This window comes from Motacilla alba, chromosome 14 (assembly GCF_015832195.1).
Source record: "Motacilla alba alba isolate MOTALB_02 chromosome 14, Motacilla_alba_V1.0_pri, whole genome shotgun sequence".
Taxonomy (NCBI): Eukaryota; Metazoa; Chordata; class Aves; order Passeriformes; family Motacillidae; genus Motacilla; species Motacilla alba.
This window is the reverse complement of record NC_052029.1, coordinates 2,630,364-2,903,133: the sequence shown is the minus strand read 5'-3', so window position 1 is coordinate 2,903,133 and position 272,770 is coordinate 2,630,364. Positions and strand designations below refer to the sequence as shown.

Sequence of the window (272,770 nt, the reverse complement as noted above, 5' to 3'; positions counted from 1 at the left end):
GAAAGCAGAAACAGTCCCTGCTGGAAACAATTATGAGTTATTCTGATTTTCAGAGGATTGTCTATTGGCTTGTTTGCATGTTCAGCTTTTAGGATGGTATCTAGAGTCTTCCTGGCTCAGAGTCTATCACTGCTTTTCAGAGAAGACACACGCTTTTGCACTTCTCTGTCACGCTACTCTCATTTGATCTTTGCATCTGGCAATTGACTTCTTCTCCCTTCAGTGTCCCCGACACTGCAGCCTCAGAGCTGGTGCACCCTGCTGCACATAAGCAAACATGCCCCATTTGGGGAGTCTCCACGTGGTGTGACCCTTTCCAGTCCATGCAGTGCCACCTCTTGGCCAGCCCCTGATTTCTCCCCGCGGCAGTTGCCCAGCTCAGAGAAGCAGGACACACATTGCAGGTTCCAAACCAGCTCTAGTTGTTGTTGGAGGCAAGAGCGGCTGGTGGACCCGTGCCCCTACATCCCCAGGCCCATGGTGCGTGGTCCGAACCGTACAAAACTCAGGTGTGTCATGGTGTTCGACACGGACAGAGCCGTGGAGGCTGGTGGTGTTTGTGGGTTGATGCCCTTCCTAGGCAGAGCCTTCGACAAGACCCTGGAGGTCTCCGAAGTTTCTCTGGGGTCGTCTCTGCCCGGGATGCTAACGGGCTCCCCTCATCCAGGGCCGGACGAAGCTCCGGAGCCACTCAGCCCCTGAGGTGCCTACCCAGCCGGGGCTCTGCGGGAAGCCGAGCCCGAAGCCTCGGCCATGTGCCGGAGCTGTCCGGGGAGCTCAGCCCGTGCACTTCACAATGTGCTGCGGCTCCCGGGAATCGAGGCCTCCCCGAGCCGGGACCTCCGTGCTTTCCCGGGCCGGGCCTGCAGCGGGTGCGGGGCCTGCGGCCGCCCCGGGCCCCGCGTGCCGCCGCGCCGCCTCCCCGAGCCGGGCCGGGCCGGGCCGGGCCCGCTCCGCCCCGCTCCGGCCGCCGGTCCCGCAGTACCGGGCGGGGGCGCGGGGGGCGCGGCTGAGCCGCCGTGCCGGGCTGGGAGGCAGCGGCGCAGGCGGAGCGGAGCGGAGCGGGGCTCGGCTCGCTGCTGCTGCTGCTGCTCCCGCTCCCCGCCGCCGCCACCCGCCTGCGGCCGCGGCCATGGGCGTCCCGGGCCGCCCGCTTTGTGCCGCCGCCGCCCCTCCGGGCCGCCGCCGCCGCTGAGCCGCATGGGCCGGGCCCCGCGCCGCCCCGGGCCGCCGCCGCCGCTCCGCGCGGGTGAGTGAGGCGGCCCCGGCCCAGGCCCTGCGCCGAGGCCGCGCCGAGGCCGCCGCGGGCGGGAGCGCGGGGCCGCGCCGGGGCCGCCGAGCCGGGCTAGGCCGCCCCGGGCGCGGGGGGAGGCCGGGCGGGCCGGGAGGGTGAGCGGGGCCGGGGGCGGCGGCGGGGGGGCGGCGCGGGCCGGGTCCCGCGAAGTTGCCCGGGGGGCGGCGGGGGCCCCGCGCGGCGCCCTGTCAGCGGCGGGGCCGCCCCGGAGCCCACCCGGCCCCGCGCCTCCCGCGGGGCGGCCGGGGGTCCCCTCCGGAGCCGGCCGGGCGGCTCGGCCGGGCGCCTCGCGTGTCCTCCGGGAGGCTCTCCGGGGCTGCCCCGGCCGGGGCGAGGAGCCAGCGCCGCCCCGCCGCAACAATGCCCGGCGTGGCTTTGGGGCTGCGGTGCGGCTGCCCCGGGGGTCCCCTTCACCCGGCCGGGGGTCACCGGAGACCTGCGCCGCAAACGGGGGGGCGAGTCCTGCGCCCGCTTCCAGAAGCGGGGTGAAAACCACCCAGAACCGCCCCGTGGTGCCAAAGCCCAGCCCCGTCCCGCGGTGCCAGGGCAGGGGCTGCGTGCCGGGGGCTCGGGCCGGCTGTGAGTGCGGCGCTGGCTCCTGCCGCGCTCCTCGCGGGGCCCAGCCATTCTCGCTGGCCGCTCCTGGGCTCGCTGGGTTGTTTCACGATGGACAGGTGGGCTGTAAGGTACAGCATCGGCGGCGGTTCTTGGTTTAGCCAGGATCAGGAAATGGGGGGAAAATGGCAAAGCTTCCCAAAGATGTTCGTTGGTGTAGGGTTTGCTTTGAGAGGGAGGGCGAGCTAAAATGTGTCTTTCCTGCTGTGTTTTTACATGCAATTGAGTTAATCCAGTGCAAGGAGTAATTTGTGAGGCTGCTGGTGCTCTGCAGTACTTGGAGCTTAGAGGCTGAAGCTGTTCTGTAACACAAGGCTTTTGCTACTCGCTTTAAATGATGAGGTTAATTTGTCGAGCAGCAGAAGTAGCAACCCAGGGATTGCCCTTTTCTTCCTTCCCTGCCTTCCCCATACCTTCCATCCTCCATATTGACTCGTTGCTCTTCTTTAAAAACCTCATACTTGATCAGGTTTCCTTGTCAAGGTGGTTTTCTCATCTTCCTTTGATGACCTGAAATTTTCCCAGGCTCGTAGCATGCAATTTTGTTAGTGTAAATGAACCTTTTCTCAACAGCTTGCCTACAAAAAGCAGTGCTAGAACTGAACTCCTGTACTAACATGCCCATCTGAAGCAAGAATGCAGTCCAGATGCCCAAAATATTAGGGTCAACGATGCATCTGGATTCCCCTAGAGCTAGACGAGGCGACGCGGCGTATTTCTGAAACGCAGAGATTTGTGAGGAATGTGGCGCTGGTATGTCACTTGAGCATACGAAAGCCACCTGTGTTTGATTAAGGTGCAGCCCTGCTTTCAGGACTAACTGGATGTTCTTTACTAATAATTTTCACAAGCCTTAAATTCCTGTTTAAGGATAAGAATTTCCTAGATCCATAGCCGGATAAAAACGTGTTGTCGTAGTATGATCTGGTATACATCCTGTCCAGGTAGGCAGTGCAGAGGAGCTGGTGGCAGTGCAGAAGATGGCATGTGCCCGTGGTACTTGGGTATGGATCTTTTGGATGTGGGCTGCCACATGCCAGGGTCATGTATAAACCAACGGTGTTGGGAAATTGGCTGCTGTTTTAGCATAGTGTTACCTGTATCAGCAATGCCAAATTCTGGATGTAAAGTTTTGGGATATTCTGTGACTGTCATTTTTAGTCTCTGCCTGGTCTGAGCTTGATTCTGTGCTCTTGGAAGTTACCAAGCCATTGATTCTGCTGAGAAAGAGGTGTTAGTACAGTAAAGATGCAGAGCATAACCACTAGCTTGTTGTCTTAGAGTGTTTCTTTCCAGTGATACTCACTTACTTTTTCCTCATCTGTTTCAGCCGAACAAACCTGTTCACCTTGGAGCTACAAATATTGGTGATTTGAGATTGGCGCTCATCCCACACTGTTCCCACACAAGCAAGGACCAGAAAAATGAATATCCAGGGGAAAGGCTTCCCCTTGGACCTCGGAGGAAGCTTCACTGAAGATGCTCCAAGGCCACCGGTTCCTGGCGAGGAGGGGGAGCTCGTGTCCACAGACCCAAGGCCAGTTAGCCATGGTTTCTACTCTGGTAAAAGTGATGTGGTCAGAAACGAGACGTCCACGGCAACACCGAGGCGCTCCGATTTGGATTTGGGGTACGAGCCCGAGGGGAGTGCTTCGCCAACTCCACCCTACCTGAAGTGGGCCGAGTCACTGCACTCCTTGCTGGATGATCAAGATGGCATCAACCTCTTCAGGACTTTCCTGAAACAGGAGGACTGTGCAGATCTGCTGGACTTTTGGTTTGCCTGCAGTGGCTTCAGGAAGCTGGAGCCATGCGTGTCTAATGAGGAAAAAAGACTCAAGCTGGCAAAAGCCATTTACAAAAAATACATCCTCGACAACAATGGCATTGTGTCCCGGCAGATCAAACCAGCCACAAAAAGCTTCATCAAAGACTGTGTCATGAAACTGCAGATTGACCCTGACATGTTTGACCAGGCCCAAACGGAGATTCAGTGCATGATAGAAGACAATACCTACCCTTTGTTCCTTAAGTCGGATATTTATTTGGAATACACAAGGACAGGTGGGGAAAGTCCAAAAATTTATAGCGATCCCAGCTCGGGGTCTGGGACAGGTAAAGGGCTACCTGGTTATCTGCCAACTCTGAACGAGGATGAGGAGTGGAAGTGTGACCAAGAGGCCGAGCCCGAGGCCGGCAGGGACTCGGCGCCTTCCAGCAGGCTCACGCAGAAGCTGCTTCTGGAGACGGCCACGCAGCGCGCGGCCCCGGCCCGGCGCTACAGCGAGGGCAGGGAGTTCAGGTAGGTGGGGAGTGGTCGGGAGCTGCCATGGGCATGGGGGGCTTGGGAAACCTTGGAAAAGCGTGAATGCTGGGAAGCACCCTCATTGGTACAGGATGGCATTGCCAAGTGGGTTGATGGAATGCAAAGCTTTATTTGAAACTAATCGCGGGTTGTTTTAAAGGTGTCTTTGGCTGTTCCTGTCTGATAGTGCCAAATCATCCCTGCAGCATGTTCTTCACCTAGACAAACTGCTGCTGGAGGTGTTCTGGAGGCAGGTAGGGCTTGGTGGGCAGTGCAAAGCTGTGGGTAGCCCTCATGCACGTGCAGGTGGCTGGGCAAGCTGCACTGCCAGGTTTGCTGTAGCCTGCGCCAGCAGAAGGTCAGTGTTCAGGTACTGTGACATGGCAGGTACAGCTGGTGGTGACACTTCCTATGTAGAAATTGTCATGAGCCACAACTGAGAACTCACAGGAGGTAGATACCCTCACTTGGTGATGCGGGTAGGAGTGAAGCAGCATTGATGGTGCTCCCTGATAATGGTACTGCTTTGCATATGCGATTTCCAGCACTGAATTCTAACGGTGTCAGAGTCAGAATCTCCAAATCCAGTTAAAACCATGCCCTCAGCTGAAGCTCTTCCCTTCATGAAAGTAATTGCTGAGTTTTTTTAACTGTGGGACTTGCACAGTTCTGCAGCCTGTTTTTTTCTGGGTCCCCCACCCACTTCCAGCCAACATGGATTTTGAAACTTGCTGAGAGCTCAGTTAAAATTCCAGACAATTAACTTAGCAGGGAGCTCTCTGGGATCAATAAGCATGTGTGTGTCTAACCCTTGCTGAATCAACAGAACCCAGCCAGAACACATTCCTACTTTCCCCCCCCCTCCTTTTTTAAATAAAATCTCCTTGTTTTAAGACCTGCTTAGGCTAAAATCTGACGCTTTGTGAAGATTACGAAATGAAGTAGCTGAACTGTCCTCTTCAAAGCCTCCTGCCTTATGAAAAGCATTTCTGTGTTTAATCTCCCTCAGCCGTCCCTTTAGGCTGGCAGCTGGAAGTGCATCCCGCCCCACGCAAGGTCTCCGCGCCTTTCAGCTGGCAAAATGTTCTCGGTTTGATTCTTGTTTTCTTACAGATTTTGAGGAGGGGATGTTGCATGTGAAACTCTTGGGGAGGGGGAAAAAAGGGAATTCATGTGGGCTCCTGCTGTTTTAATCAGGAGTCAAAAAAAAAATATCCCAGTGTCTTGGGACTTTCCCATGGAATTAATAAAAACCTTGAACGTGTCTTGAAGTGCATTTCACTGAGCATTTGGGTGCTCACCATAAATGAAGGATTAGAAAATCTCTGATTTAAGTATCTTTTTATTTAAGCAATAATGGTGTTAAGATTGAAAATAACTTACTTGAGGGTCAGCTGTCTTTAGTTTCCTTACCAGACCAGGTAGTAAGTAAGTCCTGTGTGTGACACTGAGGTGTTCAGCTCCAGCTTCAAGAAAAAGGTGCACTTCACACATTATCTGAATATATCTGTGCCAGGTTATTAAATTATTTAAGAAATGTGCTGTGAAATAGAAGTGTTTTGAAGTAGAGTTCATCGGTCCCGGGCATTTTCATAGAAGATTGGAACAACGTGAAATAAATCTTTACCTGGAGGATGGAGATCAGAGAAAATGTGTGGCTATTAATTTGTAGTGTCCAACAGCCTGTCATTGTGGCTACTGACACTCTGCTGACCTGTGGGGTAGGGAGGCAAGGAAATGTTTGCCCTTCTCACCAGAGCAGGAGTCACTTCTCAGCCTGGAGAAGCTGAAGATAAGGGATTTATTTTATTTTTTAAATGCTGGTCTGTCAGCTTCTGTGGTGTCCAGAGCATTGTCATGGATGATGCTGTGAACTGCATAAGCTCTGCATTTTTTAATTCTAAAGACTGCTCAGATACTAATTTATGAGGTGATTGTTCCTCTTTGAGCAAGACCTTGTGGTTGAATTAACCTTCTTCCTGGATGTTGTACAGCAATAGCTGTCTTGAACAAGCTGGTTGTTAGGGACTTGTTCATTTACTTTCTCACCTGAGGAAGTGTGCTGGAAGCTGGGGAAGCTGCTTGCAGCAGGAAGCCATGGCTGTGTGCAGCATTTGAAAAGCTGGGTCCCAATTTATTTTGAAAATTTCCACAAACCTCTTTTTTTTTGGGCGTATGTGTGGAAGAATTTCTCATTTCTCTTCTTTGGGGAATGTTGAAATAAGCTGTTTTGCATTATATCTCAGGGCCTGTTTAATCTTCCCAAGATTTAACTTCTATTCCTTGGCTTCCATGGAAACCCTAAATAAAGAGGAATCTAAGCAAATGCAGTAGAAGTATTTCTCTGTTAGCAAATGAGCATCTTGAATCAGCTTCAGGTTTTTTTCAGCAGAAAGTTCATAAATCTTGATGCAGTAGCTCTGCTCTCAGGAGAACAAATGTAAAAAATCCCTCAAATGGCAGAAGACAACCCGTTATTAGCGCTGGATATTTTTGAAGGTGTGCAAATGTGCAGGCAGATTTGAGAATACCCCGAAGCCAAAAGCATCGCTGTTACCCACTGTGTTTTTGTATGCGTCGGAAAAGGCCAATAGTCATTATCGTTAGGCTCCTGCAAATTAATTGGACATTGGTTATGGATCAGTGAACTTCAAAGAGGGCAACCCCCGAAGATCTCGGGCATTAACTCGCAGCTTCCGAAAGTGACACTAACGTGGTTGTGAGGGCGGCTAAATCGTTCATTAACCTTCTTCCGACACGCCGGGACAGCGTTCCTCGGAGCTGGAGAGCAGAAATTAAACCCGTGCCTGAGAACCGCCTGCAGCCTGCTCGTCGAGCGCTCCAGGAAAGCGCAGCCCCTGAAACAGTTGGAAATGTGGTGCTTGTTGTTTGCTCGTGTCTTTTGCTGGGGTGGGTTTCTCGTGCTCTCTCTTTAGCTCTGTGTGGGAAGGGGCTCCCGTCCCATTCCCAAAGCATTGGAGAGCAGCGTTCTCACAGGCCTTGCCTTTGCTTTTTTCTGTGGTGGGAAGTGGGAATAGCATGTGGTGTTACCTGCCAGCAGCTCTGCTGTCATCTCTCCTGAAAACCAGGCAAACTGAGAGACGTACATTAGTTCTGGCAATTGTTTTGGTTTTTGACCCATTCCATGAAGTGTGTAGCATTGAAGAGGAAGCCCGGATGGTGGTGATTACAGGACACGTGGTGGTGGGTGAAGTCTCCAGTTGTTGAGTTGTTGAATTTTGTGGAGTGTTGGTGGTGGAGCTGCTGGACACGGATGGAGAAATTCCTCAGCCTGGGATTTGATATACACAGGGGGTTGTTTGTTTTTTTAAAGAAGTTGGCTCCAAGCTTTAATTTCCACAGTGCTGAGCTGACTAAGCTCACTGCGTTTCACAAGTGTTGGTGGTTCAAATGAAAAGGGTGGGTGATGTGGTTCTCCAGGCTGGTAGGAATCACCAGGAGAGTCCTTGTGCCTGTGCCCACGCACCGGCAGCCTTTTGGCACACGTGGGAGAGCAGCTCTCCCCAAAACACACAGCCAGCACTTCACCGTGGGGTGTGCAGAGGAGGCAAGTGGAGAAAAGATGAAGAAGCTTTAGAGGGATGTGACAGCCTCTGGTGTGGGACAGTGCAATGACAAACTAACATGTGGAGGCTGGTTCAGGGAAAGCACAGGATCTCTCTGTGGCTTAGGGAGCATAAACGGTCCAGCGGTCAGAAGCTGGGGCTGCATCAGGAAGGAGCTGGCTGAAGTTTAGCTGGCAGCCCTAATTTTGAGGTTGGCAGCTTCGTTCATAATTAAATATTAAATTGCACACCTCTGACTCAACACTGTGTGGTGTTGAAGGAATTGGTGTTAATTGTACTGACCGGTTGGAAAACTGAGGATGCAAAATCAAACACTGGTGCAGGAGTAGTATTTAGAGAATTTAAAGATGTGTTGCCCTCTTAGTGATGCTTCTTTTAGCTGGAGATGCAGCACATGCATCTTGGACTTAGGCTGTTGGAGCTTCATGGGAGCTTGTTTGCAGGAAAAAATCAGCTACTGAATGTTAGACCCATATGTAAAGTTGGGAATGCTTGTCTTAAATTAAAATTGCTGGGCCCACAGTATCATTTGTAATCAGTACAACCCTGTTTGGAATCCTTGTGGAGTGGTGGCTATTTCCAGTTTTAAAGAAAATAAGTTGCAGAAGAATAGTTTGGGTTCTGCATTGTTCTTGAGAGAAATAAGTAAATCCAACAGGGAGGGAGGGGGTCTGGTGCTAAGAGCTCTAAGTGGTAATTTAGTGGCTGAAGCACTCTAAGATATACAGGACAGAGACTGATGGTGTTTTTGCACAGAAGTTAACGCCAGCTTTTTAAAATATATTGTTAAGCTGGTGAAATTTTTGCATGGAAATGCTTACATTACATTAGCAGTGTAAAGTATTTATGCTAGTGGTTGCCAAGTTTTTAAATAGATTTTATTTGAAGAAGAATACCTTTTGTGCCCGTAGCTTTGCCTCCACACAAATCAAGATGAAGAAGTGGTGTGTTTGTGTTTGGTTATAGATCAGTGCTTTGGCTTCTTTTTAAAGACAAGTAGTTAAGCTTTTAGCAGTCTAATTTGATAAATGAGTAGTGTTTTCTCCCCTCCTCCAGCAAGCAAAGCCTTGTTTTGTTGTGACTGAGTTTTATTTGGGTTACAGAATATTTTCTCTTAAAAGCCCAAGAGGGAAGTTATGTCCTCCTTTTTGGTCCTGGCGAGATTCAGGTTGGACATGGTGAAAAAAAGTCTTGGGAGCATGAGGGGTGGGAATCTCTGTCCTTGGAGGGCCTCATAGCTGGGTTAGACAGAGCTGTGGCCTGCCTGGTCCAGTCCTGGTGATGGTCCTGTTTTGTTGGGTGCTCACAATGATGGCACAGATCATGAAATTCTATATTTTGAGAAGACTGGTTTGAGTTCTGCCTGGTTTCAGAAAGAATGGGATGTTAAAAGGTTGAGTGTGAGCTGAACCAGTGCCAGGATGCTGAGAAGTGCACCCAGGAGGTGGCCACGGGGTGGGAACACCTTGGTTTTGATCTGCCGTTCAACTTGGCTTTATGTTTTAAGAGTTTCTTTGTTGTTACTATAATGGACTAATCCCTTGAATAATTAGTTGCCATTGGATGTTTTAAAAATGACTGCCTCTTGGATGTTTTCCTTTAATAGTCTGTTAGATTCTGGATTTATTAACTATTGAGACAGACTGTGAAATCCTGTTAGGGCAGACTTTCTTGGTGGAAAAGGGACTGAGGGGGTGTGTGGGGGTGCTGGGGGAACACATGCTGGCCCCATTTTAGGTTTGAGCTGTTGACTTCCCACCTACCCAAGAAGTCCTGGCTGTCTGCTGCGCTGGGTCGGTGGCTGCTGGAACACGTTATGGTTTTGGGTCATCCCTAGATTTGGGGCTTCAGAAAATGCTCCAAGAAGTTACAGCATTGTGGCTGCCTGGTGCAAGGCCAGTCATGCAGTCACCACCCATTTAAAATAAATCATGGACCTGGTTTTATTACATTGGTGGAAAAGCTGGTTTCAGAAGTGACTGTGTAATGCAGAAAATTGCTATGTTTAAAAAAAAAAAAGAGAACAGAGGTGCTGATATCCTTAATCGGTTCCTGGATATATCATTGGATTATTAGGCTCATCCTTAAATCCATTAAGCAAATTACAGTTAATCAGTCAAATAAAAGAAGAAAGATCTTTTGCAAGGCCCTGTCTTTTGAGCCATGCAGAAGCTGTAGTAATATTTTAATTTTCCATCTGTCAGTGAATGTATTCAGTCACTTTGCTTCCTTATGTGGAGGATTTGAAATTAGAAACTGAGGTTAATTATCTGCATTAAACGAAATATGTGAAGACCACAAAAGCAAAAACCTTCACAATTTGGTATGGTCTGTTAAGCTAGGCAGTCTGCTTCGGAAGGAGAGGGGTTATTTTTCCCTGGTTTTGTTCCGATTGAAGGGTTTTAGTCACAGTAATTGAAATGATTAAAAAGTCAAATTGCTGGTGAATATAATTCTGAGCATCTCTCTGAAAAGATGTGACACTTGGGTGAGAGCCGGGGTTTGCTCAGCCTGGCCTGGCAGCGTGGAGCAGCCTCTATTGTGCCACCCCAGCGTGGGTGAGGCTGATTGTCCTTGGTGCCACTTTATCCACCTCTTCCATGGCAATGGGATGTAGGAGTTCTGCTGCAGGGTTAGTAGAGATGATTTGGAAGTGGAACAATGCCAGATGAAAGCTACACTTTTGAACTTATCAAATACAAAGTATGTCTGACACCATCTATCCTAATGCTATAAATTAGTTAATTAATGCCTGCTTCACTTGCAAGTGCAGCTTTGGACTCTACAAAGGTCATGCTCCTGGAAATACACATTCCCACAGCAGTCAGCTGGGTCTGAGGCGATTGGTTTGTGAAAAGGCTCATTTTATTCCTTGTTTGCAGTACACACATGGCTCAGGTTTGAGTTCCTCTGGGGGGCTGCAGTATCCATCTCCACTCATCAGGTGCAAAGCTGCCCCTTCCTTTGCTGGTGCAGCCCTGAATGCCCAGCTTAGGGAACTTCAGGAAAGGTCTGTCTTTTCTGGAGACACACATCTTGTTCCCCTCCTGTGTACCAGAGCGAGCTGCTTTGCCTGAAGTCACACTCAGAAATTGAATTGTTGCAGGCCACGCTTGTATGTAAAAGCAAAACCATCGTTCCTCACAGCCCTGGTCTGGATCCCTCACTGTTGTAAGCCAGTAATGAATTTAAGTAGAACCGTTGCAGTTTTAAGTCAGATAATCCAAATTCTATAAAACCCACATGGAAATTGGATTTTACCTTTGAAGACTCCAGAGTACACTTTTGTGGTAAGACCTGGAATTTCTTGGGCCCCTGGCTCCCAAGATACAACCTATCCTTAAAGTATCCGTTTTTTGAAGGTCTTCATCTGATCTAAATCGCTAATAGATGAAGAACTTTCATCTATCCTGATGATAAGCAGTGGAGGGAGGCAAAGCTATAGCTAGAGGAAAAAACCTCTTTGAAATACCCAAGTGAGACCTACTAGCTAGCAGCACAGCCTCATGTCAGTCCCTGGATCTATCTCCAGAGCTAATGACCAGAAACTACTGGGTTTTATCCTTCATCCCTTCCACCCCCACATATTCCCTGTCCTGTTGTAGACCAGAGAGTCAGTCCTCTCCCTCTCTCAATCTTCATTTTCCTTCTTTTCTGGAGGTTCAGTTTTCTGTCCTTTATCTCCAGCATGTGTTTAGAGGAACGCTGTTGCTGGAATGAGAAGAGCAGTACGTCTGGGCAGGTGAGAGTGCCTTTTTTCCAGCACTCCATGTTTAGGTTGGGTTAGGTCTGCTGGAAAACCATGTCTTTAGTGTTCAACAGATTTGCCCTTTTCGGTCATAAATTTTGGTTGTTTTCTTGTCTGGCAGTCAGCCTCTTGGACTGGGAGAGGTTTATCTGGAAGAGGAGCTTCCTTGTTCTGACATTGCTGCCAGCCTGGTCCAGGCTGTTGCTTTGGGACCACTGTGGGATTGATTGCTTGGATGGCCAAGGACCAGACAAGCTACGGCTGCCCCATTCCTGGAAGTGTCCAAGGCCAAGTTGGACAGGGCTTGGAGCAACCTGGGATAGTGGAAGGTGTCCCTGCCCATGGCAGGAACTGGAACGAGATGAGCTTTAAGGTTCTTTCCAACCCAAACAATTCCATGATTCTATCACCTCTCCAAGGTTTCACAAGCAAAGTGTGAATCCAAGCCAGGTCACTGCAGAGCTCCTAGGAAATACAGGTAGGATCCATGGAGGGAGGTTTGGGGACTCAGGATCCAGCTGTACCTACTGCATTTGATCAACTTTGTCCTGGCTCTGCTCCACAGAAGTAAGAGCTGTAAAACCATTTGGCACTAGACATGCAAATAAGAGCTGGGATGAAGCTACTGTTACCCTCGAGGATCCCAAAAGAGGAATCAACAAATAGAAATTATTCTATTAGTAGGGGCAAAGTTCACAGGTTAACCATCGTGTCAAATCGATGAAATACAGCCTTGATCTCCTGCACAAGGCCCCTATTGTGTATAAATAAAGACTGCCTGAGCAAAGACAGCAAGTTCTTGCACTGTAACATTTGCAGTGTGTTGGAGAAAGGGAAGCTCTGTACAGATGGCAGCACGAAATGTCTCCGTCGGACATCAGCTTCATTCCTGCTTCAAAAGATTGCAAAACATGACCTTGGAACCTTCTTACTCTCCTTGCAGCCCTACTCAGATTGGATTTCCAAAGGCATGTACTTTTTAATTTTTTTCATAAAATTTGGGGTCTCTGGCTAAGAGGTCTGGTCTTTGTACTTTTAATTCAGTCCATGTGACTGTCGTAACATTTATTTCTTAGGAAATGAAAAGTGTTCCTTCTTGAGCAAAGCCACAGACAGAAGCTATTGGGTAGGCTGGCAGCCTCAGGTGTGCAGCATGTGTCTCCTGCTCATCTAGTGCTGAATGAAGACCATCACCACAAGTCCTTTGTTGCTTGGTCCATGACTCTACCAGGAAAAGCAATGACAGAAAAGCTGCCTTCTTTGTTGTGGAAATACTGAGATTTCATGTGTCTCTGAACATCTGCACATTCAGTGGAATTTGGCTTTCTTCTCTTGGGAAAAGCTACTTTGAAAAAGCTCCTTGAACTTTTAAGACAGACCAACGATGGCAAAACGAGATGGAAATGGGCAACAAAGGATGTACGGATGTGTCACTACAGCAAAGGGTTTGTCACGTGTGCTGATTTTCCCCTCGATATATGCAGTGAAGTTTGTGACCCGGGGGAGTTCGAGTGCTGCCTGCTGGGGAAATCAGCCCAACTGGAGAATTTAGGAAGGCAGAGCATCCCGCTGCCTCCAAGCATTGGCTTGAGGCCTTCCCCAGCCAGGGCTGGCAGAGCCTGCAAAACTGATCCATGTAAACCTTCCTCTTTCTGAAGAGGGGAAGCTTTCCAAATGGGCATGGGAAAAACTTTCCTTTGGTAATCCTGGAGATAACAGGTCATGCAGCTTCACCCAGTGATCCTTGCACAATAACTTGTGGTCGGGCTGAAGTGTCTATTTTAGAAAGGCATCCAAGTGATGGGAGGGAGGTCATGCAGCATTTTTGTTATCTCTTCCCGTGGTTAGTTACTCAGTGTTCCCAGTGTGTTCCTTATTGCTCACTTTTTTTTCCAGCTTCAGTTTCTAGCTGCTCTGTTTTGGTGTTCTTTGCTGGCTTTGGAGGCTCCAAAAACCTCTGCATGTTTGAAAAAAGCCCTGCTGAATGGGTGTGAATGTTCTCCTTAAGTGGCAGCAGCTTTGTTATGGAAGGCCTTTTGGTTTTATTAGACTTTTCAACCCTCCGGTCGACTGTTAAACAAGCTGGAGCATGTCATGGTTGACAAACCTTCGCTCTGGTCTCAGACCTAACCTACCAGTTTAAAGGCAGTATTCTTTTGTGTGCAGGTTTCTGGGTGGGGACCATCGGGCTTCTAAGGGAAATTAACTTGCTCTTTACCCCCCCTACCCCCGCCCTCCACCTCAAATAAATTAAGTTTTGTGCTAACTGTTCTGTCACTTCCAAAGGCCAGAAAGAAATGTCAGCCTTTAGCTTTTCTGCTACCTTAGGTACTCTGCTGCACACTGAGAGTGCAAGTAGGTGGGAATGTGTAATTACATTATAAACAAAACAGCTGCACGATCAGTGTCAGCAACTGAAGATAAAATGTAGGAAGTTTTTTCAAGTGATTCATCCATAATTATTTAAAAACATGTTGAATTTATTCTTAAGCTTTGGAGGAGAATTCTTGCAAGGGTGGCGTTTGCTGCCCGTGATGTTTATACACCTGAGTAAATGCCTGTCTCAGCAGTTTGTCCATGTTGAGTGCTCCAGATCTAAATCCCTTCAGAGGTAAACCCAGCACACCTTTGTCTCTGCTGTCCTTGCTGCCTCCAGGCTTTTCACTGGTGAGGCGGAATCTGTTGTAGCAGTGGCTGGCACTAGGATGGGCAGAGAGACAAGGCTCACACCATTCTAATATTTGTTGTAGATTTGTTGTCTGTAGGTTTAGGCGATGGCAAAGGCTGGATGGCACAAACACGCTGATGGACTAGTGGAGAGGGGGTGGGGGAGCAGCTCTGTGTGCCCACAGCCACAACAGCCAAGTTGCATCTGCTTTCCTTTCTCTACATTCTTCCGGCAGTATCTGTTGTGTGGATTGTAGGGGTCTGGGGGAGAAGGGAGGAAATTCTTTTGGATGATCTCTCAGATGCAGCAGTCTCGTTTTAGAGGTGCTGGAAGTCATGGTGTTTTTTGTCTGATAGTGTCATTGCAGGTGCTGGTGTTTTCTGCCCAGCTGGGGAAAACTGAGTATTTTTATTTTCAGCCCCGTGCTGTTGAGTAGAGGGGTATTTGTCACATGCTTCTCTCTCGGTGATTGCCAAGAAGTCGGAAGTACGCTGCACTGAACTGAAAGCAGCTGGGGGTTGTTGTTGTTTTTGTGCTAAGCCAGCACTCTGCCCGGCTCACCGGCCCAGATAACATCCACCAGGGCAGGGCCCGTGCCCGCGTGGCCGGGAGGGCAGCTGGCACCGCAGTGGGTGGCACTGCCGAGCAACCAACGCCTTGCAGTTTCATCAGGTTCAGGGTGCGTTCCTCTCCAGCCAGAGGCGCGGCACGGGCGCTGCTCCACCGCAGCACAGCTGGCAGAGGAGGGGAAGGGTCTCAGTGATGGGCATCTCGAGTTCTGTCTCTGCTCCAGAGATCGGCAGAGCACCCCTGGTCCCTGGGACAGGTCACCAGTCCCTGGGACAGGTCACCAGTCAAGCTCCGCTGCTCCATCATGCTGCATGCATGTTGGCATAGATGAGCAGATTTGAGGAAGGCAGTGACTCCAGTGCTTGTTCTAGCCCCTCTCCTGCCGAAGCGTGCTGCCAGTAGCTGCAGCTTTAGTCAAGAGCTCAAGTAGGCTTTTAATCTCCTGCAGCAGCCTAGGCAGAGAGGTCAGCTGGCCCCACCTTGGTCTGTTTTCATTTTTAAATGCAGTGGTGGAGCCCCTTTCTTCAAGGCCTGACTACTCTTCCCAAATAGCACTGACTTGGGCGCTCCCCACCTCAGTGCTCCAGTGCTTGTTGGAGCTCTGGAGAGTGAGCTGATACCAGACCCCACTGGTTTTACAGTGAGGGTCCTGGCCCCGCAGTGCTCCAGTGCCTGCCCACAGCTATTCCACGTGCTAAGAGGGGTAGATGCATCCTGCAGCTCACTGGATTTGCCTCCCTGGCTGTAGGATACACTTGAGAGGCAGCAGTTGCTTGGCCTCAGCAAGGTCACCTGGGTTTTGGTCACTGGTGGTGACGCCCTGAGTCAGCTCCACATGGATTGCTGTGTTTCTCACCTGGTGTAGGCTCTTCTGTCCAGAGCCATCAACCACACTGCCAGCAGTCAAGCTACAAGCAACTCTTTTCCTTTGTTAATTGCTGCCTGTGGCTTGGCACTAGCAGTGTCAGAAACCCTCCCAGGTAGCCCATCTTGGGCTGTGGACTTGGGTGTAGTATGTTGCCTCGGGTGGTACGGAGTGGCATCATCCTCTCACTTCCCAGCTTTTGAAATCATCCTAGAAGCTTGAGCTGAAGAAAGAGGTTGGGACTGGAGCCAAACCTCGTTCCAGGTGGGACAGTAGTGGCAGGAGCACCTATTGCCCACAAAAACGTTGCCAAGCCACAGAAGGCAATTAGCAGGGAAGAAAAAATGTGGCTCCTTTAAAATTGGAATTTTAAAAATAGTTATTTTTTTAATTTAATGAATGCACATTGATATGCCAAGTAGACAAAATTGGGGTTGTAAGAGCAAGCATCTGAAATCATCTAACCAGTGTAGTATCTGACTTAGCAAAACATGCAGGTTTGTCAAACAGGAGTATATTCAGTCCTGAGCAATAGCTGAGTGTGAACAGGATGTAGAACATGGAGTTGCTCTGCCTTTGGCACAGAGGACAAGTGAAACAGTTCTGCAGAATGGCTGCGGGATCTCTTTCTAACCACATTGTTACCAATGCAGTTATGGTAGAGTTTGAGAATAACTTTTTCCTTCTTTTAGGGTCTCCTGTTAGTGTTGCAGATCTAAACTTTGTATTAAGCTGTCCACTCCTTCATGCCTCACAAGGATTTCGTGAGGTCTCCCTTTGATACAGGGGACCCTTGTGCACCAAGCCTCCTCTCCAGCTGACGCTGCAGCCATGGTTTGTATTTGTGTCAGGCTGCTGCCTGTCCCATGCTCTTTCAAGCACACTGATGGCTTCCCTCCAGTTACTCTTTCCTCCTTGCTCTTCCCATGGTCTCTATGATGCAAGATCACAAAAGGCTGTTTCAATATCTGGCCATAGCTAATCAGGGTTTCACCTCTCTCACCAGATTTCTCAAAATACTCATGTTCTCTACAAGAACATCAGCAGTGGTCACTTTACCTGGTATAGACAGTAGTCCCACTTCAGACTGGAGGTTAGACTACTCTGCTCCTCCAAAGTTCCTTTCTAACGAATACCTCTCTGATTTTAGTCCTTAACTGACTGCCAAGGAAATCCTGAGAGACTTCAAACAGTTTTTATGCTGCGGCCAGCCTTGCAGAAATTCATATGCTCCTGTGGTTAAGTAATGGCCATAGCAGCTGAATTGGTGGCCAGGAGACAGGGAACCATCACTGCAGAGAATCTTGAAATACAATATGAGATCCTTGCTCTGAGGTAAAACTCCAGTTCCAACAACCCATATGAGCAAGGAAAACCATTCCCCCCGCCTCAAAAAATATGCATTGAAAGTGAGGGGTGAAATCATTGTACTATATCAACCTATCTACATTAGATTGCATCCTTATCTGTCTCTCCTCTTCAGTTCCTCTTTTTTAGGGATGTTTTTAGATGTCCTGTCTAAAATTGTAAATGAAAAAGGCATGTTTCCTTTCCTCTCCATCATTTAATGATTTTTAATTTGCTGTTTGATCCTGATTATCCTGTCTGTGTGCAAGCCACACTACGGGGTGACAAAGGACATGACAGTTCCTTTAAAAACTATAAGGCTTAAATCAAGTTATGCACTATTAAAATCAAGCATATTTTTTAAATAACATAAATAAAAGGAATAGATATTTTATTGTTGTTTAGACTTGGTATGCTTGTTATGTATGTATGTCTTATTCTTTAAATAAGTTAAAATGTGTTTTGGTAGTTAATTTATTTTTACACTGTGGTGACCAGAGTCCTACATCTCACCTTCGAGGCCAGTGAAGGTAGAAATAGGTAATGAACTATTTTTAGAAATCAGCAGTGCTGCATTCCGGGAATTCCTGCAGTATTTTTCAGAACCAAGTTTGCAGGTTTTGAGCACAGATAGGGAAATATGTCATCTGTGTAAATTGCTCTAAATTACCTGCAATTTGTTGGGAGTTGCCATTTCTAAGTACTTATTGCAACTCTAGATATTTGAGGAAGCTTTTGATTATCCTGCGCTTGTAAAATGTAATTGGCTATTTCTTAATTGTTGTTCTCTGTGAAGTGTAATTACCTGCAATGTAGAGCTTTTTATTTGTCAATGCCGCGAACAGGAAATCAAGAGTGTCTGATTGAGATAAGTTTGGGGACTCCACCACAACTTGTAATTGCATCAGATGACCTGTTTGCTATGGGCCTGGTCTCTCCTGTAAAGTCCTGGAGTCCTTCAAAGAACCTGGAAACCTTAAATACCATCTTTATGTATTGTTGTGCAGAAGTCTGGCTTGTACTTTCCTAAAACTGTCTTCAGAGAGCTGCTGTCTCCTTAGCAAGATAGTGGCATCTCTTTATTCAGTCATATTGCATGAAGTTTCAGGAGGAATAGGCTGATTTAGAATTAATTTATTAAATGTAGTTAATTACAAGACATTGCAGAGCTTGCTGATGTTCATGAATACCTTAGAGAAGTCAGTTAATTAAAGTTTAGCAGCCTGAAGGAAGCTGATAGAGACAGAGAATCCCAATCCTTGTTGGTATGTGATGGTACCTGGATGTAGAGAATAGGGCTGTACTGAACCTTGGTCTGCTGCAGACTAAAGGCATGTCTGATCCCAGTCGGCCATCTCTGCTCGGGGAGTTGGTCTTTGTGTCCCATCTGCTGCTTGGCTACCCTTGACCCAACTGTGGCAGCATTCCTCTAGGATGAGGGCATGTGTGGGAACATCTTGGATCCTGGGGTAAGCTGGGGCTGGGGTATATGTCACATTGCCAAGGTCTAAACTCCCTGGATCTGTGCCATGCGCAGTCATGCTCAAGCTTTTGTTGTCGTCATCTTCCCAAGCTGCATCTGTCCTGGCAGGGACATTAAACCTTATTACTTAATTGAACTTAAATGAGTCTGGGAACTTATGGGGAAATTCTTTGAAGTTCCGGGTGGGTTTTGTGTTTTACAACAGGAATAGAACCAGGTATGTTCACCTCTCCTTTATCTCCACGTGGGCTTGGCTGGGTTGACCCAGTGCCGCGCTGGGGAGCGGCGCAGGAAGTCATCACATAGGCTGACACATCCAGGCTGGGGCTCTGCGTTCTGTGTAAAGGATTGCAGAGACACAAAGGGAAATTAGAAGTCCTCTCATTGCCCACTGCAGGCCTGGGAGGTGCTATGCCAGGGCAGGCTGGTTTATGAACAGCTCTGCTTCTCTACCTGGGGTTCCCAGAGCTTTTGCGTATGTGTGTTTTCCTTACATGCAGTCTGTGGGTTTCAGTATCCTCACTGTGCCTTTAGAGCATGACTGAAAAGTGAAAGCCGCTTGAGTGTGCCCTCCAGGAGCTCCTGGCCAGTTCTGCCATGCAAAAGCAGCAGCACAAGCTTTCTTTGGAGTAGCCTCCTGAAAATAAAACCTTGAAACAAAATCCATCTTCTTGCTAAATTGACTGTCTGCAAACACAGAATTATTTAATTTTAGTTCTGCTCTTTTGATGGTGATCCGGTGCCGAACAGTTCTCAGGGAAAGCAGTGAGTCAGCTTGCCCAACAGTGACTCTATTGATAGATGGAAGGAGTGGCCCTCAAGTCTGTCTAGTCATTGTTGGTGCTTGGCTGGAGCGCCAGGGGCTCTGAGGGCAGGCTCAAACACCTCTCGCCAGCCTTGGGAGATCAAACGCTATGAGTCAGGCCACAGAACATCATGATAGGGCCCAAACTAATTAAACCTTTTTTTTTTCCCCTTTTTTTTTTTTTCGAACCCTGTTTTGGGAACGGGAAGGAAAGGACACACACGCACTGAGGTGTGTGGGACCTGCCAGCTCATGTGTCCTTGCAAGTTGACTTTTCTTGTGCCTCCCAAGCTGTTCTAATGGAAACTCTCCCTAGTCCCTTCTCTGCTCTGGAGTGATGGGATCTGCCAACTTTCTCCTCTCTCAATATCCTCTCATTTCTCACCTCTCTTTTGTAAGGGCATTGAAGCAGACCTGGAAAATAAATGCTTAGCACCAACACACCACTTTTGTGTATCCCAGCTTCTGGTTATTTTTTTAATTCAAAATGCACATTAGCCAGAAAATGTTTTAAGAGCGGCTTTAATTATTTCGAATTTTTTTTTGCCATTTTGATCAAGGTGGAAGAGGCAGGAAGTCACCTGATGGTGAGAAGTGCAGCTGTGCTTCATCCACACCAACACCTTTCCTTTGGGTTTTCCCATCTCCTTTCCCAAGGCATGGCTTGCTGTCAATGTGAGGAACTACATCCATGAAGCCCACAGCTTCCAAGAGAACTTTGGCTATAAACCAAACCTTAAAAGTTGTGGATGTGAAGGACCATATCCTATTAATGTCCCAGGGCTTCATGCTTGCTGTGCTGTCCCATGCCGTTCCTTGAGTTGGAACTGTCCCCTGAGCAAGAGTGGGTTACAACAGGCACCAAGCGCCTCAAACTTTACTTTGGGCTATTAAATGCAAGTGCCACACACTTCAGTACCTCAGGCCATACTGCCCCAAGCTTTCTTCAGGTGCTCTGAACATGTGGTGTTCACCTCCCATCTCCCAGGCACCAGAAGCGGGCCAATTTTCAGCATAACGCACAATCTCAACTATTTTATTGCTTAATTTAGGCCGTAAAGTCCCTTTGATGTGTTGTGTAATGCAACGTTCATTCTGAAAAAGTGGGTGGAGTAGCTTTATGGTATTATAAAAATAAATAAAATGCCTGGCAGGATTTTGAAACCACATGGTCATTCCTCCTCTCTCTGCAGATAAGTTGATTGTTGACAGAGAAATCTTGCTTAATATCTAACTTTGGGTGATTTATTTCTCCAGAGTCCTTTCATCTGCAGCATGTATTGGGTTATCTGTGCCTTCTAATCTGATTGTTTTAAGTGTGATCAAAGAAGCCAAGAGAATGCACTTTATTTTCCCACTGTATGAACAGAATGCTGTTTGTACAGTGCATTACATCACCTGTTCCTGCTGCTCCTGAGTCCTGCACCAAATGGCTGCGGTATAAATAGAAAACAGAATGGACTTGTAGGGGGTGATGAAATTTGTTCCACTTGCTGAGTAAAACAGAGTTAACTCAATGAATGCTTTCTTCACACCCAGCTCTACCTCAGCACACAACAACACGGGCTGAAAATGTTTGGAATAACTCACTTGTGCAGTGTATAGAGCTGGCATTTGGCAGAGGAGCTGTGCTGAAAATCCATGGGAGATGGCAGGCAGGGAGTCTGCCCTGTCGTTGAAATTGCTGGGATTCTTTCCAGGCTATGCAAAGGAAGTTTGGGTTTGCATCAGCACCATGGTGTTGTTGTAGCTGCCATGGTCCACAGGCGGGGTCTGTTGGCAGAGGTGGTCACCGTCCTTGCTCAGGCTTGGTGCTGCAGGATCCCTGCACACCTGGGGGGCTTTGCCATCCCAAACAAACCCCTCTGTCAAAAGCAGCTCGCTCTTGGAAGATCTGAAGGAAGCAGAGCACAGGGACCCATCTGGCTGTTCCAACTGTTTATTTCTGGGGGATACGTACCAAGGAGCAGCTCTGATTTTCATGGAGGCCCAGGAGATGCCTCTGATGTTAAGCCTGAAAGCTGCATTTCTCTGCTTGATTGTAAAAATGCCAAATTGAAGGAAGAATATTTCTTTTCTGACATGTCTTAGTGCTTCACCACCACATAACCTCAGTTATACCCATGGAGGACAGCTGTCCTCTCTGCAGCTTTGCCATGTCTCCCCTCGCTAATGTCTCCTGGCCTTTTCAGGGGCACCTAGCAGGGTTTTCACTCCAATTATCTAATTGATTAACGTATTTAACTTGGAACATTTGCTCTCAGCCTGTGTTTAACTTTCAGTTTCTGACTTCTCATGTAGACCAAGAGGGTAATCTGAGGGCCTGGACATTTCCTTGCTAGTTTTTCCAAGCAGTAGCTGTTGGCCTTTAAAAAAAATTAAAACAAAACAAAAAAATCCTCTCTCCTTACTGACCTTGCCTTGACACACCTACAGGCCCTCATGAAAATCCCACCTTGAGTAAATAGTTCACATTTTTATTCAGAGGAGAACTGCCATGCATCAGAAGGTCAGGAAAATCATTTGGGAGATAAGGTGTTTTTATCTTAAGCAATTAGTCCTTAGTGTTTGGTTGGTTTTTTTTCATTTTCTAATTGGATCAGAAGTTGTTCTTGTGCAGCATGTGGTTGCTGTAGGAATACTGAACTAAAAAAATGCCTAAAACCTGTGCTCCTCTACCCCATCCTGCCCCTGCCACCCTGTTTGCTGGGAAGCAGAAAGCCAGGGCATTTCTGACATGCCATTCCAGCAGGATGAGCTTGGGGCCACTATCTCCCCATCAGCCTCCGGGTGCTGATCATCTGATACTCATCAAAGTTTTGCCCATCCATCACTGGGCTGCTGGTGGTTTTCTCTGTCTGTAGTCACCAGGATGGAGGAGCAGGAAGGAACTGGGGAGAGGACAGAAGCATGGAGTTTTCCCTTTGGATGTTGCCACAGTGTGGGTTAGGCAGGACTCACCTGGACTGCTCAGGCATGGCTGGGTGTCCTCCTTGCTCAGCCATCACCCTGTGCAGTGGGGAATTCTTCTCTGAGCAAACCAAGCCACTCTGCAGTTTCTTTCTGGTGAATTATAGGGAGGTTACATTGTCCTTGCACCAATGTAAGATTGACCAAGGCTTTCCCAGTGTCCCTGTGGGGTGCCAGGCAGTAGGAATGACTTACCTGGCCTTGCCCTGCACACAGGTCTGTCACCTCTGGGTGCAGTGGGATGCCAAGCTGGCTCTCCACAGACTCACCAGCAGCCCTGTGTTCCTCACCTCAAGGTCATACTGCAAAGGTTGCCCCAGCCAAAACACTTCTGTGTTGTTTGCACAGTGCTGGTGTTTGGAGGCCCCTGCTCGCTCAGCTGAGGAGGGGAAACGCTGGGACTTGTGTTAGGGTGGGGGATTTTCCAGCCCTTGAGGAACAGCATCTTCCTTGGTGATATTTCAGCTTTCCTTTGGTGCGATTGGATGGTGGGCAGGGACATCCCTCAGCAGTGGCTGGGAAGCTCCTGTGTCTCTGAGCCCTTGTATGTGACAGAGACTGAATTCTGGGCTGCGCACTGATGATGATGAGCTGAGCTCTTATGGCTGTTCTATTGCTGTTGTTGCAGTTCTTAGAGGTTTGTGGTTGAACTCTGCAAGTTGATGGACACAGTCCTGCACTGAAATAAAATGTTTCTGCTTGAATTCACCTGTTGGGGCATAAACCCTAACCCGTGTTGTGCTCCTTCCACAACAGAAATCTATAGTTCAGTGTGATACACTATTAGATTCCACCCCCCAACTGCCTTATGAAAAAGCACTTAACAAACACATCCAGAGGTGTGAATTACAGCTGATGTAATTAATTTGTGTTTGTGGGCCTGGCCCCTGCTGTTTAGCTGACAGTTAAGAAGAACAAAAATCTAATCTTGGAGAAGATTAGGAATTCTTTGACAAAGGTTGAGCCAGGGCAAGGCTGTCTTGTCATTTGTACTGATGTCCTGTGGCAGATCTGTAATTTAAGCAGGCAGGTTGTTCCTAAACCAGCGGTATCTCTAGTCACCTACCTTGTTGTTTTTTTTTTTGCAAAACACAAGTCTTAAAAGTGGGCATAAAACAAGACTGAGGCAACTCTAGATGCTCGTCACTGCAGGAGTGCCCATCGCAGGACAGTCAGAGCCAGGGCCTGCAGTCACTTCTGAAGTGTGTCCTTCCCAAGCCCATCTCCAGGCTTGTCCCAGCCCTTCTCATCCCTCCCACCCTGGGATGAGTGAGCAGCACAAATACTGTGCATTGGAGGAGAGCTGGAGAGGAGCAGGGCCAGCAGGCAGTTCCAGCAGCCAGCCTTGCTCTCCCTGCAGGCTGCCTTGGTGTGCTCAGCCCCAGCCCGGCTACAGCAGGATTTGGTCCCAGCACACTTCCAGCCAGCATGTGATGGCAAGCTTCCCCAAGCAGCAGTTTCCACTTTTCCTCTTTGGTGTCTATTGTTTTCTTATTTGGGGAACTGGAATCCATGATCAAATTGGAAATGTGGTTAGCATCAGCCTCTGATGCAACGGGGCAGGTTTTTACCTTTCAGATTAGTCTGAGCCTGAGCACATCTTCCCCTGGACAACTTGAGGGCTGCACAGTTCTCCTGTGACCCACTCACTTGGGCAGTGATGCAGCACTCACTGTCTTTACTGCTGAAAGACCATCCCATTCAGTCTCAGGAGAGCTGCGAAGTGCTGGCTTGGGCCAAATCAGGCAAACAGTCCCTTGGTCGCAAAGTGAGTTTCCAATATGAGGAGGTTGCCTGAGTGCTAATGGTTTACATTTAGTCATTTAATGCACCAGGAATAGGTTACGTTCTGAATTATTTTGATTTCAGTCTAATGTGTTAATAACGTGAGTCTTTTTGAATGAAAATGTATTTCCAAGTCGCTTTAAGTATTTGCTAGCACTGTAAGTTGAGCACATATGTGAAAGAAAGGGCCATCTGAAGAACTGCTATTGTTCTCTTAATTCAACCCACCCCATTTGGGCCACTCGGCATGAATGGCTTTGTGTTTGCTAATAAAATCATGCTATGTTCCCTGCAACATATGTTCTGCATGTCCCAACTAGTCAGCAGCAGTAAAACCTTATTTTTATAGGTTTATAATGTTACCTTCTCAACTGTGGCTTCTTTTACATATAGCAGTGCTTCCAGGTTTGGCCTTGGCACACTGGAGCACTCAGGGGTGGTCATAAGCCCGTGTTTCTGGCTCATCTCCCCCCTTTCCCCTGGCACCTCAGGCACTTGCTCCCTGCGTGGCTCATCAGTGATTGTGTGCACCTCCTCACCTAAAGGGTGCTGTGGCAGCAGCCACTGGAAGAGAAATAGGAGTGTTCTCCTTGGACTGCATCCTCCTCTCCCCAGAGTGTTTGGAAGCCAGTTTGCTTCTTGGACTGTCACAGAGAGTGGCTATGGGCTCCACAGCCCTTTTACCTGCTGGGCTTAGGAGACACAAAGACAATGTGGGAAGTGCTCTGCTGTTGCATGGTCCCAGGAGAGCTGCAGCCATCCTGACAGTTTCTTTGGGTAGTCCCTAAGACAGAGGGATGAAAAGCAACCTCTGCCTTAGCACAGCATCTCAGAGAGGGCCGCTCTCAGCAGTCGGCTGGCAGTGGTCCTCCACAAGCTATGTCCAAGCTGCAGGGAATCAGTATGCAGAGCAGTTGCTCCCTTTCCTTGGCACATTGTTTTGTAAGGACTCTAGGGTAGAGGGGATTAAACCAAGTTCTTGGGGGAGGAGAATAGCCAGCAGGGGATGGCTGGTCATTTTTGTTCCTTTTGTAGCGCAAACAATCTCTGCCTTACTACTCATAGGGCTTGTGAGCCTTTGTAATATTTATTTGGCTGAAAGAGTTGGAGACCTCTGGTCTAGATAGCTCTCCAACTGAGAAGGGGAATTCAGGCACTTGTGATAGTGTGGCCAAAGAAATTGCAATAAATATTTGGGAGATTTTAGTGTTGGCATTCATCAAGAATGGTTTAGCAGAAAAAAATCTTTAGTGGAAAGGATGGAAGTCCAGCTGAAATGACAAAGATGTGCCTGGGCTGGCGTTGGCACATCTTCCACACTTCAGGGATTAGAAGGAATTGTGTAATAGCAACATAATGATCTGCAGAATTGGCTCATTTAAACTTCAGCTGCTTTTGTTTAGGAGATGGACTTAAAATCTGAAACTGGGTCAAAATCTTTTCTTGCTCTAGAACGAAAAGTTCCACACGTTTTACACTTAAGTTTGAAGAGCCTTCTCTCTTACTGCTGTTCAGCCAGCCCTCCTGGGCTGAATTTCAGCCAGACAGGTGACCTTGCCCTGCTAGTTCATGTCACTTGGGAAAGTGTTGTTGATCAGGATCAGATTTTCTAGGGTCTGATGATCTCCACCACATCCTTTCCTGCTGATGGACTCATGGTCCTTGGTTCCTATTTAGGACTGATAGAAATGTCTTCTCTCTAAGGTGAGGAGCTAAGCAGGCACAGTTCTGGGGATATATTCAGTCTCCTGGATTCTTACCACGTTTTCACTGAAGGTCAGAGTTGTGTCACTTTGTGAACTTGCCCTAAACTACCAGCGGGACAAAAGTCTTCTTCTGCAATGGCATTCTCCCCAGAAATGAAGCCCAAGTCATTGAGAACTGTTGTGGCCCTGTTTCTCTGTTTGCAGCAGAAAACAAAATCCCCAAAACATTTTTTTGAGTGCAACTGCATTTCCACCAGTAGAAGAGGATTATTCTTACACGTTCCAGGGTCAGCTTCTTGCAGACATGCATGGCCTTCTCATCTCCTGGGGTTGGCCCCAGTCAAGGAATTGTGCAGATATTTCTTTGCTCCAAAGTTCCCTAACTTTTTCCCAGATAATACAGCCTGCAGGGAGAAGGAGGGTTTGCAAGGTTAGTGTCAGGAAATAGCTGCTTGGGGAAGTCCTCTTCCTTCTGGATAAAGCAGTGTGATAAATTACTGACTGCTCCCTGGACTGAGGTAGGCAATCCCACCAGGCAGTCACCCTACTGCTCACAGGAGAGGAACAAAATGATCCTGCACATGAAGAACCCATGGCACCAAGTCTCCAACAGTGGAATTTATAAATTCTTTTATTATTTGCTAGAAGCTGCAAATGCATCTGCAGAATACAGATACCTGTTACTGTCTTGAGCGAGGAGTTGATGCCCTTGAGTGTTAACAGCACACACATGCAGCAGCCTCTTCACTGCCTTACAGTGTGAGTTTTGCATCACCCTGTGGATGTACACAGAGCCCAGCAAGGTCACTACTAGAATAAAAACCACTGGCAAATACTGTCCTCTCTTCCCTGGATATGACGAAGTACCAGCAGCAGAGATTGGCAGCAGTATCATTTTGTTGTCACATCGTGTCACACAGGAGTCCCACCGCTGTTGCTGCAGGTGTGCAGGCTCAGACAGACATTGGTATCACAAGCTCCTGCATGTTGTGATTAATTCATCTACAGTTTTCATACATGGGTTCAGGGACGGGTGCTTTCATCAACTTTGTGATCAAAACGAGTGCCAAGGATATTATGAGTCATATTCCAGACTCGCTCGTAGTTTTGGAGAGGGGATTAATGGGGATGTTATAATATTGCTCATTTATGCTATAGGCAGAGCTGGCAACAGTGGCTGTAGTCATGGTTGCTCAACATTCCCCATTATATAGAACTTTGTTGTAGTTGCTCATATCTTTATCAGACCGTGTTGTTTGGTGTTCTTCCATGCTGAGATTCTGCTTCAGGCTGAATTATTTTGGCAAATTTTAGTAAAAACAGAGGGGGAGGAAATTACGTTGTTTTGTTCATGTCAGAGTCTTACAATTTACTTTACATTGATAACCTTCCAGTTTTCCCACTTTGAACAGGGGTTTGGCAAGTGGGTTGCTGGAGGTGGGAGGGTTGCTGGCAGCTTGAATATGTATTTTGCCATCCATGTGAGAACTTATTCAATATGACTGAATTATAAGCTTGTGAAATGGCACAAGCTCTATAGAAGATGGTTTAAAATTTTGGCATTCAGAGTATCCAAAAAGTGTATTTAGTGTGATGGTGCTCATGGCTAAGACTTCAGAGACAGGAAACTGCAATTCCTGCTGCTGCTGATCATGGAGCCTTCAGCTCCTAACTCATTGTTAGGTGAGCCAGCTCTCTTCTCACAGCCTCCAGAAAAGGAACTCACAAAAAAAAAAAAAAGCTTTTCGTGGAGTGATGGGGAGGAGGTGAAGAGGGGTAGTTCCTCCAGCAGTGAGCAGGTGGTGTTGGGAGCTAGCAAGAGACAAACTGTACACGGTGTTGGAACTGGGAAGGGATTTTCCAATCCCTTCCAGAGCTTTCGGGGGCTGTAGCCAAAACTGCCTGTACTTCAGCCTTCTTGCTTTTTCCATGCGTGGGGTTACTTGAGCCAGAGGAACCAACAGAGCAGGTAAGAAGGAAAGTGCACAGGACATCTACATTGCTTCTTGTGTCATTTAAAGGCCCTGGAGAAGAAGAGACAGAAGATGCAAGTAAAACAGAGGTACTTCTGTGCTGGCTTTTGCCAGAGCAATGCTGGAAGACAGCTCTTCTCCCTGGGAGAGAGTCACTGTGTGTGCCTCTCAGCTTTCTGTCTGCTATTTGAGACCCAGATCAGACTTGCTGATGTGCTGAGCATGCATCAAAGCAGAAGTCTTTAAAAACACTGAGTATTAGGCCCAGAGCATTTCAAATTGAGCACCCACGTCTTGAGAAAGTTGTGACAGTTTCTGCATGGTAGTTGGCTTTTTGTGCATTAGAGAATAATGGCTTTTCCTCCCTCCAGAGCAGCAGCACAAATAAATACAAGATACACTTGTGGAAATTACCAAAAGGAATCTCCAGCAAAGTGAGTAATGCTGCACTCAACATAAGATTTGGGTGATGTTAAAGTACAAAGAGGGGGAAAAATAAGGATATTAATCCATTTATCCTATGCTCTGAGCAGATGAAGTTCTGCAGAGAGGAGATGAGATACATGAGCAGAAGAGATATGTTTTGAGCAGAAGATATATTTTTTCCTACTTATAGATTGCTTTTCCCTTCTGTCTAAAGGAGAAAGCATCTAGAGCAATGAGCATTCCTGTAGTACCTACCTGGTCAGTGAAATTCTGTCTGTATGGTGTGGCCCATATGCACTCAGTAACAGATGGTGGGTTTGTGTCACACAGATGGGCTCCAGTGTTTCACAGCTCTTGTGCTCCAGGCCATACACAGAAAACAGCCTTTCCCTTCATCTGTGGAATTTCATTTCTGGTTATGGCACATGGGATGATTGCAACGTGGCAGTGGGTCAGACAAGTTCCAGTGCTCTGCTCCTGCTGTAGAAGAAGAAAATGGTGTCAACAACACATCATGTCAACTGTGAGTGATTGTAGGCCCACACGCTGCCATCCAAAATGCAGAACTAAACTGGGTCTCACCTCTGGGGCTACAAAAATGTGGCTTTTGCAATGGTCCTGTGCTGTATTCAGTGTCTGGAGAGTTGTCAGCTGGAGCTGGAGCATTTGAAGTGATTTTAGGATCTTCTTTCCATGCAGGTTTTCTGCTGAGATCAGTTATTCAGAGCACCTAAGAGTCTCTCCGCACTTGCCCGTTTTCACTAATTATCACAGTGTCTCAGGGGCCTCCCTCCCATATTGAATTTGGTTGGGTGTCAGCAAGCACCTGGTACTCAGAATTTCTGGAGGCATTAAAAAGGCATCAATGGAACACACAGAGTTTGCTCATCTAGCCTTGTGTCTTTAAGAAACTGAGGTAAAAACCAAATACAGTCATCTTTTATGATGGTGGTTAATTTGTTTAGAACAAAAAGCACATTGCTTGCATTGTCACTTATTCTTCCTGTGTGGAGCTGTCAACTGGTTTTAATTGTATAAAGATAAACAGGAATGGAACAAGGCTTCAAACAGTTCTTTTATAGCACTTGGAGTGGACATGGTACTTCATATATATACCACAATAATGCATACCAGATGAAAAGATACTGTGGAATTTGTGCAATAAAGGTAAAAGCCCATATATCTGCCTGTTCCAATGGATAAGAACCAAAACAGAAAAAATCTTGAAGGCAAAAAGAACAACAAACCCCAGCACAGTTCTTGAAGTCAAGTTTCACTTGCTGTGAAGTGCCCCCAGGAAAAACAAGCGCAGGATGTGCCCGAGCAGTGGCCAGACCTCATAAGGGAATGGACCAAAAGTGTTTCACCTCCCCCAAGGTCTGGAGTGTAGCTGGACCCTTTGGTATTGCCGTGTCCCAGGAATGCCCTGTCAGCTCCTGTGCAATTTGCCTATGAGCCACTCTTTTCTTTTTAATTTCTTCCCCCTTTCTTTCTCCTTCAGCTGATTTTCTCAACATTTTAATACATTTTTCAATGAGGTGAACTGGTTCTTGCACCTTGGATTATTTAGAATGCCTCTGAAGATGTGTCACCCTCAGCAGCAAACCATGTCCAGCACACAACCTTGGAGTTACAGTGAAGGAATTCCCAGTCAACGGGGATCACTGACCCACCTGCCCTGGCTCCCTTTGGATGCTGGTCTCCTCCATCTTTCTCACTGCTCTGAAATTCTTTGCTCTTGGATTGCCAGGCAGACACCAAATTTAGATCAATTTGTAAAAGAACAGCCATGAGGAATGGGAAACTGAGTCCACTGACTTCATTCTTCCTTTTTAAATATGACTTTGTGTGACCTCAATGCAGAGATTGATGGTTTGGCTTCCAGGTCTGGCTGGAGATGCAAGGTTTGGTGACTGTTCCAAAACTAGGACTGTGAAAGAATACTTCATGCTCACCATCTAAGGAAAAGTTGCTTTAATCTTTATTTAAAAGGAGGGCTGTTTGTAGCAGCTTCACAAGACTGTCTTCCCTCTGTATGCCCATTTTCCAGGGACAACAGTAAGTTGTTTCCTGCTAGTCTGCTAAACTCTTAAAAAAGAAATAAGTGTCTCTAGAAAAGGAAATACCCTTTTTAACAGTATCTGTCTCCCTTAAACAGAGTTTCTGTGTTTTACATTCCTTCTGGTGGTTGTTATTACGGTTTTTCTGAGGATTTGTCATTGCTGTCAGCCTCTAATAGACCTTGTCAGAAGAACAACATGACTTAGTCCACCCTCCTCTTCCCCCAGCCCCTGCATTATATTGGCCAGGTCAGCTTGAGCTGTGAAGGAAAAGTCAGATTACGAGCTCCCAGTAGCGACCAGGAGACTGAGTTAGGATTTACACTTTTGTTGTGATGCTAACATCTCTTTGGAGCTGAGCAATAAATAATAGAGCAAGTTTAAAAGCTTTTTGCAGCTTGCCAGTATGTTGTTGTTGATACAGCCTGCCATTTGTTAACATCCAGCAAGTATCCTTTAATGACCCCATTTGGGGAGCCTGTGAGACTCCAGAGCACTGCTAGAGAAGCTCTGTTTTGTGGTGTTGTGCTTCTGAGACCTACTTATCTGTCATGGTTGCAATCAGCTGATGCTTATGAACTCTTGCTCATTATAAAGCACTGATTGGAGGCAGAAGTCTTCTGCAGGGGTACTTCTTTTCTGTCCCAATCTAATGGTCTCTTGACTTTAAACTTGAATGTGTTCCCTAGAGGGAAGTAAAGTTAAATAAGACTTTGCAGGAATTTTTAATGCGAAGGTATGAAACGTCTTTGTGAAGGTCTTTTGCTCGACTGAGTTGTTTTTTCATGTGCTGCCAATATCTGATCCCACTTCTTGACCTTTAATATACACTGAGAGAGAAGATTAGGATGCTTCTAATCAGCTGAATCTCCCCTCTGGGAGCACTATTAAATCTTGACTCTCAGCTTTATCTCTGCCAGGTCTTGCCAGCCCTCCATGGTTTTGGTTTTGTTAACAGCTGAGGTCAGAGTTCACTCACCTCAAAGGTTCTTGTTCAATGGGGGAAGTTTCTTGGATCATTTCTGTAGGAGTTAAGACACCAGCGAGCGACTCTGCTTGGAGGCAGACCCCTTCTCTTCATGTGCCTTGTGAGCCAGACCTTAATCAGTGAAATAAAGTCTTTTATTTAGTGCAGGATTACTGCTAATTCTGCCCACCTCATCATTAGTAGGGCTTCGTCAAAGGTCTTCATGAGCAAAGCAGAGTGGTTTTGAGGTGCTGAGTTAGGTGCCTCATAGGCATTCAAAATACTACCTCAGCTGGTTTCCTCTGCCATCCAAATTTGTAATTTCATTAAAATTCCAAGTTTGTTGGCAATGAATTGGTAACGAGTATTGAGTTTCATACCATTGTTTTGAGGGGAATTCAAATGAGGCTAGCAAGTCTCTGGTCGTGCAGCTCAGCTTATGTTACACGGCCCAGTGGTACCGGCAGGCGGTTTAATGTCAAAGCTGCGAGTAGCCCTTGTAAAACAGAGCCCCCTGAGCTGCATATCTTCCCCTTTCCTTTCAGCCATCTGCAATACCACTGTTGTGCTTGAAGTATTGGGAAATTTATCCCTGAAAGCAATACAACAATGGATTGCAATGCTGGGGATGATGCCCTCATGAAAAACTTTGGTGGTCCAAGGAAGTACTGAGCACCCATGGTCTTATTTAGCCCTTGGGTTCCGGTGGCTCCCATTCCCCAGTGTGATCCATGTACCTGTGGTTGTCCCTGCCCTCTTGTACCTTTTTGAACACTCCAGAAGCTCTATAGGTATGTAGGAAGGCAGGGAATAATCTGGAGTCATTGGCCAAAGCTGGATGCTTTGTTTCCATCCAAAAACTTACTCATTCTGCAGACCTTGGTCTTAAGTTACTGAACTTGCAGAGAAATCTGCTTGTAATTTCTTTCTTGTAAGCCCTTTCTTGTTGAGCAGAAGTTTTGGCAAAGAGAGTCAAGTCACTGGAGAATCCCCAGTTCTGCCTGGTTATACCAGGCCTCCTCAGATCTTTCCTTGGAACAAGCAGGCAAGAGGAAATACTTTCCATTTCAGAGAAGCGTGGACAAACAGCATTGCTTCAGACAGAGAAGAAAAGTGGCAGACGGAGTTACAGTGCTGAATCCTGCTGGCCAAAAGCATGCTCTTGCCTTTATTCAGTCATTCCTGGAACACAGTGTTCTTATTGTATTCCTCCTCACCCCGCTCAGTGCCTCTCCTCGGGCTCAGGGCTCAGAGATGCCCCAACCACGGTACTGGCAGGTTTGGGGGAGTTAAAAAAAGCATCAAACACATCTCAGCAATGGAACCTCTCCCTCCTTGCCTGACGTCGGGTAAGCGTGTGTTCTGAAAACCTGGATCCCGTTAGAAACGTTCCTGCTGTCTGGAAAACAAAGTACTCGCTCGCCTGGTTTAGTCATTAAGTAAATTTGTGGTTTGGTTGAGACAAAAAATAATGAAGAAAAGCTGTTGAAATCCTGGGATTAATTTGATAGTTTGCAGGCAGTTGTGTTTTTAAGTGGAACTGCTGCCTTCTTTGTGTTGTGAGCAGACCCAGGTACAAACCTGGGCTTCCCTCTTTCCCTGTGCCTCGTAGCCAGGCATTTGGAAGTAATTTGTTCCACGAAGGCCCTCTCGGTGCGGGCGAGGGGGTTGCTCTGGGCCGGCAGCCGCCGTGCGTGGGTGTCAGCTGGAATGCCGGCAGAGCTCCGGGCTGCCTGCTCCATCTGCACGGGGAGCAGAGCCCGGGCTGCGGGCAGGGACCCGTGCTCGCTGCCTTGGCGTGGCATGGAGGGCTCTGAACCCTCGGGAGGTTCACTGCTGTTACTCCATCTGTGACATGGTGGCCCCTTCTGGGAAGGACTGTTTCCTCTGGACCTCCTTTATGTCTCCCAGCTGGAACCGTGGGGCTAAAAGCGGAGAGGCCCATGCAAAGACCCCCACAGCACTTTGCAAAGTGTTTCCCCTCTCCACCAGCCCCAATTTACCTGGGACAGTCACCAAGGAAAGCAGAGAGCGGGGAGCTGGCACTGAAATGCTGTCTGAAATGCCTGCTCTGTGTGTTCATCCACTTAACCACACATATATATGTATATATATGAAATCACTTGTATTAAACATAGATGTCATTTCAGTCTGAGAAGCCAGTTAGCAGAGTGGAGAGCTCTTGCCAATCAGCCTCTTGCTGAATTTTCCCCAGCTCTCAGTTTGAGCAGGGGAAAGGAGGCTGCATTATCAGCCCTCTCTACCTGTGTCCGTCCTAGCAATTCTGGTGGCCCAGGGACAGTACATTTGGAGGGTCAAAAAAACAGGGATAAGGACTCAGGTCCCACTCATTTCAGGGGTTAACATGCTTGGATGTTCAACACATCCCTGCACAAGTTTGATTCTGTCCTTTCCAATAAAATACTAAAAACAGTTCTCCTGTGATGTGCTGTCTGGCAGAGGCCAGGACGTGGAGGTGAGTGTGGCTCATGGGTGGCAGCAGTGTACCCTGGATATCCAAAATGCACACACGCTGATGGGTTTGCCCTTCTTTTGTAGCTTCTCAAGTCACTACAGCAGCTTTTGGATGGCTGATGCAGCCTGGCTGCTCTAAAGCAGTGAGGCTCTTGTTCAGTTGCAATTAATGCAGCCAAATATCCTGTATATTTTATAGAAAATGTCCCTAATATTCTCAGCATTTCATGATGGATAAGGATTCATATGAATCATGTCATCATTTAAAAAACACCAAACAAAACTACTATGTTATGGTATAAGCTCAGGCTAATATATTAAAATTAATCTAGGCAGATACCTGTTACTGTTAGATATGGAACAGAATGTTCTGCAACATTTGCTTTATTTCAAGAAGATGATCCAATTGTCCCATTAAATGTTGTGCAGACATTGTGTTGCCCATTTTTTTCTTTTTCATTTTAATGAATATCTTGTGCTTTGAGCTATTAAATAAATGAGGTTTGTGGTCTTATTCTAGGGAAGACATGCATTGTTTTCAAGAAGGACTTGCTTTTATTGTTTGTCACACTCAGATTTTTGCAGTTTTGATTTTAAATCTGTAACTAGAGGACAAAATCCTTTATTACATTGGGGTGATGAGTGAGCACAGCCTCGCCCTCTGTTGGGAAGGAGGAGCTGGGAGGGCTGGTTTGGAGATGCGCAGTCAGATGAAATCTTGAGGGACTTGTTCTGCAGTTTCCTTGGAACACAGTGGTTTCATCCTGTTGTCTGAAAGCCTTTCCTAAGAAGGTTAGGGTGGCGATAGGGCAGTACAGCCACAGTATTTAGCCTATCTAGTCCTTATTTGCCTCCTAAGGCAAACATTTTATTTCCTGTATTTCAACTTCCTTCCTAGATCCTCTCCCCCACCTTGCTGTATCCTATGATCTTAATTATTGGTTGCAATTAATGCATCCTCTGTAAATTAGTCCTGCCTGAGAAGTAGCATGTCCTTGGTAAATGCAAAGGAGTTAGAAACTGGAAACTCAGTCTGGTAAATCTTGGATTTAGCTTTTGTAACTGTGCTTTAATACTTCACAATAATTACTGAAGCTCCCCATAAAATAATCTCCATGTAGTCCTAAAATGGAGTTGAGTGCCTTAGAAGAAAAAAGAAGAGCCCTTATCTGTACTTTTAGTTACATTTTTATTTATTTCTCTTCTTTCTCTGGTGTGGGAGGATGAATACGCAGGGAAGAAGATACAGATTTGCAAAGGCAAAGAGTGCTAAAGAGCGCTGTTTTTTTCATCAGCTTTTAAAAGCCAGACTGTAATCATAAATTCCCTGATAGCTGGAGCATGCAGAAGTCGTCTTTAAGCCTACAAGTGACAGGCTGCTGTTGCTTTTCAAACTTCAGATTTCATTTTTTTGTAAGACACAACTTTGATCTGGTTCCTTTGTAATGCTCTGCAGAGCGCTGGGGCCGCTGCGCTCGCCGGCTGCAGAGCTGGAAGTGAACTTTCTTGGCAAGAGCCATCTGGAGACCTCAAAGAACAGATTAACTTGTCCAGAATAGATGTGATCTTTGAAGAAGCTGCCCTTGCCTGGAACACATGTGATTAGCCTGACATTGGCAGTGATAAAGTTGAGATGCACAGCGGTGTCTGAGTGCCCAGAGTAATTGGGAAGAGTGTTAAGTGGAGCAACCCCAACAATCTGCAATCAGATTATCAGGTAAATCCCCAATTTTAACCTCTTGAGCCAACTTTGCATCTTTAGTGTAGATCAAATCCAGTCAGGAGTGAAGGTTTTCAGCTTTGCATCTTCATAGACTTTTTGTTCTTAGCTCCAAAACGTTCCCATGATAATGGTTTGGGAGAAGCCATACGATGCAACTTCTGTGATAGTTGTTGGTACCACGGATTGCAAGCAGACCTTTCTGTTCAGGTGGTGGATTAATGTAATCTTGTACACCAGACTCTGTGGTGGATGCTGTTGTAATCCCTTGTTTAAAGGGGACCCTGCTGCTGGGACACTCCTGTCAGCACGTGCTGTTTAGACATGCTGAAGGGATTGGCTTCGGCTCGTGCATCATAAACCAAGATGTGCAGCTTTTAATTTGATTGACTGGTTGTGATGTTGAAATGTGGAACTGCATGAAGGATATGGCAGTCACCTGCTTGTTGATAGATGTAAGTTTGGGAAGTAAGTGGCTAGCTGGAGACTCAGCACTGTGATTCTAGAAGGACTGTTTGTTTCTTGCATGGAAGTAAGTAACTTCTTTTATTCTTTTTTTTCCAACACTGAATAAATGGGACATGTCAAAATAACGAGCTGCAAGGATGTCTCAGTATTAGACTGCATCCTCCCAATCACAAATGCAAAATGACCAGGGATACCAAATAAGAGTAATGCTTAGTGCTGCTTTCCTAGAAATAGTCATCTTCAGAAACACAGGACTGCAACAGTTTGAGCTAATTTTTCAGCAGTTGGTGTGAAAAAGCAGGGTGGGAGCACAGAATGAGTAGTTGGGTCTCATTGAGCTGCAGCCCTGATTTGTGGTCTCCAGGCACCATCCCAAACACCACCCACCAGAAGAGGAAAGGAGGAATTGTGTCCTGCTGTGGGGTTGCTCACCACAGTGCAGGAGGGAGGGCATCTCAGCTCCTCCACCTGCCGTCGGCTGTGGTGAGACATCTGGAGTTTCTGCAGAGCCCATATTGGGGGCCTTCTGCTGTGGGACTTGCCAACATCTGCAGAACTCCCGCAGCTCAGAACTTTCCACAGTGACTCAGGAAGTTCAGGTGGTTATGGCATCTGGAAAATGGGATTTCTCCTATGCTGAAAATTAGCTGCTCGCCAAAGTTCTGGTGACCAAAGCTTCAGACTATGGCATGGGAGGAAAACTTCTGCAAGAGCTGTTTAGGGAGAGTTCATTGAAGTTTTATGGTTGTCAGTTTCATGAGTTTTTATCTCTTTGATTTACTAATACTGTGTCTCAAACAGCTGCTTCCTTGGTAGTGCAGGGGTTTGGAGGAACTTCCCATGCCACCATTGATTCTGGGAGTTTCCAGATAAGGGAAGTGGGGCACCCTTGCGAAAGGAGGCCTGCCTGGATTCTATCACAGCTTCAATTCTTTTGAGGAAAAATTTTTTTCCAGAAAATGTCAGTGCCATAAAAATTTAGTGCTGGAGCTGGAGAAGGTGGTAGCAATGAAAACTTTGGATTGATCATCTTCCCTGTTAAACTGGGAGCTGTTCCAGCCTTGCTGGAACTCCTAGCAGGCTTGGGAAGACCATGGCTCTCAGACCTGCCAGTAGAGTGTTGTGCAACTTATTCCCTCCAGTGGAAATTTAAATTCTACAGAAATTAGTTGCCTAGAGGCTTTTCATCTTCAAGGAAGTTTTCTTCTTGCCTTAGTGGTTTTTTTCCCATGCTTGATGAAGAACATCAGTGAAGGAGGTACATAACTGGTGAGAACCAAAGGGAGTGCCACTTGGATTTGGCTTTGGAGGTGGGATCAGTGAGCTCTTCCTCCCACTGTGGGTGCTGAAGATGATGCAATTCTTCCCCAGAGCACACCAACCCTGGGATTTTTGCATAGAGCAGAGTAGCATGTTTGGCAAAGGTTGGGGACTTTGCATCTTTGATTTAAAATTGAAATAGCCATTGGGGGAAGTTGTTTGAGAGAGACTGAGGTTCCCAGGCTAGAAGGAAAAGGATGCCCCTAGGAGCTCAGGATGCAGTGAGAGCTCCACATAGAGCAAGAGTACTAAAGAGGACCTCACCTCTCTACTCACTTACATTGAGACCCCAAGATCTGATGGTGCTGAGGTCCCAAGCACTGGGTGCTTGGTCACAGGAGTGAGAAATCTGGAATGGATAGGATGCAGCCAAGGCAACACACAAAATAAACCCAGAACAGGTAGAAGGAAGCCTTAAGGAAATTCTTGCTGTTTTTCTACAGCAGTTTAGGCCCTTGTCAGCATTACCAGAATGTGCAGTGATCAGCAGAGGGCTTTATGCAAAGAAAAGGCAGCTGGTCAGGCTGACTTACTCAGGTCGCTGTGGTCTCTGTTATAATTGTTCCCTATGTGATTATTTTGAGGGTTGAGCAACTGAGAGCTGCAGAAGAGACATGCAGCTTTATTTCTGCTATGTATGAAATGTTCTGTGTTCATTTCAAAAATGCTCATTGCTCTTTCTGTCTTAAAAATGAAATAAAATTCTGGAAGGCTGCAGGAATTTTTGTGAAGTCTAACTTTAAATGCTCACCTTTCCTTTTATCGCCCTTATCAGTGCATAGAGCTCGGTATGTGAGGTTTTTAGCTGACATTTCAAATCGCTCTGAGGGTGCCTGAATCCCTTTTAAAGAAGCCTCCCCTCCCAGATCAGAAGTGACCAGGTTTTTTTGTTAGACTCCATGTTCCTTTAATGTTTTCCTCCTAATAGATGTTGAAAGCGTTCTTCAGAGGCACGGCACAAAACATTCAAATAGTGATACGAGCCAGCTGAAGAGAGTTGTCAGGGAGAGAGAACATTAGGAGAAGGATTGAATACAGATGGATTCCTCAAAAGTAATGTAACCTGTTATGATTGCTTTGAAATCCTATACCCTTTCCATCTCCTTACGCTTACCAAAAGTTTACATTTGCATTGATGTATTAGAGGCAGAGCTAAAATTGAAGTAATCCCTGTTGTATACATGCTTAAGTGTGTAATTTTAGCTAAATACAGCAGTTGTGACCAAACCTGCATCCTCAGTGAGGAGACAGCTGGAGAGTGTTGTGAGAGAGCCCAGCCATTCCAACTCCTCCAGAGGTGTCAGGGACCTCGCAGGACCCATCTGCTCACTCTTGGTTCCTTCAGCCATCACAGTTGCACACCCAGCAACCTCTTCAGGTGCTCTCTGCTGCTCTGTCTTTGTATCAACAGATACAAAGGAGAAATTGATTGCCCTGTGCATTTTATTCTGTATACCTGAGTGCTTTCTTAGTATACTGCTAGAATAATCCTTGTCTCTTGTAGAAAGTCCTGGCAAAAGGTCCACTAGAAGTTGGTGCTATATTTTAATTGGGTTGTCCAAAAATCATCCTTGTCTTTGCCCTCGGGGAAGGCCTGAGCGATCCATCATTCCTGCCTCAATTTAAGAGGTTGTCTCAGCCTCCATCACACCGCTGTCATGTTGGATTTGACAGGAGGGTTGCACTGCACAGCTCTCCTTTAATGTTCAGAACTGACCGTTCTGCACAGGGAGAACAGCTGAAGGGGGCTGGTAAGGTTTTCACTTATTATCCCTTGCTTTTTGGGGTGAACTTGTTCCAATTATTTCCAGTACTTGCCCTAGAAAGCTGTTCAGAAATCTGATGAAATATAGAAATTAGTTTGCTCCATTGCACATCTGCAGCAACTGACAGAAAGTTTGTGTGCTAGAAGGTGTCTGTGGCGACTCACCATCCCAGAGTCATCCCCAACTGACTCTGTATTATACCTGAGCATGGAGAAACCTCACAAGGCTCCCTACTGTCAAACAGCCTTGAAAAGCCTCAGCTGGCTCAGTTTTGAATGCTCTTTGCACCATTCTGCAACTGTGGTAAGCTTCATCATCCAAGGAGAAAGAGTTTGGAGTTTTGGTTGCTTTGTGGCACACAGAATAGTTTTCTCTTGGTGAGAGTAGGGGAATAATTTGTTTCTAACTGACCCCATAATGGACCTGAAAGAATATGGTTTTTCCTAGTGACCAGTGAATATCCATGACCCCTTGAATTACAAGGAAAATAGGTTGTATGCTGAGGACACAAAGAGCAGGTGAATAGGAGCTGGGTGAGCAATGCATTAGCTGAAGGCTGTAACCCTGTCCAGTTCAGGTTTTAAAATACTTTGGTAATGCTCCCATCCTGGTACACCATGTGCCATATTTTACATAACAGTGTCCAAAAACCTCTGCCTTAAATGGGTTCTCTGCCAGTCCCAGTTCCTGCAGTGCCTGTCCTGCATTTATACTCCTTACAGATACACAAAACCTGCCAGCTTTACCCTTTGCTGGTGTCTTCCTCACCTCTGGTCCCTCCACCTGTGTGTTTCTCATGGGTTTCCTTGTCTTGTCTGAATGTAAATGCATTGGGGCAGGGACTGTTTTCTGTTGTCTGTAGGACTTTAACCACTACAGTAGAACCAGAATCACTTCTCTTGGCAGAACAGGGAAGCACACATTGTGTGATGTGCCCTCCATGGAGGTGTTTGCACAGGGCCCATTGCAAATCACCTCCACCAGGTGCCGATTACTGAGTTACTAAATAAAGGATGATGCTGATGAACTTTGTCATCTGAACTGAAACAGGACTCTGATTTTCAAAGCTTGGAAAACTCAGGAATTCATCAGCTTCAAGATATCTTAAAAATGCTGCTCTTCATGCAGAGGAGCAGGCAGGGAAAGCATGGGATTAAGTGCTCTTTGGTTTGTGTGAACATTTCAGCTTGTTCCTTCTTCTGGCACATGACAAAATAACTTGCAGGAGAAAAAAATGCCTGCATGGCCTGTCTGTCCTACAGGGTGGCAGAGCTTGGGGCACAATGGCATCAGTGGCTTTTCTATGCTGGTGGCAGAGGGAGCATGAAGGAATTCATGCCTGCTTGGTTCACAGACTGCTTCACCATCAGGTCTCTTCCTGAGCAAGGAACTTATTTCCCATGTTAGCTCATGCAGGCAGCCTCCCTTCCTGATCTTTTGCTGAAGAGAAGGAGGTTGGCCTGCATCTGTACTTGAATAACAAGGCATGGGTTGTGTTCAAAGTAGCCTTCATAGATCCCTGAGCAGACTGTCCACTGGAAAAGATGGTGTGATTAGGTAGTCCTTCCTGGTGGAATTTGCAAGTGTCCAGTGTACCTCAGTGCAGCACTGGAGGTCAGTTCTAGGTACTGTGCTATGAGCAACAGCTGTTTCTTGCTTCACCTCCTTCCCTCTGTGAACGTGTTGGAGGGATGTTAAAGTAAGCATAGAATGGGTGAGCTCTGCTACACATCTCTCCCTGTTGGAAGAGCAGAATCCTATTTTGACTAAGAAAAATGCTGTATTACTGTCTAGATATTGCTTTTAGATTCTCGTAGAATGACAGTGCTAAGCAGCTAGCCCATGGACTCCATAAACCCTGATGGAAACAGGACTTCTTCCATACAGTCTCATTCCCTCCCCTATCTCTAACAGTGTCATCTTCATTACTCCATTAATTCCCTTTTTCTTCCAGTTATGAGTCAAATTGTTCATGGCTCTGTCAGTGCAACTCAGTGTGAACACAGCTTATTCTGTAGCCCATCACTGGGGCTGGGCTCCAGGCAGAGTCCTTCTGCCTGGTGATGCAGAGCGTGGTCGAGGTTGTGTCCTTCTAACTTGACTCTCATTTTTCTCTCACAGGCATGGGTCGTGGAGAGAGCCTGTTAACCCCTACTATGTCAACACGGGCTATGCTTTGGCACCAGCCACCAGTGCCAATGACAGCGAGCAGCAGAGCATGTCCAGCGACGCCGACACCATGTCCCTGACAGACAGCAGCGTGTAAGTAACTCCTGGGGGACAGCCACCTGTGCCTTCAGCACTGCTGCTCTTGGGCTGTGCTGGGAGAGAGGCTTGGCCACAGCTGGGATGGGGGAATGTTTGAAAAGACTGTGACAAGGTCATTCTCACTTTCTTTTCAGTTACTTTGTCACTGTGCAGGATACTCAGCCTTGCCAGTTCTTGTGAACATTTGCAGCATAAAATATCTTTGAGCGATCTAAAATAAATGGTGTTCTGTCAGAGGTTCTGCAATGTTTCTTAAGCCAGGTGCAAGAATTGGTAATGTTGGATGACTTTGTAGTGACTGATTTGAGATACATTATCTTCTCAATGTTAGACAGTGCCTTCTACTTGCCTGGATATTTCTCTTGAGATTTTATAGTGCCAAATTCTCAGAATCACAGAATGGGTCAGGTTGGAAGATACTACAGTGGGTTTTCTGGTCCAACCTCCCTGCTCAAGCAGGGTCATCCTAGAGCAGACTTCCCAGTATTGTGTCCAGATAGTTCTGAAATATCTCCAGTGAGGGAGTCTCCACAGCCTCTCCGGATGATCTGTTCCAGTACTCGGTCACTGCAGAGGGAAGTTCTTCCTCATGTTCGGGTGGAACTTCCTGGGCATCAGTTTCTGCCCATTGCTTCTTGTCATGTTGCTGGGCACCCCAGCGCAGAGCCTGCTCCATCCTCTGAAACCTCCCTGCAGATGATGGCCATTGATGAGCTCCCTTCTCAGCCATCTCTTCTTGAGGCTAAACAGGCCCAATTCCCTCAGCCTGTCCTCAAAAGAGATTTTCCAGTCTCTTTGTTGCCCTCCTCTGGACTCACTCCAGGAGCTCTGTGTCTCTCTTGTCCTGAGGAGCTCAGAACTGGACACAGCACAGCAGATGGAGTAACAGCTCAGTCTGTGATTGCTCTGCAGCAGGATTGGTGACTGACCAGTTCTGGTTTGTCTGGTGACCACTGCACTTTAACACAACTTGTGCTGATAAGCCCCAGCCAGATATGTTTTCCCTTTCTGTCTCTCATGACAGCACCCTGTATCTCACCCACGAGATGCCTTCCTTAGAGATGGTCTGCAGAGAAAGAAAAAAGGGGTTATGAGATTTTGTTGTGACTGCATCTCTGTGATAGAAAAAAAAAGGATTTGGGGAAAAATATTCACTGTTTGGTCTGGTTTTTAGTAGTGCAAATGCAAAGTGTCTTTCTGTAGAGTAGAAACCCTTTGATTCTTCAGGCGAGAGATGACAGATTTACAGAATTGGAAGAAGATTTTATTAATGGCAGTGCTGTAAACACAGAGTCCTCCAAGAGGCTCGTTTAGTGTCACTGTGAGTGTCAGCAGCTGTCAGACCTTGTTGGAGAAACTTTACTGTGCCATGGATGCTGTTAATGGGTGCTGCCACAGTTCCTCACCTGCCCAGAGTTCATACAGTGACACAGGGAGTGTGCAACGTGGCCAGGGGGTTTCTGTGTCTGTGGTGATTGCCCTGCCTGAGCCAGTAGCTTGCTCATCTCTGGCTCCACGGAGGCTTGGGGCCATGTAGGAGCAGATGTGAGTTTATTCTGCACCCTGACACCAGCTCCTCAAACATTATGCACGAGGCAGACCTTGGCCAAAGGGGCCTGGGAGGAAGAGGATGCCCCCAGGACAGAACCCTGTAGATGACCACTAATTAAAGGCTCCATTTCATCCAAATCCAGCTGCTCTGCCACATCCTTCTGCAATTCTTCATATGCATCAATTTATACAGAGGAGTGCTCTGAAGCTAGCAGGAGTCATGTAACTTCTGTTATCAGGAGAGACAGATGTAAGAACTCTTCAAAATTAATTAGCTTTTAGCACTTCCTCTCCCACTGGTCCAGCAGGCTCATGGGGCTGCACTGATGGTTATACCTGTGATAAGTTGTGATCATTTATGCCAGAGTTCTTCATCCTCCTAATTTTTATTTCACTAGCCACAGTTTGTTTCTTTCACAGGCAGAATAATTTCTTACTGGCCATCCTATGCTTCTTTTTCCTTTAGGCATTTTATCCCTCCTATGCCCACCACAGGCTGCTTCTAGGACCTTAATTACCACCAATATGTGCACTGCCTTCTGCTAATAACTACCCCAGTCCTAGTGGTTCATTTAAAGTAAGTTTTGAACTTCATAAGGGTGAACCATTCTTTCTATGCCTCTCAAACTGGATCCATGCAGAATCCAAAACTGGGATTCTGGATGTACAGCCTTGACCTTTGGCTTACACAGATTCTGGCTTGTTTTCAGCACTTGCTCTTCATTACATGATTTAAAACTCCAGCACCAGATTTTACTCAGATTTTACATGGCACTGCTGAACCTATCTTCCTCCTGAGTTTCAAAGGAATTTTTGCAGAATTGCTCAAGGCAGCAAAAATGAAGAACAACCAGATGAAGTTAAAGAAGGGACTCCTGCTGCTTGACAAGACTTACATGTCTCAGTGCTTTGAATTTAGGCCTTCTCTGAGGAAAATGGCAATAAAAGCGTCGTTTGCTGATGAGCAAGGTTCTTCCCTCTGTGTGCTGTTTACACACAGCAGTCAAACTCAATAATGAAGAAATCTGGCCTCTGCTCCAAGGCAGCACGTGAATGAGGTGTGATCCAAGGCACAAACCTCCATCAGACCCTCCTTCAGAGGAAAATCTGTCTGGACAACTGGGATGCAAACACTGGCTAACTGAGGAATGCTAATAAACCAGGAGAGCAAAGCATGATCTTCAGTGCTGGCCAGCTCAGGCCAGTGGAGAAAGCAGGCACAGAGCGTTTGCTGCACCAGTTCCCTTCCAAGCTTTGATGTTGGATTGATCCCAGCAACATGGGGTTTGGAAGTGGCTGCATGCAAAGCCTCTAGCAAAGACCTGAGTGATGCTCTGCCTGTCTCAGCTCCTGAGCTGGGGCAATTTTCTGGGAGCAGCCAGCTCACCAAACAGATTGTAAAACTGTGATGTTACAAGCACACTTACCTAAAAGGCCAGCTTTCAACAGGATGTCTTTCCAAGCAGTGTTAAATATTATTGTAATGGGTTGAATTTATGTAACGAGTGTGTTATCAGTCCCTGTTGTTTGAGTAATTTGCTTTTGAGTGGCTTGAAAAACATTTCTCTTAAATGCCTGCGCTCCGCTGATTATTTTTCAGTCTTCCTGTGTCATAGGAATTCCTCTGCCCTTGTAGGCAAAACAGGTCTGCTCCTCTCTGCTGAAACCTGTTTTTATAATCAGCAGGGCAGCTGTGTTGTTTTAGCTGGTTTGTGTGGAGGCAAGGTCTGGGGAGGACACAGTGAGAGGCTCTGGCGAGCGCTGGCCCGGCAGTGCCGCAGCCGCAGGTGGGGTCGAGTCACTCGCCGCTGATGTTCCATGCCGGGTCAGTGGTAAGTCAGGGATTTGGGGCTTTGCCTGCCCCGTGGGCTGCTCAGAGCCTGCCCCAGATTTGCAGCAGCATTTCCAGCACAGTCCTAATCTGCTCTTGCTGTCTCAGATAACCCTTCTTGAGGACAGCATCTTCCCGAGTGGAGGAGGTGAGTCTGTGGGTGGGAGGGGTTGTCACAACAGAGATGCTTGAGGCAAGTTAAGGCAACTGTAGGTAGGAAGGCAGCAGCTGAAACCATTAAATCTCAGTGCGATGTTCCAGTTCAGATGCAGAGACACATTAGGTCCATATCTATCTTGATTTCTTCAAGAGCTGACATGGTAAACAGGAGATAACGTCTCCTCTTTAGCCCACTGTTGTGCTCCAGCTGAACAATACTCCTTCCTCTTGGTCTTATCAGGTGTCCTGGCTTATCTTAGTTGGGAGACAGCTTTGTCTTCCCCCAGGCACTTGGGAAGCCCTTGGTGCCTGTGGGCTTGGCCCGAGGGATGCTCCTTCTTCCCCAGTTCCAGTCAAACCTGCTCCAGAGTAGGGATGGCCAATCCCCCAACAAAGGGGTTTAGGACAGTGGTTATTCCTTCAAAAAGTCTTGCAGATTAAATGCTATTCCTTGGGTGACTGGCCTTTAACCAAAATGCCTGGTGATTTTCCTATCATGCTTCTTTATGTGAGAAAAGTCTCTTGTGACAGAGGCGCTTTGATAAGAGTAATTGGTAGAAAATACCAGTTTGGCTGTGTATTTGTTTCCTGTCTTTCCTAAGGCTAGTGATCCAGAATTACCCCGTTTTCCTATATTTAAACAAGTGTAGCAGCTTTTTAATTTAAAAGATCCCAAACGATGATTTCCAATGTGTTAGGCATAATGATTGGGTTTGAAGCCCGTCTAGAGGAGCAAAGACATCTCTTGTCAGAAGAGCCCAATGTGCAGAGCCACAGCCAAACCACTGCCCACCAGAGGCTTTTGCAGGTCAGTTTGGAGAGGGGAGGAAGCCTCCACATTTCCCCAACAGTAAACTTATTGCATTATCATTAAATAAGCAATAGAAATACTCTTCTTCCCTCGTTGCATTTCAGCGCTGAGCTTTCTGGTGCTAAAGGAAATCATGTGGTAAAAAATGGAAAAACAGTTTGGGAAAGTTTTATTTTAAAAGTAGATGTGCTGTAAAAAAAAAAAAAAAAAGTTTAATTTTTTTCTTTTTTTTTTTTTTTTTTTTTTTTATTTCTCTATCTATTGAAAATATCTCAAAGCAAGCTACCTGACAAAAGGAAAACAAAAGTATGGTATTGGTTTTCCTTGCTTTCCCCCCATCTATTGAATAAGGTTTTGTTGGGATAAAATTAAAGTGCTTATCTTTGAATTTGCTTCCTCTGGTTGAGTTGGCACAGTACATTGAACGAAGGAATGTTCCAAGTTCAGAGGTGGCATTGGGGAATCTAGTTAAAATGACATCAAAGGCAGCACAGCGGGGCTGAACATGTGTTTGAAGCCGGATAGATTAGAGGCCATTATCAGCCTTTCGCTACTGTGCTGGGAACAAAAGTCGCTCTTTCCGCTGGGACTGCTGCTGGGGAGAATTAAAAAAAAAAAAGAGAGAGAGAGAAAGAAAGAAAAATTGCACTTTCTAACATAATGCCGCATTCCCTGCGAATGGCCATGTGGCTTTAGTGTGTGAGTTGTGTTCTGGCACCCGGGTTTTGTGCACTGGTTAAGCTGAAATGTTGACTATTGATGCTGACAAGCAATGGCTAAAATAATCCCCCAGTTTTTTTATTTTGCCCTCTGAAAACTTTTAGTTGTTTTGTTACCATCCAGTCTAGAAAAGGCCGCGTCACAGTGCGGTGAAACTCTTTAACCGTTGCGATTCTCATCAGTAAAGAAAATTAATCCACCTAATGAACACTGTCATGGTGCCTGTACAGCAGGGTGGGGAAGTTGTCCTGTTCCCAAGCCGTGCCACTGCAGGCACAGCAGAGATGATGCTCCCAACACACTCTTCCTCCTCCTCCTGCATTACCTGCAGCCACTCACCAGAGCTGTAATTAGCCTGGCTCATTTTCTGTTCCCTCGTTTGTCTTCCTGCTAAAAAGCACTTGTCATTAATCATGGGGTTTGTTTTATTTTATTTTAATGGTGTTTCATTTTGAATGCCTGGGTTATTGCATGAAATTAGGTTCTTCTGATGTAGGTTGGTGGTGATTCTGCCTCCACTCACATTTCCAGGGAGCCAGCAGGGCAGCCAGCATGATGGGAATGGGAATGAAAGCTGCTGGTGGTCATCCTCACACAGGCTTGTGCTTGAAACTCAGGGGGTTTGCATGCAAAACACCACAGTAAATTGTGTTTCTCTTGCCAAATGGCACCTTGACTTTAAAAATCTGTGGGTGAACTGTTTGGTTTATGTTCTGGAGAAGCAGCTGGGAAGGGGGATAGGTGTTAAGGACATTTGGCCTGTGCAAACATCTCGTGTTGTGAGATGTGTCAGGACTGGCTCCTTTTCACAGCTCAGGGGGGTGCAGAGTTGGTAGAAGATGTGCCTGGGAATTACGTGGTAGCTGGGACAAACCAAATCCCTCCATTCATTTCTACCCACCTCAGTGACATTACATGGCCCTCCCAAGCAGTTACCTCTACTGAGTCAGGGAAATGTGTAAAATGAAAAAGCTCAACATTGCCAAACTCCAGGCTGGCATTTGTTTTTGAATTCGTTGCTTTTCACCAAATAACACGAGGTCACCAGGAGGTGGGTCTGTGTCCTTTCATATCTGGGCTCCACTCACTCCTCTTCTGGACCCTGGGTGTGAGCAGGGTGGTGGCAGTGGTGAGAACAAAAATGCATTTCCTTTCTTTGCCTGAAGTCACACTTAGGTAGTGATGCTTTGCCATTTGGGGTGCTTAGCAAAGCCAGGTGCCTCTGACCCACTGATCCCTGTGTACCAAGGATTCTGGCTACCACGGTCTCCTTCCCCTGCAGATACCTCTGTCACTGCCTCTTTCAGCACAGGCACAAAGCCAAGCAGAGCTGGTTCACTTGGATGTGACTGCCCATGACAACCCTTCCTAACCTCATCCAGCCTCCTCTGGGGCGGGGGCTGATTCTTCCCTCCAGCAACTCCAGTATCAAGCCCATAATTTCAGACTGAGGTAGTGATCACCATGGGAGCAGTGGAGCCTATACCTCCTTTGATAAGCCATTTGAGCAGCTGTCACGCTCTCTTAAAAATATATACCTTGTTCCCTGACTGAGCTCCCCTTGGAGTAGATGCTCACTGAGCTCCCACTCCTCCTTCTCCCCCCACTCTTAGCCTGCCCTGTGGTTTAATGTGTACATTACAGGCTCTTGATAGAAAGCAACCAACTATAAAAGGTACCAGGATGCAGTCCAAGTCCTTCTCCCTGCCCTCTGCCTTGAGCAGCAGTGGCAGGAGCTCTGCCTGGCTGTGCTCCTGGTGGATGCTGTGTAAGTCCTCCTGGCCCTCCATGCCAGAGCTTTTTTGGTTCAGGGGCCTGCGTGAGCATCGTTCCCTGCATGGGTCCCTCATACTCCGGGCACGCAAACGTGAAGGGGTTTCCCAGGGGCTGCTCTGTGTCAGCAAGGCTTGAATGAACATAACATGTCAGAGAAGGGCACTAAAGCAGGGTGTGTTGTTGTTTTATTCCCGCAGAGATGGGATCCCACCGTACAGACTCCGAAAGCAGCATCGCAGAGAGATGCAAGAAAGTGCCAAAGCAAATGGACGCGTGCCACTACCTCACATTCCTGTAAGTAGCACTGTCTCCTTCCCAGAGGTAAATATGCAAAATATGTGAGATCTCTAGCAGACAGTTGCTCTGCTTGTGCTTGAGTGTAATCCCCCTTAGTGCTGTATTCGCTTGGGGGTGCTTCAATATGACGTACATTGTCCTAAGAAAAGGTTTGGAGCCTTCTGCCAAACTCGCCATTCCAGGCTGCCGAAAACACAGAATTTTTCTTAACCATTCAGTCAGTAGCTGATTGTTTCTCCTAGATGAGAATGGAAGCACTGGCTGGCATTTATGTGCAAGCAGTTCCATGCCCTCGGGTGAGCTGGAGGGGTTTGTGGAAGGTGTAGGAGGCTATTGGACATGGAGGCTGATGTAGCTCTCAGACAAGGTCAGCTGGGGAGAATTGCAACAGTCCCCAGCAGTATTCTGCACTGAGCAGCCAAAGGAGCTATAACTTGTTCCCAAGGACTCAGCAAAGCTCACCTGGGAACACAAGGCACGAGGAAAAAAAAGATGCAGGAGTAAGTATTTCATTTATCTGACACTGTCTCTCTGGTTGCTCCAGGTAAGCAAACAGCCTTTGGAAGATGAGCACAACTGCTAGGGCTCTGCATCACCATCTGCAGCTCTGCTTATTATTGTTTTCTTTTTCTGAGAAGTTACAGGTGACATTTAATATCTAGTAGGGAATAAAGGTGCTTCTTTCTCCTTTGGACAGCTGGACTCCAGCACAAATCAAATAGGGAGAGAAAAAGCCTCCATCTGTTTTTTCCAGAAGTGTCTTCAAACTTGACGCAGCTGTTCCCATCCTGCCTGCTCAAAGCAGCACAATACCAGCAGAAATACACCCTTGTTTTAATCTGATTTAAAAGAAAAAAAATCCACACCAAAACCACCACTCTTTGTTTTGCCTTTTAAATTAGATTATTTTCCTTAGATTTAAGAGGGTCTCCTGTGCTTTGATCACTGGGTTGACAATAAAAGCCCTGGCTGCAGACGCTCATAGCCATCCTAGCTCAGTCACCTCTCTTTTCACACAGTTGCTTTCACAGTGTGGTTGCTGTTGAAAAGGCTGGCTGGGTGCCTTTTTATTTCACTTGATGCCGTTTTTACTGTAAGCATGGCTTTGTTAGAGTTGAAGTTTGAAAGCTTGGCCTTTATTTTTTGTTGTTATTGTTGTTGCTGTTCCCCAACAGTGGGAACTACTGACTGAATATTCTCCGACTTCAAAGCTTGTCAGTGGCTTTACCTTTTGGATAAAAATAATAGTGGCTTTCTGTTGATGGTGTGCACTGGCAATGCCTCGATGAACTGCAGGTTATAAACTCAGAGTATGGAGCATTAAATATGTATAGTGAGCTCTACTTTAACGAACTTCCATCTGCCAAACATTTCTTTTGTTGAACTGAATAAGTGTCATTCCAGCAGCAGTTCCTTGCAGGCTAATTAGTTTTACTTAGCATTAAATTTTATCGACCCTTTTGGAAACCAGCTTTAAAAACGGGGTAAAAAACAAGGTTTCAATTGCCCACCTGCTGCTTATAAATTTTTATATTATCCTACTTACCTACACAGTCTTTTAGAATTACATATTCCTCCTGAGCTACACACAGACACTTCACAAGGATTTTTTTGTGAAACATCCACTGTTCCCATTAGGTTCTGCACTGTAATTTTAAGTCCCAGGGGAAAAGGCATCTTGACACATATTTATATGGGAGCCGAGGACTGAGAAGTTGGGTTAGTTCTAGTCTTTCTCCAGGGAATAAAAGTTTAGTTCAGACACTCTGGCACCTCCTGCCAGCCAATTACTGACACAGAATTGGCATCGACTTCAGAGAGGCACTGTTCTGCCCTCTCTTATCAATCAGCCAAGAAAGGAGAAGGTAATTAGACAATGTGTTTTGACAACACCAGTGTGAAATGTTATAAAGTTACTCTTTAAAATTCAGCTCTAACTGCACAGTCTTTGAATTAAACAGCACAAATTAGCAAGGAGCCATGCAAATGTTTCTTCAAGTGTTGCTTTCTGAAGCCAGTGGTTGGGCTATCCCACAGCCTGTGGCTGAATCAGGCTGGACCTGGGGTTAGCTGCTTCCAAACGTGTGGCAGTGATGAAATCACAACCTTTGAGTGAAGGTCTTTATGGACTCCTATCTGCAGCATAGCCAGAGTCCATGCTGATAGTGCCTGCAGAATGCACAGCATGTTTTCCTACTGATAACAGGGAGCCTCCTACTTCCGAAAGTCATTTCAGAAGTCCTTTACAGACCTTCCCGTTCCCTGACAAATGAGTTATGGGGCTGTTATGCAAAATTCTGAAAGGACTCATATTGCTTTTAATAGCAGCACTTGTAGTTAAGTCCAGAAGCTATAAACTGCAGTGATTATATGTTCAGAGGAGGCTGCCCGCTGGTCCCAGCAGCCGTGCTGCCTCCAAGTAGTGACAGCGTGTGCTAGCTATGTGGAACACCCTCTTCAGCAGCAGGACATGTGTGGATGGCCCTGATCTGCATCTTCCGCACTTAGCAGCTCACATCTTCCACACTTAGCCAGTCACCAATGCTCTAAGTTTGGAAAAGCTGTGCTCTGTGAAGTGGCGCTCTGCCCAGGAATGCAGTGGGGGGAGGCTCTCAGGCAAGCAGGGAGACCTCTGGTTTGTGCCTCTTTCAGGAACACATTACACAGAGACTGAGTGTTGCTTTCATGTGGTTTTCCATCTGTCTCTTGGATTTGAGCAGAGTCTTGGAGCACCAAGGAAGGAAAGAGCAAACAAGTTCCCAAAGAAAGGGAAAAAGCCCAGAGCACGCAGGGCTGTACCTGCCTCTGGCACTCGTCTGTGCCCAGGAGAGGATGGGAGATCCTCCTTTTCCACAGCAAATTCAGAAAAACCCAACCTCATGCATAAAGACCTGGTGTTTGGTTGGTTTGTTAACTGCATAAAGAATCCATTTCGTGATGTTCTTGCTGTAGCTTGGTCATGGGGTGGGAGCTCTCCTGTCCTGCCGCACAATCAAGGGTGCTGCAGGGTGGCTTCTGCGGTGTTCCTGAGTGGAACAGAAGGTTGTGGGTGACCACTGTGCTGTGCTGTACAAGTGAGGAGTGCACAGGAGGAGCCTGGTCTCGTGCTGCCTGGATTACTGCAGCTAAATGAGCTTTCTGCTCCCGTGAGTTGGGAACCTGCTCGGAATTCCCATCGGCTGTTTTATGCCATTTTCCTCAAACGCCTTGCTGCAGCAGGACTCCTTGCTAATCCCTGAATGCTGCTAGACTGGATGCTGAAATCCACCTATCTGTGAGCTCTGCCACAAGTGTTTCTGGTATGGAAACACCATTTATCCGTTAAAAATTAAAGTCACAGAGGAATGCATTAATCTAAGAAACGTGGAGGTTCAGAAGATCTTTTCTCTTGGCTTCTCTAGCCTGTCATCTTCCTTTCATTTCCAAGATTGACTTCTGATCTAACAACAGCCCCTCAGGCATCATGGAGGCATCAAACCTCTTGTAGAAGAGGGAAATTTACCAGCACAGAATTCTTTGGCCCAGTCACATCTGTCAGAAACAGTTCAGCCCAAACCACAGATCCCTGGAGCTGCTTAGGGAACCTCTACCCAGTGTAATGTTGAAAAGCTTCCTGTTTCATCTTGGAGCAGTTGAGGCTGATGCTTCCCAAGGGGAACCTGCAAACTGCAGTGAGATTCTTCCCTTTCAGCCTTTTCACATTTCAGATACTGATGTGCTCTGATGTGCAGCTTGGTCCTTAAACCTCTGTTTCTCAAGGAAGGTGAAATCCATCAAAACCCAAGAGCTGCATCTGCCTCATGGAGCAAAATCCATGGAATTTTCACTCCATCAGCTCCAAGAAAAGAAGGGGAAACCGTGAGGGCAGCTGCCTAGTGGAGCTACTGGAGAGCTTGTGTGTCTCACATGTTCTTAGCAGGCTGCTTCTTCACAAAGGTACCAGAGCTTCAGACACTTCATGTGTCAAGGACAATGTTCTAATGATAGGTACCCCAAGAAATCCTTTTTTAGAGCTGTCACAAGGACAGATTGCTCCATCTAGACCAGGTCAAGCAATTTCTATTCTTTCCAATCCACCTGGCATTCAGCCTCCTGTCTGTTGTCCTCTGCAGACTCCCCAGCTCCAGATGGTTTGCTTCTGGACAGACCTATCTAACTAGTGCCATTGAATAAAAGTAGATAGGTAATTAAATAAAAAATTAGACTAAACAGTATTTTAAAATTAAGCACTTCCTTTCTGAATTGTTGGTGTAGAATGTCCAGAGACCTCATTCTGGTCCAGACTGAAGGGCTGGATCCTCAAAAACCAGCCAGCTCATGGACAGTGCTGCACCCTTTACTTGGAGCAAAGACATTTGGAGCCCTTCTGATTTCAGAACAATAAGCAGCTTATTTAAAAGTCCCTTGGCAGGACTCTGTATGCCCATGGGAAACTGGGGGCAGGTTCAAAATCCTGAAGCCCTGAAGGATCCTGCTCTGGGTACAGGCTCAGCCTGGCTGGTCTTTGATGGAGCATATTTCCCCTGTCTCCCTTCTGAAGTCAGGCCCATCATTTGATAAAGGCTTCAAACACTTTGTTGTCTTAAGTCTTTTGAACCAGGTCAGTGCAATCCATGTTTGCTGTCTAGGGAGGCAGAGAGAACCCTCAGCAGTTATCTGTATTGTTTCAGCACAAGGAATTTGCATTCATTATTCTGCTATACTCTTAGTTTTGGGGGAGTCTGTGTAGCTCATCCTTTGAGCTAGGAATAAAGTCAGACTCATGGTGATGTTCAGAGCATCATCCTGCTCACCAGCTCTCTGAGTTACCCTTACAGGCACCCACCAGGACAGCACAGGGTGTGTGCAGCTGGTATCCATGGGATGAAGTGAGGTTTATGTCAGTTGTACTGATCTTGGATGCTCAGGGAGACCCTTGCAGAGGGGGCTGCATCTTGCACCCTCAAGCAGGCTGCAGAGGCCCTCTGCAAGCTGTTGTGCTGAGTGGGAAGCTCAAGGCCAGGGCATTGGGTTTTGCAGATGCAACAGTTTTTCAAAGAGAGAAGAAAACAAGTTCATCCTAAAGATTCTTAAGTTCAGTTATTGTAATTTCTGTAGTTGAGCTTCAGTCACCTCCAGAGTTTCAGAGACTGTGGATAAACATGCTGAGGTATTAGTTGTAAAAGACCCAGAATCACCTTATTTTGAGTTCCCTGGATACAGCATTGTTGGGCCTGCAGGGAGCCACCTCATGGTGACAGGACTAGAACACTCAGGTTAGCAAACTTCAGCCCTGGCACCCACTGCTACTACAGGTTCAGGAGAGACTTTGGGTTGGGGTGCTGCCCTGCATCAAAGGCTAGGGAAACAAAGGGTAATTCGTTCCCAGTTGTGCTTGTCTGTGGTAGCTGCAGCAGGGAGACCCAAGACTGTAAGTGCTGAGCCTGAGCTGCCTCTTATTAGGCTCATTAAGCGTCTAACGGAGCAGGGCTTGGTGGTGCCATCCATAAACAACCGCAGGGAGAGTTGGCATCTGAGGTGGCAGGAGGGAGGGAACACGTCACCCAGCAGGCTGGGACTTGTCAGGCAAGGGAGAGAATTCCCTCCTTGGGAGTTGCTGCCGTGGCCTATGAGGAAGGGTGGTGGTGGTGGTGGTGGTCACGGGATTGGGGTTTCTGAAGGAAGCAGAATCCCTTAGCCAGAAGTTCTTCCCAGGGCTATGCAGAGGAACAGGGAGACATCCTGAGAAGCTCCTCAGGGAGTAACAGAGCAGGAACCAGCTCTGCCACATCTTCCCCCATGCTGGAGTACATCTGGAGCCTGTTTCTGCACTACACAAAGGTGAAACATGCTACTTTGGCCCCTCTGCCAATATTTTAAGATTGAACATCATTTTTGTTGATTTTTTTTTTTTTTTTCAGTTTAGCTTTTTGAGATACAGGCCTTTGGTTTGCAGGGCCTGGAGGTCCTGGTGGCACTAAAGATGTCATCCCAGGGTGGTGACATGACCTCCCTCACATTGTGCCCTCTCCACTGGCTGCAAGGATGGAGGGAATGGTTGGGGCTGTTCCCAGCTCAGATGGGTCAGTGGGATTGAGATTTGCTGGCAAGCTCAGGAGGACCCATCCCTCCTGTCAGACAAAACAAGCAGTGCTTTAACTGGGACCTGTGCAACCCAACTGGGGTATCATGAAAAAGTCTTCAGCTCCTCAGTGCCATCAGTGGGCTCTTGCTGCCTCTGCGTTTCTTCCCTGCCTTCCAGTTGGCAGAGACAGAAAAGCCAATGTGATTTGCATACTTTTGTCAGGTTTTGAGGCAAAGCAGCATTTTAGTGTTCTGCTTTGATCTTCTGGCTGGCCTGGGTTAAATTCGGGTGGTCTCTCATCCTCCTTTAATGTTTTCAAGCTCAGTGTCTGCTTCTGATGCTGCATTTGTTCTTTTGCTATGAATTATCTCACATCTTCACATTTAATTTTGTCTCTGGTCCTATAGAGTGTGTATTTCTCCCATGTTAATGTTGAAATACTTGAATGCAGAGTTTTATGCTGTTGAATTTCCAACTATTTTTCTTCCAAATTAAATTTTTATCTCTGCTGCGTCATTTAACTTGTTCTACTCTTTAAAAAAAATAATACAGAAAGGATAAAAATGAGGGGGAGAATGCAGCAGCTGATAGCTTCATAGTTCACTACACAAACTTCTTATCCCAGAACCCAGGAATTTAGGGTTACAAAGTAACTCAGCATAAGGAATCAAGAATGTCCTTGAACTGCCATAAATATTCATTTATTCACCCAGAGCAAAAAAATGGCACCTCTGTGCTTGTAAGAGTGCTGTATTGGTAAAGCAAGCAGGGAATCATTGCACAGCTCTGAAAAGCTGAGATGCAATCCTGTAGGATCCTCCAGCAAGAGAGGATGCTTTGTGGGAATTGGGACCTTGGGCTGTGGGCTAGATTTGCAGAGATTGGCTGGCACACACTGATCCTCCTGTAAAAAGCTGAGTAACTGTGCACCAGAGTCCTCCCTTCTCCCAAACTGAAGGCATAACTGCTATAACCAGGAGGTTTGAGAGGTTGAAAGGACTGTGCATCCTTTTGCCACCCTTTGAGGATATTCCTGTTGACCATGTGTCCCCTGGGAGAAAAGCAAGCACTTCTATCCCTGAGTGGAATTTGGTGCCGAAAGAGCTTTTTGAATTGCAGCTCCAAAAAACTTTTCCCTTAGATGGGGTGGTGTGTGGAGCTGGTGCCAGCTGAGGAACTCGTGGAGGTGGTGGCTCAACCTCCAAGCCCCCAGGTCCTGAGCTGCACCTGAGTGCCTGCCAGCCTGTCCTCCCCCAGCTCTCAGAGGAGCGACCGGCATTTCCAGTTCCCAGAGGCTCCCCGAGAAACGTGGGATTTCTCATTCATCCTGTGCTGAGCCGTGCTGTGTTCTCCCTGCAGCGTACCTACCGAATGCCAAAGGATATCCACGTGGAACCAGAGAAGTTTGCTGCAGAGCTGATCAACCGTTTGGAGGAAGTACAGAAGGAACGTGAAGCAGAGGAGAAGTTAGAGGAGCGCCTTAAACGCGTTCGAGCGGTCAGTGATCTTCTTATCTCCTCTGCCAGCCTGGCAATCTGTTTACCCTGTACCACAGGGAGCTTGCAGCTGCTGTGCAAGCAACTGCAGTGGCCAATTCCCTGCTCCACTGCAGTGGGCATCAGTGGCACAGGGGTCCTGGAGGCTCCTGTAGCCCCTGCAGCTTCCACAGTGCTGTTCCCCCATCTATGGAGGGCTCTGTGAGCTCCAGTGCTCCCTCCCTGTGTAAAATACCAGCCGTGGCACAGCAGTGCCCACTTCTGCCATCACTCTGGGGCTGTGGATGCTCTCCATCACCTTCTTTGGTACCCTGGCTCTCCTGAGTTTGTGAGCAATCCCTGGGGACTGTGTAAGAGGGGTTCACCTTCCCATAGGAGGTTTTGTGTGATCTCTGTTTCCCCCACAAATGGTAACTAGGTGACAGATGATCTTATGCTTGGGGGTGTTTGTGTCTGCTATCAGGCCATTTCCACCATAACCAAAAGGTTCTGCCCATCAGGGCCTAGCACACCCTAGAAATTTTGGAAGCGGTCAGGTGTGGCAGTGAAAAGCTCTCCTGGGCACAGTAAACACACTGACTCCACTGGGATGCCTAACCAGTGGCACGGAGTGCTGGGAGCCCTACTACTGCTGGGGCCCCAGAACCTGAGGATTTGTTAGATGAACCATGGGAAATATGCAAGGCCTTTAGCTCACAACAAGCTCCAAGAGGGAGAGAGTGAGGTCCTGGTCATCTGGTATTACCTGTGTGAGACCCCTGTTCAGCAGTGTTCACACCATAGCTTTTCTTCTGAGACACTGCATCTCAGGGGTATCTGCACATCTTGTGGTGGGGATAGAGGAGAGAACCCAGAGGACACCATGGTGTTACTGAGCATCACTAGTTCAGTGTAACCTGCTCTGTAACCTGCAGCCCTCCTTCAAAGCAGAGGTGTTGGTGCCTGGCTCAGCTGGCTCTGTGCTTTCGGGGAGGTTGAGCTTCTGGGGCCCCAGGAAAGAACCTTCAGCCCCGTAGGAGTATTTTAAAATGCTCATCTAGTAGCTCTTTGAACAGGAAAAAGCTGTAGGTTGTAGTGTTGGCTTTAAGCTGTATCTGCATTTCAAATGTAGAGAGCAGAGGAAGGCAGAAGGATCTGTAAGGTCCCATGCATCTCCAGGTGTTTTCCAGCAAACTCCCACATCCAGCCAGAAGAGGCCAGCCAGGTGCTATTTTGGGATTAGATTCCTGTTTTTCTGGAATTGCACTGTTCTCCTGCCTGGTGGTTATTGCTTTCTAGACAAAGGCAGTGTAATCAGCAGCATTTTCTGCTAACAGAGTCCTAGAACACACTTCCTCCTCCTCCTCCTCCTCCCCCCCCCTCCTCCCATGGCTCCATTGCAGCCCCCACTGTACTAAATTACATTATCCCAGCCCTCTGCCTCCTTGAAGGAGTTGCCAGTAGCAATACCATAAAATCAGCAAATACCTGTGTGCCAGAGAATATATTTAAGTCTGTTTAAACACATTTTTGTGTGAGTTAATCTATTTTTAAACCCAGGACTCCCACTAATGCTATATATTAAACCTCTTTGCTGTCTCCAGAATGTATTTCATTGACTGGCTGGCATCAGGCATTAGCCATTCAGGAAAAACTCAGAGTAAGCAATTGTAGCTTTTTTAGGTCAGCACTTAAGGTGCAGGAGCTGCTGGTATCAGCAAGAGGGAGAACTGGAATCCTGATAGATCACAGGGCTTTTTTCTGTGACCTGAACACCAGGGCTACAGGGTAACCTCTTCCCAGGTCTGCATGGCTCACTGCACAGCAGCACAGAGAAAACCAGCAGCGTTAGTCACACTGGGCAGTTACCAGCCTAACAGAGAAGCTGGAAATATTTTGCAAAAGCCAGGGGAAAAGAATTTTTCTCCCCTCTAACGAGCAGCCTGCAGGTTCCCTTTCAAAGCCTCATCATGCCGTAACATGGAGAGGAGGCATCTGATTTGAAGCCAAATGCCTTTTACTGAAAAGACTGTCAGGTTTCTGCTTTACAAAAAAGCAAAGGCTGAATTCACTAATTATTCTGAGAAACGTGGCAGAGGATTAGAGGATGTGCATGTTCCCATATTAGTTTTTGAGACACTTCAGCCTCGTGTCCATGAATGGAATCTGCTGTCACATAGATCAGTATTGGCTCATACACATCACTCTGAACTGAACAAATGGAAAATAAGCCAGGGGAAAGCAAAGCCCCCAGTGAGATTCTCAGTATTTGAACATGAAACATTGCCTGCCTAGAGATCATTTGCATGATGATCGAAGAGGCTCCCGTGCTTAGCAGAGCTGTTTTTCCTTCCCAGCCAGCAGCAGCCTGATGGGTGGGACCGGGGGGAGGCAGAGGAGGAGGTTTCCAGCGGGGTATCGCTGCCTGTGGCTCATCAGTGCAGCTCTCAGCTCCTCGTTCAAAGGGAAGGGCACCCCCAGCCCTGCTGGGGAGTAAAAATAGCTCAGCACTCAGCAAAGTTGGAGCTGCATCTCTGGCTGCGGCTGCCGGTGGGAGCTGCTGGAGGAGCTCTGTGACAATAGCGTGTCAACAAAGCACCATCTAGTGGTGATGGCAGCGGGGCTCCCTGCCCGCCCCGAGTGTCACCTGCCCGCCCAGATCACTGCCCAGCTGTGCCAGGGTACTGCCAGCCTGTGCCAACACCGCTGCCCAGCTGTGCCAGGGTCACTGCCAGCCTGTGCCAACACTGCTGCCCAGCTGTGCCAGGGTCACTGCCAGCTGTGCCAGGGTCACTGCCCGGCTGTGCCAACACCGCTGCCCAGCTGTGCCAGGGTCACTGCCCGGCTGTGCCAGGGTCACTACCAGGCTGTGCCAGCACTCCTGCCAGGCTGTGCCAGGGTCACTGCCAGCCTGTGCCAACACTACTGTCCAGCTGTGCCAACACCGCTGCCAGGCTGTGCCAATGTCACTGCCAGCTGTGCCAGGGTCACTGCCCAGCTGTGCCAGCACTCCTGCCCGGCTGTGCCAGGGTCACTGTCTGGCTGTGCCAGCCAGCATCGTTGCCCGGCTGTGCCAACATCACTGCCCAGCTGTGCCCAGCTCACTGCCAAGCTTTGCCCATTGCCAGGTCTTGCCCAGCTCGCTGTCAAGCTATGCCCAGATCTCCACTAGGCTCATTTCCAGGCCTTGCCCAGATTTCCACCCAGCTTTGCCCAGCTCATTGCCAGCCCTTGCCTAGCTCACCACAGCAAGGTCCCAGAACACAGCTCCAGAGCCCACACCATGTATGTTTTTTTCATTGCAGTCTGAGCACAGTGTAAAGATTCAGCAGAATTGGTTCCTACAACCTTGACTCAGACTGTTGTCCTGCTTGAGGAAAGACAGCAGGTTGGGATAAGCACCCCAATTCCTTCATTCACTGCTGTTGTGCCACTGTTGGGGTGTTCCTGTTTGATGTGAGGTTGAGGCCGGTGCTGGGGGTGGTAAGGCAGGTCTCCACAGACCCTCCCCAGGAGCAACTGCTCCTTCCTGTGGTCCTGCTTGAGGTCCAGATCTGCTCAGTGACACAGATGAGCTGAGCTAACATGAACTGAGAGAGCCTTTTCTCCCCTTAGCCCATCCTGATCTCAGTCTTGAAGGAAAAGTCCACCTTACCTGCGAAATGGAATTCTAGGCAGCCAGAGGATTCCCCAAATCCCAGGCACCCATTTGGGTGGACCAGCCTAGGTTCTCACTCTCATGCCACCCTACCCAGGTGTGACAGCACTGCCAGAGTTCTGGGCTGAGCAGAAAGGACATGCTGCCATTCTTCAGGGATCTGTGCCAGGGTCGGGTCCTGCCCTGCACGTCAGTTGGTGTTTAAATCTTGGAGATACCATCTCCTTAAGCCTCCCAAGTGCTGAGGGTATCACTGGGCATCACAAACTGCTAATAAATGCTCTCCTCAGTGGCAGGGATGTAGTCAGCACATCACTCACCATGCCTTGTCCCTGAGCTCGGTGCCCAGGGCTGGTGGCTGGCGAGCTGTGCCTGTTGCTGTAGATGAAAGGTGCCTCTGAGGCTCCTCAGAGTGATCTGTTAGAAAGTGCTGTGTCCCTTCCAGACACCAGCATCATGTCACAGCCCCAGGCTTACAGTGCCCACGCCTTTGGCACTTTGAAAGCCCGGCATTGTCCCTGCTTCAGGCCTGAACCCCCAGGTGTGACACTGGGAGGAAGTCTGTTATTTGCTTTCTTGCTATGTGGCTGGCAGCTGAGACTTTGAAGCTGGTTAGCAAGTGGTGGGTGATGGCATCTGACAGGCAAAGCTGATGGGAGTCAGTGTTTTCCAGTAGATGCGTTTATCTGGCAGGGCAGAGATACCCTGTGCTGCAATGGATTTCTTTGCCAAAGGAGGAAAAGAGCAGGATTAAAGGACTCACTGGAATCCTGCTTATGTAATTAAAACAAATAGGAATCCTGACTTCCAATAAAGAAACTTCATAAATACCTGAGTTTATGTTGGAGCGTAAAGTTGTCCGTCAGCATCAAAACCATGGCTGTCAGCATGGAGGAGTTTAATTCTTCCTGGCAAGGACCTAAGAGTCACCACCAGCATGTCCTATACCAGTGTGAGCTGCAAGAACAAGCAGTTAGTTCCAACCCATTTCTTTATCTGCACGAAGTGTTTCACTCCAGCCATAGCATGCCCGGGAGAAATCAATGTTTGATTTCCAAAACCATTCATGCAGCTGTCGACCTTCACTTGCTCCCTCCTGTTACAAGCCTTCTCTTGGCTTTGCCTTGTGAAACAGTCATTTGGGTGAGAAAACCCCCCTGGTCTCACCTGACTCAGAACTGATTTGCTGCATATCCTGTTGCTCTGGGCTTTATCTGATGGGCTTTGAAGCAGTGCCTTACCAAAGGCACGTAGGAAGCTGAAGGTACACTGTGGTAAGTTATGTTTCTGCTGCTGGTGCTTGCAGAACCACCTTCAGGGGACTTGGAGTAAGGCTGTGCCTGCTTGTCAGCTGTGTTTGTAAGCCTGGTTGTGATGTGTGGGCTGCCTGGCAGAGCTCCTTGGGAGAACATTGCTAATGGTCGCTCAAGAGAACATTGCTAATGGTCGCTCAAGAAGCAGATACAGAGACCTGAGCTGCTCTGCTCAGTGGTACCCAGACTGCGCAGGCTTGGCTTGAGCATCGTGTCAGTCTGGGACAGGTCTCCAGAGGGATGGTGGATCTCCATCATCTTAAAGGTTTTCAAGACCTGACTGGACTAAACCAGGCCTGGCCTAAGGGTTAGCAGCAGTCCTGCTGCAAGCAGAAGGTGGGACTAGGGACCCCTTCCACCACTTGGCTATCATTCTGATTGTCCCTGTGTTTCTTGCAGGAAGAAGAAGGTGAGGATGCAGATATCTCTTCTGGTCCCTCAGTCATGAGCCACAAGATGCCTTCTGCCCAAGCCTTCCATCACTTTGCTCCTCGTTATGCTGAGATGGGCTGTGCTGGGATGCAGATGAGAGATGCCCATGAGGAAAACCCCGAAAGCATCCTGGATGAACACGTGCAGCGTGTGATGAAAACTCCAGGCTGCCAATCTCCAGGACCTGGCCGTCACTCTCCTAAGCCACGGTCCCCAGAAAGTGGCCACTTAGGAAAGCTGTCAGGGACACTAGGAACAATTCCTCCAGGGCATGGCAAGCACGCAGCAAAATCAGGAATGAAACTGGATGCAGCTAACTTATACCACCATAAACATGTCTACCATCACATCCATCACCACAGCATGATGAAACCAAAAGAGCAGATCGAGGCTGAGGCCACGCAGCGAGTGCAGAACAGCTTTGCTTGGAATGTAGATTCACATAACTATGCAACAAAGTCACGAAACTACAGTGAAAACTTGGGCATGGCCCCTGTCCCCATGGACTCTTTAGGCTACAGGTGAGTCAAGGAACACCCAGGGGGATTCCCAAAGCCATGACTTCTGTAGGAAGCTCTTCCATGAACAGACTGTAGCATGTCAGGGAAACAGCAGTTGAGCCTTTTCATGTGAGAGCTTGCACTGGGACATTGTTTGAGGGCTCTTCCCCTTCAGAAATGGATATGCCCTGATAACCTTTATACAGTCCTTTTTATCTCTGATCTGGCACTGAAAGACACCCTCTAACCAGGATTTTTATTGGCCTTGGTTCTAAAACAGATTTTCTGCTCCTTAAAGCAGTGGTGATGCTTAGTAATTGCAGGTGCTGGTCTGCTTCTCCGTGCACCAGGAGTTGGATGCTGGGCTGTGTCTCAAGGTCTGTGTAATAGAAACAATCCTCTTAAGGTGTTTACGAGAGGACAAAACCCCCACCTTATTTGTTGCAAGGCTGAACCCATTCACCAGAAGGGCTTCTTTCTCTTCCTGACAAAGCAGTGGACACTGCAGTGCTGCCCTTGCAGCCAGTCCCAAGGAGATGTTCTCCAGGGTAGGGCACCCTCTGCCCAGAAAAGCCATCTGGCTGCATTGCAGGCTGTTGTCTGTCTTTCTTTGACCATTTGAATTCCTCCATCCCTTCCGTGCTGCAGGCAGAGGGGGGAGCTCCTTGTCTGTGGCAGGTTTTGCTGGTCCTGTTGCTGAGGTGCCAAGGTGGGAGTGCAGCTCGGGGCTGACCACGGAGAGGGATGAGGATGGAGCAGCCACAAGGGACAGCTGTGCTCACCCTGAGTGTGTCTGGCTCCCAGGGCTGAGGCTTTGGGATGTTTCTCTGTAGTGTACCAGGGGTGGGACAGTTAGTGAAGGCAGGTTGGCTGGATCTGCAGCAGTCAGGATCAGCTTTCTGGAGTGGCAGGAGGGAGGCAGAGTTCAGAGGCAGCCAAAGCAAACTGCTCCTCAGGAGGGAGAGGCACTTCAATCCACCATGTTTGTATGGGGAAAGGGTTGTTGCTTCAACAGAGATGAGCATGGCCATGCTTTGGGTTGTGGCCAACCCAAAGCCACATCTAGACACAAGATTTCCTTCCAGCAGCAGCTACAGCATATATTTAATGAGATTTTTAAAGGACACACTTAGAGCTGTCCTTCCTCTGGCACAAACTCCCAATTCCTGGCAGTCCCTGAATTAATAGCTTCACAAGACAAGGATTTGCATCCAAATGGTCTTGTTTGGCAGCCAGCAGTCTCTTGTGGTGGCTTCTCTCACTCTTTGTTGAACCCAGCTGGTGTTCTGTTCCCCCAGCCCCCCATGACTGTGTCTGTGGGTCAGTGACAACCTGCAGAAAACAGCATTATTTTGTTTACACTGAACCTGATGCTGCAGAGTTGCTTTTGATACCCCGTGTCCTCATGTTGGGAGAAACAGAGAAGTTGTCAGCTTGCCCTGCCTTTGTAGATCTGCAGTAATTCTTCCCCAGGCTTTTTCCAAAAAAAACCAAAGCTATCAGAGGGATTGCTGCTCCTCTCTGGAGTTCAGGTTGTTTGTCCTGTGTGAGTTAGTGACCATGCAGGAGCGAGGTCCTGTGCACTAAAGCAAGTGGATGATTAGGACAGTGGGAGTCTCATGGAATGACAGGCCAGCACAGGGGAATTCTGCATGGCTCCTGAGCACGGGGCTGCTTGGCTGGGCCCGTGGCCATATGTGCCACAGCGTTCCTGCACGAGCCTTTGCTGCAGCCACAGGTGTAGCCAGGGTGTTGGCTACTGCCTGGCATCCCTCTGGCTGTGGTGGTTGAGGTGGCTGGGCTTCCCCCTGGGACGCAGCCCACCCTGCTAGGATGTGATCCTCCACCATGAGGGGAAGCCTTCTTCAGTTGAGGGTGAGAAGCAAACTCTGGGCATGGCGAGTCAGAGTTTGGGCTATCAGTGAATCTGAGAGTGATAGGAAGGACTTGGGTGTCAAGCAGTGGTCAGGCATGGAGAGACAGACAATAGATAACCTCCTGCTCTGAGCAAAGAGCTGGAGATTTAACACTCCTTCTCATGGCAGGAGATCTTGCCATGGCTCATTTGGCCAGAGGAGAACCTCCCTCTCCCCACAGGTTGTTGGGCAGAGAAGCTGCTGTGCCCAGGTCTAGGTAGTCTTACTCTTAGCCTGAACTGTGGCATAGATGGTTTGAGCTTTGGTAGAGCAGAGAGCTGTGGAACATGCCTGGAAATAGGTGTGTCCATGTCTGGAGATAGGTGTGTCCATCCTCTGCCCCTCTGGTGGCTGGCATAAGCAAAGCACTAATGTCCCAAGCTTTGTTCTTGCAGTGGGAAAGCAAGTCTGCTCTCAAAAAGGAATGTTAAGAAGACCGATTCAGGGAAAAGTGATGGTGCCAACTATGAGATGCCAGGATCTCCTGAAGACGTGGAGAAAAACCAGAAGATCCTTCAGTGGATCATAGAAGGAGAGAAGGAGATCAGCAGGCATAAGAAAACAAACCATGGGTAAGGGCTGGCAGAACAAGGGATAACAACACTCTTGTATTGCATCCTCTGCACAAGGGAGCTGTATCAGTTGGCTGCCTTCCTCCCAGACATCTTGGGAAGGCAAGAATCCACCACACAAGGGTTTAGACCCTTAGGAGACTGAGGATTACTCAGAGGCTATGAGGGCTGTTGTTTCTGAAGGATAACTCATGGCCATGGCAGGAGGTTGCAGCCCCAGGGGAATCTTGGAAATTGCTGCTGTGGTTCCAAGGTGGATAACATGGCTCATGGCAGGCAGGGGAGGGCATCCTGTGGGAGAATGCCACAAAAGATCAAGCTGCCTTTTCCTGAGTTCATTTTTATGTACAGGATTGATGGGAGCCCTCACATTTATTTTTAGGGTATGTTTCAGGGTTGGGCTGCTCACCCTGATGTCTCAGGACTTGCTCAAAATCTTCTTTAGATTTTGGTGTTGCACCCCTCCCCCTTGAGAGCAGTGCTGTGAGCAGCTTCCCAATGGTGCCTGTGTCCAGCAGCAGGTCCATCTGGGAACAACTGTGTGCCTGTGCAGAGCATCTCAGTGCTCCCTGTAAAACCTTTGTGTTGGTGTGCAGCTCTTCAGGTGCTAAGAAGCAGCTGTCCCACGACATGGTCCGGCCCCTCTCCATCGAGCGACCGGTGACAGTGCACCCGTGGGTCAGCGCCCAGCTCCGCAACGTCGTCCAGCCTTCTCACCCCTTCATTCAAGATCCTACCATGCCACCCAACCCAGCCCCCAACCCTCTCACCCAGCTGGAGGAAGCTCGCAGGAGGTTGGAAGAGGAGGAAAAAAGGGCTGGAAAGCTCCCCCTTAAGCAAAGGTATGATGACACGGTCTGATTCTGTGTGGGAGGGCTGGGAGAGACTGCTCTGAGGGATGTCCGTGTCCTCTGCTCTGGTCTCCAGCATGCAGAGAGTTCAGAGGAGTCTTCCTCAGTCCTTCTGACATGGTGGTGCAAATGGCAAAACCCACCTTGAGGCCATGGGCCTGTGATCTGTGGATGGAGAGGCTGGAAATGCTCCTGGCAGGATGGGAAGGGGCTGGGCAGAGGGAGCACATCTAGAGGGGGCCTGGCTGGGACAGCTCTCTCCCCCGGTGCTCGCTGGCTCTCCACTCATTCACAGTCACACAATGACTTCAGAGCTTGGTGCAGGAGCAGAATTCATCAGTATGCAGCAGAATTAAGTGCAGAAGACAAATCTGTCTTTGCTCTTTATCTCCATCTCACACAAGCTTCCAGCAAAGGCTGCTGGTGGCCTCTGGATGAGAGTTCTGTGCTGGAGCCCTCCTGCAGCAGCTCTGACTCTGCGTGACCATATCCAAGTCACTGCATCTTCCTGTGACTCAGCTTAATGGCTGTTGCAGAGCTCATTTGCCTGCTCTGTGTTATCTTTCAGAAGACATCATTTGCAAGGCACACGGAGCTCTCTGGTGAAAAGCGTTTTGGAAGTGCTAGATAATTACTGTTAACAGCTAAAAGCACTTTGTCCATTAAAAACCTTTCACAGCTCTCCAGCTGTCCTCTGAAAACTTGACACTCTGCGGTCTGAGTCGTAGAAACACAAATGCAATTTTAAAAAGAAGCTCTGAATTGACAGGCTCCAGTTATTTTTGCTTGCAGTGACCATGTAGCAGATTTCTGTGTATTCATGGCAGAGCATTGATTGAAGGCCAGGTAATTAGAGGGCTTTCCCAAGCCAGCTTAAGCCAAGTTTATGTGATCTACCTTTGGCGTGTGTAATTGGATAGGGTTTATTAGTAGAGTCTTTTATAGTTGTACTAAATTCATGCACCTTCCCCAGAAATGTCTGTACACACTTTGAAAACAGCAGCCTGGGCTATGCAATTAATATTCTGACACTAATTTGGCCTGCATTATGGGAGTGGCTTACAGAGGAAGCCCATGGTGTGTGGTAAATGCCAGGCATGCCAGCAGCAGGATGGGCTGAGCAGTCCCAGTGCTGGGCTGCCCTGATTCCACTGCCTCTCCATGAGGTCTGGCTCTTCTCCCAGTGATGCAGCGATCCCCCAGCCCTGCCCCATGCCTGGAAAACCAGGGTGAATTCACCAGTGGGGAACTGCTTGTGAAAAGCAAATGTGTCTGTGTCCAGTGGCAGGCAAAAATGGATGCAGTGGTCCCTAGGGAGCCAAGGATTTATGGATGTTGAAATGTCTGTGCTGGATTTTGGTAGGAGTGGCTGCTACAGCTGCAGCACACCTGAGCTGGCAGTTTTTAGAAAGCTCCTGCTCTGGTTAGCGCAGGAGCCCACCTTGAAATAGATCCCACAGCTCAGTGAGAACAAAGTTGAAACTGGGAGAGGGGCTCCCATGAAAACACCATTTCTTTCAGTCAGGAGCTTTGAAGAGCTCTGGGAAATTGGAGCCAGTGTCCCAGGTTTGTCAATAGCCTTGGGGAAGCACAGAGAGGTGGAGGTGAGCCCAGAGGTGTCCTTGAGGCTCCAGTTGAGCTGGCTGTGGGTGGAGAGCACACGGTGCCAGCTTTCTACAGCCAGACTGGCCTTGCCAGCACGGTGATCCAGCTCTGCAGCCACTCCCCTCTGGCACAGCCCTCCCAGCAGTGGCCTTCCCCACCAAACTGCCCCCTGCCAACAGCCCTGCTCCCACCCCAGCACTGCCCCACTGTAAATCAACGAGGCACCTGCAGTGACTGTGCTGGGAATTGTAAATATTCTTCCAGAAAAAGCATTTCTCTCCCTATTTCACAGCCTTTGGAATGACCCTGATCTCTGAGATAGCAATCTGGCTGCAAGCAATTCAGGATTGACCATCCAGTGCTAATGACCTGCAGATCCAGCAGCACACCAGTGCCCAGCATTGGTGTGCCAGTGACTATCAGGTTTTTCCATGGACAGACAGGTTTTGAGCCATTTCCTGTAGCTCAGTCTCACATTTCACAGCTGGATTGTGGTAATTAATACCAGCTCCTCAGAGAAAGGATTTTTTGCAAGCAGGGAGAACATTTAGGATGAAATCACTTTGGAATTAATTGTATTGGCCCAGGATTGGAAGAGGAGCAGAACCAGTGGCTGGGACACCCGCTGAGGTAACATCTGCTGGGTGCATTGTGGGCTTTCCAGAGCTCTCCAGCCCCAGGGTTGAGTTGGAGCAAGCTGAACACCTTTACATTACAGCAAGATTGGATTGGTGCTGCAAACCAGAAGTGGGTTCCCTGTCCCAGCACTGCTGGGATGCACAGCTGTGGGGCAGGACTGGGATGCAGATGCAGTGAGGAGGATGAGTGCTGCTGTTTCCCTGCTGGATGGTATTTTGTGCTTGTGACAAACACAGCAATGGGAGGTGATCTCAGAAGGGGCAGGGCGTGGTCCCTGGCAGTATTTCTGGGTCACACTGACACCCAGGAGATGGGTGCAGGTGGCAGATTTAATGAGGCAGGGCTCAGAGTCGGTCTGATGGCCTCTATGTGCAAGCCGAAGTCTCAGGAGATCTCTTGGCAATGACGAAAGCGGAGACAGTTGTGTTGTTTCACTCTCCTTAGGGGAGCTCTTGGAAAATTACATTGTCAGTGATTCCATATTCATCAGCTCTGCTTCAGCCTGCTAGAGGTCTATGGCTGCAGTTTGGGGGGTGTGTGAGTTCAGCTGATGGAATTAAAGCAACAGGAAAATCTTCTCTTGGTACATTGGTGATAAAAGGAAGACTGGGGAAAATGTGTGCTCTGTCTGGGAGGAAATGGGAGAGCTGGTTACCTGGGGCATGCACAAGGCTGGGATACTCAATGGCTTTTCTGGTTTGGGCTTCAGCACTGAGTGCTCCAGCCACAGCACCTGAGTCACAGACAAAGGCAGGGACTGGGAGGAAAAAGAACCACCCACAGTAGGAGAAGATGAGATTTGAGGCCATCTAAAGAACCTGAAGATGCACAAGTTCATGGGGCCTGATGAAATCCATCCACAGGGCCTGAGGGCACTGGTGGAGGAAGTGTCTGAGCCACTGTCCATAATATTTGAGAAGTCATGGCAGTCTGGACAAGTTCCCACTGAGTGGAAAAGAGAAAGCATAGCCCCCATTTTCAAAAAGGGTAAGGAGGAAGGCTTAGGGAACTGAAGGCTGGTCAGTCTCCCTTCTTTGTCTGTCAATTTTGGGGCATCGTTTCAGGCATCATTTTCAGGGCACATCTCACTGGAGTCAGGCTGAGTACATTCAGGAATGGCCTTTCAGGTGTGAAGTGCACAGCAGGAGGAAGGACAGTTCCAGCCACTGGCACAGTCCCCCTGTTGCTTCTGTTACAGCAGAGCTCAGGGGTGTCCTCTCCATCTCCCCAGGCAAAGGAGAGCAGCAGCCCTGAGGAAGCAGCTCTGCTCCTGCGCCAGGCTCATCGCCGTGTCCCCAGGTCCCCAGGCACACAGCAGCCCTCTCTTAGTCATGACTTGTCTCTACCAGGATTAAGAGAAGCTTAGGGACTTTGAGGTTTTCCAAACCCCTTCAATTAACTTCTGGCTCGCAGGACTCACAGAATTTGCCTGAATTTATGACCCATTTTTCCTTTAAATGCCTTATATTTTTTTTTCCAAGGATGACTCAATTCCTTAATGTTTTTCTAGCTAAAGGGCATCCTGTATTTTGATAGAGGGATGGGAGAGGCTCCGAGAGCTCTGCTGGCACCAGGAGCAGACCCTTGCCTCTCAGAATGCTGCATCTTCTGCAAAGGTCTCACAGGCAGAGCAGGCACCCGGAAGATTGTTCAGCTGAACTTTAGACCTCTCATGCCTGTAGGAAGAGGTGGAAAGGCTGTGTCTGGTGTTGGTTTGCAGTGCCAGTGTTTATGTGGGCACACCATGAAAAGGTGCTCTGCCCGCCAGCCACTGTTTAAAGGTTAAGGTCAGAGTCATTTCCAAAACTGCGATTACCTCATGTGCCTGGCAGATTCTATGGTTTTTACAGCAACTTTCCAGTCATGTAAATACAAAATCATCCTTTTTTATCCAGTGTGCTTTTAAAATATTTTTTTTAAAGCTGCCAAATGTGTTTTATGTGACTTTGAAAGGGAAGGCTGCCTCTGGCTCAGACCACGCATGCCAAGGTACCAATTTGCGTAGGCTGCTCCAATGTTTGTGCAGCGTTTTCGGCACCCCAGATGAAAGGCTCTGCAGAAGGGCAAAGTATCCTGAGCTGAATTATTGCTGCTTTTGTCTGTCTCTGAAAATGGGATGAGGGCTGGGCTGACAGTTTCAGTGTAGCGATGGCACCACATTAGCTGTGTCTCCTGGTGTGTGGGCTGGAAGCAAAGACCAGACCAACATTTTGAAAACACAGGAGGTGTAAAGTCACTGAGGTTTGGGGGATGGCAGCTGCCTTGGCACCCTGCATGGACAGGGCAGGCAGCAGAGTCTCCAGCACATGCCATGCTGGTAGCTCCATCCCCTCAGACCTCCATGTACCCTGGGAGAGGTGCCCAGGGGAGCTGTGGGGTGCAGGAACATCCTGCCTGCAGATGTGGACCACTGGAAAGTCCTGCTGGGCTGTTCTGGCCATGGTGACAATAATCCCACGCAGTCTGGGCACTGTCTGCATGATCATGCCCTATGGGATGGTGCTCCAGCCCTGTGTGCTGGTGGGCACCAGGAGCATGGTGAGATGGTGATGGAGATGGTGGTGGCCTGGCTCTGCTGCCTTGGCCTGGGGTGCTCTGCCTGTGACTCCCCAAACCCTGCTGTGAGGGGGGGCCGTACCCTCTCAAAGCCTGGAGACAGCACAAGGGGACTGAGTTAGAACCTGCACCCTCCTTGTAGCTTTGTCCTGGCTTCTTTCAGCCTTTCCAAGTGCTCCTTGACCAATCTTGGTGTGTGTCTGCGTGCCCAGAGAGCTGCTGGTGGGAGCAGGCAGTGCTCAGGGACTGCACTGCATTCCCACCAGCCCAGGGGGGCCCTGAGCCGCTCCTCTCACCCAGCAGCCTGCCCGGTACCCAGCAGGATGGTTGTGAGCCCCCTGGGCTGGCCCTGAGCAGGTCCCTCGTGTGTGTGCCCAGCAGGTTGAAGCCCCAGAAGAGGCCGGGCAGCGGCGCGGCGCAGCCCTGCGAGAACATCGTGGTGGCGTATTACTTCTGCGGGGAGCCCATCCCCTACCGCACCCTCGTCAAGGGCCGCGTGGTGACGCTGGGACAGTTCAAGGAGCTGCTGACCAAGAAAGGGAACTACAGGTAAGGGCTGCTCCCTGCCTGCCTGCAGCTGTTGGTGACCCCTGGCAGATGCCACTGCCGGGACACAGCGGCGTTGTCCCTGCGAAGGGGAGGGTGGGTGCAGGTGGGTCAGGAGGGCTTCCTCGGGGCGTGCTGTGCTGGGGATGTGGCAGCATGGCCAGCGCGCCTGGGCTGGGGAGGAGGCTGGTTAGCAGGGGAGAGGGAGGTTGGGTTTTGCAGCAGAAATGTCCTGCATCGTGGTTTGCACTTCCAACAGGAGCTGCTGAGCTGCCCTGCGGGTTCCTGGGAAGGTGCAGTGCTTGGTGATGCTGTGGGAACCCTTTAAATTCAGAGCTGTTTTTGCTCCTCCCAAAGGTCTCTTTGGTGAGGGCAGGAAGGCTGGGTCCTGCCAGAGTCCTAAAGCGATCAGACATGGGGCGTGGAGCTCTCCAAGTTCCCACCTCCAAGTAGGAGCTTCCATTGGAAAGCCTGCCTAGAAATGCTCCACCAACACAAGTGCCTCGGCCACTGCTTTTGGGAGAGCTGTGAATGGTCTTGGATTCAGGGCTGGAGCTCCTGACCATGCTAACATGGATCCTGACCACTTTTTGTGGTCACTGTTGAGGGCAGGGGCGGGAGTGTGGCCTCAGTTCCCTCCGTGTCTGGGGGAGTAGATTCCTGTGCTCCACGAGCTCAGAGCCACAGAAGGGCTGCACCCAGGGTTGGCAATCATGGTGCCCTATGACCATTCACCTGCTTTTTTTTCCCTCTCCCCCTTCCACATTTCTGTTTTTTCAGGTATTACTTTAAGAAAGTGAGCGACGAGTTCGACTGTGGTGTGGTCTTTGAGGAGGTGCGGGAGGACGACACCATCCTGCCCATCTTTGAAGAGAAGATCATTGGGAAGGTGGAGAAGATTGATTAGGCTCCAGGGCAGAGAGGACAGGACTGTGAAGGACTCTGGGACCGGAGGAGAAGGCCTGGGGCGGACACTGCCACCATGGGCACCAGGCGAGCCCAGGGCAGAGGGCGGCAGCTCCGCCTTCCAGCACGGATCTGGGCAAGCTCCAGGATGCCAGTGGATGCCCTTTCACCCCACAAACCTGCCAGTGGGAGCCTGGGCTCCCTCTCCATACCGAATATAAGTGTAATGTAGCATTGTACAGTGCATTAGAAAGTGTAATATGACCTTGTTTACTAAAGCTGCATATTTTTGATATATTGTAATAAAAGGAAAATATTTCCAATGTCACAGTGCTCTTATGTAAATGTAAAACATACAGGTACTGCAGAACTCACCCAAAGTGTACAGCCATCCATCAGACTCCGGCTGCTCCGCGCTTTCCCGGCACCCTGCCCCCTTCCCCCGGCATGGATGGCTCTGGAGCACCATGGCATAGAGCTGCCCTCACCCCACCAGCATGGAAGGGGTGACCCTGCTCCAAAGGGGCTGTGAAGATCATTGAGCCATTTGGAAGGAGTCGTCTGTGGCCTCCTCGGCAGGCTCAGCTGCTGGACGTGGTAGGATGGGTCTTTTTTTCTCCTCCTGAGCTTCCTTGCAACCGAGTAAATCCCCAGGGGATAGAAGGGTCAGTGCCTGTTGGGGCTGGGGGCTTCCCCCAGAGCAAGGAGCAGCTCAGAGCCAGGGTGGCAGGCTGGGTGCTGGCATCCCACAGCTTGCACACTCCTGTGTGTCCCCATGGAGAAGGGATTGCTTCCCAGGAGGGTGCTGCAGTTCTGCTGAGTGCTGGCTCCTGTGTGCCTGGTGCAGACATGCCCAGACCCCTGGGCCAAGCTCTGGCTTTAGGCAGGGCTCTTAGGAGAGCCATAATGGGGAAGCAGACATTAAAGCTGAAGACAAAATATGTCTTTTTATAAGTCCTGCATCTTTTGTCAGCTTCTGTGTCTCAGGGGAGGCAGCAGGAGGGCACTGCACCAGGGGGGTGGTCAATGCCAGTTTGTGGCTCGTGCAGGGCCAGCAGGCAGCCCTGGGAAGCCTCCTGGGCTTACTCGGCTGCAAGGAAGCTGGGGCTGTGCCGGTGCTCCCCCCATCCTGTCCTAGCCCAGCCCAGGCCCTGCTGCTCCAGCACAGCCAAGGCTCTGTGCCAGCTCCTTTAGGGAGGCCTTGCCCACCCACCCAGGGGTGGCCCCAAAGCCCGGGGGTCCAGGGTGGCGCTGGCCCTGCTCAGAGCCATGCCCAGCCCCAGCAGTGATGGAGCACACCGGGCTGGGCTGTGCCTGTTGTACATGTCACCGAGTGCCTTTAAACACGGGGCTGGACTTGCCTAGAACACTGTGTGAAGTCCAGCAAAATCTGCAACTGTTTTCAGCCCGGGAACAGTGTCATGAGGGGTTTTACTCCGTTTTTTGAAGCTCTGATGGTGGTGTGTCTGGTGAGGTTGTTGGCGTGCCCGGGATTTCCGTCCCCCCCTTTTTTTCGGGGGGTCCCTGTAAATATGTACAGTGGCCGTGCAGCCCCGGCATTTCCTCTGCATTCTCATGTGCTGACTTGTACAATGATCTTTTGAAAGGTACTTGGATAAAATGAAATAAAACCCCACATCCCACTGCCTGCTGCTTTTTTTCCTTCCCTGTGGAGCAGGCCAAGGCCCTCAGCAGCCTCTGCGATGGACAGAGGATGGGGCAGGATTGGTGAAAGGCAGAGGGTGGGACTAGGGCTGCTCTGGGCTCCCTGGAGGGGTGGCTGAGCACATCCTGGCCCAACAGGACCAGCGTGTTGCCCCTGAAGGAACGGCTCAGCAGAGAGGGGACAGTGCTGGAGTTGCCAGAGGCTACGAGCCAGGCTTACATGCTGGTAGAACCCCATGTTGCCTGCCTTGGCTGTGACAGCAGCTCCTGGGGATTGCCTGGCTCTGGTATGTCATGAAGGAGAGACCCCAGCTGGTCCCCCATCACCTGAACCCCACCAGTGCAGCACGAGGGAGAGCATGGAGAGCTCCTTGGCCACCTGGTGCCGTTGCAGGGTTGCCAGGATCAGTGCTATGGCACAGCTGCCCCAGGGAGACAGAGGCTCTGGTGTGTCCCCTAGACAGGTGGGTGCTCCCAACACATGGAGACGCAGACACAGACTGGAGCCCACATTGTTTCCAGGTGGTTTATAGCACATGCCTGAGTAGGACAGGGCTCACAACTCGTCCCGGGATTCATCCGTCCACGGCGCGCTCGGGTCCTCCTTGCCCGTGCTGTTCCCAGGGGTCTTGGTCACCTGGAGAAGGCAGCAGCGAGGCATGGATGGACACACACTCCCTGCCTGACCCTGTCCCTGTCCCCATCCTGCAGGATCCATCCCCCGGCCCTGGGCAGGGGGACTGTCCCCTGACCCCACTCACCGGAGGCTCCTCAGGCAGTGTCCCCCCGTTTTCCAGGAACTTGGAGAAGGTTTCCACATCTCGGGTGCTCTTATATTCAACCATCTGGCGCCATGGGAGTGGAAGGCACTGAGCGTGCCACTGTCCCCCAGGTGCTGGTGACCCCACAAGTGCCCACACGTACCTTCCTGCCCGGCCCCGCGGGGAAGTAGTGCAGGGTGGGGTAGCCGTGGATGGTGATGTTCTCCAGCTCGTTGGCCGTGGAGTCCATCTCGGCGATGACGATGTCCTCGCGGTCCTTGTAGCGCTCGGCCAGCTCCTCCCAGGCGGCCGCCATGGCCTGGCAGTGGGGACACCACGGCGCGTCTGCGGGGCGGGCACATTGAGCAGGGGCCTGGGACAGGGCTGGGGCTGTCGTGGAGCGGCTGAGCCCCACGGCAGAGCTCAGGGAGGGACATGGGTGGCACTTACAGAACTTGACAAAGACGTTCTTGGTCTCATCGAATGCCACCTGCTCGAAGGTCTTCCCCACCAGGACTTTAACGGGCCGCGTGTCCCAGTCCTCAGGGGGCTCTGCACTCAGCAGGTGAGGCTGTGGGGACAGTCAGGACAGCCACAGCCTGGGCTGAGCATGCCAGAGGCCCGTGGGGCACAGTGCAGGCTGGGGCAGGGGTGTGTTCCTGTGCTCCTTTGGGACCAATCTTCCCCTCTGCTGCCATCCCAGCTCTGCGTGTCTCCATGGCAGCAGTCTGCTGCCCCCCCAACCATCCCCAGATCCTCAAGCCTGGCAGCAGGAGTATCGGCAAACATCCCTGCTGTTCCCCACACAGACATCCATCATCCTTAGGCTTCTGAGCAGCCCATCTCTCACCGGAGGGCAGAATCCACCGGTGCTGGCTGGCACCGTGCTGCAGCCCTCACCTTCACCTTGCCGTCCAGCACCGCCTGGATGAAGGTGCGAATGGCCGAATCCGAGAAGTTGTCCTGCTCCATCTGGTATTTGCGGTTGTTCTGCATCTTGACCAGGCGCAGGGTGGGGGCATCAGCAGCAGTCATGCCAAAGAAGGGCAGGACATCGGCGCCATGGCCGGTTACATCCACCACCACGAAGAGCACCTGGGCAGGGAAACGGGGGACACTGAGGCTGCGGAGTCCCAAAGCCACCCTCTATGTCCCTTCCATGGGGTCACCTCACCTCACCACGGAAGCCACTGGCAGCTGCCCTGAAGCTGTCCCGCAGCGACAGCTGCTCCGGTGAGGACTTGTTGAGGAAGAGCAGCATGTGATGGGGGATCTTGGCACTGAAGATCTGGTTGGATGTCTGGGGAAGAGGAGGAGAATGAGGGCAGGGCAGCCGTGGCCCTCAGGGGACAGCGGCAGGGCTGGGGCAGGGCTGTACCTCGTTGGTGAACTCCATCACCAGCTGCAGGCTGTGGACGCGGAGCAGCCGCGTGAGCTCGGCCGTGTCCAGCCCCCGTGCCGGGTCCACAGGGAAGTTTGTCTGTTTCTCATCAAACTGCCAGGGCAGGGGCCTGTGAGGGCTGAGGGGAGGACAGGATGGCCCCACCACTCCCCTGCCACCCCCTCACCTTCTTGAACAGGCAGACGGTGTCAGCTGACAGCCCGTACGCCTGGAAGAGCTCAGCTGCCTCTGCCACGCCGAACGTCAGGTCCACCATCTCGGCAGCTACCTCGAAGAACGCCTGGGCTGCCTCCCCCCTCAGGTCCTGCACAGCCACCCGTGAGTGCCACGGCCACAGCCATGGCTGTGCCCAGCCCCAACCTGGCCCAGCCCACCTTGAAGAAGCCGATGACCACCAGGTCCTGGGAGTTGATGAAGGCTGCGGTGGTGTCGGTGTCCTGCAGCAGCGTGGCGCTGGGGCCAGCCCGGCGCTGCATCCAGCGCACGATGCCCTGGCTGTCCTTGCGGCCTGGCACACAGACGTCACCTGACACCCCTCTCCAGGCTGCCACCCCTTCCTGTGCCACCAACCTCAGCCACCCGCCACCAGCACCGTGGCACCGTCTGCCATCATAACCTCATACATCACACTGTCACCTGTCCATTATCACCACCAGGACATTGCCACCCCTCTCACCATCACCACCCTGTGACCCACACGAGGACAGTGTCACTGTCGACCATCAGCCCCTGCCACCCGCCCCAGCCCCATGGCAGTGTCCCCCTCGACAGGTGCCAGGGACACTGTGTGGTGCCACAGCCCTACCGGTGTATTCCAGGGGGTGGGTGCGGTTGCCATCACGGAAGAGCTTGAGCGTAGGGTAGGAGGTGATGCCAAATTCATTGGCCAGGGCTGTCTGTGCCGTGGCATCCACCTTGCCCAGCCGGGCTGGGCTGGACTCGTTCCTCAGCTCAGTGGCTGCCTGGGCAAAGGCGGGAGCCAGCTGCTGGCAGTGCCCACACCATGGCGCGTCTGTGGGTAGGGGACAGCCTTGATAATGGGGACAGGTGTGGGGACATCCCAAAGGCTGTGTGAGCCCACTGGGCCCCAGCTTGTGCCCCTGCCCCACACCCACGCCATGTGTCCCTGTCTCGTGTCCCACGCCCGTGCTACGCACCCCTCACCCATGCTCTGCCTGTGTCCCTGCTCCGCGTGTCTGTCCCCATCCCATGCTGTCACATGGTCTGTGCTCTTGCCCCTCTGTCCCACAGCCTTGCCCCTGCCCACCCCACCTACCGTCCCTCGTGTCCTGCGCCCTGCTGTGCCTGTGTCCATGTACGTGTTCTGCCCACACTCAGCCACAGCCGCTCCCCCCTGCCAATATTCCCTACCCCACATCTGCCCTGCCCCTGCCAATATTCCCTACCCCACATCTGCCCTGCCCCTGCCAATATTCCCTACCCCACATCTGCCCTGCCCACAGCCCTGCCCGCGCCGAGGGCACTCACAGAACTCCACCAGCAGCAGCTGGTGCTCACTCAGGGCGCGGGCAAAGTTGTGCTCATGGAGCACCAGGACATTGTCCTCCTCCTTGATCTCATCTGAGAGCACTTCATCCTCTTTCTTCTCCTTTTCCTCCTCTTCTATCACCTCTTCATCCTCATCGTCGCCCCCCAAAGCCGGGCCCAGCCAGGCCAGTGACAGCACCAGCAGCCAAACCAGCCGGGACCCGCAGCCGCGCATGGTGCCGGCGCTGAAGATGTTGTCCAGGGAGGAGGACGAAGATAAGGGACCTGGGGGCGGGTTGTGCCGGTCCCCTGGGGCTCGTGGCCCTCCGCTACTGGCTGCCCGGCCCGGCCGATAAGGCAGCGGGACCAGGTGGCCGTTTTCCAGACGCTCGTCGCCGCAGGGAGACCTGGCCCCGCCAGCGGGACCGGGACAGGGCCGCGGGGAACAAGGGGCAGGGGGACAGGCATAGGCGGTGGGGACACAGACACACCAGTAAGAGACCAGTCTGTAGGGTTTAATGGCGATGGAAGAGCGCAGCCTGCGACCGGGCGGGGGCCGGACACGGCACCGCCGCGGCAGGGTCACAGCCCCGGCCCCAGCGATGGGGACGCCGTGAGGACCAGGCGGGCGTCGATATTTAAAAAAAAAGAGCAATTAAAAATAACTTTGGTTGCGAAGACCACGACCACGGGCTCTCACTCGCTAAGGGACCCCCCTCAACCCTCCACGCGACTGGGGAAGCGCGGCGGGGCCGGCCAGGGCTCCCCGGGACGGCGGCTCCTCGTCCCCGAGCGGGCGGGGGGAGCCGGGCTGCGGGGCCGGGCTCAGTCCTCCCAAGCCTTCTTTATGCACAGGCCCCACTCCCAGGAGAGGTGCTCCGTCTTGTCGTCGTCGGTGACGAGGGAGCGGACGCGGTAGGAGCCCCGTGCCAGCCATCCCCGCGGCGCCTCCTCCGCCGGCGTCACCACCTCGTACTCCTCGGCCCGCGGCGCGTAGCTGCCCACCATGAAAACGTCGCGATCCACTGGGCGAGGAGGGGAGAGGAGGGACGGGTGAGCGGGGCCGGGGTGGCGTGGGAGCCCCCAGCCCCGGCCCCCAGCCCCCAGCCCCACTCACCGGGCCGGCCCCGGCGGTAGGTGAGGTGCAGGCACCGCAGCCCGCAGACGATCTCCCTGTTCACCTGCGGGCACAAGGCAGGGGGGACTTGGGGACTGCCCCATGGCGTGGGGATCCCTGGCATCCTGACATCCACCTCTTCCAGGATCCAGCCCTTTGTCAGGATGCAGCATCAACAAAGGTGGCAGGACTCCAGGCTGGCAGGTAACTCCAAGAGGGGCAGGGACTCAGAGATGGCAGGGATCCCCCTCAGGAGGGGCGGGGTTCTCTAGGAAACCCTTGGATAGGCAGCATTGCTGGGATCTCTGGGAGAAGCAAGGATTCTGGGGTGGCAGGAACCCTGGGGTGACAGTCACGTGGGCAGCAAGGAGCCCCAGGGTGGCAGTGACCCAGGAGGGAACTCGGGGTGGGCAGAGACTCCCAGAGGGGCACGGACCTCAGGGGTAAAGGGTGGAAGCAGATGTGCCAAGGCAGAGAGCCTGGGACAGGCAGGGACCCATGGGTGGCAAGAGGGACCCTGCAGGGCAGGGTCCCAGGGTAACAAGGACCCCTTAGGGTGGGGACCCCGTGGTGTGAGGGCAGCAGGGCCATGCCCAGCCAGAGGGCTCAGGGCACCACGCGCTCCCCTCACCTTGAAGGACACCTTCACTCTGTAGTCCACCCCTTCCTTCAGCACAAAGGCCCGGCCTCTCAGCTCCTCCAGGTCTCCTGCACAGGCAGGTAGTCCATCAGCCCCGTACCCCTTCCTCCTCCCCCCACTCCTCCTCCTCCTCGTCCCCCAGGTGTCCCCAGGGCTCACCTGTCAGGTCCATGGTGATGGGCCCTGGCGCCTGCTCGCACATCAGTGTCAGCTTTGTCACCTGCACGTTGGGCACGCTGGCATCTAGGGACAAGCAGCAGGGCCCAGACCTTACCCACCATGCCCAGTCCACCACCACCTCCATCCCAGCGAGCCGAGGGGCTGCCCGTGGCCCTGTAGCGGCGGGAAGGGCCACGGTGTCCGTGGTGGGGGTGTTAAAGCAGGTGAGCGCCAGGCAGGGCACAGGAGAGCAGGTGCATCTCAGGTCACTCCACAGTGGCAGCAGTGCCTTTTGGGGTAAGATCACGTTTAAAGGACCCAGACACGGGTATTTCCCAGAGGGTACCATTCCCTGGCTCAGGAGCAGAACAAGGGGAAGCAGAGGAGGAGGATGCAGCACGTGCAGCCAACACAGCCCCTGAGGTGGGCACTGGTCTCATTCACCCCACCAGCCCAACCTGCACGGCCCCAGCTTTCACACGTACCACGGTGCACCCCTCACGCCCCCCACTGCTTTGCAACTCTCCCCCCCTCAGTTTGCACCCTCCTCAATGCATCCATGGATGGACGCTGGGTGCTGGGCCCGTGGAGCTCCCCAGGGACCCCCATGCAGACCAGCACCAGCCTGGGGCGGGGGAGCCTCTGGGGGCCATGGGCAGCGGGGGGCACCGTCTGGTCACCGGCACCCGTGCTACCCCGGTGTTCCTCCCCCCCGCCCCCGCCGTTCGCTCCTCTCAGTCATCCCCATGAATTTCCCGGTTCCCTGTAGCCGTTCCTATGGAAACTGCGGCGGTGATCCCGTAACCACGGCAACTGGGGTCCCCGGGCACCGGCACTCTGTCGGCAGGGAATGCCGGGGTCTCTGCGCGGGTGGGGGGCACAGGCAACACCCACGGGCGATTCCAGCTGGGATGTGCCCTCCCTGCCGGGGATGCCCCACGGGACTCTCGCTGCTCGAGCACGCCCGAGCTCCCCGAGCCCGCTGAGGCTGCATCCCCCGGCTGGGCTGCCGGGATGCCGCGGTGCCCAAACCCGCCTGCAGCCGCAGCCTTACCCACGGCAGCAGGGATGGCACCCAGCAGTGCCTGCTTGTACTTCCGCAGGCTCTCGTCCCCTGGGTCCAGCTCCTGGATCTCCCGCAGGCTCTTCTTCTCCGGCGTCTTGTACGCCAGGGCCACGTCGGCATCCTCCTCCTCCTCCTCCAGCGATAGCGTCACCCCCTCCTTGTCAGCCATGATGTCTGCGGGGGACAGGCAGTGGCAGCTCCGGGGACACCCCGGGGGACACCCCCTGCCCCCGACACGAAGGCACTGGTGGGCAGGGGGTGGCTGGGCTGTGACACGGGAAATCCCCGTGGGGAGGCCAAGCTGCTCCCCTGCTCGGAGCCGTGGGAAGGCTGCCAGGCTCGGTGTCCCCGGGGCCTGGTGGCACAGCTGAGACCAGAGGTGCTGCCGCCGGCTGAATTCCGCACGGTCATGGAGCAAGGCGAGCTGGTGCCTGCACGGTGGGCTCGGTCTGGGGGGCGCTTGCAGGCTCCTCCAGCCCCCCGGGCCCCTTCGTGTCACCCGGAGAAACCCTTGTCACTGCCCTGCAGCCCCTCCAACCCCGCTGGGCAACCTCCAGCCCCATCTCCCACCCCAAAACCCAAACCACCAGCAGCTGCGGGGCAAAGAGGCACCACTGGGATGGTGGCTCCGGTGGCTCTGGTGCTGCCAGACTGCTGGGGGGCACCAGGGGCACCACAAGCATGGGTGATGTCCCCACCGTCCCTGACTCTCCCTGCCCACTGCATCACCACCCCACTCTTGTGACTGCAAGCACTGAGCTCCCCAAAGCCCCGGAACTCCATCCCTGGGGACACGCTGGGAATACAGCATGGGGCAGAGGACACTGCCTGCTCTCAGCCGGGGGGGCCGCAGGGCCAGAAGTTTGGGTCAATCCAGCCAAGATATGGGTCCCCAGGGCAGTGGCAGTGATGGGGACGCAGCAGTGGCCCTGCTGCCCCTCTGGCCATCGGCTGTCACGGCGGCATGCGGGCACTCCCAGCCCAGGGATGCACCCACCTCGCGACTCGCTGGCTGCCCGCGGGTGGCAGGGCAGGGGGGCACGCTCCAGGTGCCACAGGCTGCGAGGTGGCAGGGGGACAGCGGGGATCTCCCCCGTGAGACGCTCCAGTTCCCCCGGGCCCGGGATGCTGCTCACTCGTGGATGCACCGGGCGCCCCAGGGATGCTCACTTACTGGGAACTCGGAGCGATGCTCGCCCTCCCTCCCCGGGGCAATGCCCCCCGCCGCCCCCGGGCGCTGCCCCCCGGCCGCCGCCGCTCACCTCGGTAGCACAGCGCCAGCCAGAGCAGCTCCAGCAGCTGCCCGCCGGCCTCGCACACGTCCAGGCCGAGCATGGCCGGGCCGTGCCGGGCCCGCCGCCCCCGGGGCCGGGCGGGGCGGCCGCTGGGGGGGGGCCCGGGGGCGCGGCTCTGCCGGTGCCGGCGGCTCCTCCCGCTCGCTGCCGCCGCGCTCGGCGGTGCCGGCTGCTCCCGAGCGCTCCCCGCTGCGCTTCCCGGCGCTGCCCGGCGCGGCCCGGCGGGGCGGCGGCGGCTCCCGCAGACGCGGCGGCTCCGCTGCCCGCCCCCGCCCGCCCCCGCCCCTCGGCGGCTCCAGCCCCGCCGCTCGTGGGCGGCGAGACTGCAGTGAGCTCATCGCCGGGCGCGCCCGCCCCGCGCTGCCCGCACCCCGCGAGCCTCCTGCCTGTACCCTCAGGGCACTGCCTGCACCCCGCGAGCCTCCTGCCTGTACCCTCAGTGCACTGCCTGCACCCCGCGAGCCTCCTGCCTGTACCCTCAGGGCACTGCGTGCCTCCCCGGAGCATCCTCTCTGTACCCTCAGGGCACTGCGTGCCTCCCCGGAGCATCCTCTCTGTACCCTCAGGGCACTGCCTGCATCCCGCGAGCATCCTCTCGGTACCCTCAGTGCACTGCCTGCATCCCGCGAGCATCCTCTCGGTACCCTCAGTGCACTGCCTGCATCCCGCGAGCATCCTCTCGGTACCCTCAGTGCACTGCCTGCATCCCAGGAGCATCCTCTCGGTACCCTCAGGGCACTGCCCACGCCATGGCCGCACCGCTCGCATCCTGGCCAGCTCCTTGTTCACAGCGCCCGCACCATGACCGCGCTGCCCGCAGCCCCGCACGCTGCCGGCACGCTGTCCACCCTGCCCGCATCCCGCGAGCATCCTTCCCGTGCCCTCACTGCGCCGCCCGCACCCTGCCCCCTGCCCGCGCCGCCATCCAGCAGCCACGGCGGTGCGGGTCCCTCTCCCGGGCACCGGCCCAGCCCGGGCTCCCCCCGGCCCCGGGAGGCTGGGGGGGCGGGGGGGGGGGCCGAGGGGTGCCGGGGGTCCCACGGGCAGGGGGCAGATCGGCCCCGGGGGTCGGGGCCGGGGTTCGGGGCACCCGGGGCAGGCGGCGGCAGCCGCGGGGGGGGCAGCGGGGCGGGGCCGGGCGGGGCCGGGGCGGGCCCGGGCGGAGAGGCGCGGAGCGGGGCGCGCACCCGCGATGACCATCGGCGGCCCCCGCGGCCGGCACCCCCCGCCTCCAGATGCCCTGTCTGCGCAAGGTGAGCGACACTGGCACCGGCAGGCGCCCCCGCGGGGAGGGGGGGCCCCGCGCCGGGGCCGGCACTTGCACGGCGGAAACGGGGCACCGCCAACGCGGGGAGCGGGCGCCGCGGGCACCCGGGGCAGGGACTGTGGGGATCGGGCACCGGCATCGCGGGGTGGGGGTACCGAGGGCACCGGACACCGGCAGCGTGTGGACCGGAGACTGGGCGCAGGGACTGTGCAGACTCGGGCAGCGGCACTGTGTGGACCGGGGACGGGGCGCGGGGACCGTGGGGACCGGACACTGACGCTGCACTGGGTTACGGGAGCTTCGGGGCCCGCCGGCGGCGCGGGCGTGGGATCGCCGGGGACCAGCACCGCCCAGCGTACGCGGGACAGCGGGCACCACCCCGGCCCCGGCGCCGCCGCGGGGCACCGGGAACCGCCCCACGAGGGAATACCCACGGGCAGCGCCCCGGAGCTGCGTGCTCTGCTCACCCACGCCGGGCTGGGGTGCTGCCAGAGCCTCGGCAGAGCTCACTCCCCAAAACCGGGGTTCCCCGGGCCAGGGATGCCAGGAGGATAAGTGTCTGCAGCTCCAGCATCGCACTCTCGTTGGGTGCCTCGGTCAGGCTGTGGCATGTCAGGCTGTCCCTAGGCTGGGCACAAGGTGCCCTGGGGCTCCGCGGAGTTCCAGGTTGTCTCCAGGCTGTGCACGGGCTGCCCGTGTCGGGTTGTGAGGAGCCAGACTGTGTCCAGGTCACAGGGTGCCGGGGTCACAGCGAGGGGACCCGGGTTGTGTCCAGGCCCGTCGCGGGGCTGAGCGCAGCGGTTTTTGCCCGGCAGATGGAGCGGATGATCGTCAGCATGCAGGACCCCGACATGGGCATCAAGATGAGGAACCAGCGCTTGCTCATCACCGTCATCCCCCACGCCATGACAGGTGGGTCCCCGCGATGGGGTCCCCGCGAGGCGCGTGGGGAAGGCGTGTGGGAGCTCCCCGGGTGTCCCCAGCCCTGCGGCAGCGGCCCCCCTCCGGCCCCGCGCCGCTCCTCTCCCGCACCCCGGCGCTCAGCGCTGCAGCTGGGATCAATTATGCATCGGCCGCGCGGGGCGGGCGCTCGCTCGTCCTTGGCAGGGTCCCCGTCACCCTGCGTGACCCCTGGCACTGCCGCGCCGTGCCAGGTGCCCCAGCGGAGAATCCCCCCATGTCCAGTCTGGGGAACCCCGCTGCACCCCACTAACGCAGCCTCCGTCCCTAGGGAACGACATCGTGGAGTGGCTCATCCAGAAGTACGGCATCTCCGAGGAGGGTGAGTGCCCTGGCACAGGCAGCTGGCACCGGCGGGACAACCGGGGCTGCCGAGCCTCCACGCAGCCCCCAATCCCATCCCGCAGAGTCGCTGCACCTCGGCAACCTCATCGTGAAGCACGGCTACATCTACCCGCTCAAAGACCCGCGCAGCCTGGTGCTGCGGGCCGATGAGTCGCCCTACCGCTTCCAGGTAGCGCCGCCCCGGGGCACGGCGCGGCCCAAAGGCCGGGGCTGCCCCGCCTGGGCACCGTGGCACCCCGTGGCAGGCTCCTCAGCCTCTTCCTCCCCCGCAGACCCCCTATTTCTGGACCAGCACCAAGTGGCCGGCCACGGAGCTGGACTACGGTAGGTGCCGCCGTGCGGCTGGCACCGGCACGGGCTGCGAGCCCTCGCAGCCCCCCTGAGCGCCGCCGCTTCTCTTGCAGCCATTTACCTGGCCAAGAAGAACATCCGCAAGCAGGGGGATCTGATCGAGCACGAGAAGGTGAGCGGTGCCCTCCCCACACCTGCGGTGAGCTGGGAGCGCGGGTGCTCGCCCGTGGCGGGGGACGCGGCTGTCCCTGCGCTGGAGCGGCAGCAGGAGCCGGAGCCGGGAGAGGGGACAGGTGCCGCACCGCGCCTTCCTGTCGCTCCCCAGGACAACTACAACCTCCTGCACAAGCGGATCAACCACACGTGGGACTTCGTGGTGATGCAGGCACGGGAGCAGCTCCGGTGAGTGCGGGCACGGCCGGCACCGCTGCGCCCCGGGGAGCGGCCGGGACGCAGCACCCCTGGGTGCCGGGCAGGCAGGGTGCCAGCACCTCCCCGCTGCCTCTGCACGGCCAGGGCAGCCAAGCAGCGGCGCAAGGGCGACCGCATCGTCATCGACTGCCAGGAACAGGCCTACTGGCTCGTCAACCGGCCCCCGGTGAGCGCGGCGCGGGGGGGTCGGGCTGGAGGGTGCAGCCCTGGCGCCACGCAGGGCCCCGGCCTGAGCAGCGGGGCTGAGGTGCAGGGGATGCCCCCAGCATGATGCTGTCCTTGCAGCCAGGAGCCCCTAACGTGCTGGAGCAGGGTCCCGAGCGCAGGAACTGCCACACCACCCGTGTCCAGCTGGTGAGTGGGGGTGTCCAGGCACCCCTGGGGCTGCCGGCGGGCACGGGACACACCCAGTGCCTGTGCTGGGGGGAAGAGCTGCCCCAGTGGGTGCCCATCCATCTCACCCCAGGCTGTGCCCACATTTTGGGGTGAGGGGTGAGCCCCAGCTCTGCTAACATCTGTGTGTTCCCCACCCCGAGCATGGAGGGTCCGTGTGTTTGTCCTCGCACCCAGCACCCCCTGTGCCAGCACCTCTGATCCCTGCAGGGCAGCTGTGCTGCAGGGAGCCCCGGCACCCTGGGGTGCCAGCAGCAGCCACCAAGCCCTTCCTTGTGTTGTGACCCCACTAATGCTGCCCCAGCATCCCCAGGCTGTCCTCACTAACCACCCACTTTCTCTTCTCTGCGCCGTGTGCCGTGTCCTCTGCCCACGTAAGTGTCACTAACCTGGGGCTGGTGTCACAGCGGGGTGCAGAGGGGGGGAAGCCAGGGTTCATTCCATGGGCTGTGCTGGCTGAGCCAGGAGGGCTGGGGAAATGAGGCTGGAGGCCACAGGGATGGGATACAGAGTCCCAGGGTGGGGGACTGGGTGCCTGGATTGTCCAGGGTGGTGGTGGCAGGACAATGCCCTGGCCCCACCGTGCCCTCACCCAGCCCCGTGCGTCTCTTGCAGACCAAGAACATGGATTACTACAAGCGAGAGGTGAGTGGGGTGAAGGGTGGGGGCAGCTCCTGGGGGGCACGAGCTGCCAGGCACCCCAACATCTCCCCTGCGCCTGGCCCAGATCGAGTACTGCAGGAAGGCCATGGCCAGGACCAGGGTGAAGTCCTCCATCTGCCTTGAGGGGTGAGTGGCAGCAGCTGCCCCAACCACGGGCTGGGTCCCTGTCAGGGTGACAGGGGCACCCACATCCCAGCAGCTGGTGCTGGCACCACTGCACCCCAGCCCTCAGCAGGGAGTGGAGCTGAGGCTCTGCACAGCTCAGGCACATCCCCACCATGTCCCCATCATGTCCCCACGGTGGCTGGGGTTGGTGGCCCTGGTCTCCTCCAGCCACCACTCCTGGCAGGTACATCAAGTTCAACGAGCAGTATGTGCCCCACGACCCCATCATGTCTGGCTGCCTGCCCAGCAACCCCTGGATCACGGATGACACCACGTACTGGGCCATGAATGCCCCCACGTAAGTGCCCCAGGCCCAGCCCCCCCAGAACCCCAATCTGCAGGAAAGGGTTCTGGGGTCTGTGGGATCATGTAGGCTGCCATGGGCTGCCAGCCCCAATGCCGCTGTCACCCACAGAGTGACAACCCCCACAAAGCTGCGCGTGGAGCGCTGGGGCTTCAACTTCAGTGAGCTCATCAACGACCCCCTGGGCCGGGCACAGCTCCTGGAATTCCTCAAGAAGGAGTTCAGTGGTGAGGGGGCCCAGCCCCAGCTCTGAAACACCTCTGCCTTGGCACCCCAGACACACCACTCTGACCCAGCACCGCCAAACCCACCATGCCCCAGTAGTGCCCAATCCACTGCCCAATCCCAACATCACCAAACCCACCATGCCCCAGTAGTGCCTAATCTACTGCCCAATCCCAACACCACCAACCCAACCCATTAGTGTGTCCTGCCATTCCTCAGCCCACCACCACATCCCAGTACCTCCCAGCTCATCTGCCCCAGTGTCCCTGCCCCAGCGGCTCTGTCTCACGGGGACACATGCCCAGCCATGCTGGCCTTTGGGGGTTGCCCATGAGGGGTGCCCAGTGTCCCCATTCCCAGCACCATGTCCCCCTCCCCAGCTGAGAACCTGAGCTTCTGGGAGGCGTGTGAGGAGCTGCGCTACGGGGAGCAGTCCCGCATCGCCGAGATCGTGGACTCCATCTATCAGTGAGTGCCAGTGGGTTTGGGAGGAAGGGTTTGGGGGTGGCCAGGCCATCGCGCTGCTCTGCCCCAGGGCAGGGCCGGGCTCACCACCGTCCGTGACTGCCCAGGCAGTTCCTGGCTCCCGGGGCCACGCGCTGGGTGAACATCGACAGCAAGACGATGGAGAGAACCCTGGAGGGCATCAAGACGCCCCATCGCTACGTGATGGACGATGCCCAGATGCACATCTACATGCTGATGAAGAAGGTGGGTGAGGGCGGGGCTGGGTCGGGCAGGGCTGGGCAGGACCCTGACGTCTCTGCTCGCCCAGGACTCCTACCCACGCTTCCTCAAGTCGGACCTCTACAAGAACCTCCTGGCCGAGGCCATCATTCCGCCGGAGACCAAGAAGCGGTGAGGGCAGGGGCCGTCCCCTGGGGCCCACCTGGGGTGGTCCCCGCCGGTTCTGACCCCGTTCTGCCCTCAGGGTGTTCCCGTTCATGCGCAAGCAGCGGCATTCCAGCCCCAGCCCGGCCCTGCTGCTGCCCGCGGGCGATGCCGACGAGAGGAGCAGGAGCCCCTCCACCGCCCCCGTCCCCGAGGAGGAGAGCTGAGAGCCGCGGCCCCCGGCAGTTCGGGAGCGCCATGACCCAGCACACGCAGCCACGCCGCAGGACCCTGCCGGCAGTAGCACTGGAGGAGAGAAGCCATATCCCCCCAGGCCCCCCGAGCCAGGCTGACCCCGCCGCAGCCCCCGCTCACATCCCCACTCCCTGCTGTCCCTCGGGGAAGCCGCACCCAGCCGGCCTGGTGCGGGGTCACCCCCTGCTCCCGCCCCACCCCGACACGAGACAGTAAAACCCCCCGGGAAACGCTGCTGGCTCCCGTGCTTTTTGGGGAGGGGGGCCAGGGAGGCAGGGTGGGAGGAGCACAAAGTGCTGCCCGTTTCTCCAGGCTGGGTTGTGAGCTGTTCTCCGGGCTGGAAGTGACATCCTCCCGTGCCTGCAGCAGCCAGCCAGGGTGCACACCGGCAGGGGAGCAGCCCCCAGACACGCGTGCCCATGGCACAGCCAGCGCCCGCCGATCGGCTTGCTCCGAGGGGCAGCACCAGCCTGACGCGGCTGAGCTGGCACTCAGGCCTTACTGCCGTGCCACCCACACCCTGGGAGGGACAAAAAGGCCTCTGGAATGGGGCTGGCCCTGTGGGCTGGCAGGGGCACCAGGAGCGGGGCTGGCAGCTGAGCCACTCCTGTCCATGGACTGTTAATCTGAGCAAGGCTGAGGATCGCACGGCAGGATTATTCCTTCCCGGGAGCACAGCCCCAGCTGCAGAGGATTATCGCTGTGGTTACATAAAGGAGAGGGGGGCTGATGCCCGGCACTGCTCAGCCCTGGAGCCCAGCCTGCTCCACACGTACCCACACAGCAGAGCTGGGCACAGCTCCAGCCCCCAACGGACAAAGAGGTGCCATCCTGTGTCCTGGCTAACGAACACGGGATGTTGGCACGCTGGGGATGATCCTTCCCTGACGCAGAGCCTGGCACAGAGCAAGGGGCATTCTCAGCTCTGTGCTGGGCAGACAGAGGCCCCTGGGGCAGGGGAAGCTGCGGGAGCCTCGGTCACAGGATGGAGCTTGGGCTCGGTGCTGGCAGCCACCGGCTGTGACAGATGGCCCCGCGCTCCAGGAGACAGCGCCCGCCACGCGCCTCCCTCCGGCTTGATCCAAATCCAAACCCCGGCATGAGATTTTCGTGCTGATGGACTGCAGAGGGAATCTGGGGTGTAAAACCAGGTCACAGAGCCCCAGGTGGGGGGCAGGGACGGGCTGGCCCAGCCTCGTTATCTAACTCAGCCTCTCTCCACACGCTGCCTTCTCCCTTTTCCTGGTCCATCACCTGCCCACAGCAGGACAGGGCAGCAGGCACACCTCAGCCATCAAAGCATCACCAGGACTCCTGGATCCCTCCAAGCAGGGGGGTTCTGCCTTGGGGAGGTCACTCAAACAGCTGACAAAAAATCCCAAAGTCTTGTGTAACCTCCAACACCAAAGCAGGGCACCATTTACAAACAATGCGAAAGAGGATTTATTGAAACCATTCCGGTTAGAGCAAGTCCTGTACGGCACAATTTGCAATAAGTTAAAAGAACCAAACCAAACAGTCTCAGTGTTAAAACCCACACTAACACATAACACAGTGACATAGCCATTGCCACCCAGCCGAGTTATTGAATCAAGGCACAAAGTCATTCATCAAATACTGCAAAAAAAACCAAACAATTACACAGGAAACAAGCTGGAAACAGACTGGTTTTGTTAAGAAGGTGCTGGTTTGGCACTGATGCGTTTCATTGAGCTGCCACGGCGAAATCTGCATTTCCAAACTGTCCAGAAACATTACTGGACAACTTAAAGCCAGCAAAGCTCCTCAAAGCTGAAAATCCAGCTCTCCTCAAGGAACATTCAGTGTGCCTATGGGAAGTCGGGTCTGAGGCATCCGAGGAAGAAGAGTGCAACAGAACACAGCCCAGGCATTCCCCTTGCTCCTGGCCAGGGGAAGCTCAGCAGGAAACAATCCACACTCAGCACTAAGGCTGGGCTACAGTGCAAGCCTGGGGGTCCCCTGCCCTGTGCCCCGCCCCAGCTGGCTGAAGGCTCAATCCAGCCCTTTTACAGCTGCAACACTGGCACAGAGACCTGGGGGGCTGTCAGGCCCAAGGTGCTGAGCAAAGAGGAAACCCAAGCTGAGGGACACAGCTGGGGAACCTCCCTGCACTCATAGACTCCCTCAGAAGAGAGGCAGAGGAGCAACCTCATCATTTTGAGCCCAGGGTGCTTTGAAGGCTGTGGAGCACTCTGCAGAGAGCATCCCCGGGTTCCTTCACAGCCAGACACCCCAGGACTGGCTCCCTTGACTGCCCAGCATATGGGGAGACAGGGCACCCTTCAGGCAGCCACTCATCAGCTGGAAGCAGGAGGTGTGCAGGCAGCCCAGCTCCCTGTGCTGTCAGCCTGGCAGGGCTGGGGCTGTGCTGTGAGCTGGTGACAGCAGCTGCCCAGTGGCACATTCGGGCCCAGCACTGGCTGAAAGGAAGAGCTGATGCCTGATCCTAGAGTGTTTCTACACATCCCCCAGTGTCAGACTCAGCAAGGGAGGGAGGCACTGGCCAAAGCCCCTCCAGCTCTGCAGAGCCTGAGAGAGGTTATTTTTAGGCATATTTTTATTTTCAGGACTGAGTAGCTGGTTCAAACTGTTTTCAAGGCTCTGCACCTGGTTTCTACAGCCTGCACTGGCACCCATCAGAACAGGGCAGTAAACACCTCACGGTGCTACATGGATCTCCAGGAGAAACATGTCATCTTCACACAGCAACCTGCCCCATCCCCTCAGGACAGCAGGCTGGGCAGAGAGAAGAGTGCTCGGGGATCTTCACCCAGCATCACTTCAATTCCAAGGGCAGGGAGGCAGCACAGAGCCCCTGCCCACCTCCTGGCAGCAGGAACGGTGCTTGGAGAAGGCTCCTCAGCAGCTGCAAGGCTGAATGAGCAGGGTGCTGGCACTGCCACTTGGGCACAGGGCTTCCCAGAGCAGCAATCCCAGCTCCAGAAAAGGTTAAAGTGCAATTCTACTCAAGCCAGATCCTCTGGTTCCTTAAAACTGGAGAGGTGGTGGTGGTACCCCCGGGGACCAGCCAGCCTGGGCTCAGGGCGGATCTCTCACCACCTATAAGCAGGCTGAGGGAAGGGAGGAACATTGATGCATCCATCAGGTGGGAGACCAGCTCCCTTGGTGCCACCAACACTGCACAGCCTGGCTGGGAAGGAAGCAGCAAAGGACACAGACACAGGCAGGCTGGTGACTGCAGAGTAGGACACACGGGGCTGTTCTTGGGAGAACAGGCCATTTGCTAAGTAGAATGACACTTTAACCTGTGCTTCGCTGGCCAAGTGACACCAGACACACCACAGCCATGGCTGGGGTCACCACACCCCCACTAGCAAAGCACAGCCCAAATCCAGGAGAGCTTGATTGCAAATCAACTTGCAGCCAAGCACCTCTCCCCAGCCCGGAGAGCTGACTCAGAAAGGAAATCTAACACCACACAGCAAACTCCACTTCCCAGACATCCAACTCCACTTCTCAGCCATCCCAGAAATCATCAATTCTGGCACTTCAGCAAGCACATGTTTTCCTCCAGACACACTCCTGAGTCAGCACAGTTCTGCGGGCACAGAGGGATGGAGGGGAAAGCCCTCTTCCCTGAGCTGATGACACTTCAGTGGTGGCCAAGCACTGAAGTCCCATCAGCTGTGAGGACAGATGCTCTGGCAGCTGCCCCCACAGCCTGGGGGTCCCTAGACACTGGGGGGGGCTTCCCTGCCAGCCACACTTTGGTCTGTGGATCAAGAAAGGCAGCTTCCCATGGGACTCCAGGCTCTGGGCTTGTTGAGAGCACGGCTGCAGAGCAGGGGCAGCCTCTCCCCGTTCCCCGTTCGGCTCAATCTCGGCTCTGGAATCGCATCCTGTAGAGGCGGTCCCGGATGTGCTGCTCCTCGTCCCCGGCTGTGCGGCGCAGCCAGACCACCCTGCTCACTGCCACATCCTCCTTCATCTTCCTCTTCATCAGGGACACGGGGCCCGGCCCCTCGCCGAGCTGGGGGCCCCGCAGCAGCACATAGCAGGCGTGACGGCTCCGCTCGAACAGCGCCGCTGCAACACGGAGCACACGGAAACCCAGCCTGAGCCTGGTGTGCCCGGACTGGCGCCACACCCGGCACCCCACACCGGGCCAGGAGGGAGCAGCGCCCTCCTGCAGCTCCTGGCTGCAGGGCTGCAGGGAAAGGACTCACCAGTGAACGCGACGATTTGGTCGGTGCTGTTGCGGAGCTCCAACAGGACGTTGGTGTAGGAAGGGTGGAAAAGGTACAGCTTCTGGAGAGGAACTCTGGGTCTCTGCAACCAACACGGCACTATCAGGACACAGACTCACACGTTATCCCAGAGACAGCAGCAGTGGCAGGCTCAGCTATTACTCTGCACAGGATACACCCAGCCAGACACTCATCCGTGTCAGCCCACTCAGCCCGACCGATGCCATTAGGACAAGCGCTGGGATTTTGCTTACTGCTCTCCTTCCCACCCCAAGCTTCCTGCAAATAGCTGGCCTGTCTGCTGCAGGCAGGAGACAGATTGTTGCCTCAGGGCTGGCAGAGCAAGCAAGGAAGGCAGAGGAAGTTCAGCTGGTGCTTCAGCAGCCTCTGAGACACAAACTGTCACCAGTGCTGCCTGTCACTGCCCTGAGGGCTCTGCAAGCAGCTGAGCTGTGCACTGAGGATGCCTGGGGCTGCCTGGGGCACTGAGAGGATATTCACGTGGCCACAGAGATCACTGCATGCCATGCTGCCATGGGAGGCTCCCAGGGAAACAGCAGCAACTCCAGAGGTACCAGGCCAGAAGCCTCCCACCTCACCTACAGTGCCACACCAAGGCAGGGCAGTGACTTTGCTCACAGAGCCACCAATTTAATTTTCTCTACATAACCAGGCTGAGGATGACAAGTACTGCCAGTGCCACCACCACCTGCAGGGACACGGCTGCAGACACAGACCCCACAGCCAGCGCAAGAGGCTGCGGTGTCAGGGGCACAGACAGATGGGAATATCAACACTGTGAGAAGGGGGTAACTCCACCCAGTTCTGGCCCAAAGCCTGGAAAGAGCAGCCCTCAGCAGCAGCACTCACTGTCTCATTGCCCGGCTCCTGGTAGTCTCCCCACATGAGGAAGGCGGAGCGGTGATCCGCGGTGGGAAGGGTGGCTGGGCCAGGGCTCCCTGCTCCCGAGTTCAGCTTCAGCTCCCACTGGACTGCTCCAGATTCACTCTCAACAATCATAACCTGGCAGGGAAGAAAGAAAAGGAACTCACGACAAAGGCAGCACACAAGCCATGACAGAGAAGTCAGGTCAGCAGTCTCTCCTCACACTGTCTATGGGAACAAGTATGTGACACATGGGAAGATGAGGAAATATTTGAAGCAGAGCATCACAGAGATGTGAGACCTGGGGTTGGCCACGTTAGAGTAAAATCACAAGTTTTGCAGCTGCTTCAAGGGGTTCAAAGTTCTGTCATTGAAGCCTCTTGCTGAGAAGAGAATTAAAGTGCCTGAGCTGGCTTCAATAACCTGTTGAAAGAGATCCTTTCACAGCTTAAAGCTTCCTAAAATCAGCCAGAGGGAACACATCCCACCAACTGTCCTTAGCTCAATTCTTGCTTGAGCTGTGACATACAGAGAAATGGGAAGTTAAAAGGAAGAAATTTCAAACCTTCTTCCTGTTGGGTCCAATTTCACTCTCCAGGACAATACCATGGGCATCAGGTTTGTAGTAACCGAGCAGCGGCTCACTGAGGGAGAGAAAGAGCAGGGACAGATCTGAACCCACCCTGATGGCTGGGCACACTTTGCTTTCCCAGCTGCCTCTATCCTCCCACAACTGCCCCGGTAAGAGACTTGACTGCCTAACATTGGGTTAGCCTGGTACCACCCCAACTCTGAGCCCAGGCACACCACAGCAGGCACAAAACGAGGAAGCAAAGCTCTGAGCTCCTTCATCCTGAAGCAGCTCCCAGCATTTGAGGGGACACAACACAATAAGCAAGATCAAGATATGACCCAGGCTAAAAAAGAATTGCATCTGCCAGGACATTGCTGCTGCTGGCAACCTGGAAATGCCACGTCTAGCCCACAGTGAGAACACTACCTCAGAACACGGGACACATTGAGGGTCCACACAGCGTGGAGATCTTTTGAGTTGATCAGCGTAGCCATCTCTGAGTCCACAACCAAGATGTTGTCCCGTGAGTGCCCAGGAACTTTTGCCAGGTAGTGAATGTCTTCAAATCTGAACAAGGACAGAAAAATGATTAAGCTTTTTAGGCCATGGATGGTTTTACTGTGAGGTTTGGAGTTTTTTTCCCTGCACAGTAAATCCAAATAGGAAACCTCAACGTGCTTTCTCTGCTTTTCTGTGACTCCCTGATGAAGCCATTAACACCAACCCTTGTCCTGAACTTTGGATGTGCTCCTAGTCCAAAAACCACCCAGCCAGGAGAGAACAAAGTCCCACCAGGCCATCCTGTCAGGAACACCAGCCCCCCCAACTCCACCAGCCTCCAAGACATAACCTCACACCTGAGAAGGGATAAGAGGTGTGTGGCACGGTCAATGTTCTTCTCCCAGTGAGAATCCGGCTGGAAGTTGAGAAGCTTAACGTCCACCCCAACTACTGTACTGCACAGATCTCCCAGGGAATATGCATAGATAGAGTTCTCTGTGGAAAAAAAAAAAAAAAAAAAAAAAAAAAAAAGAAAAAGAAAAAGGCAAGAATGAGAGAGATAAGTTATCCTGCCCTTGCTCTGAACTCTATGATTTTCCAGATCTGTCAGATCAACTATATTTTTAGGGCTTGCATCATAGAGTTGTAGTGGTATTTTGAGACTCAAGCCTGCTATTGAATGCTTTTAACATTTTATCTGTTCATAATCCAAGTGCTCCACAGTAATCATTTGCTATAAATGACTGCCTAATCCTTTCATGCTTGACATTTGTTAAATAAAATCACTACAGCGCATAACAAACTGCAGTTTAAGCAGAAGCCCCCCCTTCTCTTGGCCTCAAACAGCTCTCTGACTAGGTGAAAGCTCCCCACAGCTTGTAAGAATGCAAAACACACTGTCAGACGATGTTTACTAACCCTGATCTCAGCTACAATCACTCTTTGAGACCGAATTGCCGAGCAGAGCTGTACCTGTGTAGAAAAGGAAGTAGGAGGAGGAGTGCAGCTGCAGCCTGACGTAGCGAGCGATGCCATCCACGGCCAGGCTGCCCGTGGAGCCGACCTGCTGGCCAGTTTTTCCTGAATAGATGAAGACCTTCACCTACACAGAGAAGGGATTACAGACAACAACCAACAAGGTTAAAGCTGGTACCAAACAGCAACTGAATGCTTGGATGGGAAGTCTCTCCCTGGTTTTGGAGGAGTGGGCGTGAGTTCAGTGATACCTCTGCTCTGAATTCTTCTGGAAGTTTGAAAACCACTTCCAGCACAGCCTCCTGCTCTGAGAATTTGCTACCCCTGTCACCCATCCTCCTTACAGACTGGGACTGTGGAACAGCAGCCTCAGCTCCGTAAGGACAGCAAAGATCCATGCAAGCCTAGGATGGAGATGACCTAATGTCAGCAACAATGCAGCATATGGACATGGGAAACTTGGATTCACATGGCAGCTCTGCTAAATGTTTTAAGTGCCCTAATCTACTCCTCCTTAGGCTCATGTGAGTCCAAGAAGATAAAAGAGCTGATAGGTTTTTTCCTATTCTTTGTGCAGGGTAACAAAATCCACTAAAAACATTTCACCCAGGAGAATAAAGGTTAAAGTCAGGATCAGATTTAATGTCTGAGCAACAGTCAGAGTCTGGGGAGTGCAATGCACTTCAGGGACAAATGAAACATCTGACCAGGAGAAACAGCATTCATCAGCGATGCTGAGTCAGGCAGGAACCCTTCCCTCTGCCTTGAGAGGGAGGGAATGGGAAAGCGAAGGAAATCTGCTACTTCCAAAGCAGATCTGGAGAGTCTGGCAGGTGAAAAAGGGAGAACAAGAACACAACTGGAGAGAGAGAACAACACATCCACCAGCTATTCCCAGCCTCCTGCACTGGGAGGAGACACACACCAGCTCTGGTAGATCAGCTGCACCTTTACTGGTCCAGTGGCTGCCCTGGGACAGTGACAGCCAGGGATATTTACACAGGGAGTGAGAAACACAACATTTTCCTTGCTGCACTGCCAACCCCTCTGTGCTGCCACAGGATATGGATCCCAAAAACCGTCACATTTTCCAGGATGTGTTTGTGCTGAAGCTTGCAGCAGGTAGGGGTCAATGGGACTCTCTGGAAATGCTGACATCTATCTCCCTGCACACAGACCCTTCCACAGACTGCTCACAGCTCTGTCCTTTCAACTGCAGCCCTTGATAGCAACAAAGCTCCTCTACTTGAGTGCTGAATCTCCCTTCTGACCAGCCCTTTCCAAGCTGCAGAGCTCCACTCCAGCTCCTACATTTGCGTGATTCTCAAAAGAGAACATACTTTTCCTTAAGTTGGGAAAGTGCTTGCCAAATCCAGAGGGAGGAAGGGATTTCATACCAAGATAGCAAGAGAGCTAAAATGGAAAACAGATCAAAAGGCAGTCTTGCAGAACAGAGGCTACATTCAAACTTTTCTTGGCCGTCTAAGATTAAAAAAAGTCTTGAGATAACTAGGATAGCAAAAGCAAGGAGGAAAGAAAACAGAGAGAACTGTAGGAGGTGGAAAAGATAGAATTTCTGATGACTCTGGCAACAACAATGCCTTGGACAGCAAAACCCTATTTTCTTATGGAGGACATCGGCCAAGAAGGCCAATGGCACCTGGCTTGTACCAGCCATAGGGTGGCCAGCAGGGCCAAGGAAGGGCTTCTGCCCTTGTACTGGGCATTGGTGAGGTCACACCTCGACTGCTGGGTCCAGTTCTGGGCCACTCAATTCCAGAAGGACACTGAGGGGCTGGAGCAGGTCCAGGGAAGGGAACAGAGCTGGGGAAGGGTCTGGAGCACATGTCCTGGGAGGTGGAACTGAGGGAGCTGTGGGGCAGTCAGCCTGGAGAAAAGGAGACTCAGTGGGGACCTTGTCACTCTCCATAACTCCCTGCCAGGAGGGGGCAGCCAGCTGGGAGTCAGGCTCTGCTCCCAGGGAAAAAGGACAGCACAAGGTGAAATGGCCTCAAGCTGTGCCAGGGGAGGTTCAGGTTGAACACCAGGAGGAATTTCTTCCCAGAAAGGGTTGTTAAACCTTGGAAGAGGCAGCCCAGTGAGGTGGTGGAGTCACCATTGTGGGAGGTGTCCAAGGAAAGCCTGGAGGGGGCACTCAGTGCTCTGGGCTGGTGACAAGGCGGGGATCGGTCACAGGTTGGACTCGATGATCTCAGAGGTCTTTTCCAACCTTAGTGACTCCGTGGCTCTGGTATGAGGACATGGGGCTCCCACTGCTCCCATCAGACCCAGAGGGAGCTGTGTGCTTTGAAAAGGACAGACTGGGCATGCAGACAATGCTGTGCCACTCCACCATGGATGGAGATGTTTTAGCAGAAAATCTGATCTAGCTACATGACTTTCCTCCTCTCAGAAATGGGAGAAGCAGTATTTGGAGGGAGATAATACCACCAGCAGCTGTTTCACTAAATGAAATCAGATCAGAATTAACCAGCACAGTGACACCGGGAAGAGCAGTGCAAAGCAGACCACAGGCACAGAGAGGGAAGGGATCAGAAAAGGGCAGTGCTGGTACAAAAGCACTGACTGTCAGCTGTGCTTTGATCTAGGAGCCAAAGCTGTCAAGGCTTGTTCACTTCCACTTCTCTAAGCACAGAAGCAGAAAACTGCAAGCTCATCTTGCCCCAGCTCACTCCCCAGACAGCACAGGAACATGCAGTGAGGAGAGCACACTGAAAAGGGGGAGGGATTGCTGCCCGGCTCTTTGATTTATTTCATTTTTTTAAACCATAAAACACTTGTGCTGATTTGGGAGTACATCTCTAGAGGGTGGGAAAGAACCCACCCCAAACCCACAGAAACCAGAGGCCTCTGGACACTTCCTCTGAGACCACAAGGTGGAAATAAACAGCATTCCTGCCATCCTCTGTGGCAGCCACTGAGTTTATCAGAGCTTCAGGATGACATACCTGGCCTTCTTTAGTAATAAAGATTATCAGGTCCTGAACTCCATCATTATCCACATCTGGAATCACTGATAAAGGAGTCAGCAAAGTATAATTAGCTCCAAAGTCACGGGATTGCCTCCACAGAACTTCCCCTGGAACACAGTGGGAAACAGTCATTAAAAGGCATCTTAGGTTGAAAGATTATTAATGCTCCTGTTCCATCCCATCAGCACCACAAACCGGCCACATTTATGCTGATCATGGGGTACTTCCTTGCTTTTCTGCATTCCCAATGAATCCCAGTATCCACAGTTTCATCTTACATTGGAAAGCAATCCTAGCTGACTGCAGGAATGCACCCAAACACCCTGGCACAAAGAAGAGCTTGCTTCCCTTGTGCCTTTGGTTAACAAGCTTCCCAGCATGTTCATGGCACGGAGAAACCTTTGTTGTGATCTAAATCCCTGCTGCTGTGCACTTAAATCTGCACAGACATTTTGAGATCATAAAGCAGCTGAATCCTGACCAGTGCTGCTGCAACTCCTGGCAGAACCCTGTTTGCTGCAACTTGCCTCCTGCAGATGTTCCTGCAGCTGTTTCCCCACTGACAAGACTAGCCACAACTCAGGCCACATCCCACCTCTCCCTCGTCTGAAGAACACACACACCCCAAACTTGTTTGTAAACTGAGGTAACAAAGCTTTGCTTTTTAAAAAAGCAGGGGGTGGCTGGTGTGGGTTTCTCTTCAGCAGCTTCAGACCAGTGGAGTGGCTCTATCTATCACTGTCCACGGCTGTGGACACTTTCCAGTCACTGACCAGTGGAATTTGCAGTGCAATCTGGCAGGGAGGACACTGCTGGGGGGTTTTCTTTCTAATGAACACTTCAGTGTCTGATTAGGTGCTCCCAGGGCAAATGTTTACCCTCCCCTTTACCCAGCATCACACACAGCAATTATCATTTCAGGAATGCAAAGTAATCATCTGTTCTTTGTCAGGAAGGCAGCTGGACTGAAAGGCAAGGAATTACTACTTGATGCTGTCTGCAATAATTTAAGGCAGGCTGTATTTCTAGTAGAATTGCTCCAAAGCTTTTACTGCAACACTGAGAAAAACCACTTGGATTTGTTACTATGACAACAGATGTGAAGTGAAGAGAGCAGATTTCCTGGTTTCCTTAGGAAATCATGGCAAGGCAAAGAATTTTACCCTCGAAGAAAATAAGCAGGCAGAGGAAGAAGAGAAGTTTTAAATTACCACATTCTAGCTCCAGGACTGTCCAAAGGTACAAGAGTAAGACCAGGCCAATGAAATTCACTTGTCAGTGAATTTCTAGGCTCTAATTTTCCAGGCTCTAATCTTTAGTGGTTAGACAGCTGACAGAGTTTGGGAGAAAATATCTTATTCTCTTAAAAGAACAGTCTGAGTTAAGAGAAACAGGTGACACTGAGCAGGATTCAGCACCAAGCACTTGAGAAGTTTTCCATGCTCTAAGGCAGCCCAGAGAGCACAGAAAGCAGCCCTCTCCTGCTCCATCAGCAGGAGATGGGGCTGTCATGTCTGACATCTGCAGTGCCACGGCGCTTCCTGAGAACCCGGGGTCACGGCAAGAGGAGCCAAGATGGAAATCAGGCAAGTGCCTAGACTGCTAATCTAACCTGGGTGAAAGGGCTGGATTTTTTTTGGTCTGGAAGGAATAATAAAATCAGAACTCAGAAGACTGAGCTCAGCTCTCACTTCAAGCACAGAGGTCACAGAGACTTTTCTCCCTGTCAGATGTTCTCCAGGTTGGAGTTCTGGTTTATTTATTCAGTGATTTCTCAGACAGAAGCAGTTCCATCATCAGATCACCATGGTGCCCTTTCTGCCCAATCCCTCAGGAGACCACAGCCACCCACAGGGCTCACTGTTCAGGCTGCTGGAGGATCAGATGAAGAGAGAAGATATAACAAAACTCTGACTCCTGTCCTCTTTCTTGAGACTCTGCCTCAGGCTATGGCAGAGATGGAATAATGCACAGCTACAAAGACTTTTGCTTTGACCTGGAACAGTTAATCTTAAGCTCCCATGTGTCCCAGTTTGCTGGCAAGATAAACATGCAGGAATGTTAGATGTCCCACACAAACAGGAGCATGCACTCCTACACTTCCCTTCCTGCCCACTCTGGTCACTCCTTGTGGCAATGAAGAAAGCAGGACTTAACACAACTTCAACTGATAAAAAACCCACTGACTTTATCAGCATTTAAAGATCAAAACCACATCAGACACATTCAGATGATAATCTGCCTATCTCTCCTTCAATCTTCCTACAGGCAGGGGCTAGACAGCCTGAGAGCCCTGGAACCTCACCAAATCCTCCACGATGATGAATCATTAACAGCTAAAGATTGTGCTGGCTACTGTTTTTAGCACACTGTGATGTAAGTTAGACTTTGCCTCTTTGAATACATTTAGCCTATTTAAATACATTTTATTCTGCTCTGCCCTCCTAACCCCCAGTCAGCTAAGCTCAGAAACCATTTTTAACCTACTTAATAGAAAAAAGGCATTAAATACATAAACTCCTGGGTTACTCACTTTTCTAGCTGACGCATTTTTTCCTCTCTTGCTTTGAAGTTATCTATGGAATGTTTTCTTCCCTGTATTGCTGTGACCTGTAGCTTAGCCTGGCTCCTTCTCTCCACACTTGCCTTTATGGCTGTCTTTAGTTACAAGCCTTTGGCTCCACAGCCAACTTTCTACACTTTGACCTGAAAATACCTACCTCATTAATAGCCTAAAAATAACCTGTGCTAAAGCCTACACATGAGGGAAACGGTGATAAGAGGTCTATGTTGGTACAGAAACTTTGTAGCTCTGTGTGTACCTACACTTCCATCTATACACTAGAAATTAAAAGCTACATATGATTTTTCCTCAGATTCCTTAGAGCTGTACCTCTTGCTATTTCTTTTTTCTAATTTTTGGAAAACAGGGTGCGAGGGGTTTAATACCAGATACAAAGGATAGGATCCTAGGGAGAACATATATTGTTAGACCTTTGAAACAGTGACCTCCAAAATGGAAATGTATTTTAGGCTTCAAAAGCAAGGAGGGTTCAAGGTGCAGCAGATGATCACTGCTCCTAAAGTAGTACAGGCACTCCTTACTCCCACCTACGTTAGGCAAGATGATGATGATGAATTTCTCCACCTCTAAGTTTAGAAAGGAAGAAACCTTTCCAGAGGAACTAGGCAGAATTGTAGACTACTGAAACAGACTGGCAAGCACTTCTCCTAAGTGCTCTCCTTGACAACTTTAAAATCGTAAATGCCTAGAACTCCCACTCCTCCTGCCACAGCAGGCACTCCTGGCACGAACACACAAATAACAGGGAAATGCTGCAGGTGCAGGTTTGTGTCTAACCCTGGGGAGCACAAAGTAACACAGCTAGTGACTGCTCCTCCTGTTTCAAAAGCTGTTGCAACACTGATCTTAGGAAACAGTGGCTGGCACAAACCCCCACCAAACCTCTGGAACAGCGAGGCGGAGAGCACGTGCTCCTCAACGCCCAGGGAGCTGCTCTGGCAAGGCCTCCAAGACAATAAATACCCAGCGCCCATTGTTCATGTACCAGCCAGGCATGTCACGCTGGAGGCCACCAGGTGAGGAAAGCAAGTGGCCCATCCCCTGCGTGGCAGCAGGGCTCTGCTGGCACTCACCTGCGCGCAGGCTGACTGCTGTGAGGGACAGAGGCTTCTCCAGCACGAGGCAGCCCGGGGCCGCTGCCGTGCCCAGCTGCTGGATGTCACACTGCAGCCACTGCACGTCCTCTGCAGCGGGGCTCTCCCAGAGCACGCTGCCATTCGTGCCAGACACCGCAGCAAGGAAGGCACAGGGAGACGGCAGCCCTGGGGACAAGAGGGATCAGAGGGAGCTGCCCCTGCACCCACATTTGCTGCCCTGCCCCACCCAGGAGCTGGGACTCACCCAGCTCCTCTCCCCACCCAGCTTTCTCTCCCAGTCTCGAACTGGAACTGGCAGAGAAAGGACAGCCCTCACTAGAAGGCGTTTTTGGATCAGGTACCTTCATCCAGACAGGACATGTTGAATCTGCTGCTGCCATTGCTGGATTTGAATGCAAAGAGCACATCTTGTACTTTGTCTTCATTCACATCTTCTATAGCAAGGAATGGGTAGGGCACTGCAAGAGAACACAAGCCAGCCTCTGGTGAGGATTTCCTTAGCCCACAGCAGAGAAAGTTGGAGCAAAACACAAATTCCTAGAGACCTACTCACTGCCTCCATTCTGGACAGTGTAACATCAGGACAAATTGCCTTTTATATTAAAAAAAATCACGTACACAAGTCCCAAGGACAGGAAGTTAGTGCCAAACTATTTTTTTCAATTTGCTATTCCCCAGAGGAGGTCTTTTTTAAGAGGCAAGCAGCCAGAATTTGAACTATGCTGAACAAAGAACAACTGTGATCTTGGAGTGGGGCTGCTATTCTCAAAGTATAAAGAAGCCCCACCCAAGCCCCAGAAAACCCAGATACTCCATCCTTCTATCAGCTAAAAGCAGCTTTCCTGAGCTCAGAGTAGCAGCACCTGGGGTGTCTGCAGCACCACACAGAGCTCAGGCCCTGCTGTGAGCACTATCTCTGCCTTCACAGCACATCCAGCACAACCTACTGCACACAAGATTAAAGAAAAGCTCTCCCAGAAACGACTGCAGAGCCACTGGGGAGCAGGACCCAGGCTGAAGAGCCAACTAAAGCAACCAGAATAAAAATAGCTACAATAACTACAGAGCAATTTATTAAAAAAACAAGATGGAATTATTCTTCTTCCCTTCCTGTTGGCCATGGGGGAAAGGGAGAAAATCAAAGTGACAGAGGAAAAAATGCCTAATTGCCTCCAACCTCAGCTCGAACTCCAAAGGAACATTTTAAAGAGCAAGCTTCAACGGAAGTTTATTCCCAGATACCCTTTCTCTTTTTTTCTTTTTTCTTTTTTTTTTTTTTTTGTGATTGAGGCCAGCCTGCTACCTCGTTACCACTTCAGAGCAGCATCTAATTTCTCCACTAGATCCTGTAAACACCTCCTGGAAGGCCACTCCAATTATGATGGGCCATTGCTTATCCAGGTCAGGTATTCACAGCTCTGGCTCCCAAGGGCTGCATCCCTGCAGGTCTGGCTCCACGTTGTGCTTAGGTAGAGGCTCACAACCCAAATCCATGGCACAGAAAGGAAAAGGACTCTAGGCAAGTATTTAATCTGCTGCAGCAAGCTCACCTGCATTGTTGTAGTACTGGAACCATGTTCTTTCTGAAACTGGCCTCTCTGGGCAGGGAATGATAAAGGAGAAAGCAAACACGATGATCAGGCAGAGGAACAGGGAGATGAAGAAGGCAGCAGTGCGCCACCGGGACAGCCGGGACAGCCCCGAGGACTTGATAATCCTCCTCTCCACATAGTTTTCATGGTTCTCCTGAGCTTTTACATCCTCAGTCTTCAGAGGGTGGATCTCAGCTTCTGAGTCCTTGTTATCCATCACAGCTCATTCATAAGTATTCACGCACCCTTCTCCCCCTTCACCTGCAGCAATGGAAATAGATGTTAAAATACATTTTGAAATATATTTTTAAAACACCAATTAAAGTATTCTGTTACTACCTGATATTCACACTGGAAACACTTAATGGGAGGTGAGCAGAGCAGTGTACTGTCACAGAGCTGGATACAACACACACTGCTGGTGCTAGAGGTCTCCCACACAGAGAGCTCATGGAATGCAGGAACAGGACCAATTCTTCTCCAGAGGAGGAAATCAGCTCTGCTAGAGCTGGTCAAAGAAAGCTACAGACCCCACGCAGAAAGGACTGACTGGTCGGCAGGTCTCCCTCAAGAAAAACACCCCAAAAGCTCCTTTTGTTGCAAAGACTTGTTGTCACCTCCTGCGTATGTTAGCCTGGCTCCCGGCAGGAGAGGTGAAAGGAAACACTTGTGACCTTTTTATCCCAACATAAGGCTGCTCTCCACTGTAATGTGCACTTGAGCTTCCCCAGGAGAGAAAGAAACAAACACCAGAGTATTCTGTAGAGGGGAAAACCAAAGCTCTTCAACACCTGCTTACATGAGGAACCACTGGGTAAGTTCAGCAACCCAGCCCTGCAGAAGGCAAAAGAGTGATGACCTCCCTCCCCAGAGAACAAATAAGGCAGGAGCTGAGACTAAAACCAGGCAAATTTGATTTCATCAGACTGGAAGAGTTAACAACTGCTATTTTAGCTTCTCCTGCTATAAATCATAACCTTGGGCTACAACTACAATACACAGAGGGGTTCTGTGCTAAATTGCAATAAAAAGTGGGGGAAAGAGCCCTAGTCAGTGAGAGGAGCCTGTAAGTCATTACCCACAGCAACAGTAAAAATCCATGTTTCATACAGATTCTCTGATAGTGCTTCTTAAAAAAAAAAAACCACAAGGGAAGAAATAAAGAATAACACATTCCAGTAGACTTGGAAAAAGCTGCTTGACAGTGTTATGAGAAGTTATATCAGAGTAAATAACCACGACAACCAAGCCAATTTTCCATGACTGTGCCCCAGCAGTCACGTGTCTGGTTGTCCACTGCAGCCATTTACTTCCCCAGCAGAAAAGAGCTTAAAGTCAGCACCAACACAGTGCAGAGCATGGGATTTCAACAGCAGCAGGGCTCACTGTTTCTCACATTTCTGCCCAAGCTCATTTACAGGTTCTGTGAAACACAAGATGAGTCACCCTGGGGAGGCTCAGCTCCTTCAAGCAGCTGTGGCTCCCCAGGCTGCCCCTGTCCCACTGCAGAGGCCTCTTCTCTTCTGGGTACAAATCACAGGGGGACAGATCCACGGCAAGGAAGCCTGGCACTGTCCCCCTTTAACCTCAGAGCCTGCTGGACTTAGAAGCACTTACTCCCACCTGAGCACTCTGGCATTTGTCCTACATCAAGTACAGGATCTCACTCCAGATAATTTAATTCAACCTGCACAATACCATGCAAACAAATCAATAATGCAGAAGCTGCATCTTATTCCAAAGATCTTACTCCAAGGACTTCATCTGCCCTTCTCATCAGCCCACCAGCCGCAGCAGGGACACCTACACGAGCCTGGCTGTTCCCAGACCAACAGCAGGCACCTGATGGGTAGGAAGGCTCCAGATGGAAAGGGGAACAACAGATCAAGTGGTGCTTTCAGCCTCTGCCCCGAGCTGAGCATTGCTCTTTTAGTGCACCAGGCCTTGAGCAGGTTCAAGGTACAAGACTCCAGGCACAGGATGAGCAAATGATTTACTGGCACGGAGCAGCCACGGCCACAGCCATGGGGACAGTGGCAGGAGTGAGTTACGTGGCCTCCCCTGTGCTGGGGCAGGTGGCTCGTGTGTCCCTGCAGTGCCCATCTCCAGCAGCATGGAGTAGGGGATCTTCTCAGAACCAGCACCCACAGCATGGGCTGCACCAGGGCTCCAGCACAATCCCACCAGCCTGTCCAGCAGAACTTCCACAGCCTCCCAGTACAGAGCTGGGAAAGATCCAGGGCATAGCAGCACCCAGGAGACTTCCCAAAAGGAACCAAACCCAGGTTTCTCCCCTCTCTGTCCAAAAGGGACACCACCTAACACAGCACTGATGGTGTATTCTTATGACTCACTATAAATCTCAGCACTGCTAGACTGGGATGAGAACACTTAAAAAGCAGTAATTATCCTGACAACCCCTGTAATTCCCCTCTTTTCTGCAGGGATGACCCCACGGAGCCACCGAGCACAAAGAGCCCTCAATGCCTTCAAAGCAATTCTCTCTCTTTTCTTTCAGGGTTTGAATAATGCCCTTTGCACCCCTGCCAGAGCAGAGGCGGTGCCAGAACGAGGAGCACGAAGGTCAGTGGCCAAGACTCAAACAATGCAGGAAATCCCAGTGCCTGCTGCTGCCAAAGTACATGCTGGCAGCATGGGGAATGGCCTGAGCTCAACAACAAAGAGGGCTGCTAATCAGTTTAATTGAAGACGAGCAGAAAATGATAGTGTGCATCTGAGATGGTTTTACTGTCCTCTAGCAGCTGACATCTTGTCTCCTGCTGGAAGAGGACTCAAAATAACTCAGCTGGGAAGTTCAGTGCATCCAGGGACCTTTCAGGGGAGCAGGCGGTGACAGGATTCTGTGCTGCTGCAGTGTGACACACACTACCTGCAGTAGATCTGGGGACAGGAGAAAACACTAGAGAAAGACTTTGTAGAATGAGGAATAATTAGAAAACACGTGTGACAAACCCAAACTGAACCCACACAGGCCAGGGAGTGTGGCAGCATAGCCAGGATCTGCATCTCAGACTCCAGGGTTCCCAAGCTTTAAAGGTTGCTTCTCCCAGCCCAAGCTGAGGACGCCCCTTCCTGTGCCACAGTAACAGCAGGGACAGGACAAACACAGCTGTACTCACCTCCACCGTCCTGCTTCCTGAAGCCACAGAGCACATTTACAGCTCTGATCTGCCTCAAAGCAGCGACTCTTGCACAGCTAAACCCAAGGGACAAACCATCAGCAGCAGTCAGACAGAACTGCCTGACAAGCACAGAGAAGCACAGACAGTCAGGTGGATGAAGACTGGTGACAGGAACCATTGAAGGATCCGTGCACTGGAAAGGTTTAACTCATTTTCCACTTGCAAAACACCAAACCACAGCATCTGGAACGTCACCAGGCATCAGCTCTTCCCAGAAAATTTCTAGCAATATACTGTAACTTAGATTTGATGTTCAACATGTTTTTGTCTTCCACAGAATGATGAAATCAGGTTTGGACTGGACATTTTAGGAACACAAACACAGCATTTGGCTGGTTTGGTTGTGTTTGGCTGGTTAGTTCAAGCACCTCAGAGGTTTCCTTCCTGTCAGCCAGAAACTGTTGAAGCCCCAAGCTGCAATCAGTAAAGACAAAACAGCCAGGTTTTGCTCTGAATAAGATGTAACATTCCCATCACAGCTATTTTCCATGAGCAGACTGTTGGGTTTTGATCCCATGCACACCGTGACACTGCAGCAAACTCACTGGGAAGGCACCTGCTGTGACATTCAGTCTCGGGTCATTTGTTCCTTTTTCTGCAGTCCCACTTACATCAGGACAAGAAGAAATAACATGTAAGATTTCCCAAAACGAGCTTTGCTCTCCCAAAGACACTCAGGCTGCATGCTGCACTCAAGCTTATCATTTTGCTGGGTCATCTGCAGCTCACAGCTCCTTCCTGACACCAGGTCACAGCCAAGGGCTGGCTGGGGACACTGACCTGAGGAGACCATCCCTGTCTGACAGGGCACCTCTGCTCCTGGCATGTCCCTAAGGCCTTTCTTACACAGCCTGTGATCCAAACCCCACCAACGAGACTGCTGTGGCCACGGCACAGGTTTCCCAGAGAATCCATGGCTGCCCCATCCCTGGAAGGGTACAGGGCTGGACAGGACTCGGAGCAGCCTGGGACAGTGGAGGGTGTCCCTGCCCATGGCAGGGGTGGAATGAGATGAGCCTTAAGGTCCCTTCCAAATCAAACCATTCTGGGATTCTCCTGCTGGAGCTGTCCTCAAGGTCTTCTGAAATGACTTTTAACCCTCCAGAGCAGACACAGCACATGCCACAGAGCACTCACAGCCAGGGAATTAGAAACTCCTCCAGAGCACAACCACCTTGACATCTGACATCTGTAGGAGAAAACTCTTATCCAGGGCAGTTTTCATACAGACAGGATTTCAAATACAGAAACTCAAACTGTTCAGGGAAAAGCAAAACAAAACCCAGTATTATTTCCACAAGACCAATGGGAAGATCAAAATTCTAAGACGAAGAACATCATTAAAACTGATTACAGGTCAGGCCAGTAATAACAACTGTGCTGAAGAAACACCAGCCATTTAGCATCCCTGGGTTTACAAGCCCCACTGCACCAAGCCACTCCTCTCACCAACTGTTGCAGATCCCTTGTGCCAACTCCAAGGGCAGCTGTCAGCGGGGTGCTTGAACCTCCCAAATCACCCCCACATCCCAAAACACCCCCACCTCTCACTGAGACACCTCCACTTCACACTGAGACACCTTCACACTGAGGCACCCCCACCTGTCACTGAGACACCCCCACCTCAGCCAGAGCTGCCCTCGTGCCTCAGAAGCACAGTGACATCCCTCTCTGCCAGAGACTGAGCACACTAGGGACCCTGGAGAGATCTCTGTGCATGAAAACCCCCTGGAAAAGGCTGTGGTTATTTCATGTGGGTTTATTCAAAAGACAAAAAAGGCACCTTTTTTAGGTGGGGCACTCACTCCGCAGGTCAGAACTCCACACTGCCTCCTGCACAGCCTGGAGGGATTTATGGCAGCATGAAGGGAGTGTTCAAAGGCCAGGTCAGATGGGACTTGGAGCAACCTGGTCTAGTAGAAGGTGTCCCAGCCCAAGGGGCAAGATAATCTTTATGGTCCCTTCTAACCAAAACCATTCCCTAATTCTATGACGGCCTCCCTCCAGATGCTGTTGTCCTTCACAGCTACCTTCAAGAGAAACCACTTTTCTCCCCCGAGAAATGGAATTTTTCTTTCTGTCACATACACACACACAGAGCAAAGCTCCCTCATCACACATCCACCCTGGGGAGCCCCTGACCTCCACAGGCAGCACAATCCTGCCCTGGTACAGGGAAGAGCTGGCTCCAGCCCCTCTCTGCAGGACAGGCTGCCCCTCTCTCTCCCAGCCGTTACACAAGATGTTTCTGCCTTACAGAATAAGGAGAAAAGGCTGGAAATGAGGTTGGAGTTGAACATACTGCAGTGTTTTTCTTTCGGCAAGAAGCCCTGTAATTCACGCCTGCAAACCAGGCTTGTGGGCTCCCGAGGGAAGGAGGAGCAGGGCTTCACCCCTGTCCAGGAGGAGAGCGCGGCTGGGCTGGGCTCTGCAGGGGCGAGGGCTCGCCCTGGCTCAAGCACAGCCCCGCAGGCCCAGGCGCCCTCACAGCCGCCACCCTCGGGATGAAGGAGCTCGGATCACAGGGAGCAACTTGGCCTTCGGAAGAAAGGATGGAATTCTTTCCCAGGCTCCTCGCTACGGTTCGGGGGCACTTGTGGAGCTGCTCAGGGCGGACAGCAAACCCCTCCGAGCCGGCAGGGAAGGCCGCAGCGCCGGGCTGCGAGCGCTGACAGCCGCGGGCCCTCACCGGCCCGGCCCCGCTGCACCGACCCCAGCGCTGCCGCGGCCAGCCCCAAGCTCCCGGGGCCGGCGGCAGCGCGCGGGCAGCGGGGACGCTCCGGGAGCCGGCTCCGCTCCCCGAACGCCCGGTGACAGCGCGGGGACGCGGCCGTGTTCTCGGTGCGCCCCCACGGAGGCGTCAGGAGCCCATCGTGCGCCGGGAGCGGCCCCGGGCACCCCCCGGCCCGGCCCGGCCCCCGCCCGCCCCGCTCCGCACTCACCCCGCGCCGCCGCCGCCGCCGTCACTTCCGCCTCCATCCCCGCCGCCGCCCGCGGAAGTGACGTCACGGCGCGGGGAGCGCTTCCGCTCGGTGCGGCGGGGCCCGGCCCGGTGTCGGCGGCGGCGCGGGCGGAGAACCCGCAAGAAACGAGTCCGGGCAGCAGCGGGAGCCACAAACACAGATCTTTAATGCGCTCAGACCGCGGGAGAACAGCACGGGCACGTACAGGCACCCCGAGCGCGCGCCCGCCGCCCCCCGCGCCCCACACGGAGGTTACAAAAACAACACGTGAAACCGCGGAATCGATCGTAAAAACGGACAGGGAGGGGGCATGCACTAGGGACTGACACCGGCAGCGCCGCGGAACGGAGCCGCGTGCGGGGGAGGCAGAATGGAGGGAGGGGGGCGCCGGCCGGAGCCCGGCCTGGCAGCGGCAGGGCACGGCGGCCGTTCTCCGCCTACCGCGACAGCGAGCGGCCGCCCGGCTCCGGCCGGTGACAGCGGCTGCGCCCGCGCCCTTCCCACGAAACGCCGGGCTGGCACAGCCACGCGCCTCCCCGCCCTCATGGGAAGCAAACCGAGGTACAAATCAGCGAGTGACGAGGGCAGCGGCCGCCCACGCGGCTCCCGGGAGGGGCACACACCGGCACGGGCTCCAGCCCCAGGCACCTCTGCCCCTCGGCACACTCTGCCTGCCTGGCCTCGGAACACAGCAGCGCTTGGGGCCCCGCAGGAAGCTCTGACTGCAGAGTGCACAGTAAAGAGGCAGAGGAGCTGAGGCTGTGCTGCTCTAGAGAAGAAGGCAGCCAGGTTTCCCACTGCTTTGCTCACACCAACTCAACTATCTGAACTGTAAAGGTACTAAAACCAGACTTGAGCCCAGCTTAGAAACATGGTTCAGCTCATCTGGTCATCCTCAATGACAAACAGCTTTCAGACTAGATCAGGGCCAAATTTTATCTTTTTTGCCTTAGCTGGGCAAGTGAGGCAACTCTCAAGTGCTGGAGACATAAAAATGAGATGGCTAAGTACTAAAAGGAAGAAAAAAAGAAATCTGAAATTTTTTAAAACATATATAAACAGAAGGAAAAAATATAATTGAGAACCAGTGCTACTGGTGTGCTCACAGAGGGGCAGAGGGTTTTCTGGAAAGGGCTGAAGCGTTACAAAGGTCAGGGCAGCTCAGGGCTCCAGGCACAGCGTGGCCCCGTCCGCTGCACTCGCTGCGTCAGGACAAACACGGGGTGTCCACACTGGCCTGGACTGAAAACCATCCATCCAGATTTATTTATTCCTACTAAAACAAAATCCTGTTAAACAGTACGCAACTCTTGTGTCTCTACAAACTCACAGCTATCTGCCAAACAATAAAAATCCCAAACTACAAAAGATGAGTTGTATTCAGTAAATATAAATGGGAAATTTAGGCTTTGTGTAGAATGTTTATCAGACTATTTACAGTGCAACACAGATCGTTTGAGTTCAGATCTCGCCAGCTTCTCTCTCTTCTGACCTCTTGGAACGAGATTTGCCGTTTGTGCTCTCGTGCCGCCTCTCAGAAGAGCTCTTCTCTTTCCTCTCTCTGTCTCGGGACTTTTCTCTTGAAGATCGATCTCTAGAAGATCTGAAGCAAAAAGTAAACCATCACTATCAGCTTCACAACTCAAAACTGTCAAATACCCACCAAGCAGTATCTTTCCCTGGCAGGGCTGTGGGATGGAAGTTCCCTACAGGAATGTGCCTGGGTACTGTGCCATGGGGAGTGGGTCCCCCATGAGAGCAGCTCTGGGCCCTCTGCGAGGTTTCCATGCACAGCACAGCCTTTGTTACTCCTTCCTCTGAGTGATCCTTTCAAGCTGTTGCCACAGGGGCTCTCTCAGGTATTCCCTGCGCCCCTTATTATTTTTCTGGGCCATCCTGAAGTGCCTACAATTTCTTCCTCATCTCTGACTCAGCTCAGTTCATGGCTTCCAGAGCAGTTTTTCATTACGCCCCAAGCTACTGGCTTTCTGCTCAACTGCTTTAAATACCAACTGGATTCTTTGCTGGCTCAGCCCTGAGCTTCTCGCTTTGCATCCTGACAGATGCTGGCTTTGGCAGCATCCCGGGTTCAAAGTCAGGAAGACACAGATTGATATTCACAGCCCACAGCACAGGCACATCTTTTCACAGCCACAGATTTTCAGCAGCGCTTCCCCGTGTCAGCCCACGCAGAATTAAACAGGAGGCTTCACGTTAGCTCTAATCTAAAAGGCTGTTTCCTGTGTGATTCCTGCCAGCTTAGGCAATAGCAGGATTCAAAAGGAGCTGACCCTGAGGGAGCTCAGCAGAGGCTCCTACATTTTACTTCAAGGCTCAGCACACAGGTTTTAGTCACAACAGCAGGTACCTTAGAGGTTCCACTTTCATTCTTGTTGATTTTAAGGCCTGAAAATACTGAAGAATTGATACATCAAAACCCAACAGCCATTTCATTTTCATCAAACTGTGTCATTTAACATCAGTCTGTCTGATGACATTAACTCTCTGCCTTTTCCACAACAATGCCTGCTGCCTGCAGACCTCCTACCCTGAGCTCTCCAGATCCTGTGACACTCTCCATTTCTTTCAGCAAGTGAGACCTCAGCCCAGCAGAGCCTGAGTGCAGATTTCATTAACTCTCTTTCAGGAGATAGGATTTCTCTGTTTGATCTCTTGTTTTTGTAATGTTTTCTGTAACTGATCCTGGCCTGTCCCCAGCTCTCAGCAATTCTGTGCAGGTGTGTCAGCTGGCCAATCCCCCTGCGATCTCAATGGACTGGTTTGGATGTGTTCAAGGGTTCCGAAGTAATCCCTTACCTGCTCTTTAGTAATAGTTATTACAGGATCTTCCTCACTTCCTAATTGTCCAAACTTCTTTTCTTTATTTTTCATGTTCAAGACAGATTTAAAAAAGCACTTTAGTATCTCAGCCATTGGAGAATCAACAGTATTTACACCCCCCCTCAATTATTAACACACTTATTTTTCAGACCATTATTTCCCTCCCCTTCACCAAGTATCTTTAAAAGAAAAGCTGTTCTTACCCCTTAGCTAAACCGACACAAGACACACAACAATAGGTTTGTTTCTAGAATTGTACTTGAGAGCTGGTGCCTTATCAGGTGACAGTGCTAAAGCACTCCCCTATTAACCAGGAGGCTTTAAAAAAATCCAGATCTAACCTCAGCAAGCACCTGGAGGCAGACTTGCTCCTGGGCTTAGAAGGGTTGTAAGGGAACACAGTGATTCCAGTCAATTTTTCTAACACCCTACACACGCTTGCCTCATCCTTCCTCCAACACAGAGGCTATTTTGCTGAATTTCAGAAAAACTTTCAAGCCCTTCTTTGGACTATAGCGCTTCTCCCCAGAGACAGAAGAATGGTATACTCCTCCTGTATTTCTTTTTCGGGAGGAAAAAGTGCTGATTCCTAAAGAATTCTCTCTCTCAAGCAGCCTTCTAACAGAAGGCTGCCCTCAGATCTCAAATCACAGACTCCTTCCCAATGCCAGCACTGAGAGAAGGAATCTGGGAATAATAACTACAGAAGCGTAACATCCAAACTGCCTCTCAGGGACTTGGCTTCTACAGGCCCAGGGAAGCTCAGGGAGCCTTTGTGCTGCTTCCCATCCAAGGAGCATCTCAAGGCTCAGCACTGCAAACCAGGGAACCTCTTCTAGACTCTCCTCTCAGCTGGGATCTTGCTGCACAGCTGCTGCCCTCACATGAGGCCACTGGGCAATCCTGCTTTGGCCCAGGAGCTGGCACAGGCCAGCACAGCCGCTCTGGAGAACCCTGCCACGCTCCTGCTCGCTCTATGGGCCAGGGAGGTCACGGTGAGCCGAGGACTCCCCTTTCCAGAAGCATCCAGTCGGGAATACATACTTGTGTTTTGAACTCCTGTCTCTGGAGCCGCGGCGGTGGCCTCTGCTGTGGCTGCGGGAGCGGCTCCGGTGGCGCCTGTGTCGGTCCCGGGAGCGGGAGCGCGACTTCCGCCGCTCCCGGGAGGCTGATCTGGAGCGCCTCCGCCTCCGCTCCCGGGACCGGGATCTGGAGGGAACACACGTGTTACCACGATATTTTAATGAAAACCCTTTGCTAGGATTTTTCTCCTATTCTAGCTGAGACGCCTCAGAAGGAAATGTAAACAGTAACTCTCTGATGGCGGTGGAATGTGCTCTGGAGGCTGTTTACCAACAGGTGCATCTTGGATTGGTCCATGTGGAGTGTTTCTGCTTAATGACCAACCATGGTGCAGCTGTACTGACTCTCAGAGTCACGGGTTTTTGTTATTCATTCCTTTCTATTCCTCTCCAGCTTTCTGATGAATCCTTTCTCTCTATTCTTTTAGTTTTTGTATAGCATTGTTAATATATATCTATCATAATATAAAAAATCAGCCTTCTGAAAAATGGAGTCAAGATTCTCATCTCTTCCCTCGTCCTGGGACCCCTTGAATACAGCCACACACACACACTGCCTCAGTGCCTCAGATCTGCACCCTCAGCTACCTCTCAGCCTCTGCTGAGTAACAAATACCCAGAGCATCAACACGGTCCAGCCCCTGCCCACACCCAGGGCTGATCACCCACACAGTGGGCAGCTGCCTCCTCCGGGGCCTTGTGCTACCAACAAAATGCCAGTGGGTTATTCAGTTTGCTGGAAAGCTTATAGAAAAAGCTCCCACCATTATTATAAGCACGTGGCAAGGGCCAGAGCAGAGCTTACAACCCTGCATTGCTCACAAGTGAGGCCCGTGTAAGTAGAAGAGAGGCCAAAGGAAATGGCCTGTGATATTACCATAACCCTAAGAGAATCTTTCCTTGTGAAAGTCCTGCACTTTAGAAGCAGATTTATTTCACCCTGCTCTAAAAATAAGAGAGATGCCAAAAGAAAGCAGCAGGCAGGGAGATCTCCAGGTCCATCATCACAGAGAATGTTGCCATAGCATTTAAGGCAAGCTCTTCCCAGAGATGTGGGGGTTTTAATCTCAAATCTCTGTATTTTCACATCTGAGGTATTATATATACAACAGATGCTTCAGACATTACAGTCATGGAAGTGTATCAGGTATTTATGGCAAGAGGCCTCAAGGGCATCCATGGGCTCACACTGGTGCACACAGAGCCCATCCTGGCCAAGCTACTCAGCACCTGCTCGACAGCCCCACGAGCCACACCAGGCTGAGCAGCACCACTGAGCTGCCCATACTGCACTTCCATCTCTTTCAGGGAGCAAAGCAGACACTGAGGCACTGAGTGAACTCCATTGGTGAGACCCAGGAAAACCTCAGGAGCTAGAGAGAAACACAAACAGGCATTTGGGAGAAGTGCAGAACTGGGCACTCACCTTCGACGATCTCTGTTTCTTGATCCAGACCTAGAAAGGAGAGGAGAGTTAAGTGAGAGAAGTTATGATACAGCCAGTGGGTGTTCAATAGGAAAATTCATCCACCCTGGCAGCTCTTCACAGGAATCATCAATACCTCAAGTGATATATTAAACATTTAGTTAGCTTCAATTTTAGGAGCAAGAATCTGTCAAAAACTGGAAAACATTAATTTCTGCACAGTGAGCTTCCTGTCACTGCAGAAAATTCTAGAAATCCAATACTATTAATAAAGCATCCCAATGAACCTTTCCAACTAATTTTCTGTACATATTTGTTACATACTTTTTACTCCCTGCAGTCTAACACCAGCTGGATCAACTCTAACATTTTCAAGAAGTGCCACTCTCCAATCTGCCACTTTTCTGATTTTGGTTCCTTTGAGGCAGTTGCATGCTAAAGAGGTTTTAATTTAAAAAACCAGCCTTTTCTCACTCCTGGTATTTGTTTACCAAACATTAGAAGGAAATTTGCATCAATATTTTTTTCCCTTTTGGGAAAGATAACTAGGAAAAAAGAGGGGACACAGCCGCAAGAGAAGAACTATTACTGCCAAGTGACAGAGATAAACTGAAAATCCTTAGAAAGCACTTGAGAAAAATAATCCAGGTCTTGCTCTCCTTTCTCACATTCCACGAGCTTCAGAGCTCATGGGTGGCACTCTGAGCTTACTGCTGTCAGCACTAGCTCTTGACAGTTTGTAAATAACAACGGCAGCATTCTTTCAACTTCAGCAGCACCATTACTCAGCACCACTTAAAATACCTCTGCACATGGAAGCTGCAGCCTCCCTCTTCCTCTGTGGCCACATTTCAGAGCCAGCTGAACATCACATGCTGTCTGAACAGTCTTGTTTTGCTTTAATTAAGAAGTGGCTCCTCTCCCTGATTAGTGACCTAAGAGACTCTCTCCTGTAAGTGCTCCCCACTGCACACACACAGGTTCCATTTACACCTCACAGAGCTGCTCTGGCACCCTGACATGAAAGCTACACACAGACAGGAATTTAAGAAGCAACAGAGAAGCATCTGTTTTAATAACATAATTTAAAACCATGCCTGGATAAGACAAGATTAAGAAAATCTATGTGCACTGACATTTCTTCAGTGAAATGGGATTGTTCAGTCATGGCAGAAAGTTAAAAAAGCCCCCAAATTTAGAAGAGAATTCAGGTAAGGAGTGCAAAAGTGGAACTGAACTTGGGAGTCTGCAAATGAAACATGCACTGTTGGCAACACACGTGACCAGCTGAAGGAAAAGCTGATAAACCCGGAGAGCAAGGCAGTAACCACACACCTCCATTCCCATGTAACAGAACCTGACGGAGCAGCAGGACCTCCTGCAGATACCTGGCAGGCAGCTGGAGTTTTTGGTGGTTATAATTACTCCAAGTTCTTACTGTTCTTTTTCCTCCTGATCACTTTATTCTGAACCAGCAGTGCACACATCCACAAAAGCCCTTCCACATCCCCTGAAAAGCCTGGCTGCCCTTCATGCCTATCATCCAAGCAGGGGTATGCATAAAAAACATCTGATAATCACTCCCTAGAACCAAACTTCATAATTCAGGAAGTATCCAACAAAACAGCATTGTCCTTACTAGCCTGAATCACTGTACAGCAGGAGACAAAGAAGACTGCTGTCCATAGGAGCAAGAGGACTGAACAAGTCTATTTTATTTATTTTTTCCTCTTTTCTTGTCCCTATATCACAGAGACTTTCTGCTGAGTTTCATAACCTGTCTTTTGTCCAGCTTAACACAAAGGAAATCCATTTGGCACCTCCGCCAGACTTGTTTGCTGGTGTACTCTGGAAGCAAACACTGAGGTCTGCACTTCCCAGCATGCCACTTCTCCACAGAATTCCAGTCTTAGGAGATTACTGGGTACCCAACAGCCACCAGCAACATCACACAGGACCTGTGTTTATTACGAGGGTGGAATCCAGCTCACTCATTCCTATGTGGAATCACAGTTTATTGACAAATTAATTACAGCTGTGAGAGGCAGAGGTTCACAAGGGAATGCACAGGTTTGCAGGGATGCCAGAGTGCCTGTCAGTCACCAAATGCTCCCAAAGTCAAGCCATCCTCTTCCTCTTACTGAAGTGACACCATGAAGGTGCTGTATAGGAGGGTATGACAGGAAGAGTTCTGAAGGAATCATGTTCCTGTGGTTCCTTGAAGTACCAAGCTCTGGATAAGAGAGGCTGGCTGGAAGGTGGTAGACATCACCAATTAGTTTTTGATGGAAAAATGCCTCTGTGAGCATGGTGTGCACAGCTCTCAGCAGGTAAGTGACCAAGAAATCTGGACTCTAACCTCAGTTCTGACCTGAGTGTCCACTGGGAGAGCTACTGTCCTCCCTCAGGCCAAGTTCTCATTTTGGAAAGACAATTGATTGGATCTCTCCTGTATGGCACTCCTGACTACTTCAGAACAAGTTTTCCCGTGGAGCACACAGGTGCCTCTGCACAGAGCCAGAACAAAGGCCAGCCATAGTCTCCAAGTATTGTCACATATGGAAACAGCAAGAACTCAGACTTTAGGTCAGCTCCATGCAGTTCTTAAAGCTTTCCTATTTTAAGCTTTAAATACACATTCAGAAAGAGCTTCCAAACCCCCCCATCAGATGCATCCACATATGGCCTACCTGTGAACACAAGAGGCTCTTTAGCTCTCAAGAACTGAGGGCTTGAGGTTTTAAAAAAACACTAAAACAAAAGCACAGCCACACTGCAGGAGGAAGAAAACTAACATTTTGAGAAGATGTGGATCAACAAAGAGATCCAGAGGGTTCTTCCTGAACAACTCTGTTGAGCAACTTTTACAGAGAAATGACCTCCAGGAAGAAGAGGCACCATGGAGACAAGCTGAGTCCATGTTAGGCAGGGTCCTGCTGGGGGTCTGCCATGAAGCAGCTGCATGAGAAGACACTTCCCATTTCACTTCCACATCTCTGACCACAGCAGCAGCAACAGCAGTCCCTTTTAACTCCTGCACTGAAAAGCTACTGCCAGATCCTGCAGCTCCCAAACTCAACTGTATTACAGTTGCAGGGATAACAGAAAGTTGTGAGGCTCTCCATGAAGTGCTACAGTTTGACAGAAAGCTGTAGCATGAACTGCTCCTTCAAATCACACCAGGCAATCCCCAGAGAAAACCCACATTAAACACTCTAACTGGAGTTATGCATAACATGCATAAAATGATATGGATAATGAGTAACAGTCTGGGGCTCCCATCTTCATAATACACAAAAATGACCATGCTGCTTCATGCTGGTATTTGTCAGCAACTCCAGCCATGTATAGCCAGAGGCAGCACCATCTTAGAGTACACTGCAGTTATAAATCTCATATTGCTCAAAGTCACTCTTCAGCTGACTCTGAGTTTCAAAAATAGCTCTGCAAAGGCAGCAGTGTTGGGGTCTTTTTGATGCAGGAAGTACACGAGGAGAAACCCACAAGGTAACCAGGGAGATGCTGTGACAATCAGAACAGCATTCCTACCCAGCCACTTCCTCTGCCTGACCCCTGCAAATAACCACCCTCCCCACACCAGGCTGCCTGAGCTGTTTAAACACAAGATACCGCTTCAGTTTAAGTACAGAAGAAATTGTTTTTCCAGTTCACCTGGCAGGATGCAGAAGAGCTTGCCCTGAGAAAACCAATGTTCCAGCCCCTCCCACTGCTCAGGAATTACAGACATCTGAGCAGAAGGTGACACACATAGCTACAAGCACCAGAAGCAGCCACTCCTTGGGATCCCTCAGCTTCCTTACAAAATGCTTGCCAAACACCTCACTTGTAGTAGGAAAGTCACATGCAGTCCACTATTTGGCACATGGACACCAGCCTGTTGTCACCTCCAAGTCTCCAAGCAGTGAGGAGGGCTGTCCAGGGAACTTCTGCATGACTACTGCCTTTGGAGCAAGCCTAGTCCTCACTCATCTCAAACTTGCCCACTCAGGTGCTCTGGATGAGGGTATTTTATCCAGATTCAGATTCCCTAAAACAGGGATTAGACCAATATAAGCCTGAAGACTACAGGGAACTCCCACCTTTCAGACACGCAGTGGAGGTTAAAATACATGTACAATCACTCTAAGGTGGAGGAGTGGAGGACTTGTGCATTGTTTTCATCTTTAACTGAATCCCAAGATGCTCACACAGCATCTGGAGCACATCCAACAGCCACTCCAGAAGCAGATGCTGAACTCCTGCAGTGCTCATGTACAAGGGATCTGGCATTTCTAAACTTCAGAGGCCAGTTTCCAGGCCCACTCACCGTCTGCCCATCCTCTCCTCTCGTTCTCTCTCCTCTCTCCGTCTCAAACGATCCTGGTTTCTCTTCTCTTGCTTTTCTGCCACTGTTTTCTAGGGGAAAAAAATAAATCCACATCATATTTCAGCCATGCAGTAACAGCCACTATTTACAGCCATACAGTAACAGGTCAGACCTGCAGGAAGACCATTCCAATAGCAAGACAAAGAACCACTGCACTGCATTTTATGTGCTGAGTTAAGAGCTCTGTCGAGGTTCTCATTTTCCTCAGCTGAGGCACTGACCTCAATGCACTGTGAGTGAGGCACGGGAATCACAACTCCTACTCAGCTAAAGGCCTCTGTTTGCAAGCAAGGCTGGTACCACAACCCATTATGAATCATTTCAGAGAACTCCTAATGGCTTCAGCTAGTCAAGATTTTTCACTGACAGAACCACGTGAAACTTCAATTCAAACATTTCATTAAGAGATTTCAAAGTAAAAAAAAAAAAAAACCCTGAGTAACAAATATCTGTCATGCTAATGAGAATTACTGTACCAAAGCTCCAAGGAATAAATTATAGCAGCGCTCTGGTTTGACTGATTCTGAGGGAACATATTTAGTTACCCAGAAAAGAGAGAAGAGAACCCAAGACAAGGCTAAACAAAGCTCTGTTTGATGCTTTAGGGATTCTGCAGTCGGAAATTTCTGAGCTTTTACAAGCCCTCTGCAAAGAATTCTGTATTAATTTAATAGAAGTGTTCAAGGTCTTCAGAATTACAAAGAGGTGGTTTAAAACAGAGAGGATTACCCTCAGCTGATCCAGTTTCTCACGAATCTGAATGAAACCCAAGTGTAATTTGCCTCCAAAGTGGTCAGCAAGGCGCCGGTCGTTGTCATGGAGACCCAGATATGCTGAACAGACTTCACACACACGCAGCTTCTGCTGCTGGAAACTGGATGCAGGCATTGAATTTCGGTATTCTTCCTACGGGGAGGCAAGAAAACCCCCACACATGTCAGGGAACCCTCACATAGACACAACCCTCCAGGGAAACCCCTGCAAAGAATTGCTTTGAGGAATCAAAACCCACCCTCACAACACAGGAGATGCCACACGAATGCTTTGTGGGCACAGCTAACAAGACAGTCTATCCCTGCAAGGGACTGGTGACCAATATTTCAGAGGATGAAGCCCTCCCCGCCCCAGTCAGCTCCCTGCACTAGATAAAAGTTTCTAAAAATCTTTTCATCCACCACACCACACTGCCACCTGTTTGCTGGAACTGCAAAAGGAGGTGCTGGCACACAGGAACAGAGGCAGAAACCACCCAGCCTAGCCCAGGCTCCTGTGACAACTCACAGGACAACACCGTACCTCTGCCTCTTTCTTTTTAGCCCGGACTTTCTCCACTTCCATCAGGATCTTCTGAGACTCATCAACATTTCCTTCAGCTCCCAGCTGTTCTGCTTTAGCTAGGAGTTTTCCAATATCTTCATTCAGCTCATGGACTTTCTCTGCCTGAAGAGAATAATTTGTTTTTAGTAAGACAAAAATGTGATAAAGCTTGCAGGACAACTTTTCCTTTTTTTTAAGAAATACTGTGTAATGAAATCTGCTCTTGGAACATGACCATGAATCTCCAAAAGTCCCCAACAAAAGGGACTGGGGAACCAATGTCAAAGTAGTCACAGACACGTGGCAAAGAGAGAAACTGGATGTGGAGAAATCATGATCTGCCAGTCATTTCTGGCTTACAGGTCAGCATAGAGGCCACAAAATCAGCTTCAGAAATGTCTTGTATTGGCCCAATCAGGTGAGTTTCCAAAAAGGAAACTCCATGAGCATTTGTTAAATGAAACAAAAATCATGGGATGATGGACTTACTATTCTAAATTATTATGGTAACATTTCATAGCATGGGGAAGAAACCAATATGCTTTATTTCCATGCTAAAGCAATCTCTTTTAGAGTCCACGGTGCTCTTTAAGTTTGTCTCCAGAATGGCCAGAGCAGCCACTTGAGGAGGATGACTGGAATCCCCAAATCCTCTGTGGAGCCTTACTCCCCAGTATCACTGGTGTCAGAGGAACAGAGCACCAGTGCTCCCACAGAGACTTTCAGAAGCAATGTCTAGTGAAAGGCCAATACCTTTGCAGACACTTCAGCACTGATCTCCTCCTGTGTCTCAGCCAGGCGTTTCTTGGCCAGCTCTGTTCTCCTGTCACACTCTGCAATGAAGGATTCCAGGTGATCCATGGCCTGCATGATCAGACAAAGAATTATGAATGAAGCTGCTCTCTGTGCCAGATGTAGCTTTGACAGCCAACAGCTGCCATCCCGTATAATGCACAAACAACCTCAAAAACAGATGCTTTGAGAAAAAAACAAATGACACTGTGCAGAACAAGTTACATTTGACCCCTGCCCTGTAAACCTGACCCAGTTCCTTTATTCTGACACATCAAGATGGCTTTGCACTGGAACTTCCTTCCTGTGCAGGAGCAACAGGCACAAAGACAAAAGCACTGCAATAACATGAAAAGGAAAGACAGAATTGTGCTCCCCCTTGATCTGTTCCATCATCTGTTCCATCACAGAAAGATTAAATGAAAGCCAAATCTGACAAAAGTTGAACTACTGAGCAGAAGGTTTTTAATGTTAAATCTCTTTCTGGGACAGGGCATCAGGTCACAAAAAGCTGGTACAGAGCAGCAGGTGTGGGATCCAAGGAATGCCAGGGAGCCTCCCAGCTAGCTGGGCTAATGGGGTGGCAAAGGCCATAATTACTTCTGCATTCTCCAGTCAGCAGTCAGGCTGACATTGAGGAAGGGGCTGCACGTTCTGGGCAGGTAACACATCGAGCAACACGATGAGCTGAAATGGCCTCTGAGTTCTACTGTTCAGCCCAGTAACTTCAAGAAGCAGTTTCCCCAAAAAGTAACTAAAATTCCTCCATACTTACATCCAGCTCAAAAAACAGGTCTCTCTCTTTACTTGCAATCTCATAATCTGCTCGCAGAGCCAAGTCATGGATCTTTGTACATTCTCCCAGGTCCATTCTCTGTTAGAAGGAAAAGGAGAACCCCCATAAGAACCCTCCATTACAGCAACAAGCAGCAGATGTCTCTTGTCGACTGCATCATATCAAAATAAAGTATTTTCAGAAAAGCAGCTTTCTCTTAACCTCTCAGTACCAGAACCAGCCAGAAGAACCACATGCTTGCCAGAACTCATTTTTTAGATGTTCTGGGAACATTAAAACAGCCCAAATGCTTTAAGTCCAGTCCTACTCCTGCTCTAAGTCCCAGGACAGCCTCAGAAAGAGCTGGGAGGGAGGTGGGTCCCCTTCAACAGGCACCAACTGCAAATGCTTCCTATCCTGGAGCCACAGCCCAGCAAAATACACCTGCACCCTTTTAAAAGCTCCTCTGGAAACGCACATCTGTGTCAGGATGAGCCCAAGTAACATATGGCATACCAAATTGCAGGATACACACAGAATGCTTCCCATCAACAACAAAAGGACTTAAAAGGATTAAGGGCTACAGCCAGCAGAAATGCACAGCCCCACACTCAGCAGCAACAGACAGTGTTAATTCCACAGCCAGATCTTTCCCACATCCAGCTGCAGCCTGGAATTTGAAAACCTGCCCAGCAAAGCAAAGTCCAACACATTTAATTAATTTAATAATTAAGCCCATTTAATGAGAGACTTAAGAGCATCTCCCTTCCCAGAAAGCTGCCCTTCCCTCCCACTGCTCTCCACACTATTTGAATTTGTTATTTTTTCTCCCACCTAGCAGTTAACAACCACATGAACCCAAGTCAGTTAGGTTCTTTGTTACAAATTGATAATGTTGAAATGCAGCTTCCATGTCTTGAGAACATTTCTCTTACTCTTAAAGTAGAAAAAGAAAATGACATTTTGAAAGCCAAAATAATAGAAGCCCTAATTGTGAGCCACTGCAGGAATGGCAGGGTATATGACATTGCATGAGGGAACACCCCAACTCACCACCCTCTTCTCTCACTGTCACCACCAGTCCCCAGGAGCCCAAGCCTCAACACTCACAACAGGTATCAACTCAGTGAACTGCAGAGAAAGCTGAACTGGGATAATAACACTGAATCCCTGTGGAATATCACAAACTAAAGCTGGGGATGCTCACGTGAAACAATGCACACAGACAGCAGTGTTCAGAATGAAGCAAAGCAACTAAAGCAAACTCCACCAGTTTATGCTCAGGTTTTCAGCAGATGCCTATTACTGGATTTTCTCATCTAGAAAAGGAAAAAAATCCAGATGACTTGCCATTATTTAGCCTTCCTCATTTTGCTTGGATTTACCAGAACCAGGAGGCCAGAGGCAGCAGGCTACAGAAACAGACACTGCATCCAGAATACTCCTGCAGAGCTCTCTAATGATAGAAATGTAATGCCTACAAAAAAAATACGTTGTACTTTTAGAGCTTGATCATGCTCAACTTCAGGCAAGCCACTTCAAAGAATGCTAGAGTTCCTGTTATTTTACCACAAAAATATCTCTCTATGATGTGACACATCTTTCATTCTTCTGGTCATTCTACTGAGATCACTTCCCAAGATAGGGAGAAAATAATGGCGTTGGATGTGATTGTCACACGTTATAAAGACTCTTATCTGAGCTCTTCCTGCAAGCTGAGCCAATAACCCCACTTCAGAGAAGGGGCTCTCACCACTTTAGAACAGCCAACAACGCTCGTTCTGAAGCTCCCTATTCCTCCCTCTGCTTGTTAACAGGCAACAAATCCCTCAACCTTCCTCAGGGAACACACAGTTCTCACTAACTTATAAACCTCAAACCTTCCTCCATGTCCTTTGAGATGTTCAAGCACAAGGAGACTCACAGGTATTGCTCGCTTGGGTAAGACCACCAGCCCTCCTGCCTCAAAGCCTCCTCTCTTGCCAAGGAGGGCTGTCATCAAACACTCACCCTTTCCACAGGGATCACGACCTGCTCCAGGCAACACTGGCTGGTTTAAAATGCAGGTATGTGAGACAGGCAACCAGCAGAGCCTGAGCAGAGTTAACTCCACATACACACAAAGACTGAAGACATTTAGATGTCACTGATAATTAGTCCTGCTCACGTTTGCTGAGAAATCCACATTCTGAGGTATCTCTTATGACCTCCACTCAACTGGCAACTCACCACAAAATGAAATTTAGACAAAGATGATCAAACAGTGATCAGAGATGCAGAGTTTCATCCAAGTAAAAAAGGAAAGCACAGACCCCCTTTCCCCCCTCAACCCACAAAAACCAATTCTAGAACCTAGAGATTTCAACTCATATTTCCCAGGAGGAGACACAATGAATTCCCTGGATGTAATTTCCAAGGTATGTTCAGTCTGGGCAGCTTTGAGGCTCATCTGTCCACCTCTTAGTGGAGCTGAAACTCAGGAGACTTGCCAGCTGATGCCATCTCTCAATGTGCTACAGTACTTTCACTGACAGAAATACGCTGACCATGAGCTGCAGAGAGAACTCAGCACTCACCACAAAGGATGTGGATGACGAGGTAACAGCCCATGGGCTCACTAAACCAACTCCTGCTCTCCCAGAATGTTCCTCCTTACCCACAGAGACCAAAGAGAACCACTGTCGGTTATTTAGTGGCAAGTTTAGACAAGTTTCTGAGGCCAAAAAGAGAAAAATCACAGGAACAAACCAACTTAAAATGACAACTCTTACAATCAGGAACACTCGTGCACCTAAACAAAGCAAACATCAACAGGACTCCTGCAGCTCTCAGGAATATTCAAGAGCTTTGGACTCCTTTTCTTCCTCTGCACCTGAAGGTCAGTGAGGGGGACTCCACCACATTTCACTGAGCACAGCTCCCCGAGGGATCAGCTTCCTGCTTGCCTTCAATCAGCCTCCCACTAAGGAGTATCTGCACACATGAAGGATGCAGCAACAATGCCTTAGGGGAGGGCACGACACAGCAAGCAGCAGAAAGCTTGGAGCATCTGTTGGAAGTTTCCAAAAGGTCCAAGGTCCTGATTTCTGCAGTAATACACCCAGAGATGGATTATACCCCACCCAGCCGAGACAGATTCACCCACAGAGCTCTTCCTTAGCAGGGCACTGTAAAGTGCCAGTGAAGCTCTCTGAGATCACGAGGGAGGACTGCACATTCCAGCAAAGTTTCACTCTGCACTGGCAGCAGTGACAGCTGAAATGCTCTTCCTGTTCTGGACATCACATGTTCTTTCAACACATATCTGCAGCACCAACACTTGCTCTGGCCCCCAGTAACCTGCTGAGAGGTGTAGAGCTCCACACCCACTTCAAGGCCACCACAGAATCATGTGAGTGAGCCACAAGATCTCTTGTGCAGGGGCAGTCTTTCTTCCTGCTCCTGCAGTTTCTGAGCACAAACTCCACAGTGAGAGGGAAAGGACAACTCAATCAAGACAAGTAACAACAGACACAGAAGAAACAAATTCCTCGAGGTGCTTCCCTGCCCCAGGAGGCTCACAACCCACCTGAAACACTTCAGACTTCCTCCATGCTTTGGCACCAGCTCGCACACATCACTTATGCTGAACTAGCCCTTCAACTCACCATTCACTCTCTTTCTGAAAGCCTGCCAGAAGAGGTAGAAGGCAGCCTTCATCTTCAAAACACCCTTCAGGCCCCAAAAAACTGTTGTAGAATCTCGTGTCAAAAAACATACCCTGACCACAGTGACCTATACCAAGGATGGAAGTTTAAAATTCTGAAATGGAGGTGGAGTCATATGGAGGCTGATGGAACAATCGCTGCGAAACACATCTGAGCTTCAAATTAATTTTAAAAAACAGAGGTACACAGATTGGAAAAGCTGAATTCCAATCTTATTCTGCAAAGGCAGCTACTGAGCAGCCAAAGTCTAAGTGCTCAGAGCAGAGGCAGCTTTTCTACAGCTCCTTCTACCAATGCTGCCACACTGCTGCTGTGGTGGTGACACAAGCAGGGGCAGCAGCACCAGCCCTCCCTTTGCTGGAGACCCACTGTGTCCAGGCAGCTCCCTAAGGAGCAGCAGGAAGGCCTATAAACAACCACAGCATCTTCCAACAATCTGGTTGAGTGACAGACACTGTGAATTGCCACAGTACTTCATGCAAACAGCAAGGGATTTCAAACATCCATAATCACCTCCAACCTGCAAGTGATGCACAGCGATGGTGACAAAAGACAGAGTTTTCTTTCCAAAGTCAGGCTGCAGCCTTCATCTGGGAGCCTCAAATGAACACTTCCTTCACAAGAGCTCACTGCTAAAAGCCCACATCACCTTCTGCTCTCACAGGTAGCACGTGAGCCAAACCCTTGAACACCAGCCAGCTCTGCTGCCACAGGGAGCAGCAAAGGAGCTGAGACAACTGTTTGAAACCAGTCGGGCAGAGTGACACAAACAACCCAGCAGCTCAAACAACCAACACTCAGCCAGAGATGTGACCTGCCACCATCACCACAGTAACAATAGAAAAGCTGCTCTTCCATCAGGGCTGGGGAGAGGAGACTGAAAATCTCCAAGGATTGGTGCAGCTGCTAAGGGACACTTGCTAACCTGAAGATGCAGCAGTGAAGCAGGGCAGCAGCCCAGCTACAGGCTTGGAACCACCACAGGACAAGCTGCAAGCTCTGACTATCTCAAACTGTTAAAACAGAAATAATTTTGCAACTTCCCACAGGATTGTGAAAGAAAAAGCATTTCAGGTGAATTCTGAGAGCTCCCAGTTTGTTTGTTTGGGGTTTTTTTTTGAGAAGTGAGAGCAGATCCACACACAGGCCACAGGAAGAGGAATTAGGATTGCGACTGCTCCCTGAGCACAGAAAGCCTGATCTCTCCCAGAAGTCACCCACCCTGCACAGACAAGAGTTGTCCCAACATCCTCCTCAGCAGAACCCCTTATTCCAGAGGACATACTTACTGTTCCAGCCAGGATATCGTGGGGACAGCAATCCAGCAGGTGGCTCTTGCACACACGATCGTCCGTGAACTTCACCCTTTGTCTGGTTTCATCTCCTGAAATTCATGTGTGGTTTAAATAAGGAGACATTAGAACACCAGGAGAACACAGGCAACAGCATGAACATTTCACCTCAATATGCAGATTAAAATACTTGGTGCTCCTGCTCCCCAGAATTACTCAAAAAAAATAAAAAAAGCTTAGAGGGTAACAGGATATTCTGGAACACTTATCATTGGCAACAAACACTATTTTAGCATTTATTCATCCAGGACACCATGTTAAACACAGTGCTGGCGAGCCAAGCAATGTCCAAGGCCTGTCATCCACATAAAGAAGCAGCACAGCCAGAGGAGAAAAGGAGACAGACAGGCTGGCTCCCAGCCAAAACCTGTTCATTTTTTCCACCCTTTCTTTTTCTTACTGTGAAGAAGGGGCAGGAGATACCAAACCCCACGCTATCAGATCACAAAACAGGGCTGTGCTGGGCAAAATTTACAGGCGATTGCTCTTTGCTCAGGTGATAATTGAGCCATCAGTCCGTTTGGTGTGGAACCCAGCTATGCAGGGTGTGCTCTCCTAGGCCCTGCAAGGAAGGAGCTGGCAGGTCCTGGCCTGGAACACACCAAGTGCTCCCCACCCACAGCCCACCCGCAGAGGACATTTTACACTCAGGAGCCACTTAAACGAGACAATATCAGAAAAGCAAAAAAAATAAATAATAAAAAAAAGAAACAAAGTTAGTCAATACACACTGCGAGCTCCAACACATACTATACCCATCTGCATTCTTCAAGACCTCAGCTGCAGAATTTTATGCCCATTGTTGAAAAGTTTTAAAGGAAAAGCTTTCTTGCCCACACCTGCAGTAAGGAAGTCAGGGGAATGATACATAAAAGTAAAGGCAAAGTGGTAATGGTATGTGACAATTTTAAAGCTCATCTGTGCATATGACACAGGTATGTGTAATACTAAAGTATGAATATAGTTTAGGATTCACAAGCATCCAGGAATAATGTCGTGTCTACTGAATTTTTTTAAATTTTTTTTTTCTTTCTAAGCTACACTTTTAAAGTTACTTGTGAAAAAAAGCAAACACTTTTTTTTTTGTTATAACAGCTTTAAAAATTGGTTGTGACTCACGGCTCGATGAACATGAGGCTTTTCTGCAACTCCCTTGCAGATTGATGTAGGCAGGCAAAGATACACTGAACCTTTATAAATAAAATAGAGGGGCCACAATTGTTCAGTTTGTATGAAATAAAAATATGGGAAGCAATTCAATAGCAACTCAATACACAGAGAAAGAAAAGCACTTATTCACTTACGAAACAAAGTGCAAAGTGCCTGGACAGCCCTGTTAACGTGCCAAAGGGAATTTAAGTACCCAGCGAGTCGCAGAAGGGAGACACAAACCGCAGCGGGACCGTATTTCGCACGGGCTGTCACATTTCTCGTCTAGGACAGCACCCGGCGCTGCGGGCACACCTACCTACGCGCCTCCGGACGTGCGGGCACGGAGCCGGCCCCACGCCTGGCCGCGGCAGCCGGGGCCCGGGGCGGCGAGGCGGGCGGCGCCGGGCGCGCTGTGGGGCCGGGGCCGGGCGGGATCACCGCCGGCCGGGCGCGGGCCCTCCCGGGCTCCCTCCGCCCCGAGCGCGGACAGGCCCAGGCCCAGGCCCGCTCCGCCGCCCCGAGGCTGGAGCCGGGCGGGCGGGGGCGGATCGCGCCGCAGGTCCGGAGCGGCGGCAGCAGCCGAGCAAAGCCGGGCCGGGCCGGGCCGGGCCTCGCGCGGTGAGGCGGCCGCCAGGCCGCGGCGTTTCCTGCAGGCCCCGCCCGCCCCTACTCACCGTCCCGGGCCGTGCCCATGAGCTGGTCCAGCAGGGCCCGCATCTGTGCCTGGGCCGACATGGCGGGGCCGGTCCGGAGGCGGCGGCTCCGACCGAGACCGGGACAGGGGCCTGGGGCGGCGGGCGGCTCAGCGGCCTCGGCAGCGGCGATGCGCGGCGAGCGCTGAGCGGAAGCGGCCCCGCCCTGCGCCGCGCTGCATGACGGGAAGGGTAGTCCGCCAGGGGGCGGGTCCCAGGGGCGGGGCTGGAGGGGGAGAGCTTGGTGGGCGTGGTCTGAGCGAGGCAGCGGTGATGTCAGAGGGGCGCCGTTGTGCCGAAGGGCGTGGTCAGGAAGAAGGGCGGTGATGTCAGAGGGGCGTGGCCAGGCCGAAGGGGCGGTGGTGTCAACGGGGCGTGGTCAGGCAGCAGGGGCGGTGATGTCAGAGGGGCGTGGTCAGAGAGAAGGGCGGTGATGTCAGAGGGGCGTGGCCAGGTCGAAGGGCGGTGATGTCAGAGGGGCGTGGTCAGGCCGAAGGGCGGTGATGTCAGAGGGGCGTGGTCAGGCCGAGGGGCGGTGATGTCAGAGGGGCGTGGTCAGGCGAGGGGCAGTGATGTCAGAGGGGCGTGGTCAGGCCGAAGGGCGGTGATATCAGGGGGCGTGGTCAGGCCGAGGGGCGGTGGTGTCAGAGGGGCGTGGTCAGGCCGAGGGGCGGTGATGTCAGAGGGGCGTGGTCAGGCCGAGGGCGGGGGCGCTCGGGGGCAGCCCCAGCCCCGCCTCAGCTCCGGCCCCGGCCCCGGCCCCGCCGCGGTGGGACCGGACCCCAGCACCGCCGTGGCACCGCCGTGGCACCGCCGTGGCACCGCCGTGGCACCGCCGGGGCTCGCCGGCCGTGGGCACAGTGTCCAGGCCGCAGCGGCGCCCCGAGGACAGGCTGGTGCCCGGAGCGGGCCCGGGCTGCGCTGGCTGCCGTCCCCACCGCGCTGTGGCAGCTCGGGGCAGCCGTGGGGAATGTGGGGAGGGGAATGCGGGGCAAGGAAAGCCCTGCCGGGGTGGGGGGTGATAGGACACGTGGCCGGGGCAGGCGGAAGCACCCGGAGGCACGGTGGGCGCACGGACAAGGGGACGAACCCCCGTGGCCACGGGCACAGCCCGGAGAGGACCGAGCACAGGGCAGGACAGCACGGGGCGGTCCGTGGCGGCTCCCCCAGCTGCTGGGGGGAGGATGAGGCCGTGGTTTTGCAGGAGCTTGGGCTGTTGCGGAGCTTGGCCGTGTGCTGCGTTCCCTGCCTGGCTTTGTGAGCTCCAGCTCGCACTACTCCCATGAGTTTTACCTCTCGTCTCTTCGCCTTGAGCTCCCGGCCCCGGCTGCTCTCCGGATGCTGCCTGTGCCGGAGAAATCCCACCCGCTCTCTTTACTGCCCCAGGGCTCCACAGGCAGCGAGGGCTAGAGCCGGAGTCCTGGTGCAGGATTTGCCGCAGCCACGCCTGCTCTTCCCGCAGCTTTGAAGCTCCGGTGGCTTTCAGGGAAAGGCGACGTGAGCCAGCCCGGGCAGGGCTGTGCCGCCGCCCCGCTGCGACATCCCGGCCGAGCAGAACCTGAGTGGGGTCTGCGGGGATCTCTGCAGGCAGGAGACCCCTGCCCTGTGGGACAGGAGCTCCTCATGCCCCGCCCTGGCGATGTTTGGAGCAGGGATGGCCACCCTGGGCGCTCGAATGGGTGCAAAGCCACATGTCCAAGGCTGCTGCGGGAGCAGCGGCGTTGCCTCTCCCTTCTACCCACCCTTGGAACGGTCCCGCTGAGCCCTGGGTGTGATTCCTTCCCACAGAGGACAGACACCGCATCACTCCCAACTCTGTGAGCCAGCAGCCAAGTCATGCACTCCCCACACCTTGTCCCACACCTGGACCTCCTCGCCAGCACGCCCAGACCCTTCCCAGCTGGCCAAAGGGTCAGTGCAGCCCTTGTCTCCGGCCGGACTGCCCCGGGGCTGCGGGAGCTCTCCCCATCTCCTGCTCTGCCTGGGGCAGAGGTGGCCGGGGGCAGCAGGGGAAGCCGCCTTTCCCCGGGGGTCGGGGTGGCTGTGCGGCAGCGATGCCGAGCTGTGCCAATGCCGAGCCGTGCCGAGCGGGTGGGTGACAATGGGTGACGTCGGGGAGCAGACCGAAGGGTGCCCGCGGGTAATCAGCTCCCATCCGCCGTGTTTGCCCAGCAGTGCCCGGGCGGCTGCTGCTCCCGCCCCGCTTCGCCGCTGGGAGTGTTTGGAGAGAGGAGAGGGAGCTCTGCGGAGCCGGGGCCCAGCCCTGCCCCCGCAGGGAGCCCCAGGGCCCGGGAAGCGGGTGGGTGACAGCCCTGCCCAGCTGGGACACTCCCCTCGCCAGTGCTGCACCCTGCCAGGAGCTGGGGACCCCCTCTCAGCGCTGCGGACACCTCAGAACACGGTGCTCAGGGCAGGGGGCAGGAAGGGCTCTGAGGTAGAGACCAGGAGCTGTGGTCACCCCAAAAACAGGCGAGGAGGGCAGCTCTGGAGCAGAGCTGTGGCTGTCCCCAAGCCCAGTGGCTAGTGTCCCACTCCCTGAGTGTCCCCAACATCTGTGACAGGGTCTGGTGCTGTGTCAGGCCCCTGCCATCCCTTCAGCTGTTGGGGCAGGCTGTCCTGTGTCCTCTGGGCATCCTGTGTCCCCAGTCACCCTGCATCCCCAGCCATCTGTCCCCTGGCCCTGTTCTGTGCTGCCCCAGGTGACCTTGCTGGCACATGGTGCTGCCAGGGCAGGAATGGCAGCTCTGGCACAGCCTGTCTGGGGCCTGAGCTGATTGCCATTGTCCCTGTCCTCACAGGGGAGCCACGGGCCATAGCGTGGGGTGAAAATGCTGTCACCCAGCTCTGTCCCTGCCATGGGGCTGGCCCAGACAATCTCCTCGTGTCCACCTTTGCATCCACAGATTCCAAAACCTCTCCCAGAGCTGGTCAGGGATGGCCCAACATCCATCTCAAAGGGGCACAAGGCTGGCGATGCTGGAGATGAGTGGTCTGAACCTGCACGAGGGTGCTGCAGCGCCTGGGGGTATCCACGGAAAGGCCTTGCCCACTGCAGAGGCAGCCCCTGTTTGCAGAGGCACGGCTCGATACGCAGTATGTTCTTCAGAAGATCCCTACTCCAGGAGTCAAAATAGCATGAAATTTAATTTTACGCCTATTTGACAAAGCTTGATTTCACCTCCAATCAGCAGGGAGATAAGAGCCCTCGGCACAAGTGTGCGGGCAGTTTGGCAGCTGGGGCTGCCGATTTAATAGGTGAATTTACAGGGACAACACTTGAAAATCCCCTGGCGAGTGAACCATTAAGGTGAGCCCTGCCTTCCGTCCCCGCGTCCCTCCCCGCGCCGCTCTCCCGTTGCTGGGTGCTAAAGCAAACCCCAGCTCTGTTTACCGAGTCTACTATTACAATACGGCTACCAAATATTTGCCAGCCGTCAGCTCGCTGCTCCGCTATAAATACTTCAGGCCCAGGTGGAGGGACGGGCAGGGGGAGCGGCGCGGGAGCCTATGCATGGCCGGGCAGCAGCGCCAAGGTGAGTGCGGGGCCGCGGTCCGGGCGATGCCCTCCTGCCCCGGGGGTCTCCCCGGCGGAGGGTGGCGGCAGGGCGGGCTGTGGTGGCCCCGCTCCCCCCTCCCCGCGGCCCGGAGGTGAGGCTGAGCCCCCCACAGCCCAGCCCGGGGCAGCACCGGGGGTACCGCGGCGGGAACGGCACAAAGAGGGACAGGCGGAGCTGGCAAGGGCGATCTTAGGCTGGGTGCCGGTCCCGGCACCACGCGTGGTGTGGCAGGGGCAGGTCTGGTTCCCCAGGATTTGGTCCTGCCCTGAGACCCTCTCAGCGTAGCCAGGGGTGTCCTGCAGCAAGGCAGGGCTGGGGACCCTTCAGCACAGGTACCACGAGCTACAAAGGGGCCACGTCCAGCTCAGGGAAACCCGGCTGTGGTCAGAGCCCACCAGGGCAGGGCAGGGCAGGGCAGGAAGGCGGTGGGTTCACTGTGTCACCGGGAAAGCCACGGGGCCATTGTGTGGGCAGGGCATGGGGCTCTGTGGCCCTGAGCCAGAGCTGCAGGGTGGGTGCTGAGCCCCCATTCACCTCCATGCACAGTCCCGGGGTGAAGGGGAGCATCCCTCTGCCCCACAGCTCTGGAACATCCCCACTGCCCCGCATCCCATGACTTGGTGTGGACATCCATGTCCCACAGGTCAGTGCAAACATTCTTGCTGTCCCACATCCCATGACTTAGGGACATTCCCATTGTCCCACAGCACATGGCTTGGTGGGGACATCCCTGCTGCTTGATGTCCCAGGGTTCGGTTAGAATATCCTCACTGTCCCACGTCCTGTTGCTTGTAGGGGAGCAGCATCTCTGCTACTCCCTGTTCCATGACTCAGAGTTATGCTTCCACAGGCTCATATCCCATGTTTTGGTGGGGGCACCCTGCTGCCTGCTGTCCCAGGGCTGAGTGGGGATGTCCCTGAGGGAATACCCCACTGCCCTCTTTCCCACAGCTTGGTGGGTTCATCCCACACCCCATTATTTGTGGGGACATCCCCGCTGCCCTGTGGCCCCACCTTGGCCATGGTGTGGCACAGCACGGTCCCCCGGCCTCTCAGGGCTGCTGGGCGGTGGGTCAGGGCTGGTGCCAGGGTGCGTCACCCTGACCCCGCCGTCCCTGCCCGCAGGGTGACTCCTGGGGGTGCCTCTGGGCGCTGACATGGCTGCGGGTGTCATCCAGCCCCTGGCCGAGCTGCGGCTGCCCTCGCCCTTCCCGCACGGCCTCCTGCTGCCCACACACCCTGAGCCCGACTTCCCCGACCTCTCCGAGGAGGAGGAGGAGGAAGAAGAGGAGGAAGAGGAGGAGGACGTGGAAGCAGTGGAGGAGAGCGTGAGGCCGGAGCTGGCCGGTGTCTCCAGCACTGCCGAGACCACCCTGCGTCTCCTCAAGTTTTCGGAGCTCATCAGCTGCGACATCCAGCGCTACTTCGGGCGGCGGGGCCGGGAGGAGGCCGCCAGCAGCCGCCCCGCGCCCGCGGACTGCGGCTCGGCCCAGAGCGCTGAGGCCGTGCCCGAGGCCCCGCGGGGCAGCCCGGGGGCCGCGCACAGGCTGGGGCCGCTGGCCGAGCTCTTCGAGTACGGCGTGCACCGGTGCCTGCCCGCACGGGGGGCCGGAGGCAAGACCCAGCGGCTGGAGAGGAAGTACGGCCACATCACCCCCATGCACCGCAGGAAGCTGCCGCCCTCCTTCTGGAAAGAGCCGGGCCCGGGCCCCGCCGGCCTCCTCCACGCTGGCACCCCTGACTTCAGCGACCTCCTGGCCACCTGGACAGTGGAGCCAGGGCCAGAGCTGCCAGGCGCCGGGCGGGAGCTGCTGGCTCGCCCGGGGCTGGAGGCAGAGCCCTTTGCTGGGCTGTGACCCCACTGTGGCCCCGGGCCCGCCACGTGCCACCCAGTTAATGATAAACCTGGAGGCCCCAGTGCCAGCACCGGGGCACTCGGAGCTGCCGGCTCGAAGCCGGTGACGGGACGAGTGAATAAATGACTCCCGCCAGGCAGCAGCGTGTGCGGTGTCCTTTGCCACCCGCCACCGTGCCAGAGACAAAGGGCCACCCACGGCTTGGCATGACCCTCGGGGAGCGGGAAGAGCAGGGAAGCACGGTGCCGGCAGGAGCCAGCAGCCCGTGTTTACTCTGCGGCCCAGGCCGGTGGATCCCATCCCCTTATCTCGGCCGCGCCGGGGCAAAGGGCGACGTGGGGCCTCATAAAGCACCCGGCTGTCAGCACACGGGGGACCCAGCACTGCCCTGGGGACCCACTGTGCCCTACAGCTCTCCTGCCCCAGGGCTCTGCACCCACACAGGAGCGCAGGGCTGGCTCTTCTTCCCCATGGCCGGACCTGGCTGTTACCAGGGCCCAGCTGAGGCATCCTCTGCTTTGTGTTGGTGTTGAAAGGGAAAAGAACCCTGGAAGGGGCAGCCACCCCCCACCCCCCGTCCTCCCAGCAGCAGGAGTGGGGACAGGGCTCAGTTCTGCCCCCAGGGAAGAAGAGAAGCAACAGTCAGGCAGCACCACAATAAAAGTACAAACAGACTTTATTTCAGCACAGATCCTACAGTCAAAAGCCTCTCCAGGCACCAGGTGAGGAAAGGGCAGTCCCAGGGCAGGGGGCAGGACAATGCCAAGGAGAGGAGCAAGGATAGGGGAAGATAGGAAAAGTGAGGTGCCAGGGCTGGCTTTGCTCCCACCCCCAGCCAAATCCAGAACTGGTGGTGGGGTTTGGGGTGCCTGGAAGGGCCCAGGGTGCTGGAAAGGGCCAGAACATGCCCCCGGAGTGACTCTGGATCCCAGTGTGGGAGCAGCAGTGGTGGGAGGACTGCAGGAGTGGCAGACGGGCACAGGCTGCAGGACCAACATCTCCCCTGTGCAGGCAGCTCTCCCCTCCCCATCCTTGCCCCAAATCCCAGGGGTGTCTCCCCACACATGGGTTGGGGTCAGAGTGGCTGAGGGAGCCAAGAAAGAGCCAGAGGCGGCAGCTGCAGAACCAGGGGAGCCCTTTTATTGCACAGCCAAGTGGGGCACATCTCCCTCCTCAGTCCCAAGGAGCAGGGAAGCAACCCCAGAGCTCAGCCCAACCCAGCAAGCAGGACCACAGGGCAGCAGGAAATGGGGGCCTGGGGGCAGGAAGGAGCCCCATCGTGTCCCCTCTGCTCCTCTCACAGGCCCTGCAGCTGGTGCTAGGGCAGGGCCAAGTCCCAGACAGCCCAGACTGGGTGGATGAGGCAACAGAGGCCACATGTGGTGTCAGAGAACTGTGCCCAGCTCAGTAGGGCAGCCCTGCTCCCCATGGAACATTCCAGCCTTCACCCAACCTTCAAGGAGAGCCTATTCCAGGAGCTAACAGAGCCAAGGGTGAATTTTGATCCCTCAGGGAAGCAGAGGAAGGGGTGACAAGAGGAGGCAGTAGAGGTGGGAAGGCAGCAGCAGGCAGGAGGGCCGGGGCAGCATGGCCATGGCAGTGCTCCAGGCACTGTGACGCCTGCAGGGACTGGCCCAGTCCTCTCCCCACCTCCTGCAAAAAGGGGTCCCCAGCTCCCAGGGGCCGGGGCACATCTCTGCTGGGCCACACTGCCTCACGTCTGTGCCAGCGAGAGCTCCTCCAGGCCCTCCTTCCCCAGCCGGTACCTGGCGAGGTCCTTGCGGGTCACCATTCCCACCACCTGCCAGAACAGGGACAGGGTCCAGCCCGACGTGGGCACACAGAGCCTGGGGACGGCGTGTCCCTGTCTCCTGGAGGAGCCCAGGCTGCTTGGACACAGCGAGCAGGGACTCACCTCATTGCGATTGTCCACGACCACCAAGTGCCGCAGGCCCAGGGCTCGGAAGAGCTTGAACACCCGCGGCAGGGACGCCTCCTGCAAGGCAGAACGGGGCTGGGGGGGCTGCAGCACCCCAGGCAGCCCCCACTGCCCACCCTGGTCCCCGGGGAGCTGTGCAGAGGGGCCCCTGGCCGTTACCTGGGGCACGGTGTAGGGCGAGGGGTTCATGAACTCGCTGAGGTCAATCATGCACTCGCGCTCGTCCTGGGAGACGTGGATGGACTGGATGGGGGGGAAGCGGGGGTAGGCGTCCCGAAAATCCTTCAGCTTCAGCCGCTGCTGCACCAGGCTCAGGTTGGCCCTTTCCACAAAAACCTGGGGAGGAAAGAGAGGGCTGGGGACTATCCCACAGAGCTCACGGGCACCAAGACAATGCACAGGGCCAGGGAGGGAAAAGGGCAGAAGGGTGGGACAGATCTGCAGAAGCACAGCCTGTTTCCCACTCACTCGGGGTTTGTGAGACCAGTGGGGTGCGGGATGGTGCTGGGGTAACCCCACCACTGAATGGCAGCACCCACCATCCCCTTGGGTGAGCTGAGGGAGATGACAGGGATCCTCTGCCAGCTGAGCAAGGCAGGCAGCAAGGGGCCTGAGACAGATTGGGACAGCAGACACAACCCATTCTCCAGGCAGCAGCACCCACCTTGTGCTTCAGCAGAACGATGAGCTGGGAACGCAGGATCAGACCCCGCAGCCCGGCAACCTGCAACAGGCACTGTGTGTGAGGGTCCACACTGCAGCCAGCCTCGTGGGGCCACCCCAGCTGCATCCCCTCCCCAGGGGCACCCAGTTTACCTGTGTGCTGTCGGGGTTGCTCTCTACCACAGGGAAGCCGTTGTGGTTGGAGGAGGTGTCACTGAGGATGTCCACGACCGTGCCCACGCGCTCGATCCTCCGCAGGCAGGTGACAGGAGTGCTCATCACCTCCCTGCAGGGAAAGCTCTGGGTGAAACACAGCCCTATGGCAGCACACACTGAATCCTGCAATCACACCCTGGTTTGCTGGGGAGCCCATCACATTCCAAACCCTTTCCATGGGCAGGGACACATTCCACTATCCCAAGTAGCTCCAAGTCCCATCCAACCTAGCCTTGGACTATTCCAGGGATGGGGCAGCCACAGCTTCTCTGGGCACCCTGTGCCAGGGCCTCAGCACCCTCACACCCTAAATATCCCCCCAACACACATGACTCCTCAGTGCTGATGTCTCCTCTGTCCCCAAAAGCTGCCAGGGAGGGAGGGAGGAAGGAACACACTGCAGATCACATCCCTGCTGGGGAAGAAGCTGAGCTGTGGTACCAGGGGACAGCAGGATCGTGCAAACAAAAAGTCACCACCTCCACTCCCAGCTCAGGCCAACACTGGGGTCCAAAGGCTGCTGCCACAGCAATGTCCAGCCCACCTACCTAGCTGTGAGGGAGTGGGATGTCACTGGGGCCTCCCAGTGCAGGAAGGGGACACTTTGCAGCTGGATGTGCATGTCATACAGTCCCTGCAACAAGAGCCAAGCCATCAGAAGCCTGGTGTGTGCCAAGGGGCACAACCAGACAGCAGCTCATCCCTTAGAGTGAGCACATGCCTGTCCTGGCCCCCCATGGCCCCCCAGCCCTGGGGAGCACACCAGCCCTCACCTCCACAAAGTAGTCTCCCACAATCTTTGCTGTCATCAGCACCAGCATGATGGGGAAGCCATAGGTGACGTTGCCTGTTGCCTCCATCATGATGACTGTGAGACTCAACGTCATCCGCACGATCCCACCTGCCAGAGGCACCCAGGGGGGTTGGGGGTTTAGAGGGGGGAAAAACAGAGTGAGGGCATCACAGAACACCTGAGGGCCCTGAATCTCACAGTGATCCAGGACTGCCCACCCAGGGGTGCCCTGGGCAAGCCCAGCCCTCACTTTGTTTGGCAGGGTGATTAGGAAGCTGACAGCCAGGCTGGGCTTCAGCTGGGAAGAAAGCTGTCAGGGAAGCAGGGAGTGCTTTTTCCCATGACATCTTTACCCCAACCAACACTGTGCCATGGGGAACTCACCCAGCTGTGCAGCAGCTCCCATCAGGGCGTACTTCCCAGGATCAGCCCAGATCTGAGCACAGGAAAGAAAACGAGCCAAGTGACCTGCTGGCTCCAGGGCATTCAGAGATAGTCAGCAGAGTCCTGGCCCCAAACTCCCCTCCAAAGTGGGGAGAGCTGCCAGAGGCTGCCTGAACAACCCAGCTGCTGGCTGGGCTCCACTGGGATGTGGGGAGGCCCAGACCCAGCTCATGGAGACGTCAAGCGAGATGCCAGCTCCAGGCACGCTGTCTGAACTTGCCACCAGCCCAGCAGCGAGGGAGGAGGGCTGGGTGCCAGGGCTCCCCAGGCAGGACTCACCGAGCCCTTGGTCAGGTAGGACAGGGAGATGCCGAAGAGCCTCCCCCAGGCCGCCCCGATCAGCAGGGAGGGGATGAAGACCCCTGCAGACACTGTCAGGCCATAGGTCCAGCAGGCCAGGAAGAAATACATCAGCGTGAACATGCCCAGTGTCATGGGGTTGTAGGAACCTGGGGTGGGGACAGAACAGAGTCAGTGCTGGTCCCACAGCCCAGGGGACATGTGATGGGCAGTGGCCACGGATCAAGCAGCAGCAGCCCCACAATTCACTCCCAGCAGCAGGAGTTCCTCTCCTTGGCTGCACCTCCTGCCCTGGCAGCACAGGTACAGCCTTTCAAACTGGCTCTTCAGGTTATTTCCACCCCCCACCCAGCCAGTGCCATCCCAAGCCCTCACATCCCATTCCCCCATCTCGTGACTCGTCCCCTCCCAGCCCTGTGGCTCCCACACTCCCGTGATGAACTTCAAAGCTCCGAGGGAGGGACTGCCAGGGCTGAAGGACAGGGTTGGGAGGACAGAGGTCCCACTGCCAGCTTTGGGATCAACTGAGCAGGGCATGTACTGCAAAGCCCCTCCCATCTTGCAGCTCCCACAGCTGCTCCAGACAGTGCCATGCTGTCCCACAGCACAGGCTATGCCATCCCAGTGAGACCCTGCTGACCCCACAATCCAGCTAAGGGCTATTTTGAGATTGCTGAGCAGCCCAGTCTAGTTTAAACAAGTACTTTACAACCCCTCCTTCAGACAGAAGCCTTGAGCCAGGGAGGACCCAGCACTGCAGAGAGCAGCCTCAAGACACAGGATGGTCACCTCTTGGCTGCAGGTGGCCAAGCTGCACCCTCTGGGCTGAGGATCTCTCTGTTCCCCCCCCACGTGCAGCTGGGCACAGAACTCAGATTCCACAGCAGGCACAGGAGATGCTGGGGTTACACCAGGTCCAAGGAAAATGGAGCTAGAACCTGGGAACCAAACTGCATTTCCCAAGCAAATCCAAACCCCAAGATCCACCTCCACAACCTGCCCAGAAGGTAAAATCATTACGGGGCAAGGGGCCCTGCTAATTAAGAAAACATCCCAGCGACATTTCCGGAACAGACTTCAGACAGACAGCAAGGGTCAGACATGCTCTCACACAACTCAGAAGCAACACAGCCTGCAAAAGTGCACGACCAAAACCGGGTCCTTGGCCCCACAGCCTGCCAGCACCACAGCCCTTCGGCTGAGCTCAGAGGTGCCACCAGGCACAGCACCCATCCCTCCTCCTTCCACCACTGCAGCACAGTGTTTTCTGAAGCCCTCATGGGCTGATCATCCTCTGCCTTGTCCCAGCAGGGGCCAAGGCACTCAAGGACCCTCTCTGCTAACATTCAAGGCCTCCCTGCTGGGTGCACTGACCTGGAGGGTCATGGAAGAGGTTGACAACGCTCTTCTCAGGTGTGTTGAAGAAGGCTGTGGCCATGGAGTTGTACTCTCCATCAGCACAGAAAAGCTGAAAAGGCAAGACGAGAAAGAGTTAGAAGTGGCAAGGAAGGCTGGGGGACGTGTACCAGTGAGGAGGCAACTCTGGGCAGGGAGGACACCTACAGCATCCTTGGGTCTGCAGCTCTGCCTGCACTGGAGAGCAGCAACTGCGAGGTCCAGTGTCCCAAACCCAGCAGGGTCTTGTCTCCCTGTTGAGCCCCCCAAGCTCAGCGTGCCCCCACCCTGAATGCATTCTGCAGCAGCTCCTACCTGCAGGGGATATGCCACAGAGCTCCCCTGGATGGGCTGGCAATCTCTGGAGCAGTAAATCATGACAAACCCCACAGTCGCTGTCACTGCTGCCACCAGCATGGCCTCAACCACCTGGAGGCAGGGCCGGTGGATGTACCTGTGAACAGAGGAGTGAGAGTGGCACCCAGGGGTGTGGGCAGCGTCAGCACAGCCTGGCTGGGCATGTCACATCAGGCACATGACAGTCTGGCTGCCTCTGCTCCCTGCCCAGACCCTGCCAGGCTGTCCTGCTGCTAGAAAAGCTGGTGACAGGTACTGGCTGGGCCAGGCTGGTCTCAGCTGGCTTTAGCAACTCTCTCCCTTCTCTTAGTCCTCTCAGAGCATATGACAGTCAGGTCTGCAGTGTCTGCACCTCTCTGGGCCCAAATATTTGGCAGGGTCAGAGCACTGCTGGGATGCTGCAGGTCACAGCCACAGGCAGTGAGAGGCACGTGGCACCTTTCAGGAACTGCTATTGCTCGCATTAAATGAGAGATTACAGCCTTGCTCCATGTGGAAATGCCACTTGGAGGGAATGCAGAAGGCACCAGCCAACCCTCATCAATCCCTTTCATTACCTGTGGGCTCTTACCTGATCCGGAACATCGTCAACCAGTAATTGAGGGCATTGAACAGGGCTCCAAGGATCCCACCTGCAAAGGGGAGAGAGGAAAAGCTCAGCACGCAGGGCCATGGTCAGGCTGCCCACGACACAAGGAACCTCTGAAGATCATCCACAACCCATCCGGAGTGACCAGCAGCCCTGGGACACGTGGATGCTGTCCCTGCAGCCAGCCAGGACCTGTCACCAAGAGGAGCCTGGCACCAGGAGGAGGTGGCCAGGGGCCAATGTCACAGTGCTGGCACCAGGCAGGCAAAGAACAGGCCAAATCCATGGGGATAATCCATTGCAGCTCACATGGCAGCAAGGGACTACCCAGGACTGCAATGCACTGACCCTGCTCAACATGGGTTAAAGGGGCTTGACTTTGCTACTAGGGTTGGGCCAGGATCCAGCTCTCATCCCTGCACAAGCCCCACAAGCAGCCTCTGCTCCAGAATTTAATGGATTCCCCATTTTCCCCAGGAAATGGACACCAAAGCCTTTTATACCCAGACAGAGAACAGAGGAAATTATTCAGACTAATCAAATGGAAACAGCAGCATTCTCTTACCAACCACTCCCATAAAGATGAAGATAGGAATTTCCTGGATTGTGTATCCCATTTTCTGCAAGCAAGAAAGAAGTGGGTTTCACATCTCCTGGCCCATCTGCAGTCCCACAGTCAGTCACTGACTGCTGGGACAGCACAGCTCTGTGCTGGCACGAGGCTCCCAGAGCTGCCCCAAAGTCTCCCCTGAGCAGCCCACAGCCTCCATGAATTCCTTCTGCTGGGGCTGGTGGAGCTGAAATCTGGCCAGACCCCACAGCCTGCTAAGGCAGAGCCTGCCTCAGCCCCTGGGCGAGGTTATAGATAAATTGATGTCCCCAAAGCTGCTAAGGGCTGTGTCCAACCCCTCCCCAGAGCCCTACGTGGGGAATACCTGTGCCTACCTCGCTGTCAAATCTGCCAAAGTTGATGAGCCCAGGGCTGGAGAGATCCCAGGCGTTGCCGTGGTACACGCTCAGGACAGAGTTCAGCGTGAAGGTGGAGATCATGGAGGCAAAGAACTGGAAGGAGATGCAGCCCAGAGTCACTGCCAAGTGCCCCCAGCCCCATTTCCTCACCACATGCTCCGTGCACTACCCCAAACCACCCCCAAGGCCCTCAGGCAGGGCTTGGTGCCCATGGTGTGGTGGGGACAGGAGGTCACATTGCCTGTGGTGGCACTCCGGGCAGCTTACACTGACCAGGGTCTGGCTTCTCCTTTTGCCTCTCTGTTGCCCTGGGGCACAGCCCAAGGCAGCTCCCTTGGAAAGGAGCTGGCAGCAAGATGGAGCTCAGCCAGGCCCACAGTCAGCCCCTGAGGAGCAGGGCACAGGAGGGGAGCTGGGATGCTGCTCCCTGGGATGAGGCCTCGCTGGAGCAGAGCTGTCAGGAGGCCTGGGGCTGCAGGACACCCAGAGAAGGCAATGCCTCACACCAGAACCAGCAGCTCTCCACTGCTTTCCAGCACTTACGATTCTCCACGTCAGGAACTGGTTCCAGAAGGAAGCCCCTTCCTCCAAGCTGAACAGGACACCCCCTGCAAACACAAAATACATCATCTACACAAGGGGCATGTGCCAGCCCCTTGGCTACAGCACCAGCCAAGCACCCAAGGCCATGTGCCCACACTGCCCAGACCCTCTCACAGACAAGCTCACCAAGGCATCAGTGATGCACTGGTCACAGCAAAGCCCCCACTGCCATTCTCCACCCCAGGGAGGCAACATTTGGGATCTGAGGCAGATGAGCCCCTTGCCCTTGGGCAGGGCCAACAGCTGCATGGCCTGGCAGGAAAACTTGGGAGGCCCCTGCAGTGCCCTGTGCAGATCCCAAAAGATGCCTCCAAGCAGGTGGGAGCAACCTCCTGAGGAAATTCATATCCAAGCACTGCTCAGTGCCAGAGAGCATCAACTCAAAATAAAACAGACTCAAGACAACGTCATCACCGAAGTTCAAAATACTAGACTAGAAATTCCAACATCAAAAATACAAGAAATCTCACCCCACAAATAGCTAAAATAGAAGATGACAGAACAAACAATCAAACCACAAAATTACAACTTCAAAGCAAAGTCAACACCTTACAAAATTTACAGCAGCTTTTAAAAGAGATCAATTAAGTTCAATCTGTTTTAAGAATTACAAATTATAAATTTACTCCACTTTTTAACCTACTAAGAGAAGACTATAACATCAAATCTCCAAGAACTTTGACCATTAAAACTCAAACTAACCCTTAAAAAAATCACTGAAACTCTTCCAAAAAATAAAAAAACCCAACCACATCATTGCACTCCAAAAAAAACCCTTTTTTCCTCACAATGTTAAAAAAAATACAACTTCATAATCTCATATTTCAGTTAGGACTCTTCTGTAAAAAACCCCTTTGTTAATAATCAAGTAAGACACACACCCACGGGGGCACCGAAGGCGGCCGAGACGCCGGCGGCAGCTCCGGCCGACACAAAATCCCTCTTCTCTGTGTCTCTGCGGAAGTACTCGAAGATCTGAAACAGCAGCGAGGGCACCTTTAGGGCTGGCCACGGGCTTGAGCTGAGGCAAGAGCCAGGGTATGACAGGGATGACGCCAAGCCAGCAGTGGGAACAGCCCGGTCTGGCACAGAAGGGCACCTGCAGCACAACCCCTCGGAGCTCAACACCAACCTTGAAGTCTCGCTTTAAGGACGTGGATCTTCCCTGGGAGATGCCAGCAGCAATCACGGATCCAGAGTGGATCATGGGTCCTTCCTAAGGGCCAGAGAGCACAGATCAGGGAAGGAAGAGCAGGCATGGCTGAATGCTGCTCACCAGCTTGCAGTCCTGAAGCTGGATTGGGAGCATTCCCCTCAGGGAAACACAGACCCTGACGTTTCCCCCCTTCCCATCCTGGAGGTATTCAAGACCAGGTTGGACAGAACTCTGAGCAACCTAGTCTAGTGAAAGGTGCTTCTGCCCATGACAGGGGTTTGGAATGAGAGGATCTTTAGGATCTCTTCCAACCCAAATAATTCCATGGTTTTATGAAATCCTTATCCTAGCATGTGCCTCCCTTGCCCACCTCGTGTTCCTACCAGTTGAGGAAACAAGTGTTTCCCTTGCCTGCCTTCAGTCCCAGCAGGCCAGAAAGGTCCCAATGGGGTACCCAACTCTCTCTCAAATACTGTTTGCAGGGACAGCCACTGATGGACAGGGGCTGCTGCTCTCTGCCCTCAGCCAAGCCACACAGGCTGGCACGGTGGCACCACATGCCCCTGGGGCTCCCCAAGCCTGGCAGTGCCAGTCACCTTGGCCAGCAGACAACAGGAAATAACACTGAGAAGTCACCACAGGGCCCCCAGCGCCCTGTCCCCAGCACAGGACCGGTGACAGGCTGTGACACAAGTGCCAGCAGCGGGCACCAACACATCAGCAGCATGTCAGAGAGCACTTTGTGCACATCACCTTCCCAACAGCCAGGCCGCCGACCACCGAGAGGATGACCCCGCAGACTTTGATCACCAGGGTCTGCACAACAGAGAAGGACACAGCATGTCACAGGGGTGGCACGAGGAACACGGCCATGGCAGCCACAGGGGACACGACCCAGTGGGCCCCGAGGCATGGGAGGAGCCAATGACCCCGGGGAACTCATGATTCTCATCCCCCCCCCACTGTGGCAACAGAGTTGGTCAATTTTCTTCTCAGCCAGAGCAAAAGTCTACCCAAAGCTGCTCTTCCCAGTGCCAGCTGCTGGTCCCAGGGCAGGAGATTTAACCTCTGGGCACTGGGAGGGAAACAACGATGGAGCTGGGAGCTCCTGCCGTGCCACAGTGAGGGCAGGGGCCACTCCAGGACCACACAAGGTGCCCAGGCCATCCCACCACCTCCTGCTTCCTACCTTGAGCCGGACAACATGCGGAATCTTCACGCCGTTGAGGTAACATTTGATCTGGGGAATGCCACTGCCAGCTGCCACGGGCTGCAGGGAGCAGGGAGAGCTGTCACACACAGGATGGGGACACACCAGCCACCTTACCCCTGTCTCTCAGCACAGGGCACACACACAGCACAGCCTCAGGGTGGCTCTGAGATGAGGCCAAAGCTTATAAACGGGCTCTGGAGATGGGCTTGAGGGAGACACCCACTTCCTAAGGGCAAATGTGCCAAGGAAAAGGAGTTGGATGGGTTCCTGGGGACACTCAGGTGTTCCCCCACCCTGTCACAGCTACAGAAAGATCACACTTGGTGGCCAAGGAGAACAAAGGCAAAGCCACAAGGAAGACACTGTGGATTAGAGTGATCCATAGCAAGTCCCAGACTCTGGCTTGTCCTCCAGAGGTTGTAGCAGAGGCACCCAGCCAGACTGGTCAGTGCTGGTACTTGGGTACACCCAACACAGAGAGGCTGAGCTGGGGCCAAGGCTTGGGAGAGCTGCACCCCTGCCCAAGGCTGGAGCACAGCCTCTGCCTCAGGCTGCCAGCACATCCCAGCAGCCTGCCAGCCCCACAGAAACCCCGCAGCACAGCTGGAGCCAACACCAAGGAGCTGGTGCTACCAGGAGCCAAACTGGCAGAAACTCATTCACTGTTCACAAAAGTTTGCAAGTTTTGTGGAAACATGACCCCACTTTGCCCACGTAAAGAAGCCAGAACAGTTCCAGACTCTTACCTCTATGAAGGCAACGATCAGAGAGCCCACCATCACCACGCTGGCATTCAGGGTGGCCCAGAGTAACAGGGAGAAAGAGAGGCCCCCTTTGGCTGTGAACTTGTCAATATCTAGGGCAGCAGCTCAAGGAAAGGCCAGTATTGCTTGGGTAAGATCCCTCCCACCACAGCATCTCACAGAATCACGGGTGTTTGGGTTGAACGCCACCTTAAAAACCATCTAGCTCCAACCCCCTGCCATGGGCAGGGATGCCATTCACTTAGAGCACCCAGGGCAGCTGAAATGAGCCTCCTCTGTTACAGCAGCGCCCAGGCACAGCTCAGCCCTGCAGAGCAGCTGGGCAGCAGAGTCTGTGCCACCAAACTGGAGCGGGGAAGCGCTGCCCTCTTCCCCCACGGCCCCTCTGTCACAGCTCTCAGGAGATCCCCGAGGTGCCCGCTGGCCAGCAGCCAGTGCTGTGAGAGGATACTGTCCTTCACCACACGGTACTTGAGCCCAGCCAGGTTCTCCACCACGATGTCGATGAAGCAGGCGACGAGGCCGGTGAGGATGCCGATCATGGCGCAGATCACCCAGCGCTTGATCTCCACCGTGCGGAAAGCCTGAGGGACAGACAGCCCTCGCACCCTGCTGCCAGCCAGCCTGGCATCCAGGGCACCCCAGCACACCTGCCGCCTTCCCCAGCATGCCCCCGAGCCTGGGAAGCTCTGAGGAGAGCCAAGGAGCACCAGTGCTGGCTGACCCAGTGAAGCCTGGACACAATTTACTGATTTTAAGCAGTGCTCTTGTACCTCAGTGGGATCCCTAAGGTGCTTTTACAGCTTGCCTGCCTCCATTAGGCCCATCCTCTTGGTGTTCTTGCTGTGGCAATGATTCCCAAAGCCCCCAGGGCAGATGCTTCACATGACTCCAGAAGTCCCTCTGCTCAGGGACCTGCCCCATACCACCAGGCAATGCCACCATGTGCATCCAGATTGGCTCCCATTCCAACCACCTCATGCTGGGTCCTTGATCCTGTGGTTTCACAGCTTGTCACAAGCTGGTCAGTGCCCATAAACCCATCCCAGCTCAACCCAGGCTTTAAGCACAACCTCCTCTGGCCCAGAGCAGCCCCCCAGCAGCCAGACAGGGACAACAGCTTCCCTTGTCCCCCCCAGCTGAGATGATCTGTGGGCAGCCCAGCAAGACTCACCGCATGGTTTATCCTCCTCTCCTCCTCCAGGAAAAGCTGGTTTTCACTGTTGTCATAGTCCAAGCTCTAGTTTGGGAAAGGGAGATGCTGTTATTGTCTGCCACCAGGCAAAGAGAGCCCCATACTGGGGAGTACTGCCCTCAGCCCCTCACCCTGCTCCTGTTATCATTTTCCTTCCCTGATTCCACCCCTTCTGCACTGAAACCACCCTCATAGGGCAGCTGTGAGCCCTGGCCCCTCATACCTCACCTGCTGCACCCCAGGGGGCAGACACAAGATGGGGCAGATGGGCACTTACCTCGTACTTGAGTGACAGCAGCTTCTCGTTGTGGGGGATCTCGTTGGGACGCTGCCGAGGCACCTCTGTCTCCTGTGGGGTGTGACGCGCAGCTTAGGATGGGTCAGGTCAGAGTCCAGCCCTCCCATCCACGTGCAACTGTTGGTTTAACTCCTCTTGATGCTCAGGAGATGCACAGAGGACTGCAGGTGCAAGCTGCCTGGCAGGCAGGGATCTGGGATGATTTTCCACCACTTGGTGGATGTGTGGGATTTAAGGCAGCTGGACCAGCTGGGGTCAGGGGTGCACCCTCACCAAGCACCACTGCCACACTGACCTGGCACTGAACACAAGCAACTCCATGCCCTGGTGGAGGGCAACCTTTCACCTTGGCAGGAAATTCCTTAGGCCAAAAGCAAGGAGCTATTTCAAGCAAACCCATGTTTTTTGGGCAGAAACCAAATTCTGTTTCCCAAACGCCTTCGACCGCGCAAGCTGTTCCCAGCTCTGAATTAGGGATTTACTGAGGATCCCAGAGGGGCCCCTGGGGCAGCAGCAGCTGCCCACGCCACGGAGGTCACCCAGCCCAGGAAGAAGTGCTGGAGTCCTCCTGGAACAAGAGGAATGTGAAGGAGGGAACAGCAGCAGCTGTTACTGGAAGAAGGGAAGGGGTCCTGGTAACAGGGAGCCCCTCTCAATGCCACTCACCAGCTCATGGATGTCCTCGTTGAGGTCCACATTGCTCAGCTGCCCGATGCGCAGGAAGGAGGAAGGAGTAAGCTGAGGAGAGAAGGGGAAATGAGGTCAACTCCTGAACGCACTTCAAATCTCTCAGGAGGATGGAGCAGGGGTGCAAGATGCTCATGCTCTGCCTCCCTTGCTGAGCTCTGCCCGCCTGCCACTGCCAGAGCCCCCCAAAATGCAGCACCCTGTTCTCAGAGGACACACCGAGGAGGTGGCATCCAACACCCTGGAGGGAACCAGAGGCAGCAGCAGCCTGCCAGGCTTTGGGTGAGCTGCTCCAACCTGTCAGCTGGCAGAGCCAGCTCACCTGGGGAGGTGCCAGCCAGCAGCAGCTCACTGGGGACAGGCCACCACCAGCCCCTGGCACGGAGCACCGTGCCGACAAACCTGTGCCAAGCAGCACGTTCCACACTCCCCTGAGGCTGGGGAGGGACAGAGCCCCTGCACAACGTGCCACCTGCACAGCCACAAACTCACCACAACGTGCCCTCAGCTGCCAGGCCCAGCCAGCAGCAAGGGGCAGCTGAGGGCACGTCTGGCTCTGCCATCTGCTCCACGGCAGTGTCACCAGCCAGGAGAGGAGCACATCACGTCAGCGTGTTTGTCACCCCCCGAGCAGCTGGGACCAGAGTGACAGCCAGGCTGGCTGCCAGCCAGGGGACACAGGAGGAAGTGGGTGCACTGCTCCTGTACAGCCGTGGGGACTCTGGCGTCTCTCTGAGCCAGCCCCAGCGCGATGCTGGGAAGCAGCATTGGCATCTCCCTCTGGGGAGCAGCTTCTCCTTTCACTGGTGATCACCCGGCGCTTTTACCGGCAGCGCAGTTGCACAGCACGGGAGTTTGTTGACTTTTTGGGGCACCTCTGTCTCCTGGATGAGGCAAGCAGGGGCTTGGGCTGCAGCTGAGCAGTACCACAGGGGGACCCAGCTGGAGCAGGTGGGCTGCTGTCACCCCTCCATCCCCAGAGGAATGCACACTGTCCCCAAGAACAGCCCAAACACCATTCCTCAGCATTAAGATCTTCCCCTCCAGAGGCTCACCCCTCCCCAGCTGCCTGGTTAAAGAACTGGAGGATAAAAGAGGGATGGTGAGAGCAACAGCAGGGCTCTGGCCTGTTGGTCTCTCTCTGCTGGCAGGTCCCAGATCGAGCCCCTCGCTGCTTTAATCCCCACGATCCCGTCTGGAACGTGCAGGCCAGAGCTGCTGGGAGCCCTGCACGTCACTGCAGAGGAAGAATATCCCTTTGTGTTTGCAGCCTGACCTATTTTCCCATTTTTCCCTCTGCTCCACATTCTCCTTTGCTCCCTGACCTGCAGATGGGTTCTGCCCCAGCTTCTCAAACCCTCTCTGGTGCCCTTTAGCCCCCAGCAGCTCCAGCCCACAGTGCTCCATGCTGCCATTGCCAGACACTGGTTTGGCAAAACCAGCCTGGGCTTTGCTTCTGGTCCATGATAGCTCCACATTCCCACTGGAAGGGATCCAGGTGGAGCCTTTTCCCAGCAGTCAGAGCAGACCACAGTGGACTTCTAAGAGCTGGGTACACACAAAGCTGTCACCTCCCTGAATTTAGGGTCACGAGCTGGATACAGGAACTGCCTGTTCAGTGCCTGCTGGTGCCCAGCTGCTCTGGTGGCAGGCTGAGGTCCCAGCCAGGCCCCCACCACCCCAGGGAGGGGGAAGGACACATTCCTTGCCCTGAAACCTGGAGGGACAAAGCTGACACCTTGCAAAGGAACACCCGCACTGGGACTGAGGAAGCACAAGGATTTAAGGCTCCTGTTAGGTGCCACACATCTAGGGCAAGATCAAGGCAAGGAGATGAAAAATGTCACTCATGCCATGTCCCTTCTGTAAGGCCTCAGGCACGACCAGCCCTGCAGGGAAAATTCTCCTGTTAGCAATAGGGTCTGCAGACAGACCAAATGTGGCTGAACCAGTGACATCCCACTGTCCTCCCTCCTTCCCTGTGGAGAAAGCAGCCAAGGCACAGCAGCTCAATTCCTCATTGACTGAGCACCAGCAGGACACAAGCACAGATGAAGGGAAAGGAGGTGCAGTGGAACCTGAAGCTGAACTTAGAAAAGCAGCATATTTTTAATATCCCCCCCCTGAGTCCTGGCACCTCTCTGGCATCCGCAAGCAGAGGCCTGGCTCCTGTCTCACCACCACAGGGATCACATGCCGGGAGGGCAGGAAAGAGCTACTTCCAGCAGCACCCAAGAATGGTAAGAGAAAAAGGAGAGATTCAGGCAGCCTGGAGCCAAGAGAAAAGGTTATTTGTGCACAGCTCAAAGATTCACTGAGCAATGCCCTCCTTGAGATGTTTTCAAACTCAGCCAAGGCAGCTGCTGCTGCTGGGTACGTGTGATGTTGGTGTGACTGTGCTGTGATTATCTCCACACAAAAACATGCACTGCTGCCAAAACCCAGAGGGCACAGATGGGTTAACAGCCCTCCTGCCCCAGGAGAGGCTCTGGGGCATGCTGAGCCTCACTCTGCCAGTGGCACGCGAGCACCCAGCCCATTTGGGTGCTGAAGTTAACTTCATCCTGAGCTCTGCAAAGAGATGTCTGGAGCCTTGCTCTGAATCAAGATAAGTTATCATCAATGTTAGTGGGCAGGAATGTTGGCAGGCAGGGCTGCTCCTCCAAGGGACCTCACCAGGCTGCAGGGAAGCCCCCAAATGTAACAGAGGCAAATACAAAGCCCTGCACCTGGATGGATGAGTCCCAGTGGTCAGAAAGCAGCTCAGCTGAAAAAGTCTTGCAGTGACCTGGTGGGTGAGTGTCAGTGGCACAGACCTGGAGGGGAGGTGGTCAACCCCTGCCTGGGTGGTGCCAGCCAACTGCCAGAAGGTCTGGGGAAGGGATCCCACACCTCCACCTGGCACCTGCAATAGCACACCTGGGACTTGGCATCCACTTTGGGCTTCCTGGGACAGAAAAGGCACAGAAAGTGAGTTCAGCAAGAGAGTTAGGGGCTGGAGCACATGGCAAGATATACAAGGAGAAGCTGATGCTTCTCAGAGAGTTCTTCATGTCATCTCCAGACACCCAACAAGGGGTTACAGACAGGACAAAGCCAGACTTCCCTTGAAGCTCTGCACTGATGGGACAAGGAGCAGTGGATAAACTGCACTAAGGGAACTTCTGCTTAGGTATCGGAGCCAAATGTTCACCCTGTGGCTGGTGACACACTAAACTTGGGACCAAATAGGGTGCAGTTACCCAAAGCTCCTCTGGATGTGTCCCTCAGGGATCTGCTCTGAGCAGGGGCTGGACTGGAGCCCCTAGCTGTAGCCCTCTCGAGGGCTCCTGAGGTCCCTTTCCCCTTTGTTATGCTGGCACCCACTCTGAGACCAGCAAGAGCAAAATGAGGATCAACCTCAACATGAAAAAAATCTAGCAAAAGATCTCAGCCACCACCTTCCAGTCATGCCCTGGGATGCATGATCTCCATGATCCAAGCTGGGCTGCGCGATCTCCGTGAGCCAAGCCATGCCCCCAAACATTGCTCTGGAGAACCATCAATAGGTGAAATGGGCTCCACGGCCCATTTCCACAGGGATGAGCCAGGCTTCTCCCTGTAGGACACGACCCAGCATGAGAGGCCCCTAGGCACTGTCCCTCGTCACCATCCTGTGCACAGTAAGGAACTGGCAGCACGTGACTTTATCGATGAGATAAAGCCCAGCACAGACCACAGAAGGAGCCCACAGAAGCTGTGGGAGGGAAGGAGGAGGATTTCCAGCCCCCAGGGCCCTCTTGGCTGCAGAACACTCTGCCCCTCATACCAGGCTGAGTGGAAGACTCCAGGCTGTGTCACCAGTGTGTCACCAGCACGAGAACCCTGTCACCAGCTCCAGCAGCAAATGGGGGAGATGAGCTGCAGGGCTTCTGAAATCCCCCTCCTGTGACACACAGCTGAGACAGGCTTCAAACCCACCTGGCATCATCCCCAAAGTGCCTCACAGCAGGACAGAACAGGGCTCCTCACCTCCAGGCTCAAACAAAGCCGGACTCTCCCCAAGGTGTCACCCCTTGGCTTTTGCTTCCAGGCTCCTGCTGCCACTGCCAGGGCACAGCTGCTGCTTGACCCTCACCTCCACAAGGATGGGAAATGCTGGCGTTGCCCTGGCCTTTCCCTTGGCACAGGAGCAGCACAGGGATGAAGCACTGCCACAGTCCCCAATGGCTTGAGCAACCTGCGGAAAACTTCCTGAAGTTCCTGTGCCGGGGGAGGCTCCTGCCACCACTCCAGAGCAGTGGCTCTCCAGGGCAGTCACCTCCAGGCTCACAAGGGCAGGGACAAGCAGCCTCTCTGCCAGTAACCTGGGGTGTGCAATCTGCAGCCCATCTGCCAGGAATCGGGGCTCACCCAGCACTCACACTTCCCCTTTTCTGCCTCCTCCCACCAAGATTTCTTGACTGCTTGCAGCCTGGCCACTTTTGTGCACCTTGTTACTTGAGATTAAAGAAAACGAGACCAGCGACATCGAGAGGTGCAGAATAAACACACGGGGGCTAAGAAGCACAGCCTGCCCAGCAGCAGCCTGGTCTTCACGAGGGTGAGCCCTTGTTGCAGGCACCCTTTGAAGCAGGAGCATTAACCAATCCCAAAGTCAAGGCACTTCAGCACAAATATCTTTGATGGCAGCGAAGGAAGAAATGTTCTTCCACAAAAAACGGTTCATGATGGAAATTGGCTGCTCTTACTAAAATTTTCCACCCACTTCCCAGCCTGAGAACCAACACACGAGGCTGGAGAACACAGGAAAGGGACAGCCCACAGCAGGCACGGTGCTCAGAGACACAGCCTGCCTCTCACTCTTTGATGTGCTGCAGGCACCAGAAACTGCTGGTAAGAGGATGAAGGCTCAGCCAGCTCAGCTGGCCCCAGAGCAGAGCAGACCTCAGGGACAGGCCCCTCACACCCCCTCCACGGCCACAGGTGTGTTTATCCAGCCTCTGCTCACCTCCTGCCCACCAGAAGTCGATCTCAGTCCCTCTCAGCTGGGGAGCTGCAGACCCGTGTTTCCTCTGGTCCCCTCAAGATCACTTTCATTTCCATTTAACAAGCACGTGACAAAGGGAACAAGTGATGTCAGGGGACATTTTTATTTTATTACCACAACCCAGGTTTAAATCTCCCCTGAGCTAAGCAGCTCCAGCCTCTCCTTGTTTCTCCCCCAAAGCTGCCCTGCCTTCCTGCTTCAATCCACACGACTGAAAGTCATCTGGGGCAAAGGGAGAGGCAGCTGCAAAATACAACCCCAGCCCTACTGAGACAACCCAGCTGCCACTGCCAGGGGCACGTGTGGTCTGGAGCTCCAGCAAGGTACTCCCTCTCCTCCTTGCCAAGGAAAATGCCACATAGTACCATGTCACCAGCTGGGACCTGAGCTGCCTGCACTGTGCAGGGACACAGCGACAATAAATCACACTGCTAGGGCTGGCTGTCCACCTCCAACTGCCCCTTCCGCAGCAGGCCTCGGGCACTCCTTCCAAACCACCAGGGAAAGCCTTTCCTAATGACTCCCAGCCATGAGATCTGGTTAATCCCTGCTCTAACACCCTTCAAACCCCCAGGACTCCCTATGTGCTGTAAATATACGGGGTCCTGTTGCACTGCCCAGGAGGATTACTTGTATTTTCACCCCAGAACAGCTGCCATGGCACAGCTGCCTCCTTCCAGCTGCCATTCCCTGCTCCCAGAGCCTACATAAGGCTCTTCCAGCCTAACGAGCCCTGCATTTCCCTCTAATTAGCCTGCTGTTCTGACTTGCCCAGGAGCAGGGCAGCACAGAATCGTGCTGGGCCAGACATCCCTGCTAACAGCTGCCAGAACCTGGCACTGCTCCTCCCTATCTAAGCTCAGGTCTCCCAGGAAACTCTCCAGAGGAAATTCCAGGATGCCACCTGGAAGCAATGCCTGTCCCACCTGGTGCTGGCACAAGAGTGCTCCATGGTCCCATCCTGACCTCCCACCCACACCTCAGCCCAGCACAGCCCAGCCACCCCCAGCTTCACTCTGAAGAGGAGCTGAGTGCCTCAGTTTACTTCACTGAGCTGCATGAGGGGGAGAGACCACCAGGCAGGCGGCCTGAGGGCACACTGGAGAGAAGTTCTCCTCACTTAATTACCCCAAATTGACTTGCCAGAAGGAACTGGGCTCCCTCTGTGACATGGCCCACCTCGGGCCTGCTTTTTGCCAGGGTAGCTCCATACATCCCACAGGACACCCTGCAGCACTCCAGTGTTAGACGCTCTTGTGTCTGAGCCCTACCTGGTGATCAGCAGCATGTCAGGCAACAGGCTCTCACAGAAAGAAATTTTTAGCAGAAATTCATTTAGCACAAATTAATTTTACACGGACAGATACAGACAGAACAAGGGGGAATGGCTTCAGACGAAACAAAAAGAGACTATATTAGATGTCAGTAGGAAATGAGGGTGGGCAGGCCCTGGCAGAGGTTTCCCAGAGAAGCTGTGGCTGTCCCTGGATCCCTGGAAGCGTTCAAAGCCAGGTTGGGCAGGGCTTGGAGCAGCCTGGGACAGTGGAAGGTGTCCCTGCCCACGGCGGGGGTAGAGCAGGATGAGATTTAGGCCTCTTCCCACCCAATCCAGCCGTGATTCTCTGAATGAGGAGCGCAGGAGCAGGGCCCTGCTCGGCAGGGCCCGTCCCACGGCGGAGCAGCAGCGGCAGGGATGGAGGCACTGACTCAGCCCCAGCTCAGTTTTTCCCCCATGGCTCCCCCCGGCCCCTCAGCCCAACAGGTTCTGCTTTCCCAGCCCGGAGCGACCCCGACCGCCCCCGCCCAGCCCCGGGGCAACGAGCGCGGTCACACACGACACGGGAGGGAGCGGGGCGCACACGCGGCCCCGGCCCCGGCCCTCTCCGTGCTCCCTCCGGCGCGGAGCCCCCGCTCCCGGGGACGGGACCCACCTGCCGGCCGCTGCCCGCCGCACCCGGGGCGGTACCGTTGAGCAGCGGGGTGGTTTCGCCCGCACGCCCGTCCTCGTCGTCGTCGCGGTCGCGGCCGGACCAGGAGACCTTCTTGGCGACGTTGGCCATGCGGGGCGGCGGCGGCGGCGGCTCCGCCGGGCCTGCCCCGCCGCTCGGTCATGTGACCGCCGCCACGCCGCCACGTGCCCGTCAGGGCGGCCGGCCGCGCCCCGAGGCACCATGGGAGTTGTAGTTCCGGCGGGGGCCCCGCGCCCGGAGCGGCGGCGGGACGGGATGGAATGGGATGGAATGGAATGGAATGGAATGGAATGGAATGGAATGGAATGGGATAAGATAGAGTGGGACGGGCTGAGCGGGACCCCGGTGGCAGCGGCCCGAGAGGTTCTGAGGCTTTGCCCCACGCGCACCCAGCCGGCAGCACAGCCCCACCGTCCCCGGGAACACGGGGCTCCGGGAACGGCCGGAGCCGCCGCTGCTCCAGCTCTCCAGGCACAGAATTCCGCAGAGCAGACCTTCGGGAGCGAGTGTGCTTCGCCTTACGGGGCAGCACAGCTCGGCGCAAAGCCCTGCCCCGCCGAGGAGCCCCGCGGGCAGCGGCAGCGCACGGGACCGGCGGCGGCGGCGCTGGCTCACCCCGGTCACGGCTGTCCCGTGCTCCGCTTCCCCTGCTCTGACTCCGCGGCAGGGAACGAGCCGCGCCACCCGCTCGGGCTGCCCGGGCTGAGCAGCTCCTGCCCGGCTGTGAGCAGCACCGAGCGCTGCAGCCAAAGAGCAGGACAGAGATAAATTTGGTTTCTCTAATGTTAGGAGCATTTTAATAGAAACCGTGGCCTCTACATCCTCTAGGGCTTCTGCATTTGGTCCTGTCTCTGCCGTACTGAATGCCAAGACCCCTTTCCCTTTCCCTCCCCCGGTGGTGCCGGTCCTGAGACGCCCTCCCTGCTGGGTGTCCCATCATCCCGGGAGGATTCAGCTCGTGTCGGGAGCGGCACCGTGAGCCAGCCGTGATCGCTGGTAGCCGCCACCATTCCTGCTGTCAGCCTCGTCAAAGGCAGCGCTGGAGGCAGGGACAGGCCACCCTCCGCACCCCGCCCCGCAAGGAGGCATCGGCCAGCGTGAGGAGGGGACCACGGGGCAGCCCCCGCCCGGTCGCCATTCTGGCCACCTCCCCGGGCAGGAGAGCCCGTCTCCAGAGAGCAAGGCCAGCCAGGTGACCCACAAAAGCCTCTCCGGTGCTCAAATCCATGTTGGTGCCGTCCTGTCCCCAGCCCAGCACCAGCGAGCCGCCAGCGGGAATTTCATAGCCCTGCTGGAAGGCGGAGCCGGCAGCCAGCAGCCTCCTGTCCACGTAGAAGCGGTACTGGCCCCGGCCGGAGGACCAGGTGAGGCACAGGTGGTGCCATTTGCCATCCAGGAGCGGCGCCACCGGGAGCTCCCGAAAATGCCCGTGCCCCAGGATGAAACGTGCGGAGCCAGGGCGATCCCCACCGTGGCCATGCACGGCCAGCTCGCTGTGCCCGTGCTCGGCGGCGTAGGAGAGGAGAGCACCGAGGCGAGGGGCTGGGGTGGCCAGCCAGGCACAGAGCGACATCGCCCGCAGCCCCCGGTGTGGCCCCAGCCCCAGGACGGCCCCGTGCTCAGCCGAGGTGTCGGGGAACAGCAGGACGGCACCGGCGCGACAGGCGGGGGAGGTGGGCACCGGGGCAGGGGGGCCGTGCCTGCCCTCTCCCGGCTGCCGGGGGGCTGGGGGCTGCTCCTGGGGCACCGCGGTTACGGCGTGGAGCCCCGCTGCCACGGCCTGGGGGGCTGGTGCTGCATCCCGAGGGCTCTCCTCATCCTCCCCGGGCGCTCCGCCAGGCCCGGCCTCAGCGGGCAGCCAGTGCCCTTCCTCCTGCCGCTGCTGCTGCCACCGCCTCGTCTTCGGGGGGCGAGGGCTGGGGGTGCTGCGGGCAGCCTGCCCCGGGGGCTGCTGCTCCAGCTGCCTGCCCCGGCTCCGCGCAGCCTCTGGCAGACCGTGCGGTTTGCTGCCAGCCTCCACCGGCGCGGGCGGTGGGTGGGTGAGCAGGCCGTGTGGGGGGCTCAGGGCACCCACTGTCCCCTCCAGCCTCTTCAGCCTGCGGCGTAGCCGCCGGCCAGCGGTGGCCAGGCGGGCCAGCTCGGCACCCAGGGCGGCCCGGGCAGCGTCGGCCGCCTCCGCCTGCTTCGCCAGCGCCTGGAAACGTCCATCGATGTTGTAGGAGATGTTGTAGTTGCTGGCGATGCTCTGGAGATGGTTCAGGGTCACCTCCTGGAGCCGCAGAAACTGCAAGGGAGTGGGATGATGTGGGGCGAACGCACGTCCCCGTGCCGGGTCCCTGCACAACCCAAGATGCTGAGAGTCCCCCTGGCACAGGCTGGGCAGCGCCCCTCCCCGCCCCGGGCACCCACCTGCTCCTCCAGGCGCCGCAGCCGCAGGAGCAGGGGGCCGGGGCGGGCCGGGGGCGCCGGTGCCCGGGTCAGGCCGCCCTGCAGGGCGACAGCGAGGATCAGGCAGAGGGGCAGTGCCATCCCCGCCATGCCGCTGCCGGACGCTTTCTGCCTGCACGGCAAGGCCGGCCCTGGCCCCCGTGGTGTCCCCCCGGGCAGCCTCCACCACTGATGAGATCCGCAGCCACCGCTGGCCCGGCCCAGCACCGGGGCTCCCAGCGCCGAGGCCCCGGCCAGCGCTCCGCGGGGGCGGCTGGCCCCGGCCCAGAGCTCCCGGGGCTCCGCGTCCCGCGGCAGGGGCCGGGCCGGGGGTGTTCGGCTGTGAGGGGGGGGAAGGTGTGGGGGGGACCCTGGCGGGCAGTGCCGGCAGGGCAGGGCAGGGCAGGGCAGGTGGCACGGAGCGGGCAGTGCCGGCAGGGCAGGGCAGGTGGCGCGGGGCAGGGCAGTGCCGGCAGGGCAGGTGGCGCGGGCAGGGCAGTGCCGGCAGGGCAGGGCAGGGCAGGTGGCACGGAGCGGGCAGCGCAGGGCAGTGCCGGCAGGGCAGGTGGCACGGAGCGGGCAGTGCCGGCAGGGCACGGCCGGACAGGGCAGGGCAAGGCAGGGCAGGGCAGGTAGCGCGGGGCGGGCAGTGCCGGCAGGGCAGGTGGCACGGAGCGGGCAGTGCCGGCAGGGCACGGCCGGACAGGGCAGGGCAGGGCAGGGCAGGTGGCGCGGGGCGGGCAGTGCCGGCAGGGCAGGGCAGGGCAGGGCAGGTGGCGCGGGGCAGGGCGGTGCGGCAGGGCCACCACGAGGGGGCAGCACGTGAGCGCAGCAGCGCCCAGGTGGGCGGAGCGCTAGGGAGGTGGGTGTGGCTTGAGGGCTCCGGAGCGTGGCCCCGCCCTCTCCTTAGCCCCGCCCCGTACCCTTGAGCCGGCGCAAGATGGCGGCTGCGACCCTCGCCCGCCGGATCGGCCGCTCAGGTGCGCCCGGACCCTGCCCCGACCGCTCCCTGCGGCGGGCTCGGCGTGTCCCCGACCCCCGCTGCCTCTCTGTGCCCCTCCCTTACCGTCAGGGTGTCCCACGTGCCGTGGGTTGGGGTGTCCCTATATCCTCCCTGAGCGGGTCGCGGTGTCCCCGTGCCCCGCCGTGTCCCTGCAGAGCGGTTCTGGGGGCGCTCCCCACACCTGTGGGGGCTGTGCTCTTCCTCTCCTCACCCGTCTATGTCCCCCAGGTGTGCTGCCCCTGCGCTGCCGCCTCCCAGCGTGGGACAGGGCCCCCCGGCCGCCCCCCAGCCCCCTGCAGCCCCCCGGCCTCCCGCTCGCCCCGTGTCGTTCCTTCAGCAACAACAAGATCCAGGTGGAGCTGGACGAGAGCTCAGGTACGGCGGGTGGCACGGCCGCGGTGTCGCCCTCAACCCACGGGCGTTGTGGGGCACAGGCAGGGTCCCTTCCACGCCTGACCCGTGGTGTGTGTGGCTGTGGGCGTGGAAAGTCACCAAAGCCCCAGGTGCTGCAGCTGCTCTGGAGGCTCAGGGAGAAGCGTTTGGGGTCGGCAGTCTCGCCAGTTGTGGGCTCTTCAGGTGGTTGGTGCTACAGACCAATCCTGGCTTTGTCCCCTGCCTGTGCATTGTCCCCTGCCTGTGCGTTGTCCCCTCTCTGGGGGTCCCTGGTTTGGGCACCTGGCAGAGTGGCAGTGCTCCATCAGGGAAGAGCTTTGGCAAATTCTGTGACCTGGCTACCAGGAATAGCTGTCATGTGCCCCTATCCCTGCCCTAAACAAAAGTGCCCAAGCCTCTTCCTGTGGCTTCCCAGGTCCTGCTTTCAGGTGCCTGGGTGTGACCTCCTGCTGTTCCCAGCTGGCCATGGCTGCAGCACCCAGGCTAAGCACTCAGGGAGAGCCTTTTGGGTAGAGTAGTGTGAGCAGGGACAAGGGCTCAGAGCCCTTCCCATGGTGCTGACAGGCTCACAGCAGGTATGAGACCCCCTGGACACAGGCTGTTTGCTGTGACAGGAGCTGCAGGCTCGACCTTCCCCATTGAGCCCAGAGAGAAGGGAACTGCTGGCACTGTGACCCAGAAGGTGGCTGGGCTTGGGGACACGTGGGGTGCCACCACACAAGGCCTGGTCTGTGCTCCAGTCCACCACCTGCTGAGTGACCCTGGCCTGTGGGTGGATCTGGGCAAAGACAGGACCTTGCTCTTGGCTCTGCTGCTCTGGAAACTTTTAAACAGCCAGGAGTGCTGTTGAGTGGGAGTGGGAAGACTCAGTTTGGTGAGGGAAACAGGGAGGTGGGTGAAGCTCCCCTGGGCAGGGCAGTGTGAGCTGCTGTGGGGGGTGGTGTCTGATGTCCCTCTGCTTACCCTGCCCAGGCGTTGCCATGATGAAGTTCAAGAGTCCCCCAGTCAACAGCCTCAGTCTGGAGTTCCTCACAGAGTTTTCCATAAGCCTGGAGAAGCTGGAGAACAACCGGGCCTGCCGGGGTGTGATCATCACCTCTGTAAGGGCTTGCTCCTGTCTGGGCCACTGGTCACTGGCAAGGGAGGGCCCCCAGGCACCTTGGATTGGCTCAGGGAGGAGGGGAGGGGACTCTTGAAAGGGCCATGATCTTTCTTCTGTGCCCTTTTCTAGCAGAAGAATGACAACCAAGTGCTTTGTCATGAAAATCAAGTCTGCTTATCTGCCAACCTGACACGTCCTGTGCCGTCTCCTGGCTCACCCACAGGGAGCTGCTGGGAGATGCCAGTGCTTATTTTCAGATGTGGTGTGGGGACAAGGTGGTGCCTGGCAGTGGGACAGGACAGGTTTTGTGCTGTGTGGCTGATGTACTCACAGGGACCCTGACCTTATCCTGCTTGTGTTGCAAGCAGAGGCCCAGCACTGCATGCCATGGTGATGGGATAATCCAGGCTGTGGGAGCACTGGGGAGATATTTTCAGAACCCCAAAAGACCCTGATTTATAGCACATATTCATCGCTTTCCCTTCCTCCGTCTGCCAGGCCGAGAACTAAATGGACCCTTCCTTCTTTGTGACTCTCAGTAACTTCTGTCTTTTCCCAATTCCAGGCTGTTCCCAAAATATTCTCCTCTGGCCTGGACATCACTGAGATGTGTGGGAAGAGCACAGAGCACTACACTGAGTTCTGGAGAGCCGTGCAGGAGATGTGGCTCCGGCTCTACGGCTCCAACATGGTCACAGTGGCTGCAGTCAATGTACGTCCGTGGGGCCCAGCCTCCTCAGGGTGGCATTGTCACCTGCTGTGGCTGCTCTGGGCTGTGTGGGCAGGGACAACTGAAAAACCAGGCTGAAATTCATCCAGGGATGAATCTGTTGGGGTGTTCAGGCAGAACCCGTGTCTGTCAGTTCTGTGGGGTGTGGGAAGGTATGGCAGCGTGGGATGCTGCAGGCGCTGCTGGGTTACACTGCAGCATTTCCAGCAGGTTTTGCTCCTCCAGCTGGGGTTCTTGGCCAGCAGGGGAGTGCTGCTGCAGTCTCCATGTCCGTGGATGGGTCATTACATTTTTGGTGTCTTGTTTTCGTTTTCCAGGGCGGTGCTGCCCTGGCAGCTCACAGTGCTGTCTGTCCACAGCCCCCCACTGAAGGCACTTGGGTTTTCTCTCAGGCATCCTGTGCGGGGCTGAGCAGCACTGAGCCGTGGAAAAGATGGTCACAAATGGAAGGGAAATCTTCCCTGTGAGGGGGGTGAGGCCCTAGAACATGTTGCCCAGAGAAGCTGTGGCTGCTCCATCCCTGGAAGTGTCCAAGGCCAGGCTGGATGGAGTTCTGAGCAACCTGATCTAGTGGAAGGGGCGGGGAATGAAATGGGCTTTAAGGTGCCTTCCAACCCAAACCCTCCTGTGGTTCTATGAAACCCTGATAAACATCAGAAATCTTCTTTAGGACTGTTTTGAATCAGGTGATCAGAAATTTGGGGGACATCTGCTCTGTCTTCCTGGTGTCTTCTGTGCTCTGGAGTGATCAGCAAGGCTGGGGGGTGTTTGTGACCGTGTCCTGGACTCACTGTGTCCTTCTCTCTGCCAGGGGTCCAGCCCGGCCGGGGGCTGCCTTATTGCCCTGTCGTGTGACTACAGGATCATGGCAGAGAACCCCAAATTCAGCATCGGCCTGAACGAAGCCCAGCTGGGCATTGTGGCTCCCTTCTGGTAGGCCACTGCCTCCCACTTCTAGGACCATGTGTAGATCTCTAGAAAGAATTAATCTTCAAGGAGTTCATTAGTCAGTTCAGCTGGTCATGGCAGTGTGGTTTGTGTGTCAAGGGTCAGGTATTTGCAGCTGCAGGAGATGACACTTCATTTCTGTCCTGTCCTGCAGGTATCTGAAAAGCTTTCAGGCTGCAGAATGTTCTCACATCCTCCACAAAGGACCTCAGTTCTGGCCCTGCAATTAACTCCAAAGCTAGTGCTGGGAGATCTCATGTCAGGCTCAGTCTGGGAATAGGCTTTTCTCTGGGTACACACTGTGTACCTGCAAAATCCCATGGTGTGGAGATCTCTGGAAGCATGGGGGCACTAAGATACTGGCACACCAGCCCTTGTGTGCCCTAGGAATGTATAAATGTACTGTTGGGAAGGAGCTTTCAGTCGCAGCAAGTGGCTACCCACAGGCACTGAGTAACAAGAGCAGCTTTCTTACAGAGGAGAGGGACCTCTCTTGGGGTACTGCCAAAAATGGCTCTTCTCACACCATTTTCACGTTGTGTCTGAGCCCACAGCTGCTGTTCAGAGCACTGAACCTGAGCAGTGGGCCCAGGGTGCTCTCAGAACCATGTGCCTGGGGAATGGGACCAGGGTCCTGTCAGCTCTTGATGTCTGGGTGAGCTGCCCCTGAGCATGGCTTTCCCTCCCATCTCTTGCAGGTTTAAGGACACGTTTGTGCATGTTGTGGGACACCGAATTGCTGAACGCTCCCTCCAGCTGGGCTCCCTCCACCCTGCACCTGAGGCTCACAAGCTGGGCCTCGTGGACGAGCTGGTGCCAGAGGAGAAGCTCATGGAGAAGGCTGCAGCTGTCATGGCACAGTGGCTGGCCCTTCCTGGTAAACCTCTGGCAGGAGAGGAGGGGACCGGGTCTGAGTGGGAAGCTCTGGTGCCTGCCTGGGAGCTGTGTCACAGTTTCCATTGGAAGGGAAGGTTTGGATTGGCTGGGAGGTAGGAAAGCTCAGCCCAGCAGCCTTGGGCTAACAGAGAGGGACACTGTGCTAACGTTCAGGGCATGTGGCTCCAGCTCAGCTCATCCTGCCAGCCCTGCTGAGTCAGTCTGGAGGTGTCTGAGCTCCACAGACAAACCAAATCTCAGTCTGTCAGTGGAGGTGTTAGCCCAGGAAAGCTGCCATGGAGCTGAGTGAACAGGCTGGGCGAGAGCTCCTGGGTGGCTGCCAGGCTGCTTTCGTGATCTGAATCAACTCTTGGCACTCTGAATGGCAGTGATGGGGGTGTGGATGAGGGCAGGCAGACAGCACAGGCATCGTGTGTTTGGGCTGCTCCGTGACTGCAGCTCAAGGCTCCTGGGCTGGGAGAGAGCTTTCCACAGATCTGAGCTGTCCCAGCCCATGCCACCTCTCCTCCCTGCTGTCCTGGTGGTGACACGTCTGGGGTCACCATTTGATGTGGTGGTTTTCAGGGCAGTTAGGACTTGGTGAAGGGGAGATCTTGACTCCATTTCAGAAGGCTGGTTTATTATATTATGATATATATTACATTAAAAAGACCGCACTATACCTATACTACAAAGAACAGAGAGAGAGATTCATCAGAAGGCAAGACAGAATATAAAGGAATGAATAATGAAGTTCTGTGACTCCCAGAGAGTCTGAGAGCTGCTGCCCTCTTGATTGGTCAGCAAGTAGAAACATCCCACATCGACCAATTGAGAAAGCACCTGATGCATTCCACTGTAGCAGATAATAAATTGTTTACACTTGAAGCTGAGGTCCTCTCAGCTTCTCAGGAGAAGAAAATCCTAGCAAAGGGATTCTCACAAAATATCATAACTACAGTCCTGGTGTTGGAGTGACACCTCACCCCCCAGACTGGGGAGCATGTCTCAGCTGTGCCCTCTCCTGACTTCCAGGAGGTCCTGTGCAGATCCTTCCCCTGAATCAGAAGTGGGTGGAGGTGGCTTCAGCACCTGGGTGCTGGAGCAATTCAGGGTTCCCAGTGTGTGGATGGAGGGGGTCAGTCCTCATTTCATTGTCGCAAAGTGCGTGAATAAAACATCTGTGCAGCAGATGTGCTGCCACGTCACTGCACCTGGCTCTGTGCGGGGTGTGTGCTCGCGGCCTCAGTCAGCTCCACCAGCCCCTGCTGCTCCAGCAGCATCCACACATCCATGTGGAATGGCACAGGCCCAGGGATGAGCTCGAGGGAAGTGTTGCTGGCTGTTGTACAGCATGGTTGGCAGGAGCAGAGTATCTTGCAAGGATTGAAGGGATTGGTTCAGCTTAGAGCCACAGCAGTTTCAGATAAGGAATGTTGTCTGGTTGCTGGTATGTGTAGGAGGTGGATATTGGGCTCTGGAGGACACAGAAAGAATGAGGTACACAACATTTTGTCATCTTTGCCAGTAGATCAGTCGTTTTCCCACTGAGCAGTACAACCATAATTTATTGTATGAGAATTTATCCAGTTCAGCTCCCAGCTGATGGGGTTTTCTTACCCCTTTCCCTGCTGCTTTCAAGAGCACTTTGCAGTGTGAGCTATCCCATTAGACCTGCATTTGGTGGCATTGAGAGCTGGTCAGGGGTGAGAACGGGGCGTGTTCCTCATCGTGGCTGTCCTCTCTGCAGACCATGCCCGCCAGCTCACCAAGACCATGATGAGGAAGGCGGTGTTGGACCGCCTGGTAGCTCACCGCGAGGAGGACATCAAGAACTTCGTCAGCTTCGTCTCAAAAGAGTCCATCCAGAAATCCCTTCGCATGTACATGGAGATGCTGAAGAAGAGGAAGAGCTGAGGATCCAGCTGGTCCCTGGGAGGTCGAGTCACCCTCTGAAATGCTGCAGTAGCTGTTGGTCTCACAGCAAAGCCACCTGCAGTGCCAGCAGTCGGTGACGTGCCACCTGCTCCCACGGCCGCCCAGCTGCCCCTTCCCTTTGTGCCTGTAGAGTGCCTGACACCACTGCTGCCTTCCCCAAGGGCAGGGAGAGCACACCCAGCCCCCCGAGGAATGGACAGGGACAGGGTCTCAACACGCTGTGGCCCGAGCCTGACGGTCCTTGGATGTCCTCCCTTCTGTCCAACAGTTAATCGTGAAATGAAGTTTGTCAATAAATCTTCAATGAGGTAGGAGATGGATGCTTTGTTCCATGGCTTGTCTGTGGTCACAGTGTCCTGGCTGGTGGCTCGTCCCCAGACTCTGGTTCATGGTGGGCTGGGGGGTCTGGGCACAGCCAGCTGCCATCCTTCTCCAGACCAGGATCTGGGGCAGCCCATGCACTGGACTTGTGGATGGGGCTGAGTGGAACCTTCATGGGGATTGGTGGTGGGAGCTGGAGCTGGATCCTGGTCTGTGGCTGCAGGAGGAGCTCAGGCCGCCAGCTTCACCTCGACTGGGTAGTGGTCACTGACTGCCAGGGCCTGGAAGAGGGCAAAAGGTGGGAGATGTTCAGTGAGCCACTCACCCCTCACTCTGCTGCTGGGGCTCACAGGGCAGTCAATTGCCCTGCCAGAACTTTCTGCCTGCTGGAGGAGGCACACTGTCCCCAGCCCCAAGACACTCGACACACAAGGCTCTCATGGAGAGGTGGCCAGGTGTGGCTTGGGGTGGGCACTGGCAGGCGGCCACCTGCCCTCCAAGCCCCCATGTCTCATCTGGGGGCTCTGTGCCAGTGATGGGTTGTTGAAAGTTGGCTTGGGTTACCCCATACCTTGAGTCCTGCCCATGGAAAACAAAAAGCCCTGTGCATCTCTTCTCTTCCCAGTGGGGACAGGCAGGAACCCCAAATCCCTTGTCCTGTTTCCACCCTTGGGTCCCTTGTCACCCTGAGCCCCTCAAAGAGACAAGGACAGCCCTGCAGCCTGGGCCAGCTCAGCTTTGGTGCCTGCTGGAGCCCCAACTGTGTGGTCCTGGCTCACCTCCTCCTGGTCCAGCTGGAAAGCGCGCTGGAAATTGTAGATACCAGCTGAGTTGGACAGGATGCTTCTCTTCAGCTTGTTGCCACACACCACGATCCTGCCAGGGAGGTGTGGGTGGATGGTGAGTGCCACTCCTGCCCCTGCTGGCAGCGCAGGGCAGGCAGGGGTGCCAGGGAAGGGGACAGTGGTGCTGTGGTGGCAGCACTGACCTGTCATAAGCGCAGTCTGACTTGCCCACGGTGGTGTCGGCGCTGTCGGGGATCAGCCACTTGAAGATGTCGCTGGTGCGCAGGCGGATGGATGGCCAGTCACTCGGCTGGACGTAGGAACAGTCGGCATTGAAGTCCCCCAGGAACATCATGTTCTGCAGGGGAGATGGCAGATGGGGGTGGTGGGCTGTTCCTGCCGCCAGCCCTCCCATGGGGGTGGCAGGGACCACCCTGTCACGGGGCAGGAGCAGGGCTCTCAGCCCACCATCCTGCACCGGCTGCGCTCGCCTCGAATCAGGGTCCCGGTCAGACAGTCCCCGGGGCTCAGTGCCCAAACTCTGTGTCCCCCCCAGTGCTGGTGACACTCACATCAGTCCCCCACTTGTTGATGATGGCCAGGTAGACGTCGTAGAGCGCATCAATCTCAGCGACAGCATCATGTGGGGCCGAGTGCAGGGGCACCAGCACAAACTCCTTCGCCTCTGCCAGGGTAGAGGAATGTCAGCCCCACAGCCACCCCATGCCACAACCCCTGGCCACTTGGTCCCCCACTTACTGGTGCTGGGTGCTGAGACCCTCAGGATGAATGGCTCCCGGCTGAAGACATCCTGGGGGTCCTCATATTGGTAGGTGTCCACCACAGACACAACATCTGTCCTGTGGCAACAAAAGGATGGTGACCCTGGGACTTGGCACGGCCCCTGTGTCCCCTCCGTGGTGCTGGTGGCCCTGCAATGCCATGTCACAGGCTGCAGGGCTGCCGGCCCCATTACCTGTAGATAAACAGGTACATCTCCTTGTAGTTCTCCCGTCCCAGGGGGCCGCTGATCTCGTAGTCATACTGGGATGTGGATGCGCTACAGAGACACAGAGGCAGGACAATGATGTGGCTGGGACCATCCTGGATTGGCTTTGGCATGTCCAGGAGCTGGGTGGCCCCATGGTTTGCATCAGCCGGTCCTGCTCTAGAGTCCCCATGGTTCACTGTGCCCTGGTTGTGGGGTGACATGAGGTACAGCAGCTCTGAAGCCCCCAGTGCCTCTCCCCCAGGTGGCTCCTTGGGCACAGCATGACATGGGGCGGCTCCTGCCACCCTTCCTCTGCAGGGACATTCCTCACCTTCATTTGCAGCAGAGCTAAATTAGGTCAGTGAGCAGCCTGGGGCTCTGCAGCACCCAGCGTCACCCTCCCTGCCCTGGCTGCTTTGTGGCCATGCTGGAGGGGACACGGAAGGGGTGAGGACATGGGCTGGGCACACCTGCTCAGGAGCACTAGCTGCCTTTCAGCACAGCAACAGCAGCTTCCGCATGGTCCCGAGCCGTGCCCTCTCCCAAAACTGGGGCAGCACGCAGCTGGTGGAGGGGCTGCCACCCTGCTGTGGCCAGTTTTAGCCCACCTCATAGAGCCCCTTTTCCTCTTAGGGTGCCAGAACCACCCCCCTCGAAGCACCATCCTCTGCTGGGCCCATCCTGGGGTCCCCCTGCCACTCACAAGGTGTTGGGGTGCAAGGTCTGCCTGTCTCTTCCTCCCCCCTCTTGCTTCTGCCCTGTCCTGTTGGATTTTGGAGACAGAGCTTGCCAAAGCTGTAGTTCCTTTCCATCCTGCGTGCCCTGGTGAGCTTACAGCTGTCAGAAGGGATTTGTATCACTTGCATCCCCATTCCCTTCACTGGGTTATTCCCAGTGTTGTTTTCAGTGCCTCCTCCTCGCCCCAGCACGTTTCTCCTAATGTCCTATTTTTTTTTCCAAAAATAAACTCTCTGTTGATGGATAACTCTTTTTTGCCTCTTCCTGCTCAGGCAGCCTGGCTTTCCCTGCTGGTGCTGCCATCCCAGTCCCAGCCCCTCTTGTACCTGTTGAGCTGCTCCATGAGCTCGGTGACGGCGCTGAGGTCGGAGTCGCGCACCTCCTGCACCAGCACCACGTCGTAGCGGCGCAGGACCTGCGAGGCCAAGGGGGACAGCTCAGGGCCAGTCTCCCAGTCAGGGACTTGGCTCCAGCTTCAGCGCCACGGGGACTTGCATGTCCCTTAGGGCCAGGGCAGCTGTCCCCAGGGAGGGCTCAGAGGGACTGTAGGTTGTGCCTGACACCCCAGCAAGCCTTCATCCACCCAGGCCATCCCCAGCACTGCGATGCCGTCCCATCCTCAGCCACATCCCCATGTCTCTGACACAGGAGCCCTGTTGGGGTCTGTCCCAGCACACAGCCCACCCCCACGGTGCACTGGCTGCACTCACATTGATGATGATCTCTGCCACTTCCTTGTTGGACATCTTGGTGTCACCAAAGGACTGGATGTTGAAGGCACCGATGCGCAGCATGGCAGTGGCTGGGCACAGGAGAGCCACAGCCAGCAGGGACAATTCCAGTGTCACGGTCCCCATGTTTCTGGGATTGATGCTGGGTCACAGGGGTGCAGGGATGGGAGATGAACTCGGAACACTATTTTGAGTTTGGGGTAGAGGAAAAAAACATCTAGATTCTTCCAAAGTCCTGGTGTGTGACAGTGTGTCACGGTAGGCATTGCCCAGAGCAGGTTGCAGAGCTGGTGTGGGCAGTCTGCCAGCTCAGCCCTCCCAGAAGATAAATCCTGTCTCACCGCTGTGACTCTGCCTCTTCCAGCTCCAGGGATCACCCAGCTCCACTCCCCCACCAGGATATCTTCACTGCCCACCAGCCCCATCCACCACTGCCAGCATTCCAGGCACCCCAGGTTGTTCCACATCCCTAAACTTCACCCCAGCCCCCACTGCTGGGGTAAGGAGCCTCATCCCAGTTCATCCCAGTTCATCCCAGTCCCACCTGGTTGCAGTCGAAGGCGCTGAGCCCGGAGCCGTCCTTACCTGGCTGAACGCGCAGCACCTGTGCCCTGCCGGCAGCAGGATGGGCGGCTTTATTCCCAGCCGAGGTGCCGGCAAAGCAGGATGAGTCGGACACCCCCTGGGGGTTTTGACATAACTTTGAGCTCCTTCCCACATTGGGAAACCAAAAATCCCACAGGGTGACAGGGTGGGGCCAGCCCAGCCATCCCTGTGCTGACGCAGCAAAGGACAGACAGGGAGACTGGGAAATGCTGGGGCATCCCCGTGGGACTGGATGGTATGTGGGACTTGGGGGGCTACCATCTGGGGTGGCACCTGGACCACAGAGTGGGCACGGTGGCCAGGCAGGAGGTGAAGGGTGCTGGCCTTAATTGGGTGATTCAGACAGTGTAATTAGAGGGGAGAGAAGGAAATGGCCGGTGTGTGGGTCAGGCAGGTGAGCACCACCAGCCACGGCAAGAGGGGACGGCTGCAAACCCCTGCAGCAGCCCCAGTGTCACCCAGAACAGCCCCACTGGTGACCCAAAGTAGCCCTGGGAGGGTGGCATTCCCCATGCCAGTCCATGGCATCACCGTGGCCCATGGCATCACCCCAGGATGACAATGGAGCTGGCTCTGGCAGCTGCTCATGCCAGGACTTGCTGGGCTCTCATGTGCACCTCCAGGCTTTGTATCCTCACACCCAGTCTCGGGATGAGTCCCGTGTCCCTCGGTGCTGTGTCGGCACCGAAACCCCCTGGGAAGCACCAAGCCCCCTGGGAGCTGACTCACGTCCTCCCTGCACCCTGTCAGCGCCCTGTCAGCAGCCCTGCAGCCAGGCAGGCTCTGTCAGGATGTGGCCCTGTGAGCTGGCAGCAGATCATCCTGCACCCTGGAAAGGCTGGAGACCCTCAGCCCCTTCCCAGAGTCCCGGCTTTTGCCACCATCCGCTGTGGGGGAAGCAGTGCTCACCACCCCGTGGGTGCAGGTCTCTTGATGGCAGGAGCCCTGGGGACCTCCCTGTCTCTCTGGCAGGGGGCTCAGGGGCTGGGGCACCAGGGGCTGCTGGGGATACTGAAGGGACCTCCCTTCCAGAGCTGCAGAGGCAGGAAAGGCTCATTTTTAATGGAAGCAGAAAGCAAAACACTCCCACAAGAGCTCAAGGACTCTTTGCAGAGACAGTGGGCAGCTTGGCTGGCACCAGTGGCGCGTGGGCTCCCACGGGGGATGCAGGTGTGTGCTGAGGTGTCCTGGTAGCCACTGGTGTGGGGGCAGGCTCAGTGGGCTTCCAGGGTCACCTCCACTGGGAAGTGGTCGCTGACAGCCAAAGCCTGCGTGTGAGGGAGAGCACAGTCACCCTGACCACAGTCAACTCATAAACCCTGAGCTCGTCTGGACCCACTGCCACTGTCATGGCTGGCTGGGACCCCAACGCTCCACTCCAACCCCCCAAATTTAGACCGTACCCCAAAATGCTCGATCTGGAGGGTTGATTCAGTACAACACCTGGGGTCAGGCCACCCTTAGGTGCACCCTTGGGAACAGGGAGCCCTCCCACACTCCCAGGAGCTATAGGGGGAAGATCCCAATGCTGGTGGGCTCATGCCTCACCCAGCCCCTCACTCACATCCTTGATCTGGAGGTGGAATTTCTTCTGGAAGTCGTTGATGGTGGCGGAGCCAGGTTCAATGTCTTGGCGCAGGGCGGTGCCGCAGGCGACGATGCTGCCGAGGCATCGGGGGGTGATAGTGCCCGTCAGTCCTCCCCATGCCAGCCCCCCGTGCCCCCCCGCCACGGCACCCACCGGTCGTAGGCGCAGTCGGTGTCGGCCACGGTGGTGTCAGCGCTGTCGGGGATGAGCCACTCGCAGGCGCGCAGGGAGCGCAGGCGGATGGACGGCCACTGGGAGCTGGTCACGTAGGAGCAGTCAGCATTGAAATCACCCAGCAAGATCATGTCCTGCAGGGCAGAGCACTGAGTCCCTGCCCACTCACCTTACAGGGCAGCAAGGGCTCCCTAAAATCTTAAGGGAGATTTCTCAATCTACAAACCCCCCGGAGGTGACCCAGTGTGCAGGGAGAAGCCCCCAGGAATGGCAGGAGGGCCATCCAGCAGCTCCCTTCCTGGAGACTGCCGGGGTGGCACCTGCTCTGATGGGTACAAGAGGCCTCCTGTGGGACACGTCCATCCCTCCTGCCCACCTGGCTGCCCTGTGGAGGAGCCAAGCTCCCCAACGCTGCTTACGTTAGTCCCCCACTTGTTGATGACATCGGAGTAGACGTCGTAGAGCGCATCGATCTCCTTTGCTGCGTGGCTGGGCTCCGAATGCAGAGGCACCAACACGAACTCCTGCACCTCTGCAGGACAGCTGACCATCAGCCCCTGGCTTGTTGCAGCCCCTGAGCAGGGAATGGGAACCCCAGGCAACCACCCCAGGCCAAGCCCCAGCCACTGGCCAGGAAAAGCACTTGAAGGGAAAGGGTGTGTTGAGTTTGGTGCTCTGCCTGTCCCTCTGACTGGAAATTCCAGTGGGGAGCTGCATGCCTTTGTGCATTGTTTGGGGTTTGCTGCTTGTTTCCCATCAGCATTTGCAAGCCAATATGGTTTTGGGCAGGAGATGGGATGGTGTGTGTGCCCTGAGGAGGTTCCCAGGAGGTGGAGGTGATGGCATGGGGGTAGGCAGTGGAACAAAGTGGGAAATGGGACATGATGGGAGATACAAGGGATGGGGGATGACAGGTGATAGGAGATGGCACCCAGCCAGAGGAAGTAGATGTTGGGATAGGACACAAGATGGGAGGTAGCACAAAATGGGATGTAGCACATAATGGGGTGTAGGACATGGTGGGAAGCAGCTGGAGATGTGAGATGGCCCACAGCTGGAGAGAACTCATAGTGGGAGATGGCAGGTGATTGGTAGGAGATGGCACATGGTGGGAAGCAGCAGGCGTTGCTGGCCATGCTGGGCAGGGACATAGGACCCCTGGGCATCCATGGGTGGGACCCTGGTGAAGGATTGCAACGCCCCTATGCTTGGCAGGCACAGCTCTGGGCTCAGCCCTGTGTGGAGGGGACCCTGTGCCAGGTTTGGGCATCCCCCAGGGTCCTCTTGCTCACGCGTGGTGGGTGAGGAGAACTTCACAATGAAGGGCTCCCTGCTGAAGGTGTCGGTCCCACAGGGTTCGCAGCCATCATCATAGTAGTAGCTTCCCAGCACGGAGACCATGTCTGACCTGAGGGAGGAGAGCAGGGCAGCCCCCAGCACTGCTCCTGCCACAGCCCGGGCCCCCAAAGGTACCCATCCCCTTTGGGGGCTGCTGGGGAGGGCAGCAGGTGACACCTGGCAGCATCCCTTACCTGTAGATGAAGAGGTACTGCTCCTTGTAGGTGCCCCGACCCAGGGGGACGCTGACCAAAAAGTCGTATGGGTGCTTCCCAGCACTGGGAGCAAGTTATGGAGAGGGTGAGAGGAGGCTCCTGGTGCTTCCCAGCATCAACCAGGCTCTTTCCAGCTGAGCCAGAGGTGCCCTGGCGTGGCTGGAATCCATCCCAGAATCCCCTTTGCAGTCACTCCCACACCAAGCCGTTGGGGTCACCTGTTGAGCTGGTCCATGAGGTCATTCACGGCACTCAGGTCGGCATCCCGGACCTCCTGCACCAGAACGATGTCGTACTCCGACAGGATCTGAGGGGACAAGCTCAGAGCTGCTCTCCCCTGGCCAGGAGCTGCTCTGGAGGCACCTGCGGTTGCCCGTTCTGGGCTGCAAAGGCTCCCAGGCCGGCAGTGGGAGGGCAGCAGGGACCTCAGCGCCAGGGAGGGCATTCCTGTGCTGGTGTGCTCTGGCTTGGAAGGGCCCTGTGTGTCCAGCACTCACCACCCAGCAGCTGCTCCAGGGGAGGAACCTGGGCAGCATCAAATTCACCCGGCCTTGACTGGGGACCAGCAGGGCTGGAGATGGCCTGAGGTGGGAGATGGTGACGGGGGAAGAGCAGATGTGTGGGGAGATGAAGGGATGGATGGATGGATGGATGGATGGATGGATGGATGGATGGATGATGGATGGATGGATGGATGGATGGGTGGATGGATGGATGGATGGATGGATGTAGGAAGCAGGTGTCCCATTGCCCAAGCTGGCTGCATCCCAGAGCGCAGAGCATGTCCAGGCCTGCTCGTCCCCCACTCACAGAGACGATGATGTTTGCGATGGTCTGGTTGGACATCTTGGTGTCCCCAAACGCTCTGATGTTGAAGGCACCAATCTTCAGCGTGGTAGCCACGTGCAGCAGGAGAGCTGCGGCCAGCAGCGACAGCACCAGCCTCGAGGCTGCCATCCTGTGCAGAGGTGCAGGAGGGGCTCAGCCCTCCTGGCTGAGAGAGGGATTTGGGACAGGCAATAGGGGTGACCAGGGTATTCCCACTGGCCATACTGGTTTCATACTGGGAGGCATCTGTTTTTTAAAGGGACCACCAGGATGCAGGGATTGTACCTCTGTTTCATGGGGCCTCATCCTACCTGTCCCTACTGGAAGGAGGCCATGTCACTCACAAGGCTGGAGTGGAAAATTCCCTGGCCAGCAAGTAAATGCCATTTGGTGGTGACACAGAGCAGTCACTTCCTCATTCCCCAGGAGGAAGAGCTCAGCCTGGACACCTCTTCTGGCCTGGGATTGGTAGCAGTGGCCAGGGACCCCAAAATCTCTTGGCTTGTGCCTCTCCCACCTTTCCCTGGATCAGTGCCAGAGACCCCAAAGACCAAAGACAGCAGCTGTGCTGGGACAGAGCAAGGGATAGATCCTCCCTGACACCCCTCCCCACCTTCCTCACTGCCAGGAGCATCCTCACCTGGGGTAACCTGCCCGTCCCCTGCCCCCATCCCCCAGCAGCGCCCCTGCCCACCCTCACCCAGCTGGCTCCTTCAGGACTCTCTGCAGAGGCAGCGCTGCAGCTCCCACCCACGGGGAAGGCATTTGGGAAGTATTTCCCGTGGCACTCGACTGCCTTGGGGTAATATTTCACCAGCGTGAGGGATCTGAGCCCTGAGCCCTGCCCAAGCCTGGGTTCCTGAGTGCCTGAGCTCACCCAGAGCCTGGTAAATGGGCTGAGAGGGCAGGCAAATGCTCCAGCTTTTGGCACACCAAATCTGAGCCTGAGGAAGGATTTGCTGGCCTCAGGCTCACTTTTCCTTCTGGGGCAGCTGCTCTAGTTAAATCCTCACTTTTCCCACTTGCTCCAAACTCTTCCCTCTAACAGCACAGTCCCTTCAGCTGATACCGCAGCCATCTGGCAATGCCATGATTTGGTCATGCCAAAAATTGCCCAAAGCCCCATAAATCCTCCTCAGTCCAGGAGAGCACAGCAGCCTCCGAACCTCCCAGGCACAGGCACCCACAAGGGACATATTCACCCACCAGCTGCACCCAGGTTTGGCCCAGCAGAGCGTTGTGGTAGAATTGAGCTGGAGGAGGTGGCACTGTCAAGGGAAGCTCCTGGGGGTGTGGGAAGAGAGGAGAGCAGGACCTACCTTTGATGTCGTCCAAGGACTCTGCAGGGGGAGGGATCTGCACCTGCATTTATGGAGAGGGACACTCTCTCCTTGCCAGGTGGTTGCCCAGCCAAGGATCATGTGAGGCCGCAGGCTCCATATGGCATTTTTCACGGAAGCAAAGGTCTGCTCAGTGAAAAAAGAACTCTTTCAACCTCTGCCAATGCCTCCCACCACAGGTAAGGCCGAGAAGGGATTAAAATGCCAACAAGAGCTCTGCAAGGTGGAATGAATGTCAGAGATCTCTTGTGGGGATCAGTAGCTTCCCAATATGTGGCATGGGCAACTCTCACTCATCACCAGATACAAATTCTCTTCAAAAATGTTTATTTCACCAACACGAATCATTCCCATCCAGCACCCAACAAGCATTTCCAACAAGTTATGAGTGTGCAGGGGCCAGCAGGAGCCACCCCAGTGTGGTCTTTGGGTGTGAAGCCAGAAGTCCCAAAAGAATGACAAATCCCTGCCATGGTGCCCATTCCCAGACCCTCCCCAGGAGGTCACCTGCCTCGGGCCCTGTCCCTGGGAGGGTCATGCAGCACTGGGGGGTGGCAGCCCTCCACCCCAGCCACTCCCACAGCTCACACAGCGCTGTTCCAGAGGCCTTGGCTGATGTCCCTGCCTCCAAAGGCAGCTGCCATGTTTCCCAGGAGAGCCCCTGCGGTGTGCGGTGATCCTTATGGGGCTGGGGGGCCCTGCCAGCCTCTCCCCTGGAGCCAGGCACCCTCCAGAGAAGGGCTGCTCCCCACAGTGGGATCAGGGCTGGACCTAGACCCCCCCAACAGGCTCCCCAGGTTGGACCCAGGGCCAGGTTTCCCGAGCCAAACCCTCCAGGGTCAATCCCTCTTCAGGTCAGGAACAAGACCCTCCTGAGCCAAGGTCCCCCCAGATCCTGTCTCACCCAGACCCCCTCAAAGTAGAGTCCCAGGGCTTAACACCACTTCTGGGCCAAGACCCCACAAAGATCAGACGCCTTTCATGCCAACACCCCCGGGGCTGGATCACCCTCAGGGCCGATACCACCCCCAGAGCTAAGCCCAGGGCCAAGACCCGCCCAGGGCCAGTTGTCTCCCAGGCCAGGAGCCCCTGAGTCAGCCCAAGGAGCACCCCCAGGGCCGACATCCCCCACGCCCAGACCCCTCCATGCTGGGACCCCTGACTCAACCCCAGCGCCAGCCCCCGGGGCCAAGATCCCTCCAGAGCCAAGACCCCCTCAGGGCCGGGCTCCTCCCAGGGTTGGGACCGCCTGTCTCAGTCCCCCAGGGCAAGCTGCCCGCCGTGCCCAGGAGCCCCCCGCCCATCCCGGGCCCGGTTCCCTCACGGCCGAGCCTCCCGTTACCCCCGCGGGCGGGCCCGCCAGGGGGCGCTGCCGGCGGCGGCAGCGCGTGACCGTTTTTGTCCCGCCCGGGCCGCCGTAGCGCCCGCCCGTCCGCGCCGCCGAGGGGAGGCCGCGCCGAGCGGGGCCGGGAGCGGAGCCGGGAGCGGGACCGGGAGCGGGACCGGGGCCATGAGCGACATCCGGCACTCGCTGCTGCGGCGGGACGCGCTGAGCGCCGCCAAGGAGGTGCTCTACCACCTGGACATCTACTTCAGCAGCCAGCTGCAGAACTCGCCGCTGCCGCTCGTGGACAAGGGCCCCACGGATCTGCTGGAGGAGTTCCTCTTCCAGGTCCCCAAGGAGCGCGGAGCGCCGCCCAAGGTGCGGCGCGGACAGCCCGGGCGGGGCGGGACGGGCCCGGTGGGCGCAGGGGACACACGAGGGCAGGCCCAGGAGCTCGGGACAGGATCCCTGCTGGAGCCTGAGGCCTCAGAACAGGACAGCTCCCTCCGGCGCGGGCTGCTGCTGGGGGCTGAGGGCTCAGATGGGCAGCTCTGGGTCTCTGAGGCTCTGTTACTGGGGGCTGAGGCCCCAAGACGACAGCACGGGGTCCCGGGGGTGCTGGTGACTGAGGTTTTTTGGCAGGGAGGGGGCTGCTGGCCAGTCCCTGATGGGTTGCCCAGGATTTCGGGCCCGAGGAGGTGTGGCGGGGGCCCTGGGGACTGCCCACAGCCCCGGAGTGCTGCAGCTGGGCCCTGCCAGGGTTTTTGGGTGGGCTTGGGATGGAGCTGGGGCTCAGAGATGGGCAGTGAGAAGCCACAGCTGCTGGTGAGTGTTGGGGTACGTGGCCCTGCAGCCCTCAGTGCTGCCGAGGCCAGCTCTGCCCCCCAGCTGGCCTGCAGTGTCCTCAGTGCTCCTGTTTGCAGAGGGAGGAAATATTTCCCCCCAGCAATGTCAGTCTCATCTCTCACTTGGTGGGCAGCACTTGCAAGTGCAGCAAGCATCAGCTTTGGATATCCAGGTGTTCAGATGAAACCTGGAGCTCTTCAGTGTCACCACATAAATGCACTGGTGCTTCAGGAAGCTTGAATGTGTGTGCTGTGCATAAAGATTGAGTCCCTCAGCCCACAGGGAAGCTCTCAGCCTTTGCTGTTCCTGTGTTTTCACTTGGTTCGTGGTCCTTCAAGAGGCTCAGTGTATTTTACAGCTTTGCTTTTGTTTTCTTTCAGAGACTGACCCCACTTCAGGAACTTCAGCTCCTTGAGATCATGTGCAATTATTTCCAAGAGCAGACCAAGGATTCAGTCCGGCAGGTCATCTTTTCATCTCTCTTCAGCCCCCAGGGGAACAAGGCAGATGACAGCAGGATGGCTCTGCTGGGGAAGCTGGTCTCCATGGCAGTGGCTGTCTGCAGAGTTCCTGTGCTGGAGTGTGCTGCCTTCTGGCTGCAGGTACAGCTCCTGTGCAGGCAGGGCTGCCTGGGGGAAGGGGTCAGGGCGTGCTCCAGGGTGGGCACAGTGAACTGGGGCACAGCTGGTCACAGTCAGCTGCTCCTCCCTGGCAGTTCCAGCTGCCCCCATGTCTGTGCTCGTGCCCCTTCCTGTGCTCTGCCATCAGGGAGAGCTTTTCCAATCCATTCATGTGCTGCACTGGAAGGAAAAAATTGTTTGGGTGGGGTTTGTTTACTGTCGGTGAAAGTTTTAATAATCCCCCCCAAACCCTGCATATTGAAAGGGCTCAGTGGAGGGTTTGACCAAAGCAGGGAGCAAACCTTGGCAGTTATGCTCATGTTGCCTGAAGAAGCTGACTCTGAAGTTGGGAAATAAACCCTTCCTGATGTGCAGGTTTGTGTCTGGAGGAGGCAAACCCCTGTCTTGAAATTTGGGCACAAAATACCTGTGTCTGTCTTCTGTGAATGCAGTAGCTTGGAGATCTCCTCTGTCTTCTCCTTTCCCACTGAGATTCCCCCCTGTGGGCTTTGGGAAGTGCACCTTTGTTCCTGCTGCCCTTGTGGGATGGGCAGGAGTCACAGCTGACACAGGGGCAAGAGCAGGAAGGTGGGAGGAGGCAGAGGTCCCTTTTCTCCCACATGGTGAGCCTTTGGGAGGGCAGGATGGGATATAACCTGGATAGCAGGACAAGGTGTATTTTTATTTCAGATGGCAGCTTTTAAGTGACGTGAGGATTCCACAGAATATTTTCCACATCAAAAATATCAGGCATGGCAACTGAACCCGTTGAACTACAGACCTGTGTTAGAATCATGGAATCACAGAGTGGTTTGTGATGGAAGGGATCTTAAAGCTCGTCCCATTCCACTCCCTGCAGAGACACCTTCCACTATCCCAGGTTATTCCAAGCCCTGTCCAGTGTGGCCGTGAACACTTCTAGACCAGGTTGGAGAAGCCACAGCTTCTCTGGGCAACTTGTGCAGGGTCTCACTGCCCTCTCGGGGAAGAAATGTTGCTGAAGTAGTTAAAGAAACCTCTCTAAGTCAAAATATTGATCTAAAAGGTTTCCGTTTTAAGCCCCAGATACTGTAAACTCAAGGTATCACCATCTATTTTGATATTGCAATACAGTGATTTTATTTCTGAGAGAGCGGGTGTTTGATGTGCTGAGAGAGAGCAACCGCAGCAAGGCAGTGCCACGTGGGGCAGGTGGGGACCCAGCGCTTGAAGCAGCCCGTGGCAGGTCTGATGTGGTGTCCTCTGTGTGCTGTCCCTGCAGAGGACCCCAGCCGTGTTCTGTGTGAGGCTGGCCCGAGCCCTGGTGGATGACTACTGCAACCTGGTGCCAGGCTCCATCCAGACCCTGAAGCAGATCTTCACTGCCAGCCCTCGCTTCTGCTGCCAGTTCATCACATCAGTCACGGCTCTCTACGACCTCTCTTCAGGTAAAAAAAAGTGCATCTTTCCAAGTGAGAGGCGCAGCATCCTGCTCCACGAATGAACTGTTGCAAGAGATGTAACTGCTCGAATCCTAAAGAGGTGTTACCTTGTAATTATTGCCCGAGGAAGCTCTGGGGTGTGGCTGTTGCCTCGTCTGGCACTGGGGTGAGAATGAAAATGACCACTCTGGGGCCGACTTAGAATTCCAGCCTGGTTTGGGTTGGAATGGACCTTAAAGCTCAGCTCGTTCCACCCCCTGCCACGGGCAGGAACACCTTCCACTAGACCAGGTTACTCCAAGCCCTGTCCAACCTGGCCTTGGACACTGCCAGGGATTTGGAGTCCACAGCCTCTCTGGGAAACAAGGGAGAGTCTTTGCTGGAGAAGCAGCCAGGAACACCTGACACAAAGGGCGTTGTCCTCCACAGAGGGCAAAGGATATGGGACCTTGTTGACTGCGCAGCTCTGGGAGTGAAAGTTGATCTGTCTGGGCTGAGTCAGCCCTGAGAGAGACTCAGGGCTGCCTGTCAGTCTAATCCCTTCCAAAAAGGGGAGAAACAAGTTCTGAATGTTGGCAGGCTGGAGCAGGATTTCTGTGGAGCAGCGGTGAGAAACACAATCAGCATAATCCCAGTGCACTCTTTAACTGTGTGACCTGCCAGCAGCACAGCCTGCCTCAGGCTGTTGCTCAGACACTTGTAGGTGTCTAAAATAAGATTGGTTTAGCTCTACTCAGCCACAGAAAGCTCATGGAAGACCAGAGAACAACCATACACTAAATACCAACACCACCTGTAATTCAGAGGAGCAAATGTTATTATTGATAAAGGAAATGCTTTGCACACTCCTCTCCAAATAAACAGCTTGGCATTACTGAGAGTGAAAGAGAGGTTCAGGCGTAGCCTTTGTGTTGTTTTTAGAAGGTATTTGGTAGAGCTCAGAGCATATTTTATATCCCATCATCATGTCAGAGAGACATGTCAGAAAGGAAATAACTTGAGTCATAGGAAGTAATTTTTTAATTCCTTAGTTTATTTGAGATGTTTTTGGTGACACAAGAAAAGGGAGCTGCTCTTCCAGTGCAGCATTCCCCCTGTGACAGGATGATGTGTCAGGGTTTCTCTTGTCTGCAGTCAAGTTCACGACCGTCTTTCACTTCTCACCTGAAGCTTTACATAATCTTGTAATCCTTTATATGTCATGTAATTGTGTTGTTGCATTGTGTTTTTCCACAAGACACGTTTGTTTAGGCATGTAAGTATTAAAATAAATGAGTTGAGTTATTGGCACTTCCTTCTCTTCACCCAACAAGCTTTTCCTATTTCCCTTGCCCACTGTACTTCCTGTGGCATGGGATAAATGGAGACCTTAATTAGGGAAAAATTGAGCAGGTGATGGGTGGCAGAGAAGAAAATGACAAGAGAATCTTTGCTGGGAAAGGGGATAAATATCAGTGTTTGATGTCTCTGGAATTGGTGGGGAAGGTGAGAGGAACATGGTTGGGTCTTCCCTGGAACAGCCTACCTTTGGTGTCTTGGGAAAAACAGCAGAACTGGGGGGGTTCAGAAATTGTAATTGGGACAGTGTAGGATGGGGGTGTGTGAGAGACTAATTAGAACCTGAATTAAAGTAATAAATAAAGTAACAAAGGCTCAGCTTACCCAACATTAACTCTCCTATCCCCAGATGACCTCATCCCTCCCTCAGACCTGCTGGAGCTGATTGTCTCCTGGATCTTTGAGGACCCTCGCCTGATCCTCATCACCTTCCTGAACACTCCCATCGCAGCCAACCTGCCCATGGGCTTCCTGGAGCTCACCCCGCTCACCGGCCTCATCCGCTGGTGCGTCAAGGCTCCGCTGGCCTACACCAGGAAGAAGAAAGCCTCTCTCTCCAATGGACACGCTCCCAGCAAAATTGCCAAGGACTCGGCTTCAGGAGAAGACAGGGATTGCCACCAGCTTTATTCCAAGCTGCATCTGAGTGTCCTGCAGGTTCTCATGATGCTCCAGGGGCATTTAACAGAGAAAAACCTTTATGGGCGCCTGGGGCTGGTACCCTTTGACCACGTGGTCCCTCTGGTGGAGGACATTAACAGACTGTCTGATGAACTCAATCCTCTCAATGCATCCAAAGAGATTGAACTTGCTCTGGACAGGCTGGCTCAGGCTTTGCAAGTGGCCATGGCATCAGGAGCTCTCCTGTGCACCAGAGGTGAGTTGTCTGTGGGGCTGGCAGAGACCTGGCACGGGATTCTTCTCCTCCAGAAGTTGTAAGAGGCAGTTTCGGTGTGAGGGAAGTAAAGATCAAGGTGTTCACAACATAATTAGTAATTTGCCCCATTAGAAAGTGATAGTGCACAAAATAGTTCGGGAACAATAGCTGGATGGACAGTAACAAAGGAGAGATCACTGCTGTGCGTGGGTCAGGCATTGCTTTGCAGAGTGGGGACTGATCCACAGCCCTGCACTGTGCACCAGGGCTTGTGTCTGGGTGTCTGGCATGGGGACACTTTGTTCCCTTCAGAACTGCCTGTAGCTATTTAAAAAGCACTGTTTGATTTTCTTGAGTCTGCCTGCTGGAGGAGAGGCCATGAAGCACATAAACCCCTGGGTGGGAGTGCTAGACAAAGAATTTGAAAAGCAAATAATACCTCTTCAACTGAAGCTTCTGGGACTTCAGCTCACCTATAATGAGACCCCATTACAGGGTGTCCAAATTCAGCTAAACCCAGTCAGAAAGGGCTGCTAGCATGGCTTTTGTCTGGCTTTCCTGTCTCCAAAGCCAGTTCTTTCCAAAAGACATGCAGAGAGATAAAAGGGAAGTGGCCCAACACAGGGCAGGGTCAGCCACACAGACTCTTTTCTTGTGATATTCTCTTAAAACCAGACAATTTTAGGTTATACCAGAGGGCTTGCAGCTCTCCAGCAGCTGGGACATTAAGTGCAGACCACAACTGCCTCTGCCCAAGAAGGGATCTGATGCTTTTGTCCTGGCTGAACCAGTGCTGCTGGTCAAATTTCACTGTTCTTCCTCATCTTTTATAAAGTAACTCTGAGTGTTATAAGAACAAAGAGAAATCAGAGGTTTTTGATCTGAGGGCTGATTTCAGCTGTTTCAGTTTGTTCTTAGCTGGAACATTCTGAGCACTTGCTCTTTCTGTGGAAGGTAGTTCAGTGTAAGGGGCTGCTGAAATACCAGATATTTCAGTGTTTTGGGGTTGTGTGTGTCTGCAAAGGCAGGAGTTTGTTCTCAAGCCATTCCTGAAAACACTTTATCAATGGGATATGTTGTTAAATTCCTTGGTTCTAGCTATTCTGCTTTAGCAGAAGTTTGGAGGTGGTAAAAAGGTGCAATTTCTAGTTGATAGATTCCAGCAAGAAAACCCCAACCCATTCTTTACAGCAGCAATGGTTCAAAAACCCAAAACCAAAACAAAACAGGTACTGGGCAGAGTCACACCTTGTGCTTCCTGTGTCTCAGATACTTCTTGTTGCTGTATTGGTATTGCAAAATCCATCCTAAGGCTTACCTCTCTTAAATATCAAACATATATAACAATCTACCTCTCTTAAATGTCAAACATATATAACAATCTACCTCTCTTTAATATCAAACATATATAACAATCTACCTCTCTTAAATGTCAAACATATATAACAATCTACCTCTCTTAAGTATCAAACATAAATAACAATCTACCTCTCTTTAATATCAAACATAAATAACAATGAAAGGGCTGGTGGGGAGAGTTGGTGAAATGGATAAACATTTTCTCTCCTAGGAAGGTTTTGGGCCTGAGAGAGGGATTCTGGGTCTCCTGTTGACTGATGACAGATTACTGACAGATTCGGTAATCAGCAATTAATCAGTAAAATTAATGATTATTCAGTGATCTGACCTTCCTGGAAAGGACAGCAGAGAGGAAAACTGTAAGAATCCGTTTAGAGCAATACAACAGAAAACCACTCTAATTTCTGCTTTATCCTTACTGTTAATCTCGTGTCCTCTTTCAGATGACTTGAGGACTGTGTGCTCCCGGCTACCACACAACAAGTAAGAGACTTTTTGCAGCCGTGTTGGCTTTGATGCATGTTCCAAGACACTCAAGGGCTGCTGAGACAAAATCTCCTCTAAAAGTCTGTCCTTGTGGAATTTGGCCTTTATTCACGTGCACTTTAGCCCAAGGATGAAGGTGGCACAGTGCTGGCTGCTTCTTCCCTGGATTCCTGACAGAAAGGGGCATCAGTGCTCCCACCTGCGCGGGATCTTTCCAGTGTGTGTTAGAACCAAGGCACAGGAAAGGGAAATGAAATTCCAGCCAGGAACCTATCCCTATATTGTCCCATCTCTAATTCCCCACTGGTTTTATCTGACTCTAAGCTCTTGCCTTTGCAATTGCTTCTTGCCTTTTCCCAAAAAGAGCAGGGCTTTTAAAAAGGGGAGGGAAGGGGAGACAAAGTCTCCTGGAAGCTGTAAAGAACTGAGTTGTGTCACTGTTCTCCTGGCTCTCAGCAGCGCTGTGAGTTGGATGTGAATTGTCCTTAGACCAAAGACAAAAGCTCCTCTAATCTTCTCCCTCCTGTCTGAATTTCTTTCCGCAGCCTGCTCCAGCTGGTGATTTCAGGCCCGGTGCAGCAGCCGACGCACGGGGCTCTGCCCCCAGGATTCTACCCGCACATCCACACCCCTCCGCTGGGCTACCCCGCGCTGCCCGCGCACCCCGCGCTGCCCGCGCACCCCGTGCAGACCTTCCTCCCGGGAGTGCCCTTCCCGTACCGGCCCATCCGCTAGCCCCGAGTGCCGGGAGGCCCCAGAGACAAAACCCCCGCGCCTGGGAAGCGCCTTTTCCTCTGGGGAGGGAAGCCGAGCTCCGCCCGCGCCCCCGGGCCGCGCTGGGGCCGGGCGTGGGATGCAGATCCCGAGGCAGATCCCGGGACGAAAGGAGGGGATGGGAACGGGCAACATCCATTCCAAAGCTCTGCGGCGTGTGGAAGACATCCATTCCTCCGCGGTGTTTTGCAGCAGCCCGGAGCTGTTTCCAGCAGGGTGAGCCCTGCTGCTCTGGCTGTGGGAGGGCCAGAAGGGAAAGCCTCGTGTGATTTTTTTTCCAAGCTATTCCACTCCAGCCTGCTTGTTTCTTTGTAAATGTTTGTATCTATAGCTACAGAGGATGTGTACACTGTATATTTTTGGAAGGCAAACGTTTGTTTCTGAAGCACAAGGTAGAGTAAAGCAGCACTTCCTATTAAAGGAAACAATTTAAGAAGCAGAAATCTGCTGCTTTCTTTTTCGAAGAATTAGAACAATTTCAAACGATTGGATTCTTCTCTTTCCAGTGATTAGAAGGTCCAACTTGTCAGGCCTGTGCTGGGGAGGGGACAAAACCCATCTGGGGCTGCAGTGACCTATCGACCTCCCTGCTGGGGAAATGCCCTGTGCACACCTCGCTCAGTGCTTCTTGAGAATTTGGGGTGAGATTTGGGGTGTTTTGTTAATGCTGGCTGGAAAACTGGCCAAAGGCTGGCAGCTCTGTGCTGGCCAGCTCCGAGTGCAGCACGGGAATGCATGGAATCATCCTGGGAAGGACAGCAGAGCTTGCCAAAGGTGGTGTCCAGCCCTCTGCTGTCCTGCTGTGCCTCTCTGAGCCCCCTCTGCAGGATGAAAAAGCAGGAGAAAAGGGGCTCTTCCTGCACATCAGAGGGTGACAAAGACCTCTTGCTGTGCTGTGAGAGGAGATGAGGCACCTCTGGTTCCACACTGGCTGCAAAGAAAGGGGCAAATTAAGGTGAGAAAATCTGATTTGAATGGAACAGCCGGCAAGGAGACTGTGGAAGAAAGGTTAATAATAATCATGGAGTACTTAGGGTTGGAAGGCACCTCTGGAGATCCCCTAGTCCAACCTCCAGTTCAGCTGAACCCATAACAAAAATAGGATCTTTAACTTTTGATCAGGCAGTTGGACTAGGCAATCGTTATAGGCGCTTTCCGACTGAACTATCCTGCCTCATCTCACTTCTTAGAGCTTTAACAACAAGGAAAAGCCCTTAAGAACTTCTACCTTCAGGATTAGACCCATGAGTGGCACCAAGTCCGTGCACTGTGACGGTTCTGCCTCCCGTCCCTTTGAAGAACTGCGGGAAACATCCGGCTAGGTGACCCAGGGGCGTGACCAGCCCCACCCCCTGTTTCCCAAGCGCCTGCGCTGAAGGACGCTCCGTTAATCACCCCTCTGTTAATCACCCCTCTGTTAATTACCCCTATGTTAATCACCCCCCTCAATCTCCGCCCTCGTTCCCCGCTCGGCGCCGCCCACGTGGCCTCAGGAGACCGGCGCGCCTCTGTGCGCCTGCGCAGCGCCCGTGGTCACGTGTGCCGAGGCCAGCCAATGGGGAGGCGCGTTGCTGCGCGGTGCCCGGTTGAGGAAGTGCCGCCGGTGTCCGTGCCCGGCGCTCCTCCGTCCGGTTCCGCCGCCCGGGATGCGCTGAGGGCGCGTCCGCCGCCCCTCCCAGGTGAGCGGGGAAGAGCTTGGGGGGCGTCTCTGCGGTGGGGAAGGGGGCTGGCGTTGTCATGGCGATTCCTCCTGGGACGGGCCCGGGCCCGGCGCAGTCGCCATGGCAACCCGGCCCCCCCGCCCGTAGGTCGCGGCGGGTCCGGGGCCCTGGGGATGTGCTCCCGTCCTTCCCGGTAACGGAGACTCGGGTGCCATTGTCGTCGCCTTCGTCCGTCTCCATTTCCGCCTCCTTCGCGGCCGGATTTCCCAGGGAAGCCGGGATGCCGCGTACGGCCGGAGCCGGTGCTCCCCGCGGGCAGAACGGAGCTGCTCGGGCTCGCTCGGCTTTGTTCGTTGACGGCCGGGTGTGTTGGAGGGGTGTGTGGAGGCCGCCGGCATTGCTGTGTCCAGCCAGGAGCTGAAACGTGTCGTGGACAATCCGCTCTTGGCCACAGGCATCAGCTTGTTTTCATATCGCGCTGCACGCTGTGTAAATGTTTAATTGCGGTACCCGTGTTGAGTTTGAGCGCGGCCTGTTCTGTGCCTGTTGGTTTGTCCCGATTTTGTTGTGCTCCAGCAGCTCCCGGCCCGTTCTGGGTGATCTTGCTGAGCTCCTGACCCTTGGCCCCGTGTCCTTCCCCTCCGGTGGTTTATTCACAGACACAGAGGCATTAAATGTCTGCACCTACCTCAGACCAGCCTCTTTTAGATGGATCTTGTTCTGCTAATTCCCAGTGTCCTCCTTTCTGCTGGGCCACAGGTGTTCTCACTGTGATGTGGATACTTTTCCCCGTGCTCAACACAAACTTTGCATTCCTTCAAGCTCCAATCCTTTTTTTATCTACCAGCCTACAGTTTTACTTGTCTTTTTTACTTGGCGTTGTGGGAGCTTTCTGCAGCTGCCTACAGCTTTAGATTTTACCATCCTGGGGGTCTGTGCCCTGTCCCAAAGGATCATCAGCCTCTCCTGCATGTCTGCTCCTCTCCTCTCCCATCGAGTTGCTGTGAACCTGCTGAATGGATGCTCTTTTCACTATGGATTCATCCTAAATGATTTTAATCTAATTAATTCTTGTAATTAATTTCTTCTAATCTGCCACAGACTCTCCCTAGTCCAGGTTAGTGTCCTCAGGAGTCTTTTATGGAGGGCTCTCATGGGAGCGTTTTGGGAGCACTAGAGCATGGTGTGTTTCAGGTTATCCAGTTGTCTGTTGGAATAAACCCTAGCAGGTGTCTCACAAGTGAGGTGAAAAAGAAAACAAACCAAAAATACCCCCAGAACCCCAGTGCGGGGTCTGTCCCGGCGTGTGATAGCTGATGTGGGAGCTCCTTTACAAGATGAACCTGAGCAGCCTCGCCCCCCTCAGCAGCCCTGACAGGGACCAGGCTTCTAAAGCACAAGGTTTGCTCTGGCAGGTTAAAAAGTAATTCTGTTGCATCTTGTGAACTGCTCTAATTAGTGTTTCCACACCTGGTGGCAAAGGAAGAGCCATTTGTTGGTGGTGCTGAGACAATATTTTGCTCTTTGAAGCTGCTGCCGTTTCTCTCAGCAGATTGTTTGATGTGCTTAAGGCAAATTGACTGCTCGTGTCTGACTCGTGGGAAGTGGCTGTGCTGTGAAAGCCTCTTAAAGCCTTTTCCTAAACCTGTGTCAGTCATCCTGACTCCTGCTGTCCAGGCTGGAGTTGGATTGAGACATCGTGGGAGCTGCCAGTGGAATTCAGAAAATGCTCTGTGGCCAAAGAGCCTTTAACAGAGCACCTGCATTTGTTTTATTAACAAAGTCCGGTGCTTCTCTCATGTCTGTGTTATTTCTTTGCCAGCAAGGATGATCTTTGTTTGCATGAGGGGATGGGGTGTTTCTCCTGGGGGAGGGTTTTTTGGGGGTGTTCTGAGTACAGGGGCTGGGCCAGTGTGGTCTGTGGGTCAGGGCTGGGCTCAGAGCCTGCCAGCCCAAAGCCATTCTCTCATTTCCTGCCTCAGTTGCTCCTCTCGGGCCCCACCCCAGGCACTCCCAGCGTGATCCGCGGGGTGAGAGGTGAAGCTGTGCCTGCAGCGGCTGACTCAGGGTCCGGCACTGCCGTAAATCCCTGAGGAATGGCGGGTGCAAACTCGGGCACTCCTGGCAGGGCTGATTCAGAAATCCTGCAGCTCCCGGGCCGCTGGGCTGGAGGCACCCCGGGGCACGGGCAGGGATTCCCCCCTCTCACCCGTTCAGGTGCTTTTAAAGAACCAACTGCTGTTCAGAGTGACAGCAGAGAAGATCTGCCTTACATCTGCACCTTGTCTACAAACTGGGAAGCCAAGTTTTGGTTCCCGTGCCAGGTTTTGGTGCTATCCAAAACCACTCTCAGAGTGGGATCTCTGCTCCGTTCCTGGGTGTGCCCTGTCACAGCATGGCTGGGGGCTTCAATGCCCGGTGTTGCAGAAAGACTCTTTTTGAGCTTCATGTTTCACTCTGTCCCCCCACTTCCCTCCCTGCAGAGGGGTAGGAACAGGAGCTGCTCAGTTTCCCAACATCAGCTTTCAATAAAGTTTTTAATTCCTGCTTCTCAGCTTATTGCTGTGGCTGTCAGAGCAGACAGCTGGGCCAGAATCCATTTTCAATGTTACTAGTTTAAACCAGCAGCAGTGGAGTTTTTGAGTTGAACCTGAGTGTCTCATGCTTGGAAAGGAAAGGAAAGGAGGCCATTTTGGCTCTCATTTTAAAGTTGGGATCTTGGAGACTTCTTAACTTTGGGGCACTTGTCTGACGACAGAGGAAGGAATGTTCTTTTCAAGCTTTTTCAGAATGTATTTTATTTGAAAGCCCCTTGTTTGCAGTAACCTCTGGACAGTTGTGTTGGTGTCTCCCGTGAGGGTGTAGGTGGAAGGGCTGGATTTTGTCAGTGCTGCTCCATAATGAGGACAGTGTGTAGGAAATGGAGGCAGCCTCGAATTCCCTTCCCCAGGGGTTTGTAGCTGCATTTCTGGCTGTTTTTTCAGTCACTACACACATTTTCTGTGTGCCTGTTTATTCTAATTCGGAAAGGGCAGCAGGCCTGCAGGTGTGATGGATTGTTTGGGGATTTTTTGTTTATTTTTTTGGAGGAAGAGGAAACTTGCTATGTATTAAATCTCCCCTCCAGCCAGGAGCTTGTTGCCAGCGTGCCTCTTTTGTGACCCCTGGGTTTGAACTCCCCACGGCGCCGCTGTCTCAAAGCAGATTTTCCCTTCCTCTTCTTACCAAGAAAAGATTTAACAGCAAAACCTTCTTGGAGATTCTTGTTTGCCATTCCCCAGAGGAATTGCTATATCTGGGGCAGCAGGAAGCCAGGCCTTGTGCAGTGTGCTTTAAAGACACTTCCTTTGGGGACTGGCTCCTGTGAAATCCACGGCTCCAGTAATGTTTCCAGAGCTGTAAGGTGAAAGAACAGCCCAGAAAGTGACCCACATACAAAACATTAATGATTTCTGCTGCTGGGAGTCTGACAAGTCCAGCTCTGAGTGTGCAGAAGATCAGGAGTAAAAAAGGATTTTCACTAACAGTAAGTGTTCTTTATTTCTGCTTGCTACACAGGTAGAATTACATTTTGCCTTCTCACCTTTTAATATCCTTTTGGGGACTGTTTCAAATCCTGATCCTTCATGGCAGGAGGCCAAAGTGTTAATGACAGTGATTCTGGGTGTTTGGCTTGGAGGCTTTCAGTGCTGTGGTGTGCACACCTCCTGAGGGCAGAGTGGAAAATTGTGTGGAGCTCTAGACAAGGCACAAATCTGTTCTTAGAATGGTGTTTTCAGCATTTCAGAGCTGAGGAAAAATAGTCTGAGCCATCTGGGGTGAGTCTTTAGGAGGAGGGCTGATTGCCAGGATGGTTTTCCCAGGCTGTGTGTGACAGTGCTGCCTTCCTGGCTGCCACAGTTCAACGTGCTCTGGCCAAGCTCTTGTAGCTGTTCCACACCAGGAGGGTGTAAAATCCAATGGACTTGTTTGGTGTATTTGGTGTTAGGTGGGAGTCTGATTGAGCAGGGTGATGCAGCAGCACGCTGAAATCACAGCAGAAGCTGAACACAGTGATGGCAGTGTGTGCATGGCTCCAAATCCAGGTGCCTGCTCCTCATCTCTGTGTGCTCAGGAAGGAGTACACAGGTTGAAGCCTGCTTTTTTTCCTTCAAGATCTACTTTTTTAAAGTAAATTTGTGAAGTAAAATTGTCCAGTTGTTACACTTTGGGCTCAGCTGTGTGTATGTTCCTGCCACACTGCCTGGCTCTCTCAGAAGATGTGTTTCTTTATTGATTGGCTCAGGACACCTGACAGTTCACTGGTGCAGATGTCTCATCTCAACCCAAGGTTACCCTGCAGCCTCCCTGGGGCTGAGGTGAGCTCAGCTTTCCTTGAAACATATTCTTCCCTGGTCTCACTGGGTGTTGCCCTCCTCCACCGCCCTGGATGGATTTACTGGACAAGAAATCCAGGCACTGACAAACTCCTTTCTCCAGAGTGATGTCCCCAGGAGAATCCCATTAGTGCTTGGGCCGTGCTTTGGGGCAGGTGGGATCCACATGGCAGGGCTGGATTAAGCTGGTGTGTTCCTCCTGAGGCAGCCTGGGGAGCTGTGCCAGGGCAGGTGGTGGAGGGCATTTTCTGCACAGACAGAAGCTGCTATTGAAGGAATTTAAATACTGAGGAGCTCCAGTTGAGCTAGTGCACACCCCTGAGTGAGCTGGGGCCCACGGGGGGCTTTGAGGCTCAGTGCTTTTGGTTCTGATAGAAAAGGCAGAGGAACGTGGATCAAAAGGTGTTCTGGGCTGTTGTGAAGTCCCATAATCAGAGCCTGCTGCCACCCACAGCACTGTGTGTTTTTCAGACCGAGGCACAGAATGAGTCATTTTGTCCCAGATTTCTCATGAAGAATCTCACTCACTCCAAGCTGCTGCTAGTGTAGGGAATGAAGTGCTGGCAGTTTAGGGCAGCGCTCCTGTGGGATGTGCTGAGTGCTCAGGGGTGAAACAGTCAGTGTTCAGTGTGTGACCATGAGCTCCAGGCTCTGTGGGTTTGTTTAACAAAGTGGCAATGAGGGGAGCTCTGCCTTGTGGGGTTTGTGTGCTGCCTGACCCTAATGAACCCGCGTGGCATTCCTAGAAGGAGCAGGAGCATTAAATGGACAAGCAGAGTGTAACAAGTGCCCTGTCAGGTGTGCTTGCATTGCACACTGCCAGAGCTGGGGGTGTTGGTGCAGGCAGCACATTTGATACCCCAGCTTCCCGTTGGGCCTTTAGATCCAAAGGGACTGGTCTGATGGCAGGCAGGATGAAGAGATTTGCTCCTCACTGACATTATGTGGGTCTGGGCAACCTTATCTAAGTTGTGTTAAACCCCAAAGGGTCTTTCCAACCTGTGTTTTTTTATTCTATGACTGTACTTGAAGTAGTACTGAGAAGCTGTCAAGCCAAGTATTTAAATATATTTAAAAATGTGGCTCCTGTTGCTTGGATAATGTTGCCCTAAGTCCTGGAAGTGCATCTTTGAGATTCTTAGTAATAAATCCACGATGTTTTGAAATCCAGTTGCACTTTCATTGTATTCAACGAAAGGAGCTTGGTGACAGAGGTGTCTGTGTGGAACATTCCCTGCAAGACCAGTAACCTAAAAACACAGTAAGCTGAAAATGAAATGCAGCAGGGAAATCTGTTCTGCTTTGTGGAATTAGACTGGTTCAGACGGAATGGTTTAATGTAAATCAAGTCCCCAGTGCCAGACGGCACAAGGTGGAGAGACTTAGAGCTGTGAAAATTCCTGTTCGTGTTCTGGAAGATAACGGCAGACTTTGTGCCTGGTTTGGGTACCGTGGTGCTCAGTCACAGCTAAAATCCTGCATTTTGCTAGCTTTAAGATTCTCTCTGGGCTTTGTTTGATCCTATTTACTTACAAGTGAGAGAGGATGCCAAATGTTATTAATTTTTCTTTCCTGGAAATCTTGTGTTACCGGGATCTGAGGACTGTCCAGATGGCAACTGGAGTTGTAAACAAGGATTGTGTGGTGACACTGCAGCAGCAGCTCTGGTGTGAGGGTACCAGGCACAGGGAAATCCATCTCTGTCCCTGTGTGCAGATCTCCCAGGGAGTGTCTGTAAAGAGAAAGAGAGGCACTGTGAAATGCCCTGCATGGGCAGGAGCAGAGAGGACAGCCAGCCCCCCTCCCTGTGCCCAGTGGGTTGTTTGGTGTCACTGCCCTTCCTCTGGGACAGCCCCTTCGTGGCGTGTCCTTGGGAGTCATCTGCAAGAACTTAATCTTTTCCTTCCGTGGAAGGACAGCAGATAATCCTTAATAATCCAGCAGGAGTGTGCTCAAAGTGAATGCTTTGAATTCCTGAAGGTGAAAATCTTCATCCCGGATCTTTGCGGATCTGCCCTGTTCAATGCTGGAGGTGCTGGGACACGGGGCTGGCTGGGTGTGCCTTAGGGACAATGCTGCCTGGATTGTGGCACCCATTTACAACACCCACAGCCTGCCAGGGCTTCCTTTATTCTTCCCTGCAGCTCTGCTGCTTTCTGTAGGATGAATTGATCTCAATTAGCTTTTAAGTAGAGTAAAAGGTATCGATGAACTTCGATCCAGCTTTGTTTCTGCAAGTGAAGAAGATGCCTTCACTTTGGTTTTTGTGTGAACACTAAATTAAAATCAATACATCCCTAACTGGAAATCAGAGTTGTAAACAATCCTAGTTACTGTTTGTTTGACTTTAGTCAAACCAAGATTACCTAGCTTTTATTCTGCTAGGAAATTCAGGGATATTTGTTCATAGATGATAAATTTTTGATTTGGGAATTTCATGAGTCTATCTGCTTGGAAGCTGAGTCAAAATAAAAATTAATTAAACCAGCATCTTTCACTCATCACTGGTGAAATCCAACTCATTTTTGCAGGATGCACAAGGCAGAAACATTGTTAAAACATGCCTAACAGTGCTAAACAAGGGAAATCTCAACTTGTAGAACCACTTGGCCAGGTTTTTGTAGGTATGGAAGTGCTGAAGGGATTTTCAAACACGTTTAAGCAGCTGTCTGCCAAAGCATCAGGCTTTATCCTTCATTTGAACACTGTGCTCATTCTGTATGGCTGCCTGTCTCTCTAGAAGTGTGATCTTATGTACATTTTATTATGATTTTTTAAAAATACAGGAGCTCTAAGAGGGAATGAAAGCCTCCTGCTCTTGAGAAAAGCTTGAGCTGAGGTGTCTTAGCTGTGAAGCATCTGGTCCATGTAAATAAACTGTTCCTGCACCTGACTCTAAACGAGAGCTGCTCCTTCTCCATAGGCTCTGGAGGTGCTGGTGGTGGGAACAGCAGTGCCTGCACTTGGCTCCATCGTGCTGAGTGAGCAGGGACAGCCCCTGGAGGCCCAGTGCTGGAGCCAGAGGCTCTGCTGCCTTTTAGACAGAACTGTGAAATGCTGTTCTTTAGCTCTTTATAGCTGGAGCTTATTGATGCCAAAGATTTATGACATCATTTTAAAATGCCAAGTTCAGGCTTCACAATGTACTTCAGATTAAAATTATATGTCAAGTTGGCTTATTTAGTGATGCATTTACTATTTCTTTTCATCCAGCTTCCATTACTGCAAAATATTTGTCATAAAAATTTCCCAGGTTCCTCTGAGCTACCCAATACACTTGAGGCCAAAACATTTTGCCAGATTTGTTTCAATAGAGCAAGGCAGAAAACTAGTAAAATTGCTTAAAACTTTTATGCTTTCCTGTATTTTTGAAATGAATTTGTTATGCATTAATAGCTGCAGGTTTTAGGTAAGAAATGGCATTAAATGCTCAGTTTCTAGTTCTGCTGGCTTCTGATTGCAGTATTTTGTAAGAGGGTGTCCTCGGAGCTTTTTCAAATGTTTATCTGCACTATCCCTTTGTAAGCATGAAATGTTGAATAAAATATGAAATGTTGGCTCATTTTCTAATCCTCCTGAACAAGTGCTTCCTGTTTGGACAGGAGACTGAGGTCGCTGTGCCCCTGTGAGGGGGGACAGTGGGTGATCTTGGCCACATCACCTCCCAGACCGTGGCCATCATGTGAACCAAAGGCTGGCACCTGAGAAAAAGATATTAAAATAAATAAGATAATTTCACTTTGGCTTTCCAAAGTGGCCATGGGCACCCTTGAATTAACCACGTGTCCCCGAAGCCTGCATTTGGCTTCGCAGTAGCCACCATTTGCTCTCAAAGGTCAGAACTGGTGTTGTCAGTGTTGCTGCCTCTAAACCCCTAAAGGCCTTTTAACTTCCAGGGTTTTGTTTTACACTGATGCTGGTTTTGGTTTATTCTGTGCTTTCCAACATGTATTTTGTCCTCTTAAGCTGACTCTGAAGGTGACTCTTAGGTCACTGTGTTGCTGAGGCTTGGGTTCAGGGCTTTGGCTGTGCCAAGGACAGCATTGCCACAGGCTGTGCCCGGGGCCAGGACTTGCTCTTGGGGCTTTTTCCAGGTATCCCAGAAGACCCAGAGGCTGTCACCTGGGTATGAAGGGAATTGATTTGCCTGGAATTTCTTCTCTTGCTTATAGCAGCCACTTCCCACAGCTCCTCCAGCCGCAGTGACACCAGGCCAGGAGGAAGGGCACAGCTCTGCTCTCCTGAACCCCAGTGGCAGGACACTGTGCCAGATGGGTGTCCCAAATGTCCTTTAAATGTGCTGCAGCATCTGGATTGAGTCCCTGCAAACACAGCCGGCCATGGGTGTCTGAATTTGAGGGGAGGGGGATTATCCTGTTCAACAAAACAGTCATGGATTACTTGATGGAGGCTGGCTTCAGCTCCAGGATAATGGGTAATGCTTGCCCAGCTCTTTGAGAACATGGTGTTAAATACACATGGGATAATCCTCACAGGAATGTGTCCTGTGCTGCCCTGCCTTTTCCACTCATTCGCAAAACCGTGGCTCTGGCGTGGGGGTTTCGTTTCTCTCTGATTTATTAATGCTGAGAAGGGGTGTTCCCTTACAGGAGCGTGGAAACTTTGCAAGGAAAGCGATCCTGTAGTGTCAGAGCTCTGAAATGGCTCAGCAAAGGGTTCAGCAGGGCTAGGGGGTGAGACTGGGGTCCACAGCATCCAGCACCAGTGGTGGGGGTCAGATGAGCCTCAGCCAGCAAATGTTTGTCCTTCTTTCTCCAGGGTCCCACGGGGTGAAGCTGAGGCTTTTAAAAGGTCACCAGAGGCTGGGGGTGGGGAGTGTGTGCACCACTGTGGCAGGATACAGATTCCAAGTGTGGCCTCTGAGGGCTTGAGCCAGTTCTGGGGCTGTAGAAGAAGCTGTAAAGGCAGCAAGGAGTGCAGGTTTTGTAGGGGCTAAAGTTGTTTTGAAACTGGCACCTGGACTGACTGTGAATGCTGTGGGCTGCTCGGTAAACAGGCAGCCACAGTCCTAGAACGGGCTGGAAAACAGCTGTGATGCTTTTTAAGGAATTCTTTGGAGAGGAACAAGTGATCCATTTCTGTACAGAGTGACTGTAGCTGCCAGAGTAGAATCATAGACTATGCTGGAGGGAAGGACCCGTCAGGGTCACTGAGTCCAACTCCTGGCCCTGCACAGGACACCCAGGGAATCTCACCATGTGCTTGAGAGCTTGTCCAAGTAAGTTTAGTAACTTTATAATTTATAATTAATTGCTAAATTTTAAGTTTGGCAACCTAAAATTGCCCAAACTGGCAGCTGTACCTTTGCCAGTTACAATATTTGTGTTGAAGCTGCTCAAATGGCGTATGCAGTCCAAAGGGGAGTGTGTTTAAATCTGTTCCCCCTTGAGCTCTGAGCTTTAAATCAAGAGCACTGGAGAGCTGAGCATCTCTTTTCACAGGAGGGCATAGACAAACACTGCTCTGTGCAGCTTTTCCCTCATATCTTGGCACGTTGAAACCAAAGCTTGAGAACCTTAAAATTGGGAAAAGAAAGTAAAAATTTCAAGTGATTTGTTTTTGTTAAGGGTGGTGGCTTTGGTTTTCTTAATTTGCATCCTGGTCTGGTTCTTTTACCAGGGAGGGTCAGAGTGAGAGAGATGAAGGAAAGGGCTCCTCCTGTCTCCACTCACCTCGTCTGTCTCATGTGGGGCTTTGTCATGCCTCAAATGTGTTCTCCAGTCATCCATCAGTGCTACAAATGCTTTTACAGCCACTTTAGCTATCACTTGCTTCTTTCCCTCTGGTGCTTGTTAAAGAAGGCCGAAGACATTGCAGCAAGTGCTCAGCACATCGTGGCAGGGCTGTGGAGAAAAGGTGTCCTGGGATTTCTGTATGTGATCACTCTGTGCTGGGCTGGGAGGAGCTGTGGCCCTCAGGAATGAGGGGAAGTGAAACTAGATCTCATTTCACCAGCATAGGTTAAACAAAATGAACATTTTAAAGAGATGGGATCCTCTGCATGTGTACTCACTGGAGATGGCAGGGTTGTGCAAGAGGACTTTCTAAATGTTCCTCTAGCAGTGCTTCCTTTTTAAGCTGTTTGTTCAGGTTTGTTTTAACAAAGTGTTGGCGCTGCACGGACATTTGAAGAGCTCCATGCAGCAGAAGGTACACTTGGCACGCCGTTGGCTCATTTAATGCTCTTTTTGGAAGGGCCGGTGGCCACGTGCTCCTCGTACACAGAGTCACCAGACTGTGCTCCCGGGGATCAGGATGTGCCTGGATATGGGGCTGGAGAGATCAGGCTGGGTCAGGCTCAGCTGTGAGCTGGGCTTGCCCCATGGCCAGCACAGCTCTGAGTTCCTTCTCAGGTCAGCGTTGCCATGTTTTGCTTCATCTCCCCTGAAAACTCCCTTTCCTGGGAAATCCCTTTATCCGTGCGAAGGCCCCGGTGGTGCGGTTGGATCAGACCCCGCGGGAAGCCCCGGTGGTGCGGTTGGATCAGACCCCGCGGGAAGCCCCGGTGGTGCGGTTGGATCAGACCCCGCGGGAAGCCCCGGTGGTGCTGGTGGATCAGACCCCGTGGGAAGCCCCGGTGGTGCGGTTGGATCGGACCCCGCGGGAAGCCCCGGTGGTGCGGTTGGATCAGACCCCGTGGGAAGCCCCGGTGGTGCTGTTGGATCAGAGCCCGTGGGAAGCCCCGGTGGTGCTGTTGGATCAGACCCCGCGGGAAGCCCCGGTGGTGCGGTTGGATCAGAGCCCGCGGGAAGCCCCGGTGGTGCTGGTGGATCAGACCCCGTGGGAAGCCCCGGTGGTGCGGTTGGATCGGACCCCGCGGGAAGCCCCGGTGGTGCTGTTGGATCGGACCCCGCGCTCAGCTCTGCTCTGCGTTCCTTCCCCTGCAGGCGTGAATGACAGAGGAGGTGCCCCCGACTGCACTGACGGATGTGAACCTGCGCCTGCTCTGCCACGATGACATAGACACGGTGAAACAGCTCTGTGGAGACTGGTTCCCAATAGAGTACGTGCCTGCTTTGGGGTGCCAGCCTTTGGGGTGCCAGCTGGGGGCCTCGGGACAAATGGGCTGACCCTGCGCTGCTCCAACTCTGCGTAGCCTCGGGGCTGTTGCCAGGAGAAGAGCAGGGTGGGAATCTCCTGTGCTCTGTGGTGGGGGTGATGTCAAAGCTCCTTTGCTGCCTGTCCCGCAGCTACTGGATCACCAGACACTTCCTGTGTGCACATTTGGGCAGGAAGACAGGCTTTGTCCTTAAAGGGATGGATCAGCTTCTTGAGAAAGACTGAATGTGGTGGGGAAGGGCAACACCTGCAGGGAAAAGGACAGGGACAGCATCCCTGTGCTTGTTAAAGGAAGATGTGTCCTGGAGCCTGGTGCTGGGACAGCAGCCTCAGAGCTGGTCCTGAGGGGCTGCTCTGAATGTCCCGGGGGAACTGAGCACTGCTCCCCTGGGATCACTGCTCCTCCCATACAGCTGATCTCAGCTGCCCCAGGCCAGCTCCCCAGACCCACATTTGCTCAATGCCCGTGGCTGCAGAAGCACACGAGCTTTTCTGGGGAACACTGACAGATTTCTGGCCTAAAGCATCCGGGGAAACCACAGCTCTAGACTTCATGGATTTTTAACTTTAACTTCACAGAGAATTCTAGCAGATTATAATTAAGATTGAATAAAATGTAATGAATCAGCAAAAGCATTCATAATATTTTGAGTTTGTAGATTTCTTTTAAAGGCAAGACATCCTGAACTCTCATTTGGAAATAAATGAACATACAGTAGTTTCCCTTTGGTAGCTGCAGAAGGAGGAGGAGAACTGGAGGCTGGTGGTGTGATGATTTTTTTTTCCTATCAATATGCAGCATTTTTTTTGCATGTGTATCAAATTAATGAGATCCTTACGCTCTTGGATGAGGGCAGATGGATCTTGCATTTAAAAATAACTTGCTAAAGATGGATGTGAAAGCTCTGGGCAAAGACTGTAAGATGAAAATGTGATTCTCTGAGCAAGGCAGGAGGCCATTACATGATGAAAGAACCCGTGGCACTAAATGGGATGCAACAGCTGTTTCCAGTTGAGGAGCATCTGATGCCTGTTCCCATGGGCTTTGCATCCCCAGACATTGCTGTTTGTGGTTCCTCCCCAGGTACCCTGACTCATGGTACCGAGATATCACTTCCAACAAGAAGTTCTTTTCCCTCGCAGCCACGTACAGAGGCTCCATCGTGGGGATGATAGTGGCAGAGATCAAGAGCAGGACCAAGGTGCACAAAGAGGTATGTGACTACCCTGGGCTGCATCGGGACACGGTCCCCCCGCTGCTGTGGGGAGTGGGGATGGCACCTGTTTGGGATTTGGGGTGGGGCTTTTCCTTCCCCTGTTCAGACCCTTGGTCTGAGTCAATGTAGGAGTGAGCACATGCTGATTCCCAGCTAATGGAGCGGCGTGGGTGAGGGGCTGGGTGGTACCACAGAGGCTCTTCCTGCTGGGGCACGGTCCCCATGGGGAGCTGAGGGATCAGGTTCTGCAGGCTAATCCCTGGCCATGGCTGGTGTAGCTGTGGGAGCATAAAACTCTTTTTTTCATAAGAGCTTCCTTAGCTGTACTGGGTGAGTCACTCTGGTGGCTTCCTGCAGAAACTCCTCCCTTTACACAGTCCCTGTCCCAAGCCCTGAGGGGAGGTAACTGTCTGCAGGGAGCTTGGACTTCAGAGATAACTGCCTGGAGGCCAGGAGAGACAGTCCAGTGCAGCAGAGAGGGAAAGAAGAGCTGGTCAGTGAAGACAGCATGGGAGAAGAGCACTGAAAAAAGCAGGGGCAGTGCAGGGAGTGCCAAACTCCTGGAAGGCCCTCAGTGATGTGGTTAAACAATACCCCAACATGCACAGAGTAGCACATGGGTCTCTTCACCTCAGCTGTCTGGCTTCATCTCAAAGCTCATCAAAGTCAGAAGCTGCATCTTCAGCAACTTCTACAAAAGGCTCTTGTTCCAGACAAGCTGAAAGCCAAGGGTTTATTCAGGCACTGCTCTGGGCAATTGGGCCTGTGGAATGTGCTCCTTGTCCTCCCCAGCAGTGCAGAGATCTCCAGCTGACACAGCTCAGGTGCAGCTTGCGGGCCACAAGGACTTGCTGGGTTGATCTAAACACTGCTGGGTGGCTCCAGAACTGGCACTTTGAACCCTTCTGGTAAAGAAAGCAAGCATGTTCTGTCCCTAAACCCACACAAAATGTACATGGGTAGGAAATAGCATGGTTTGTGTTCTGCCTCTGGGAGGATGATGTGAAAATAGGAACAGCCCCATGCTTGGATATTTTAACTTCCATCCCAAAAGCTTCAGCTAAGACTGTTCAGTTAAGAGAAGTTTCCTGCTTCAGCCTTGTTTTCAGGTGTTCCAGTACAGGGTTCTTGCTTTCTGCTGCGCCTCCCCAGGTACCCTATTAAAAAACTTGTCCTATCTCTATGCAGGATGGAGATATCCTAGCTTCCAATTTTCCTGTGGACACTCAAGTTGCTTACATCCTAAGTCTTGGAGTGGTGAAGGAGTTCAGAAAACATGGAATAGGTAAGATGCTGCTCAGTGCCAGCTGTTGGTGAATTTGCCAGGTGTGACTGAAGGAGCTCCAGTATCTGCCTGCAGTATCCCCGTGGGAACGGGAAGGGCTCACCTGTGACGGGTACCAGCAGGTGGGGTAGTGCAGCTGCACTGGCAGGTTTTTACTGGTGTGGGCACAGCACGATGTGCAAATATTGCCACAGAACACAGGCCTTTGTCGGTTTTGTTCCCAGGGGCCAGCTGAGCACACCAAAAACTCACACTGGTGCTGCTGAGAGTGTCTGAAAGTGTAAGAACTTCACCCAGAAGCAGGGTTTGAAATTATTTTCTTTCTGGGTCTCAGCAGTCTGATCCCTGAGGCAGAAAACAGAGCTGCTTTTAATCTTTCAGCTTCAACAGATAGAACAAACTGTGAGAAAACCACAAAGGGAACTGGAAAATAGTGTAACTTGTGCCTGATTAGATCTCAAATGTACAAGTCAGCTCTGAATGTCTGCTGCCACATGCAGCAGTCCTGCAGCCGTTTGAAATCCTGGAGTCAGAAAAGCTTTCTCTGTGTTTAGAGCAGTTGTGTTCCGTCACCAAGTGCTGCCCTTCTGGAGCCATTGCAGGCAGGATGTGGATCTCTGATCTGCAGAAGGGAATGGGCCAGGTTTGGCAGTGGACATGGGTATAACTCAGCACCTCCAAGTCCTCCCTTCTCCCCCAGGTGTGTTTGGAGAGGTATAAACTTAGAGGACACACAAAGAAATGACCACAGAGTCCTTAGTGAGAGCAGTGTTTAAACCTTCCATTAAAATGCCACTGGAGAGAATTTTCCAGTACAAAGAAGAAAGTGGTAGCACAGAATGCTCACAGAGGTTGTTGGTAAAGAGGTCTTTCTGTAAAATTATGGTGGTTTTCAGTCTCCTCCTAATTTCCAAATCCTATTTTTTTTTTTTGCCCCAGTTCTATCTTGCTGAAATGTTCTCCTTTCAGAGTCAGTATTTCCTGTATCCATCCCATCTGCACAGCGTGTTGCTGTGCTCTCTCAAAAACTTTGAGCTTGCACCTGTAGCAACACAACCTAAAAAAAGCTGCTGCTGCTTTTTCTGGGACCTTTCTCTTGAGTTTTTCTGGCGGTGTTTGAAGCTGTAGCCTTTCACGCAGGAGGCTCTTCACTCCAGCCATGCTTCTGAGCACCAAAGCTCTGATTTTCTCTGATTTTTGTAAAAGGGTTTGGTTTCTAGTTCTCTGCTGTTCTTAAACCACAGGACAGCTGGTTTCTGTGAGGTAGAAGATTGGAATATCTCATAACAAAGTTGAACTGCTCTGTTGATGTCTCAGTGGCTGATTTTGGCTGATACAGATTCTCACTAAGTATCAAGAGAATGTGAAGTCAGAGCTGTTGACTTCTGCTCTGAAATCCTGTGGGTCCTCCAGGGAGTCCTGCAGGCCCTGGGGGTTGTGAAACAGCAGCAGCCATCTCCCCTGTGTGTTAGTCAGGCTGGTTCTTTAGCCTGGTTCCCACACCTGCTGGAAGAAGTTCCCGTGCAGGTTCTGCTGGGTCCTTCATGCCATGTTGAGGTGGTGTGGATGAAGCCCAGGTCTTGTCTCTTGGGGCTGGAGCATCCTCTGTATCCTTCTCTGGTTTTTCCTGCTGGCTGCAGCAAATCCAGGTTGGATGAGGCTGACTCCACTCCTCCTTAGAAGGTATCTTAAAATCCCAGCAGTTCTTAAATTTTGATTCAAGTTCAGGAGACACCGTACCATAACTTGCTTGTGAAGTCCTGTTTTGACACTCTGCTCTATCAAATGGCTTTAAAATAAATACATGTATGGGGTGGAACTGATACCATTGAAAATGAGTCACTGACCTTCCCCAAAGCCAGGAGTGCTCTGCTGGGGATGAGCAGTATTGACAAAGTTGTGCCTCATCCTTGTAGTTATTGACTCAGAGGTTTGTGTCTTTAAAATCTCTGGGTTTTGAAGCCATGCTCATAGGTGAGACTATGTAAGAAAACCTTGTAGAAGGTCCTGTGAGAACTGGGTGGGATTTGGGGTCTCCGGGTGTGTGCAGCAGTCCCTGGTGCAGGCGGGCTCAGCTGGGCCCCACACACCCTCACACTGAGGGTCCCTGGGGCTGCACGCACACTGTGATCCTGCTGCCTTCCCTTCAACAGGTTCCCTCCTGCTTGAGAGTCTGAAAGATCACATCTCCACCACTGCCCAGGACCACTGCAAAGCCATCTACCTGCACGTGCTCACCACCAACAACACAGCAATAAACTTCTATGAAAACAGAGACTTTAAACAGCACCACTATCTGCCCTATTACTATTCCATCCGAGGGGTCCTCAAAGATGGCTTCACCTACGTCCTCTACATCAACGGCGGGCACCCGCCCTGGACAATCTTATATCCTTTCCCTGCAGGCTGCTGAGCAGAGCCCAAACCCTGGTTTGGGTTAACAACAGCAGAGCGTGGGTAGATGTGGGAACTGAAACCTGCTGAGATGTGGGTTTAGTCTGAAGCTGGAAGGAAGGAGATGTTAGGGTTAGTTGATGTAGGATGGTTGGAGCAAGTTGGATGCCAGTGAGAGCAAGTGCTGGTGTTAGGACAAAGTTCTGGGTGTGCTTTGGCTTGTAGGGTGCATTTAGCCATGAACAGGGCAGAGAAACCCTTGGTCTTGCTTTCTGTGACCCGGGATTCCCTGTGAGCCTGGGCTGGCCTGGATCTCAGCAGGCTGCTCCCACAGTGACTTAGGGCATTTGTTTCAGGTCAATGGATCACGGAGAAGAAACTTGATCCTTCCTGGGTGTAGCTGGTCAGTTCCAGCCTCCCTGGGCAGGGGGATGGATTGCTGTCCTCACAGGATCTTCTGTGGAGCGCAAAAGGTGGTGCTGCTTAGAGGAGGCATTTCCTACACAAGCTGGAGCTGCCATTCCCGAATTGCCATCCTTTACAGGGCAGAGCAGAGCTGCTTTAGGTAGAAAGGTGAAGGCAGTGATTGCAGGGAGCGGATCTGACTGAGGCAAGCGGCTTCCCCTGTGTCGGGGTGGCTGCAGGCAGGGCAGCTCCAGGAGTGATTGATGTTCTTTGCTAAGTTACACTGTAAGTGTTGCTGTCCTTAACTGGTGCCCACTGACTACCTTCAGCACATTGGCTCCACGCTCGCCAGCCTGAGCCCGTGCTCCATTCCCCAGAGGATTTACAGGCAAGCCCAGAGCCTCCTCTGCAGCCTCCTGCCCTGGTCTGGCATTTCTGCCAAGAGCAGCATCGAGTACAGCCGGACAATGTGACCGACTGGGGTGCGCAGGAGCGCAGGTGGGTGCTGGGGACAGCTCCCTTCCCTGCCGCGGCCACTGTTCTGTGACAGATCCTGGAGCGAGCTCATCTGCTGCTGGGGAAGGTGTCTGGCCATGCCTGTGCTCCAGCTCCAGCCAGCAGCTGAACTCCTGCAGGTTTCATTTGAAGGGAAATAAAATTCTGACCTTGTTTACTGGAGCCCAAACCCAACGGCAGGTGGAACCTGCTGTCCCTTTCCTTCTCCCAGCTGCCAGGACCCACAGTGCCCGAGCCCTCAGAGTCCCAGCACAGTGACTGGAAGCCCCAGTGCTGCCAGTGCCATTGCACGTGTCTGACTCTTCCAGGACAGTGGCTCCCCAGCACACCTTCCCCAGGTGTTTCCCTAAAACATCTGCCCTCTTTTCTTTCCATAGGATTGTTTCTCCTTCCACCTGACACCCGGCTCTGCACTGGTTCCAGTGATGACAGCTCTTGGCCGGTGACCCAGCCCCCGGATGGGATTGCTGTTCCCCAGGGACTGCCCTTTGGTAGAACTTCACCCTGGGCTGCAGCCGCGGCTCCCCGCGTGGGCGGGGCGGGCCTGGCTGTGCGGCCCTCGGTGTCACCGCTGCGTGCATGCTGCACCGTCCCCGCCACTTCCCTCGCCTCGGTTTGCTCCTCCCCATACCCGGCATGTCGGGGGGTTCAGCTGCTGCTCCCGCTCCATCCGCAGCTGCCGAGAGCAGCTGAGGGAGGTTCGTGGATGTGCACTGAGGAACCTCTTCAATGGACTGGGAGAGCCCTGGCTGCCGGGGCAGAGGCTGCCCTTGCTGCTGGGGAAGGGGGCAGCTGGGGCAGGGGAAAGGCAGGAATGGGAATCATGTTTAGGTCCTGCCACATCAGCTGCTGGTGCGTCCTGTGGGTAACTTCCAGGGAGAGCAACTGCCTCGCATGAGAAACTACCCAGCCCCACCAGCCCTCTGGAGTGATGTAAAAAGCATATAATTCAGGATGCGTAAAGTAGAAGGCAGGGAATGAAATTGCTATTTCATAGTGAAATATATATGTATTATACTGTATAGATCTTTCTGCCTTTGTCCAGGATGGAATGCAGCAGGGGAGGGGAGCTGGGAGTGTAGTGTCTTCTCCCCTTCCTTGGCACCGGGCTGGGCTTTGCAGGATCTCGAGGGTGGGATGTGTGCACAGATCACAACAGCTTTCCCTTGCTGAGGAAAGTGCCCCGGCTGCTCCGTGTCCTGCTTTGGGCTGTGCTGGGCAGTCTCTCAGAGGCTGCCCTGTCCTGTCCAGGACTCTCTGGCTGCACCGAGTAGCTCATGTGCAGCCAGGCCAGGGGCCCTGCTATATTCCCATGGCAAATCCCCCTTCCCTGGCCAAGGCTCTTCCCTTGCTCAGCACCATGTTCCTTATTCCAACCTTATTTTTTAACTGGGACTGGAGCAGAGGGATCCATGCCAGAGCAGGGCCTGGATGGGCTGGCACTGCCAGCTATGGCAGGGGCTGGGCAGGCCCTGGGGGTGACACAGGGCTCAGGCTGGGCTTTAGAAGGGCCAACACGCACCTTGCAGCCTGGATGGGCACAGAGAGCCCTGCCAGTGACCAGCCCCGGGGTGGGATGCAGGAGCTGAGCTGCTGTGCCTGGTGCCAGGCTGGAGAGCAGGCAGCCTCAGGGGCCAGCATGTTTGGTGGCTGGGAGCAGCACCAGGCTCTTCTGGGAGGTGCTGGTCCTTCTGGGGCTTAAAGACAAGCTAAAGGTGTTTATGAGGAGTCAAACAGGGCAGCGATGGAAAGGCCAGCCTCTGAGACCTTCAAGACGCAAGGGGCCAGGGCTGCCCTCGTGGTGGGCCTCTTCCATCCCATGTCATGGCTGGCTCCCCTCTAGGGCAGCAGTGCCAGTGGCACTGGGCAGGCAGCTCCACTGCAGCCCCAGTGCCTCCTCAGGGCCCCTGCCACCCTTCCAGCCTCAGCTGTTACCAGAGCGGGGTATTTTTGCTTATCCACTTTTACTTAACACAGCTCTTGGTTGAGTTTCTTTAGCAGCCCAAGCCCATTTTTTCTCAGCACTTGCTTTCTCTGGACCAGAATGAAGCTCTTCTCTCCTGCCTGCCTGGGGCTGATGTGTGTCTGTGTCCCCAGTTTCTCCCCTGCCCCTTACACAACCCAACTCCACCACTCGAGCACATCCCGAGGGAGCTGTGACTGGTCTGTGTGTCCTCCCACCACCTGTCCTGAGGTGTCAGCCCTGTCCCCACCGTAGCCCATTATTTATTGAAGAACCTCTTGCTAAACATCTTCAATTAAACCAAACCTCTTTTTTGAGTTGTCTGTCCCTGCAGAGAATCCGCCTCTGACCAGCTGCTTGTGCTCTGCCCCACAGCAGGGTCACCACAGACCCTTTTCTGTGGGGCTGGGGGCATCCTGGGGGAGCTGCTGCTGCTCCAAGCCAGGGAGGGGGGGCACAGGGAAGGGGAATCAGCTCCACCAGGGCTGGGCCTGCCCTTCCAACAGGACTGCAGGAGGGGTGGGTTTTCCTAAGGCTCAGCTGCAAGGGCCAGGGCCTGATGCCGCTGCAGCGCTGGGCTCCTCGCTGCCTGTGCCCACTTCAGCCAGGACCAAGGCCCCTCAGGCACAGCCCATGCTCGGGAGGTGCTCCTGCACCTGGGACAAGCTGCCCCCAGCCCCTGCCTGGAGCCCTGGGGAGCACGAGCCCTTCTGGAGCAACCCAAACTCTCGCGGGCTGTAGTGGTGCAGCATCCGAGCCAGCCCCCACCTCCCGTGCCACCCTCAGCCCCAGCCCCACCTCTGCCCCCTGTGCTCCCCCATGCTGCCCCTCCCCAGCTCGGGGTCACCGCCAGCTCTGCACCAGCCCTCAAGAACGATCCCAAGTGTTAAACTTTCAGCAAAGCCATTTATTCTGCTTTCCTGCTCCCACAGATCTCCAGGTAGGGACCCACATGAGCATCCCCAGCGCCCCAGAGGGAATTCACGGCACGCTGCCCCATTGTGCCAGCACCCCGAGCGGGAGCCTGGTCGCTAACATGGGCAGAGGTGCTGGACCAGAAGCCCCAGGGCTCAGCTGTGCCCAGTGCCAGCACAGCCACGTCCAAGTCAAGACGGGGCATTTAAAAAATTAGATGTTTTGTTCCTTACAAATGAAAGGGGGACCTGACAGCAGCAGCGTGTCCCTGAAATCAAAGCGTTATTCTAAGGCTCTGGCGCCCTCACGTAAGCACATGAACTCTCTGCAGGGGCTGTGCAGGTTGATCTGGGAAGCTCGCTAAGAGTTTAATGGCCATAAAAATAAAATCGCTTTTCCCTGCTTTAGACAAACCCAACCCCTCCCGGCTGGGCAGTGGGATCGCACGGGCAGCCACTGCAGCCAGCCACGGGTCAGAAAGTTAGAAGTCTCTCAGCTCACCCACTTTTAATTGAGCGCCAACACGGCGGCGTCACTCCATGCCCTCGCCCTGCTCTGCCAGCGCATCGGCGCCCAGCCCCACCTGCTGCTCCAGCGCCTCGGCCTCGCCCTCCAGCCCCACCAGATGCTGCTCGGCCCCCGCGTGCATCATGCCCGCGTGCTCTGCCCTCTCTCCCAGCTCGTTGCCCGCTCTAGCCAGCTCGTTGCCCGCCTTGTGGGCAGACAGGTGTCCTGCTGCCCCTCCGGCGTGGTCGAGGGCCCCCTTCTTCGGCCTCTGCGTGGCAGCCACCGCCTCGGCCAGCTTCTCCTCCGGCACCATGTTCAGGATCTTCAGGGCAAACAGGAGCTGGAACTTGGCGGTTCCTACGAAGGAGTTGGCCAGGAAGTTGGGCAGCCCGCCCATGCGATCCTTCTGGGTGTAGAGGGGCACGCGGACCATGCCCATCACCTGCAACAGCACGGGCACAGCTCAGCAGGAGCCACAGCAGCACCAGCCCCCCCGCCCCGCACCCCCTGTGCCCCACACCCTCACCCAGTGCCCGCCAGCCCTCGGCCCAGGCTCGCCCTGCCCCTAGGCCAGGTCCTGCCCCTCCCTCCCGCACCAGCCCCTGCCCCTGCTGCCCTCAGCCCCACCGAGCCCCTGCACTGCCCCTGCCCAAACCCCCCGGGGCCCTGCTCTCCCTGCCCAGCCCCTCAGCCCAGCCCTGGCTCGGCTCCCCCTGCTGCCCCTTTGGAGGGATCCCGCTGTCCCAGGCCACTACGGGGAGTCCCACTTTCCCCTCCAGCCGTGCCCTGCGTGGGGACACCACGGCCGACCCACGAGTCCCCCTCTACCAGGCCGCAACCCAGAGCCCGCTGCCTCTGCTCGCACGGCTGCCGAACCCACCGAGCGCCCCGGGGGCGCGGGGGGAGGCCCTGGCTCTCACGCTCTGCCCCGGGCACCGGCCGGCCCTGGCTGCCCGGGAGCAGGAAGGCGCCCCCGCAGGGGAGGAACTCGGCTCACAGCGACATCACCACACCGAGGTCACGGTCCAGTCCGGGGCACTCAGCCCAGGGCAGGGGGAGATCCCCCCGGCTGCAAACGGCCCTCGCCCACATCCTGAGGCCGAGCGGTAACACGGGGCTCATCCCTGCGTGGGTGGACACCGGGAAAAGCTGCAGCTCAAGCTCGCTATGCTCTGGAGCCTGCGGCACGACCCCGGCCGCGGTCCCTAACGCCGATGCCACGGGCGGTGCGGGCACCTGCCGCCGGCAGCTCTACCTGCGGTGCATTCCCCGGCCGGGCTGGCCAGGGCAGCCCGGCAGACCCAGGAGGGAAGCGGCGCCTTCCCTGGGCTAACTGAGAGCTCGCACACCCCTCCCGGGTGTCCCACCTCCATCCCGTGGTCTCGGGAATGCACCGCGCTGATCTCGATGGTGTGCAGCTCCTCCAGGGTGAGCTGCCTGGCGTAGAAGTGTGCCACCACGCGATGTGGCCCCTCTGTCAGGTGCGAGCACAGATAGTCAGCTTCCGTCAGGCGCACACAGCCTAAACCCAAGCCCAGCACCCGATTCAGACCGTCCTCCAGGGACCAGTAACGGCGATCCACGAACCCCCCGGGAAAGCCCAGCAGTCCATCAAATCGCATCTGCATCTGCAATAGAGGCGCAGGGTGTTAATGGGGCACGGCGCGGCCCCCGGCGGGGGGCGACACGGAGGCCTCCGGAGGAGCCGGAGGAGCGCGGGAGGCGTCGCGGCCGCTCCGTCGCGGCACTAGCAGCTCCGGCGCATCCAGGACAGTTCACCGACAGCGGCCCGGCCGTCGGGGCTCTGCGCCCCGGCCGCACAAGCCCGCGGGCCCGGAGGCTCCCCCCCGGGCTCGGGCCCGGCCTGATACTACCGCCCTGAACGGGAACTACCGCGGAGCCACCGCCCCTCAGCCCGCCGCCCCCGGAGCCCGCGGCCCGACCCAGCCCGGTCCGCCCCGACCCGGCCCGAGGGCCCGCCCGCCGCCGCCCTGGCCCCGGCCCCAGCCCCGGCCCCGGCCCCGTCCCGGCGCGGCCTCGCCCCCCCTCACCAGCACGGCGTAGCGCAGCGGGATGCGGCCGAACAGCATGCCCGGGTTGGGCGCGTACAGCATGGCGTGGCACGAGTGGCTCCAGCCCGGGCCGAGCCGCATCGCCTCGTACCGCGTGAGCGGCTTCAGCTCGGGCACGCCGGGCACGCCGAGAGTGGGCAGAGGCGGCAGCGTGCCCATGGCGGGCAGCGGGCCCATGGCCGCCATCGTCCCCACGGCCGCCATCGCCTCGCGCCACCGCCGCCCGCTCCGCGCACGCGCCGCGCCCACGACGCCGCGGGGGCGGGACCGCCGCCCGCCTCGGCCAACGGGAGCGCGCCGCGCGCCGCAGGGCCAATGGGCTCTCGGCGGCGCCCGCCAATCGCCGCGCGCGCCAGAGGCGGGGCGGGCGGCGGGCGGTCAATGAGGGGCGGGCTGGCTGCGCGCGCCGCTCGCCTTATTAGGGCAGCGCCGCGCGCGGGGGCCGGGGGCGCGCGCGGCCAATCCCGGCGAAGCGCGGGGGAAGGCGGGGCGCCGAAGAGCACGCCGGGAAGGAGGCGGGGCGGAACGAGCGAGCCCTCCCGCCGCGCCCCTCCGCGCCAATCCCCGCCCACCGCCCTGGCCCCGCCCCTCCGCCCCGGCACGAGCCCTCGTCCCTTGGCCCCGCCCCCGCCCGGCCCGAGCCCCCCGCTCCCCCCGGTGCCCCGGTGCACACGGACTCGCGCGGCTGCTCCACGGGTTTATTACTACAAACATAGACGGGGAGGGGGGAGGGATGTGCCCCGGGACCCCCCGCAGAAGCAGAACAAGGCACACGGCGTGGGCAGCGCCGGGCTCTGCGGGAACGGGGGGCGCGGGGGTCACCCCGAACGGGCTGGGATGGGGCTGACCCCCACGGCCCCCCCGTGACTGCCTCGGCGTGGGCCGGGGCCGACCCCCGCACTCCCCCGCTCCCGCGGAGCCCCGCGGCCCGGCAAGGCAGGGAGGGCCACAGCTATGTACAGGGGCAGTGACAGCAAAGGGCTGTGCTCGGTAAGTACAAAATATACATCGGTAGCGTCCTTCATCCGCCGACTCGGACCCCAAAACCCCGCCCCGGCCCCACAGACACCTCCCACGGAAAAACACGACACCAGCCCCTACCCACCGCCAGGAAACATGCACAGGCTGTGCCGAGACCGCGTCCGTGCGACACCCCGCGCTGCGTCCCCGGAGAGCCCGGCGGGCCCGGCGGCACGGGCGGGCTCCGGCCCCGCTCACGAAAGGCTCTGCTCGTCCTCCAGGTGCAGACGGGTCTGCTCGAAGAGAAGGGGCTGCGTGGGGCTGCCGGTGCCGCGCACGGGGAGCGTCTTGGTGAAGTCGGACGAGCCTGGGTGAGGACAGGGAGTTCAGTGGCAGTCACGGGAGCCCTGGCGGGGTGCTCAGCCACCCCTCCACCCCGCACTGACCACAGGAGATGGGGCTGGAGCCAGCCACTCATCCCCTCAGGTGCAGGCTGAGCGTCACGGGTGAGACACAGGACACCGAGGGGGGATATTATCTGCCACAGCCTGGGAGAAGCCAGCGGGGCCTGCATGTTCGCGGTGCCCAGGAGGCAGCAGAGCCCACGCTCAGCAGAAGTCAGCGGGGAGGGGTTTCTGCTGCCCGGCCTGGCACTCAGGGGCAGCAGGAATGCTGTGCCAGGAATGGGAAGGGAGCGAGGGCAGAGCCAGCAGTGCAGCCTGGCCGTTTGCTGCCCTTCCTTCCCTGTCCCAATGGCCAGGACCAGCCCCATCCCCGCTCTCTGCCAGCACTCGCAGGAGGGCCCTGCTGCCCCACACAACAGGGATGCGTAAGAAGAACGAGAAGACGTACCAGCTTACTCCTCTATACCAACAGAGCAGGAATCAGGACCAAGTGCTGCCCAAGACAGGAGGGAGGAAGGCAGACAGAGAGGGAAGGAGACATTAGAGAGGTAACTCAGAACAGACTGCGACTCTACGGGAGAAAACAGGCTGCAATGACAACAGTCAGAGGTGAGGACAGCACAGTGTCCCACGGGCACGCTGGGACCCTCCCTGCCGTGACAACACTGCCCCAGCCCCCAGCTGCTGGCCCAGATCGCTCCCCTCCCTCACCCAAAGCAGGAGCACACTTGGGAGCACACAGGAGGCCCTTGTCACACAGAACTGTGCTGGGAGCAGCTGTGGCCCAAAGAGAAGAAAGGAGGGGAAGGACAGAGACACGAGGGTGAGGGAGGAGGAGAGAGAAGGGGGCCAAGTTACCTCTGTATAAGCCCCCCTTGCCCACCGCTCACCCTGCCCACTGGAAGCGGGTGCCCGTGCACCGGGCAGGAGCGTTCCAGTCCCCATTCCAGACCCATGCCAGGGCTGTGGGACACAGCTGCACAGACCCCCGGCCCTGGAGCCGCGGGGGCAGCTCCGGCCCCAACGGCGCGGCCGTTACCTGGCAGGAAGACGTCGACGGGAGGGTCGCTCTCGGAGCGCGTCAGGCTCCGGCTCTCGCCGCAGCCGCCGTCCTGCAGCACGTCTTCCACCGAGGGCGGGCGGCTACCTGGAACCAGCCAGAGCGTGGCCCCTCAGCCCCCAGCACAGGCCGGGGCGCTCACGGCCAGGGTGGCTCCAGGTCCTGCATGTGAGGCCCCCCCAGCCCCACTGATGTGCCACATTGGCCCGGGTCACAGCGCCAAAGGGCCACCTCTTTACGTGCAGCTTCGTGGCCCAAGGCGTGCCCATCGCTCCTCTCTCACCCCATCCTTGTCCCCTCTGGGTGCTGACTGAGCACCAGAGACCCATCCCGAGGACCCAGAGACCCGTTCTGTGTGCTCAGTACAGTGCATGTGCTCTCACCAGGACCCCAGTGGTGTCCTGACTGGTGCAAGGAGAGCTCATGGCATGGAAAGCTCAACCTGAGTAAAGCTCAGAGCAAGGCGAGATGCTTGGCAAATAAACCAGGGAGACCTGTGGATTTTGCTCCCTCGCCTCCAAGAAAAGACACTGGCACCTTTCCCTGGTGAAGAACAGAGCCTCAGAGATGGACTTAGGGGGATGGATGTTTCTGAGCTCATTTGTTCATTCCCCAGTTGTCCCTGTCCCACCACAACAGCACAGAACACCGAGCCAAGGTCTGGCTGCACCCACACCTACCCTGCTGCACCGATGAGGCCTCCTCCATCTCTTCCCCTGCCACGCTCTGTAAGGAGGGACAGCACAGGTTACTCCTGCAGCTGGACCCTTTGCTGTGCCATTCTCCTGCTCTGGCTTTCTCCAGAGAACTGTACTCGGGGCCAGGGCTTGTTCCAGGGCAGGAGCAGGGGGCTACCCCAGTGCTGCAGCACCACAGGCTGGGATGGAGGGGTCTTACCAGCAGTGGGCACTGGATGCACCTAAGGCCCAGCTCCCACCCCTGCCCCAAACACTGCTGGGCATGCCTAGGATGCTGGTGAGGGTCAGCTCTGCCATGGCTCCAGCTGAGTGGTTTCCCACTCCCAAAGAGGTGTCAGGAGCACAGGGAGGGCTACATCCTTCCACATGGAGCCTTAGGGGTAAACCAAGCAGCCAAGACTCTTGGCTCCGAACAATGGTCCTTCAGGAGGCACTTCCCATGTTCCAGAAGCCCCCCAGGAGAGCACACACTTACCTCTGGAGAGCTGGTCTCCCTCAGGACCAGCTCACCCCCGCTCAGCACCGCCTGCGAGTCAGAGTCCTCAGAGAGCTTCTCCTCATCCTCCTCGTGGATTGGGGATGAGGGAGACCGTAGTGTGCTGCAGCAAGAGAAACTCCATTTGCAGGGAGCTGCCAGCACCCTGGGGCCTGGAGGACTTGGGGGCAGCACAGTCCAACTCTCATGAGCAGGAGCTCAGACTGGGCAGCTGAATTCACCAGGGCCTCCAGTACTGGCCACATGGAGAACAGCAGCTAAAGGGTGGGACAGAGCCAAGAGGTGCTAAACTCCAGCACAGCAACAAGAGGCCCGGGTCCCACGCTGCTCCTCACACTTTCAGGGCTCCCTTCCCAGGTGAAAATCTGGGCTGGAGCACAGTGAGGAGTGCCAGGAACAAACCCAGTCTGATATGATCTGAACAGCCCCATATCCTCACCTAACCCCTCCATCACAGGGCCAACAGAGGAGCCTTCAGACAACTACAGGATCTCAAGCACTTTGTGCTCTGAAATCCAGGTCACTTCTCTCCCCATTCCTTTGCTTCTGAGGAGCTTAATGGAAAGCTGAAATCCAGTAAGGTTTGGACATCAAATGTAAATTCTAGGACTAAGTGCATTGGGAAGGAGACATTTCCATCCCAAGTCTTTACTGTGGGGGTGGTGAGGCCCTGGCACAGGTTGCCCAGAGAAGCTGTGGCTGCTCCATCCATGGAAGTGTCCAAGGCCAGGTTGGAGAGAGCTTGGAGCCACCTGGGATCGTGGAAGTTATCTGTCCACAGCGGGGAGTTGCAATGAGAGGAGCTTTAGGGCCCTTTCCAACGCAAACCATTTTGTGGTTCTATGATTAAATTCTCCTTGTTAAAAATCCCCTTTCTTTTGGTGACAGAGCCAGCCCTTAGGAGACGCAAGCTGTAACCTCAGCTTGAACACAGGGACAATGTCCCAGTTCCCTCCCTGGCACAAGTACCTGCTGGCCTCCTAAAATTCAGCATTGGCTGTGCTAGCAGGGACCAGCCAGAGCCCTCTCCTGGCTCCCAGTGCGGGTGGCAGCCAAGCCTCAGGGCTTTCAAGAGGAGTGGACCCCGTGCCCTGCTGACCTGTCTGGAGACTTGCTGCGCTTGCCCTTTTGGTGGCCACCCTCCAGGGCTCTGTCCACGGGCACGAGCGGGCGGCTGGCTGGCATGCCGTCCACCACGCCCGAGTAGGAGATCTCGTCGTACAGCGGGGCCGAGGGCAGCGAGGGGGACACCGAGCGCAGCCCGTTCAGCGCTTCCAGCAGCGAGATGGGCTCGTAGCCCGGGGGGATGTTGTCAGAGCTCTGTGGGGGAGAAACAGGGGGGATGTTAGGAAGCTATCACCAGGATGGAAGCCCCCTGCTCCCCAGGCAGCCCATCCCCACAGCCACCTCTCCAGGCCTCCTCAGCTCCTTCCCTGGACAGCCACACATTCCCCTCAGGGCTGCAACGCTGGTGATGCTCCAGCATTGAGAGATTGGGCATCCCCCTGATGTGCTTCCAAGAGCTGGGCAAGGAGGGTGAGGAAGCAGGCTCCTGTAAAGCTGCTATAAAATACATTTGGATTTTTCTCCCCTGAAAGCTCCTCCAGTGGTTCAGAGACCCTTCCAGCTCAATGAACATCCCACTTGTGTTCCCAGCCATGGAACATGCAGCTGTTTTACAGCACCACCAAGGCACAGATGAAGGAGGGGAGCCTGTGTGCACCAGCTGAGAGATGGTTCTTGAAGCCTACTCCAATTCCACTTCTCCCATGTCCTCTCAGCTGCTAACACTGTCTCCATGCACAGTCACCTCTGCTAAAAGGCAGGAAAGGGATCACAGAACCACTGAGCTCGTAAGGAGGAAGGAAAACCACACCAATTCCCATTCCCTCTGTAAATCATAAAGATGCCACTCAAAGGGACCCTTGCAAAGCTATTAAATCAACACCAATTTAACTCCAAAAATCCTCCTGATCATAAAGATCCTGTGGACCCAGAGACAAATGGGGTTTATGCTGCAGCCCAGGAGGCCACAGGCAGCTCAGCCCAGTCTGATGCAAATCAAGAGGTGACACTCCCACAGTTCAGGCTACATTAAACTGAGATGTTTCAGCCCTGTGTCCTCAAGGAGGTGGTTCTAAATTGTACAGAGGATAGCACCATGCTGCTAAGCCTGGCCATGAACCTCCACAGCTCCTGTGTGCCCCATGTCCCAGTCACACCTGCAGATGAACCTGCCCAGCAGTCTGTTCCAACACAGCCCCTGATTTGGTGAGAGCTGAGTGCTGAACTGACTCACCTGTGGTCACAGGAGGAGTTAGGTCTGATGGGGAGGGAAGAATGAGTGGCACCTGGGGTCAATCACCAACCTACATCCCAGTACTGGTCCTGTGAGGGTTATGAGCTTTGAAGATAAACAGCTCAGCTAAACAAGGAATGGGTTCCCAGCTGCTGGCAGCTGTAGGTGGTGGGGCCAAAAGCCACCTCCAAAAAACTTTTCATCTGTGGACAGCAGCCCAGCTGTGCTACTCTGTGTACAGTAAAGTCAGGGAGACAAACCCCTTGGATTCCTGTTTGGGGCTTTTTCTCCTGGCTGAGCAGAGCAGGCCCTGAGGGTTCAAAGGCTGCCTGTTGCTGTGGTGAAAGCTCAGGCTGCATGGCAGAGCTCAGAGCCTGGAGGAGGATTTCCCACCAATGGCTAGGACACCCTCACTGGGACACCACTCCCTTCTGGGACACTCACACCACACCCCTGGGAACACGGCCAGTCCCTGTGGGAGCCTTGCAGAGAGCCAGGTCATGCCAGAAGGGGTTCAAACCTGAACCAGCACCAAGTTTTCTCCAGACCTTCAAGCCCAGCAAGTCGTGTTCCCCTAAGGCCGAGCATCTGAGCTGCCTTGAGCAAAAGAAAACTGCAACTTCCTTGATAGAGACGACAGCCATGGCTGCATTTGATGGGAGTAAACAAAGACGGCACAAACAGCCTGCATGGCCTGGGGGCTCCCTCAGGTTTCCCCTTCCCAGCTCCTGGACCCCCACAATTGCCATTCATGCTGTCCCCAGCACAGCATTCCAGTTACACACTGCCAAACCCACTCAGAGGGTCTCCAGCCAAGACAAGCTCCATCCTTCCTGTTCCTGTAAAAGCAAACCAGCCTGTCACAGCCAGTGCTCCTGAATGCAAGACCAGCTCCAGCTGCATCTCTACATGCCAGCACCACAAACCACACCAAGATGTGCCCACACCAAACTGCCAAGGGGATGAGGTAAGTGCAAGGAAGCTTTTGGGTGAGCTGTGGGGACTGCAGCTTGCCCACAGTCCTATGAAGCTGTGAAAACATCTTGGCCAGGAACTATAAATCAGCCAGGGGACAGTCCCTGAGAGTCAGCATCAGACCCCTGTGCCAAGCTGCTTTGTTCTTGCTTGTTCCTCCGCAGGCAAACCAGGGATGTCAGTGATCATCTGTGCAGGGTGTGAGCATCTCGCTGCCAATGTGAAGGAGTGTCGCAGCCTGGCAGGGGCACAGGCCAAACACAGTGTGTCAGCAAGCCCTCGTGTGTGACACTGCCACGTGCAGGTGACACTGCTGGCAGAGAGCTGCCAAGTGCAACCAGCCGAGTCCACTTACTGTTCTTACTTCCCTCCTAGGCTTCCTGCTGGGCAGGGAGACAGAGCTCACCTTAAGGGGTTTAAAGGGGTGCTGTCAAGAGAAAACCATGTTTTAAAGAAGTTGTTTCTTGAGGTTAAGTGACAGCAAGAGACACACAGCATCTCCTCACCTCGCTGCAGGTGACAGCACCCGTGTCCTCCACACACCACACCCTGCTTCACAGCCCTCGGGCCTTCACCACCCTATTCCTCAGCCCCAGCTGAAGGCAGCAGAGGGCAGATGGATAAACACAACCTTTTTCTGTGAGAATATCTGTTCCCATGAAAGCCTGTATGATGACCTAGATGCAGTTGTCCTCCTCATTCTAATCTCAGTGTCTCACCAGAGCCAGCTGTGCAGCAGCCTGCTCAGGCAAAGAGCTGCTGCCCTTACCACACTGGGACATGCAACTGGGCCCCGAGGCCACCAGCATGACACTTCCCATCCCACACTCCCTCAGATGCATGCCAAGACACCCAGGGAAGCTGACAGAAGGATGCCTTTCTACTCCCGTGTTGGAACCCCAGTGCCAAGGGCATTTCATCCGTGTGCTGCCACAGAGATGCGTGTGCAAGTCAAACTGGAACCCCTCTGCCCTGTTTTCACAGCTCCCACCCTGTCGTGCCCAGAGTCTGCCACTTTTCTGTTGGGCCAGGCAACAAGAAACTTTCTCATCCTGAGATTTCTGTGGATTTGTTTCCTCTAACCCAGCAGGTTGATCAGAAAAGGCAGCACTGCTTGGGAAGCCCTCAGTGGAGGGTGTGACCAAACCGCCTGAGGTCCCAGGGCCACTAGCCATCAATCCAAGCAACTCATGCACCCAGCAGCTGCTTGCTGAGGCTGAGAGCAGCAGCCAGGCTTTGTACAGGGATCAGCAGGTACTTACAGAGTGCTCATCATGGTCCACACTCTGTGCCAGGACAGGGCTGAACGACACCGGTGACAGAGCCCCCGGCTTCTTCCTCACCGCCCGGATCTGCAGCAGGGCACGGAAGGCTAGGAGAGAACAGGAGGAGGTGAGTGCACAGCCCAGCAGGGCCAGGCCAGGCCAGAGCTCCTGCCTTGCCACAGACACACTGTGGGCATGAAGGAGTTCCCCCGAGCATGGGGAGTGGGGCCATGGAGCACCCCAAAGCCAAGTGATGGGGTGGGGCTCCCATTGATCTACACAGGGAAGGAATCTGCTGGCTGCAAAAGTCTGGGTGCACAGAGCCCTTGTGGAGAACAGGCACTGCCTGCCCCAGTACAGTCAAGGACAGGGCACTTCAGCAGCTCTACAAGTGTACAGTCCCAGAGAAGTTCCCCTAAAGGGTAGGTTGTCACCCTGATTTTCTAAGACTTTGCTAAGCCTTCTGATGTTTGCATTCTTGTAACAAACTTTCTCACACACAGTTCTGTAAACAACTTATGTTTTGCATTCTTTCATGGAGGAGGAGAGAATTGATGGACTCTTGGTCTGTCCAGTGTCATTGGAGAGGTGGCACTGTCACCCTCCAATCCACTGTCACTTTTGGAAAACTATAAATGTTGGAGTCAGAAAATAAAGGTCCCTCTTTTTTGTTCACCTGGAGAGCAGCAGTGTCCGTGTCGTCTTTTCGTGTCGTATTATGACAGGTAGGTCACAACGACACAGTAAGAAAAACATGAGCTTAGCCTCAGGAGTGCACTGCATGCACAGGTTGGGTGGGGGACTCATTAAATCCCCTTTGGGTTCCTTCAAACCCCACAAACCTCAGCCCTGGGGTCCAGCTGTGGTGGTGGAAGGCTCCAGCTGAAGTGTGAGTGGCTGTAATCTTGTCCTCAGCACAGCCACTCCTCAGTCCTCCCACTACCAGAGCTTTGATCTCCACTCCCTGCAGATCTTTTCTATCTGCAGATCTTTAATATTGCTTGTTCCTCTGTGCCAAGGGCACATGCAAACGAGCCAGACATCTGTTCTGATGCAGCTGTGAGAACCTGCCAGGCATCTCCCTAGTTCTTGTTGCACCTAGCCCCTTCAAGATCAGCCTGGAGCCAGAGAACAGAGGTACAAATCTATCATTGCTGCCTCTGCACCCCCCAAAAGCAGATTCCTAGGAAGTCTGAGATGGGGGCATTTTCCAAACAAATACAACCTACTCCCCTACAGCCTGCAGATGAGACAAAGTTGTTCCTGTGTTTTATGATGTGCTACTTATAGTCAAAGCTGTCTGGCACTTCCTCTGGTGAGATCTTGCTTTTGGTTACTGCTCTTGCCATGTTTGGACTGTTTGGACTTAATTTCTCAGGCCAAACATCCGTCTTCGGCTCTTTATTTCTTTCCCTGAGAATTGTCAGTTAGAAACAATCAAATACCTCAGAGACCAGGGGGTAAAACACACACTCTGCCCCTTCCAGCAGAAACACAGAATTCTCAAGGGCCTCCTGTGCCTCTGTGCTTTTGAGAAAAAACACAGAATTCAGCAAATGCTGCCTGAGTGTCAAAACATGTATTTGAGTTTTTCCATCATTTGGAAGCTGAGCAATGCAGGGGTTAAGCAAATCCTCCTAACTCCTGGCAGAGCAAAAGACTCCAAACTGACTGTTACCTCATCCCTGCCTCCTGGTGAAATCAGGGTAAGGTTGTCAGAAGATTAAAAAAAAAAAATCATGCTATGTACTTGGACACCCCTCCAGCGGTGCTGGCTGCTCTCAGCCAGATACCCTCAGGATAAAGCTTCTCAACCCCTTCCTTTGGGGGATTTTCCATCATCTTCACCAAAACACAAAAACTGCTGACTTGACACAGCCCAGAGCACCTGCACCTTCAGATCCACCCCAGGGAGAGGGTGAGTGGCCAGGGAGGCACTGAACAGAGCCATTCTCCTTTCCTGTCTGAGGGCATTTATTCTGGGTCAGTCAGAGCAGCAGCATGATGCTGAGCCTTGGGGTGGGGTACTGAAAAGAGGCTCCTCCTCCCAGGAGCCAGGGCAGGGGCCAGGTGTCCTAGGTTGGAAATGGGTGTGTGTATTCTATTCCTCTTTGACGGGGCACTTATCTTCTGTTCATGGGGCAGTTTGCTTTATCTCTTCCACAACCCAGCCCTACATCCATTCTGCTGTTAATGAGCCATTAATTATAAATTATCTTCTGTCCATGGCCACTGAGTGTCCCTGCAGGGCTGATCAAATTCCATCATCCCATGGGAGATGCTCTGCCCAGGGCAGGAGCCAAGCATTCCTACCTGGATAGAACCTGACCCTGGGAACAGCACAGCAGCCTTTGCCCCCTGCATTCCCAGAGGAGCAGCTTTCTTCTCACTGCATTCCCAGAGGAGCAGCTTTCTTCTGCCCTGCATTGCCAGAACAAGAGCAGGCCCATCTCCAGCAGCCCTGGAGCTTCAGAGGAAAACTCCACCCTTGTCCAGGATCCCTGCTCCAGCAGAACCACAGCTGGCCCTGCAGGAGGGCTGAGCCACCATGGAATGGGACTGTGCCACCACCCTGACACACAGGGTGCCAGAGCCTGTTCTGACTCTGGCAGTGTTGTTTTGTATTATTGCATCTTTATTTTATTTTTATTTTCTTCCCTAATAAAGAACTGTTGTTCCTATTCCCATATCTTTGCTGAGAGCCCTCTTAATTTCAAAATTATAACAATTCAGAGGGAGGGGTTTACATTTTCCACTCCAAGGAAGGCTCCTGCCTTCCTTAGCAGACACCTGGCTTTTCAAACCAAGACACCAGGGCACTCAGGGACCCTGCAGAAGGGGCAGTTGTTGGCCTGGTGGCCGGGGCACTCAGGGACCCTGCAGAAGGGGCAGTTGTTGGCCTGGTGGCCGGGGCACTCAGGGACCCTGCAGATGGGGCAGTGGCTGGCCTGGTGGCCGGGACACTCACGCAGCCTGCAGATGGGGCAGTGGCTGGCCTGGTGGCCGGGGCAGTGGCTGGCCTGGTGGCCAGGGCACTGATGAACCTGCAGAAGGGGCAGTGGCTGGCCTGGTGGCCGGGGCAGTGGCTGGCCTGGTGGCCAGGGCACTGATGAACCTGCAGAAGGGGCAGTGGCTGGCCTGGTGGCCGGGGCACTCACGCAGCCTGCAGATGGGGCAGTTGTTGGCCTGGTAGCGCAGGGTGTCGGCGCAGGAGTTGCAGAGGCAGAGGTGGCGGCAGGGCAGGATCAGGGTGTCCCGCAGGTCCGACAGGCAAACCACGCACTCGTTGCTGTTGTCGCTGTTCTCGTCGTCTGAAGGCTGCCAGGAGAGGCAAAGGGTTGGCATGGCAGTGGTGGGGGCCACGCCAAGCTGCCGAGGGACAGGAGCCTGGGGGAATTTCCCAGCCCACAGTCTGGAAATTCTCTTTTTGCAGCTCTCAGCAGGGGTTCCTCAAGGAGAGCAAACTGTAGCCCACACAGCCCTGCTCACACCACTTCCTCTCTGGGCACTGCACTGAGAATTCATGGCAGAGTTGTCCTTCCCCACTGCCATGTTCTGTTCAGAGGGGACCCATTTTGGGGCAGGGATCCCCTTGACTGAGGCTGACCAGGAACAAGCTCCTGCCTCCCATCCTGGTGGCTCCAGGATCAATAGGGAAGTGAACTCTCTGGCACTCTGGCCTTTCTTTCTCCCAGACAGAAGGAGCTGTGTGCTGTCTGTTGTTGCAGCCATGTCTAGCCCAGCTTCCACAATTCCCCATAGCAAGTGAGTGATTCTCCTGCATCCCCTGTGCTGGCACAAGCTCTGATGCAGCTGCAGGAGAACCAGCCCAGGGAGCCCAGCTGCCCACAGCTACCCTGCTAAAAGGCTCAGTGTGCACCCATTCAGCATGAATGTGCTTCATGCCCATCTTTCTCAGAGCCCCATGAATTGGATCACAGCCACTGATCAAGCTGGGAGAGAAACTCCCTCTCCAACCACAAGACTGACTCCAGAAAACTCCACAGTCTCCCCACTGATGTCACAGAAGTTGTGCCAGGGCCCTCCATGATGACCCAGGATGGGGTACCCTCCACCTTCACCTGGAGCCCCTTTCGTCACTGGGGCTAACACATGCCAGACCATGGGCAACCTCAGTGTAAACAGCATTTGTGCTGCTGCCACATCCTCACCCAGCCTTTTTTTGGAGGGACAGCAGGCTCTTTGCTGTCCCACTCACATGGATTGCTGAATAAAGAAGAACAAAAATGGCCCCAGGCCACTTGTCTGATGGGCCAGGAACATGGGACTGCTGGATCACGAGAATCATCACAAGACCCAAAAAGAAGCCCTCAATCCTGTTAATTCCCTCCCTCGATCCTGTGCAAGAAAACTCTTACAAAACACTTGTCCCTCTTGCCTCTTCAGGTGCTGTTGGCACAGGCAGACAGGGATCACAGGATGCTCTGGGCAGGGCACTGCAGAGGAAATCCTGCGTGTCTTGCTCCACTGTGTGCAAACAATGCACTCCACGCCCTGGAGCCGTGTGATCCCAAGGCCAGCACTGGGTACACTCCACAGCCCAGGTGGCAGCAAAGGGCAGCTCTACAAAGGCTACAGGAAGAATACAGCAGTCACACAACCTGTGCAGGGCTCTGCAGCAGGCTGGGATCCAGCAGCAGCTCCTGCCTCAAGATGGGAAGTTTCTGGTTATGGCATTTGCATATACATCCCTGAGGGGTGCTGCACTCCCTCCTGCTGGGGAATGCAAGAGGAATACAAGAGGAATGTCTCTGGACACTGGCAAGCCCCAGAGAGCTCAGTTCTCTGAAACACTACAGGAACATGCAGAACCCCCAACCAGAACATGAAGGAGCCACAAGCGCAAAGCACAGACTGCCTCTCTGCCAGAGAGATGGCAACACTGGCTCCCTACAAGCCCTAAAAATCAGTGCTCTGACACATCCCTGGGGCATTGATGCCCTTCTCTCCTAGCAATCCCAGCCACAGGGAACATCCTCAAGAGCCTCATGCTGCCTAAAATTACCTCAGCACAACTCCATTGACTGTTTGGGCCTGACCCAGGGATGATCTGTCATCCCTGGGCTTCTTGGGTGCCTGCAGCAATGGACACAGCCTGGAGTCTGGACACTGCCCTGACAATCCCCATCATTAAGCTCAAAAGCAGAAGGTGCAGGCTGGAAACTCCCAGCTGGGGAAGCCTCCTGGGCACCTTTACCTTGGTCTCCTGGTTGTTTTTGTTCTCGATGCCGTAGATCTCCTGAAGCAGGTAGCTCACCCGGTCAACCTAGGGGAGAACACCACAGCTGGAGTGACAGCTGCTCTGTCCTTACTGGTTTATGACCACCTTCCCTCCCTCCCTGTGTCAAATGTTCGTGTTACACCCAGAGCTCCCCTATAGTGACACGAAAAAGGTAACAGAAATATTGCAAAGGACAGCTGGGAGAATGAGCCTCTCCTTGCTCAAAAAGTAGAGTCCATCCTGCCTGGTCTGAGCAGAGAGTAACAGAAGTGGCTAGCTGGGCTATCAAGATAATCTAAAACCAAGTACTCTGCTTGGCCCAGACATTGGAAATACACACCCACAGCTCAAATAATCCAGAGGCAATCAGCCTTCTACAGTCCTCTCCTCTGTGAGGTCCTGCTTAACTTCAACCAAGATGAACTTCCACCCATTTTTGCAACCTCAGCTGTGCCAACAGCTCCCTCCTGGCACACCAGTGGCAGCACATCACCTCCCTGCTCATCCCCTGGGAGCGTACAGTTAAGCTACTGAGGACAGACAAACCATTACAATCCCTTAGCATGAGGAGCACTCTAGGAATAACTCTATGTTAGTGCAATGTCATTTACTGCCATCCCCAGGCCCTTGGTGGCATCTCTAAATTGGGGGTGTGGCGGCAGAAGGTGCCTGAGGCACAGGTGGAAGTTGCTTAGAGCCCCAGCCTGGGACAACTCCAAGCCCTGACTTCTGCAAACTGGCAGCTGCCTGCAAACCCCAGCGAGCAGCTGAATTTCAGCACTGAAGCTGATTTGGCCAAGATTCAGTCCTGTTAAACATCTTCATTGATGATCTGGATGAGGGGATCAGATGTACCCTCAGTAAGTTCACAGATACACAAAGTCTGGTGGGAGTGTTTATCTGCTGGATGGTAGGAAGGCTCGGCAGAAGGATCTGTAACACCAGGGGAGGCTCAGGTTGGACACCTTCACAGAAGGGGTTTTTAAATATTGGAAGGGGCTGCCCAGGAGGTGATGGAGTCATCATCCCTGGAGGTGTTCAAGAAATGACTGGGCTGGGTAGCATGGTGGTGATTAGTCACAGGTTGGACTTGTGATGATCTTGCAGCTCTTTCCCAACCTAAATGATTCTGTGATTCTGTGATCTGGTGCTATACAGCAGCTTCCCCAGAACTGGTATGGTTCCACATAAACCCTCATGACAGGTGAAAGGGTGAGGGGGTTGCAAGGTACCAAACAGGCACATGTCCCAAAAAGTGGGAGGAAACACTTTCCTGCCATCTCCAGTAGCTGTCCAGCTCCCAATATGCAGTGAAGCCAAGCCACCAGCACCCCATGCCAAAAAGAGCTTGTCAATCCCATGGCCTCTGTAATTTCCATGGCAAACTGGCCTCTCTCCTCTCCTCTTGTCACCACTCAGAAGAGGAGTGGCTTTGCCATGGCACTCCAGTGCTGCAGAAGGTGACACATGGCAAGGTAGGGGCAGGAGCTGGCTGTACCCAGCCCATTTGCCAGTTCAGAAATGCTCTGAGCTGGGACACAGCAGTGATAACAAACTAATTCCAGAGTGTCCCTGTGTAACTCAGTGTGCAGCTCACAGACAAGCTGTTCTAGGCCTGCGTTTCATGGCAATGAGATCAGCTGTTGGACTGCTGAGCAAAACCCTCTGCAGCGGCTCACAACTCACCCAGGAAGTTTGGGAACAATTATGTGGGAGATGTTCTTTTGTAACATGGCATTTCAAAGACAGCCTTGTTCCAGCATCCTGACTCCTCAGAGGATCATGATGAGCAACTGTAAGTGCAGAAGTTGTCAGCTCAAAGCACAGAAGAGGTCATTAAGAAAGAGACCCAAGTCTCTGCAGGAGTCTGTGTTCCTTTTACTTCTTCCCTCTAAAAATCCTGAGGAGCTTCTGTCCCAGTAGGGAAAGGGTGAGCAGTGCAACAAAGCTCTTCCTGGGAAGAATTCTAGGTTTTCAGAGTGGGAGTAATTCAGAAGGAGCAGGTGGTTGTACACAATTCTTCACCTTCATGCTTCTCCAACCCAGCCCACACCACATCACCCTTCCAAAGGCTTCTGCTGCCATTTACAGCCTCAGCAGATGCACACGGAGCCACTGGCCAAGTCCAGGTCATGGTTTTCTGCTGATTCAACTGTTTGTATTCATCCACGCTGACTTTTTTTCAGGCAGGTTGGTGCTTACACTACAACTGATCAGCTCATGCACTGCTGCTTCCTGACCAATATCCACAAATGGTACCCACAACCCTGGCAGTGGCAGGGAGGGGAAGGCAAAAGAAAAGCAGGGATGGCAAAAAATGTACAGTGTTATACAGATGGTTTATTCCAGACACAGACTCTACACCTCTGCTCTGCTCTCCTAAGGGTGCAGATGCTATCTCAGTTTCAGTGGTGCTGTGTGTTTTTCCAAATGCTATCTTGAGCTATGATTACTGACAATGCCTGTAGCTCTTTTCTGACCCAAGGACAGGAATGAACATCTTAGAGCAAAGAGTGTCTTATTAAGGCACTTAAAGACCTTCTTGGTAGCAAAAGGTACTTCATTCAAATCAGAAAGCCCTAGCTATCAAGCAAGCAGATGAAGTGAAACTCATTTAAATCTAAAACACAGCACACAGCTCAAGCTGAAAGGATCAACCACCAAAATTTCATCTCTTTCTTGAAGACATTTCAAACTGATCCTTGCAGCAGAATCACTACCAGATTTCTTTTCAGAAGCTGAAATTCTTGGCAATCTTAGCAGTTGCTTATGTATTTCTGGCTATGCAGGACTGGATGCGACCTCAATCCTGATAAGACACTACCCGGCTTCTGCACATCACACCACACCAGGATGGGGGACAAAATGGCAAAATGAAGGGTTGCCAGCACCTTGCTGCCTTTGCTTACAATATCAGAGGTAAGGAGGTGAGATCTCAGGCTTCAGTGAACACCAATCCCTCCCTCTGGGTACAGCCAGGCCCCTGTGGGACACCAGCAAGTCTTTAAGAGTAGAAAGGAAACAGGTACTTACGATCTGCTTCTGTTTTAGTGGTTTCACAGAAAAACTGCCATCAACGTGCTAACAGGAAAAAAAAGACATTAAAGCATTAAATAGCTGCAGTGTACAAATCAGAATGGGCTCATTTCAGAGCTGGTATCTGCCAGCTAAGGGGACAGTGAGGTGTGTATCAGCCTGGATGGCAGTCCCTCCCAGCAGAGTTGGAATAGGGTATTGGGGAGCTACTGGTCTGCTCCAGTGTGGAGCCAGGTGGACTTGGCTCAAGTTAAACCTGGTTGAAGTGGGTTAGAGCCCACACAAAACTCCCCTGGCACACTGGATGCTTTCAGGTTGCAAGCAGCCCAAGTGGGTGCAGACACTTCTTCAGCCAGTCCAGCAAGACTTGGTGGGGGACATTTGTTAACACCCTAAGTAACACCAAGTGACAGAGTCACCCGAGGCCAGAGCCCTGACAGAGCAAGGGGCTGCCATGAGGCAGAGAACAAGGTTTGTCCACTGGATGGAGTCAGAAACAAGTCCCATGTGCTCCACATCCTCAGAGCTGTGAGCCTTTCCTTTGCTCAGTGGCAGCAGGCACAGCTGGAACAATTCTGTGTGTGCCTGGTGCCAGAATTAGAGATGGGAGTAGCGTGCCAGGTCTACTTTCCCCATCATCCACAAGGACCACTAAAGAAACCAACTCCCCTGCCACAGCCTAGAGAGCAGCAAAGGAGACTCAGGGGATGCTCAAGCAGGTCCTGTGAACAGCTGCAGGTCTGCAGAAGGAGTCTCAGAAGGAAGGGACAACAACATCACACCCCAGACAAAACAGTCCTGTTTTCAGGCAAACAAGTTTCTGCCTTTGGAGGAGCTGCAAGGTCAGACTACACACAGGATCAAGGTTATTCTTCTGATCTTAAAGATACATACAAATAGCAAGTCACCAAGCCCTGCTGGTCTGTTTTTCCTCTGAACAAGCTCTGGGGATCAGCAGTGCTCATTTATCAAGGACCTCCCCTGGATTTATGGACCTACACTTCAAAAGCTGCCATTACTTTAAGGATGGGGAATATATTTTAACCAAACAGGGAGGATGAAGAACTCAACATGTTCTTTGCCTTGTGATTTTTTATTAAAAGGGAGATTTAATCTTGTTTTAAGCATTCAGTGGAAGATGAGAGATAAGAAGTGGCTGAAGTATGACTGAAGGATTCCAGTGTGGGTTTTTTTTTAACATCAGCCAGAGGAAACTACAATAACATCCCTGCCCTGGTCCTAGGGGTGCTGCAGCTGACTCCATCTCATTTCTGACACATGTCCAATTGCCAGGAGTGAAGTTACCTACAAAGCCAGTGCTCAGAGCAGCCTCTCTAACAGGGAAAACTCACTTTCTTCACAGATCAAGTCCAACAAAAAAAGCAACCTAGAACACTTAGAGCATCTCCCAGCCATACGCTTCCTTAGGACTGACTGTGCTTGCCATGCCCTCTGACTCAGCTTGTCACCATCCACATTATCCACCTCAGAGGAACAGAATTAGTTCCTGGCAGGGACCAGGCACAGTGAGATACACAAGTCAGCCACCTGCCAGCTGGGAAGGGGGGAATTTCCAACAGCACAGCACTGATGCTGCTCCCCTCTACATTTCCAGCTCTGCTCCAGCAGCTCTTGCCTCACCTCAGCATGTCACTACAAGTATCACCTGCCCAGAAAATGTGTCTGCAGTGTTACCACTACCAGACACAACAGGGTTAGGTCCAGTTATGGATACTGCAACTGTTTTCAGGGTCCAGTTACCAAGGGAAGAGAGTTTGTTATCAAGGCTTGTGCACACAGCTTGGCCTTATCATGTAGGCAGGGGTCAGTTACATCAAATACCCCACTCAAAAGCAGTGGAACTCAGCCTTTGCACAGGATGCATCCCAATCCTTGGTCCTGGGTGTAAACTCAGGCCTAACAATAGTGCAACAGGGTCTGGACACAGATCCAGTTCTGCAAAAATCATGGAGCCCTGGAAAACTGCATGGCAGCAGCCATGGCCAACACCCTCCCCCCTCCATGGGAACACAGGAAACACTCCTGCCATTCCCTGAGTGACCAGCTCAGGTACAAATGATAATTACAGGCTGCACAGGAACTGCTGCAAATGATTCCTTGTACTACAGCAGCACCCAGGAACCCCAGGCACAGGCCAGGACTCCGCTGTGCCAAGTGTTATATAAATACAAACTAATGACCCGTGGAAATGTTTACATAAAAAAGAACAGGGACAGAGGGATAAAAAACCCTCATTTACCTTTTCAAATGCAGCCAGAAGAACATGGGCATGACCAGTGACCTCAACCACCACTGCAAAAAGAGAAAAGGCAGAACTGGTTAAACCTCTCAAGCAGCACCAGCATAGAAGTATCCTGAGTTGAATTTTAGTCCGCTTACAATTTGTGAGCTGCCATTTGTTCTATTTTCACCTTCTCCTGCATTTAGAACTTCTCTTATCTTGTCATCAGGTTGGTTCAGAACAGACCAAGAACAAAACCCTGCTGGGCTCTGTGGTGGGCCCTACACAACCATGCCCTCATTGCCCTGGGTGCTCCAAACTATCCCACTTCGTTAGAAGAGGTTAGAAAGGGACAGTAAAACAAAGCACTCAGTGGGATTCTCCTGTCCCCTGAAATTCCTGGGCTTAATTACCTGAATTTATCACAGATCTATCTGGTTTAACAGCAATTGGCAGCACTTCCAGCCCTGTTACTTATCATTTTATTTCAGTCTAGTCAGACACACTTCTAAAACATTTATTTCTCATACTGACTTCAGACACTGAAACATCTCTGTCCAGCTTTCCCCAAAGAAAAGCATTTTCCCTCTTCCAAACTTGAGGGTTCCCTTTAATCCCACAGCAATGGGAAGGGGCTGTCAGAGGTTTCAGTACTGCATTCCTGGCTACTTCAGCAAATAGAGAGGAGGCAAGGTACAATCCCAGCCTCTCTGACTCAGGTTCTGTTCAGCTCCAGCTGGTTGGATCCTTTTCCTGCATCCTGTTCAGACTCATCATATGGAAATGGGAGACAGAGTTTGTGAAGGAAGGCATGGAAGCACTCATGCTGCTTGGAGTGATGAGGGCTGTGCTCAGCACAGGCAGGAGAGCTCTGCCTGGAAGGTGCAGCTCAAGGAAGCAACTCCTGCTCTGTCTAAAAGGGAAAGGAGCTCCGCAGCTTCGTTTGAGCTCCCAGAACAGGAGAGACAACAGAGGAACAATTCCCTGGGCTATGACACACAGACCATGTTTGGAAACAGCTGCATGGAGAGAGGGGAGATTTGCCTGCACATTTGCTGGGTAACTGAGGTTGGTCATGGCAGTTTGGGTGGAATCAGGAACACAGTGAAATGCAGAAAAGGGGGTTAAAATTGGGAATTCATCTGCTTGCTCCTCTCACTACCAGCCAAGAGCAAGGCTGCTCTGTCTCTCAGAGTAAACAAAATGCAGGTCCCTTCTCTCAGTCTGAATGGCCAAGGAAGAGGTAACAATTCAGAGTGGTGTGACCTGCTCTGTGCAGCACCTTTCCTCCCTGTTCTCTGCCTCTCCCTGGGAACAATCCCACTGGCAGCAACAGGGCAGGGCTAACACTGCAAGTCACGGCAGAGTTCAGTCCAAACCAGCATCTCCCTGACTGCTATTTTAATTTACCATTCAACCTTATTTAACAGCTGTTATTTTCCAGGTGCTCCAAACTCACCACTCCAGCTCCTTCCAGTCCCATCAGTTAAAAAAGGAACCAAAATGCACAATTTCCTCAAATCTTGCTCAAATGTCACACATTTTTGTGCTGATACTCTTTCCAGCAGGGGATTTAAAAGCAGTTGGTTTTCTAGGTTATTAAAATAGATGGGAGTAGATTATTGGCTAAGGCTAGGCATGGTATGTGCATAAATGTATGCTTTCCATAGTGCCTCCTGTTCTATTTTTGATCCTTCTAGACATGCCCAACATTAGAGAGTATAAACACCTTGCCAAAAGTTCCATAAACAGAGGAAGCTGTTTTATATTTATGGTCAAGAAATACACATATATGTCGATTTTGCTAACAGTGCCTGAAATCACTAAAAATAGATGCACTTTAGAAGCAACTTCCTTTATGTTTCACTGTGCTTTGTTAGTCACACTTTAAATTGGCTTATTCAGTTCTATTTCTGTCTGCCTGGAAGACTGTGAAACAATGGAATGAGTTTTTGGGCTTTTTCACATTTACAACATAAGAAACTGAGCAAGTGACTGACCTGAACAATGTGATCAACAATGGATTTTTTTCCTTTTCTAATTATCTTAGATTTTGTACAAAATGTTACAGAAGTGAAATGGCAGTCCTCCTGACCATAAAAGCCCCGATTTTCAAAGAAAATGTGACTTCCTTGTGCCCTGTTCATTGCTGACACTCCAGATGAGACCAAAAGCACACATCCCCTAAGGGAAATACCATGTAAGGTGAATAATAATCTAAAAATAATAGTCTAAATATTCACTGGACTACCCTCTCCAAAAGAGCAGTGTGCTTTACAAGAGAATCATCAATTAATCATAATTACAAATTATGATTAGTTATCATTTATTTTTAAATTTTAATCAACAATTATTTCTCCTGAAAGGTTATGCTCTTTCATTATAACCATTCAACATCCTCAGATAAAGCCTAATTTCAAACTGCTGAAAGAAGCTGCATTTGGCTGAAGAGTGACCTGAGTATTTTAAAGCCATTTCCTTTTCCCTGCCCATTTCCAGGTTTTTAGGAAGACAACTGACCCCTCCACGAGGGAGAAAAGACCAGCTCCACCCTCCTTGACCTATAAACTGCAAAAGCACAACCCAACAAGCAAGGATGTCATTCATGTGCCTGGTGCTGGTGGCACAGCCAGGAGTTCTCCTAAACACTATTCCAACACTAAACACCTGGCCATTTTTCCTGTAAAAAATGAAGGCTATTTTAAAAAGTATTGTTTTTATGTGGGTAGCTTGGCCCTTTTAATAAAGGGAAGTTACGGTGAACTCCTGAAATATTCTTATTCTGGAAAGGCTCCCCAAGGAGGCCAGTCCTGAAAGGGGTCACACAAGCTCAGAGACAGCCAGGAGAAGATCATGGGAACAGGACATCAACTCTTACCATCCCCTTCATCCACCACTGCTCGGATGACCACAGGGAACACGCCACGGTCCAAGTCAAAGTTCAGCTGAGGGAAAGAAATGAGCTGAGGTTACACAATTCACAGCAGACCTGCCTGAAGACAACACTGGAGATCATGTCAGCCCAGTGAAGGGCCCTTCTGACAGACCCCCAGCTCCTGTCTCTAAAGGACACGACAGAGCAGGAGTGTGGCCACAGCTCTCTTCACAGAGAGCAGCAGGCAGAACTTCCCCAGGGAAAATCCTGCGGAAGGCAGTGAGAAAATTCAGAGAAGAAGAGAAACAATTCTTATCTCTACTTGCTGCATCTGTTGTTCAGCACATGTAGAATGTGTTATGAAGATTGTTTACTGAAGAAAGATTTCTTAACTGGACACTGGTGATGGTTGTTTAGATTGATTGACCACTTAGGTCAAAGCTGTGTTGTGACTGTCTGTAAGGGCTCAAGGATTTTTCTTTAGTATAGTTGGATATGGTATAGTATGTAGTCTAATATAGTATAGTATAGTTTAATAAAGCTTTTCTCCAGCCTTCTGAAATCATGGAGTCAGATCACCTTATTCCTCAGATGGGGTTGTCCTACATCGATACAAGAGGATTTAAAATTCCAGGCACCAACATTAAAAACGAGTCAACTCCAACATACACACGCTGACGTGGCACTAAACACCAGCAGAGCAAGGCAAAGGATCTCGTTTGGAATTCCAAATGGTATTTCATTCTCATTAATTCATGGATCCTAAAAGTCTTCGGAGTGATTTGTAGTAGGACAAGTTTCTCAAAATATATCCAGTGCCACAATTTCACCTCCATTCAACAGGATGTACTGGCCTCAGCACAGCAGCACATTGTGCTCCCAACACCACAAAGAGACCCTGGCTCTGGTATGAAGTTCCTGAAGACACAGGAGGAAAATCTGCAAATCTTCAAGCTCACACAACACTTTAAGGAAACACAGGACTGATTTTCATCTCTTGGCATGTTATCAAACGAAGGTCCTTGAGTTTCTAATTGGTGACAGTGAAAATCTGAGTGCAAGGGAAACAGTCTCAGTTTCTCCCTTTGCCCTACACTTCATTAAAGCACATCAAAAGCTCCATGTCATCTTAGAAATACAAGGAAAAAGGCAACCTTACAAACACTGTCCTAAGCCAGGAAAGGAAGTGGCTCAGGGACTGGATTTCTGTTGGTTTTTTTAATTACCAACTTGGATGGTTTTGTCTCATCTCTTGCCAAGACTGAAAAAAAGATGTCATTTCACCCTGATGCTCCAGGTAATCTGTTTTCAGTTTCTCCATGAAAACAGAGACCCAGTTCCAGGTGCTGCAGCAGTTCAGACAGTGCTTTGGGGTTTTCATCCCTTTGCCACAGCCCCAACATCATCTGCAGCCTGATTTGCTCCAGTTCCTCAAAAGAGAAACCATTTGAAGGGAAAGTCACATCACAGAACTGAGGTTGCTTTACCATATAAATTCCAGTGTTCTTGAACAAAAGGCCTCTTTAAGGCACTGTTTCACATTCATTTTTAGGGCCCTGAACACAACTCATTTAACACAAGCCATACTCTATGATTTCCAAGCAAATCAGTAAATGAAGAAGACAAAATAAACTTTTATAAAGCTTTTCACAGAACAACCCAACATAACATCAGTCTCCCTTTTTCCCCAGCCAAGATCTACGTCATATCCGAGTATTACACTAAGCAAAAATATGAAATAAATCTGGGGGTTTTGAACAACACCAATAACAAAGCTGGAAAGAAATCTGAAATGTCAATTGCACACAGCTAAGACACTGCCAGCTGTCTCAGATAAAAATGCTGCATTTTGGTGGCCAGTTGGGAAGATTTAGGACAAGGACCAATATGGAACACAGGGCTGACATGGGAGAGGAAACTCTTTGGAATCATAGTGCTTGCTCCACATTTTCTCCAGCTCCCAGCAACACCAACGAAAAAAGAGGAAACAGAGGATGCAGCAGAACAAGCAAAGAGAGCTGGAAACTCACTTTTCCTTTAAGCTGTCAAAGGGATATGACTTTAGTACTTGAGTTAAAACCTTGCTGACAGGAACAAAAGTAAAAATTAAGCTTCTCAATTCTTTAAGAAGAAAGGGAACTGAGCTCTCTCAGACAACAGAAGGGATTGAAAAGCAGCTCTTCCAGGCTTTTGTAGGCTGAACTTGTGAAATCATCTATTGGCAGAGAAGCCAAGACATCAGGAGACCAGACTCCACAGGCTCTTGGTAACCACCACAGCGTTTATTAAGGCACGGGACTGATTATAGTTGTAACTGTAACTTCAGGACAATAGCTATTCAATCTTTCAAATACATGAAAGATTACTTTTTTTTCTTTTCCTTTTCCCCCCTTCTTTTTATTATTTTTTTAATAGGTAGAATTATCTACCAAGGTTCACAAACACAATACACTTGCACAGGCTTGGGTCAGGAGATGAACACCATTCTCAGTGTGCCTTTCCTGGGAGAGGGGTCCACAGGAACAAATATATTAGCAGTAGCTACAGAACAACTACTCTGCCTTTGAAATCTCTTACAATTCTGCACAGAGCAGGGGAAAGACCAAGGCTTTCCTTCCCTATGCCATGTGCAGGGGAAGCCTTTGGGTGAAAGTTTTAAGGCTCAGAAACGAGAGGCTTACTGCTCATGGTGGAATTTTGCAGATAACAAAGACACCAAAATTAACAGGACTCCACAAATCTTGGTATGCAGAAAAGCCACAAACCTTAATTAAAACCAAGCCCTGGTCTGTTTGCAGTTATGGGTTAAATTAAGAAGAGGAAAACATTCCCTTATTCAGCATTGATGCACTAGGGTAAATCTGCCCCAGAAGGAGAATATCTCTTCACAACACTACTGCTACAGGTAATAGTGCAGGATGTGGCCCTTTAACAGAACAGGGCTCTTCCAGAGCAGTGGTCTCCACACTGTTCTGACTATTCATCCCACCAGGAACATGTTTTGAGCACATATTCCCAAGAAATGTGTGTTTATCTTCTCTTGGTTATATACACGTAGTTCTGAAGTCCTTGCCACACCCCAATGAATTTTATTGCATGCACCTCACTGTTCTAGAGGACCACCCAAAAAACCCCATAATCTTACAAATAAAACTCATGCAAACAGAGATCACGACAGACATTTGTTCCCACAAGCTCTTTGGCTGACAGGGAGGGGAAGGCCAAGGAAAGCAGGTTTTCCAGGAAAAGCACCAGTGGCAATCTCTGCAGCCTCCCTCTAAACCAGCTGATCACTGATATCAAAAGTCACTTCTCTGGATTTCCTCCCAGCTGGCCTCATCTGTCTGCCAAGTTCCCATACTGCTCCTCCCAGGGCAGTACCCACAAAACACACTGGAGGAGCTGGGAGAAAGGGTCTTCCAGCCATAACTTCACAGCACTAAACAGAGACCAGTGCTTCAGGGACAACACGGTGTGGAAAGAAGAGGACACTGAGAAGACACTTACCTCATCGTCCTTCCACTCTGAGAAATCAATCTTGAAGGAAGGCAGGGAGAATTGCTGGCTTACCCCTCTCTTGTAGTGAACTGTCTCAGACTGCAGAGAGGGATTCTTTGTGCTGTATCTGAGGGAAGGGGAAAAGAAAACTCGCTGTGACCAACGACTGCTCCCTGCCCGGCTCGCTCACTCCCGCCCGTCGGCCTTTCAGGAATCACAAGTGGCAGCTCTAAGGGCAGAGCTGGCAGGGGCTGGCAGCCATTCAGTGGGGACACAAAGAGGGGAGGGAAAGGTCAAAGCAAGAAGGTGAGCACAGGAAAGAGAAAGCAGCGCAGACAGGCAAGGTCTGATTGTGTCCATACTGACCTGCCTGGGTGCTGGAGTACAGGGGGTGCAGCAGCTTGGCAAAGGCCTGCTCCCTAAATCCATGGCCTAGCTTTAAGCCCAGCACAGTTGTGATTTCTGCAGGAAACCCAGGAAGAACGAGCTGCGACCTAACACTGGGAACAGACAAGCCAGCACGGTGCTGAAAGCTCTCCCGTGCCTCCGTGGGACAGCTCCACAGTGGGAAACGCTGCTTGGCTTGCACCACCCTGCTCAGCCTATCAATCCACTCCTCAATCCCTCCTGTGCTTCCCCAGGGGTGCTGCAGGGCTACCAACACCACCTGAGAGACATCAACCATCCTCCACGCCAACCACCCAGAGAAGAGTCACAATTCTTCCACTGTCTCAAAGCTTGTCACTGAAAGACCAGCACGACAGACATTTGTTCCCACAAACATCTGGATAAACATCTGGAATGGGACCACAGCTGCCATCCACCATCTTCTGCACCCTGAGCCCAGCTGGTGCTGTCCTCCCCAGGAGACATTTCCCTGCCCACTCCCCCTTTCTGGAGGGTCATGTCTTGAGCTGGATGTGCACAGCCTCTCCTAGTTCTGGCACAGGAGAGGAGGCAGTGAACCCCAAAGCAGGGTGGGAACAGCTGAAGCTGTCTTTACCACCAAAGCCTTTCTTGTCAAAGTACCAACTGCGTGCTCAGAGCACACTGACAAACTGGAGAGAAGGTGAGAGATCCCCTGCCCAAGAGACACTGCAGCAACATCCTCCCTCAGCACAGTGACAAGACAGGCTCCAGCACCACAAGAAAATCCTCTGCCTTCCTCTGGAAAGCTACAACAGTTCCTGCACCCTCTGAGGATCCAGAAGGTCAAGTGTCACAAGATCCATGTTAAATGCTGGAAGGTCATGACAAAGGGCAGGTTCACCATGTGCACTCTGCTTTCCTGCCAAGGCAGGTGCATGAAGTTATTTATGACAATACCCTCAGAGCCCATTCTGTACTGTGCTGAAATTGTGCTGCTTTACTAGAAGGTCTCACTCCATCCTTTGCATTTCAAGCATGGTGTGGGGGAGATCAGAGTGACAGGTCTTTTATATGTGAATTACAGAGCGAGCAATTGAGTGAAGTTTTATTTACTGAGTTGTCAAGCACAATGAATAGAGCAAGCTGTATCTAGCTCCTTTTGTGGTACTCTCAAAGCTTCCCAGCTCTGCAGAGAGGCACAATTCTCCCTCCACAGCTGGGAGAGCAGGAGATGGAAGAGTGACTTATCTAAGGTGACAGCAAGTCAGGAACTTACTGGAAATAAAGTGCAGAGGAGAGAGTGGAGGTGGGAAAGGGGTGTAAACATGATGCTGCTGAGTGCCAGGAATGCTGGAGGACCTGCATTTACAGCATCAGAAACCCAAACTAGGCTGCAACAGAAAAATAAATAACACTCTTCCAAGGAGGACAGGGCAGAATAATACTCACATTGATTCGCTGCTCTCACGTCCCTGGGGAAAGAAATAAACCAGGCACATAGATTTTCTGAGCTGAAGAGTAGGACAAAATTATTAAGGAGGCTTCCCCAAGTGAGCTCTATGCCTCAGACTGTGTGACTGCCTGGCCCCCACTGCCAAAACACATCAGGCTTGATCTGAACACCCAGATAAGTCTGAACACCTCCAGCCAGCAGCCAGGGCAGATGAATTCCCTGCAAGTCTGATGGCCCCTGACTGCCTCACAGACATGGATCATCCTTCCAGGGGGATGCAAAGGTTCTCTGCACAAGACAACACTCCCTGTGCTACACAGGAGGGAAACTTGACAAGCTGTTTCAAAGCAGATATCCTGCACATCAGGGTCTAAGGGGCCTCTAGCCATCCCCTGCCCCTCTGGTTGGCATTTGCTGTATTCACAGTCATCTATTCCCTGCCTGTGCTGCTGGGGGCTCACAGCAAGCAACAGCAGGGAAGAGCTGTGCAGATGTGTTACAGAGAGCATGTATCAAAGAATAAAGCACAGCAGAGAAGCAACATACTGCCTCTCTCTGCAGGAAGTATGAAAGCTGAATGTTTGGGCTGCTGTTGCTCAACCTGCACTGGGCCAGGCCTCCATCCAGAGGAGGACAAAACCACCTTGTGACCACCGGCAGCTCAGGACAGTGGAGAAGTGAGGAGGGTCTGTCCTATAAGGTCAGGAGCACACAGAAATCTTTGGTCACATTATTTTAAACCTGTTTGTTTGCCCAGGTACCCCTGACAGCACAAGAATTGCAAGCAGCCTGAGGTACCCCCCTGCTGGCTGCAGCAGCAGCCCCCAGCTCCATCCTCAGGGTTCATGCAGCCCATCTCCTCCTGTGAGCTCCGTGACACACCTTTACTGACAAAAGGCAAACTACACTCTGCACTGACTCCTTCCCTCGTGTCAAACCCTCCAAAGCCAGTTGGGTATCAGAGAACCAGCAGATGAGAGGCCCTGTGACTATATCCCAGTGATTTCTGAGAGAACTGATACAAACTAAAATTATTCCCCAGTCTCACTCTTCCTCTGTCAGCTGAGAAGCAGCCATTGCCTGTATGGAGAAACTCAGTCTGCGGCACCTGCAGACCTTAAGCAGCTCCCTAGTCAAAAGTGCCATGTTAGAGTTTGGCTAAGCAGAATTAAACTTTGGTTGCTACATGCTCACCGGGGTGTTTCCCCTCTCCCTCACCCCTGGTCTGTGCCTGGGGAAGTTCTCAGCAGGGCACCAGTCCCAGCTCCTGCAGATTTCTCCTCTGCCGTGCTCCCACTCAGCTGTGCCTGGCACTGGGGCTGTCTTGGGCAGTCAAAGGGCAGTTCCTGTTCTTGCTCCCACTGGGACCCCTGACTGAGAAGTGCCACACAAGGATCCTTGCCAGGCTGCCTGACTTAAACAGAACACTGTCCAGACCCCATTCCTCAGGAAAAGCAGGATGCATGGAGCGATGTTGCCCCTCGGTAACACTTTTGACTAGAAATGGCTGAGAGAATCTGTGCTTCGAAGAGCCTGTAGACAAAACAAGAGTTCTCTTTCTTTAGCAGCAGCTAAACGTGTTTCATGGCAATCTGTAGTTAACCAAGGACCAGGAGAGCTCCAGAGGGTACTCAGGAAACAATTCTGCCACAGGCTGTGTCTGCCTGGCAGGCTCCATGTTCTCTTACAGGTGATGAGGAAGGAGTCAGTCAAGCTCTGCTGGTGTTCAAAGGGGACAGGAGGTGATGTGGAACAAGAATCCTCACCTCCTCTCTCTCCCACCTGCTCATTCCCTGCTCATTTTGAGGCAGGATCCCACAGGTCAGCTTTTGGGGAAGAGGGAAGCTGAATGAATGTTTCAACTCTAAGTGACTTTAACTGATAATAGAAACACTACCAAATTACAGGAAGGCCATGGCCCTGGGTCTCAGTCAGAATCAGACAAGATCCACCCCACAGAGGCTCCCACAACGAGCTTGGAGGTTAACCAGGTGCTATGGCATTGCACTCGCAATCTCTGAGAGTCTTCTCCTCCCCTCCTGCTTCCTTCAGGACTGAGTTTCCACTCCAAGCTAGGCAAAGACAACCCCCTCCCCATGCAGCTGAAACCCCAGTGCCCACATTCCCCCTCAGACCCTGCAAAGCTCTGTCTCCAGCTGTGGGAGCACCACGCTCCCAGCTCCAGCCAGGCTTCAAAGCTCACACAACAGCTACACAGAGAGGCACAAAGACCACAACTCTTAAGACAGACAGAGGGTTTGTCTGCTTGCTGCAATCTACAGGATTTGGCTCTCCAGCTTGTGAACTCTGCACACTCCAGTGTCCCCTAGGGGACTGGTGTGTGCCTGGATCAAAGCCATAAAGGCTTGTTCCTAGCAAAACCCAGCACTCGCCTCTGATTTCTTCACACAGACGAAACCTCTGAACAAAGAATTCTTATTAATCACCAAAGCCAAAAGCAGCAAGAGCACCTTTCAAAAGCCCTGAACAGACAGAGGCTATTAAATAACCAAAGGAATATCTGAGTGCCTCTGTCTCCTATGCAAGCTTGAATGAAAACAGCCGTGTGCTGAGCCACCCGTTGGATTTCATTTTGGGACCCAACTCCTCCAACTTCCACACCAGGGAGAGTAGAGAATCATTGCAGGGTCATGTCCCCCATCAGCTCAGGAAACCGTGGGAGGAGGTTTGGGATGAGTGCAGTGGGCATTGCAAAACAAACGAGGAAATGGGTTTTATTTTTTTAATAAATCCATTTGCACATCAGCAACACAAACAGCACAGCCCCGGAAAGGGCAAGGATTGCAGAGCTAGACTGACCTATTTTCATTTTGTTTTCTCTTTATATTGAGAAAATAGAACTTGGCAACAGCACTGGGATATGGGAGAGAATCTTTTCTGTCCAAAAAAGAAGACCTTTTTCATAAGAACGGGCTGCAAGACTCAAAGCTCTCACGTCATATTTATCATGAGTTCCTGATCTGCCTGGATTGCTCATGCCTTCAGAACTGGCTCTTTTAAGTGCTTCCAGCTCCAGGCTTGGTTTGACTTCTTCCCCTGAGGAAAGAACCACTACTGTCATGTTTGAACTGCACAATCCTTCCTGCTAGTCAGCAGGACACCTACAGCTGGAACAGTCCCAGGGGCCTCCCAGGAGCAGGCTAATGGTGTGCACATCCAGGATTCTGCCAGACAAGACAGGGATGCACTCACAAAAAGAGAATACAAATATCCCTGCAGCCTGCTCCAAAAACACACTTGTCTCCCAAACCAAGGGTATCTAAGGTACAAACACATGAACCAGTTACTGCAGGAGAAGGCAGGCTATCACTGGGGGTCTTTTAACAGTTCTCTGCCAGCCCCACAATGGAAATGCAATGCAGAGTACCCTCTCCTTAACCTGGAGAGAAATTACATTATTTCTAGTGGGCAACCACGAGCGAGTAGTTGAGGCACAGCCCACACACCTCCATGTTTCTCCTGATTTCCAAAACTAGAGAAAATGGTCACAGCCAGAAAAAGAAATAAAATTGAAGATACTGGGTGGGGAGGGTCTTGAGCTGTTCAGAGGCAGGTCAGTGCTAATTCCTTGCCACCAAAGAGACTTGGACATGAGTAGATCTGTTACCCTTGGGGTGATGCACTAGCTCATCCTCTGAGAACTGATCTCGCCACAAAGTAACCAAGCAAAAGGCATTTCAAAGGTGAGAGGAGCAGTCCTCTCCAGATTTAAACTAATTTCTGTTTCACCCAAAAGGCTTCTACACATATCTGCACTAGGATTAAAAAAGTGCAAGGTACCTTCCCCTGGGCATGGGGCTGCAGAGGTGAACACACCTTTATAATCACCATCACCTTCACCACACCTTGCTGGTCATCTGTGGTCCCACAAAAGTGATGACACAGCTCCCTGTGAGTTCAACAGTTCAGGACAAGAGGCAGGCAGCTGTTGGCAGCTGTGTGTTCCCAGGATCCTGGCTAGGAAATACTGCAGCTGAGTGTATCTCCCAGCACAACTACCTGGGAAAGTCTCTGAACATACTTTGAGACAGGTTAGGACAGGACTGACAAAGCCACCAGCATTTAAATGGAGCCCAAATAACTCCAGGAGGAAGCTCCTTGGCTTGCAAAAAGGCTTCCCCTTGGTCATGGAAACCAGCTAATCCCAAAGCCAGGCCCAAGACACAGCGCTGTGGCTCTCAGGTGAGCAGAGGCTCCACAAAAAGCAAAGCCACTGCTCAGGGAGAGCCACCTTCCCTTCCCTCCCCTCCCCTCCGTCCTCTCACCCCAAACTGCATGACCACAACCACGTTGCTGGCAGGAGTTTTGCAGGAGTGCTGATACTATCAGGATCAGTGGCTGTTCCAGCAGGGAAGCAGGAATAACTTGTTTAGCATTTCTAAGGAGCCATGCTGCAGGCTGAGAGCTGGGAGAAAATTCCTGCTTTTCACAGGGGGCCAGAAAGTTTCTCCCATTTTAAGATTCAGCATTGATTTAGGAGAGTGGAAAAAAAAAAGAAAAAAAGGGTTTTTGTTTTCAAGAGCATCTTCATCCCAATCAAGCGCAACAGAAGAAGTGTTGAATTTATACACAGGACAGCTTTTGCACATGCTTGTTCCATGAATGCAGCTGTTAGCACCAAAAGAGATTGAGGAAAAGGAAAATCCACCAGCCCAGGCAGAGAAAGCTGCATTCCTGTTAGTGCACTGAAATGCACTGCTCCACTCAGAGCTCTAAGAATGCAGCCCAGATTTTTTTTTTTCCACTAGAATTTGAAAAGAATAAATCAAAGTAATTACAGCATTGCCCTTACAGAATTGCTTTGCAAAGCTGAAATCAGAGCTTCAAAAGGTTTTTACTAGCAGCCAGCAAATCCAGAGAAGCAGAGATGCCTACTTGGGCAGCTGCACTGGCCCCAAGACGTGCTTCAGGAGCCACTTCCACATGGAAAAATAGCCTGGGTTGAATTAAAGCAGCTCATAAAGTCTATATTTGTATCTGACTTCCCCCCTACACATCTGCACGAAATCAGGATCATGCCTTCCAAAAAGTTCCCTGGCTTTTGGTGCAGCCCCTGCACCCACATTTACATAACATTTATTGTTCAAGCACCCCAGAGCAGACACAGGCAGTTCATCACTCCTGTATTATGGAGAATGAAAGTATGATTTATTCAATGAAAGGCCACAAGTGGAAGCAAGAGCGGAATGTGGGTGCTTTGACCTTTTAGAAGGTTTAGTGCACTAGGACTGCTGCCACCCCAGCAGGACAGCAGACAACCACTGGCTAATTTTTCATTAGTGGGGAAATCACTGCTGATCCTGGTTTCATGCAGAGGGTTCAGGAACACAAGCTTCAGCTCTGCCATCTAACAGAGATCCCTCTCTCACTGAACCATGGACAGGGTGGATTAAAATAATTCACATTTTAAAAAAAATTATTCAAAGTCAACAGCTCTGTTCATGTTTAGAAACTCTACCTAGGAATTGTTCAAATTTAATTTAAAAGCCAATTTAATATTGGGTATTTCATGTTTGCTGCCCAAGTTTTAAAGGACAGATAACAGCACTGGCGACAGTGGCTCAGTGAATGGCACTAAATTTCAGAAAAAAAGTGTTCTTAAGTGAACCAAAACCTGTGTTTTCTTCCTCCAACCAACCAGCCAAGAGGAGAGCTACTAGTTACAGAGGACTGAAAACACTCTCTGAGCAGAAAGAGTTGGTTATATTTGGTAACTAAAACAATTCTATTAAGCAATTATTCTTCGAGGCACAACTTGACAGGAGAGTCTCTTAAGAGTCCAACATGAGCAGTTTAACCAACAAGAACAAACACTGCTGCTCTTGGGTCACTCAGGTGCAATTCCAGCCCAACACAGCCTGGTTCAAAACATGGGTTGAAAAAAAAAATTAAATGTTTCTTTTTAGAATAACTTTGGGTTATTGCCATTTTGTAATAAAATGAAAAGGTAGGAGTCTGAAAAATATATTTCAAATACATGGATTTTAAATAGATTTTAAACTACATGGATGTTTACAGACTGTGGCATAAAAATATAGTACAAGGTTTGATATGAACCTCACTGTGCTGCAGATGCAGATGTTTCATTGCTACCGACCAGTGACAATGAAATTCTCCTTCAGGGTAAACCAACAGGGGAAAACAAGATTAAAATCAATGATTTAAACTAAGCCTTACTGATTTAAGCCATGGCTTAAGTCTAGCAATGTAAAAACATCCACCCTGGCCATAGAGGCCCTCAGTTCTCCCCATCAGCCCATGGATGGTTTCCTTCTTAGGTCAAAAACCAAGGAACACTGCAGGGCAGCACCAGGGACACTGGCCACCTCTCCAAGTTGTACCTGTGGTAGGGAAAGAGGACTTCAATCTCCAAGGCTGCCATTCCAACACCTTCACTAGCACTAAATTCACAGGAAACCTAAGGACCTAAGAGACAGAACATGGAAACTTTTTTAAGATTTCTAAAGCTGCATTCAGCTCTGCTCTGGAAAAGCTGGATTTAAACAGAAAGTGTATTCAGAGTTTGTTGAGAGATAATTTTCAAGCACTTTAAAAAGGAGCTAATTTATTACCTCCCCAAAATACAGGCAGCCATAGGCTTCAATAGAAGAAGGGAAAGGGGCCTAAACATAAATTCTGGATCAGGATATCCTCCAGTTTGAAGGAATGCATATCTGGATTGGAGAATTGAGCTACTCTCATTCCTAAAAATACACTATTCATCGATCATTAGTGGGATGTTTATACTTTATATAAAACAAATAAGCCTTGTTATGGTTTGCCATAGATATTTCTCCCTGCTGAAGCCTCTGCAGGTCCCTTCAACCAAGGCAAAGTTTAGCCCCAGCTCCAGAGCATCACTGCAGAAGCCATCAGCACTCTGGTCAGCCAAAAGCCTCTACTAGAGGAAACCAAGAGCTTCTGCAGCCTGAATCTTCCTTTACCCTTGGAGCCAAAGGAATTCTTTGTCCCACGGCCATTGGAAGTGCACCATACCATAGCAGCAGCTCACGTGTACCCAGCTCACACCAGGCAGAGCACATTCCAGCCACCTTTGCTCTGAACATAGAAAGTTTTCGTAGTCTTGTGGGATACAGTGTTGACTGGAATGGTTTAAATGTGCTGATTTAGATAAAAAGGTTATCAATTCTGGAGGGATGTACTATCAGGATATGAGAAGGTTCGCACAGATGACATTTTGGTCATTCTTTCCACAGCTAAGCAAAGACTAATGTATACATGCCAGGAAACATACAGACAGGGCTTCAGGAAGTAAATCCTCTCCCATCTCCCAACAGCCAGTGTTGAGCTGGGCATTTATCCCAAAATGGGCTTTGGGTGGGCCTCAATGCCACAGACTCGCTCTGTTAATGTTAGACTGAACTTTACTTTGGTGGCCCAGATGCTCCTGTCACAGGGAACACAGAAAGGCACTGAATTGGGTGATCTAGGGAAAAAATAGGTAGTAATTGAAGGGAAGGGTGGTGGGTTTTTAATTTCACAGAACACGTCATTGACAAAACACACAGCTGTGAGTTCCTCTCCTTTGTTGCACACAGAATTGTCTCCCTACACCTTTAAACCAAAAGGGAGCAAGAGAAGATATTGGCTATGTGAGGGAATTGAAAGTAATATTCAAAGGTATCAGAAAAAAAAAAAGAGATTTCCCACTCTACCATGTGTGGCAGCCCTGCCTCAGGGGTGATTAATGAGATGTTTGACAGCTCATCATGCCAGCTCCTGTGCCCCTCCACGTGCCCACCAGCCCAGGACTTACACGGCCATGCCACCAACAAACTCCTCTGTAGCCTGGCAGTAGATTGTGATGGCAACACGGGCATCTGCATCAAAGGTGAACTCCAGGCTGTACAGGACCTTCTGCTTCCCATTCTCCTCAGTAGGGCTGTCAACATCATCTTTATACCTGAAAGGCAATGCCACAGCATTAGAACACATCTTTAGAGATATCAACAAGATCACTCTGGAAATAGAGACAAGAGTACTCCAGCCTTAGTCTGTCAGGCAGGCAAAGCAGCCTGGGCTTCTACCTTGAGCTTCCCAGATTTCCATTCTTCTTCCCTGAGGAAGGTTCGTCCAAGATGTGACTGAAGTTATTGAGGTGAACTAACGATGGCATTGAGGGATCTCATCCAGCCCTACAGTGTCAGGGCACAGAATGAGACAAGAAAGGGGGATCCTGAATGTCAAATGCTGAGAAGAAACACTCTCCTTCCTTTTAAATCTTCACATTAGGGTCAGTATTTGGGCTAAAGAAATCCTGCATGGACTTGAGAAATCTAAAGTGTAATTATTTTAACTCTGCAATGAAATCATGCGAGACAGGCAAAAACCCCAAGGTTTCTGTAACACAAAGAACTCCTGAAGCTCAACAAAAGGTACGTCCAGGATGACACAGAAGATGATATTTAGCTTAAAAAGCATCCAGATATAAGAACTTCAAAGACCTTTAAATGTACAAATGATCAACTAAACCTCTGGTGCTGTGAGGGACTGGAGCTCACATGCACTTATTGTATGAACAAAAATTAAAAAAACCACATCCAAATGCAAACAGACACATGATAACCAACAGAATGAGCTTAGGAGTTATTTCAATTAATGTAAAAGTGAGCCCTAGTTTGGCTAAAGGCTCCTGCATAGCTGGATCCCACTGTGTGTGATCACCACTGCCAGGGTTACTCCTTTGCCCTACTGCAGGAAGAAGCACAAATCCATTGAAGAAGAAGTCTGAGGCCAGCTCTGGGGCAGTGAGCAATGGCCATGGGCCAGGGGGACTTACAGAGTGCCTGGAGTGGCCAGGGAAACCAGCAGATCTTGGAACAAGCAGCCAACACAACAAAACACAAGAAAATTACAGAATGATGGAATATCCTGAGTGGGAAGGCACCCCCAGGGATCATCTCTGGCCCTGCACAGACACCCCAACAATCCCACCCTGTGCCTGAGCATTGCCCAAGCTCTCCTGGAGCTCTGGCAGCCTCTGGCTGTGCCCATTCCCTGGGGAGCCTGGGCAGTGCCAGCACCCTCTGGGGGAAGAACCTTTCCCAAAATCCAGCCTGGCCCTGCCCTGGCCCAGCTCCAGCCATTCCCTGTCCCTGTCCCAGGGAGCAGAGATCAGAGCTGCCCCTCAGGAGGGGCTGCAACCCCTGCTGAGCTCTGCCCTCAGTGTCCTGAGCTGTCCAAGCTCTCCCTGCCTCAAAGAGCAAAGTGACAGACAAACGGATGTGATTCACTGGCAAGACAGCAGCAGATTCTCCATAAATTCAAACGCCATGACCACAGGTACCACTGTGAGCTCAGGCACTGTGTGGGAATAGCGAGGGCAGCAAGGCTGCCTTTGAGAGGTGTAACAACACTGACTTGTCACCCGGCTCCAGCCTCACTTGTTTATCAGTAATACCTTCATTGCTATGATGGCTGGGTGACAGCCAAGCAGCTGAACTATTCAGGAAAAGCTTGGCATCCTCTGTCTTCACAGTATCAGCCTCTCCCCTCACTAAACAGCCTTGATGAATACACTGTACTGTCAAAAAATACCCAGAAATGGGTCAGACATACCTCTATAATTCAATCTAAAATTGTCAAGGGAATCCTTATTTACCAAGTTCACTGACATATAACAACTGCTGCCTAATTAAGAAGGTTCCAGCCTGAATTTTATTAAACGCCACACTGAACAAGAATGAAAGGTTCAGTTTCAGTAATTTAATACAGAAGGTGCAAAATAAAATTTAAGAGCAATATAATCAAATAACCAACACATGTACTTGTACTAATGTAACCCCTAACTAATGGCACACACCCGCATTCCTGTCTGAAGGGCTTGGAGAAGCAGAGGTTCACCTAGGTCAGAGCAGCAAATCAAACTAAAAACACCCAACATGCCAGTATAAAAAAAAACCAAATCCCAAGAACTGGAGTGTTAACAGCTGCAGAAACCTGGACACAATATACAGTACAGAGCAAGATGCTATTTTCACACAAGCTAGTTGCACTCAAACTGAAAATCATGGCACTTGAGGCCTGTAAAGAAGAAACACTGGGCAGAAGGGCTGATTTGCCTAAGGAACACAGGAACCATCAACATTTTGTGCTGGACTGACCCAAGAACACAGATGGCAACAATCCACTCACAGGTGTTGTGTGTGTCCAAGAGAGCAGCAGCACAAGTCACCTCTTGCTGTGCTGCACTCCATGGATCAGAGGCTGGAAACGAAGGATCCAGGCTATGACAGACTTGTCACTTCTTCCAGAAGCAGCAGGGTGGGAGAACCAGCACCTCTTGCAGGCAGAGAGTCTTTCAGACTCACCTCATGCACAGGTAGGTATTAAATAGAGATGCTCAGCACATATGAGAGCTACAGCACAGACGGGGATACCTGTGACAGTGGGGACACCTGGGCCTGGGGCAACTCACACACAAACACATCCTTGGCACAACCACTGCCTGCTTTGTCTTTTTAGAGAAGTCACAAAAAGCACCCCAGATCACCCTCCTGCTCCCAACCTCACCCTGCACCTCTCTGCCAGCACTCAGAATGTGCTTCCATCCTTCCAAGGAGATAAGGGGTTAAAGCTACACTAGATCTGTTGCCCTGGGAAACCACTGAGGGGCCACTGCAGTGCCTGGAGGGAAGGTTTCTGAAGGATGCAGGGAGGAGAGGCTGAGCCTTGCCTGCCTGGAACAGCACCACTGGAGCAGAGGGCAAGGTCCAAGTGCCTAAAAGGTGACAGTCACAGCAAGGCTGTGCCCTCCTGCTGTAACATCTCTGCTGCTGGAGGCAGAAAATCATTCACAACCTTCCAGTACCTGAACAGTACAGAAAGATGCAGAGATACCATTTACAAGGGCCTGGAGTGACAAGACAAAGGGGAATGGCTTCACACTGACAGAAGGCAAGGTTAGATTAGACATGAGGAGGAAATTCTTCCCAGTGAGGGTGCTGAGGCCCTGGCACAGGGTGCCCAGAGAAGCTGTGGCTGCCCCTGGATCCCTGGAAGTGTCCAAGGCCAGGTTGGACAGGGCTTGGAGCACCCTGGGAGAGCGGAAGCTGTCCCTGCCCATGGCAGGGGTGGAAGGAGATGAGCTTTGAGGCCCCTTCCAACCCAAACCAGTCTGGGATTCTATGATCTGCCACAGAGCAAAGAGTTCAGGTGAGAAAAGACTGCACAGATGGTAGCTGGCTTGAGAAATAAGCAAAGACTACTTTGGTGCATACTTTGAGAGGCAGAGACATCTCATGTGCCATCTTAAGGTGCAGAAATGGTGGGATGTAACATCAGGGAAGAATCAAGACAAATATAAACATTTTGCATTCCTCTTTCTTTGAAGGGGACGTGGCAGACAAGGACGTGGTTCAGGAGTGGTTCAGCTGCTTGAAGAGCTCGTCTGTCTCCACCTGCACTTGAATTTTACAGTGCCCATTTAGCCAAGACCTACAGACAGTGTCCATGTGGGCTGGTCACAGATGCATGCACAGATCTGGGAACCAGTGACTTTGCTAGGTGTGCCTTTGGGTCATGCACAGAGGTGCAGCACAGAGCCTTCACAATCACAGGTACAGAGGAAAGAGACTGACCACCTTTGAGAACAAATGGCTGGTCCAACGTTTTGATGCAAAAGGCAAAGCAGGATGACCAAGAGAGCTGATGCCACCTGGTCTGACATCACTCCTGGATAAAACAATGGAAAGGCTGGACCTTTTTATTGTCTGTTAAAGAATTAAAAGATAAAAAGATAATTAACAGCAGCCATGACAATTTTATAGAACTAGGTTGAGCTGAACCCAATTCCATCCGTTGAGGAGATTCAAAAGTCTGACCAACACAGCAGACATGCAGGATAAATGTTAAGTATCCCTTGACTGAGTGCTGTGAGATCGGCATTTAGCCAGTGTTTGAGCAGGCAATAAATGAGAGCAGAATTAGTGACACCTCTGTCAGCACTGACTTCCATAGGGGAGAGCATCACCAAACACAGGGCTTCTCCTATTTGGGGTTTCTGCACAATCTGTCCAGTTTAACACCATCCAGGCTCCAGAGCAGGCAGTCCCAGCCCCTCACCACCTCCAGCACAGGATGAATAGATCCAAAGACCAAGGTGAGCACCCCTGTGCTGCAGAGGGATGAGAAGGGATTTCCTTTCTCTCACTCCCTGCAACTCACCTGTCTCCCCTCAGCCCCCACCATCCATCTCTCTCAAAAACACTCTTACCTCTTATCCAAAACACTCCATGACTATTCTCCATGATCCTCCTGATGCTTCAGACACACTCCCAAACCACCACAGCTGCTGATTCCTTCAATGCTTTTGTTCCATGATGCTATCCAAAGCCCAGACGCTGAAGCAGAGAAGCTGCCCCAGGGTGCAACAAGAGACACTGTCTCCTGAGCTGGTCTTCCTCCTGCAGCTGGAAGTGCTTTCAGAAGGAACAGCCAGTACCAGCACAACAGGTACTGGAGCTCCAAAACAAAGCTTCCAATCCAAGGCTAAATGTGGGACACAAGAAAATTAGAAGGAAGTCTTTCTCTGTTAGTGTAGTGGTTAACAGCAAAATTCCTGCTACCCTGCTCTGAGGTTCAGTCTCCTCCCGCCAGAGATCAAACACTCACACGTGACATTGAAGACTCAGAACTTCAACACCAATATCCACAGGTTTATTGTGTATCCTGTAAAAATTCAGGATCTGGCAAAGCTCAGAATTTTGTCTGGTCAGAGGTGGGCAAGAAGGCCAGAGTGGACATTTCCCTCTATCCCTCCATGGCATCTCTCCTGTGAGGACAAGCTGAGAGAGTTGATATTCTTCAGCCTGGAGAAGAGAAGGTTCCAGGGAGAACTCAGAACCCTTCCAGTGCCTAAAGCGGCTCAAGGAGAACTGGAGAGGGACTTTCAACAGGGGCCTGGAGTAACAGGACAAGGAACAATGGCTTCTCACTGCCAGAGGGCAGGGTTAGATGGGATATTGGGAAGGAATTCTTCCCTGTGAGGGTGGTGAGGCACAGGGTGCCCCGAGAAGCTGTGACTGCCCCTGGATCTCTAAAGTGTCCAAGGTCAGGCTGGACAGGGCATGGAGCAGCCTGGGATAGTGGAAGGTGTCCCTGCCCATGGGACAGTGGGTGGAACGAGATGAGCTTTGGAAGGTCCCTTCCAACCCAAACCAGTCTGGAATTCTACCAAAAAGCTTATGGGGGATGTTACCATCAGAACATACAGTTAGAACTTTACACCTGGACATCTGGCTCAGTAACACTATATTTGGCGGAGGATGTGGTAAATTGAGCAGCTCTGGAAAGAACGTGCAAACCTCAACCACTGGTTGTGAATAAGACAGGCTGGAGAGGGCACAAAGTGTCCTTTACATGCACAGAGGGAGGAAGACAAAGCCTCTGGGCCAGAAGAGTAGAAGAGCACAAGACAGAATGTACCCTTGGGGACTGCCAATTAAAACCTCATTTTGGGTCTACATCAGTGCAAAATTCGATAGAGTCATGTTGGCAGTGTTGTCGTCAGCACTGAGCCTGTGTGCAGCAGCACAAGAGCCTGAGAGAGCTCACGAGGCAGAAAAAGAACTGCTAGTACCAGGAATTAGAGGGATGAAAACCCAGATACTGTCAACGTGCATGGACACTACATTCCAAATAGCATTCCAAATAGTCCAGAGCTGCAACTCTGCTAGGAGAAATGGGATGTGTGACCACAGAAAGCAGAATGACAGAACTATATGTACTAAACCACACCAACTGCTCCATTCACAGCCAGGCCTCTCCCAGGGAAAAAAGCCACTTCCCATTTGGCTTATGTTCCTTCTCTTTTTTCCTAGAGAAGTACTTCACCCTTATGCTGAAAAACCAAAGAGCTTCCAGAGCAGTTTACCGACGGTCACTTATTTGGAAGCTCCATCGGCTTTGAAACCACAGGTTCTGCTCATTTAAAAGAAAACAAAACAAAACAAAAAAACCCACATCTGTTTTCACATAAAAACAAACTGAGGGTTTTTGGTCATGACTCCAAGCGCTCATGTTACATTACACCACGCTCTCAGAGCCACCTTGGCTGGGAGCTGCAGCTGGAGCCCTGCCAGCGCTCCAGCCCCAGACGCAGAATCCACAGCGACTCCAGCCAGGATGGTTGGGAAAGGCTCTGCCTGGACATCTGCCCAGTGCTCAGACCCAAACAAAGCACTGAATGCTGGGCCCTGTACCTCGGCCATCTGTTGGAAAGGGGACAGCTGCAGGTCTGAGTGTGAGCCAGTGCTTTAATCCAGCTCTGCTAGTTCAGCTCTCAGCGTGGAGCAGTGAGAGCTACCATCCCCATGACTGTCCTTCCCCCATGCATGGGACACAAGCCATCTAAACAAATGCATAACACTAGGACCAAACTTCATCCTGGCAGCAGGAGAAACCTGAGGAAGTTTCACTCAAGACCCATCAGTCTTCTTGGCCCGTGACTCGCACCAGAATCAGCTCCCTTCTGGCTTCTCCTTGCACAGGAATGCAGGAAGGAATCTGTCTGTAAAGTTTATTGACCTGACTAATATCTTCCGCTCGTGCTAATGATTTCATGGTTTTGTTTACCACTCCAGTCTGTCCTGCAGAAACAGACACATCACTGGTCCTGTTTGGAAACACAGATTGTTTGGATAAGGAGCATATAAACCACTTGAAACCTCAAAAGAGAACACAGAAACCTCTGGACATATCTAGCAACAAGGATCTGGATATCAGCCATTCTCCAAAAGCTTACCAATCCAGTTTGGCTGTGGCTGACAGATCCCTGGGCTGAGTAAAAGGAAAGGTTCAGGTAATGGCAGTACCTCACAAGTCGGAGAGAGTCCTTGCGGATGTTCACCAAACTCCTCAGTGTCTTCACTGGCTCATGTGGAGCTGGAGTTATATAGGGAAACTGGAACAAAGAGGCAAGTCATTCTTCTGTTATTACACTATAAAGGGTAGCAGCATGTTACCTAGCATGCAATTTACCCAAATCAAGAAGCACGTAGCTTTCAGGGTACTCAGTACAGCAGCCACGAGGAATAGCAATAGCAAATTTTATTTACTGATAAATCAAGCATGTTTCAGGGTGAAAATCCTGCCCTGGCCCAGCAACAGCCCATATTGGAAATGCACACTTCAAGAAAGGGCATTTTCACAAGGTCTTTCTCTCCACCCTGAATTCTCAGTCAGGAAAGCCTTGCTCTCCCAAGCTTTTATTTCCACTAAAGAATCCACCTCCAGCTTGAGCAGAAGAAATGCAGCTCTTTCATGTGTATTGCAGCATGCAAGCAGTGATCTGACTGCTAATCAGCATGCTGAAACCCTGGATTACTGGGGGAAACTCTTTTTATTCTGAAACAATAGGGCAAATGTTCTGGAAAAGAAAAGAGACAGGGATAGGGGGCCTCATTCTATTCTACAGTCGAGAAATCTTCTCTCACAGATTGTCCTTTAAATAGGGACAATAATGCTTCAGACTGTAATTCTCCTTAGTGGGCACAGGATCTCCAGTGAGAAATGCAAAGGAAACTGCTTATTGTGGTGATCACAACCTGTACAGCTGCAGACCTGCCTGCTGGGCACCAGGGACCACCAACACATTTCCTTAGAAATGAGGCAAGGCCTCGCTTACTCCAAAGCAAGAACTGGGCCCATGTCCAGAAAATAGTGTTGCTGCTCAGTGCTTGAGTGTTTTTTTCTTTTTCCTTGAAGATTAATCAGAGCTGCCAAAGGGCTTTACCTTTACATAGGCAAACTATATTCCACAACAGCCTCCTTCTCTTAAACCTACTTGGCAAATGTCCCACGGTGTTAATGGCCTCTCACCCACTCCCCTCCGGAGAAATGATGAAACCCAGCGCTGGGATGTCAGCAAGGAAAGCCAGGCTGAGACATGCAGGTGATTTAACTCTGCCAGCTCAGCCCCTGCAGGGAGGGCCCTGCGTGCAGACGTGGCACAGGGGATGTGGTGAGCACCCCCAGGCCTGCCCAGCCCTGATACAACCACAGAGCTCCAGCTCAAGTCCCTCCTGCCTAATTGTGTTGCCCAACTGCACTTCCTGCTTAAACAAAGACTTTCCAGATTCCTCCTTGTCCATCCTGTGAACTGAGTGTGGTTCTAAAATGACCAATGGAGAAACCCAGAAAGCAGAACGTGTTTGGAACTGTTCCAATTCCAACTTGCCTCAGCTTCCCTCTGCTGTAAAACCAGGGTGATCCCAAACTGCCACCAAGCACTACAAACATGAATTAATTAATGGTCACAGCTTTTCTGATGAGACGTGCAGGTAATTAAATTAAATAATTAATTAAACTACAACAATGACTTCTAGTTCTCATTTTCATGTTAGGAAGCTGCAGAAATAACTAGGAAAATAGTGAACAAAGCAAGCAGCTCTTCCCTTTCCTCTCCAGCACTCAGAAAACATCTCCAAATGGCTCCTACTCTGTTACCTTTTGGTTCTTTTTAAGCAGTTCTGAGATGCAAGAGAAATTCAAAACATAACACTTTCCACAAAATTCCTGTCTTTCCCTCAAAACAACATTATTCCCTTTTCAAGAACAAGCCAATCACTTGAGCAAGTAGCTTTTCAGGCTCACAGACATCTGTGGGCCCAAAAATTACATTTATGTTCCAGCTAGGAAAAAAGAAGGAGGGACTTTCTGAGCAGCCCACCTAGGTATAAAACCCACAAAATGTCAAGGTGTGTCTCAACACTGCCCTACACCCAGCCAGGCCACTCATACACAGAAAACAGCATGTGTTGAACACCCAACCTGCCCAGGAGCCTTGGGAAGTTCAGGCTCTGCTTCCCAGCCTTCTCTACAGCATGTTTTACACTTGCTCAGGCAGGCAGGCAGAACTAATCCCAAATTCTGTGCTCCTGAGTCCCTGTTCTTCCTCCCCCACCACTAATTCCTTCTGTCCTGAGTGAAAATGAGACTCCGAGGTGAATTCAGCTTCTCAGGAAAACTCAGTTTGCATCTGAACAGACTGGAATGACATTGTCCAAGCAGTGAGGACCTCTCAGATCTGTGCCACTCTCCTCTACAAACCCCACCCAAGATTTTCAAAAACAGGCAGAAAACAAAGAAGAGTAAAACAGACAGAACATAGGAACTTGCCTGAACTGGTCTATTTCCAAGGAAGTTTAAGTCCATGTTCTCACCAAAAAGGTAACCCTCGGGGTGAGGGGTATCAAACTTCTCACCTCCCATAAAGAAGTGACTTGCAAAGTAGTTTCCTAGAAACAAAAAACACAAGAGAATGGAAAAAAGTCTAAATGAGTGCTTCCTGGAAAAGTCTGTGCAGTTTTAAAGTCACAAGTAGAAAAGAGACACAAGAAATATACTTGCTTATTCACCCCTTCCCTGTAGTACTCAGGGCCAGTGCCAACAGTAGAAGAGAGGAAAAAACCAAACAAACGAAACAAAAACCTAGAATAAATATTACAGTGGAGATATCTCCATTTCAGCTTGTTTTCCAGAGAAGGGACAGGAAGCAGGAAAAGTCAGCTCTTTCCAATATTGCTCCATTCTGGACAATTCTTCCTGTTTTCTCCACTTTCCAATGTGAAGCCCAGTCCCACAAACACCATGTGCCTGCTCAGAGAGGATGAGGCTTCCTCCCACTGCAAAGCTCAGCACAGCCAGAGGGTTTCCTGTTACCTTTCATCCCCTCTTTGACTCCCATACCCCACATGAGAACCACTCCAAACCTTTACTGGGAGTGCTGGAGACTGTACACCCTGATGCTGATTTAGTTAACAATGCTGACAGTTCTAAATGCAGAAGCAAGGATGTCAGGGACTGTCTAAAGTGAAAGTCAGCTCTGAAAGCTTCACCATGAATTTGTTTCGTTCACCTTTAATGCGATGGACTACAGTGAAAATTTCAAGACACAAAGCATGTGCAAGGTCACTGGGATTCTGGAGCATGGAATTGACTGTAAAATGAACAGAATTAATTCAGATGTGTGAGAGCATCACAATCATAGCTCCCTCCTAGAAAGACTTCAGGAAAACACTCTCAAATGTGAACTTCACAGAGGTACAGTTTCAGAGAAACAAGTATCAGGAGAGAACTGAAATAAAAGGCTCCATCCAAGGCACTTCTCTTCAAGTTTCAGAGTGGGGGATGAGAGGACTGAGCCAATTGTACACTCGCTTCCCTGGGTGCAATGCATAGACAGCATAAATTTGTGTTAAAATGAGTCATTCCAGAAGCAGTAACTAATCATCTGAATGGCTGTGGAGGCATTCTGGAGGGATCTGCAGTTCCTCTAGCTAGAAGCAAGCAGTATTTACTCTGAAATGGAAGGGTTTTCATGAATGGCTCTGTTTTTTCCATTAAGGCTTTCTCCCTTTATGCTTCAAGAAAGGCTCTTTTCACCCTGCACAGATGGCAGTGCCTTAATGATGACGGGAGGGCTCAGCTATTGCTGAGCTCAGCTAACGAGCACCCAGATGTTTGTAGTACTGAAACACGTTCTTCTTTCCAGATACAACAATCACCTTCAGCACAGGTCCAGCAGCTGCTTAGAATCTGTCCTACAGAATCACAATAACAAAATCACAGAGTCATTTAGGTTGGAAAAGCCCTCCAAGATCACCGAGTCCAACCTGTGACCTATCATCACCCTGTCAACCAGATCAGAGCACTGAGTGCCACATCCAGTCATTTCCTGGACACACATGTAGGTGCCCCAAATGACAGGGAATCTTTTCCCACTCCTCCCAGAAGCAACACATTAAAAAACTAATCTGTATATAACCTCCAAGCACAGCCAGCCTGACACTGCCTCTCCACCAGAGATACATCACAGAGGTTTGTGTATGCACTGAGGTTCAGAAAACCACATTGAAGGCTGGAGTCCAGGAATAGATTTCACATTTTATGTGGGTCAAGCAGGATTATGTTTTGGAACATTTTATTTGATCAGCTGAGAAGACAATGCTTGTGCAGGAACTCCCTCTTATCCAGTGAGTGAGACAGAATTATAGAATCATGGAATTGCCTGGGCTGGAAGGGACCTTAACGATCACACAGCTCCAACTCCCTGCCATGGACACCTTCCATGACACCAGGTTGCCCCAAGCTCTGTCCAGCCTGGCCTTGGACACTTCCAGGGATGACGAAGCCACAGCTTCTCTGGGCAAACCTGTGCCAGGGCCTCTTTACCCTTGCAGGGAAGACTTTCTTCCCAACGTCCAATCTAATCCTACTCTCAGTCAGTTTGAAGCCATTCCCCCTTGTCCTGTCACTCCAGGCCCTTGTGGATAATCCTGCCCCATCTTTTCTCTAAGCTCCCTCCAGATACTGCAAGGCCACAAAGAGGTCACCCCAAAGCTTCTCTTTTCCAGGCTGAACAATCCCAACTCTCCCAACCCTTCCTCCCAGCAGAGCTGCTCCATGCCTGGGATCATCCCGGTGCCTCCTCTGGACTCTCTCCAGCAGCTCCACATCCTTCCTGTGCTGGAGGCAGCTCTGCAAGTGGGGTCTCACCTGACAGGGACAGAATTCCCCCCACTCCAGCTGCCCACACTGCGGGATCAGCCCAGGACATGGTTTGAGAGCATCTCCAGAGATGAAAAAGCCTCTCTTGCTCAACTGGAACAACACCCAGACAACAAAACCAGCATGTTCAAGGCACCTGCCACACAGTCCCTGCTCCACTAAGAACTGCTTTTGACATCTCTATCAAATCATTGGGATTTCTCACAAATACACACAGTAGCTGGAATCACAGCTTCAGTTCCACATTCAGACTGAACTCTCTTCATCTTCCTGCTAAGTCAACTCCTGCAATGTGAAGGAGAGGTTTTTTTCCCCGAGGCGCTTCCTTCATGAGCAAACAAGAAACACAGTGCCAGGCATGAGGAGCACAGGGAAAACCACTCTGAGGTGCTCAAGGGGAACACACTGGTGAGCAGAACAAGCCTGAGGCTCTGCCACTGCTGCTGCACACACAAAAGCTGCCACGCACACGAGGTCTCAACAGACAAACAAACCAGAATGGCAGCAAACTGTCTCCACAAATTTATAACACAGTTTTTAGCAGCTATAAAAAGATACTCTCTTGCAAGCTTTCAAAAAGCTCTTGCTACAATGACACCCCAAGTTCAGAGCTCTCAAGGTTAAGACCAAAGTTATGCATTAATCCTCTCAACCACTAGCACAACCACCTCGGAGTATGCCCAAGTTGGAGGCAGAACATTTTAAGAAAGCATTTCTTAAATATCGCACCAGGGACTAAAACGAAAAGGAAACTTCCAGATGGAAAATATGAGGCATCCTCTTCTGCAGTCACTGTGACATTTAGGATTTTTAGTGTCTCTAACAGGCGTGTGTGTATTTTCTATGCATTGGAATCCTAGGTTCCATTTCCAAATCCGGTACCAAGACAGCTTCAGAACTTTGGCCAGGCGATCATGCCTCTGGAACCTTGTTCCCATATGTTCCCCCAGGCTATAAAACCACCTTAAGCAGGTGTTCCAAGGCCAGCTTTACACACAGCTCTGCAGCCATGGGCACAAGGAGAATGCTAAATGCCATCCTCTTTGGCAGGAAAAAGAAAAGGCAAGAAATCCTTGGATTGATCCTCCGTTGAACTGCTACAAACAGAAACCCTCCAGGAAAATGCAGCGACACGCTGACCAGGAAAGAATCACACATAAATAAAAAAGGATGGAAAAGGATAAAAACGCCAGAGCAAAGAAAAACTGTGGCTTTACTTCGCCAGAGTAAATCAGCACAAAGCACAGAGCAGCATGAGATAAAAGAGAACATCACCAAGTGAGGTAGATGAAGCCCAAGCAGTGGTTGTAAGAGAAATCGTTGTGGTGGAAGACTTTCCAGTGGCTGGAAAAACTGGGACCACTGGGACACCCAGAACAGCCAAGTCTGACTCACTCGTTTGTCCCATGCAAAACCAAACTGGAACCCAAGGCTCCTCCAAGGCATCGATGACACCAAAATACTTTATATTTAATACAACATAGTGCTGGGGGTTTATTATCATAATTGCACCAGCATCAAGCACCAGACTGCTCCAGTCATAATCACCCCTCCCTAAGCCAGCATCCTAATCCCATATCCATGCAACACATGGATGTGATGCACAAGAGACAAGCTGGGAAGGGACACAACCTACAGGAGGCAGGAGCACAACTGTAATCCCTCACAGCATGGGCTGTGTCATACAACATTCATTAACAGAAAGCATTTAGGTGCCCATTTAGGCTTCTCACCATTAATGCAATTAACAGTGAAGTGATAGAAATTGGGTTCTCCTTAATTACTCAGCCAGACAGTCACCACCATGGCAGACTGACAGCACAGTCCCAGGCACAGCCTGAACCAGCACACAGGGACACTGACACTGTCATGGTACAGAGCAGCACAGAGATGGACTGGGTGTGACTCTAGTACTCTTCTCCTATTTAAAACCACTCTTTCTTTGATTAAAGCCTCACTCCCAAACAACAAAGCAGTTCAGCTTCAGAGAGGAGCAATCCACTTCCTTCTTTTCCTCCCAGAAATCTCCAGGGAATCCTTTTCCAAGAGCCTACTCCAGAGGAGAAGAGCCATCCCAAGGGCACGTGCTGCAGAGGAGGTCATGGACCGGGAGCAGAGCTGTGGAGAGCACTGGGGCATTGCTCACTGCTCCAAAGCAACAGGGGCATGGCAGATCCTTTCGCTGCTCCAAGCACTGCAGCACCACAGAGATCACAACTGCTCCCTGATAAACAGGGGAAAAATACCCATTTTTAGTCTGTTTTACAGAGGCACTTACTCTTCTGTACAAAGCAGGCCTTCCTCCCAACCCGTCAGGCAGACACAATGCCAGCACAGGCTCCATAAAACAAGAAATTTTGGTTAAAAGGTACCAGCAAAGAGGGGTCAGAGAAGGGAGTCGGCCAACACCTTCCAGCAGCCTCAGTCACCCAGATGCAGGAGGAAAAATGTAGATGATACCCACCCAGAGCCCTGGAGGAATAGGCAGGGCATTTTCTGAGGATTTTTGACTACAAAACTGCACACAATTTCCAACAAAGCTGTTAAACACCCTGCTTCACCTAGGACTGGCTCATGCAGACCAAGGTGGATTCCTCAGCAATCTGCTCCGTCCTCCCCAGGGCACATGACTGACCCAGCACCAACCACATCAAAAGGCAATAAAGGAGAAGTGAATATTCACCTCTGCCTTTGCATCCAGCTGTGACTCAACAAGGCTCAGTCACCGTGTCCCTCTCCACAGGCAGGCTGACATGCAGCTGAGATCACAGCCAGAACACCTGCATTTAGGTATTTACCTGTATTTAGGGTTGGTTTCCTTGCACAGTGCGTCCTTGGGAGGGGGAATTTGCTCCCTCATCAAACACAAACCCTCATCCTTGCAATTGATGCCAACTATGAGAGCAGCTGAGCAGACATTTGTAGTAAGTCAAGATCTGTTGAAACCAGAGACAAGGAGGGATAGAAGAAAAGGAGGACAGTGCTGCACACAGGATGGGTGACCTCAGGTAACGCTCCCTCACCACTTGTTCCAGCTGTCAGGAGTAATCTCAGAGCCAGGAGTGTGTGTCAGGCTCACTCTCCAGCACACACACCCAACACAGCCCATGGAAAACCAGCTTCTTCCAGCCAGGGCCCACAGCAGCAGTGTCCAGTCAGAAATAATTAGCAAACATTTAGCCCAGGAACATGGTGTACGACTTCCAGCTTGCTTCCTGAAATCCAAACTGCACGCACTCACTTCCAGTCATGCTCACTGCCAGGTTTGGTACCAACCTTCCCTCTCCAAGGCAATCTCCCTGGAGATGGCAGGACCTCAAAGGACACTGTCCCTCTGAACACACCAGAGGAGAAAGGGGAGCTGCCATCCTAACAGCCCTCACTGGCCTGGCCTTTGAACCTCCACCTCAGAGCTGTTCACCACCTCTTCTTCTGCCTAGAGCTTGCACAGCTCTTCTCTCTCCCCAAAGTCAAGAGGATCCTTGTTAGACAAACCCAAAGTATGGGAAGAGAAAGCCCTGGCTTAACACCAGCTTCCAGAAAGAGCACAAGAAAATGCCACAGAGAAATAATTAGCAAGCCTCTAATTGCATCCAGAGCCTTTGTAGGAAATACAAATATTTTTATTTAACCAGCTGCTTGAAAACATTGGCTGTTCAGTTCCACAAGGGAGGTATCACACATGGAACACTCTTTGGAAGCGTTATGGGCCGCAGATCCCCTTCCAGGGAGCATGGTAACACACAAACCCAACCTCAGCAGTGTGATGGGGTTACCTTGACAAGCCCAAAACCCAACACACCATTAACTTCCAGTTCAGCAGCACAGGAACAGCAGCATGGTGATGTGAAAGAAGTTTAATGTCCATTGCATATGGTGGTTATAATTAATCCACCCTTTATCTAAAATGCTGTCACACACAGATCCAGCTGCAGCCAAACTGTGACACTTGCCTTTCCCAGCTGCCCAAAAACCTAGCTCCCAAACCCCTAAAATAAGCAGGTTATATTTTCTAAGAGAGCAAACACAGCTGTTGGACGTTTCTAGGCAGGTTTCCCCCTTCCACTTCCTGCTGAAGGCCAGCCTGAAACAAGACAAGGTTTAATGAAGACAGGACTCTATTTGAGATGATCCTGCACCCCCTCCAAACTAAAGAGGGGTCGTGGCCCCCTCCATCACACAGCCCTGAGGATGTCACAGCCAGCAGGTCACGGACACACACAGGACTTGAACCTCTGAATGAAAAGTCTTTGTATCTGAGAGTGAGGGGACCCAAACTGCTGCTCTGCAAATTCTTCAGACTGCCTGGAAAAGCCCTGACAAAACTAAAACCTAGTAAAATTTGTAAGCAAATGGATATTGCAGGGGAAAAGAGTACCTGAATTTCCCTGACCACTAGTTTTCTGAGAAGAATAAGTAAATCTCTTTAAACAAGTTAAACCTGGTCAATCTCAAAAGCCAGCCCAAGACAAGGTGAGTCATGAGCTCATCCCAGTTGCACACGAGTGGCACTGACAACTCTCCAAGCACTCCGAAGAATTCCCTGTGGAAAACAGACATTCAGGAGGCTGTGTCAGCCCAACAGCTCCTAGGTGAGAGCCACTGCCATTTTAAGGAGTTAAAGGGGGCTGTCACGCGGGAATTTGGCCATTCTGTGTTCAACCAGACCCAATCCTGCTCCCTGTCCGCCGCGCTTCCCCTTTCCCAGCAGAGCCGCTGCACTGGCCAGGGACCAGCAGCTGGCTGAGGCCACATTTCCACCGTGGGGAGCGGTCCCCGAGCATCCTCAGGACCCCGGGACCGCGGGGAGTGACGGCGCCAGGCGGGCGCGGACAGCGGGACAGCTGAGGCCTGGATGCAGGGCACGGAGACACCGTCAGAGCGGGGCACCGAGCCCCCGGGCAGACCCGGCCCGGTGCCCCCGCTGTGCCCACGGACATCCATCCATCCACGGCCTCTCCGCCAGCGCGGCCGGGCAGGGCCGCGGCCGGAGCCAGAGTCGGTGACAGCCCAGGCCGGTGACAGGCGCTCCCGCAGCCCCTTCCCCGGCCTCCGCGCCCGGCCCGGGGGGCACCGGGCCCGGCCCGGCCTGTCCCCCTCCCCGGTCCCCGCGGCCCTCACCGGACTTGGGCGGGTAGCGGTAGGCCGAATTGGCCTGGATGTCGATGTCCTCCACTCCCGCGATGCGCCGGCTGAGCAGGGAGCCCATGGCGGCCGCGGACAGGGCGGGAGGCCCGGGGGCGCAGAGCGGCGGCGGCGGCGGCACCGGCACCGGGACCCGCACCCACGGCGGCGGCGCGGGGCACGCCGGGACAGCGAGTCCTCACCCCCCGGGACTACACCTCCCGGCAGCCACCGCGGCGGCCCCTACCAACGGTGCGGCGGGGAGGCGGCGGCATCTACCAATGGCGGGGCGGCGGGGGGGGCGGTGGCGTGAGCTCCGCCGGCAGAAGGCGCTGCGGCGGGAACGGGGATGGGAATAGGGATGGGGATGGGAATGGGACAGGAACAAGGATGGGAACAGGAGTGAGCCCAGGGAGGGGCATGGGGAACTCTGCATGGGAAGGACCCGGGCATGGACATGGCGATCACCGAGGGCACACCTTAGATTGAGAAGCCCTTGGGAGCTCACGCAGGGATGCACAAGGAGGATACTCGAGGACACATCCTCTGCAGGGAAGCACAGGGAGGATGGATGCCCAGGGACACACCTTGCACAGGGATGCAGAGAATGCCCAAGGTCATGCTCTGCACAGGGATGCACAGGGGGAGATTCCCAGGGTCACATGTGGCACAGGGATGCACAGGGGAGATGGCCAGAGAGACACAGCCTGCACAGGAATGCCCAGAGAGAATTATCCAGGGCGATTCCCAGAGGTGGGACCTGCTACTGGCTGGGGCTCAAAGCCAGCAGGATAGGAGGTGATCTGCCTCTCATGGGGAAGCCTCTCCTTTCTGGGTTCCTCCCCTCACAGGTAATCCACACATGAAAGGAAATGGAGATGCCTGAGGTTTGGATGTGAGGACAGGGAATGGTCACGGGCTGCCTCACACGTGGGACTAAACAGTCCGGAGGATGGCATGGAGGAAGAGGCATGAAAGAGCCACCAATGTCCCAAGACTGAGCCGTGTCCCCTCTGGCACAGAGAACAGAGAAAAGCCGCTCCCTGCGGTGGGAAGTACCTCCCTGCACATAATGCTGAAAAGGAAATGGGGACCCAAATTCCCAGCAGTGGAGTTGGGAATCACTGGGAGACATGAAGGAGCTGAAGTGGCAGATGTGAAATCCCTTAAATTGGCCTTGGGAGCAGGGAAGAGGGCTGGGATTTAGGGAAATGGGATGGAGCAGGGAGCAGAGCCTGCCAGCACGGGACGATTTTGTGCTATCAAAGTGAGCAGGCAGTGGGTGGAATTTGCTGGCTGTAAACACAAACTAAAACACGCCCAGCAGAAATAAGCAAACAATCCCGAGGCCAAACGTGCTTCCGGATAGTTATTATCCTTGCAGCTGTTGTGGCCACACGAACACAGCCAGAGAGGCTGGAGGAGACACGGGACGCAGGGGAACACATGCCGGGGGTGAGGACAGGAGCAGACCTTGCTCTTCTGCATCCCATTGTGCAGCAGGGCTGGGAAGGAGGACAGAGAAAAAAATATGGAATGAGCAACAAGTCCTGCTGGCCAACCACGAGAGTTGGGCACCCTGCACCTGGCACAGGGGAGCCCCAGACCATCACAGTGACACATGTGCTGGCCCAGAGCGTGTCCAGGGCTCTCACCTGCACAGCCACAGGAACAAGCTCTGGGCAGTGCCCTGGCAGCAGTGGGATGATGTGAACAGCTCATGTGCCACCAGCAGCCCCAAACTGAGCAGGGTGAATCTACAACCCTGGAGGCCTCACTCTGCAGCCCAGCAGCTGATTTGGGGCTCAGCGCTGGAGCAGACTGAGCACGGCAAGGAGCAGTGGGTCCATCTCCCTGTGCTGTCCGGAGAACTGGTGGCCAGCTGGCCACAGCCTGGGGGCAAAGCAGAGTAGTGTTTGCACCGTGAAGCAGCGAGGAGGGGAATTCGCATACGGACAGAAGACGAGAGTCCCTCTCCCTTCCTCACACAACCTGAGCACCGAGAGCATCCTGTCCTTCTCCAGCTCAAAGAGGCATCCAGAGGCAGCTGCCCCAGAGCTGTTCCCCAAGCTTTTTTTGGGACAGAATCACGGAATCCTAGAATGGTTTGGGTTGGAAGGGGCCTTAGAGATGATCTCGCTGCAAACCCGCACTCCCTGAGCAGCTACGAGCTCGGTGCCGTGTGGGTTAAGCAGGGGAGAGGCAGGTCCCGCAGCCGCGGGGTGCTGGCTCTGCCCGGGAAGCTGCAGCAGGAGGTCTTTTGTTCGTGCAATCCCCCCGGCAGCGGGAAGGTCCCTCCCGGGCCGCCCGGCTCTCCGGAGCGCTCAGAAGAAGCCGTCGGGCCCCGTGGGGGCTGTTGCCATCTGGGAGGGCAGGGGCTTTTGCTGGAGAATCTGTCCCGGAGGGCCCAGCTCCGTGAGACGCGTGTGACAGACAGCGACAATAGCAGCGGCGCGCCAGGGCCGGGCTCAGCTCTTCCGCCCCAAATCCCAGGGCCCGGAGCGAGCGGAGCCGGAGGGCAGCAGCTCCTTTGCCCCCGCCTGGCCCGTGGGACCTGAGCGCTGGCACACACAAAGGCAGGATATTGCACCACGGCCTCCTCCATCCCATCTAGGGCCACTGCCAGCAGCACGGGAAAGGAGAGCGGATGGCTCGAGGCAGGGAGCAGGGCTGCCCTGCCAGCCCACGCCAGGGTCCCACAGCTCCCCAGGTGGGTCCCATGGGCTGAAGGAGCAGCACACCCCCAGCCCAGGGCACTGTAAGAAGCAGCAGCAGCCCCACAAACCCTGGTGGAGCCACCCGAGTGGGTTTTGCACCTTCACCTCTGGGTTCCCTGAGATGTGTTTGTCCCCATTTTGGTGCTGCCAGACCCCGGGTCTGCTTGCACTATGAGGGAAGAAAGCCACAAAGATGGGAGGTCCTCTGTGAGAAAGAGATTAAAACACTTCCACAAGGTTCAAGGGACCTGAACCCTGAGTGCCATCATGGTGTGGGGTGAGAGTGGTCCACCTGGGAAGGACCAGGGTGAAACTGGGCCAGGGCTCCTGCCACCAGGAACCTGCAGAGCCCCAGGGTGGTGAGGAGACCTCAGCTCCTGCACTGCCTTCCAGCTTGGCAAAACCCATCCAGGACAAGATGAGGGATCCTTTGAACCCCAGGAAGAAGAATGCACAGAGCTGCAGCCCAGAGGACACACATGGGCCAGAGGGACACCCATCCTCCCACGGCCATGTTTCTCCAGCCACCCCCGGCTGCCCTTCAGGAGCCTCCTTGGACACGTCTGCTGGGAAGGCAGCTATGAGCACACCCGTGTAAACAAGGAAATATGTTTCCTTGCAAAGCTCCCGGTCACCAGAGCAGCTCATCCAAAGTCCAGATGCTTGGGGTTTATCACCCAGTGCTTTGTCTCTGTTGTTCCCACTGCCACTCGCCGTGTTTGTCAGGTACACATAGAACAACAAGGCTGTTTTACACACACGGAGTTACAGCTCACCAGAAGGAGTGGTGAGCCCATGAACTTTGCCTCCCTAAACACTGCCCTGCTCTAGAGGGCTTACAACCCTTCCCAAAAGCCCTGCCAGGCCAGGCCCAACCCTTCTCCCTCCAAACACCAAACTGCAAGGTTTCTAAACATGCCTGGCTCTTTCTGATAGAAGTAATCATTCAGGAGATTAGTCTTTCCTGCTGTATTTACACCCTGGTGGCTACAAATCTCCCTGTGCCACCTCTCTCTGGGGGTTGTCTCGACGTTTTAAGAAATGAGCAGTAACCTCTCACTATGTCCCACCACCACGTACAGCCGTGCTCTCACTTGGATTTAGGCGGTGAGATATATAGAACTAGAAGCAAAACTCCTTGGCCCTGAATTGGAGAGGCTGAATGGTTGTGTAACTCCAGAACGGTTACTAAAGAACATGGGGAAAATGGTGACTAGCTTTGGACGATACCAGAGCAATTCCTGCCCATGGAGCAGAGGCTGCAAACCCCACTGATCAAGTGCATTACCTGCTTGAGCTTCAGCCATTTAATCCTCAAAGCTCAGAAACACCAGCAAAACGCCAGCCAGGGTCAGAGGTGTTAGTGAACACACACGGCCAGGCTAAACCTCTCCAAACTGCAGGAAACAGCCCAGAGCCTCCGCTCAGGAAAGGTGGAGGCAGCTGGAGCCGGCAGTTCCCTTCATCTTTTCCCTGGTGTTATAAGCCCCAGCCACTGAACCGCGGGTCTGTGCCTGCTTACCCTCAGCAGCACCATTGTCTGCTCTGCGGGCCCGGCAGCGCCTGCCGGGCCGCGGCCTTTCATCTGCTCTGGCCCTGCCGCCTCTCAAAGGAGCCTTTCAGAGCGCCGGCAGCCCCGCGGCACCTTCCAGAACCTTCCCTCGCTGCCGCCTCTCCCTTCAGCTCCCTGAAGCCGCCTCAGCGATGCACGGCCACGCTGCGGCTGAGGGAAAAGCGGGACCGGGAGGGGGTGGGCAAGGCGCCCGTAGTTTATTAGCGCGGGTGGAGGGCGCGGGGGCCGAGGGGCTGCTGCTCCCCCGCCTCTCGGGCCGCGGAGCTGTACGGCAGCTGCGAGCCAAGGGGTCTCCACCGAACCCCCGTAGGCTGCGGGAGGGTAGCGGCAGGGTCTGCGGGGGTTGGCGGTGCCGAAGGGCAGCGGCGGCAGCGCTCCCCCCAGCCCGGCCGGGCCCGGCGCGGCCCCGCCGCTCCCTCACGTCAACAGGAAACCGCACGCGGCCGACTGTAAACACCGCCCGCGCCCACGTGACCGCGCGGCCCCGCCCCGGCCCCGCCCCGCGCGCGGCCCGCCCCCGCCGCCCTCCCATTGGGGGCCGCGCCGTTGTTGACCATATACGGTCAGGTACTACCAAGCCGCGGGCGGCGGTTGGCCGGCCCCGCGCGTCACTCAACGCGCGCCGAGCGCTCCGCAAACAGAGCGGGGCCTGCTGGGAGTTGTGGTCCGGGCGGGGGCAGGGCGGCGGGACGGCGTGGTGAGCGAGAACTACAAATCCCAGGGGTGCCTCGCGGGCCGGGCCGCGCCGCCCCGCCCCGGGCAGCCGTGGGCGGGGCTGGGCGGGCGCCGTGAGTCAGTGCCCGGTAAACATTGGCGTGAGCCGCCGGCCCCGCCGTGCTGGCGGCGCCCTGAGGGCGGCGGGGGCCGGGGCCGGGGCCATGGACGAGCTCAAGCACCAGGTGATGATCAACCAGTTCGTGCTGGCGGCCGGATGCGCCGCCGACCAGGCCAAGCAGCTGCTGCAGGCGGCCCACTGGCAGTTCGAGGTGAGGCCGCCGCCCCGGTACCGGCCCCGGGCGGGTCCCCGCGCGGGAGCATCGCGGGCGGTTCGGGTAGCGCAGATCGGTGCCCGGCCCTGCGGACACGCCGCTGTCCCCCCGCCCGCCCACACGCGCGGCGGCGGCGGGGCGCGGGCCGGGCCCCCGGCGGTGCCCGAGGGAGCGTGGGCGCCACGCGGGGCGGGGGATCGGGAGGCCACGTTGCGCGGGGGGTGCGCAGAGAGGGGCTCGCAGCCTACCGGGGCCCCACGCCGGACCGGGGGCGCCGAATCCGCCGAAGCCTCCTCCTGTTCTTCCCCGCCCCCGCCCCAGCCCTCCCGCGTGGCCGTGGGCTGGAAAACCCCAGCGCAGCCTTTCCCACGGCCCTGTCCCGGGCAGTTTGAGCTCTCGGGCAGCCGTGGGAAAGGAGACTTTGTAGGTCAAAGCTTTTCTGGCTCCAGACGTCTTTTCCTCTCGCCCGCGGGCGGGATACTCCGTGACATTGACAGGGGTTAACGCCGCGCGTGGCGCGGGGGGCGCCCGGGGAGCTCCCCGGTGCCTTTCAGGGCGCTCAGCCCCTGCGGAGATCCCCGGACCTGTGCAGGGAGCAAAGAGCAGTGCGGTGGCCGTCGCCGATAAATCGCTTTCTAAATAGGATTTTTCCTTCTCTTCTGCAGCTCCCTAGGTTGGAGCTGATGGATTTGACGCTAATGGCACCTCGGTAATTGAAGTGTCTGTGCGGTGCTGCGGGAGCAGGTCTGAGTCAGGCTGGGGAGCAGGAGGCTCCGTTTGTTCCCTCCGTGGCTGGAGCAGCTCTCCTCCCTGCCGGGGGGCGCGGGCGCTGCCGCCCGGGCTGTCCCGGGGTCGGTAACGGAGCAGCGGCCGGGTGGACCCGGCACGGGCGCCGTCCGTCGCCGTGCGGGCACAGCATTCCCACATGCTCTGTCACAGGCCAGGAGGCATCCCAAAGCCAGCCGTGCGTGGCCGGGAGCGCGGGGGGGGCTTGCGGGGATGTGCGGAGGAGCGGGCCGGCGATCCCCCCGCCGCGCCCGCTGAACGGGAGCACCGCTGGCGTGGGATGTGTCGCATGTGTAACGTGCTGCGGCGTTTGTTTACTAACACAGCCTGACAGTGGCCCTCTGGGACAGGCGGGATCCTCTTCCACCACCTCCGTGCGTGTCGCAGAAGAGCCGGGGAGGGATGACAGAAGTTCTAACGTGTCTTTGAAAAGGCTTTTTTTGCAGAACTTTGCCACCGTTTGGCGAGTTGCACAAGTAGAAACGGCCATCTCCTGCCGGCTGGGCACTCACATGACTCAGAGGAAGCTGGGCTGTAAACAAACGCTGCCGTTACCATGTTCCCACTCACTTTTGGTGCAACGGTCAGATAATTCCCTTTGCAAAATGGCCGCTGGGCACGGCTCCTCCTGGGAGCCACGCTGGGGAGGGATCACTTCCCGACCGCTCCAGCCTGCTCTCACCTCTTTTCTGGAGTACTCCCGAGGCTTTTGTTATTCCAGTGCAGCGCCCGTTTGCACGCTGGTCTGCCTCTGCAGTGAGTATAAATCGGGGGAGTTCAGGCAAGTTCAGTACGAGGGAAGGCAGCATAAATTAACCATCTCCTTGGAGTCAAAGCGCTTCTCCAGGGACGCGTGTGAATGTGATCAGCCTGCTCGTACCTGAGCGCTCTGCTCCTGCCTGTAAGGCCACCGTGGGGAGAGAGAGCTGTTCTGTGCTGAGCTGGGCTAGCTCACTGGCCCAGTGACACACAGCAGGAGCTGGGTTGTCCCAGCCCTGTGCCTCTGTCCTGCCCAGGGCACTCCTGGCATCCATCTGCCCTGCCCGGGACCTTTTCTTTGTGGGCAAGTGTTCCACTTGCAGCCTGGGACAGCCCCTGGGGTGTTTGTCAGCAGCAGGAGGGAGAGGGAGGCTGCTGTGAAGCACAGACAGCTTTGGGATGCTGGTGTTTTGGTGTTTTGGGACCACTTTCCTGGGCTTGGGCTGCTTTCGAGGCTGGCTGCTCAGGGGCCATTGTGTGTAGGAAGATGAAGTGAGGGCTGCAGAGCACATTTGCTCTCTGTGTCTTTCCAGCCCTGGTAGACCCAGAGCTTTTCCAGGGCAGAAGGAACATGATCCAGGACGGTGAGCAGGGTCAGGGGTCAGGAAAACATTTGGGATACAGTTCACCTTTGGCTGTGGTATGAGCTGATCAGAGTCTATCCCATCCTCAAGGGTTTGACTAAGGAGCCATTTTTTTTCCATCCCATCTATCCCTGGGGAACAGGGCAGTTCATGGGCAGGGTGTGGATTGCCTCTCTCACTCGCTGTAACTGCTCTCCTGTTTCCTAGGGACCCTGGGCAGGCTTTCTCCTCTTGTGCCCAGTTTAATTTGCAGCTCTTGCAGCTCTGTGGGCCCTTCCATGCCTCCAGGGATGGCTGCTGTGGGTGCCAGCTGGAATGGCACTGCCAGCCCAGCCCTCCAGCAGCTGGAGCAGTGCCATGGCTGATCCCAGGGGGAGGTTTTCAGGCCCAAGAAAGCAACTTGGAGTGTCTCTGGATGAAGGCTGGCACTTGGCCTCCAGGGCCTGGCTTTTTGGGAGAAGCCAGAGAGAGCAGCTCCTCTGTGGCTGGAACCCAGCAGGTTACCAGGCAGACATTTCAGAATTTGCAGAGTCTCACATGGGGCTGGGCAGTGGATCAGGTTCCTTTATTGGTAGAAAGAAATTATTTGGCCTTATGTGCTCATCGCCCTTGGGGCTGTTTGGGAAGGATAAGAAGAAACTGCTTCTAAAAAAACCCACCCATTCCTTCCTTTTCCTGGTGCTAAGAGCCTCTGTTCAGTGTAGGGAGGTTGTGTGTGGGGAACAAGAGGAGGAGCAGGTGTCTGGCTTCGCTCGCTCTGTCCATGGCTGGATTTCACTTCCTCTGATGTATTTACATTTCATGTAGCCCCTTCCTTGGTGGTTCAAGGACAGAGTGCCCCCAGGGCTGCCCCTGCTGCTGGGTGCTCCGTGCTGGCTCACACCTCCAGCCACCCTCACTCTGACTGAGTCACCACAGGTGCCTCTTGGCACCCTGGCAGTCTCTGTGTGATCCCTCTCCTGTGAAGCTCCTGGTTTTTCATCCTGGGAGGGGGCACGGTGGCCTGGTCACCTGCTGAGCGTGGCCAGGCCATGGGTGTGGGGCTGCTCTGCTCCCATGCACACCAGGGGGACACAGGCAGTGAGGCCTTGGCTCCAGGGTCAGAGCTGAGCTGGGCTCGGGCTCCTGCTCCGGCAGAGGAGCCTTAATTGGCTTTGCTGTTGCACCAGTCACGGTGGCACTTGTGACGCTGTCTGGAGACCAGGTGGCATCAGTAGCTTTGGTTACGTGTGTGTCCCTGGCCCCTGTGGGGCCCTCGCTCACCAGGCTGGGGCTCTGCAGGTCCCTGGGGAGGTGTCTGGGAGCCATGGGCTTTGTGCTGGACACGGGGGCTGTTTCTGCCGTGCTTGGAAAGGGGAGATGGAGGGGAAGAGACACGGGTTTAGGCAGAGGGGCCTGCCCTGGTGGACTGCTTCCTCTGCCTGGTCACAGCTTTCATCCCGGCGCTGGCAGGGATTGGTGGGCAGCTCAGGGGGACAGCAGGGACCTTCTCTGCCACTGTCTGCCAGCGGCACAGTCCCAGATATGAGGCCAGGAGCACAGAGCAGATTTAATCAGCTTATGGTATCTGGCTGTGCCCACACCTTTGCCTGTGTTTCCCGTTTGTGTTCCCCCCTCTCTTATCACGATCTGTCAGCGATAGGGCCTCTGGGTGTTCACGTCCGACCTCACCCAGGACAAAGGGTAGCGTGGCAGGGGGTGTCACTGCTGCAGAAGTGTCTGTGTCTCTGTCGGACATTTTCTTAATTCAGAGCCACGTGCTGTCCTGTCCAGAGCTCTCTGCAGGGCCACAGACCCTGTTCCATTCCTGCTGCATGGCCATCTCTGGGATCTGGTGGGTCCTGCCTGCAGGAGCTGAGGGCTCTGAGCTCGCAGCATGGCTGGGTGCAGAGTTCAGGAGCTGTGTTATTAAATTCAGCTATGGCAGGGAAGAGCCTTGCCAGCCCAGATATTGCACATTCCCCCCATGGTCTGGGAGCTGCCAGACTCTGCAGCAGGAATTGCTTCCCCCACCCAGGTCTGGATCATTGTTTGCAGCCATTGCTCTGGCTGCCACCTGGTTGTACCAATAGTTTTCTGCTGTTTAGTCAGGAAACCATAAACCTCTTTGCCTTCCCAGGGCCCACCAGCCTGGATATTTGGAGCAAAATTAGTTTTCCCATTGGATCAATGAGCTGAGCTGACTTGCTGTCATTTCATGCCGGCCCTGGGAGTGACACAGGAGCATGTGTACACTGGGATGAGGCGCATGGGTGGTGGCAGGACTGTGGCTGCTGCAGTTGGACAGGGTTTGGTACAACCTCCCTGTGCTTTTTCCAGGCTTTTCTGCCTTTTTTCCCCCAGCAGCTTGGGTAACCCCAGTCCCTGGCTCTCAGGAAGGGAGGAAGGGAGTGGAGTCTCGGGTAGAGTGGCAACACCCGGCCACAGCCCCACACCTCACACTCTGGAGTGGAGACCTGAAGGCCCTGAGGAGAGGCCTGAATAGCACTGAAGGGGGCTTTTCCTTCAACCAGAGCTGAATCCAAACCAGTTCTCTTACATTTCCATCAAGTCTCATACACAACTGAATCAAACCATTGTTTTCCAGCCCTGACTCAGTTGAAGCCTGGCACAGAACAGGAGTCATCATCATAGAATCACAGAATGGTTTGGGTTGGAAGGCCCCTGGAAGGTCACCCCCCTGCCATGGGCAGGGACACCTTCCACTATCCCATGTTGCTCCAAGCCCCATCTAACCTGGCCTTGGACACTTCAGGAATGGGGCAGCCACAGCCTCTCTGAGCAACCTGTGCCAGGGCCTCAGCACCCTCTGAGTAAAGAACTTTTCACCATTCCTGCATTAGCTCAGTGCTGTGCACCCCAAGACCTCCTGCTGCCTCTGCTCCTTCCAGACCTGGGCTGGGTGTCTGCCCTCCTGACCATCTTCTTCCCCAGCCTTCCCTACCTGCTACCCTTCTTGTCCCCTCACATGCCTGTGGCATGTGACATATTTACCAGACTATTACTGGTTTTAACTGGAAGCTACAAAACAATGTCAGTCCCCATTGTGCTCTGTCTGCAACTGAATTGGAAATGTTCTGGCAAGTGGGGTGGGCACCTGCCGCAGCCCCTGCCCTGGGGATCTCCTGGTGGGAATATGGAGACTATGATCATGTCTTGTTGAAGACATGCCTTTAACTGGTTCCTGCTGGGGTTGGATTTGGTTTCCTTTGTTTCCCAGCACACGGTGGTTGCAGAGCGTCATTGTGAGTTGTGAAACACCTGCTGGGCTCTGCCCCAGCAGTAGCTGCTTCTTGCAAGGATGGTGGTCCCAGATACACATGGTTACCACCTGCCCTGGTGTGAGCAGATGGCAGGCACAGGTCCCTCCTTGGGGACAGGGAGCAGCTGTGCCCTCAAGGCCCCCCAGGGCCTGTTTTGGATCATCTTTGGGGTCTAGTAGTGTGCAGGGGTGAGGTGGGTGCCCGGTTTGGATGCGGATAGTAACATCATCTTTCCCTTTTTTTTCCTTTCCTTTCAGACTGCTCTCAGTGCTTTTTTCCAAGAAACAAACATCCCCTACAGCCACCACCATCAGATGGTAAGTGCTTTCCCAGCTCCCCAGCGCTCTCCCAGGGCAGAGCACCAGCTGGCAGGTGCTTCAGGCTGGTGCTCATGTCCAGCTCACTGCTTCCCAGCTCCAGGAGTGCAGGCAGGGAGGTCTGGCTGGGCACTGCCAGAGCTGCCTGCCAAGGACGGTTTTCCTGGAGAGCAGCTGGTGGCAGAGCCTGCCCTATGCAGTGGGACAGCAGAGCCCTGCAGATGGTTTGGGGCTGCTCTTCCAAAAGGGATAGTCTGAGGGAGGATGTTTTGGGCATTGCCAGTGGTCCGCACCAGCTCAGCATGGCAGAGAGAGCCTGGTGGAGCCTGAAGCAGTGACCTGTGTAAGCACACTCACAGATACATGGTGCTTCCATCCTGCAGCAGCCACACACACAGGTCCTTGTGCGCTCGCTGGAGCGAGCAATTCCCGGAGCGTCGCCAGAGCGTGGCTCTGGTGCGGCGTGCGGAGCGTCTGGAGGTGTGTAAACACCCACACGTGGGTGCTGCCTGCCTCTGCTCTCTTCCAGCTGTCCCCAGACTCAGTCCCTTAACTCTCATGCCCTGGCAGACCGTAATCTGCTTGGGCAGATGTGTCTTAAGGATTTACTGGCTGCTGCGGCCTTGTTTGACTCTCCGGGACAATTGGGGATTTGGAGCATGCAAAGCAAGTGCCCAGCAGGGCTGGAGCATTCCCACTTTCCTGGGGGATGGGAGCTGAGCCTGAGCCTTGTGCCTGCAGAGCCAGAAAGCTGCAGGCCCAGGGTGGCACCAGTGGGTTGTGGAGCAGAGGGGGTCCCTGACTTGGCTGGGCACAGGGGGTCCTGTCTGGGTCCTCTGCCAGGAGCTCTTGCCACAGCATGAGCCTTCAGACCCTTAAATAGAGCTGCTCAGGGGCAGCACAGTCTGCGGAGCGCAGGTCTGGGGGCTTCATATGCCACAGCAGCGGGGCAGAGGGGTCTCGTGCCACGCCCCGGTGGGAGGCAGAAGGTGGGGACGCCCCTGACCCCGTGTCTCCTTCCCGCAGATGTGCACTCCTGCCAACACGCCGGCCACGCCGCCCAACTTCCCCGACGCCCTCACCATGTTCTCCCGCCTCAAGGCTTCCGAAAGCTTCAACAGCAGTAGTCCCGTGGCCTCCATGGCGACTTCCCCGCCGCCCCCGGCCCCGCCGCTGCCCCAGCACGGGGCCTTCAACCCTGCCTGGCCCACGGCCTCGCCGCCCGGGCAGCAGCAGAGCATGTGGACTCCGGCCACGCCGGCGCAGCCCGCGGGCTGGCCAGCCGCCGTCTCCCAGCAGGCCAGCGCAGAACAGAAGGCCAACGTGACCATGGAGGCAGAGAGATGAGGCCGTGGCGGAGAGCGGACGCGGCGGGGACCCCTGCGTATAAATATATATATATTTTTTCTCCCCCCCTCCCCAAAGAGGAGAGGAACTCCGCTGCCAGGGCGTCTGGCAGCCGCCGAGACACATGAGCAAATAGCTGCCTTGCATGGGTTTGGTTTGAAGTAGTTTTTACTTGTTCTCGAGCTGAATGGAGCTCCCCAGAGACAGCGGGAGGCTGCGTGGGACTGGTGCTGGCCTCTGCCTGGGACCCTGACGCTGCCAGACTCTTGGGGAGGGAGCACCCCCTCCTCTCTTGGGACACCGGAGTTTGCATGCCAGTGACATTTATGGAGGAGGTCCCTTCCTCAGAGTCCCCTGGGCCACCCCACCAGGCAGAGTGGGTTGTGCCTGAGTGTTTTCCCTCATCCCTTGGCCCCGATCAACTGGGTGGGGGGCAGACACCCCTTGAGGCTTGTTTTTTGTAAGGGGTGGAGAGGGCAAGGGCTGTTCCTGCACCATCACAGCCTCCACCCCACACACTGTCCTCGCTGGTGAGCAGGGCTAGGGGACACCAGCCCTCAGGCATCTGGCCCCTCGCCCAGCCCCGGATGGGGAGCAGGGGGTGAGCACTGGTGGTCCCGCTGGGCCAGCACACCCTCCCCTCCAACCTCCCAGGATGGGGTTTTTCCCAGGGCTGTTTTGCATGACACAGTGTAACCCTAGAGACTGGGATCGTTTTTAACCCCTCTGTTCTTTTCTCCCGGCGGCTGGAAGTCTCTCCGGATGCGCCGCAGCCGCTTGCAATACACGCTCTTCTGCTTTGAACCCCGTGTCTTTGCTTCGTTTGCAACAGTGGACGCAGGCAAAGCTGCCCTGAGCCTGGAGTGTTCCAGGATCCCCTCTCCTGGTGACTCAGTGCATCCCAGGAGGGCTGGCTGCATCTCCAGCTGCTCCAAACACCCCGTTTCAGCCATGCAGTGACTGCCAGCTGCTTTTGGCCAGGTGCATCCAGGGCTCAGCCCCAGAAGCCCAGCTCTGCCACATCATCTGTGTGTGAGACCCCAGCAGGTAGGGCTGTGCTGAGTCTTCAGGATCCCTTGTGACATCCACAGGTCCTGGGTGTTTTGCTGTGACCTGGCTCCTATCCCCTCTTCCTCAGGTCCCTTGGAGGTTGCTGTCCTTGCCAGACCCTTTCTCAGCAAGGCTGTGCCCCTGCACTCCCCAGTCAATAATTAATTTCAGTCTCTTATTTGTGTTGCTAAAATAAACAATGTAGGAGGGATGGTTTCACCGGGGGTGCCTCTTGGACAGCCTGGGCAGGGCCTGGGAGCATGGGCTGGAGCTGGGGCTGGCCCTTGTGAGCTTCCCTGCACGGAGTTGTGCTGGAGCTGCCACCCTCAGTCCTGCCCCACTGAGATGAAATGGGCCAAGCTGGTGGGCCCTGGAGGGAGCCAGGGCTGTGCACCTTCTGTCCCAGTTGTGGTGGGCACATTCAGGCCTCATCCACTCTTGCTGGGAGTGGGGATGGTCTGTGAGGTGGGTGGGTGCAGCACAGAGCCACCGAGGACACACAGAGAAGGGATTTGTCCCCAGGCTGAAGAGAGACAACTGCTTGAGAAACACAAGTGAAGCCACAGGGAGACCTGGGTGGTGAGGAGGGGAACGTGCCTGTGACCATCCCAGGGCCACCAGGAGCCACAGGATTGGAAAAGCGTGCCAGACCACAGACCTGGTGATCTAATTGGTCAGAAAGCTGATGAGGACATGGCACAGCCCAAAAGTGTCAAACTCTGGCTGGCCTGTGGTGTTGCCCCACTGCAATGAGTGGGTGCCAGGGCAATGTGACCCCAACTCCACCAGTCCCCCAATGCCAGGAGCACAGCCTTGCCCCTCCCCAGCCCCTCATGCCATTTCACAGCCCCGTGGCCAGCCTGGACACCTGTGAGCTTGGCACCAGCCCCCCAGGAGCCTGGCTTTGTCACCTGCGTCTGCAGTGCACAAGGACAAACAGCCTCGCATGGGGCATGACAGCCTCAGCAGCTCCCCGGGGAGTGCTCAGCAGCAGCACTTCCCATGTGGCAGGGGACACTCAGGACAGGCACCTGCATGAGCACTGGGGGATGCAGAACATCCCTGTGGTGTGCCAGGAGCAGAGCTGGGGGGATATTCATTGCTGAAGGGGGAGAAGCAGAAACA

The 272,770-nt window shown here is 53.1% G+C and overlaps 18 protein-coding genes across 39 annotated transcripts in view; 7 read left to right on the top strand and 11 right to left on the bottom strand.

The window, feature by feature from the left end:
• The window catches only part of AXIN1 (axin 1), an 83,120-nt gene extending 10,108 nt beyond the window's left edge, over positions 1-73,012 (top strand). For 2 of the 5 annotated variants that reach the window (XM_038150966.1, XM_038150967.1), the window contains exons 3-11: positions 3,240-4,211; positions 41,045-41,185; positions 48,237-48,333; positions 55,760-55,897; positions 61,246-61,799; positions 64,090-64,266; positions 64,863-65,108; positions 70,296-70,466; positions 71,244-73,012. In XM_038150966.1, coding sequence (XP_038006894.1) covers positions 3,334-4,211; positions 41,045-41,185; positions 48,237-48,333; positions 55,760-55,897; positions 61,246-61,799; positions 64,090-64,266; positions 64,863-65,108; positions 70,296-70,466; positions 71,244-71,370 — 2,529 coding nt within the window. In that variant the 5' untranslated portion in view covers positions 3,240-3,333 and the 3' untranslated portion in view covers positions 71,371-73,012. Of the gene's footprint in view, positions 1-1,017; positions 1,250-1,673; positions 1,969-3,239; positions 4,212-41,044; positions 41,186-48,236; positions 48,334-55,759; positions 55,898-61,245; positions 61,800-64,089; positions 64,267-64,862; positions 65,109-70,295; positions 70,467-71,243 lie in introns of those variants that run through there. The other 3 variants (XM_038150969.1, XM_038150965.1, XM_038150968.1) reach the window with 3 other exon arrangements.
• Positions 1,346-1,921, bottom strand: LOC119707097 (basic salivary proline-rich protein 2-like). Its single transcript, XM_038151626.1, has one exon. It carries the CDS (start codon positions 1,919-1,921, stop codon positions 1,346-1,348), a length of 576 nt encoding a protein of 191 aa, XP_038007554.1.
• A 534-nt stretch (positions 73,013-73,546) lies between the features above and the next one.
• PDIA2 (protein disulfide isomerase family A member 2) lies at positions 73,547-77,180 on the bottom strand. The gene is made up of 11 exons (XM_038150971.1): positions 76,686-77,180; positions 76,003-76,209; positions 75,572-75,705; positions 75,364-75,501; positions 75,174-75,290; positions 74,970-75,095; positions 74,696-74,890; positions 74,246-74,366; positions 73,959-74,140; positions 73,796-73,879; positions 73,547-73,671 (listed from the first exon to the last, which is right to left on the bottom strand). The coding sequence occupies exons 1-11, from the start codon at positions 76,918-76,920 to the stop codon at positions 73,591-73,593; spliced, it is 1,620 nt and encodes a 539-aa protein (XP_038006899.1). The 5' UTR covers positions 76,921-77,180; the 3' UTR covers positions 73,547-73,590.
• ARHGDIG (Rho GDP dissociation inhibitor gamma) lies at positions 77,180-81,236 on the bottom strand. The gene is made up of 6 exons (XM_038150972.1): positions 80,930-81,236; positions 79,656-79,841; positions 78,602-78,685; positions 78,434-78,510; positions 77,803-77,866; positions 77,180-77,710 (listed from the first exon to the last, which is right to left on the bottom strand). The coding sequence occupies exons 1-6, from the start codon at positions 81,000-81,002 to the stop codon at positions 77,511-77,513; spliced, it is 684 nt and encodes a 227-aa protein (XP_038006900.1). The 5' UTR covers positions 81,003-81,236; the 3' UTR covers positions 77,180-77,510.
• An 869-nt stretch (positions 81,237-82,105) lies between these two features.
• Positions 82,106-87,510, top strand: RGS11 (regulator of G protein signaling 11). Of its 3 annotated transcripts, none has more exons than XM_038151810.1 (17): positions 82,106-82,215; positions 83,045-83,141; positions 83,461-83,511; positions 83,597-83,703; positions 83,807-83,858; positions 83,939-83,997; positions 84,151-84,227; positions 84,342-84,423; positions 84,543-84,611; positions 85,266-85,295; positions 85,378-85,439; positions 85,663-85,776; positions 85,894-86,009; positions 86,388-86,475; positions 86,580-86,718; positions 86,783-86,865; positions 86,939-87,509. In XM_038151810.1, exons 1-17 carry the CDS (start codon positions 82,198-82,200, stop codon positions 87,063-87,065), a joined length of 1,371 nt encoding a protein of 456 aa, XP_038007738.1. In that variant the 5' UTR covers positions 82,106-82,197; the 3' UTR covers positions 87,066-87,509. The 3 variants fall into 3 exon arrangements, with proteins under 3 accessions (XP_038007738.1, XP_038007740.1, XP_038007741.1); XM_038151812.1 differs by having other exon boundaries at positions 85,272-85,295; positions 86,939-87,508; XM_038151813.1 differs by lacking the exon at positions 82,106-82,215 and adding an exon at positions 82,239-82,584 and having other exon boundaries at positions 86,939-87,510.
• A 1,002-nt stretch (positions 87,511-88,512) lies between these two features.
• Positions 88,513-108,732, bottom strand: FAM234A (family with sequence similarity 234 member A). Of its 4 annotated transcripts, none has more exons than XM_038151084.1 (12): positions 108,669-108,732; positions 102,482-102,784; positions 101,273-101,389; positions 100,908-101,096; positions 97,227-97,357; positions 94,255-94,384; positions 93,639-93,777; positions 93,208-93,348; positions 92,773-92,851; positions 92,193-92,345; positions 91,302-91,404; positions 88,513-91,161 (listed from the first exon to the last, which is right to left on the bottom strand). In XM_038151084.1, exons 2-12 carry the CDS (start codon positions 102,738-102,740, stop codon positions 90,950-90,952), a joined length of 1,653 nt encoding a protein of 550 aa, XP_038007012.1. In that variant the 5' UTR covers positions 102,741-102,784; positions 108,669-108,732; the 3' UTR covers positions 88,513-90,949. The 4 variants fall into 4 exon arrangements, with proteins under 4 accessions (XP_038007012.1, XP_038007011.1, XP_038007015.1 ...); XM_038151083.1 differs by lacking the exon at positions 108,669-108,732 and adding an exon at positions 105,664-107,998; XM_038151087.1 differs by lacking the exon at positions 108,669-108,732 and adding an exon at positions 104,331-104,352.
• Positions 108,733-108,835: 103 nt separating this feature from the next.
• Positions 108,836-128,407, bottom strand: LUC7L (LUC7 like). Of its 5 annotated transcripts, none has more exons than XM_038151090.1 (11): positions 128,195-128,407; positions 126,306-126,400; positions 121,310-121,408; positions 120,496-120,606; positions 119,722-119,865; positions 119,155-119,331; positions 118,366-118,454; positions 114,039-114,068; positions 112,575-112,739; positions 111,507-111,568; positions 108,836-110,292 (listed from the first exon to the last, which is right to left on the bottom strand). In XM_038151090.1, the coding sequence occupies exons 1-10, from the start codon at positions 128,253-128,255 to the stop codon at positions 111,541-111,543; spliced, it is 999 nt and encodes a 332-aa protein (XP_038007018.1). In that variant the 5' UTR covers positions 128,256-128,407; the 3' UTR covers positions 108,836-110,292; positions 111,507-111,540. The 5 variants fall into 5 exon arrangements, with proteins under 5 accessions (XP_038007018.1, XP_038007019.1, XP_038007020.1 ...); XM_038151091.1 differs by lacking the exon at positions 111,507-111,568 and adding an exon at positions 127,488-127,558 and having other exon boundaries at positions 126,306-127,207; positions 128,195-128,382; XM_038151092.1 differs by lacking the exon at positions 111,507-111,568 and adding an exon at positions 127,488-127,558 and having other exon boundaries at positions 128,195-128,382.
• A 3,018-nt stretch (positions 128,408-131,425) lies between these two features.
• Positions 131,426-134,168, top strand: PERCC1 (proline and glutamate rich with coiled coil 1). Its single transcript, XM_038151659.1, has 3 exons — positions 131,426-131,519; positions 131,644-131,745; positions 132,895-134,168. Exon 3 carries the CDS (start codon positions 132,927-132,929, stop codon positions 133,623-133,625), a length of 699 nt encoding a protein of 232 aa, XP_038007587.1. The 5' UTR covers positions 131,426-131,519; positions 131,644-131,745; positions 132,895-132,926; the 3' UTR covers positions 133,626-134,168.
• Positions 134,169-134,283: 115 nt separating this feature from the next.
• Positions 134,284-154,361, bottom strand: CLCN7 (chloride voltage-gated channel 7). The gene is made up of 25 exons (XM_038151658.1): positions 154,167-154,361; positions 147,186-147,257; positions 146,499-146,570; positions 146,201-146,266; positions 145,478-145,610; positions 145,009-145,118; positions 144,239-144,319; positions 143,803-143,865; positions 143,026-143,109; positions 142,775-142,868; positions 141,834-141,898; positions 141,267-141,383; positions 140,887-140,941; positions 140,304-140,364; positions 139,691-139,829; positions 139,355-139,448; positions 137,960-138,129; positions 137,621-137,672; positions 137,217-137,344; positions 136,992-137,077; positions 136,381-136,513; positions 136,229-136,288; positions 135,724-135,900; positions 135,541-135,621; positions 134,284-135,426 (listed from the first exon to the last, which is right to left on the bottom strand). Exons 1-25 carry the CDS (start codon positions 154,293-154,295, stop codon positions 135,340-135,342), a joined length of 2,409 nt encoding a protein of 802 aa, XP_038007586.1. The 5' UTR covers positions 154,296-154,361; the 3' UTR covers positions 134,284-135,339.
• Positions 154,362-154,856: 495 nt separating this feature from the next.
• PTX4 (pentraxin 4) lies at positions 154,857-156,943 on the bottom strand. The gene is made up of 2 exons (XM_038151383.1): positions 156,615-156,943; positions 154,857-156,489 (listed from the first exon to the last, which is right to left on the bottom strand). Exons 1-2 carry the CDS (start codon positions 156,741-156,743, stop codon positions 155,233-155,235), a joined length of 1,386 nt encoding a protein of 461 aa, XP_038007311.1. The 5' UTR covers positions 156,744-156,943; the 3' UTR covers positions 154,857-155,232.
• A 542-nt stretch (positions 156,944-157,485) lies between these two features.
• ECI1 (enoyl-CoA delta isomerase 1) lies at positions 157,486-163,938 on the top strand. Its single transcript, XM_038151670.1, has 7 exons — positions 157,486-157,612; positions 157,864-158,010; positions 159,001-159,128; positions 159,696-159,842; positions 160,672-160,793; positions 161,507-161,685; positions 163,435-163,938. Exons 1-7 carry the CDS (start codon positions 157,573-157,575, stop codon positions 163,599-163,601), a joined length of 930 nt encoding a protein of 309 aa, XP_038007598.1. The 5' UTR covers positions 157,486-157,572; the 3' UTR covers positions 163,602-163,938.
• A 157-nt stretch (positions 163,939-164,095) lies between these two features.
• Positions 164,096-167,714, bottom strand: LOC119707134 (deoxyribonuclease-1-like 2). Its single transcript, XM_038151673.1, has 8 exons — positions 167,168-167,714; positions 166,784-166,872; positions 165,705-165,788; positions 165,488-165,588; positions 165,301-165,413; positions 164,932-165,086; positions 164,723-164,819; positions 164,096-164,224 (listed from the first exon to the last, which is right to left on the bottom strand). The coding sequence occupies exons 1-8, from the start codon at positions 167,312-167,314 to the stop codon at positions 164,174-164,176; spliced, it is 837 nt and encodes a 278-aa protein (XP_038007601.1). The 5' UTR covers positions 167,315-167,714; the 3' UTR covers positions 164,096-164,173.
• Positions 167,715-168,829: 1,115 nt separating this feature from the next.
• Positions 168,830-172,103, bottom strand: LOC119707133 (deoxyribonuclease-1-like). The gene is made up of 8 exons (XM_038151672.1): positions 171,920-172,103; positions 171,328-171,416; positions 171,089-171,172; positions 170,849-170,964; positions 169,976-170,088; positions 169,536-169,690; positions 169,359-169,455; positions 168,830-169,062 (listed from the first exon to the last, which is right to left on the bottom strand). The coding sequence occupies exons 1-8, from the start codon at positions 172,064-172,066 to the stop codon at positions 169,009-169,011; spliced, it is 855 nt and encodes a 284-aa protein (XP_038007600.1). The 5' UTR covers positions 172,067-172,103; the 3' UTR covers positions 168,830-169,008.
• A 2,654-nt stretch (positions 172,104-174,757) lies between these two features.
• Positions 174,758-182,808, top strand: C14H7orf26 (chromosome 14 C7orf26 homolog). The gene is made up of 6 exons (XM_038150905.1): positions 174,758-174,979; positions 175,828-176,049; positions 177,329-177,494; positions 179,176-179,703; positions 181,506-181,545; positions 182,094-182,808. Exons 1-6 carry the CDS (start codon positions 174,788-174,790, stop codon positions 182,281-182,283), a joined length of 1,338 nt encoding a protein of 445 aa, XP_038006833.1. The 5' UTR covers positions 174,758-174,787; the 3' UTR covers positions 182,284-182,808.
• Positions 182,809-183,852: 1,044 nt separating this feature from the next.
• Positions 183,853-202,278, top strand: NAA60 (N-alpha-acetyltransferase 60, NatF catalytic subunit). Of its 2 annotated transcripts, none has more exons than XM_038150907.1 (7): positions 183,853-184,001; positions 195,268-195,383; positions 196,524-196,653; positions 197,845-197,941; positions 200,095-200,329; positions 201,057-201,238; positions 201,634-202,278. In XM_038150907.1, exons 2-6 carry the CDS (start codon positions 195,274-195,276, stop codon positions 201,211-201,213), a joined length of 729 nt encoding a protein of 242 aa, XP_038006835.1. In that variant the 5' UTR covers positions 183,853-184,001; positions 195,268-195,273; the 3' UTR covers positions 201,214-201,238; positions 201,634-202,278. The 2 variants fall into 2 exon arrangements, with proteins under 2 accessions (XP_038006835.1, XP_038006836.1); XM_038150908.1 differs by lacking the exon at positions 183,853-184,001 and adding an exon at positions 185,952-187,509.
• Positions 202,279-204,103: 1,825 nt separating this feature from the next.
• Positions 204,104-206,956, bottom strand: NUDT16L1 (nudix hydrolase 16 like 1). The gene is made up of 3 exons (XM_038150906.1): positions 206,693-206,956; positions 206,009-206,269; positions 204,104-205,083 (listed from the first exon to the last, which is right to left on the bottom strand). The coding sequence occupies exons 1-3, from the start codon at positions 206,915-206,917 to the stop codon at positions 204,667-204,669; spliced, it is 903 nt and encodes a 300-aa protein (XP_038006834.1). The 5' UTR covers positions 206,918-206,956; the 3' UTR covers positions 204,104-204,666.
• Positions 206,957-207,397: 441 nt separating this feature from the next.
• MGRN1 (mahogunin ring finger 1) lies at positions 207,398-258,462 on the bottom strand. Of its 8 annotated transcripts, none has more exons than XM_038150898.1 (19): positions 258,258-258,462; positions 250,746-250,864; positions 248,441-248,529; positions 241,384-241,530; positions 231,773-231,890; positions 228,269-228,335; positions 225,409-225,461; positions 223,146-223,193; positions 220,089-220,157; positions 217,986-218,188; positions 217,839-217,843; positions 214,868-214,977; positions 213,961-214,032; positions 211,431-211,651; positions 210,311-210,434; positions 209,818-209,863; positions 209,117-209,224; positions 208,526-208,570; positions 207,398-208,040 (listed from the first exon to the last, which is right to left on the bottom strand). In XM_038150898.1, the coding sequence occupies exons 1-18, from the start codon at positions 258,343-258,345 to the stop codon at positions 208,530-208,532; spliced, it is 1,728 nt and encodes a 575-aa protein (XP_038006826.1). In that variant the 5' UTR covers positions 258,346-258,462; the 3' UTR covers positions 207,398-208,040; positions 208,526-208,529. The 8 variants fall into 8 exon arrangements, with proteins under 8 accessions (XP_038006826.1, XP_038006829.1, XP_038006824.1 ...); XM_038150901.1 differs by having other exon boundaries at positions 208,526-208,537; XM_038150896.1 differs by lacking the exon at positions 208,526-208,570.
• Positions 258,463-263,240: 4,778 nt separating this feature from the next.
• Positions 263,241-271,861, top strand: UBALD1 (UBA like domain containing 1). Its single transcript, XM_038151168.1, has 3 exons — positions 263,241-263,536; positions 269,189-269,248; positions 270,275-271,861. The coding sequence occupies exons 1-3, from the start codon at positions 263,429-263,431 to the stop codon at positions 270,593-270,595; spliced, it is 489 nt and encodes a 162-aa protein (XP_038007096.1). The 5' UTR covers positions 263,241-263,428; the 3' UTR covers positions 270,596-271,861.
• The last annotated feature ends 909 nt before the right edge of the window (positions 271,862-272,770 follow it).

Coding starts and splice junctions, on each gene's coding strand:
- UBALD1 (XM_038151168.1), top strand. CDS start 263,429: ATGGACGAGCTCAAGCACCAGGTGATGATCAACCAGTTCGTGCTGGCG. Junction 263,537..269,188: donor CGGCCCACTGGCAGTTCGAG/GTGAGGCCGCCG, acceptor CTTTCCTTTCAG/ACTGCTCTCAGTGCTTTTTT. Junction 269,249..270,274: donor ACAGCCACCACCATCAGATG/GTAAGTGCTTTC, acceptor TCCTTCCCGCAG/ATGTGCACTCCTGCCAACAC.
- PERCC1 (XM_038151659.1), top strand. CDS start 132,927: ATGGCTGCGGGTGTCATCCAGCCCCTGGCCGAGCTGCGGCTGCCCTCG.
- C14H7orf26 (XM_038150905.1), top strand. CDS start 174,788: ATGAGCGACATCCGGCACTCGCTGCTGCGGCGGGACGCGCTGAGCGCC. Junction 174,980..175,827: donor AGCGCGGAGCGCCGCCCAAG/GTGCGGCGCGGA, acceptor GTTTTCTTTCAG/AGACTGACCCCACTTCAGGA. Junction 179,704..181,505: donor AGCTCTCCTGTGCACCAGAG/GTGAGTTGTCTG, acceptor GTCCTCTTTCAG/ATGACTTGAGGACTGTGTGC.
- LUC7L (XM_038151088.1), bottom strand. CDS start 128,255: ATGTCGGCCCAGGCACAGATGCGGGCCCTGCTGGACCAGCTCATGGGC. Junction 126,401..128,194: donor CATGGGCACGGCCCGGGACG/GTGAGTAGGGGC, acceptor CATGAATTTCAG/GAGATGAAACCAGACAAAGG. Junction 110,293..112,574: donor GACAGGAGTTCAAAACACAA/GTATGTATTCCC, acceptor TTTTTGCTTCAG/ATCTTCTAGAGATCGATCTT.
- NUDT16L1 (XM_038150906.1), bottom strand. CDS start 206,917: ATGGCGGCCGTGGGGACGATGGCGGCCATGGGCCCGCTGCCCGCCATG. Junction 206,270..206,692: donor CGCTGCGCTACGCCGTGCTG/GTGAGGGGGGGC, acceptor CCTCTATTGCAG/ATGCAGATGCGATTTGATGG. Junction 205,084..206,008: donor CCCGAGACCACGGGATGGAG/GTGGGACACCCG, acceptor GTGCTGTTGCAG/GTGATGGGCATGGTCCGCGT.
- NAA60 (XM_038150907.1), top strand. CDS start 195,274: ATGACAGAGGAGGTGCCCCCGACTGCACTGACGGATGTGAACCTGCGC. Junction 196,654..197,844: donor GGACCAAGGTGCACAAAGAG/GTATGTGACTAC, acceptor ATCTCTATGCAG/GATGGAGATATCCTAGCTTC. Junction 197,942..200,094: donor GTTCAGAAAACATGGAATAG/GTAAGATGCTGC, acceptor TCCCTTCAACAG/GTTCCCTCCTGCTTGAGAGT.
- FAM234A (XM_038151084.1), bottom strand. CDS start 102,740: ATGGATAACAAGGACTCAGAAGCTGAGATCCACCCTCTGAAGACTGAG. Junction 94,385..97,226: donor TTATTACTAAAGAAGGCCAG/GTATGTCATCCT, acceptor TTCTCTGTGTAG/GTGAAGGTCTTCATCTATTC. Junction 92,346..92,772: donor TTGGACCCAACAGGAAGAAG/GTTTGAAATTTC, acceptor CTTCCCTGCCAG/GTTATGATTGTTGAGAGTGA.
- ECI1 (XM_038151670.1), top strand. CDS start 157,573: ATGGCGGCTGCGACCCTCGCCCGCCGGATCGGCCGCTCAG. Junction 157,613..157,863: donor CCGCCGGATCGGCCGCTCAG/GTGCGCCCGGAC, acceptor TATGTCCCCCAG/GTGTGCTGCCCCTGCGCTGC. Junction 159,843..160,671: donor TCACAGTGGCTGCAGTCAAT/GTACGTCCGTGG, acceptor TCTCTCTGCCAG/GGGTCCAGCCCGGCCGGGGG.
- LOC119707133 (XM_038151672.1), bottom strand. CDS start 172,066: ATGGCAGCCTCGAGGCTGGTGCTGTCGCTGCTGGCCGCAGCTCTCCTG. Junction 169,691..169,975: donor TCAACAAGTGGGGGACTAAC/GTAAGCAGCGTT, acceptor TCTGCCCTGCAG/GACATGATCTTGCTGGGTGA. Junction 169,063..169,358: donor TCCACCTCCAGATCAAGGAT/GTGAGTGAGGGG, acceptor CCTCACACGCAG/GCTTTGGCTGTCAGCGACCA.
- CLCN7 (XM_038151658.1), bottom strand. CDS start 154,295: ATGGCCAACGTCGCCAAGAAGGTCTCCTGGTCCGGCCGCGACCGCGAC. Junction 143,866..144,238: donor CGCATGTTGTCCGGCTCAAG/GTAGGAAGCAGG, acceptor TCTGTTGTGCAG/ACCCTGGTGATCAAAGTCTG. Junction 135,622..135,723: donor CGCCCTACACCGTGCCCCAG/GTAACGGCCAGG, acceptor TCTGCCTTGCAG/GAGGCGTCCCTGCCGCGGGT.
- PTX4 (XM_038151383.1), bottom strand. CDS start 156,743: ATGGCGGGGATGGCACTGCCCCTCTGCCTGATCCTCGCTGTCGCCCTG. Junction 156,490..156,614: donor TGCGGCGCCTGGAGGAGCAG/GTGGGTGCCCGG, acceptor ACTCCCTTGCAG/TTTCTGCGGCTCCAGGAGGT.
- RGS11 (XM_038151810.1), top strand. Junction 84,424..84,542: donor GGCTCGTCAACCGGCCCCCG/GTGAGCGCGGCG, acceptor CTGTCCTTGCAG/CCAGGAGCCCCTAACGTGCT. Junction 86,476..86,579: donor ATCGTGGACTCCATCTATCA/GTGAGTGCCAGT, acceptor GTGACTGCCCAG/GCAGTTCCTGGCTCCCGGGG.
- ARHGDIG (XM_038150972.1), bottom strand. CDS start 81,002: ATGCTCGGCCTGGACGTGTGCGAGGCCGGCGGGCAGCTGCTGGAGCTG. Junction 78,686..79,655: donor TGCCATCCCTGCTGCCGTGG/GTAAGGCTGCGG, acceptor GCTTGTCCCTAG/ATGCCAGCGTGCCCAACGTG. Junction 78,511..78,601: donor CATCACCATGGACCTGACAG/GTGAGCCCTGGG, acceptor CTGCCTGTGCAG/GAGACCTGGAGGAGCTGAGA.
- LOC119707097 (XM_038151626.1), bottom strand. CDS start 1,921: ATGGCTGGGCCCCGCGAGGAGCGCGGCAGGAGCCAGCGCCGCACTCAC.
- PDIA2 (XM_038150971.1), bottom strand. CDS start 76,920: ATGCGCGGCTGCGGGTCCCGGCTGGTTTGGCTGCTGGTGCTGTCACTG. Junction 76,210..76,685: donor GCTGCTGCTGGTGGAGTTCT/GTGAGTGCCCTC, acceptor CCCTACCCACAG/ACGCGCCATGGTGTGGGCAC. Junction 73,672..73,795: donor CACTGCCTGAGGAGCCTCCG/GTGAGTGGGGTC, acceptor TGCCTTCTCCAG/GTGACCAAGACCCCTGGGAA.
- MGRN1 (XM_038150896.1), bottom strand. CDS start 258,345: ATGGGCTCCCTGCTCAGCCGGCGCATCGCGGGAGTGGAGGACATCGAC. Junction 248,530..250,745: donor TTGGAAATAGACCAGTTCAG/GCAAGTTCCTAT, acceptor TCTTTGTTCCAG/TTTCCCTATATAACTCCAGC. Junction 208,041..209,116: donor CGTCGACGTCTTCCTGCCAG/GTAACGGCCGCG, acceptor GTCCTCACCCAG/GCTCGTCCGACTTCACCAAG.
- LOC119707134 (XM_038151673.1), bottom strand. CDS start 167,314: ATGGGGACCGTGACACTGGAATTGTCCCTGCTGGCTGTGGCTCTCCTG. Junction 165,589..165,704: donor ATGTACCTGTTTATCTACAG/GTAATGGGGCCG, acceptor TTGTTGCCACAG/GACAGATGTTGTGTCTGTGG. Junction 165,414..165,487: donor GGTCTCAGCACCCAGCACCA/GTAAGTGGGGGA, acceptor CTACCCTGGCAG/AGGCGAAGGAGTTTGTGCTG.